Raw genomic sequence first — 288,358 nt, 5'->3', positions numbered from 1 at the left:
GCCACTGGATGCAGAAACATTGTTGAGTCCGATCAAGGCTCATGCTTTGTGCTGCCCTCAAAGGCGACCAATCCTGATGACGGCATTCGTGGAAGCTTCACCACTACGATTAAGGGGTAGTGAAGTACAAGATGAAAGCAGCATCGATCAGGTACGACCTTCTGTCAGCAATCCAAATCAGAATGTCAATGGAGACAATCATGCGCATGAATGCATGGTTACACCTATTTCCGAGTTAGTGGAACTCTCCCAGGAAGCTGTTGACAACTTTTTCGAAAGCCTAAATGATATGATGTTCTCACCAGAACAGAAATAGGGACTTTTGAACAAACTCGTACACGGCGTTCCCTGAATTTGGCCTTCAACTTTAATAATATAGTCACATGAACAATTTTCCCTCCAGTTCACGGACAGCAATTTTTTCAGCAGCCCCAAATTATTTTTTACAATTTTTCGGGACACTTATCTTCTGCTTAAAGTAAGAAACTATTCCTAGAGAACTAAGATTTCTATTTTTAGACAGCTTATAGACATTAGCTGCCCGCTGGTATGTTCATTGTATTATATTCTGTGATGAAGTGGTCTCGAACTTTTTTTCTGTATTGAGAGCCATTACATGTGTAAATCTCATATACCAAATAGCAATAATGTATACAAATGCGTTATTACTTTAGCATTTTTCTACAGCTTGAGTGCATACTATACATATGACTGCATTTCTTCTGTATATTTAAAAATTTCAAAATGCGTTTATGTATTTTGGGGTGGTAAGGTATACACAATACTCTATAAATATATTGTACTATGTTTTACTATGCATAGATTAGTAAATATGACCATAGTTAGCGTGGAGTGGGTGTGATGTATTCCTATAGGTTCTGAATCGATCCCCTTATTCCTGACCCTATTCTGGTTAACAAACCAACAAGTTAACTAGCAGTCAGCCCATGAGGCAGCAAACCCCCATGATGCAGATACCGTTATCTGACGAAGCCACACTACGGCACAGGAACGTGTTATCTGATTAGGTCATAACGCTTGCGATCTAATTAGACAAGCGATATTCCTCCAGCCCCTGATAAGGCATACGGAGTTCTCATAACAAATCAAACCTATGACAACCTGGGAAAAACCCTGCGGCCATTGTTTTGATTTCACCAAGAACTTCAGCAAAAGAATGTGCTAACGACCTGGTCGTATGACATCCTTATTGACGTATCTATGTCCATCCTTACGTCAATCTCGGCACCTTAAAGGTATAAATATTACCGATATTGCCCTATGCAAACACACGCGGTGGTGACGAGACGGAGCAGCCATACTTGCCGAAGCCCAGAGCAGAGCAGACCCCACTGGCGCAGCCCCGCCTTCCTGACGCGCTGAGAACGAGACGCGCTGCTTTCTCCTGCCGAGAAATCCAGCACCGGCGTTTCCGGGTAGCCCTCGCAGGCAGCCTGGAATATCGAGAGCAGAGAAGAGAGATACCATCCCTCATTCATCCTAACTTCCAGGTACAGAACTGAATAACCCCTCACAGAGAATTCTTTAGTCAGTCACTTGGCAAAAACAAACTTAACTTAAACTGTAACTTTCTATTCCCGCCCACGTATTAGGCTTAGGTCAGGTACACGGGGTAGGTGTATCTAGAAACACCAGTTGAGTACGTTTAGTCAAATGTATATGTGTATGTAATATATTTTATTCATTTTAAACCTTCATATGGCTTAGAAACCATATCAATGTTTTTACAGTATTATTTTATACTTCTGCTTTTAATGTATGCACTTTACTTAACGATAAGTATTGCAATAATATCGATCCATTTCTCTTGTACGAGAAAAGAGACTGATCAATAAATAACATCTTTTATTGAACACGCCCGTCTCTTCCTTTTCTCTACAATCTGATGAGACTAAGAATGCACGTACTGACTGAGTAAAATAAATTGCCTTTTGTTCACACGACTCTCGAGATACACTCTTGATTAGGGGAGAGCAAAGTTGTCATGTTCTATGGTTGTCAGAAACTAAATCCCTTCTTGTCTAATCAGGGAAGTTAATTCCTTCCTGAACATTCGAGAAAGTTTCTAGTGAACTCTGAGCTAGCTGGCAAACCCAAAACTTTAAGTCTAATATCGACAGTAGTAGACCTAGTTAACGTCTGGTCTAGGCCTATACTATTGAAGGTATTATTCCAATGCGCAGAGCCTATTGGGATAATAGGAACTACACTACAACTTAATGATAAAACCTATTATTGTCCTAGAAACAAGAAACGTTGGAAATAAGCTCGTAATAAGAAACCTGAAAACAGTAAGAGAAACCAAGCGTGACATTGCAACAGTCACAAGGCAACGAGGCTTCATCGCCCCTCACTGCCCCAAACATGTCTGTCCCACTGCCTGCCACGCCCAAATAACGGCAACTTGGGAAAGATACAAGTCAGCAGACATGGAGAAGTGTGGCTCACTGGTTAGAGGAGGCAGACCCGGACGCTGAGATCAGACCCGGGACCAGGGTTCAATTCCCGACGCGGCAGGGTATTGAGCCCAAAATGTCCACGGACTCGATAATTCTCGCTTCGGTGCCTACTGGAATCACAGGTTCACACTCTGCAACTCTGGGCAATAGCTTGCTTAATCTCCACTACGGCCCCCCGCGGCGGGATGCCTGGCTTTCACCTTGGGGATACCCAGTAGGGGCTATCTCACAGGGAGAAACCAGGACGGGTTCCCAATGCAAAGCGCTTTGAGACCTGGCGGTGATATTGCGCTATATAAAAACCTATCCATCCATCCATCCATCCACATCCGCCCCCATTCTGGAAACTTCCAAAGTGCAACAGGGTTGCGGCTACGCCCAGCCGGAAGCAACACATATAGGGCGGGTCCTGCTGCCAACCGTCGACCGGAGATCATCACGTAGGGTGTAGCCGGAGGAGAGGCCGAGGCCAACGGGACCCGGCCAGGGGGATTGCTACGACCACCCTGGAGAGTTGCAGGGGGGGGGGGAATGCCCGTGTCCTCAACCCTCCCCTCCCTCTCCCAGTCCGGCCACCATCAACCAGAGGCTGAGGCCGACGGGATCCGGCCGCGGTGGCGGTAACACTGGAGAGTTGCAGGTTGACCCTCTCTCTCTTTCCCAGTCTGGGCCAGCATCCATGGAGGGCCTGGGAGTGGAGAGGCCACTGCACGAAAGGCCCAGGAGAAGCACCACACGCCAAGGCCTGCCCCACCGGATGAGCCAAGGAACCCGTTCATGGGGCCAGAGCAAAGGGCGTCCGGCCGCCATCCACCGAAGGCCCGGCCCAAAGACGGACGAGACATTTCTTTTTTCTTCCATAATGGCTGCAACACCACTGGGGGGGGATGTCTTGCACATGCCTCCGACCCCCCCCCTCGTCCTCATCGCCTGGTCCGGCCATAACAAATGTCAAGCAAGACGCTGTGGGGTGCACTGGGAGGGAGAGACGGTGCGAACAAGCCTCTCCCGCCTCCCCAGGTGGAGGCTTCCCAGCCGCACCCTCAGCGCTCCAGGCGCCCGGAAAAGGGTTCTTCCACTGTGGCGATGCTGCAACGCCTCGCCTGGCAGGGTAGAGCCCGTCCGCTCATTTGACCCCGCGATCGCCGGTAGCTGCCGAACTTTCAAAATGGCGATCGACCTGGCAAGAGCGGGCCCAGCATGAAGGAATGGCCCGGTCACTTGTTGACTCCACCATCATAGTTCTCCACAACCTTGAAGATTCTAGAGGAGCCGCGGGAGTCCCTGACCCCCGCAGATACCCCCGATGGGGAATGACTGCCATGATTGCCCACGGAACGATGGAAATATAGCCGCAGGACGTCGGCACTTCCATGCTGTCGCCAGCCTCAGTTTGAATGACTAGAATCCTGCAGACTACAGTTCAGATCAGTTCCGGTGGAAGCACAGTATGACCCGGTAGGAACATTGTTGCCTCCCTCCCCTTTTGATTGATGGTTCAGACCACCGATCCCTTCTTTTACCCTTTAACGGAACTTTTGGACTGCCGAAAGAAGCTCTGGGCCAACCACGAGTTAGTAGACATTTAGACTATGCCTGGTTCTGCCTGACTGCACCCAAAATGGCGCCGATGCAAATGAAACTCTCAACTCCTTATTGTACCCCGATTGCTCAGCCTTGATGTCATAGGATATGTATGAAGTTTTTTAAACATATAGATTGATATAGGATGTGTACTGATTATGAGTTCGGACAATGGATTGATATAGGATGTATACTGTCAGCTCGGACAATGAATTGATATGAGATGGGTACGGGTTATATGTTCGGACAAAGAATTGATATTGGATGGGTACTGGTTATGTGTTCAGACGGTAAATGGACATCAGATGGGTATTAATTGAACATTCGGACAATGAATTGTTGTTAAGTTTGACGCATCATGATTATTGAAAGTTGGAAGCCCAACACTTATGACACTCGCTCACACTGAAGTCTCGACATGATTTTATTGCACTTTTCGCACTTTTATTATGAAATAAACGACCACTGACTCCACTAAAGTTTTTATTATTAAAGTATCCCCGCATCTACAGTTCCAGCCTGCTCCGTGGCTGGCCCACGGGGTCGTAGGCCCATATTTATGCACCGACATTCTTATTAAAGATTTTGGAAAAAGCAAACGTAGTTGTCACGTGTGAATTAGTAAGTTTCGAGTAAATGACCACTGTTTAAGGATTAAAAAGTATAGTATGCAGAGATACTGCCAAAAATGAATGGTACAGGTTTTGTTGTATGTACTTTGCACATTTTTGTACAGCCCAAAGCAACCGCTAAATAAAAGACCCTGGAATTCAGTCTATACTTTATATGCTACCGGTATCAGAAAAATTGTGCTAAAAATGCCCCTAAGTCGCTCCAAAGGAGTGCCATCCGGCCTCCCTACATACGATCCGTAATACCACACTTGGGTGACCTATGCTATCCACCGGCTTCCGATAATCATCTCTCACACACTAAAAGATTCATCTAGGCTTAAATGCCGAGTTGGCAAGAACTGCGTTCCGGGGAGATAGACCGAGTATGTAGTAAGTAAAAGCCTTTTCGGGTTTATGCGCGCTGATGTGTTCTTAAAATGCTGCCCCCGCCCCCCTTCTTTTTCCTTCTTTCTGCAGGTCACCTTGGAACATCGATTAAGAATACAAAGAAGGAAAATGGTGATCTAACGGATGAAGAAGACGGGAAAAAGGCGTTTGATTATGGTGCCCACGCATTCCGAATAATACCACGAAAAAATAACGTACACACATGATTAAGCACTCCACACGTAACTGAATAGGGAAAAGTTTAGGGTATATTTCGAGGTAAGGTTTACACAAGTATCCTCCGCCGAGAGGACTAGGAATATTGCCAATGCATTCAAAATCTATCCTTTTTCGCATCCTCATAGACATGTAACTAAAAGCTGCCTCATTGTTCTCCAATTGACACCAACTGTTGTCTCAGCCTAGAAACGCACTTGCTAAAAAATGACTCGAATAAACCACCGTGAGCATTAGCCCGACCAGGTCAGTTCATGACCAATTGCCAACGGCGTAAGTGTGTACAATCAAAGCCACCAGTAAAAGGCAGCCAACGAATAAAAGAGAAGAAAGGGGTAAAAAGAGCTTAGGATGATGAGGGTGCGCGGCATACAGAAAAGGATAATTTTGGCCAATAGCTGTTTATGTTTTGTCTTGGATCTTTGTATGTAATACCTGTACTGTCTCCCCCGTCTGAGTTTGTGTGTACGTGATGTATGGATCTACGTCATCCCTCCGTTTGTGTTTCCATATTACTTAACCCCTGTTGTTCTATGTTGTGCGCGCACTGAATGGTCCATTATTGTACACGTCTCTCTCTCTCTCTCTCTCCCCCCCTCTCTTTCTCTCTCCATGTCACACGTGTACTGAATGGACCACTTAGAGTGCGGTCTCTCTCTCTCTCTCTCTCTCTCTCTCTCTCTCTCTCTCTCTCTCTCTCTCTCTCTCTCTCCCTCTCCCTCTCCCTCACTCTCACTCTCACTCTCTCTCTCTCTCTCTCTCTCTCTCTCTCTCTCTCTCTCTCTCTCTCACTCTCTAAGCCCCCCTGTTCCCTCCTCCCTTGTATGGTAACGTTGTGCTCCGCCCGGCACAACACCTAATTGGGTCTCCTCGAACACAAAAGTGTTTGGAAAAATTGACCGGAACTAAACGATTGTGACTCGCCATATTACTACCTCCCCTTTCCTGTAAAGCGATAGAACCCGAGTTGGTAATGAAGGAAAGGATAGGTAAGACGACGGATGTCCCCTAATCTGGCCTTCTATGGGGGGACTATAACGTCAATGGCCTTCTGTTTCTCAGTTCGCTAAAAATGCAATTCCCAATGCACAAATTACTTCGCTCCTCTGCCCTTGAGTACGAATATCCAGAGTACCCCGCTTCTCCCGATCGACCCCAGCTCCCTGTCCAAAGCATCCACGCGCCCCTGATCAATCCTAGCCTCATGTCAGCTACCCACGAAACGTAATTGATGACCTTGATTAACGGTCATTTCCCAGGAAAGCCATGTTTTACGTCCAACCCCACCCCCTTCTTCATGACGATAACGTCCCACTTGCAAGAGTTAGCCGACCCCGAAGGGAAATGTAAGAGTGTCGATACTTGGGTTAAAGGGAAGGGCGAGTCTCTACATAAGGACTCGATTTTGAGTTTGATATAATACACTGCGTATAAAGGTCCTATTTTCTCCACGTACGTCACGAATGAGCACCAAACAGGGTTATGAATTCCATAGCAATGCACTCCTACAGACTCCATAAATGACGACTTCTGACTGTGACCGATGAACTTATCCCCCACCTACATAGGATTGGGGACGGAATTGAGATGTATAAATGTCTTCTCCTGCCAGTTTTTCTAAAAACTTGTTTTCTACTCATTTAAAGATATAATAACCGGAGGAGAGGAGCTGGACGTGACGCACAGCCTGACCACAGATCATGAAGCACATGTGACCACAACCTAAGGTGGAGCCGCAGAGCAACGAGACGCGGGACGCGGCACAACTCTCAAACTCGGCAGATGAAAGAATGAAGGGCTACCTTGAAGCCCTCGACTTGCTGACCCACTCGTGCCTGAAGTCCCCGTCCCCTTTTGAGTCCGACTGATGGGCCTGCCTGCTCATTGTCCTTTGCTCCCTTGGTCTCTTGGTGTGTTCGAAAATCTGGCCCCACTCCGCCCTCTCTTCCCTCGATTATTCAACAAACTCTTTCATATAAACTTTTGACTATGGAATGGGATTTTGCCACGAGTTAGGAAACAGGACTGTGATCTAACAGCAGAGGACTGATCGCACCCTGCAACTCGTAAGGATGATTCCGAGCTGGACTTATAGCTCCACCGCCGGTGCTCAAAAGCGCCAACGAAAAGAAAACGGACTACCAGAGTCTACCAATGGTGGCTCGTCGTTGAAAAAGACATTTTCACTAAGACCCCCTCTTCCTGAACTTTCTACCCACCCCTTGACTAGCTGCTTACATTGAATTGCATTCCTCCCTCAATTTTATTGCTTACAAAAATGTTTCGTCGGCCACCCATGTATCTAGCTCTCCAAAGTACTGATAGGACCCGAAGGTATCAGATTACTCTTAATTAATGTCATCAGAGAAAAAGTCTGAACTTGATGCTGTAATGTTTCGGAACCTCTTTTCTTGACTCCAACTAAAAAATTATGCCGATCCCTAGGATTGTATGAAGAACCCAACAAATGTAAATTAACATGTAGTGCATTCTGCCTATCGCATTAACTATGTAGAAACTGAACTTGCTTATGTAAAAAAGCGGCGACTGTTGAAAATGGCAATGTGTATGTACATAAGCGGCGTTCATTTTGTGTTCACTGTACCCCTTGTTGTAAGCAGAACGGATATCGCTAAAACACTGACTGTGTCATCCCGCTAGCATAGACCCATGCACACACGTACACGACAGCCATTTTAGGTATCATGGTCTCCTAGTTCACGATCGATCATCGGCACATTTCCCTGACCCTGCAAGTTTCCCCATGCACCCTGACCGCCCCCGCTCTCACATGCACGAGTCATGAGCCCTCCCCTCCCGCATGACTCTGTCTCTGAGAATCGCACCCCGCGCCTGACCAACACCTCCTGTCCCTCCATGAATACTCCTCCTGTGATGACCTCTTCCTCTGAACCTAATTGTTTGCACGGACCGCTGGTCATCCCTTAGCCTGAGGATACAGTTTATTGCCCACTACTGTATGCACTCGTCTCTCTTGAAAGAAGCCACTATTGATCATGACCACCCCGCCCCCTGAGATTCGATCAGGCACACACATTCCAATGGAATCAGCAGAACTCTCAGCTGCGTGACAGCCCCCTCCTATTGCATGAAGGATAAGGGCCCCTACTGTAGCCACGTGTTGGAATACCTTCATACTACACAATGTATTGATTGTAATAAAAGGATGCCTGTGTGCCACAAACCTGTGTATAAAAGGCGAAGCCTCAGAGAAACTTGTTAGAGCACCTCCCGAAGACACTATGCGAGTGTCCCAAATGACATGCTCTCCTCTGGAGTAATAAACTCTGTTCTTGTTTTCCTGCCTTCAGCGCCCGTCTCTTTATTTGGTAATTATTCACGATGGAAACGAAGAGTCGCCCTGCACCAGCAGCCTGGGCATTGGGTGCGATATGGGCTGACTTTTCTACACAGGGATATAAACGACTTCCACCTTTTTTTAACCCAACCTGATCCCAACCTCAGTGAGTCCTGAACCCCCAAGTGGTGTCCCACCAGGCCTTTACCCTGGTTGTAATGGTAACGGTGCCCAGATAACCAAAATCCAAAACTTGATGGGTAAACATTTTATGAGCTAAACACTACTGTTAGAACGAGGGAAGACTGGAACAACCTAATTCATGATCCACCCTAACTTTGCGGCTACTCCTTCTATGTTCTTCTCCACAGCAACATATCCTGTTCAGCTGTACTTCACTAAAGGAATATCCGCCCTCCTGGAATTGTCTTCGACTACAATCTCCTGCCTTTTCCTGCTGGAAATTGTCGATTGAAACAAAAGTGTCTAAGGGTCTGATTTAGATCTTGGCTGATGGATTACTCTGTCACAACAGTGATGGCTATCCTGTATTCTGAAATATAAATCCCATCGGATATAATGGGATTTATATTTCGATGGACAGGATATCCCTCAACGTTGTGACAGAGTAACCCATCCACCAAGATCTAAATCAGGGCCTACAACCGAACATAGAAATCTTCACCGTGACTTCATCCAGCGGCTCGTTGACAATGAATCTCACTCCTCGGACACAGCTTGCAGCCTTGCGCCCCTGAACTTTACCTTCTCAGAACCTCTTTCTTGAAAATTCTTCTAAGGCCGATGGTAAGCGCTGACCGGGCTCAAGCCACATCTTCTATCCAACCCCTGCTCCATAGAAGTCAGCCTTATTTTTTTACTTAACCTTGTCTCACGTCACTAGATACCTGCAGTCGGCGCTTTGATCTATTAGGTGCTAGTTTTTACTAAACACTTTAACAATTTATGACTCTGATTCTACTGTTTGGATTTTTGTTGATTTGGTGTAAAAAATGTTATTAAAATGTTTCCTATTTTTCTAAATTGATGTGGATTTTTTCTTATGTTGTGCTTTCACTTTATCACTGTTTGTGTGCTGCATAAATACTTTACGCATTGTCTCTAAGCTTGACTGCTTTTGGTGCCAAGCTACCTAGGGTTAAGCACAGGTTAATGTAGTGACTTTTTTTAGTTCACCCTGCCAGGGATAGTGGCTTTTGCTTGACCAGGGCTCACACACTAGTCAACTAAAAACTCAATTTCTCACAGTATGTCTGAACAAGGGCCCTCCAACTATGGCCCTTACTAAGACCATAATGTAAGTTTTAATCTCACAGGCACAGTACACACTCTTTATTAAATATGATTTTGTCCTGCTCAAGATTAACAGCTCTGGAGTGGTCCAAGTCATCTTTTTTAGTCGCAGAAGCACATTGAGATCATGTTTTACGGACAAAGAAATGGAGAGAGATACCCATCAGTGCCCTTAGTTAAGGGGCAATCCATTTTGATAAATGGGGCAGAGAACCCTGAAAGCATGCAGAGTGTTCATGGAATACTGCTGATCCATGGCATACTTTTTAAATAAATCTCACAAAAATGTACTTAAAGTTTTTCACACTTATCACGTCCGACTCTTGGCAATTGTCTACCAATATTGCAATGTGCGATCCAGTATCTCTGTTTCAATGTGCCAACTTTTAAGTAATGAAATTACTCAAATGAGTGAGAACAGAGTTGCAGGTCATGGATCTTCTCTCAGCCTAACCTGCACCTGCTTATTCACCTGATTTTAGCCCATCAACCTCCTCCTAACAATTCCTACATATGCACATCCTCCTGCTTCCACCCATCCTGTATTTTCACATCTACTTTTAATCCACCTGACTATCCTGGACCCAAGCTGTCCATCCTTATGCTGCTGCTCTCATCCCATCTACTCTCACTCCCTACTTATATTCTACCTTCTTACATCTATTTGACTACCAACCCATCCCCTTGCGTTCACCTGATCCCAACCATGTAGCAATTCATATGCTCTCAGATCTACCTACCTGCCCATTCTCTGTGTATTCTCCTTCTCATAAACACTCTTTACCTATCCTCCAATCCCCTGTACCTCATTCTTCACATACTCTTAGACCGATCTGCACCTGCTCCCTCACTACAGCCATCACTTCTTTACAATACCTATCTATCTGCTGTCAACAATTCCTTTTCATATCAATTTCCCTTATTTCTCTTATTTCCTATTTGGGAAGAATTTAGTACTTGACCATGCACTATATCCAGTCATATTTGTACCTCTATCTACCCCACCCCACTTATTCTACCTTTCATCTATCAAGGGAAAGCCGGAGCTGGAGCTGAGAATTCAACACAAATCATTGGCCAGGGAGAAGCCACTAAGGGCCCAGAAGTCTCTCTGTACTTGTCATATCTGCCGGGGAGTCTTAGGAGAGATGGCATGCCATGTTTCATGAGACTGGACTTGCCCTTGTGAAATTCAAACAGATGGTTATGACATACCAATAGTGCTTCCAGGATCATACGGGTAACCAGTGGCAAAATACTACTTTCTGCATAATTACTTTGGCCCTGCTTATTTGGAGTTTGCTCTATGGGTGTATTGGGCAGAAAGAGACAAAGCAGGTTTTTGATGATGTCCTTGGTCAATCAGAACTTCTGTATATAGTCTCAGTCTGTATACACATGAAGTGTTGGCCTGTTGTGACTATTCTTCTCGTAAAATCACTCTTTTTTACTCATCATTTTGTACACGAGAATGTGTGACAACTGGATCTCCAGGACAGAGTTTCTTTCCACACTAAGTAACCTGTTGAAACCTTTGGCAGCTGAACCCACCCCCACGATTTTAGGTGATTTTAACTTTCACCTTGAAAATCATGCTGATAATGACACAAACACACTTTTCCCGGAATTGGAAGCAGTAGGCCTTTCACAATGAGTCTTGGCCTCCACACATGTACCCGGCCACACGTTAGATGACCTATTCTCTAACTCTCAAGCGACCTCCTTAAAGAGTACTCTCCCTTTGGTCTGGACTGACCATCATGCGGTTATATTCAACATACAAATTGATAGGAAACCTACACCCAGCATCCAATCAAACACGCCTGTAATAATTAAAGCCTGGAAAAGTATAGACCCCCAGCTCCTTAAAGCACATCTATCTTTAACTCAATCAGATTCCTCTCCAGACCCTAACCTCGCCTCAGCTATTTATTCTAACTGGCTGCATAACGCATTCATCCTGCTGGTGCCAAACAAAATCTTTTCAAAAAATCGTTGCTCTCCATCGTCTCCTTGGGTCTCTGAACCGCTCAGAGCTCAGAAGAAACTGTGCAGAAACTTAGAAAGACAATGGCGAAAAACCTACCATAGTCATGAAAAACTCCTTTATAAAGAAGCACTTACAAAATATAAATTGCTGACTGTGCAGGAAAAAAGAAAATATTACATTGTACAGATTGAATCTGCATGAGACTCTAACAAACAGCTCTATCAAGTAGTCGCTAAACTATCAGGACAAACATCCACCTGTACTCTAGCCCCTTCACAGGCATTATGTGACTCCTTAGCTAACTACGTCTTCGAAAAATTGAATGACATCTATACTAAATTTTTGTCCCAGACTCAAATTGATGGTCAGCCCTCAATTCTTGGCAACACTGAATACTCTCTATTACAAGTCGATAACACCACACCTGACCAGATTGCCAAGCTAATCTCCACTATTAAATCGGGCTCCGCCACAGACCCTTGTCCTCCGGCTGTGCTTAAACCAGTTGCTGATCTGATTGCCCCTACTCTATCTAACATCTGTAATGCAATGTTTACATTAGGCATATACCCTACGACCTCCAACAAGGATACCATCATTAAGCCACTGCTGCAAAAGGAAATCTGGATTCGACCGACACAAAGAGCTACAGACCAATAGCTAGTTTGCCTTTCCCAGCCAAAATCTTTGAAAAGTGATGAACATTCAATTATCTAAGTATATTGAAGACCATCAATTACTAGATGATACTCAATTTGGCTTCCGTAAGGGCCATGGAACAGAAACGGCGCTCATCAAAGCATCTGAAGATATTAGAATCATCTTAGATCAGGGAGGGACGGCCGTTCTTATATTGCTGGATCTCTCAGCAAACTTTAACACAGTCGATCATGCCATCTTGATCGACCTTGTCACAAAAATGGGCATCCAACACAAAGCTAGAGCCCTGCTGTCTTCTTTTCTCACCAACCGTACACAGTTGGTAAACTTTGGCACTTTCAACTCTGCCCAATTGGCACTCCTGTGTGGTGTTCTCCAAGGTTCATCTCTAAACCCGACGCTCTTTTAACATCTATGTGTCGGACTTAGCCAGAGTCATCAAAAAACACGGGATGGGCCGTACATCATATGCTGACGATACACTACTAGTGCTTACGGTACATAATGATGGTGAAAAAGTAGCAGCTCATTTTCAAACAGGTATGTTGGCCATCAGCAGCTGGATGACCAGCAATTGCCTTAAGTTGAACTCTGAGAAAACAGAGGTGATGACATTTTGCTAATTGTCACCCATCTCGTCCTCCGCCTGGTGGCCTCCCTCATTGGGTCCCCCATCCGCACCCAGTGATCAAGGTTAGGAATCTGGGCGTCATATATGATGACAGGCTGACTTTCGTTCAGTGTTTTTAATGGATATGTGTGTTGGGGGGTGATTCAATCTATGGTTGTGTTGGCAATGACGGTGATGTTGCAGTTGCTTCCTCCAGCAGCGTACACTGCTTCATTGACCACTACACTGACTTGTTTGTAGTGTTCAATCATTCCTTGTATTATTGTTTATGTTGTATGGTTTATTGACACTAATTTATGTGCATTTAATTACATGGCTTCTGTGTCGCTGCTCCTATTTTTGTTCTAAATACTCAAAGGATAGGTTATTTTGTGGCATGCACTTTCCTTTTCTATGAGCTAAGCTTGGTGACATGATTCCGATGTTTATTATTTTTCTGAACTTTTAGTGGCAATTATGAAGCATTTGCTTTTCTTTGTTGATGTGGTCAAGTGTGCTTAATTAACTATACTTAGTCTCTCATAGAGTTTGGTGAAGACTGTGAAATCCACATTGCCTGCAGTTTCTGAGGATTTCCCCAGTGTGGATGACTAGCCAAGTGAATTAAACAATCATTCAAGTGAGTACAACCTTGTTCAATCAGACTCTTGCTATGTGAGATATATTCCATCCGATATTGATAAGCTGAAAATACCTTTTCAGTATTTCGTACTGTGCTCTCCGGGGATAGTCACATTTAGTGCTAAAATAATTTTGGACACTTAAACACAGAGGAGCATGAAATTAAGGTTAGTAGGATATTGCAAACATTATCAACAGACTTATAAAAAAAATACATCCAAAGTAGGCACTCATGACATATCTAAAATGTGCATTCCCATCCAAGCAGGTAAACAGTTCCTCACTCGAGTATACAAACTACAAAGGATGATATAAAGTAGTTAAGGTTTATAAATCGTGAAGAAGGGCTTCCCTACCAATCTTGAGTGACCAACAACTATAATTTATTTTATTGAACTACGTAGGCAACAACTCTTTCATATTGTTTTCCTGTATTTATACCATGAAAAACTTAGGGCCAGATTACGAGTCAGACTAGTGGTGGTGCGGCGGTGGCAGTCCAGCCACCTCCGCACTGGCGGTATGACCGCCCCATTAAGACTTGGGCAGTCAGATCGCCATAGGACTGCCATTGCTGCAAGGTGGTGAGCAGAAGTCCTGAGGCCACAATACTCTTGGCAGCACCGCCGTGGTCTTGACAAGCATATTGTGAGTTTCCTCCCCTCCAGAGTTTTCATTGAGGTTCCACAGGACCCCCTGGTGCTTCACCCATGTGGATGCACACAGGGGGGCACAGCATGTGCCCCGTGTGTGCATGCACCCCAGTTCATGCATGACATGGACTTAGCAGTCCTTGTCATGCAGGAGCTGTTTTTGGCGATCCCATTGCAGTGCCCGCCAGACATAAGGATACTCTTAATCTGGCGGGTGGCCCGACCACAGCTTTGGCGCAGCGGGAGCGTGGCGGTGCCATACAGCCCCCTCCCTCAGCGGCACCAAAAGTCATAATCGGGCACTTACTGTTTCGCAATATTTAGACTCACCTAATAACTCAAGATGTGTTGTATTAATAAATGGGTATGTGTGCTGTCACCATATGTGTCATCGATCTTTTGGATGCTTTTCAAACATCTGTTTACTGAGTTACAAATAGGAATGGGTTATAAATGCCACGCCTCGGGTGGAATTGGTCGAATTTTTGCCACGCCTTGATACGCATGTAATGCGGAGATCTTGCCAAATTCCACCAACTGCCACATGGCAGAGTTTTTTCTTGCACGGAGCTCACCAACGGTAAGTTGGCCAGTTTGAGTGAAAATTGGGGATCACCCTGCTCAAGTAGCAGCAAAACCAACCCAAGAAGCAGCGCCTTCTGGCACGCTGCGTGGTGCCATTTGCGCTGAGTTTTCAGTGAGCAACATGCTCATGGCACTAATAATCAGCATGAGCAGTGCAATATCCCAATTTCCACTTGTTCATGGAACTCCAGGGAATCTCACAGAGTTTTCATGTAACTCAGCGGAGTTCCGGGGAGTAAAACTCTGCAAGTTCCATTCACCTCTACAAAACAGAGAAAATGAGGAGAAAGGATGTGGTGTATCAGCCAGAGCTTCTGCATTTTGAGCTGGGGAACCAGGTTGGAGTCTCTGTGGCGTCTCAACATCCTGTGATTTTGAACAAATCACAAAATCTCCCCATGCACATACATAATTAATGTGCTCATGTGAAGCGCTCCAATACCTTTGGTTCGAGTTTGTTATATACAAAACAGCAAAAAAAATATTTTCGATTTAATTACATTTGTAGATCTTGCTCTGGTAAAAAGGGATTTTTTTTTGCTGTCCATAAATGTCGATGTAAGTGTCTTTTTTTAAACCAGAAATTGGTCTAAAGTCGGTGATTTATGTCTAACATGATTGCTTCTAAAGTGCAACAAACATTAGTTGTAGAGTTGTCAAAGTCTGAAATTGCAGCATTCCCGTCCCCGTCGTGTGTGTGTGTATAAATAATATAGACATCATACAGTAAAAACATGTGCTAAACCAAGTTTTACACCATCCTCCTTGAATTGATGTGCTTCAGGTGAGTAACAGTGAATAATGCTGGGACCCCAGCCAACACTCATCCATCTGAACGTGGGAGCAGAAAGACATAGTACCCCAGAAGGTGCTTTTCAAAATCAGGAAAAAGGCACGTTTAAAAAGGCGACTCAAAATATGTGCCTGACCAGGCATGCACACAGCTAGACACAATACCCGAAACCATATTTGCGGTGGGAATTCTCATTAAGGTATTTCACAGCAAGCCAAAAATGTTCTGTGGCTCATAATGTTTAACAATAAAATGTCCTTTTTGGCTGAGATGCTATACACGGGGTTCCTGCCCCAAAAAAAAAAACAGGCCTTTCTGCCAAGTCCTAGAGAAAAAAAAGTCTTCATTATCTTTTGAGTTACTGTGCATGAACAGGACCAAAACATAAAACGTGTTCGTAATTTTTCATGCATGGCAAGCAGTGAGAGAGTATTTGAAGTCTGAGATTGGTTTGTAATGGTTGTGACCACAACTTAATGTTTCTAGCTTTTTTTTTGCAGTTTTATAAAGCGCGAACTCTGCCTATTGGCCTTGCAGCGCTTTACATGAGCACAATATCATCTCACACAAGGCCAGATTCGTTCTTTCTTATTTTTTTCAGACATCCAGAGATTAAGGGCCATATGCATCATCAACCTGATTTGCGATTCTGAAATAGCGATTTTTTAGAAATCGCTATTTCAGAATCGCAAATAGGGATGTATGTACAAATTCACAATGTTTTTGCGAATTCTTAGTATTCCTTAATTGCGTTTAACAAATTGCGAATCGCAATTAAGGAATACTTTCCCATTCATTTCTATGGGACAGGAGGCCCAACGGAATGAATGGAAAGTTATTCTCAATTTGCGATTCGTAGGACACCCTGTTGCACCCCTGAAATAACACCCTGTTGCACCCCTGAAATATGAATGGGTGCACATGTGGCGCACATACATGCCCTAAGGGCATGTACGTGCGGCACATGGCACTTAGAAAAATGCAAAAATGTGCATTTTTCAAGGAATTAGCAAATTACCACCAACTTGAAGTTGGTGGTAAATTGCGATTCCTTAAGGACAATTTGCATTTTTTTTTGCTTCATACATTGCATTTAAGGAATCGCTAAATTTGTGATTCCTTAAATGCAATTGCAAAATAAGGAATCACACATTTTGCGATTCCTTGTTTTGCACCAGATTTTCCTTAATACATACCATTTGCCAAATGCGCATTCGCAAACGCCAAAATTCTGCGTTTGCGAATGCGAATTTGCTTGATACATATGGCCCAAAGGGTCATATTCACAAGAAAGTGTGCTAAACATCATCAAAAAATGCCAAAGCCTTTACACATCGTAGCCGATCGCGGGAAAATAACCCCATGTCAACGTGGAATTCACAACAAGGCAGTTGAATCAAAAAGAGGGGGACACTGTTCCAGGAGTCAGGTGTGAATTATCACCCACTCGTCAAGAGAAGAGAGTTAGAAATGAGGAAATTGAGAAGAAAGTAGATAGTCTGCCTAAACCACAACCAAAGTCCGCGATACAACCAGCCCGACGGAGATAAAAACACAAACCACAACACAAAAAAACATGCGAAGAGCCCATCCGCGATGTGGATAGCAGGGATAAGCACTGCCAGGCCCGCGACACACGGCAGGCGAGTATAAGCACAACAAAAGCCTAAAGAGAAGATGCAATTCAAACAGAAAACAACAGCCAAGCTCAATGGAGGCAACCTGAGCCAGCATACAACCCCACAAGCCCCATTGGCAACAGACCATTGTACCCAGGGAGCCAGAGAGTCCGTGACACACACATTGACATACAAATCAAGACACAACACAGTTGGAGACAAGTGAAAGATCGGAAGCTTTATCAACAAGTGCGTGTCAGTACGGCCAAGAGAAGTGCCACAGTATGCAGACCAATGCAGCAGCATGTCTGAATGAGGAACGTAGGAAAACGCCCATTGCCACCTCGGGGGAGGCCATCACCAACACAAGTCAGTGCCAACCCGCGTCGGTTGTCCACACATGGATCATGAGTCCATGCCAATGCAGCCATGTCCGCTGTCGACTTGGAAAACGTGACCAGCTCCCCAACATGCAACCAGGCATCGGGACACGTGCAATGGGTCACATCCAGTTGTGGCTGCAGGTACCTTGTCAGTCGTCGATGAACACAAGTGTAGCTGCATAGGCCACCACATCTGACATGTAGTCGACGTAATCCATAAGCTGACCTTGACAGAGTGCTGACTCCAAGCACTGGCCCCAGTGTGCACCAAACCCCAATCGGGTAGTGGCTCAATGTGCTCACTGCACATGAGGACTCGTGCAATCTCCCAGGTCCAGTGTCCAGCCTGCATGCCAAACATCCATGCATGCCATAAACCGGCATCACAGTGACTCTCCTGGTCATGGGCCAACAGGGGGTGCACACACACGTCGTAATCCAGGTCAGCAACCATTATGTTGGAGAGGCAGACATCCATGGACCACTCAAATATGCACGAGCAACAATGCAACACTAGCTGACACAGGTGACGTCCGCAAGGCGGAAGCTCAGCCGGTAACTGTTCCGCAAGACTGCCAATGTCAGTGCCCCCAGTACATGCAGCAGACTTGCACGGTACAGGTCCACGTGACTAGATCTGAGCATGTGTCTGAGATGGTCTGCCATTACCTCAGTGGCTCTACAAGAAGCGGCACTGGCTTGCCCTGCGCCAGTCCTGTGGATGAAATGGCACAGCTCGGTGCAATGAGCAGTTTCTGTGTGCAACGGGTGCAGGCCCGTAGTGGGGTGGGAGTAAGTTTGAAGGCCATTTCACCCATGCCAACTATGACCAAGGACTAGTGCGAGTGGGATGTGTACACGTTGGTCTCCCTTTGGGCAGTGCCAGGGAGTGCTGGCAACATGCCAGTTCCTGCTCGGAGCTGCGTATGTGTCACCGCCTGATAGTCCACAAATAGGACCTTTCATCCCTACAGTAATATTACAATCTGCATGCTTACAGGAGATGCACAGGGCCTGGTAGGGGTGTGGTGGGATGTCTGCGACTCTGGAAACACCATGACCCTGGTGTGCGGCCACAGGAGTGTAGGCCAATAGATCGGACATGGCGGACACAGGTGTTCAGCCCTTGACTGGCTGTGATAGCGCTGCAAATGAGGACAGGCAACCGACTCATGCATCCACAGGTGTGATACACATAACACTTGGCATGCCTGTTCCAGGACCCCGAGCGGTCTTGCGCACCTACATGTCCTTGTACATGCGGGCGTGCCCTCCTGGTGCATGCTACATTGCAACATCGACGACTCTCGCCCTAGTGGCGACTCTACCCCAACCCAGAGACACACTTACTGCACTTCCGGCCCAGGGCCAGGTCTGAGTCATGCCCTGCTCCTCCTGATGAATTAGCACATCCCTGTGCTGATCTAATGTACGCTAGACCAGCACATGCCGCTTGTGCATGCAGGATGGTGAGTGCGAAGCTACATGTCCAGGGTCACTGCCAACGCTGAGGTGAGGTGACATGGTAACGTCCATTGAAGATAGCACACTGTGATGTTGCAGGGCCCGTGCCCATCATGCTGACACAATGACCACACAGACACACTTGGTCAGATGGTGTAAATGGCTACGGGCACATGCACACGGCCACATTTATTAGCAGGCACACATACTGAGTGACATCTGTGTGGGGTGTGTGCACACCAGCCGGCAAGGGCTGCCTGGTGCATTCAGAAATCAACAACAGTGTACATAGCAAAGGACACAACCATTCAAAATTAAAGGCTCTATGACTTGTGCTGCACAGAGTTAGTGGCCCCAGATGCACAGTGGCCTGCACGGGCCTACCGCCATGGAACGCTGACTTGCGGGGCACTGGGGCAGGGTAACAATTGCAGAGCAGATTTCCGTAGATGTAAAAGGAGCGTGTTGTGGAGTGTCTCGATGGACAGTGGGAGGTGTACCCCCTGGGCATGATGCAGGGTGCAGGACCAGTCACTATGGTGGAGAGGAATGGAACAGACACATGTCAGACACCAAGTCCGGTCCAGCCTGATGGAGATGCCGGAAACCACCAAGCAATTGACTCAGATGCCACCAAGGTCCAACCAGATAGTGCCCATGACTCATTGCGCACAGAGTTAGTGGCACCAGTGCTGTTAGGGGATGCCACCTTCGATGAGGCGTGTCCAATGGTGTGGACTCCTCCACATCTTACCGACATGTCTGACCTACTACCCGCAGGGTAGGCCTGAGCCCTCATCCATGTGTGGCAGGCTGGCGTTGACCTGGGTTAGTGGCACCTTGTGTGGCCAGCTGGTGTTGAACAGGATTAGTGGCACCTCGTGTGGCCGGCTGGCATTGAACAGGGTTAGTGGCAGCTCGTGTGGCTGGCTGGTGTTGAACAGGGTTAGTGGCACCTCGTGTAGTCGGCTGGCATTGAACAGGGTTAGTGACACCTCATGTGGCCGGCTGGTGTTGAACAGGGTTAGTGGCACCTTGTGTGGCCGGCTTGCCATATAGAATGATGCCTCACTGATCAAAGGGAATCAGGTGCTGTGGCCACTTGCACGGACTTGGGGTCAATGCCATTCAGGACTCAGGACAAAGTTCCACACGTGGGACCTACTGGGCCAGAGCAGAGATCACAGGACTAGTGCTTGGAGCTTGCTCTAGCACGTGGTGGGCCTTCTTTGACACAAGCAGGTGTAGGCAGGTGAACTGAGCCACATTGGGGTGCTGGGGCAGGCATGACCGATCTGGGGACTGGCGGTTCGGGGTGCTGCAGATGCTCAGGGACGCAGGCCCGCCGCGCTCGGTGCAGAACTCGTGGTGGGCTGAGAGTCGCTGCCCTGGCTGACGTGTGGCCCATTCTGAATGAGAACCAAGTCCAGTGCAACAGGCTTTTTTGTTCACACCCCTACGCAGGCCTGGCACATGCAGGTTCGACCCACTACGCACGAACAGGCAGGGGGGGACGTAACGTGCGACATTTCCACATTCTGCTCCTCAGCCTGTGGGGACATGGTAGCGTCCACTGGCCACTACACTCTATGCACCCGTAGTTGTTTGCCACATGGCCATTTCCGTGGTTTGCAATCTGTGGTCTGTCCGGCACCTCTACGCCACAACTGGCATTGGGTAGGTTCACATTCCTTAGTCATTTTTCGCTTTCACACATGGCTGCTCCATGCCTCTCCTCACATCCTGCTATTGTGTGTCTGTGGTGCCATGCTGTGGCTGGGTTGTGGGCATGGCAAGGCCGGATTCCCAATGGAGTCGTGTTTTCGTGTCTGGTCGGTTGGCATGTTGTTTGTCATGTTGGATGTAGTTGTGCTACATGCCCATTGGCAGTGTTGTGAGTTGCATGACTGTGGGCGGCAGGTGCATTTCAGCTGGGTCCGCTGTCTTTGTGTAAGCTGTTTCTGTGGTGTGGTCTGCGGGACGGGTCCTGGGGTTGGTGGCAGGCCTAGGGTGGTTGCGGTGGGTGTTGTGGCCCTCATGGGTATCCGCGGTGCATGGCCATTGTCTCCATGGCATCTGTGGGTCTTCAGGTGTGGCTCTTTGCTGGGCTCCCTTTTATCCTGCAGGTTGTCATCCTCCTTTACGCGAGCAAAGAGCAGGTGTTTAATCCCTGCTGCTACAGTTGCTTATCGCCTGTTTTTGTTTTGCATCACAGATCTGCCAGTTCGTTGTAAAAGTGGTGTTGTGGTTTTTTCTTCCTGTGTTTTTGCATGGGAACGCCTACTCTGAATCTCATTAGGGTTAGTTGGTGGTGTCCACCATGGAGATACATTTTGGGGCAGTTATCATAGGAATCCAGGCAATGTCTGCAGTTTGCACCAGCTTGTGAATGGCGTGTTATTTCTATCTCCACTTTTGATGCGTTACGGTGGGGAAAATTCGGAGTTGTGTCCTTGTGAATATCCCCCTAAGTGATTTGCCCAGAATCACAGGATGTTAAGCTGATGGCGGACTTGGCAGCACTGGCTGATAGGCCATATCTCCTTCCATTAGTTTACTATTTTATATTTCTTGTAACTATTACCTATAATTTTATAGAAAACTGGCTAATGTACTATTCTAGTGTTCTGGGTTAAAGTTCTGCAGAATAGGCAATTGTTTTTATCACCACAGTATATAGCATTACCCCGGTTAATGGTATTTGCAGATGTGGTAAATAGCACCCTATTCCACATTTTCAACTCGGAAATGAGGAATAATATCCATAGTCAATATTTAACACACTAAATGGTGCAATTTTTGCCTTTTCTTCTGGACCTTTTTTCCCTTGAGAAATACTGGCATGTTTACCCTGCAGGCATTTATTAGGGCAACGCTGTGAGGCTATGCTCATCACTGTGCAAGTATTGGACTGTACAAAAATAAAGTACCACAAGTAGCACTACAAGTGCGTAACGGAATGATATTTACATAGACTTCTGCAAGTCCAACGGGCTCTTACAAATCTTTTGGAACCCATGCCAGTGAATTATAGCACCTGCTGTTCCCAGGTACACAACATATACATATAACAATTCCAAGTTTCCATGGGGCAACGAACCCTTTGATCCATCCAAGGATGAGAAAATAAATACCAATTTCCTGGAGCCAAGGGGCATACAATGGTTCCGTTTTTAAAAGTTCAGCAAGGAGCCTACTGAAAAACGCAATGTTATAGTGTGTTTAGTAGTATTACACAAATATTATTGACATACTCCAAAAGGCTAGTCACAAACCTAAATGTGGACGTCCTGTTGTATTCTGTGAGGACTGTGATCTCCTCACATGTACGACTTCATTTTAGAAGTAAATGTGGAAGGGACAGGGGAATGGCTGGAAAATGGGGAATACTCACCACCAAAGAGGTGGCTTTGAAAGGACTGAGGAGGGGTTGAGGGAGGGCTAGTGAAGTGCTTATGGAGGGAAATGGATGCACCCACAAATGAGTAAGGCTATTCATTTTAACGAACTGTACTTTCAAAAAGGACGTGTGACTGCTCCCCTTTTTAGGTCATGCATTCGCAGCGCGCATGCGCTGCAAGGCAAAAATACCTTTTCCCATCGCTTTGGCTTTTCAGCCAAGCATGTGCACGCGTTCCATTGCCATCAATGGCAACGCGTGCACATCAGGAGATTCACTCGCGGGAGCACGCGCCACCATCTGGCAGCAATTAGCGTTCTCGCAAGTGAATCGCAGGCCCCCCCCCTCCTGTTGCCGCGCGCCTCCCCCTTCTGCCCTATCAGCTATGGTGACTTAGCCGGGTGTTAGAGCACTTACCCTGCTGCTTCTCTTCCTGCAGTCTCAATTCGCAGGCAGCGTAATCACTCGGCCTCACCATGTGGCCATCTTTGTTTCCCTGCAGTTTTGATCTGCCACAGAAGTTTCGCCCGGCTGCTCTCGGTGCACACTCCTCTCCCTTGCAGTCCCGAGTTCACTGGCTCAGCTCGGACGCAGCCTCGGGGTGACCGTCTCTTGATTTAAATTGGAGTTGATTTTATTCTTTGTTTTTAAAACTTGCTTGTGCTGCCGTTCGGACGATACAAAGCAGGGCACATCCATCCACTTTGAAAACGAAAAAGAGTGAGTGAAGCATTGATACTCGTGAGAGTGTGATAGCAATGTTAATCATGTCTTGCATCATTTATACAACAGTACGTTGTGTGGAAGTGCTGCCGCCTTCTGTTCACTCCATGAAGATGCACTACCATCTCTGCAACCTGGTCCGAGTAATATATATTTTTTCTTTTCTAACCGGAAACCTCGTAAGAAGGTTCATTAATTTATTACACAGACTTGGGGAAAATGCGCTGTAGGCAATTCAAATCAGTTTCTGCACTAACCATGCACACCATTTGAGTACAGTAGAGCCTTAATTAAACCGAGCAGGTCCGCCTTTGTTATTGGCTGTCAAAAACCGTCCGAAGGAGCCGTCTTGTCTGGGACTTTACACATTACAAGGAAAGGGCGCATTCTAAATGGACAATATAGACAGCGTGTGTTGTGTATTTAAACAATATAGTTCACGGCTGGGCTCCTTGCCTCACCAACCGGGAAAACCTGCCGTGCTTTCAAAATGACAAGGAATTTGCACGTAATAGCCACTGGAATTCTGTAATGACACTTTAATTTCTCTTGTGTACCTTTCTGGGGTCCTTAATTTTACACTTGGGGTGGTTGAGCGCGTACACACCCCTCGAATCATTCAGCGTTGCCATCTGTTACAACATAAATATCTCTAACCCATAAACAACAAACCCATAATCTTTAGAAAACCTTAGCTGCATTTTGTGTTGCAGGGGCTATGGTGGAGTACCATAACTGAACTGCGAAGGTGTATGTGTGGGCTGATTGTGAGAGGGGTAATGATGACAAACACAAAACAAAGCCTGTTGATAATGTGTTGATATGTGGATGAGGAAATGGGTGTTTTGTTAATGGCTTCTTCAATTACTCATAGATTTATGCAATACATGAGCTAAAATAGTTGTAGAAAGAGTGTTTCACATTGTCCCTCTTCCTGGTTCCTATTCTTATCCATAAGAGTGATCCAACCCGGAGAAGGCCACCTTCTAGAGCTAATGCTATAAAAAGTGAGTTTTTGGCACCCCCCAAAAGAGATGAATATATGCTGGTCGCCCCTACGACCCTAGCAGCATCCTAGCAAGCAAGAAGAGGCATGCATTGCACCCACTCCCTGGTGGGTGGGGAGTGGGAAGCGGATTGTAATGACGATGATTTGAACTCCTTGTAATTATGATTGCTGGCTTGTAAACGGGCCTTCACTTCGCTTGGTCTCGTTTTAGTCTTATGAAGAGCTAGAGAGCAGTATTCAGCATGTGCAATCCTTAAAAGACATGACTGCTTTGATGTTACACATCTGAATCAATTTAATATGACCAATAGAACATGTATGGGGGATTTATAGAGTGTGTACCACTTTATCAAAGCAGATTTTCGACTTTTATGGGATTTAAATGAAATCCCAGGAGAATGCACCTGCAGCTATCTACAACAGTTTCCCGTGCATTAATTTAACTCTAATGTGCGATTTCATCACATTTACTTATATTTTGTTCCTTTTTTTTATTTATTGAGAAAGAAAACATAATACAGATAGAAAGAAATATCATATAAGAGAAATCACAATGAAGAAATACATTGTTCAATATACAACAGATTATAATCCATATCAAGCAAAAGAAGAAAATGAAGGGGGGAAGAGAGAAGGAAAGAGAAAGAGGGGGAATATCATGTATAATAGAATCAGTGAAAGCATCACCTGAATATTATCTCTAAATTAGAACAAGAACAAAAATGCTATGAAACATGAACATTGAAGTAAATAATGAAAGGGGAAAAAGGGAGTATTAACAGAAAACATTCTTCTGGAATCTAAGGTAAGGAGACACAGGAAATTCATGGAGGTTTCTTAACTTCATCCGGTGCGTTAATTTCAGTAGGAGAGGCTGAGCTAGATCTGTAAGGTAGAAGGATAGCGGAAGCCATAAAGGATCTCTCTTAATGCGTAGAGAGAGAGGTGTAACATTACATGTATCTAATCTACGGTGAAAACAAACAGCGTTCCACCAGGCACTGAAGGTAACTTTATCTGCTTGCTTCCAATTAGAAGTTATTAAATGCAGGGCTATCGCTAATAACAAGTCAATTAATGAGGGGATGGGAGTTGGGCGTGGCCAAGAAGGTGATAATGAGCCCAAAAAGATATTGGAAGTGGAAAAGGGGACCTGGATATTGAAAATTCTATTAATTTGGGACCAAACTAAAAGCCGAAAACGAGAGAGAGAGGGACAATAAAAAAGGATATGTTTCAAATCCGCTGTTGTATTCTTACATGACCAACAGGCTGGGGAGAGGTCTGCTGAAAAAGAGGCTAATTTACTGGAGTGAAAAGAAGGCGCTTATAAATAAAATACAGGGTTTGGGACGTATTAGCTGCCCTTGATGTTTTATGAATTTTTAACCATAAAGTGTCCCAAAAAGGTATAGACCAACATTCCCCAAGATCCTTTTCCCAGGCCAATTCAGATTTTCCCTTAGGTCTATCAGAAGAGAAAAACAGGTGTTTGTATAGAGAAGAGGCTGATGTATGAGTAGATAGTAGAGGAAAAAGATTAGAAGATTTAGTAGGAATGATGGGACTAGGAGGCAAAGAATGAAGGCAACGTAGAAAAAAAGAAAGAAGTGCATCATATTGAGATTTACAAGAAGAGGGTAAAGACAAATTTAATTGTAGGTCTGAAAAAGAGAGGGGAAGGGAGTTAAAATACCAATTGTGAAATCCAAAGTAAACCTTTAAGTCTCCACTTTTTCCAATAAATGGTACGACCCTTGATACGCAGTAGATGATTATGCCAAATAGGCTGAAAGTCTAATGATGTAAAGGCAGGATAGGAGGACGGAAGAAGAGGTGTTAATATTTTACGTGTCTGAGAAATCACTTGAGGGCGTAAAGAAGAAATATTATTAGTAAAAGCTAGAGATTCACGAAAATGGAAGGGGGATATAAAGTGGTGCTCTATTTTCAACCAAAGAGGAGGATGGACACATTGATCTTGATCAAGCCAACGAGAAGATTGCCTCAGGGAAAAAGCATGATGATATGATTTGAAGTCAGGGAATTTGAGTCCGCCAGAGGCTTTATCAGCCTCGAGAGCAGTAAGAGCTATTCGAGGAGACTTATTTTTTCAAAGGAATTTATTTAATATAGAATCAATTTTATTAAAATAGAAATCAGGAATGTGAACTGGAACCATAGATAGAAGATAAAGAATTAGCGGAGAGAGCATCATTTTAATTGAATCTAAGAGGCCCCACCAGGAGAGAAAAAGCGGGTGCCATCGATCTATGGATGCAGACAGAGATTTGAAAAGATTATCAAAATTTTCTTTCAAAGTTTCTTGGATAGTGGGAGAAAACCATAAACCTAAGTTTTGATTTTAGAGGTCTTCCAGGAGAAGCAAGAGGAAATAAAATCTTGTTTTAGACAAAGAAAATTGAAAGGAAGAATTTCACACTTTTACAGATTTAAGGCGATAACCGGACAACTGGGAAAAAATATTAACTTGAGAGAGAATATCTGGAAGAGAAATAGAAGGATTGGAACAGTATAAAAGAATGTCATCAGCATAGACAGACATTTTAACATGGGTAGTGTCAAGTTAAAAAACCAGAAATGTTGTTGTCAAGCCGAATTTTCTTTAAAAAGGTTCTAAGACAATGATAAATAAAAGGGGAGATAAAGGACAACCTTGACGGACTCCTCTAGAAAGAGAGAAATAAATGTAAATGTAAATGTACAGGAATTTATATAGCCAGACGATTTACCATTAACAAAAATAGAGGCTTTGGGGTCGGAATATAATAAAGAAATTAAAGAGATTAATTTGGAAGGAAAGCCAATCTATTTAAGTGCTTGGATCATGAACTCCCATCCAATCCTATCAAATGCTTTTTCAGCATCTAATGCTATAGCAGCAATGGGATAATTAAGGGAGGAGGCCTTACTTAGAATATTAAAGAAAACTCTGGAATTGTCGGAAGATAGACGACCCTTGACAAAGCCGGATTGCTCTGGACCAATAATGTTCAGGAGAATGGGATCAAGACAAAGAGCAAGAATTTTTGCAAAAATCTCATAATCTAAATTAACTAAGGAGATCGGACGGTAATTCTTACAAAATGAGGGGTCTTTATTTTCTTTAGGGATTAAACAAATCACAGCTTCCTGAAAAGAACCTGAAGAGGAACCTTCCTTTACAAAATGTTGATAAAGCGATAAAAGATGAGGGAGTAACAAAGAGGTGAAGTGAGTATAAAATTCAATAGTGAATCCGTCAGGACCAGGAGCTTTACCTTTTTTTAGTTTAGAAACAGCATGTGTAATTTCAGATAATGTGATATCCGAGTCTAGCGAGGCAAAGTCTGTGTCGTCTGTGGAAGGAGGGTGTAACGAGTGAGAGAAAGAGGTAAGGGCAGCAGAGGACGGACATTGTTCCGGTGTGTACAAAGTTTTATACAAAGAAACAAATTCATATAAAATATCACTGTCTTTGAATAACGAAACACCGGCATTGTTACGAATGGATTCAATTTTAATTTGTTCCCGATGAATCTTTAAATCATTTGCAAGTAATTTGCCCATCTTTTTCTGGCCTCTATAATCACGGGCACTGCTCTTAAAAAGATAGGAAGACGCAGCTTCCGTAGATGCTTTATTAAAAGACATTTTTGCATCAATGAGATTTTTTAAAGAAATTTCAGAGTTAGAACGATAATAAGAATATTCAAAGTGTTTAATTTTGGCTAACAACTGAGCGTTTTGGGCTTCAAAAAACGTCTTTTTCGGTGAAACAAAGCTTATGATAAATCCTCTAGTCGCCGCCATAAAGGAGTCCCAAATCATTACTGGAGAAGAATCTGGAGTAGAATTAATAGAGAAGAATTTAGACGCAAAAGGAGTGAATTGGCCTGTGAAGTTGGGATCTGATAATAATGAATTATTGAAACGCCATCTACCTGTATGAGGAGTAAAAGGTAGAAGGTCAAAGTCTACAAAAACTGGGGCATGATCTGATATTAAAATGGACCCAATTTCGGCGTGTGAAACAAGTTGGGATAAGCGTTTACTAAAGAAAAGATAATCTATTCTAGATTGCGAATAGTGAGGAGTAGAATAAAAAGTATACTCCTGTAAATCTGGGTTACAGAGTCTCCAAATGTCAGTTAAGGCTTTGCAACGTATAGCGGAGGTGAACTGAGAATGCATCCTAGTGTTTGAGAATCTTACAGAGGAATGTCTAGGATAGGGTTGAGGACCTGATTACAGTCACCTCCAAAGATAATATGGTCATCAGCAAACATAAGGAGGTTGCCAGAAATCTGATTTCAGAACTTATTATCAATACCAACAAGTACATAAACGTTAAACAATACTAAGGGTATTTGATCAATAAGTAATTTAACAATTACCCAACGTCCTTCAAGATCATTTTCCTGATGGACTACTGTAAAGTGATGTTTTTTGTGGCACAATATGGATACGCCTTTTTTCTTTCCAAAGGCTGAGGAGGAGAAAACGGGACCAACCCAACTTCTTTTCAATTTAACTGCTTCAGCATCTGATAGATGGGTTTCTTGAATAAAGGCAATATCAGTGTTCAATCTAGCTAAATAGGATATCACTCGTTGTCTCTTTATAGGGTTATGAACTCCCTTAACATTCCAAGTTAAAAGTCTAAACGAGTATCATGAACATAAACATGCACAGATATTATCAAAATAATCATCAAAATAACATCTAGAAAAAAGAGCATATAAATCAGTCATAAAAATGTAAACTGTATAAGAGTCCAGGCTTACGTTATGGACAGGAACATGACACCCCCGCGCCGCACGGCCACCAGCTGCTGCGTGTGCCCCTTTGCTGTGCCCTCTGCCTCGCTGCCTGCCTCGCTGCCGGCTGACCCTGCTGTCGATCGCTCTCTTCTGTTTTGTCATCCATTTGTGCTTGTTTTTATTTTTCTTAGTTTTTGCCCGTGTTAAGCGTTTTTGACTGTAATTGTGCTTGTTTTTATCTCTCTTAGTTTTTGCCCGTGTTAAGCGTTTGACTGTAATTGTGCTTGTTTTTCTTAGTTTCTGGCCGTCCTCCGTCCTGTTTCCCGCCTCCCTCGCCGCCCCCCGCTTCCCGCCACCACCGCCGACCACGCCCCTTTTTTCCTTCTGTTCCCTCCCCGCTCCCGCCTCCCAGCTGCTCCGCCCACCCGCGCACTTCGCCTTAAATGACGACCGTGCGAACGCGCAGCGTTGACGCGCAGCGGGCGCGCCGATTGTGCGCCGAAGGCGCGCAAAGGTAAGCCCGTCTGCGCCCGTCCGTGACCGGATCGCGACCAGCGCCAGGACCCCTGGCCCCCACCGACGGAAGCCGACCCGACGAACCTACACCGCCGCCGATCTCATCGCACTCAACACCGGCCGCATCCCAGGATGTCACCGAGCCGCCCCGAAGCACACCCACGGACCCTTCAGCTGCCACGCCTGTAAGTTCACCTGCATCCGGACCTTCCCTGCACCCGCCAAGCCGAACACCAGCAGCAACCACCTCAAGTGCATCCTGCTCAACACCCGCTCCGTCCACAGACACGCCATCGAACTCTGGAACCTCCTCGACACCATCGCCCCTGACGTTGCCTTCCTCACCGAGACCTGGATGAACGCCTCCTCAGCCCCCGACATCGCCATCGCCATCCCAGAGGGCTACAAGATCATCCGGAGGGACCGCACCGCCAACCAGACGGAAGGAGGCATCGCCATCATCCACAGAGACACCATCCGCATCACGACCAACACCGACGACACCCTAACCACCGCTGAACACCTGCACTTCCAGATCCACACCAACCCGAAGACCACCCTCAGAGGCACCCTGATCTACCGACCCCCGGGGCCACGCACACGATTCAGCGAGGACATCGCCGACTTCGTCAGCCCGCATGCCCTTCCCTCCGCCGACTACATCCTCCTGGGGGACCTCAACTTCCACCTGGAGAACAACAGCGACCGCAACACCACCGCCCTGCTTGACAACCTCGCCAACCTCGGACTCAAGCAGCTGGTGTCCACCCCCACCCACCTCGCCGGACACACACTCGACGCCGTCTTCTCATCCAGCAAAGACGTCACCATCAGCCACGCAACAGGACTCCACTGGACGGACCACAGCTGCGTCCACTTCACCTTCAGAAGAACGACGACCCACCACCACCAGCAACAGGTTGCCCGAAGAAGCTGGAACAAGATCACAGCCGACCAGCTCACCGCTTCCCTGAGCCAGCACCCTCCCGCCAGCTCAGCGAACCCCAGCCAGGCCGCCGACAACCTCACGAAGTGGATCAACAACTGCGCGGACGAACTCGCCCCTCTGAGAACCCCACCCAGCAGACCCTGCAGCAGAAAAACACCATGGTTCACCGACGAACTCAAGAGCTCCAAGAAGAACTGTCGAGCCCTCGAGAAAGTCTGGAGAAGGGAACCAACTACGGACAACATGACCACCCTCAAGCTCGCCACCCGGAAACACCACCAACTTATCCGCGCCACCAAGAAAAATACATACAAGGACCGACTAGACAACAACGCACACAACTGCAAGGAACTCTTCAACATCGTGAAAGAGCTCTCCAACCCCAACGCCGGAAACAATGACATCACCCCGTCGCAAGACCTCTGCAACTCCCTCGCGTCCTACTTCCACAACAAGATCACGGACATACACAACAGCTTCAGCAACCAACCAACGCAAGCCACAACCGCAACAGCGCCACCCACCACCACCCTCCGCACCTGGACTCCGATCAGCACCGAAGACATCATCCGCACAATGAACTCCATCCATTCCGGATCTCCGACTGACCCCTGCCCTCACCACGTCTTCAACAAGGCCGACGCTGTCATCGCACCCCACCTGCGGGACATCATCAACACCTCCTTCGACACCGCCACCTTCCCTGAGAGCTGGAAGCACGCCGAACTCAGCGCTCTTCTCAAGAAACCCACAGCAGACCCCACCGACCTCAAGAACTACCGTCCCATCTCGCTCCTCCCGTTCCCGGCCAAAGTCATCGAGAAGACCGTCAACAAACAGCTGGCCGCCTTCCTCGAGACGAATGGATCCCTCGACCCCTCACAGTCGGGCTTCCGAGCGAACCACAGCACCGAGACCGCCCTCATCGCTGCCACCGATGACCTTCGAACTCTGATGGACAACGGAGAAACAGCGGCCCTCATCCTCCTGGACCTCTCCGCGGCTTTCGACACTGTCTGCCACCGCACCCTAGTACAGCGCCTCGGCAACATCGGAATCCAGGACAAGGCACTGGAATGGATCACCTCCTTCCTCGACGGAAGAACACAGAGAGTCCGCCTACCACCGTACAAGTCAGAGGCCACCAAAGTCATCTGCGGCGTCCCTCAAGGATCCTCACTGAGCCCCACCCTCTTCAACGTCTACATGAGCCCCCTCGCGGCCATCGTACGCCAACACAACCTCAACATAATCTCCTACGCCGACGACACCCAGCTGATCCTCTCCCTGACCAACGAGAGAGATGTAGCCGAATGGATGACGACCAGCCGCCTGAAACTGAATTCGGACAAGACGGAGGTCCTCATCCTGGGCTCCTCGCCCTCCGCCTGGGACGACTCCTGGTGGCCCCCCGCCCTGGGCACCGCACCCAAACCAACGGACCACGCACGCAACCTGGGCTTCATCCTGGACTCCTCCCTCTCCATGACCAGACAAGTAAACGCCGTCTCCTCGTCTTGCTTCAACATCCTGCGCATGCTACGTAAGATCTTCCGGTGGATCCCCACCGAGACGAGGCAGACGGTCACCCAGGCCCTCGTCACCAGCCGACTGGACTACGGCAACGCCCTCTACGCCGGAACCACCGCCAAGCTCCAGAAGAGACTCCAGCGGATCCAGAACGCCTCGGCCAGACTCATCCTCGACATCCCCCGACGCAGCCACATCTCCGGACACCTGAGAGATCTGCACTGGCTCCCGATCAACAAGAGAATCACCTTCCGTCTCCTCACCCACGCGCACAAAGCCCTACACGACCAAGGCCCGAGCTACCTCAACAACCGGATCAACTTCTACACTCCCAAGCGTCTCCTCAGATCAACCAACCACGCCCTCGCCGCCGTCCCCCGCATCCGAAGAGCGACAACAGGAGGAAGGTCCTTCTCCTACCTGGCCGCCAAGACCTGGAACTCACTCCCGACCGACCTGCGCCTGACCCAAGACCACCTCTCCTTCAGGAAGAAGCTCAAGACCTGGCTGTTCGAGCAGTAACGGCACCCCCCCACCCAGCGCCTTGAGACCCTACGGGTGAGTAGTGCGCTCTATAAATGACCTGATTGATTGATTGATTGATTGATGCACGCTTCTTATAAAAACAAATGAATAGTAACTATTAACAAAGTTGTTGACAACTGGCATGCAAACAATATAACATTGCAGAAACATATTACATAAATAAGAGAAGATAGAGATGGAAATAAAGAGATATAGAGTCTGGAATAAGTAGAGAAACAAGAAATGGTGAAGCAATAGAAAAGTAAAAAGAATATTGTAAAAGGAAGAAATAAAGAAGGAGTGAAAGAGGAGAGGAAGGAACAAGGAAAAAGACCACTGAAAAAGAAGGAAACAGAGAACAAAAATGGAAAACAAGAATAACATTTGATAATGAAGAGAAACATCAAAAAGACATACCACAAGAAAACATTGAGACTGGGGGTGGTGGAACCACATGAGGAAAATAGCACACCGGACCAAAGGAGAAACCACAGGGATGCATGCAGGGAGAGAGACCTCCGAGTGAATGTGAAGAGCGTACAATTCAAAGGGTCACAAAACCGCATCTGAAAGAAATCAAAAGAAATGATGTTAACAAAACGAATAACACAACATGAGAAAAATACAATGTTCAAAAGAAAACACAAAATACAAGTCACAAAATACAGAATACAAAATACAGGATACAAAATACAAAAGGGAGAGAAATACAGAAAGGACAACAAGACTTATCATCCCTCTAATATGTGAAGAATGTATGAGTAGTTATGGTCGAGGAATTTCTATCGATACATTGGTATATGAGTCCAGAAATTGCTGAAGTATAACCGGATCTTCATAATTCGTCGTCTTTTTGTTGTAGGTCACTTTAAAAAGGTGGAATAAGCCATATTGAGTGTCCAAAGAGCGAAGAGCAGGCCTCATATCCAGAAATTTCTTGCGATGATCTGAAGTACTTATGGCGTCATCGTGTGCAAAGAAGAGGTTGGAACCATTCCAAGTAAGTTTCCCTTTTTGCTTGGTAGCTTGAAGGACCTTGAGTAGATCAGTATACTCCAAAAAGTACAAAATAACACCTCTGGGTTTAACTGCAGAAGATGAAGAAGTAGAGATGCGAGAAGGTGGACCTAGGCGGTGCGCACGTTGGATGTTTAAAGTTAGAGAATTCAGAAGACCAAGATGCGTAGGGAAAAAGGATTGAAAAAAGGATATGGGATTTGACCCCTCAAGCCCCTCTGCAAGACCGTAAATGCGTAGGTTATTGCGTCAATTTCGATTTTCCAAATTTTCCACTTGTTGTTTGAGGTTTTGAATCTCTCTGTGCATACTAGGAACTCGATCAGTAAGAGCTTGAACTGAGGAAATATTTTTTTCAAGATGATAAACTGTTTGTTCCGTGTGTGACCAATTGACTTCAAGGTATTGAAGGCGAGTGTTTGTGTCAGCCATGTATGGCTTGAGTGAACAAATCTCCTCCATGTAGGGTTTAAGAGAACACATTTCTTCTAGTAGAAGCTGCATAGAAATAGAGGAGGCTGAATTAGTTGGAGAAGGGGGATTCGTTTTAACTTGTTTCTCCGTATTAGAGGCAGACGCAGGAGGTAATTTAGAAGTATTTTTTGTACTTGAACGAGAGGCATGAGGAGAGGAACTCTTCATAGAGGGAGAGTCATTAGCTGCTTCTTCCAAATTCTCTTGTAAAACACTAAAGGGGTTAACGTCCTCTAAAGACATGCTGGCGGTGTTAACTTGTTGAGAGGAACTTCGATTGAGGCGTGACATTGCCATCGTGAAGGTAAGAAATAATTACGCGAGTCAGCAAAGTTCAACAGTCAAAGCAAGTTTTCTGAGTGCGTAAAATGATGGCACAGTAATAAACTTTATGAAAAATAATTTCTGTTTATCCTAAAGAAATCAACTAGAGCAGTGCAGAAGAAGGAGTGAATCAAAACTGTAGCAACAGCATCACAGGACTTCAACATAGACAGTCTGGTTAAGGACTAAATTTGACCAAAAAAGCAAAAATTCCTTAAAAGCCATCTTTATCCTTGAAAGTATATGTAGAACATACACTGTATGTGCACTTTTATCAGTGGCAGCATAAACAGAAAAATTAATATGCTGGTGAGGTAAAATCCACAAGAAAATGGCAGAAGAATTCTGGACTGTAAAAATAACAAAATAGTCAATTAGCAGTAAAGGTTATTATGCGCATGCTTCACAAAGGGCAAAACATCCACAAAATAACCTTATAAGGAAGTGCAGGTCATTTTCAGCAAGTAGCATGAGGAAACAGCAGGCAGCGCTTTTGAAAACGATCGAGGCGACAAAATGGCGGTCGCTGCTCAGGTGTAATGAGTTCATGCCGAGGGGACAGAGAAAAGCATAGCGCCGCTCACCTCCCTCGACGAAGAAGACAACAAAGTGGGCTGCAAGCGCTCCGGTTTTGAAATATTCGGGTTTGGAAACCGCGTAATCGTTGGGAGCACTCAAAAGCCTCCCGTCGCGACTACGTTCCAGCGGAGCCTCCCGGACCAGTGGCCATCTCTCTGGACGCCGAGACCACGCTACTTTATATTTTGTTGCCTGAGAGGGGAAAAACATTGAAAGTAGAAAATCGGGATGCCTGTTCAGACTGGAAAGAAGGTAATCAGATAGACAGGCATGTGAATTTCCTGAACAGAACAGCAGAGGAAGGCCTAACTCTGCTGCATTAAACAACGGGCCAGATGAGTATTAACTCTGCAGTCTATAACAGGCGAGGAACACCTATGTCGTCTGTACTGATCAGAAGATTAGACAGCTGAGCAATGGAATGAAATTGAGCTTTAATTGGAATTCAGTAGGCCCTTTAACTCCTTAAATTTGGTGCTACTGCACCTGCTGCACTATTGATATGTACGCCCCAGACTTTTCTTTCAATAGCAAATTGAGCCAAATTAATAAACAGTTCCATCATGTAGCTGGGTGGATCAATGCACATACTACATACCTGCAGGGCTGACTCCCACAGTAATACTTGGGAGCTCGTTGACAAAGGTGTGATTAAAAAGGATGGACAGAAAAATGTGTAGGTTGTTATATATATCACTACAAAGTGGCATGAATGTGGCAGCAATCCCTGTATAATAGACATGCATTTTCTTAGGTTTGTTTAAGTGGAAGTCAAGTCTTGGGATGACGTGATGGTGTCTGGTACCACTCTACGCACTTTCAAAAGACACTGCTTCTTCACCACCTTTCCTCATTTGCTAATTGCTCTTACCGGACACACCTTTTTCTGTATTCTAGATGTCTTAATCTGCTTCTCACAATTCATTTTTGTCAATTCTGTGCTGAAATGTTACATAACATTTTTTTTGTACTTGCATGCCAGGCATGAAAGCCGAAAAGTCTCACTTTAACCAAACTCCATTATGTTGGTTGTTTCCAAATATATTCGGAACATGGATGCCTCGTCTGTTATTTGTCCGCTCAATGACATGGATTGTCTCTCCTGTTGCATCATTGATATTCGTATCGGCAGATGGCAAAATCTGCCATTAGGACGACATCACACCAGTGCTTGAAATGGAAAAAAGTATTATGTCTCTCTTAAGAAGTGCAGGTTCTCTCGCTCTCTCTCAATAAACAAGCATTGGCATAGCCAATAGGTCTTGCCTTAGTGCAACAACATCAACTGTTGCATGGTTAAACACATAGGGTCCCAAAGGCGAGACCTATTGGCTATGCCAATACTTGTTTTAATTAGAATAGGGTTACTGTGGATTGCCCACCACCCCTGGTTCATTGTATTTGGCCCAAGAGGATGGGGTCCTTGGAGCCCAAAGGCCAGTCCTATGCCATGTGAAAAAGACTCAACTCTCTGGTGTGGGTGGACTGCCTGTGGGGGTTGGCCAACACCCCACCATGCACAGCCAAAGGCCCTGCTGAGCGTTAGGTTGGCTGCCTTTGGGGGGGTTGGCCACATAAAATAATTAGATGTGTGATGATTTTATTCTTCACACAAAATAGTTTTCCAAGCACTGCAATTCATCCACGTTACAGGAGATGGATTGATATATTAAAGAGCGAATATCATGAGGTGAGAGATTTATAGTCCTCCAGGCAACTCCCTTTAACAGTGACATGTACAAGTTCAGTGATTTGGTGTAAGGTAACGTTTTGTCTATTGGGAGGTCGAACAACATTTTTGTGAATATGTCATATCTTCTGGTTTGAGAATATGGATAGTGCAATGGGAAAACCTTGGCTTGTACATGGCTTCGATGCCATATTATTTGTATTAGTGTTTAATGAGCTCTGTGTAATGTGTTCTGTTGGAAAATAGAAGAGATTTCCAGCCAGCAGTGAGGATGGTCACTGCCTAGTTTGTATCAACAAAAATATGCAAAGGGGGTAGAGAGCACACTGCCTGAAATCCCAGCACCCAGTTCCCTCAGATGCATTTACCGAAGGGCATCTGATGGGAAGTTGATGTGTTTGATTGGGTTTCTCCGAGCTGATGAGCTCACAATCTCTGATTGATGAACCTGGGGTCAGTGAATGTGGTACAGAGATCTGAGAAGACTGGTATTAGCATGGATAGCACCCCTAAAATAAAGTGTTACTTTCTACTGAAGAAGGACAATCTTCCCTATATATATATATACAGCAGTGGCTTCACCAACCATGGTGAAAGAAAATATTTTTTATTGAAGTACGAGTTATCATGCACTGCATTTACCATTAAGAATTGAAGTTAACTGGGTGGGGGATGTCAGGCAGCATGTTCCCTACGCCTTCACTCAATGGAAATATGATAGTGGAGGACAACAAGATACCCAGGATTTTGGTACAAGAAACACCGGAACAAGTAAAATACTCATGACATGGCCACAGGGACACCCACCAGGAACCTGACTATGCAACATAACCGCAATCAAAACAAGTCTCCGTTTGATAAGGCTGAAGATCTTACACAGGTTATATTTAGAAAGACAGTGACTATTCAGAATGGGTAGGGCACAGACCCCTAACTCTCTGAGCTATTGAGAGGGATGGCAGCTTCTTCCACACAATTTGGATCTTCCCCAGTAAACAAGGAAGTAACCTTGAAATTAGCAGATTCAACTAACTTCACAGTTCCTGATAATGGGCATTTCGAATGATGTGGACCTTCCTAGGAAACAGCTGCTCTTCTGTATGCTCAGCTTTGCCTTAGCCAGATGTCGCCAAGGGATGGGGAAATCCTGTCTCCCCCATGCTGAATCAAAGGTCGCAGCATGGGGGATGCACTGTGTGGAAGAAGAATGGCAGTTTGTAAAGCTAGGGGTTGCTGTACGAAATTTCACAAAGTGTGTGCTTCATGGAGCATCTCAATCTTGCCTGAGGCTCTGGGTGCAAGGTGAAATCAGAGAGACATCTGTAGGACTGCGATGAGCAGGAAGTAGGGGAGGTTGGTGGATGGTGGAAATCAGGTCTGAAGGAAGATTCTAGTTAGAGTCATTTGGGCTTTTCACCCATTTTATTGTGTGGAACCCAGGTAATTATGCTGATTCTAAGTATAAGGTGGTGTAATTTGTGTGTTGTCACAAAAACAATAAAAAAACATTTGGAAAAATATGGCGCTATATTTTAAAAAAATAACAAAAATATTAAATGCATAAGTATATCTTAGACATATTGATCAAATATATAAACAATATTTTGGTACTTTTCAAATATAATATTTAAAACAAAATATGTACAGAATTGCATGTTGGTTAAATGATTACTGTAATACATGTTTAAAAAATTGTATATCTACAAATAAAAATGTATGTACAATATTTCTATATTTTACAGGTAATTACAATTATTCTGAAATAAAAACTACTGAAAATAAAATAAATTCAAAACACATATTAATCATTGAAAAATGAATGGACACTGAAATGGTGTGTTTTAAAAGAGTTGTTCAGAATATACAGAACACTCCAAACATAACCACAATTGAGAAAGTGTTGGACATTGAGGGTTTCAGATTTACCATTGCCACTCCCAACTTAACCACATTGGGCAAGTGCTGGACTTTGAGAGGTTCAGATTTACTATTGCCACTCCAGGCTTAACTATATTAGGGGATGTGTTGGGCTTTCAGGGTTCATATTTGCTATTCCCACTCCATAATTAACCACACTGGACAAAGTGTTGGACTTTGGAGAATTTGATTTAATATTCCCATTACAAAGGTAACCACATTTGGGAAAGTGTTGGACTTTGAAGGGTTCAAATTGACCATAACCATTGCAATCCTAACCACACTCAGAAAAATGGTGGACTTTAAGGGGTTCAGATTTACTATTCCCACTCTACAATTTATCACACTAAGGAATGTGTTGGGCTTTGAGGGGTTCAGATTTACTCTTCCCCTTACAAACTAAGCAGCATTGAGGAAAGTGTTAGATTTTGAGTGGTTCAGATTTACTATTCTCACCCAAATGTAAGCACATTAGTGAAAATGTTGGACTTTGGTGGGATTTAGATTTGCTATTTCCACTGCAAACCTAACCACAATGGGGAAAGTGTTGGTCTTCGAAGGGGGTTGGGAGATACAATCTTATTTTCCCATTCTAAATTTAACACATTCGGAAAAATGTTGGAATTTGGCAGGTTCAGATTTACTCCTGCAATTCCAAACGTAAGCAAATATAAGCACACTGGGAAAAGTGTTATGCTTTGAAATGTTCAGGATTTATTATTCCCCCTTCCAACCTAACCAAGTAGAGGATAATTTTGGACTTTGAGAGGCTTCCAGTTTACTAATCCCACTTCAAACTTAATCACACTGCTGAAAGAGTTTGACTTTGACTGGTAGAGGTTTACTATTTTGCCTCCAAACATAGACATTATAGAAAATTCTATATTTTTTTACTTTAAAAACTAACTAATACTGCAAATTTTAAATATACAGTACACAAACAAATGTCATTACAGAATACATGTTATTATCCTAAAAACACACAATATAGAAACTGAATTGAGATAACTAAGAACAAATACATAAACAACAATGATTTTCTATAAATATAAAATGAATAGCTTTAATAATGTATAATAAAAACTAAATACCAATTTTTAAAACTCCCAATGTAAACCATAAAACACAAAATGCACTTTAAAAAATGTAAAAATGATGATGATATAACACCCAACAATATTTTTAACAGCTATATTGAAAACTATTTTTTTTAATTAATAATCTGACCTCCAATTGTTCTCCCAGATTATTTTTGACATTGTTATATTTAAGACACAATTTTTGTGTTTCATGATATTTTTTAAGAGATAGTTAGTCGGAACACCCCAATGGGAGTTACCACCAGTTAACGGTCACTATAAATGTGAAGATTGTAATGCATGTTGCTACTGCCTTAAAACAAAGCTTTTCGAACACAATGTTGTTAAATATACTTTGCAATGCTTCAGTTGGCAAAACAGAAGGGAAAGACAATAATTCTAGAGCACTGAAGTTGAATAAGGTGTGGAATGGTTGGTGCTCCATTGGTAGAACATTATAAGGAGACAAGTCATACATCCAAAGATCTGCACTGGCAGACACTTCCCAACTGCCTTAGCTTTACAGAAACACTGGAACTATATGAGTGCAAATATATTGAATGCGTTAACTCTATTGAAACTGGGCTCAACGAGACTGAGGAATGCATCCAATTGCTCAGACTGTGTCCTAGTTGATATGATAATTCTGACATGTTTTCTATTGATATATACCGAAAAAAGACCTATTCCTTAATGTGTGATGATCATTATCTAATGATTTCATAGAACTATTTCAACTATGCTCTTTGTGTGGGGCATTTTAAATGATGTTTACTTCAGTTATGTTGTAGGCACTATGGCACTTGATATAAGTTACAGACAATGTGTACTTTATCCCTTATGGATTTATTCTTTGTATTTAGTACATGATATGAATTTACTTTTAGTGATCATCAGCTTTATTCAATATGTTTATATAATGTTTATATTCAAAACATTAGTTCAATTTTGTAAATGCTTGTCCCCTCTTTTTGAATAATCTCCAGTAGTACTTTTTGAGTTCAATGGTAGTTCTTCTTTCAGTCATATGCAAAACGTTATTTTCACTAACAGCACTTTAATGTTTTTATGTTGCAAAGAGCCCATTACCATGTTTTTCTGTTATTTTTGGAACAATTCTCCATTATGGTCCATCCATTTGTATAGATGGGTATTGGAGCATGAGGTCTCCTAAGTGTAGTCCATTGTTTGGCTCAGGCTACAGCTTTTTCTAAACATGGTATACATTTTTATTCTAGTGATTTGTATTCCTTTGAATGCCTCTGATGCTGTCCAAGTTCTGTCAGTTTTTGGAACACTCTGATGTATCGAGGTAAATTGCGATCGCAAATGCTCAAATTCACAGAATTTCAGTATTTGCAATCGCAATTTAGCTGTGTGCAATGCAGGTAAGTAAAAACACACTCGCAGAATAAGGAATTGTAAAATTTACGATTCCCTATTTTACACAAGCATTTAGAGAATCGCAATGTGCGATTCCGTAAATGCTATTCAAGTATCCATCACAAATTGTGTTTTGCTGTAAGGAATTGCAAATTATCGCCAACTTCAGGTTGGTGGTAAATTGTGATTTCTTTGAAAAATGCAATTTCATGCACATTTCAGGGGTACTACTGGGTGTCCTTTAGGAACCCTTGCAGCCTTGAAATTGCATGCGTAGTTTGCGAATACCTATTGGGTACTCGCGAATTGCGTACGTAATTCCTATTCATTCCTATGGAACTTGCAATTTGCTAAATTATTGACACATAACATGAAGTGACAACAAAGAAATAAATCTATTTACATATCACAACACAGTATATACATAATAAATGAACATATATTTAAGACAAACATTTAAACACAGTGTGAGAAAAATTTAAATCTGATTTAACTCGACTTATAATCGATCTGGTTATTCTTGAATATTATGGGTGATCAATAACACTTAAAAGTATGTGTCTAAGTCAGATTTTCATTTTGTTTATACTGTTTTTAAATGTTTGTCTTGAATATATGTTCATTTGTTATGTATATATTGTGTTGTGATATGTAAATAGATTTATTTGTTGTCACTTCACGTTATGTGTCAATAAGTGTAATAACAAATCATATATCTATATGTGCATATATAAATGTCCTGTTCTAAATTTTATGAGTATATAGTTTTCACCAAATTTGTTATAAAATCATACACTAATTCAGAAGTACATGAGTTTTTGTTTCTAGGACTTTATTTTGATTTCTCTCATTAAATGTTAATCTCATCCGAGGAGAGGGACAAATTAAATAAATACATTGGATGCTTTCAATAAGCTGATAGGTGGCGGAACCACTGTTCACTTAACGTATGAATCCCCAGGTTCTGCACATAACTGTGTCACCCCATTGTGTTATACTGACTTAAACAATTTCTGTGCAGCCCTGTCATTAAACTGTACCATTAGTGCTGTTTTTAAAACAAATTGATTCTGCCTCTATCTCTTTTTCTGAAACTTTCTCAATCATCAAATTCAATAGTAACCATGCTACTACTATGTCTACCGTCACTGCATTTCTGAGCTTATCTAAAGGCTTAGCAAATTTATTTTCCCATAACATCGAAGCAATACACTCTACCATCAATTTGAAGCCCATAAAGTTTCTTTACCTGGTTTAAAAATAAAGTCCTTTGCTACTATGGACTCCTCACTCCTGGAACTATCTCTTATCCATTGTCAGGCTCCTTCTTTGACACTGCCCCCACCTCATGTTGTTGATCTAAGGCATTTGTACATATCATGTGAACAAGGAGCTAATCAACTTATTACTTCAGTGTTCCAAACTTACCATCAACTGGAAGAATGCAATCGTAAACCTATCTCCTACTTGCCACTGCCTGTTAAGATCTTTGAAAACTGTAGTAATACTATACTTTTTCAATACTTGGAATCTGGTTATCTCCTATATTCATCTTCATTCAATGCACAGCACCAAATCTGCCCTCTTAGCTGTTACAGAGCTATGTGCCTCTCTCGATTAAAGAGGCACAGCTGCTCTGGCACTCTGAAATCTCACTGCAATATTTAATACAGTGTCTCATGCCATCAACTGGCTTTCTGAGTTAGGCATTTGTGATTCTACCCTGTGTTGGTTTCTTTCTTATCTCTCTGATAGATCCTGCACTGTCACTTTGAAATCCTTTCCATCTTCTGAATATTCTATACCTTGTGGAGTGCCTCAGAGATCTTGCCAGAACCCCACACCTAAGATAATACCACCTTCTGTCACAGGTCACCATTATAGACTCTTTCAACTTCACCATATTCTCCTAAGTTGATGACACCATGCTTATTTTATTGCTATCTGGTTGTTCTGTGTCTACCTCACTTAAATTTGAAAATTGTTTGTCAGATGTTGCGAGGTGGATGTGCCTAAAGCTTAGTAGAGACAAGACCAAGGTGGTACAAATTGGTAATCTAATCAGCCATCACAATTTATGTTGACCTAGCAACCTCGGTGGTTCTCTGCCTACTCCTAAAACTGTGGCAAAAAATGTATACATTTGGGTAGATAATAAATCAACCTACAGCTGGCAAATCAAACAAATTGTTGCTTTGGGGTACTACGTGCTGTTAGAAAAATTCTTCCTTTGCTTCCTGTATCAACATGCAAATCTGTAGTTCAGGATCTCATAATCCCAAGTATAGAATACGGGAATTTCCTCTACTGAGGTAAATCTCAAAGTCTTCTTACCTGACGTTAATCAGAACACAGTGGCTAGTCTTTTTCTGGACATTCTTCTTTGTCATTCCATCTCTTCTCAGTTTGAAGATTTGCACTGCCCAGGGCTTAACCCGTTGCCTATTGTGCCTTATCTAAATTACAACATATTTATATTGAACACTTGTTAGATTCTATACTCCAACCCCTGAACAATACCCCAAGTGTCTTTTCCTGACTGTGATTCCTCACATAAATCTCTAGATTAAAGGAAAATACTATTTCAGCTATCTGGCCCACAAAGTATTATATATTTGGCTGAGTGCTTCTGAATCCATCTTCAGGAAGTTCCTTCATGGATCTACAGTGAGTTGTATTACCAGAACGCCCTTTTTGAGGCAGCTGCATGCTTTAAAAAAACCTGAAAGTAAAGTACTCACAGCACAGTCAGCTCCACTTGTGCTGTTCTAGAAAGTAATTGTCGATTTTGTGGGAGAAGAGTGAAATCATATTGTTTAGGCTAATGATGTGAATTCTGAAAGCTTATTTGAACAATCCAGGCCCGGACTGGCCATAGCGGGCACCGGGCAATCCCCCGGTGCGCCGCAAGGGTGGGGGCCGGTTTTGAGCCCCTGGGGGCCGATTTTGTTAGAGGGACGTGTTTGCAGCATAGCTGCAAAATCGGCCCTGCAACAAAATCGGCCGAAAACCGGCCTTAGCAAAGCGCTTGGCGGCACCTCCAACCCCCCCCCCCACCCCCGAGTGAGGGGGGGGAGGGGCGGCTGAGCACTTTGCCAGGGCCGGTTTTGGTTCCCAGTCCGGCCCTGGAACAATCTCATTTCCAATGCACTAAATGGCCACATTTGAAACATGTGTTACCACCTGGTGGTCTGAATTCTCCGCTTTGCCACTCCTGGATGTGCCCAGACCCTATCTTACCTGTTCAGTCTGTCCTCTCCAATCATTTTCCTGCCCCATTACTCCCTGGCCACTCGCTCTAACCATTTGCTAAAATTATGGCTTTTGAAAATACTTTAGTTAGATTCTGTGGATTCTTTCTTTGACTCTTGCACTGCAACATATCGTTTTAAGTGTATTAGTTCCTCCACCTTGGGCAATAGCCATTGAACCAATGCTGCTTGAACAGCTTCTTGAGGGATTTCTGTACCATTATCGATACCAGAATAACCAGGGTACATGAATGGTGTCTTGGCCTGTTAACCTGGAAGCTGGGCACTCTCATAGGTTTAAGAGGACATCTGGATAGAAATGCAAGAAGTCATTTTGAGGATTAATCTCCTCACTAGCTGATTGAGTATATTGGTTGAGTTAGGGCCCTCTCTCAAGCTCTCACACCCTTTGTCCTACAGTTATCCTGAGAATATTTCGAGTAATACCTGGATTGCGTGCCTGACCGCTATGATATGATGCTTCAGAATGATGGGGTACTGAATGAGATAGCACGATGGACATCAAATGAGGTGTTGTAGTACCATCAATCTGTCTCATCCTTGCACCAGTCACACTGTTGCTGGTTATAGCAGCCATGCTTGCATATGCAGTGTTTACCTGTGCACCTCATACTGGCCGATAACTGGTGCTACTCTGTTCTCAAGCACTCGGTGCAGTGTGGGTCTAGCATCTCCTGCTGCAATGGGGGAACTCAGAACATCCAGTATATCCTACTCCTTTTTAACAAGGCTTCTGGGGTCTCACTAGTAATTTAAGGAAACAAATATGGAGGAAGCAGTGCAGTAGGGGCACAAGCTCTACCTCTGTGCCTCAAGTGACTGATTTGATAAATACAGGCAGTTTAGCTTCATTGCATCCACACAAATAGTCATAACATAACATATGGTATGCATATGCCACATGCAAATACACAAGTAGATATTTACTGAACACTAATCGCAAATGCATCTTCACAGATATAAAACAAACATTGGTAAAGCCAAACGCTTTGACTGATGAGTTTGGTCACCCACCCACAGAACTGCACACACAAACTTGAAAATGAAAATAGAAGTATTCCAGTTTTAGCAAAAGCTAAACATAATTACTTTTCCAACGGCTGTTTACTTTGTTATCCCAACAGTTTATTGATATTATGATTTATTTGTGTATCATTTTGCATGAACGATCCAGGTCATGATTAATATACACGTGCGTATTTACACTTTATGTTCCACTGACATATTGCTGTTCGACCGGCTGCGGGGGTGGAGGTGCTAGTAAGAAGCACAACTGCCGCTTTTGGTACAGGGGGCCGATATTACAGCACTGCTGCAAAACGGGCACCCAGTTACAAAACCGGCCCTCAAGCCCACAAAACTAGCCCCACCCCTCCGGCCCACCGGAGAAATGCCCGGTGCCTGCTACAGACAGTACTGCCTACTGGCATGTCTGCCACCAGGCCAGAGACCTCCACCTCAGAGATGCAAATCACCCTTTGGGAAAGAATAGGGAAATATGATGAGGTTCATAATTGTCTTTAAAAATATATATTAAAATATTTAATGTCAAATTGAAATGCAAATAATTTTTCCATATATATTATTTACCTGGAAATAATACAATACATTTTTCTACATAATTTCTCCAATTAAATGAGAATTTAATATTAATATAAATTCGAATATATTAATGAAATTTATCAATAATATTTTAAACAATATTTAAAAAATACTCTAAATAACATTTTTATTTGTAGTTAATATTAAGTAAATTTGGTTAAAAGTTAAACATTTAATTTATATAAAAACGTACTTTTTTTAAAACTGTTTAAAAGTTTAATTTGGTTTGTTTTAAATTAATTTACTATTAAAATAATTTAGAAATAATTATAACAATAATAAATATACTTTTAATCACATTTTTAAAAGTTGAATTAATGTAGTTTGTGTAAGAAATTGGGATTCTGGTTGTCAGAGGTTAGCGCCCTGTCCAAGTAAGAACCACAATCGAAGTCAGCACATACCATAAATTACCCTGTGCTCACCCTCTGGCATCTTACCACAGAGCAGTCATGCTTAACTTAAGAGGCAATGTGTAAAGTATCTGTGCAACACTTCAAAAGGTAACACAGTGGAAACCCCACATTAAGACTCCACCCCAGGTTAGAAAATCAAACTCAATTTTATAAATAAAACAAGACCAAACAACAAGAATCAAATAAGTAGAAGTCAAGATATGAATTTATAAAGATTAAATGTGAACATAGCGCTTAGAAGCAATAGGCACCTATATGTGGTGTCTGGTCGCGCTGGACTGGGACAAAGTCAAAATTTCAAGCTCACTTCAATAGAGCGCTGGCCGAATATAATGACCCTGCAAGGCCCGCTTAACAAATATACCTTGATCCTTGTCGCAACAGCAAAGATGAGGAATGCAGAAGAGTGATGCATCGGTGTCGCTCCCATTTCGAGGTAATGCGTCAATTTTCTCCACGCAACAATGGTTATGTTCCGGTTCCAAAGATGATGCACTGGTTCCGAGATGTACTGGTTCCGAAGCCGATGCACAGGGATTTCCCACACAGGGGATGTGTCAATCATCTCTCTGCAGTGACAGCGATGCAGTGGTTCTGATGGTGATGTGCTGGATCTGGGTACAATGCACCTGTTCTGTTCAAACAACAGTGGCAATGCATTGATTCTGTTCTTGCAGCAGGGGATGCGTCACCAGCACAGCAAGGCAGCAGTCTTACAGAGCGGCAGTCTAGCAGAGTGGCAGTCCATTAGCACAGCAGTTCTTCTTCCTGGCAGAGTGGTATCAGTTCCAGAAGTGTACTGAGTTGATTTTGCCAGAGGTTCAGTGCTTATACCAAATTGTGCCTTTGAAGTGGGAGGGACTACAAAGAATGGACTTTGAAGTGCACAGATGTCCTCCCTTCCTGCCCTGCCTCAAGACTCACTACAGGGGTGATGCAGCCCTCTGTGTGTGAACAGGACATGGCCTATTCAGGTGTAAATCTGAGGCTTTGGCCAGCTCCTCCCTCCTATCTTCTCCGGAAGATCAATCAAGTCACGCCTAAGTTTCCTTTGTGTGGGGCTGTCTAGAGGAAATACACATTGTCCAGCTGTTACCCAACCCAGACTGATAAGAGACAGACATAAAATGGGTAAGAGCACGGAAATGGCAATTTTCTCAAGGAGGCATTTACAAAGTTGCAATGATAAATTCGGCTTTACCATTAAAGAGGATTCATCATTACAAATCCATAGGTATAAACATGACAGATCTTCTCCCTCTCAGTAGGCAATTACAGTATATTAAGTCTAATAAGGAATCCCCAATGTTATAATATGAGAGGGGTAGGCCTCACTGTAGTGAAAAACGACTTTGGAAGATTTTCACTGCCAGGACATGTAAAACGTAGAAGGACATGTTCTACCTTTTAGTTACTTAACACCCAGCACTATGGGCTACCAAGGACCTAACTAAGGGGTGACTTATATGTATTAAAAGGGTAGTTTAAGGCATGGCAAGGGTTTCTCAAATGCTAAGTCGACATGGCAGTGTAAACTGCGGAGCAAATACAAAGAGATGATGGACGGAGCACTAAAACATTTCAGACACTCACCTCTATCACTATTAGATTTAGGTTGAACCCATCATCATCTTTAGCTCACTTCACCACCCCAGTTCAGACCCAGCCATATGCAAATCAGTCTTTTTTCCAAAAATGTATTTTAAGTCATAATCTTCGACAAAGGCCAAGAGTGAGATCTATCAAAAGGTCTGATGGATCTGAGCGCCACGCACCTTCCAAGATATGTGCCAGCGGGAGCCAGACTTTTCCAAATCGCAGTTGATGAGAGGTCTAATGGTAACCACCACTAATCTCATCAACTCATTGAGCTTGTCTTAATCCTTGGACTAGGCAGAAATAAACAACCCAGAGATAGTGTAGCTTCAGATCCCCCTAAAAAATGTACTCTGAGTGCAGATATCAGGGACCGAGTGAGATTGAGAGGGCCCACATTTTTTCTTTCTCAGACAAGCCCGTCTGGCAGTCTAACCTAGCTCCATGCCTAGATAAGCTTAGCCAGCCCGCACAAGTGGGAGAAAGTTCAGACACCCATTTTAAACAAATTTCCCTGCGTGCCTTAGTCATTAGAGAAAACCGCAGGGATATGATATTCCTCCCCAAGACTGTTTTATCTACCTCCCGTACTGCAAATATAACCAAAGGAAGGCTTACCTCAAAGTCGCAACCCAGGATTCTTTTTAATACTTTAACCACATCTCGCCTGAAGAGCTGGATAGCTGGTCACTTCCAAAAGAGATGTATATCATCTGCATTTTCCAGTTGGGATTTCGGACAGCATCTTCTTTTACTACCTCCCATTTTAGCGAGTTTCTTAGGAGACCAGTTGGCCCTGTATATGGTTAACAAGTGATTCCTCCTAAGTGGTGCCGAAACACTGGAGCCCAAAGGGTAGCAGCAGATACTTGCCATAAATAATGTATATCGCAGCCTGGCATGTCTAGCTTCCAGATTTCTTCGGCCATCATCTCCTTAGACCAGTGCCCAGTACCACTTTAAAACTTCCTTCCTGTAGGTTTGCGTCTTTAATAAAGCCTTCTCAATTTACTACTACGCCCCAAGATTTTATTGGGATCGCGAACAACTAACCAACCAGTAATATTTAAATCTGGGTACGTTGAAGTCCGTGCTCTGGCTTAGGTCAGCCCATGTTAGTAACGTGCCTTCCTCAGCAAGTTCACCCCCTTTTAGTAAACCAGTGTTTACTAATGGAGAAGCTAGGCTGTCCTTGATACATAGCGGGGTTCCTGGGGAGATACAGATTGGACCCATTTCTTTTTTACCGGAATCCATATCCTGCATGCTGCAGTTAGAGTCTTAAATTTGTTTTTGTTTTTTTAAATGTAGCATGGCCAAATTTAAATAAAAAACCTTTGCTTTCTTCTCCTAAGTTACTTATTAGAGCCCTGTATCTCATTGGCATGTCAGGGGGTGCCATCAGCAATAGCCTGGTATTTTTCAAAAAGAAGGCCCAACAATATAATTGGAAATCAGGGAGTGATATTACCCCTCCAGCTTTTTGTACCTGAGTTTTTTCCAGGAGATTCTCAAGCTCTTTCTCCTCCATATAAAACTACTGAGTTGCCCACAAAGCTTTTTAAACTTAGCTGACTTAAAGAACAAAGGAAGAGAGTTAAAATTTTTAATTAAAGTTAATTTAGGGAGGATTGTCATTTTTACAAAGTTACCCCTCCCTTAAATGGAAAGGGAAAGGGAAGCCCAGCTTTGCAAAAGGTTTTTAGTCTCTTGTATAAAGCGAGTGAAGATGGCATATGCAATTTTGTCCAGATCCTTTGTCACTCATACTCCTAGGTATCTAAACTCTGTCTTATCCAGGTGTTTAAGGTGGCTGGGAATGGGATTGTTCAATGACAGAGTCTCAGTCTTATCTTCATTGACTAGGTAGTCCTAAATTCACCCAAAAATTGCCCGCTAATTCCATGACTACTGGGAAAGATGTCTCCCAGTTAGCTGTATAGACTACCAGGTTTTCTCCCTTTAAAGCTTCTTTTCTATACCATTCCCTGTGCTGAAATGAGGGGATTTTTTGCTCTACTCTTATTCTCCTTGCAAGAGATTCCAAATACAAAATAAACAATAGCGGCAAAAGTGAGCAACCTTTCCGGGTTCCCCTAATCATCTGGAGGCTAGTGATTAGAGAGCGGTTGATCAATATCTTCGCTGTGGGGCAGCATGTATACCTTAAATAGCATGAAGAAAATTACCACCAAGACCATTTTGTTCTATCACTTCATACAGTTAGGACCAACTCACTCTGTCAAAGGCCTTGGCTGTGTCAACCATAATGAAACATAGGGGGATCCCCATGACAGAAGCTACGTCTATTGCACACACCAGGTCTTGTGTCAGGTCTGAGAGCTGCCTTCCCTTCATGATGCTATTCTGATTTGTGCCTTTTATGTCTCCTAGGACTTTGTCCAATCGTTTAGCCTGAACCTGTGAATAGATTTAGGAATCAAGTTATCTTTTGAAAAGGGAACATGGCAGCCTGCTAACATGCCGGCCGCTAGCTGCAGTACCTCCGCTACACAGAGGCTTGCTTACCGCTTCATCAACGTAATCTCCAGCGGCCTCTCATGCATCCCTCAATGCAGCACTGACGCCTCATCTTGCAGACATGGTTTCCTCGCTTGAACCCCCCCACAGCAGCGCTGTCGGGGAGGAATGTGCTTTAGACATGGGCTCACAGTGCCATCTTGCTGCCTCTGAGCTCCGACGCGATCAACTTGCGGTAGCTCGGATTAGCTTCCAGGGCATTGGGGGAAAAGTCAGCACCTGTCCTTCAGCAGTAAATGCCCCTCTAGGCACCCAGAAGAGAGTAGTGGCGGAAGGGAGGTCATTTGCTTCATCTATGACCCCCAAAAGAGGACTGGATCCTCGCACCAGCAGGAAAACAAAGTCTCCTGCTTCCAAAAAGATACCTGAGCAGGAATTTTATTTATCTAAAAAAGGGGAGACAACATCTGTGTCAGAGGGGCGTTTACCTGATTCCTCCACACTTGCTCCCTCCAGTAGCGTAGGGAAAAATAGATATACCCCATGAATTGCAAAATTTGGAGGGTGTGGGAGCTATAGGATAATAGAGTGACCCAGAATCTATGTAGCACAATAACCGCTCCGGGGGTTAGTCTGGGAGGTGCACAAACCCAAAAATCCACACAAGTTGTCACTCGTAACACCTCTAAAATGGGTACCAAACCTATGGTACCATCTACCAGCAATTCTGGAGAGAGAGTTAAAATGACCCCTTAACTGAGATCTTATTTTAAGATCAAGAACACCGAAGAGTCTCAGTCTAATCAGCCCGGGACCTGCATAATGGAGCCTCCCAATCCCGCTTCGGAGGTGGATCCTTTGTTACTCTTGGAAAACTGCTTTGAAGGCAGGAGAAAAGGAGCTGAGAGACACACTTGAAGGGTTGGAAAAAATTTCAAGAAGAAATAATCTAAAGCTCCTGGGCATTCCGAAAGGCATTGAGGGAGGAATCTTAAAGAGTTTTATAGTAGATCTGCTGACAGAATTTTTCCCAGAAACAGCAAAATTTGAATTATACATGACATCCAGAGTGTACACCATGATCCTTTTAGAAAACCCCCGGAAAAAGGAACGCCTAGAAAAATTCTGATAAATTTACTCACTTACACAAGTATGGAGCTAATCCTTTCAGCTGCTCTTAGTTGCCAACAGTTTAAAAACTCAAGATTGGTCCTTCACGATCAGGTCAAATATCTCCAAGACTACCCAATCTCGTCAATGGGAATTAGGAAAACACATCCAGGACCTGAAGGCTTTAGGGGCGATTGCACAGCTGAAATTCCCGGCGACCCTTAGAATAATGTGGAACAACAGAATGTATAACGTCAGAGAGGTATCTGAGGTAGAAACCTTAATTGTTAAGATCAAGTTTCATAAAGATTCCTAAAAGCTCTAAGTTACTTTATAGGGCAGAGGTACGGAGCGCTAATAGGGTATGCTGGAATACCCAGACAGGATGCAGGCAGGGTTCTCTTTTTGGGACTCAGACATTTTCACGTTGCCTACTTTATCTGAGCATAGAATGGGGAACGGATAGAGAAGAAATCCCCAAAATATGGTCCTCATTAGCTTGAACGGAGAGAACATTAGCAAAGAGAGAGACGTCTAAAGATTATCATTTTAAAGGAAAGGGAAGGAATGGCTAGTAGTTTAAAAATAACCTCTTGGAATGTCAAGGGTTATGGGTTAGCTCTAGATGAAGAAGGATTCTGGAATTCTTCAGATTTTCTGATAGTGACGTTATCCTATTACAGAAGACACATTTATGCCGTGAAGAATGGCTGGAAATTCTAGAGAGGACTACGTGGATTTCTCACCTGGTGTGTACAAATCAGGCCTGTAATATAAAGGGAGTGGCAGTCCTATACAAAAAATCAGCTCAGGCCAGGGTAGAAGGTTCTAAGATTGATCCTAGGTGTAGATGGGCAATAAGCTATGTAAAGATCCACAACATAGGATACACTTTTGTGGCCTATTATGGCCCAAATATTGACTACCCTGCACCACTCAAGAAACTATATCAACAGCTTCTTGAGACAAAATATTATATAATTCTGGGAGGGGATTTTAATACAGACCCAGTCTTGGATAAATATGCCACCAGGCCAGCAGTAAACTCTCCCAAAGTAAGGGATTTTGTTCGCTATTTGATCAAATGTTTTGCCTTGGTGGATATCTGGAGAATGAAAGCAGGGCAGGAGAGAGGGTATACCTTTCAGAACAAAAATCTGGCCCACGCGTCCTGAATTTACTTTTTTCTGACTGACCGGAAACTAGCAATCTCAAGGTAACTCATCAACCGTCACACTTTTCCGACCATGCGCCGCTCAAGTTGATATATTGGGTAAGGCCTCACTTGTACAGACAAGGTGGACTTTAGAACCCTATTAGTAGACTCTGAAGTAGTAAGATCCCTGATAGAGGAAACTGTCTTCTCTTTAAACAAAACGCATACTCTGCCTCCCCACACATTGTCTGGGATGCTTATAAAGTGTATCTCCGTGGAAAGTTAACTAATAAGAACAAGGTGGAAAACAACAAAGTAAGGGAACATGAACAGGACATTGCAGAAATCCAGGGAAAATTTGCAGAAAGTGAGTTTGCCCAAGCTTTGACGAAAGAGGAACTACAAAATAGATTGACAGAAGCAAAGGGGATCTTATCTTATCTGATTATCTAGAGGGACTAGTGAAACAGAGATGTGAAGTTAGTAGGCTGGCGAATCACGAATATTGGGAAGGATGTGGGAAGATGTTAAGATTGAAAGCAATCATCAACAAACTAGGAGCTATAGGGGGATCAAAAGGACAAGCCGTCTCCCACTCAACGCACTGTAAATCAACAACAGGCCAGTCCCACTGTAAATAGACCAAAATCTACAATTCCAACACTAGAGGGGTCTCATAATTTTTTTTTTTAAATTCCCTTGAAGACATTTTAGTCAAGGTGTTGCCATTTAAGTTCTTTGAGTGCAGGGGAGATGTGTTCGAATTTTTTAGTTCTGGTGAACAGTATGGCTGCTGCATTGAAGGTTGTATTCAAAGTGGTGAGGTGAAATGTTGCAGTGCCAGTCAGGGCTGCGATCCCGTAGTCGATTCTGGAGAGCTCCAGAGCTTGGGTGGCTTGTTGAAGGTCCTTGGGCGGGAGGAAGGGTTTTATTTTGTCAAGTAGTCTCAAGTTTAGAAAGGCGCTTTTAGCGGATCATGTAATGTGATTTTTCATGTCCTGTTTTGGGTCCAGGGTGATACCTAGAGATTTTACCGAGTCCGCCAGTGAGATGTTGCCAATAAGGGTATCGATGGGCTTTGAGCCATTCTGCAATTTGGGGGTTTTCATCTTTGTTGGAGAGGAGGAGTATTTCAGTTTTCTCTTGATTGAGTTTCAGGTGGTTACTTGAGAGCCACTGTTGTACCTCTCTGAGCATGGTGTTGAGTCTCTGGAGGTCCTCCATGAAGGTGGTTTCTAGATATAACTGCATGTCGTCAGCATATAGGTGGAAAGGGATGGTGGATTTCCTGAGTAGCACTGACCCTTGAGGAACACCCCTGGTAACGGGGTGGAGGTCGGATTCGAAATTTTTTATTTTTATTCTTTGTGATCGGTTGTGAAGGAAGGAGGAGACCCAGAGGAGGACCATCTCTTCAATACCATCCCTTTCTTGAAGAGCCTTGAGGAGAAGCTAGTGATCGACTGTATCGAATGCAGCCGATAGGTAGAGAGGATGAGAAGGCAGCATTGGTCCGAGTCAAGTAACTTGTGTAGGTCATCTATGACATTGAGGATTGCTGTTTCGGTGCTGCAGCCTTTTTTGAAGCCTGATTGATGGGGATCTAGAAGGTTGATGATGTCCAGGTGTTGGGTCAGTTGGTGGAGTACGCATCTTTCCATGATTTTGGACAGAAGAGGTAAGTTTGAGAGTTGTTCAAATCCTCCGTATCTAATCCTGGCTTTTTCAGCAGAGGTGTGATCTGACCAACTTTGAGGCAATCTGGTACGACTCCTGATCTCAGTGAGCTGGTAATGATCTTGCACCAAGCTGGAGCTAGGACAAGCTTCAAGTCTTTGGTTAGTTGAGGGGGTAGGTGATCAAGGGCGTGGGATGAGGGTTTTGCGTTGGAGATTAGTTTAACTATCTCTTCTTCTTGAAAGGGAGTGCAGGAAGATCAGTGTTTGGGGGGGTTCAAGGAAGCGCTACAGATGGTTCTGGCTGCCTGGATCTCGGTGGAGAGAGTGAGATTGGAACCAAGGGAGAGATTGATCTTTGCGATTTTGTCGTTGAAAAAAGTGGCGAAGTTGTCCCATTGTTCTTTGGATGCCTGAGTTGTGGAGGTCATTGGTTTAGAGGTTTGTTTCCTGATGATATTGAAGAGCTCTTTGGTTCTGTTTTTACCGTTGTCCAGCGCCGAGCAGAAGAAAGAAGTAATTTTGTTCTTAATGTGTTTTTTGTAGTTCCTGCGGGCTGTTTGGAGTTGCTCGTGGTGCAGGGTGGTGGGATTGTTCCTCCAGATTCTTTCTGAGGCTATAAGATGTCTTCTTTCTTCATTGATGTCAGTGGTGAACCATGATCTGGATGGAATGCTTCTGGGTTTTTTTAGTTTAAGAGGGGCAAGTTGATCCAGGGTGCGCGTCATATTTGAGTTGTAGAGAGAGGTGAGTTCGATGGTTGGCAGGTGATCAGTGGTGCTCGGGAGAAGTGAGCTTATTCTTTCTTCTAGATCAGCCTGCGGGATCTGAGCTGTGTTCCTAATCCATGTGGATGGGGCCTTCAAGGTGGGTTGAGCTTGGACCGCTTGGTTGATTTGAAAAAGGATGATGTGGTGATCGGACCAGTCTACAGGAAGGATGTGGTTGATGATGATTGCATTGCTTTCGGCAATGATAGCGTCCAGGGTTGCTCCTCTGTGATTAGTTTCTTCTGAGCAGCGTTGGCTCAGGTTGTTTTCTAGTAGGAGGTTGTTTAGGGTTTGAATAAGCGTTTTTTTTTTTCATTCCATCTTAGGTTAAGGTCGCCAAGAGTGATATTATTTGAGTTTCCAAGAGAGCAGGGGGCAATCAAGTCCGAAAGGTGTTCTCGGAATTCGGTGGAGTTACCTGGGGGGTGGTACAGGAGGTGACATAGAGATGGCCTGTTCTCGTCTGTCATGATCTTGACAGAGAGACATTCAAAGGAGTTATAGAGGCAGGAGGCAGTTTCCGTGATGGAGATGTTATTCTTTGTTTTTCTACGCAACCTGGGCTTCATCCTGGACTCCTCCCTCACGATGACCAAACAAGTCAACGCCGTCTCGTCATCTTGTTTCAACACTCTGCGCATGCTCCGAAAGATCTTCCGGTGGATCCCCATGAAACCAGAAAGACGGTCACCGGGCCCTCGTCACCAGCCGACTGGACTACGGGAACACCCTCTACGCTGGAACCACAGCCAAACTACAGCAAAGACTCCAGCGCATACAGAACGCTTCTGCACGACTCATCCTGGACATCCCCCGTCATGGCCACATCTCCGCCCATCTGAGAGACCTGCACTGGCTCCCCGTCAGCAAGAGGATCACGTTCAGACTCCTCACTCAGCACACAAGGCTCTCCACGACATCGCCCCAAATACCTCAACAACCGCCTCACATTCTACACACCCACCCGCCAGCTCCGTTCCACCAGCCTCTCCCTCGCCACCGTCCCACTAATTTGCAGAGCGACCGCCGGAGGAAGATCATTCTCCTACCTGGTGGCCAAGACATGGAACTCCCTCCCCACCCACCTACGGCTGACCCAGGACCATCTCTCCTTCAGGAAATAACTCAGGACCTGGCTGTTCGAGCAGTACCGGCTCCCCCCCCTCCCAGCACCTTGAGAGCCTAGCGGGTGAGTAGCGCGCTCTACAAATATGTTTGATTGATTGATTGATTGATTATGAATGATTGCTAGGCCCCCTCCTCTTTGAGCTATCCAGTCTTTGTTGAACAATGTGAATCCAGGCGGTACCAACGTGTCCATGATGGGGTAAGAGAGACTATTGAGCCATGTCTCCATGATGAATGTTATATCTATATCATGGGAGAGAATGGCTTCTGCTAGCTCGGTTGCATGTTTGGAGGCCGATCTGCGGTTAGGAGCCAGCAGTTGATGGAGGATCCTACATTGCTCAGAGTCTTAGTAGTTGGGTCCCTGGGTAGAGCAGTTAGATGAGCTGGGGGTCCAGGGGCTCTCGGTGGAAGGAGTTCTCTTCCGACTCCCGTAATTACTTGGATCGTAGATTTGGGGGAGGGATTGGAGGGAGTGTCTTAAGTTGAGGCTAAATATTCCACTTCCCGGGGGGAAAGGGCGGCTTTTGATCTTCTGGGTCTCCCAGAGTGGTTCTCCTTCCCCCTTCTGATCGTCAATGGCTGTGACCTGATAGGGGCCAGGGGCTCGTTGGGTGGCGGTACCTTGGCACGCCAGGGTTGGACGGTATTAGGTGGTGCGGTAGGGGGCTGGGTGGGATTTTTGTTCGTGACCAGATTAGATAACATTTTGTACAGGCCTTGGATCAGGATTGCTAGCTGAGTTTCCAGGAGGTTGAGGTGGTGGGTCGTGAAATCCACGGTGGGAGAAGGGGTGTCTAGGGCAGCAGTGCCCGGGGGGGGAAGGAGGGTGGGTCCCAGTCAGGATGGCCTTTAGCTCATACACACAGGCCCTGCAGTGGAAGGCATGAGACATATATAAAAAGCTACTTGAGTAGGTGGCCCAATCAGTGCTAAAGGCCCACTAGTAGCATTTAATTTACAGGCTACATTTTATGGGGAGAGCACATGCACTTTAGCACTGGTTAGCAGTGGTAAAATACCCAGAATCCTAAAGCCAACAAAAACAAGGTCAGAAAAAAAGGAGGAGGAAGGCAAAAAGTTTGGGGTGTCCCGTCAAAAAAGATAATTTTCCAACAAGTTTTTTTTTATTAGTTTCTATGGAGTGTTATTATAATATTCCACCTCTTTTAATTTAAATGTGCATTTGTTGCAATACCGTTGGTTGACCTTATGTGGACTTGACGTACTCAAAGGCTAGTCTGGAGCATGTTTACACCTGTTTTGACCCTTTTAGGGTTGTAGTAACTTTAAAAGTGTTTTTATGAATTGCAATTGGTTTGCTCTTCTGAAAGTGTGTGTTTTAAATTAGCACGCCCATCAAAAACCACTCCTGAAATTCCCCTAACCACCTCCAGACAATAGTAAGCATTACTGAATATCCAGCCTCTCCCCTTGTCCCTTCCACATTTAATACCAAAACATGTATCTATGTGTGCGGAGATCTCTGCACATGTGGCAGAGACCTCTGTAAAGAAAGAATAGCAGGGGAGGATTCTTTCACCATATGTTTGTGAATTCCATGTTGATGAATGTAGGTAGTACTACTATAGTACTGCTTATACTTACCACAAAATGCAGTTTGTGAAAAGGGTCCTTAGTGTGGATTTGCATGAATGCAAAAACAGGTACAAAATTGCACATTCGTATAACACCTCACATGCACATAACGACACATTTCTCAGTACTTTGGTTGCGTATTATGAAACTAGTAAGAAAACATCGTCTGTTGCTTTGTAATAGGTTGTCCTGTGCAGGGGCACACCCACATCACCCAGGAACTGAAGGAGACACAAGTCATTCCTTGTATGCTGAAATGACTGTCAATTAACTGTTATAGAGTCCTGAAATGAACTGCTTAACTTTGCTTTTCTATTGCAACATTGAAGTCGCATCAGAGCATGTGTTCAACACATGGAAAAACGCCATAAATTTGAGAGGCGCGGATTTGCGTTAAATGAATTAACCCAGACCTCTCCCAAGAGCACAGATATTTGTTGGTACTCATCTTATTTATGTCAGTGTGGTCCTTTGTATAACAAATAATAATTACTTTCAGGCGATATTTAATCAACATGTTACTAAATATACAATAAATCTATACGTGGAATTCTAATGGCCGACATACAAAAATATCGGCATTTTGCATGTCAAAATTTTAACTGCTAAATTTCCCACATGTACAAAGTACTCCTCGGTTTGGTAATATTCTTCTGAAAAACTGTACCAAAGAAGGTTGCATATGTAAGAAGTGTTCTAAATTTGTAATCGAAATTTTGATAGACGTGTTCACCACTTTTGTTTGTTTTTCCAGATAGTACGATTTCATTTTAGATACTGTCAAAATACATACTCTCTGCAACCTTCTGGAGGTAAGCTTGAGCAATTGGAGTCCCTCTTCCTAGAAACCCAAACTTCTTTTTATTAATTTAATTGGATCACTGTCTACTAAGTCATAAACCCTCCATGCAGAGCAATGACCTCCCCTCGCTCTCCATTAAGTTAAGCAAGGGTTTCTCTGCTAATATCTGCTCAGAGCACATTAGCTGTATTTACGAGGGTCAATCAAAAGAATGCAGGGGGATAAAACAGTGACCACAGATGTCCTGTAAAACCGAGGGGGGTTGATGTGGTCTCTAGCAGACCTTTAACACCTCCCAGCTCTCCAGCCCTGGGGCTGTGCCGGTGGTCTGTCAGGACCCAGGGAAGAGAATTAAACACTTTAATAAAACGTTTCCCTGACACCTGGCCTCCAGGTCTCACGTTGGCGAGAAGGGCAGGCGGCCACCCACAGATCGATACTTCACGTCTTCATTGCATTGCCCTACAGAAATTTAACGATTCTTTTTTCCAATGTTTTTTTTGTTTTAAAGATACGTTTCAGTTGCAAAATGCAATCACAAGTAGCTCGCAGCAGAGTTTTAAAGTAATACCTGTATTCTTTAAGCCCACATATTACACCATCATGGGGCTGCATCCATGCCAAGATTTCAATGGAAGGGATGATTCAAATTAAACTACAGGGGTTATTTTCTACGGTTGACGGGCTCTTCCATGCTATTGGACAACTGTATGCTTTTCCCACTGGTTAGGTCTCGCCTGTCGATGCGCATGCGCATCGAGCAAGCGAGACTATAGGGGCTCATCCACACTTTATCTAACTTGCAAGGAATCGTGGCGATTCCTTGCAGTGCCCGTGACTTTTAAGCTCAATGCGCATGTGCATTGAGCTTAAAAGCGCGTGCACATGCACCCAGCCGCCTACTCTCTCTCTCAGCCTTCCCACAACTCCGCCCCCTCACTACTTGATTGCACGGCCGCTAGGCCGTGCCTCCCCTACTCTCCTCCCCCCTCCTCCTCTCCTCCCCTGCCTGCCTGCCGCTAGGCCGTGCCTCCCCTACTCTCCTCCCCCCTCCTCCTCCTACTGCCGTGTCGCACCTCTCCCCTCTCCGCCCCCTCCCCTGCCAGCCGTGTTACGGTGAAAGGCTTGTTTATTTTACCCGCCGTGTCTCTGCTGCTTCCCCCTGTCCTGTCTCTCCTCCTCCCCCTCTCTATACCCTCCCCCTCCCCCCCACCACTCCCATCAAGTCCCTCTGGCCCTTCCCTCCTCCCCGGACCCCTCCTCCCCTGCCCCCTCCTCCCCTGCCCCCTCCACCCTTTCTTGTTACCACTTGTAAAGAGAAAGCGGGCCCATTCACAGTATGGCGTGCAGGCACAGGCTGCACTTTGGGGTCGACCAGATCCACCCAATCTGTTTAATCCTGGCGGCAAGCGGTTGGTGTGTCGCAGGGGTCTCCACAGGTCTCACCAGGTAGGGTTTACCACTGACCGCAGTTCCAGGACGCGTTCAACTTGTTTAATTTTCTTTATCGGGAATGCTTCTTGTCAGAGGATTTAGCTCTTCAAGTTAAATCTCGATGTTATTCAAATATATTGTTACTTGGAGATTTAATCTCTTTATATGGTCATGCCCGTAAACTGTAGTTAAATTGCATCTTTTATTAAGTAGATGTTTTCGACATGAAAATCCAGATTACATTCTGTTACGCTGACGTGCATTTTTGCGAACTTGTTTTATGTTTTCTTTTTGAATATCAGTAAGTAATCATTTCATCGGTTTCTTACATTAAAAGGTTTCGGTTTGGAGAGTCGATTTTAGACGCCTGTCTGTATGCGGGTAGAAAACGGTGCTTTTAAAATTTGAGACAAGATCATTGTTGGTTTATTAAGGGTGTAAATACATTTACCCTTTCTATGAAAAGATGGAATAGTGTAACAAGCTTATTCCTAGTTTCGAAGCGCAAAGCAAGCGTGCTGGGCGTAGAAACCTGACCCCACATGGATATCCCTCTTTGGGTCTAGTTAGTGAAAATAGCTCAGATATGGACTGGTGGAGCCCAGACAGGAGTGACATGGGCCGGTCTTATTAACACATGCGATGTGTATATTACTCACTGGGTTTGTCTGGTTCGGTTGTTGGCTTTTTGGTAATTAATTATTTTGTAGGGAACAACTCTTTAATTGTTGAATAGGTTGCTTGGCTTTGCAGGGGTCTTTGGTTGTGCCACAAGAATAGCAAAAAAAAAGGCTACATCTGGGCTTGCTGCCAACGTGCTTTAATTAAATATTGCATATTCTAATTGAACAGTGCCACTGCTTCCAAAAATCAGGTGGACTTTGAAGACTTTTAGGAACCAATTTTATTTTGAATGCACACCGCATAGAAATTATTGGCACATAAGAAATGTGATACTGCATTTAATCACTGTATACCGACACAAAATGCCACATTTAAGTATTCCTGTCGATGACATGTGGTCAGGCACCCTCAACCCCTCACCCTCACTCACCCTCAACCCCTCACCCACACTCACCCACACTCACCCCCACTCACCCTCACTCACACTCACACTCACCCACCCTCACTCACCCTCACTCACCCTCACTCACCCTCACTCACACTCCCTCACCCTCACTCACCCTCAACCCCTCACTCACCCTCAACCCCTCACTCACCCTCAACCCCTCACCCACCCTCAACCCCTCACCCTCACTCACCCTCAACCCCTCACCCTCAACCCCTCACTCACCCTCACTCACCCTCACCCTCAACCCCTCAGCCTCACCCTCACTCACCCTCAACCCCTCACCCTCACTCACCCTCACTCACCCTCAACCTCATGCTAAAGATTTACAAAAAAAACCATTAACAATTCTAAAAGCACTAACTCTAATGCTGCGAGACCTATTGCATTTCTAATGCTTGTTTTTATAATGGTAATTAAAGTGACGCAATGCTTTGTGGCTCTTTGCCCACACAAAATCTTAGTAAATAAACCTCTACGTCTCAAGGTGTAAGGATTTAATTAGGATTTGATAGAACAGGAAGAACGCCGTAAAGCATGATTGAACAGGAAGGACGGTGTAACAGGAAAGGCACTTCCACCAGGGGCGCAATTAGTCTAGACCTTTGGATGGGTTAATGCTTTCAACAAGAGGGGTGGAGCCATCTTCAGAAGCCGACTCAAAAATATTTGTTGGTTATCCCTTCACTGTCATCGTACAATCTGTAATAGGACCTATCCTTGTCTAGACAATATGTAGGGTGTATTGAATTTTAAATTGCTCTGGACTAGTAAAACTGCTTTCAGCATAACAAGAATTAAAAACTTTTACAGTGGGTTTATGGTTCTTCCTCAGTACATTTGCACAGAATGTATTAAAATGTAAATGTAAATGTCATGGTACTTATAGAGCGCACTGTCACCAGACGGTCACCTATTCAGCTTCCTGGCACTGATACTCATACCGCTGTGGAACCCCTCCTGGCTTTCCCAGTGAAGTGTCCACTCCTGGGCACCCCCAGGGTGAAGCCAGGCATCCTTAGCGCTGTTGGGGCCAGTGTGGAGGCTAAGCAAGCTATTGCCGAGAGTTGCAGCGTGGGGCCCGTGATTGGAATAGGCACCGAGGCGAGAATTAATAGGTCCACGGAAATTGAGCCCGAGACGGGAATCAAACCCTGGTCAGAACTCTGCATCAGGGTCTGCCGCTCTAACCTTTGAGCCACACTCCTCCACGTTACCATTTCACAAATGTGGCCTCCTAAAATAATTTTGGTGTGTACATCTGGTAGGAGGGGATTACGGGTTCTAGTTTTTGCAGCAGGCAGTGGCAAATGATGAATTCTAAAACATAATGTTGCACATTTAGAAAACATTCACCCAAAGCAGGGTAGAAAGCAAAGTTGCTGTACTGTGTTGTATGAAGAGAGCAGAAATGCTCCAGATTTATAAAGATATGGAGCATTTTTTGCTCTCTCCTTGTGCTGGAGCACTGTGTGCAGCCTAGTGCTAATGCAGACATTCTTGTACCATAGTCAATAACGAGAAGAAATAAAGATATTTCTCCTTGTTATGCCTCACTTGGGAAGGTGTTAGTGAAAATGTGCCAGTATCCATAGATGGACACATCCTCCATCCATGGCACTACTCCCTAGATGAAATGTAATGTAATGGAGTGCAAGCACCTGACGTGTTACATTGCTTTAAAAGTCACTCAAGGGCATGCAAATCAGGCATTCCATCAATCAATCAATTAGGAAGTTGTGAAGCACACTACTCACCCGTAAGGGTCTCAAGGGGTTGGGGGGGGGGGGGTGCAGCTCCGGTCAGTTGAAGACCCAGATCTTGAGGGCGTACCTGAAGATGTGCAGAGTGGGGGTGCATCTGATGTCGATTGGGAGCTCGTTACTGGTCTTTGCCGCGATGTAGGAGAAGGCTCTTTCACCCGTTCTGGATCTGTGGATGCGTGGTGTTTCGGCGAGGGTGAGGTCGGCGGATCAGAGGTTTCTCTTGGGTATGTGGCTTTGTAAATATTGCAGAAACTTTTTCATTGGCCTTGCAACACTTAGCGTGGCTTAAGAACAAGGGAAAGGCTTCATAAATATGGGCCATTGAGTCTTGCTTTGATCACACCCAATGTGACTTCACAAAAAATCTCTTGGCAAATATTTGGGTGCACTGCCTCCAAATCAGAATGTGAAAAAATGGCAAAAAATGGAGGAGACTACTCAGTTTATTAGTTATTATTCTACTCATATTACATTTCCCAAAATACAACACCATTGTTTTATTTACAGGATAGAATGTTAGTGCAGTAGACAACTCTATTACAATCAGGAGGATGGTGCTCCAATACAAGGTGAATGTTGAATTGTTACTGGTTTTACATATAAACACTATGTTTCAGCTGTTGTCATCTTCTTGGGCACTCTCAGAAAGTGGAAGTCCACATTTGGAAAGATGTTTGTAGAAACACACATGCAACCTGCAAATTTAGCTTATTGTGTGCAGTTATTCTACAAGACAGACTAGATACCCAAGCTAGCAGCATACCCACGAAAAAAGCTGCAGAATATTAAATAGCAATACAATTTTATAAAATTTTGGGGCAATAGAGCTTGAAGAAAACCTAAGCTACAACTTAAGTCTGTGGAATCTTCACAGATGACATAATAATAGAACGTTTGTGCACTTCTTGTGAGAAGCGAAGCAGTAGCATAACAAGGTACTTGCTCAAAGAACTTGCACCTTCCATATGTGCTTCGGATAACCTTTTATATTATATCACTTATACAATCTAAAATAATAGTGTTACTATAATAGTTTTGACATCACAAATCACATCTTTTGTAAGAACACAGTTAGTTGCAGAGTGGTGAGTTATAGTTAATGTAGTAGGACTACCGAGTTGAATACACTGAATATGGAGCTGCATGATTTAACCCCTTGGCTGCGGGGCATATTCCCTTGCTGTGCTGGGGATACGGGGGGCGCACACAGCGCCCCGGTGCTCATGACGATGAGCCATGGTTCTCGTGTGCTCATGATGAGCTCAGCTCGTCACAACCACGCCCGTTTAATGGAACGATCAGCACAGCAGGAGAATTAGCTCCGCGTGTGAGCGTTCCAACGGTCATGACGACCTCAGCTCGTCATGAGCACACGGGAACCGTGGATCATGATGAGCTGAGCTCGTCATGAGCATGGGAGGGGTTAAATAACTTAAATGTTTTGTGTAAATAATAAATTAAAGGTATACGTTCCAAATTTTACATTTTGTGTGTACTTTAGGGCATGTTTGTAGATAAAGAAAAAATTAATCTGTATTAATTTAAAGGTGGTGCATACTTTATAACTGTAACGATTACCTGTAACTTTAAGCTTAAGCATTGTGTATGTTAAGCTTGGTTCATAAGGAAAGAATAAATAGAGTTTTCCTAACTATATCAAATATTTAATCTTTGCTTTTAGGTTGAGCCTAGAGGCAGCGCGTACGCGCTGCTCTGCGAGACATGCTCTAATCCCTCTGTGGAGTTTGAACACACCAATCACACGTCCGCAGCTTTTCTTTGGTTGCTTGGTCCGCCTTTATAAATTCCATAGTTTTTGTTCGTGACTAAGGTACATTTGTCCCGCCTTGTGGCTGTTGTGTTCCTGCCCTGCGGACTGCCCCTGTTACATGGATCCTTTCGATATGAGCCATAGGTTTTGGTAAGCACACTACTTTTTCTTTTGCCTTGGCTTGTTTTGTAACTTTCCTGTCCGTGTTCACTTTGTTCCCGCCCCCTCCCGGCGTAGTTTGTGTTGTCTTTCTTCCCGGCCAGGCACCATAATCAAGCTGGGGAGAGGAAGCAAGGCCACAAGTTTAGTCTGCTGTATGGGCATATTTAATGAGCTGTAACAACTTGCTGCTTGAGATGTGCACTTAGAAGCCTTTGGGGTAAAATGTAAAAAAAAATGGAAATTGATACTTGTATAGCGCACTACTCACCCGCAAGGGTCTCAAGGCGCTTGTACGAATACCGCTGTGGAACCCATCCTGGCTTTCCCTGTGAGGTGTCCACTCCTAGGCACCCCCAAGGTGGAGGCCAGGCATCCTTAGCGTTGTGGGGGCCGTTGTGGAGATTAAGCAAGCTATTGCCCAGAGTGGGACTCCATGATTGGAATAGGCACCGAGGCGAGAATTATCAGGTCCGTGGAATTTTTGAGCCCAAGACCCGTCGAGGCGGGGAATTGAACCCTGGTCCCGGGCTAGACCTCTGCATCAGGGTCTGCCGCTCTAACCATTGAGCCACACTTCTGCAGGACTGCAGGCACCATAATCTAGCTGGACAGACAGGGGCGCATGTTGAGACTGCCATTCGGGCATAATTAGTCAGCTGTAACAGCCCACTGCACAGGGCATGTGCCCAGGTAAAGAACGGGCCAAGGTAGGACCCATCTTTGCCCACTAGAGACAGGATATGGGCCATCCCTCGTTGCAGCTCAATCCTCTGCCCACCTGCTTTAATAAGGAAAATCCCTTTTGTATTTTAACTGTTATATGGACCATCTGTGTCCTGATTACTGTGCCTTGCCAATTAAGTACTTGTGGTAGATGGGGTAATGCCTCAGCTTGTTTTGTAACTTTCCTATTCGTGTTTCACTTTGCTCCTGCCCCCTTCCATTGTCTTTGTTAACTTTGTTCCTGCCCCCTCCCGCCGTAGTTTGTGTTGTTTTTCTACCTGCCCCCTCCAGTTTTCAGTGTTGTTGTTCTCCAATCATTCAATCAGGATTTGTAAAGCGTGGCTACTCACCTGTGAGGGTCTTAAGGCACTGGGGGTAGTGAGGGGGCTGCTGATCTGTCTGAACACTGGGGGTTCAATCTTAGAGGCAAGTCTTGAAATCCTTCCCGAATTGGGTCAGTGACAGGGATTGTCTGAGGTGGAGAGGCAGGGTGTTCCAGGTCTTGGTGGCATGTTAGAAGGATCTTCCTCCAGTTCTAGTCTTGTGGATCCAAGGGACTGTGGCCAGGGCCAGCAGGGAGGAGTGGAGGTGTCCCATGGGTACGTGGAATTAGAACCGTTGGTTCAGGTATGCTGGTCCTGCTTCATGGAGGGCTTTCTAGGCGTGCATGAGGAGCTTGAATGTGATTATTTTGTTGACTGGGAGCCAGTGGAGTTTTCGGAGGTGTTCAGTGATTTGGCGGATGGATGTCGAGGACCAGTCTGGCTGCAGCATTTTCAATGTTTTGTAGTTTCCTGAGGAGTTTCTGGGTAACGCAGGCATAGAGCGCGTTGCCATATTTGAGTCTGCTGCTGATGAGTGCATGGGTGACTGTTTTTCTGGATTCGATGGGGATCCATCTGAATGTCTTTCAGAGCAGGCAAAGCTCGTGGAAGGATGATGAGGATCTGACGGTTCATTGTGAGCGAGGAGTCCAGTGTGATACTGAGGTTTTGTGCATGGTTACTGGGGTTGGGCGGGGTTCCCAATGCGGGGCGTCACCAGGAGTCACCCCAAGCTGAGGGGTTGGGTCCTAGGATGCGGACTTCAGTCTTGTCCGATTTGAGTTTGATGCAACGTGTTGTCATTCAGGTGGCAACGGCCTTTATCCCGCTGTGGAAGTTGTTGCTGGTGGTTGTGGGTTTGTTGGTGAGGGAGAGGATCAGTTGTTCCTGACCCCCTCCTATTGTCTGTGTTGTCTTTCTTCCAGGCCGCTCCCATTGTCCGTGTTGTTTTTCTTCCTGCCCCGTCCTGCTGTCCATGTTGTCTTTCTTCCCGCCGTACTTTGTGTTGACAAGCGATATCACTGCATTTTATGGCACATGCATTGTTTGTTTTTATGTTCATTATCAGTATTAAAAATTTACCAAATTCCAGACAGAATTATGTGTCTCTAGGTACAGAAGGCACACACAGTATATATCTTTCAGTGACTCGCAAACAGTGGACAAGCATTCAGATTTCTATGAGACAACGACAACCCTCTGTCTCTTTCAGGCTCTTATGAAAACATTTCTGTTGTGCCCAGGGGTGTTTATGTTGGCCTGAGGCATTATGAGATATGCATCCTTATATGAACGTGCAGCATGTTGTTGCAATCCAGCTGCTCCGTGCAGTGTACACAATGGAGGGGCTTGAGGGGGAGACACACACTGCATACATGTTTAAATTGCAGGATAGACACTGACTTTACAGAAGGGGCTCCTTCACTGATCATTCACACAAGGGGCAGAATGCTAGTTAACAGTTCTAAAGTGCCTCACAGTTTGCAGGTGGTGGGCGGTCGGGAGGTGCTTGAGCACAAAGAGGCATGTGAAGAGTGACAAGCTTTATATGACCACTTTGTTTTTCACAGGGCTCATCACATGCCTTTTCTTTCTGCTGTTACTCAAGCTGCCCTTTTTTCCCAGAGGGAAACTTTGTTCTCGAATCTCAAAAGAAACATTTGCAATGCAATATGTCTCACATTTGCAAGAGTGTGAGCTATTAGCATTGAAAATAACAATACCTTTTACTTATCTGATTTGAAAACCTGTAAGCACTGCATAAACATGCACTTTGTACTTATAGTCCTTGCTTATGAGAAGCATGGCTGGCAGTAAGAGAGGCACAGTTATTGCCAGCCTTGCTACTTGTAAACAATGACTATCGGGCACATGCATCAAAATCAGAAATAGCGACTTCTTAATTGCAAAAAATAAGGAATCACAATTAAAAAATCGCCATCCGGAATGCATGAAGCCCCACGCGAATAAATAGCGGTTCGCTAATAATCGCAAAAACCACTGCAAGTACACAAATGCGGTTCACAAAACCTGATAATCCCAAATAGCGACCTCACTATTTGTGATCTCACAATTAGCGAAAATCACAAAAAGCGGGTCGCATAGGAAGCAGGCGGATGACATCACAACCAGGAAGTCACACAGACCATGCTTCATTCAGTGCTCTGAGGAGCTCAGAGGAGGAGGCTGAGGCTGACCAGAATCACTGACATTTCTGCATCCAGCTAACTTGTCACACCCAGGATAGCCAAAAATGCTTCAAGGGAGGGTGCCACGCCCAGAAAGAGGAAAATGAAGTTCTCAGAGAGGGAGTTGGAATACCTAATTGAGGAGGTCAGCAGGAGCCACGATAAATTATTTGGTAAATTGTCCCTGAAGGTTCCTGAGGCTGAGAAACTGAAAATATGGCTGCACATCAAGGCTAAAGTTAATGCTGTGATTATTTAAATAAAAGGTGATACGACCTCAGGATACGTGCCAAGGAGTGCATTGCCGAAGGGCTGAGGGATGAAGGTGCCACAGGAGGAGGACCATCGACTGCACCCACAAACACAGACCTTGAGGACCTTGTTGAGGCGACAATCCAGCCTGAGGCGGTGGTGGCAGTCACACAGTTGGACATATACGGTGCAGCAAGTACAACACAAGGTAAGATGCATGCAAGCATTAATCTCTTGCGTAATGTATGATCAGGCACATACCCTCAGGCAAACACAATATGCAGATCATTCCAGGCCACACTTCCCCCAATACACAAAATGCATCATGGGAGTTGTAGTCATGCCAGGAAATTGGGCATTCAAAAGCAGCAAGCAGCAAGGGCAATCAGAAAACACCAACACAGCATGGCAGCCAGTGTATTTAGTCAGTGATTTATATCTGAGCAAAGTATGCCATATGTTCAACAAATGTAGTATTAACAAAAATTAACACTGCACTGTTTCACATCACAGATGCAGCAGAGGCAAACTCTGATGACAGTGACCACCTCCATATCTCTGACACACCTGGGGAGAGCGATGTAGAGACTTCAGTGGTCCAAGCAAGCCCACCACCACCACCACCAAAACGCAGGGCACATGTCCCCTCACTGCTGCCAATGGAGACCGGACTAACTCCAGCACCTACTACAGTCTCCATCCAGCCACATGTTAGCACACCAACTCCAACAGCAGCACAGGTCCAACCAGGGCAACGGCGCAGGTCCAGGGCACATATTGCAGGATGTGATGAGCATGCGACAAATGTCTATGGTGGCGTTGAGTTATGATGTTACGCAACCAGTGCCTGCACGGGAATCACATGGGCACAATCACTCTTCAGATCTCCAAGCTGGCGAAGAATATAAACACAATGGCAGACAGTGTGTGTGAACTAACAACAGTGGTAGCAGAGGGCAATCGTCAAACAAACGCAAGCCTACAGGAGCTCACACGGGCAGTGCTTGCAGGACAGGCCACTAAGCAGAGAAGGCATTGCTAGAAGCTTATCCGCACCTCAGCAAATACAAGGGCCATCAACAAGCTCAGCAACAGCACATCGCTATTGGCACGGCGCTCCATTGCAATGCGAGTTGACCTCGGTCATGACTGTGGGAAAGTTGCAAGGGCCTTGGGACAAGTGATCACAGCGGTGGAACACTGACAGTCTGGGAGACTGAGTGCCATCAACTTGGAAGGGGAGGAGGGGAGTGAGGAGGCATTGAGTGTCAGCAGCATGTTGGTGCCAGTGACCCCTGTCAGGAGGCGCAGTTCACGCAGCACCACATCCACACACATACATCCTGTTGATGTTGCAAAGGCACTCAATAGGAGGCTGGGTTTATGTAGCAGGAGGCACTAGCCATGCATGTCCACATTTCTGGCCCGTGGTGGTGTAGCCATGGTCCTTTATGATGTGGTGATTGACATACAGTGACTTTGACTTTATTCAGTTGACTTTATGCCTCAATTCAATCACCCTCACAATTTGCACTTTTCTAATTTTACTTAACATGGGCTCATGTCAATAAATACCTTAGCATTCACCATTAAGTTGTTATGGGTCATCATTATGTACCTCAGAAATAATGTTGGGTGATGTGTGCACGCCTCCTCTGTCCTTCTGCTGAGTTAGCCACATGCGCCTGTCGGTGTTGTGTGGGTGGTTGGTCGTCCTGATCAGACTCAGTGTTGGACATCTCGAGGTGTATGCTTCTTCTGATAGCAATGTTATGCAACATGGCACATGCAGCCATGATCCTGCAACAGGTCTCTGGTCTCTACTGAAGCGCTATAACAGTCGTGTGAAGAATGCAAAAACGACTTTTCAGTATTCCGAAGGTGCATTCTATCACATTCCGTGTGCTTATGTGTGCTGCATTGCACCTCTGCACCTGTGTTGGGGCTGGGTTGAGGTACGGTGTCAAGATGTAGTCCCCCACGGCGTATGCGCTGTCACCTATAGGGTGGAAAGCAAAGGGTTAGCCACAGTCATGCAAATACATTTGTTTGATTGATGTAGCAAATAGGTATATGTGTGTGCCAAGTAGATGTCCTTCTCCAAATTCACCCCTGAGCAGACGCCTGTGGATGCCACTGTGCCGGAATATATAGGAATCATGGGTGCTTCCTGGAAATTATGCCACGACGTCAGTGTCTGATATGCTTAGCGTTGCACAAAATCTGCACATTAATGGAGTGCTAGGATTTCCTATTCCTGAAGATGTATTCGTTGGTTGCTGGGGGACAGATAGGGAGATGCGTACAGTCTATGCATCCGATCACATGAGGGAATTGTGCTAACTGGTAGAAGTCAAGTTTTGTCTTATTCAACTCCTGTGGGGTTGTGGGGAAGGTGATGTGGGAGTGGATCCTTGTCGTCATGGTATCAAGGAAGTTTTTGAAGAAGCGTGAGAGTGAGCTTTGTGATACCCCTCTGGCTACGGCTACTACCCCCTGGAAACTGCCTGACACCAGTAGGTGCGGGCAACATAGGACCTGTACATGTGCGGTATGGCATGGGTCCTACGGGTCTGGTGCTGCAATAGGGGTTCCAACTCTGCAGTTAATTACATGATCATTGCACAGTTCAGACTGTACTTATGGTATATTTCATCCTCATTTTGGCCCAGCAATGTGATGCACACGCGAAAAGTCCTCTCCTGTTTCCTCCTCCTGCGCTGTTCTGCTGCACTGATCCTCATCCTCCTTGCCAGCCCGTAGAGGGCTGCCATTGTGAAGGTCTTCAGGGGTCGCCTGAGTCACTTTTAAGGGGTTTCAGATGATAAGCACTAGTGTGTTTTTTTCTCGTTTTTTTAACTTTACCACTTGATTGTGATTCCCCTCATTCTGCACTTGCTAAATAGCAAATTTCAGGTAAATCGCTGTTTGCAAGTTTACATGCATTGGATAGCGATTCTTTGATTTGCTATTCGTAATTAGTGGTTGCTGTTGTATGTTCCACTTTTTGCGAATTCACAATCTTGTTTCTCGCAGATGTAGCGACCGGATTTTAGTGATTTTTTGACATTTTCGTTACTTTGGATGCTGCATTGGAAACTGTTGTTTTGCAGGTTCTAAGGGTCTGTTTTACCGATTCGCTATTTTTGCGAATCGTTTTTGGCTTGATGAATGTGCCAGTCTAAGTACAAAGTGTGTGTTTACACACTGCTTGCAGGTTTTCCAAGCATACAAATAAAAGGCATTGCCATTTACAATGCCAATAGCTCAAACTCTTGCAAATGCGAGACGTAAAGCATTGAAAATGTTTGTTTTCATTGTATTTTTATGTTTATTATTGTAATAAAAATGTGTTTCAAATCCTAGAGTTTACAGTTGTGGAGTATGTTTGTAGATAAAGAAAAAATTAATCTGTATTAATTTAAAGGTGGTGCATACTTTATAACTGTAACGATTACCTGTAACTTTAAGCTTAAGCATTGTGTATGTTAAGCTTGGTTCATAAGGAAAGAATAAATAGAGTTTTCCTAACTATATCAAATATTTAATCTTTGCTTTTAGGTTGAGCCTAGAGGCAGCGCGTACGCGCTGCTCTGCGAGACATGCTGTAATCCCTCTGTGGAGTTTGAACACACCAATCACACGTCCGCAGCTTTTCTTTGGTTGCTTGGTCCGCCTTTATAAATTCCATAGTTTTTGTTTGTGACTAAGGTACATTTGTCCCGCCTTGTGGCTGTTGTGTTCCTGCCAAGCGGACTGCCCCTGTTACATGGATCCTTTCGATATGAGCCATAGGTTTTGGTAAGCACACTACTTTTTCTTTTGCCTTGGCTTGTTTTGTAACTTTCCTGTCCGTGTTCACTTTGTTCCCGCCCCCTCCCGACGTAGTTTGTGTTGTCTTTCTTCCCGCCAGGCACCATAATCAAGCTGGGGAGAGGAAGCAAGGCCACAAGTTTAGTCTGCTGTATGGGCATATTTAATGAGCTGTAACAACTTGCTGCTTGTGATGTGCACTTAGAAGCCTTTGGGGTAAAATGTAAAAAAAAATTAAAATTGATACTTGTATAGCGCACTACTCACCCGCAAGGGTCTCAAGGCGCTTGTACGAATACCGCTGTGGAACCCATCCTGGCTTTTCCTGTGAGGTGTCCACTCCTTGGCACCCCCAAGGTGGAGGCCAGGCATCCTTAGCGTTGTGGGAGCCGTTGTGGAGATTAAGCAAGCTATTGCCCAGAGTTGCAGAGTGGGACTCCATGATTGGAATAGGCACCGAGGCGAGAATTATCAGGTCCATGGAATTTTTGAGCCCAAGACCTGTCGAGGCGGGGAATTGAACCATGGTCCCGGGCTAGACCTCTGCATCAGGGTCTGCCGCTCTAACCATTGAGCCACACTTCTGCAGGACTGCAGGCACCATAATCTAGCTGGACAGACAGGGGCGCATGTTGAGACTGCCATTCGGGCATAATTAGTCAGCTGTAACAGCCCACTGCACAGGGCATGTGCCCAGGTAAAGAACGGGCCAAGGTAGGACCCATCTTTGCCCACTAGAGACAGGATATGGGCCATCCCTCGTTGCAGCTCAATCCTCTGCCCACCTGCTTTAATAAGGAAAATCCCTTTTGTATTTTAACTGTTATATGGACCATCTGTGTCCTGATTACTGTGCCTTGCCAATTAAGTACTTGTGGTAGATGGGGTAATGCCTCAGCTTGTTATGTAACTTTCCTATTCGTGTTTCACTTTGCTCCTGCCCCCTTCCATTGTCTTTGTTAACTTTGTTCCTGCCCCCTCCCGCCGTAGTTTGTGTTGTTTTTCTACCTTCCCCCTCCAGTTTTCAGTGTTGTTGTTCTCCAATCATTCAATCAGGATTTGTAAAGCGTGGCTACTCACCTGTGAGGGTCTTAAGGCACTGGGGGTAGTGAGGGGGCTGCTGATCTGTCTGAACACTGGGGGTTCAATCTTAGAGGCAGGTCTTGAAATCCTTCCCGAATTGGGTCAGTGACAGGGATTGTCTGAGGTGGAGAGGCAGGGTGTTCCAGGTCTTGGTGGCATGTTAGAAGGATCTTCCTCCAGTTCTAGTCTTGTGGATCCAAGGGACTGTGGCCAGGGCCAGCAGGGAGGAGTGGAGGTGTCCCATGGGTACGTGGAATTAGAACCGTTGGTTCAGGTATGCTGGTCCTGCTTCATGGAGGGCTTTCTAGGCGTGCATGAGGAGCTTGAATGTGATTATTTTGTTGACTGGGAGCCAGTGGAGTTTTCGGAGGTGTTCAGTGATTTGGCAGATGGATGTCGAGGACCAGTCTGGCTGCAGCATTTTGAATGTTTTGTAGTTTCCTGAGGAGTTTCTGGGTAACGCAGGCATAGAGCGCGTTGCCATATTTGAGTCTGCTGCTGATGAGTGCAGGGGTGACTGTTTTTCTGGATTCGATGGGGATCCATCTGAATGTCTTTCAGAGCAGGCAAAGCTCGTGGAAGGATGATGAGGATCTGACGGTTCATTGTGAGCGAGGAGTCCAGTGTGATACTGAGGTTTTGTGCATGGTTACTGGGGTTGGTCGGGGTTCCCAATGCGGGGCGTCACCAGGAGTCACCCCAAGCTGAGGGGTTGGGTCCTAGGATGCGGACTTCAGTCTTGTCCGATTTGAGTTTGATGCAACGTGTTGTCATCCAGGTGGCAACGGCCTTTATCCCGCTGTGGAAGTTGTTGCTGGTGGTTGTGGGTTTGTTGGTGAGGGAGAGGATCAGTTGTTCCTGACCCCCTCCTATTGTCTGTGTTGTCTTTCTTCCAGGCCGCTCCCATTGTCCGTGTTGTTTTTCTTCCTGCCCCGTCCTGCTGTCCATGTTGTCTTTCTTCCCGCCGTACTTTGTGTTGACAAGCGATATCACTGCATTTTATGGCACATGCATTGTTTGTTTTTATGTTCATTATCAGTATTAAAAATTTACCAAATTCCAGACAGAATTATGTGTCTCTAGGTACAGAAGGCACACACAGTATATATCTTTCAGTGACTCGCAAACAGTGGACAAGCTCTCAGATTTCTATGAGACAACGACAACCCTCTGTCTCTTTCAGGCTCTTATGAAAACATTTCTGTTGTGCCCAGGGGTGTTTTTGTTGGCCTGAGGCATTATGAGATATGCATCCTTATATGAACGTGCAGCATGTTGTTGCAATCCAGCTGCTCCGTGCAGTGTACACAATGGAGGGGCTTGAGGGGGAGACACACACTGCATACCTGTTTAAATTGCAGGATAGACACTGACTTTACAGAAGGGGCTCCTTCACTGATCATTCACACAAGGGGCAGAATGCTAGTTAACAGTTCTAAAGTGCCTCACAGTTTGCAGGTGGTGGGCGGTCGGGAGGTGCTTGAGCACAAAGAGGCATGTGAAGAGTGACAAGCTTTATATGACCACATTGTTTTTCACAGGGCTCATCACATGCCTTTTCTTTCTGCTGTTACTCAAGCTGCCCTTTTTTCCCAGAGGGAAACTTTGTTCTCGAATCTCAAAAGAAACATTTGCAATGCAATATGTCTCACATTTGCAAGAGTGTGAGCTATTAGCATTGAAAATAACAATACCTTTTACTTATCTGATTTGAAAACCTGTAAGCACTGCATAAACAAGCACTTTGTACTTATAGTCCTTGCTTATGAGAAGCATGGCTGGCAGTAAGAGAGGCACAGTTATTGCCAGCCTTGCTACTTGTAAACAATGACTATCGGGCACATGCATCAAAATCAGAAATAGCGACTTCTTAATTGCAAAAAATAAGGAATCACAATTAAAAAATCGCCATCCGGAATGCATGAAGCCCCACGCGAATAAATAGCGGTTCGCTAATAATCGCAAAAACCACTGCAAGTACACAAATGCGGTTCACAAAACCTGATAATCCCAAATAGCGATCTCACTATTTGTGATCTCACAATTAGCGAAAATCACAAAAAGCGGGTCGCATAGGAAGCAGGCGGATGACATCACAACCAGGAAGTCACACAGACCATGCTTCATTCAGTGCTCTGAGGAGCTCAGAGGAGGAGGCTGAGGCTGACCAGAATCACTGACATTTCTGCATCCAGCTAACTTGTCACACCCAGGATAGCCAAAAATGCTTCAAGGGAGGGTGCCACGCCCAGAAAGAGGAAAATGAAGTTCTCAGAGAGGGAGTTGGAATACCTAATTGAGGAGGTCAGCAGGAGCCACGATAAATTATTTGGTAAATTGTCCCTGAAGGTTCCTGAGGCTGAGAAACTGAAAATATGGCTGCACATCAAGGCTAAAGTTAATGCTGTGATGATTTAAAGAAAAGGTGATACGACCTCAGGATACGTGCCAAGGAGTGCATTGCCAAAGGGCTGAGGGATGAAGGTGCCACAGGAGGAGGACCATCGACTGCACCCACAAACACAGACCTTGAGGACCTTGTTGAGGCGACAATCCAGCCTGAGGCGGTGGTGGCAGTCACACAGTTGGACATATACGGTGCAGCAAGTACAACACAAGGTAAGATGCATGCAAGCATTAATCTCTTGCGTAATGTATGATCAGGCACATACCCTCAGGCAAACACAATATGCAGATCATTCCAGGCCACACTTCCCCCAATACACAAAATGCATCATGGGAGTTGTAGTCATGCCAGGAAATTGGGCATTCAAAAGCAGCAAGCAGCAAGGGCAATCAGAAAACACCAACACAGCATGGCAGCCAGTGTATTTAGTCAGTGATTTATATCTGAGCAAAGTATGCCATATGTTTAGGCTGTGGGGTTTTAGGTTTAAACCTATGATAACTGATAAAACCCCACTGAAAGAAAAACAACCCTCACCGGTGAAAACATATAAACACTGAAAAAACACCTGGACAACTACAAACTAAATGCCATTCAAAGAAAGGAAAAAGAGAGTGAAAGAGTCATTTTTTTCTTCCTGAAGGGGTCAATACAATGTAACTTTGTTATACAAGTAGCAGTAAGAAAGACTGGCTAACATTATTCTGCTTGAGTTGTGTTCTTTAGGGATGCCACTAAAATATTGTTTCTTCTTCCTTTTACTTTTTCAGTTTTGTGGCCTTTGGTCTAAAGATGCAGGGTTTAGTTTCATGTTTTAGGTCTAGTTTAATTATTGTGTAAACTATAGAGAATCAGGAAATATCAAACTCATATTTGATATTTTGGCTGCATTTGATTCTTTTACCGAAAGATAAAGTGGCTGGTTTCATAAAAATCTTTCCTAATATGTGTCATCACATTTACCCACAGAGAATGGGTAAAAACCCTTAATACATCAGACCATCGTTTCTAGTGGGTCAGTATTGATAGTAGGTGAATTGCCAACACCTCAGGCTTTAAACATTCAATGCAAGGTATAGTGACAAGTATATATATATCCAAGCACCTGGGATAGTGGTGAAAACATGACACCAGACTTTTGGAAAACATGGAACGCAGTGTCACTTGTAATGCTCTGCAAAAAAGGTTCTTTCCAAGTTCAACAAAGATTGGAGTGATATTTGTTTGTATTTGCAGTGATTCAGCTATGTATATAAAAAAGATGTGTGATGACCTGTCAAAATTGATACCCGAGCTGTAGTGATTTCCTGTAGTAGATCCTTGCCACTTGTTAGATGGTATGCTAAAAGCATCTTTACAATCTTAAGAGTTAATGAGGGATGCTATTGACTTTTTAGTCCATTCTGGTGCACTGGTTTCTAATGCACAAGAACTAAAACGCAAATATTTATCATTTCGTGCTTTATGTGGCATCAAAGAAAGAGTCATCCCAACTGTGTCCCTTAGCTGATGGTTCTCAGCCCAGTGTGCTAAGAATGCTGAAAGGGCCTTTTCACAGAAGTTTACACGGGAAGGAAAGAGCGAGCGCACATGACCCAAAGATTCACTGAAGAAGTATTGTATGGTGTACTACAATAAGATTAATTTGCAAAAATCTATTTGGACTTCATATAAACTATAAGTACACTGTCTATATACCATGTTCTTTCAGTGCAGAAAGCAAGCAATAATAAAAGCAAAAGTTCCATAAACACCGGAAAAACACTTTTTCTGTTGTTTTTAGTGGCGCGAAAATGTGTAACCACTGATAACGACTGTTTTTTAAGATATTGAAAACACTGAAAAAAAACCACCAGAATTTACCAAAAATAGAAACTGAAAACAGGAAAGCCTACATATGTTCAACAAATGTAGTATTAACAAAAATTAACACTGCACTGTTTCACATCACAGATGCAGCAGAGGCAAACTCTGATGACAGTGACCACCTCCATATCTCTGACACACCTGGGGAGAGCGATGTAGAGACTTCAGTGGTCCAAGCAAGCCCACCACCACCACCACCAAAACGCAGGGCACATGTCCCCTCACTGCTGCCAATGGAGACCGGACTAACTCCAGCACCTACTACAGTCTCCATCCAGCCACATGTTAGCACACCAACTCCAACAGCAGCACAGGTCCAACCAGGGCAACGGCGCAGGTCCAGGGCACATATTGCAGGATGTGATGAGCATGCGACAAATGTCTATGGTGGCGTTGAGTTATGATGTTACGCAACCAGTGCCTGCACGGGAATCACATGGGCACAATCACTCTTCAGATCTCCAAGCTGGCGAAGAATATAAACACAATGGCAGACAGTGTGTGTGAACTAACAACAGTGGTAGCAGAGGGCAATCGTCAAACAAACGCAAGCCTACAGGAGCTCACACGGGCAGTGCTTGCAGGACAGGCCACTAAGCAGAGAAGGCATTGCTAGAAGCTTATCCGCACCTCAGCAAATACAAGGGCCATCAACAAGCTCAGCAACAGCACATCGCTATTAGCACGGCGCTCCATTGCAATGCGAGTTGACCTCGGTCATGACTGTGGGGAAGTTGCAAGGGCCTTGGGACAAGTGATCACAGCGGTGGAACACTGACAGTCTGGGAGACTGAGTGCCATCAACTTGGAAGGGGAGGAGGGGAGTGAGGAGGCATTGAGTGTCAGCAGCATGTTGGTGCCAGTGACCCCTGTCAGGAGGCGCAGTTCACGCAGCACCACATCCACCCACATACATCCTGTTGATGTTGCAAAGGCACTCAATAGGAGGCTGGGTTTATGTAGCAGGAGGCACTAGCCATGCATGTCCACATTTCTGGCCCGTGGTGGTGTAGCCATGGTCCTTTATGATGTGGTGATTGACATACAGTGACTTTGACTTTATTCAGTTGACTTTATGCCTCAATTCAATCACCCTCACAATTTGCGCTTTTCTAATTTTACTTAACATGGGCTCATGTCAATAAATACCTTAGCATTCACCATTTAGTTGTTATGGGTCATCATTATGTACCTCAGAAATAATGTTGGGTGATGTGTGCACGCCTCCTCTGTCCTTCTGCTGAGTTAGCCACATGCGCCTGTCGGTGTTGTGTGGGTGGTTGGTCGTCCTGATCAGACTCAGTGTCGGACATCTCGAGGTGTATGCTTCTTCTGATAGCAATGTTATGCAACATGGCACATGCAGCCATGATCCTGCAACAGGTCTCTGGTCTCTACTGAAGCGCTATAACAGTCATGTGAAGAATGCAAAAACGACTTTTCAGTATTCCGAAGGTGCATTCTATCACATTCCGTGTGCTTATGTGTGCTGCATTGCACCTCTGCACCTGTGTTGGGGCTGGGTTGAGGTACGGTGTCAAGATGTAGTCCCCACGGCGTATGCGCTGTCACCTATAGGGTGGAAAGCAAAGGGTTAGCCACAGTCATGCAAATACATTTGTTTGATTGATGTAGCAAATAGGTATATGTGTGTGCCAAGTAGATGTCCTTCTCCAAATTCACCCCTGAGCAGACGCCTGTGGATGCCACTGTGCCGGAATATATAGGAATCATGGGTGCTTCCTGGAAATTATGCCACGATGTCAGTGATGATATGCTTAGCGTTGCACAAAATCTGCACATTAATGGAGTGCTAGGATTTCCTATTCCTGAAGATGTATTCGTTGGTTGCTGGGGGACAGATAGGGAGATGCGTACAGTCTATGCATCCGATCACATGAGGGAATTGTGCTAACTGGTAGAAGTCAAGTTTTGTCTTATTCAACTCCTGTGGGGTTGTGGGGAAGGTGATGTGGGAGTGGATCCTTGTCGTCATGGCATCAAGGAAGTTTTTGAAGAAGCGTGAGAGTGAGCTTTGTGATACCCCTCTGGCTACGGCTACTACCCCCTGGAAACTGCCTGACACCAGTAGGTGCGGGCAACATAGGACCTGTACATGTGCGGTATGGCATGGGTCCTACGGGTCTGGTGCTGCAATAGGGGTTCCAACTCTGCAGTTAGGTACATGATCATTGCACAGTTCAGACTGTACTCATGGTATATTTCATCCTCATTTTGGCCCAGCAATGTGATGCACACGCGAAAAGTCCTCTCCTGTTTCCTCCTCCTGCGCTGTTCTGCGGCACTGATCCTCATCCTCCTTGCCAGCCCGTAGAGGGCTGCCATTGTGAAGGTCTTCAGTGGTCGCCTGAGTCACTTTTAAGGGGTTTCAGATGATAAGCACTAGTGTGTTTTTTTCTCGTTTTTTTAACTTTACCACTTGATTGTGATTCCCCTCATTCTGCACTTGCTAAATAGCAAATTTCAGGTAAATCGCTGTTTGCAAGTTTACATGCATTGGATAGCGATTCTTTGATTTGCTATTCGTAATTAGTGGTTGCTGTTGTATGTTCCACTTTTTGCGAATTCACAATCTTGTTTCTCGCAGATGTAGCGACCGGATTTTAGTGATTTTTTTACATTTTCGTTACTTTGGATGCTGCATTGGAAACTGTTGTTTTGCAGGTTCTAAGGGTCTGTTTTACCGATTCGCTATTTTTGCGAATCGTTTTTGGCTTGATGAATGTGCCAGTCTAAGTACAAAGTGTGTGTTTACACACTGCTTGCAGGTTTTCAAAGCATACAAATAAAAGGCATTGCCATTTACAATGCCAATAGCTCAAACTCTTGCAAATGCGAGACGTAAAGCATTGAAAATGTTTGTTTTCATTGTATTTTTATGTTTATTATTGTAATAAAAATGTGTTTCAAATCCTAGAGTTTACAGTTGTGGAGTGGAGTGTCTTTAAGTGGAGTGTGGTACAATAGACTGAAAGAGATTGTCATCCACTGGACTGTGACAGAGCAAAATGTCGTAGAGTGGACTACAGTGGAGTGGTGCAGAGTTCAGTGGTGTAGAGTGGGATGTTGTAGATTTGAGTGGGCTGCAGTGGAGTGGGGCACAGTGGTGTAGTGTAGAGTGTAGTGGAGCAGAGTGGAGTGTCATTCAGTAGAGCAGGGTGGAGTGGAGTATATTGGAGAGGTGCAGCATACAGCGAAGTAAATTGTTATATAGTGCAGTGTCCTGTTGTATAGTTCTGTGGTGTAGAATGTGTTAGAGTGGACAGGCATAGTGTAGAGTTGAGTAAAGTATTATAAACTGGAGTGGCATCTAGTACAGTACAGTGAAGTGGTTGTGTTGTAGAGTGTTGGAAGGGGTTGTAGAGTAGAGTGTTTTACAGTTGAGTGGAGTGGCATAGGCTGGAGCACAGGGTAGTGTAAGGATATAAAGTGCAGTAGTGTTGCATAGCGGCATAGAGTCTAGTAGAGTCTTTTAGGGTGCAGTAGGGTGTGGTAGAGTGGAACGGTCTAGAGTGGAGTTTGGTACAGTGCCATAGAGTGGGGTAAAGTGCTGTGCAGTGGAGTAGAGTGAAGTGCAGTCCAGTGGAGTCACATAGAATAGAGTGGAGTAGTGTGTTGTAGAGTAGAGTGGCATGGAGTGGAGTAGAGTGGAGTCACATAGCATACAGTGGAGTAATGTGTTATAGAGGGGAGTGGTGTGTTGTGCAGTGGAGTGTACTGGTGTGTTGTAGACTGTCAGACAGTGACAGAGTTTAGCAGAGTAGAGTGTCACAGAGTGGATTAAAGTGTTGTACAGTGGAGTAGCATGTTGTACAGTGGATGTAGAGTAGGGTGGGATAGACTGTTTTAGAGTAGAGTGGCATAGAGTACAATCAGTGGAGTGGTGTAAAGTGCAGTAGTGGACTACAAAGGAATAGTGTCTCATAGAGTATAGAATTATAAACTAGTGTGGAGCGGTGTAGTGGGGGTTGCTTAGAGTGGAATAGAGTGTCATAAATTGGTATAAACTGATGTACAGTTCTGTTCACTGGCATTGACAGGAGTACATTGTTGTACAATGTAGTGGAAAAGAGTGGACTATAGTGTGGTACAGTGGAGGGGCATACACGTTTGTTAATTGGAGTATAGTGTTGTTGAGCAGAGTTCAGTGGCCTGGCAAGGAGCGCAGTGGAGCTGGGTATAGTGGAGTGGCTTTGAATGGAGTAGCGTGCAGTTTAGTGGCATAGAGTAGAGTAGTGTACAATACAATAGTGTACAGTAGAGTGGCGTACAGTGAAGTAGCATAGAGTGGCGTGGCATAGAGTAGAATATCATAGAGTGTAGTGGAGTACAGTGAGGCTATGCACAGTGGAATAGCATAGAGTACAGTGTCGTGGAGTGCAGTGGCGTTGATTGTAGTGACGTAGAGTGGAGTGGCACACTGTGAAATAACAAACAGGGGAGTGGCCTACATAGGAGTGGCATACAGGGGAGTGGTTTAGAATGGAGTAGCATTAGGTGAAGTGGCATAGCGTGGAATGGGGTAGAGTGGAGTGATGTACAGCTGATTAGTGTACAGGGGAGTGGCATTGAGAGCAGTTGCATACAGTAGAATAGCATACAATAGAGTAACATACACTGAAATAGCGCACAGTGGAGTAGAGTGGAGTGGAGTGGTTTACACTAGAGTGGCATATAGTGCAGTGGCATAGATTAGAAGAACATACAGTGGAGTGGAATACAGTGCAGTGACGTATGAAGGAGTGGCATAGAGTGGAATAACATATAGTGTAAGTATGGGCGCAAAATCAGCTCCGCTCGTGAAATTTTTGAATTTTCGTCAATTTCGCGATCCGCAAATCTCGCGAAATTACAGAAAAATTTGCGAATTCGCGAGCGGTGAATTTTTTTATTTGTCCCCAGGAAGCACAGTTAGGGCAGGTACTTGATTTTAAGCTAACTTTGTAACCATTTTAGAATGGCGCCGGCAAGCTGCCAGAGTGCTTCCTGGCGCCATTCTAAAATGGTTACAAAGTTAGCTTCAACTCGGGCACCTGCCTTAACTCTGTAAGTGCTTCCTGTGGGCCAAAAATTAAACCTCAACAGGAAGCACTTACAGATATAAATAAAGCAGGTGACCGAGTTGAATCTCAAATTCAGTAAAGTTTTAATCAGCCCAAAACATTAGTGAGCATGGTCGAGGCTGGGCAAGTGTGCTTCAACCCCATATCTGCCGTCGAAAATTATCTGTAATACCCGAGGGAGGTCTTTGCATCCCTGAGTTTCTGGAGCACAATCCCCGTTCCTGTGACCAGGAGGCTGCTTTCTCCTCACCTGCTGCCCTGCTCGCTCTCTGACCCTTTATACACGAGGCATGTTGACACGCATAGAAGCCCCGCACCACACACTAGCGGTATCAAACGTCTTTCCGCCCTTTCCCAACTATGATGGACAGCTCACTCAAGGGACCTCGGCGCCTTTTGGCACTGTGGCAGAGTTACAGACACACATGGTCAGTGGAGACAAATCTTCTGGCCCTACGCAGCTGCAGTGTAGGAAAAGCACTATCATTTACCCAACGAGGTAGCACTTACTGGATTAGCCAGTAGTACTCCAGTTGAGTAGAGGTATTGCACAAAACGGTGGCATCTTCGTGAATAACTATGCAGGGCAGGATTCATTCTGGCACGAGGCTCCTGTCACAAAAATTAAACCTCAACAGGAAGCACTTACAGATATAAATAAAGCAGGTGCCCGAGTTGAAGCTCAAATTCAGTAACGTTTTAATCAGCCCAAAAGCATAAGTGAGCACAGTCGAGGCTGGGCAAGTGTGCTCTAACCCCATATCTACCTTAGAAAATTAGCTGTAATACCCGAGGGAGGTCTTTGCATTCCTGAGTTTCTGGAGCGCAATTACCGCTCCTGTGACCAGGAGGCTGCTTTCTCCTCACCTGCTGCCCTGCTCGCTCTCTGACCCTTTATACACAAAAGGCATGTAAACACGCATAGAAGCCCTGCACCACACACTAGCGGTATGAAACGTCTTCCCGCCCTTTCCCAACTATGATGGACAGCTCACTCAAGGGACCTCGGCGCCTTTTGGCGGTGTGGCAAAGTTACAAGCACACATGGTCAGTGGAGCCAAATCTTCTGTTCCTACACAGCTGCAGTGTAGGAAAAGCACTATCATTTACCCAACGAGGTAGCACTTACTGGATTAGCCAGTAGTACTCCAGTTGAGTAGAGGTATTGCCCAAAATGGTGGCATCTTCATGGATAACTATGCAGGGCAGGATTCATTCTGGCACGAGGCTCCTGTCACAAAAATGAAACCTCAACAGGAAGCACTTACAGATATAAATAAAGCAGGTGCCCGAGTTGAAGCACAAATTCAGTAACAGTTTAATCAGCCCAAAAGCATTAGTGAGCACGATCGAGGCTGGGCAAGTGTGCTATAACCCCCATATCTGCTTTCGAAAATTAGCTGTAATACCCGAGGGAGGTCTTTGCATCCCTGAGTTTCTCGAGCGCAATCCCCGTTCCTGTGACCAGGAAGCTGCTTTCTCCTCACTGCTGCCCTGCTCACTCTCTGAACCTTTATACACAAGAGGCATGTTGACACGCATAGAAGCCCCGCACCACACACTAGCGGTATCAAACGTCTTCCCGCCCTTTCCCAACTATGATGGACAGCTCACTCAAGGGACCTCGGCGCCTTTTGGCGTGGTGAAAAGCACTATACATCTACCAAACGAGGTAGCACTTACTGATTAGCCAGTAAAAAGCACTCAAGTTGAGTAGATGGAAATCACAAAAAAATCTGCGATTTGGCGGGAAACTTTGCGAATTCGCAGACTTCTTTGCGAATTCACGGACCGCAGATCCGCAAAATTCGCCCATCCTTAATATAGTGGAGTTGCGTAGAGAGGATTAGGCTTCAGTGGAGAGGAGTGGAGTGATGTACAGTGGAGAGGCATAGAGTGAAATAGCATACACTGGAATGTTGTAGAGTGGAGTGGTGTAGAGTGAAGTGGCATACAGTAGAATAGAATAGAGTGGAGTGGCATAGAGTGGATTGTGGTAGAGTATAATAGTGTACAGTGGAGCAGCGCATTGTGGAGAGGTGTTGAGTGGAGTGTAGTAAAGTGGAGTAAGGTACAGTGTAGTGGTATACAGTAGAATGGTGTAGAGTCGAGTGGTGCAGAGTGGAAGAGCATATAGTGTTATGGCATACAGTGGAGTGGTGTTGAGTAGAGAAGCATGAACAGGAATAGTGTATAGTTGAGTGGTGTACAGTGGAGTGGCATAGAGCAGAATAGTATAAAGTGGAATGGAGTACAGTGGAGTGGCATGAAGTGTAATAGTGTAGAGTGGAGTGGTGTGAGTGGAGTTGTGTATAGTGGAATAGTGTAGAGTGGAGTAGCATACAGTGGAGAGGCATAGAGTAGAATAGCGTGGACAGGAGTGACGTAGAGCGGAGTGGGATAGAATAGAGTAGGATAGAGTGGAGAGGTGTACGGAGAAGTCACATACAGTGGAATAGTGTACAAGGAATTGGCGTACAGTGTAGTGGCATACAATGAAGTGGCATCGACTGGAGGGATGCACAGTGGAGCGGCGTATAGTGGAATAGGGTACAGTAGAGTGGTGTACAGTTAAGTGCCTTATAGTTGAGTGTGGTAGAGTGGACTGGCATACAGTGGAATAGCGTAAGTAAAGTGGCATAGAATGGAGTGGCGCAGAGTGGAGTGGGTAGAGTGGACTGGTGTAGAGAGGAGTGAGGTACAGTGTAAAAGCTTATGGTGGAATGGCATGGAGTGGAGTAGCATAGAGTGGAGTGGCATACAGTGGAATAGGATTTTTGAGAGTAGGCTAGAGTGGAGTGGAGTACAGAGGAGTGATGTAGAGTGGAATATTAATGATTGGAGTGGCGCACATTGGAGTGGCACGCAGTGCAGTGGTTTAGCATGGCGCAGAGTGGAGTGTTGCAGAGTGGAGCGGTGTCAAGTGTAGTTGGATAGGTGGTAGTGGGATACAGTGTAATAGCATAGTGTGCAGCGGCTTGGAGTGTTGTAGAGTGAAGTGGTGGACAGTGGAATAGCGTAACATAGTGGTGTAGGGTGGAATACATCAGACGTAGATCTAATGTGGCAGAAATATAGAGGTGGTGTTAATGGTATTTTTTGTAGTATGTGAAAATACTGTTAGTGTTAAAGTTATTTGTTAAAATACTTAGCTATATCTTGTGCCATTGTATACCACTGTTAAGTAGCGGTATACCGTGGTGCATGCTGATGAGAAGGCAGTATCTGATCGGCTAATGGGGCCATCCTACAAAGCACATCAACCTCTCCTGTTCATGAGGAATTGGGCCTTCAATACATCTCAGATGCCATTGCTTTAAGGCCATTTTTACGTTGGATATCCTTATGGTACTAGAGTGAGCAAACCCTGAACAGAGTGATTATTTGGGCCTGTCTTAGCCAATATAACGTGAAAGCAATTTCTTGGTTAATATATATTGAGTCTGAGTTTATTACATTGTGTCATCCAAATTTATTTTTATGTTCCTGATAGGGTTAATAAGGCTGGTTATAAGTGGGTTAAAAGTATTTTTTTAAGTTGCACTATTCCTGCAAGGGACGCCAATGATCTACAGAAACCTGCTGCCTTTGTCCATACTTTGATAAAAACTGTATTCTCAACTGAGCCATATTTGACCAATGTGTATCAAGCCAGTTATAAACAAGGTTTGGATTTTACCTTTTTGTACAACTAATTAGTTCCCCTAGGAGCTGGGCCTTCTATTGCTCTCTCTGGACCTTGTGAGTGTGATAAAACGTCGGCCCAGACCGCTGCACATTTTGTTCTGTTTGTCCGTTTTTCATTTTTCCAAAGACAATATCTTTAATGCCTCTTTTAGAGGATTTAAAATGTAAACAAGTGAGGCCTGCTATGCTATACCTCATAATGCTTAGGGATGTTCATACATGGGTGAATGCTGGACATTATTTAAGTAGCGTAGTCAAGCTTCAGGTGTGGTGACTGTCAGGGGAAAAAACATTTGCAACCTGCCAGGAGCATTGAAAGAAACACACAATACTCGACAGTTGCTCGGGAGCAATATGAAATGTATTTGTAGGTTCCAGTGCTTGCTGGCCATCAAGGAAGAAGTCAGTGGAGACACTGGTGCTCTCAGTCTGCTTCTTTCCAGAGTGCCTGTCCTTTGGGCTTTATCTACAATACAGGAATTCAACTTCAGCAGAACAGGAAAGGGACTCAGTGCCAAACATGGGCAACAGAGAAATGCAAGAGGGGCACCATGCCAAATATAATGCAGACATACATTGTAAGCAGAAATGAACAACCTGATGAGCAAACTAATGTGGAAGTTAGGAAAAGCAAAGTGCTGCTTTAAGGGGCCTCTGAACAGCTGTTAAAACTTGTCCAAGCAAGGTCAGATTGCAAGACTGCAACTCGGAGCAGCTTGTTATGGGGAGAAGTGAGATAGTTCAGCAAGTTTGAAAGAGTGTGGGTGAGAAATATAATAAAGTATGATATGCATGTAGTGCAAATATATGTCTATATATTTTTCCCAACACTGCCCTTCATCTTGTTTGGGGGTTTTAGTTTCTTGTGAGGTATGTTTTTGCACCTCATGAAATATCGGTGGCCAATTTTTTTTAATGATGATCAGTGCTTTGCAATTTTGGCTGAATAGACTTATTTGCTGACCGTTCATAACGTTTTCTGCTAACAGAAGCTGTATTTTAGATATTTGTTTTACTATATGCTTGCATATTTTATTAGCAATTTATGTATAATATATCTAATATCATTATATTGTATTGAATGTTTTGGATTTTGATTGATCTCACGTGTTTTTATGGTTATTTATTTTTTAACAGAATAAAGAAAGAATTAATTGATTATTACATGATGGATGTCTTTACAAAAGCTAAAAGGCAGCCAAGGCATTTTCAGCACACTTTTGCTGCATTCTGCTGGAATCTGGGTGAGGGCCTTAGGTATAGGTAAGTAGTATGTTTTATTGTTATTCCCTACCTATTACCATTTAATTAAAGTGGTATTAGATACAGAAATATATTTATATTTTTCTATGTATTTTTACAGCACGTTACAGAAAGCTGCATTTTTTTGTCATAATTTGTGTAAGTAGCATGGTAATTTTTAGGTATTGCTATGGTACTCTGTAGACTTTTTATTAATTAAGTGCATAGTAACGTATTTGGCAATCCATGAGACTGCCAAACTTGCGGTGGAGTTGCGCTGGCTGTCGGGGACCGCTGCACCAGAGGTTCGACTGCCATCTTACGAGTATCGCATTCGGATCTACAGAGAATCTCCGCAATCGCCAGGGATCCACGAATCCTGGCAGTGGTGCGGTGGTCTTGAAGGTGCAAGATGCTTGGTGGTGCCACAGCAGCACCACTAAGCATATTACAAGTTTGCTCACCGCCAGCGGTCTCATGGCTGTTCTCATGCCTTGAAGCTGCTGGTGATGGGGAACCAAAGGGAGACCTACAAAGCCCCTTCAGGAATGGAGTTGCATGCAGGGGCTACATGTTGTGCCCCCTGTGTGCATACACCCCTGTTCCTGCATTGCATGGACTGCACAGTTCATGCCGTGCAGAAACGTGCATTAGCGGTCCCTCTGTGGTGCAGTTCTAAGGCTCACATATGAGCCTTTGTACTGCATCGCCACAGGACCGCCATGCCACCAGCCCGCCAGACCACAAAATTACTCATAACCCGGCGAGCGGGCGGCAGTCCTGTTTGGCAGTGTAGGAGCAGTGCGGGCGTGGCGGCCCGCTCCACACTGCCAAATTCATAATCGGGCCCTAAATATGTAAAAGATTTAAAATACACTGTAGCTCACTATAATTGTAAAATATTGTGTAATACTGCGTAGGTTTAATTTTTAAACATATTTTTTTTATTTAATTTAATACCACTTTATCAATGTGGAAATAGGTAGGGTAAACATCTCAAATCTAATATTACCTATATCTAAGGGCGTAACGCAGAACTCAGCCAAAGTGTACTGAAAACACATTTTATTGCCATTTAGTACTCAGCAGTGCACATGCATATTATTGCCTAGTCTTGTGACTCCCTCCTGGCTCTTCAAAATGTCCTGCCCTTCCGGGCATCCGGATCCTCCTTCATGTCTCTACTTACTCCATGGCTGCCTACCGCATTATGCCCGCTAACTGCAATCGATTCCATCAATAGTAACATTCAAACAGTCCCCCTTCAACAATCCCACCCACCACCCCCCTCCCCTGCTGCTGTCGAAACAAGATGGCTGCCTTTAGAGTGTGTACAGGCAGTCATTAGCCAATCACACAATGCCCCGTCATCGCTAAGTATCATGGTAGTTTCACAAAACACAGTAAAATACTGCAAAATGTGAAGAAACTACTGCAACAATAGATCTCACTAAGCTTTAATGCCTTATAACTTAAAAAAAAATGTATCCTTGATACCAGTATTACCCAAAAGAATCATCTCCACACCATGAGGTACAATCCTGCCAAAATTAATGAAAAATTGTTGAGCCGTTCTTCTGCAATGTGTAATGCAATAGTCATTTTACTTTTTAATATATGGAGATCGTCTCATACAATGTTGTTTTCTCCCCTTTATCTTTGTTCATTAAAAAAAAAAAAAAAGAGTTCATGGACTACTCACCCTACAGTCACCTATAGATTAACCCCTTGGCTGCGGCGGAAATTCCGCCGCAGTGCTAGGGGGAGGGGGGCCGCGCGGCACTCCCGTACTCGTGACAGAACCGCTCCGTCACGAGCCTCGGGTGGGCTGTGCTTGTGACGGAGCGGTTCCGTCATGGCCCCGCCCGCTCAATAGAACGCGCCGCGCAGGCGCGAAATCAGCACCGCGCAGGCGCGGCGAGCGGGTCGTTACGGAACCGCTCTGTCACCAGCACAGCCCACCCGAGGCTCGTGACGGAGCGGTTCCGTCACGAGCATGGGTGGGGTTAATTGATCTCCTGCATGACAATCAAGGTTTGTTTACAAACTGTATTATACAGGAGTTGTTTTTTTAGAGCGTAACACCTTTGACCATGTTTTTTTAATTTTCCATCTGTGGCAATATCTCAATCTGAAGGAGTCCTTTCATTTCATTGACTTCGAATCTTTGGGGTCGTAAAATATCTTTTGTTTACAATAGGCCTCATGTGTCAGCGTGTTACAGCATTTGGCAAAGTGAATGACCTTCTCAGCATGGCGTTAGGAAGTTCTACATTTAAAAACATAGGTCAAGTGCTAAAATAACTTATCATAAACACATAGAATGTATAACACCCTTATGGGGGATGTGTCACCTAGCCAATAGGATAGGTTGGATTAACACCTCCAGGATACTGCTTCACTTCCATCTCCTGATCTGGCTTGTAGCTCTCGTAAAGAGTATCCAAGTGGGCCAGAAACCTTAATCTGTCCAGTAACAATTATTCCTTCACCTTTCCATCAAACTTCCATCTATTTTCTTTTCATATATTTAATTCGAGCAAGAGTAAAAGAAAACTTGGCAAATGGACTGAAACATGAATGATTACATACATGAATGTAGAATGTGAAATCATATGTAGACTGCTAGTATGATTGCTTCCGGTTTCCTGCCTCTCTCTGATCCTGACACACGTCCTGCATGGTCTTTATGGTTAATTTTGCTTTCTCCTGCTGGTGTTTCCATGTGTCCTCATCCAGATCTTTTTCAAAATAATATAATTTACTCACATTTTCTTTGAGTCCTGTTGGGAGGCTATATTGTCATTCACCACGGTGTGGTGTGCGACATTTTCTCAATTAGAGTAAAATTGCAGTCTTTCACATAGTGCTATTTGCTCAGCAGTGAATATCAGTACACGTCTATTTGTGTGCTTCTTCACCCAGAAGTCATTGGTCTCTACCCAGTACTGTCGCTCCTCACCCATGAAAGATTAAGCTAATTTACATTAGTTTGGGAAAGTTCTAAAATGCCAGCTTTTTCCTCAAACGTTTTAGGATTAGGGCTACCTACGCCTTTGTCTTTCCAGATCTGATTCTATATTAGAAAGATACCTTAGATGGCAATGAGTTGAAAGTTACTCTAAATGAGTACCCATTTGGAAAAAAGGGAGACAAAAGAGAGTGATTTATAATTTGGCAGGCTGGTTACTCTGTCTCCAGTGAAATGGAGTACTCTGTCTATTAAAACATGAAGGACAGCCAGCTTTCCGTCAACAGAGCCCCCACTGGTTCCGTTGACAGACAGCTTCTTCCAACAGCCTGAGAGAGTAGGTGCTATTGGAGCAAAAGCTTTACACTACCCATTCTAATTTGGGTGAAAAGACTAATATCCTTCTTCTCTGTCCATCAATTCCAGGCTTAACCTTGTGCTGAAGGACAGAAAAAAACAATGACCTCACACCCAGGGAAACAAGCATTGGCATAGCCAATAGGTCTCGCCTTTGAGCCAGTATAAGTGTTTAGCCATGCCACACTTGATATTGTTGCACCAAGGATATTGTGCTGGATAACTAAACACTTATAAGGTCCCAAAGGTGATACCTATTGGTTATGCTGCTCGCTGCCTCCTCAGAGCAGACCCCCCTCTGCAGCTAACTCCGAACCCCATTTGTCCTTCTCCCCCCACACCCTACTTACCCCCTCACTCTTATCTCAAACTCCCTTCGCAACATCAAACTTAACGTCTCCACTCTTACCAGAGATCTCTCTCGTCTTAGGAACGATTTCTACAACCTCAAATCCATCGTCCTCCCTCCCTGAAGAAACACCGCTAGCCCTGGTCTAATAAACTCCACCACCTCCAAACCGTGGAAAACAACGCCCTTGCTCTGCCAGGCTCAAAGACCACTCCGCACCACTTGCACCCTCTCTCACCGGGAGATTTCCGACCTTCAAAATTCTTACCCTCCATACTCATCAACCATGAACACGCCTCCCCCCTTCTCAAGCATCCCCGTCATATTGGGGACTAGTCGTATTCCCATCTCACCTGTCTCACCTAGACCCCCTCCTCCTCTCACCTCCATCCATGCCCTCCCATCTCCCAAACCCACTCCCAAATCCCTCACCTGCATGCTTGTTAATTGCCGCTCCGCTGCCCGACATGCCATAGAAATCTCTGGAACCATCCTTAGCGAATCCATCGACATCGTGTTCCTTACAGAATCCTGGCTTAATGACCACTCTACAAGCATTCTAGACCTACTCTCACCCCCGGGCTACTCCATCATTAGGAAAGCTAGACCCATCCGAAAAGGCGGTGGTGTAGCTATCATCTTCAAAGACGAACTACAGCTCTCCTTTATCAATAACGCCGAATATGCCTCCTTTGAATACCTTGTAGCCGAACTCAAAATACAGGGTCCCCCCCCCATCCGCCTTCACAATATATATAATCCGCCTGGAAATCACTACCCATTCATTGACGAGCTATCTGACCTTCTTACCCAATCCTCAATTTCCAAATCTAAAAACATCTTCCTGGGAGACTTTAACCTCCATTGGAATGATACCAAAGATCCCTCAATCTCCCTCCTCTCTGACCTTCTCGAAATTAATGACCTCAAACAAATCTGTCAGTCACCAACCCATTCCAAAGGAGCCACCCTTGACGCTATCATTACCAGCAAGGATCTAGCCCTCCTATCTAACATCATTCCCATTGACTGGTCCGACCATCACCATATCCTATTCTCCATAACTACCTCTGCCTCCCCCCTCCTACAAAACTATTAAACCCATGAAACTGATCAGAAATCTCAGTCATATCCCTCCCGACTTACTTGAATCCAAACTTCAAGCCCGACTTCTCGCTATCCCTCCCTCCCTTAACACGAATGAACTTACCGAACAATATAACAAAGCTGTCACTGCTACCCTTGACCTTCTAGCCCCTCTCAAACCCAAAAAACAAAGAAATATCCCCTCCAAATCATGGTTTAACACAGACATTAATAATGAAAGACGCAGACTCAGAATTACTGAAAGATTATGGAGACAGCACCCCTCTCCTTCTAACCTGACCCGCCTCAGACTTGCTAGATCGTCCTACAAAAAACACATCTTTAGACAAAAAACTTCCTTCTTCAGGTCACAACTAGATCAAGCTCAGAATAGGCCAAGAGAACTATTCAACATTGTGCGCAATCAAACTGCTTCCGCTCCCCCTGTCCCACTGGCCTCGACGACTAGATGTGAAGAAATAGCTCTCTTTTTTCAGACAAAATTAAACTAATTGAGCAATCCTTCCTCTCTACTGCGATCCCTAACACCAATCCGAACATCTCTCTTAATATCCCACCCTCCATCATTACTCCCCCCACACCCACTACTGCCCATCATAACTCTGATCTCCCTCACCCCCCCTTGCCCTCCAATTTCCTGGACTCCAATCATCCTAATTCTCATCCTAAAAACAATGCCGCATTGCTTAACTTCCATCCAGTCACTGAAAGAGACGTCTTTAACATCATTACCAAACTCAAGCCTTCCTCCCACACCAAAGACCCTCTCCCCTCCAAACTTGTCCAAAACCTCAAACACATCATCACCCCTTCCAGGACCTCTATTATCAACAGCTCCCTTGCCACCGGCTGCGTCCCCACTTCATTGCAACTAGGCCAAATCACCCCCATTATCAAAAATCCTCTGGCAGACCCAAACGACCTCAATAACCTTCGTCCCATCTCCAACCTTCCCCTTCTTTCTAAAGCCCTGGAAAAATGTGTCCTTCTCCAACTAGATAGACACATTGAACACTTTAACTTACTAGACCCCTTCCAATCTGGTTTTAGGAAAGTATGCAGCACTGAAACCGCCATGCTAAACATTGTTGACGACATCCAGCACTCACTTGACAATGATGAATCTAGCCGTCTTATCCTCCTTGATCTCTCTGCAGCGTTTGATACTGTTAACCACTCTGCTCTACTCAATGTTCTTAGAGATTGATTCTGCCTAAATGGTACGACACACAAATGGTTTGTCTCATACCTACAACATATGTAAGGAGAGGATGTGGCCTTAGGCCTAGAGCTGCAGACTGGGGAGCTGGGGAACCAGGTTCAATTCTCGGCGTCGGCTCAGCATCCTGTGATTCTTGGCAAATCACATAATCTCTGCATGCCCACCATAAATGATTGTGCCCTTGTGCCACAAAATCTCACAGTGCAAACCAACATTTATTTGTCCATGTGTAGTAACTGGTGCTCACTTAAAGCACCCCAATACCTTCGGGTTGAGTTTGCGCTATATAAATGGCAAGCAAAAAAAGTATAGATGTGTACGTGGACGTGCGTACGCATATCTACGTATTACAAAAGGTAAACACCCATTATCCCGAATCTATCTTCCCGCGTACTATCACTCCGCATACTTTTACAACGAATCTACCATTACTCCGCAATGCCATTATAACGCATGGAATTACATTTTATATGCTTTTACCACGCATACCTTTACAACGAAATTCGTTGTAAATGCATGAATGGTAAAAGCATGTTTTTTCTTAAATGTTAGGATAAGGTAAGTATGGTTATAGGGGTATATGTTTTGGGGTTCTGAGGTATATGTTTAGCAGTGATTGGGTATTTTAAGGGTTCAGGGATAGGTTTGGGTTTTGTGGTACTGGGGTATTTTTAGGGTTAAGGGCTAGGTTTTGGTTTTGGGGTACAGGGGTATTTTTAGGGTTCAGGGATAGGTTTGGGTTTTTGGGTACTGGGGTATTTTTAGGGTTAAGGGCTAGGTTTGGGTTTTGGGGGGCAGGGGTATTTTTAGGGTTAAGGGCTAGGTTTTGGTTTTGGGGTACAGGGGTATTTTTATGGTTCAAGGATAGGTTTGGGTTTTGGGGTACAGGGGTATTTTAAGAGTTCAGGAATAGGTTTGGGTTTTGCGGTACTGGGGTATTTTTAGGGATAAGGGCTAGGTTTGGGTTTTGGGGTACAGGGGTATTTTTAGGGTTCAAAGATAGGATTGGGCTTTGGGGTACAGGGGTATTTTTAGGGTTCAGGGATAGGTTTGGGTTTTGGGGTACAGGGATATTTTTAGGGTTTAGGGATAGGTTTGGGTTTTGGGGTACAAGGGTATTTTTAGGGTTCAGGGATAGGTTTGGGTTTTGGGATACTGGGGTATTTTTAGGGTTCAGGAATAAGTATAGGTTTTGGGGTGCAGGGGTGTTTTTAGGGTTCAGGGATACGTATTGGGTTTTGGGGTATAGGGGTGTTTTAGGGTTCAGGGATAGGTTTGGGTTTTGGGGTACAGGGGTATTTTCAGGGTTCAGGGATAAGGTTTGGATTTTGGGGTACAGGGGTATTTTTAGGGTTCAGGGATAGGTTTGGGGTTTTGGGTGCAGGGGTATTTTTAGGGTTCAGGGATAGGTTTTGGGGTACAGGGGTATTTCTAGGGTTCAGGGATAGGTTTGGGGTTTTGGGGTGCAGGGGTATTTTTAGGGTTCAGGGATAGGGTTTGGGTTTTGGGGTACAAGGGTATTTTTAGGGATCAGGGATAGGTTTGGGTTTTGGGGTGCAAGGTATATTTATAGGGTTAGGATGGGTTAGTGTTTAAGGGTGATGGGGTATTTCAAGGAGTAAGGGTGGGTTATGTTTAAGGGGTGCAGGAGTATTTAAAGGGACCAGGGTGGGATTAGTTTTTAGGGTGTAAAGGGTAATTAAAACAATAAAAAAAATTACAAATATATATAAATATATAAATGTAATATTAATATATATACAAATATATATTTAAATAATGCAATTTAAAAGAATAAGAGCCAAATGTAGGTAATCCCAGTTTACCGATTCTTAAATACCAAATCATACCGATTCGGTATTTCAGAATCGGAAAAAGGGATGTAGGTAAAGAATCGGTAAAAATTACCGATTCGGTAACAATCGGAATTCCCAATCGGAATTTACCGAATCGGAAAATACCGAATGGGTAATTACCGAATCGGTAAATCCCATTCATCCCTATGGGCCTCCAGGGTGTCAACTCTGCGCATGTTGACACCCAGCCCCGTACATCCTGCACAATGCCCTCAACCCACAGGACAGGTCACGGTGAGGTCAACTGTGGCCACCCAGTGTGCAATACTGATATTGTAGTGCCATGGTGTGGTATCAGTGAAGTGCTGTAGTGACAATTAAACTACGTACTTCAAATACTAAACATGTCTGTGTCTCCTTACTTACTTAGAAATATCTGTGTGTGATTTCTTCCCGTCTCAGTCTACCATCTGTTGCTGGTGCTGCTCCTGCTGCATAGGCTCTGCCTGTTCTGTTCCATCATCAATGTCCTCATGATGTGTGATCTCCACCTCTGTGCCTTCCTTGGTGGCAAGATTGTGCAGCATGGCACAGGTTGCTATTATTTTGCAGCAGATGATTGGAGTGCACTGCCGTGCACCTCCACTCTTATGGAGGCAGTGGAACCTGCTTTTTAGTAGTTTAGTAGTGCGGCCTACAACGCTGCATGTTGCTCTGTGTGCCACATTGTAACGCCTCTCACACCTGGTAGATGGATTCATGTAGGGGGTGAGAACAAAGGACCGCAGAGCAAATGGACTATCACCTAGGTGTAAAAGAGAATGCCATTAGATACATACTCATGATTGATCCATCTGCATTCACTATCAGGGTGTGTCACAGTTATTTACCTAGCAGGTATCCATCCCCGAATTCACCGGCAACAAGGCGTGTTTATATTCCACTATTCCGGAAGATGTACGAGTCGTGGGTACTCCCTGGGAATTTGGCCACAATGTCTGTTATGATGTTGCCAGCGTTGCATATCACCTGCACATTGATTGAGTGCGTTGAATTCCGGTTCCTGTAAATGTGTTCTGTTGCGGCAGGTGAGCATAGTGGAATGTGGGTGCCATCTATACAGCCTATCACGTGAGGGAAGTGTGCCAGTTGATAGAAATCTGTTTTGGTCTTCGCAAGTTCCGCAGGTGTGTCAGGGAACCGAATGTAATTATGCATTCTCTGCATCATGGCCTCAAGGAACTTCCTGAAGAAAAGTGACAGGCAGCTCTGAGACACACCACCTACTGCAGCAATCACACTCTGGTAACTCCCAGAGGCAAGCAGGTGTAGGCTACACAGCACCTGCACATGGGTTGGAATGGCATGCGCCCTTGGTGTTGGGTGATCCAGGAGTGGGTGCAGGTCCCTGATCAAGTCCTGGATGGTGTGGGGGTGTAGCCTGTACCTTTGCAGTATCTCTGGCTCAGTCAGTTGGAAGAGTGTTATCTTCTGCCTGTAGACTTGCTCCTCCCTTCTCCATACCCTCCCTCCTGCTGCCTGTAGCCGTAGCCGCCTTGCTATGACGTAGAATGCTGCCATTCTGTTTGCACTGTTGCATTTTGGGACCTTCTTTTATAGCCTGCACCTGGTTACCACCTGCTTTCAATCCATGGTATTTACCGACTCATAAATACCGAATTTCATGAAATTCTGTATTTTTTTGGTTTCCTACATCTCGAAAGTCATCTTTTACCATTTCTTAATTACCGATTCGGTAATTAAGAATTCGGTAAATAAGGATTTGGAATTTCCGAGTCTGTAGATTACCGACTCGTATTTACCGATTGGGTAGTATTTTGACTCCTACATCTCATTTTACAAATACCGGTCGGTAACGGCCGAAATTACCGATTTTCGGCCGTTACCGACCGGTATTTGGCTACCTACATCTGGCTCTAAATGTTCTATTTAAATAAAAAAAGTGTGTGGAGGCAGCACCAGTTATATAGTCAAAAGTTGAACACGTAGTTGTATTGAAATTTCTTTTATTTCTCTCTTCGTAATAAACAGTGCACAAGACAGACAACGCGTTTCGTTCCTACCCAGAAAACTTCGTCAGGGCAGAAATTACAATTTACAGAATATCCCAAAGACTGAAGGAAGACCACGTCCGGTGTGAACCAATTTGACGAAATAGCAACGATAGAGTATATTACAAGTGAGAAAGAGGCCACTTGATAATTCACCACTTCAAAATCGTATTGCAGTCACCAGGTATCCACGAATACCATATACGTGAAGGGACACCATCAACCCTATAATTGATAATGTTCGCTAACCAATGGTCCGGTGACGATGCCCCGATATGCAAGCAGGCCTTGATAAGCTGCCAGTTTTGCCAGATCTAGGCAAATAAGCAATAACAGAAAAAAGGAAACTTTATTTTTAAAAGTAAGCCACCGTCTGGTGTTCCCTATACAGTATCCCCCATATCTATAAGAAGTAATATTGCCCACATGTAACAGGTAGGGTAGGTCCCCGTGAGGAATATGAAGAGAACAAAATGACTAGTTAAATAGACCGAAACCCAAGGACGTTCCGATTATCAATAAAGTTACAATAGAAACAAACCGAGAATGGCGTCCCTACCGATCCCGTTGAAATCAATAATAAAAACCGATTCTACAGGAGAAAACCCCGAAAAGTGAAAAAAACGGACTCACCTACGAGTAGTAAGCGATCGGTAGTCTCCCCTGTACCTTGTGAGACCTCAGACGCCATGCTGGAACCGCTGTGTGTTATTTAAGACACTAGCAGCCGGTCACGTGGTACGTCACGTGTCGCCTTTGAAAATGGTATTATAGTCAAAGTCAGGGAGGAGGAAAGATTACAACGGCGCGATATTAGAGTAGTATATCGAGAGATAAAAATTACTCGTAAGTTGAAACTTGTGGCACAATCCAAGAGATAAAACTAATTTGAGCCACATTTTATGAGATTCGATTTAAGGAAAGCAAAAAATTTTAGCTAGTGCATATTATTAGAATTAAAGTATTCCAAAGACTTCAAAAATGTAAGCTTCGAATTATACATCAGAAAATATAACGGAGAAAGTAAAAAAAAACATTCCATGTAGTGATATATATTAGCCACATGTTAAAAGATAAGATAACCAAAATAGAATGTATATTACGTAGGCTGCTATATCGGCGCCATGTTGAAATTAGTATGTTTAAATACCTACGTTTTGACTGCATATTCTAAAAATTTTAACAATAGAGGTCTAGTTAATATTATGAAAATGGTCTAGTAACGTACGTAGGAAAAGAGGTATGTTTAGGATGTTTTAGACAATTGAAATTGTACATAACCATAAGGCAGAGTCCGAGCAGTTTGCTTGCTCCAAATAGGTTTAGTGCCATTTCCTCGCATCCATCATTGTATTTAGGCATTGTTGTATATTAGTTTCGTAGCGCGAAGATGAGTGCTCAAAAGTCCATCTACTTAAAACAAAAAAATAACAACCACAGCGGACTGTAGGATGAGCACCTCAAACTTAAAAGTCCTAAACAATATCTTAAGTCCTGTGCTGACAGACCTCTGGAACCTGCTGTGTTTAGATCCCACTGGATTTCCAGATAACAACTTAAAGCAGCGTGGAGGCAGCACCAGTTATATAGTCAAAAGTTGAAGCACGTAGTTGTATTGAAATTTCTTTTATTTTTCTCTTCGTAATAAACAGTGCACAAGACAGCCAACGCGTTTCGTTCCTACCCAGGGAAATTCGTCAGGGCAGAAATTAAATCTTGACAGAAAATCCCAAAGACTGAAGGAAGACCACGTCCGGTGTGAACTAATTTGACGAAATAGCCACAAAGTAATGGATATAATAGCCAATTGCTTGGTTACTAGGGGTAAATACTGATGGCCTCTTTTGGTACAGATGGAGATGAAACTCGAATCACCAACTGCTAGGGAAGAAAGGAATTACATAGCAGCAAAGTATAGGCACCCTAATTCATTACGAAAGTAATACGGGTATAGCCTCAAAACACATACCAATAGAGTATATTACAAGTGAGAAAGAGGCCACTTCAAAATCGTATTGCAGTCACCAGGTATCCACGAATACCATATACGTGAGGGGACACCATCAACCCTATAATTGATAATGTTCGCTAACCAATGGTCCGGTGACGATGCCCCGATATGCAAGCAGGCCTTGATAAGCTGCCAGTTTTCCCGATCTACGAGTAGTAAGCGATCGGTAGTCTCCCCTGTACCTTGTGAGACGCCAGACCTTCTCTTGATGTAAATCTACATTTTTTATGTTTTATTGTCTTTACACTATTTTCCGTATTTTTATGAGTAATTAACATTACCACTCAATTTCTGGCATCATTTTAACTAAACAATCTGTTCTGTTACTTTGCTGATATTTTCACTTACTAGATTATTTCGTTCTATTTTGATATCTCTTATTTATCATCCTAGCGGACCTTTTCCAACATGGCGCCTATAATTTTACTTTTACCCTCATGTATTCCACCGATCGCTGTCGATCGGACTGTGGCTTATGGTTATGTACAATTTCAATTGTCTAAAACATCCTAAACATACCTCTTTTCCTACATACGTTACTAGACCATTTTCATAATATTAACTAGACCGCTATTGTTAAAATTTTTAGAATAATCAGTCAAAACTTATGTATTTAAACATACTAATTTCAACTAGGCGCCAATATAGCAACCTACGTAATATACATTCTATTTTGGTTATCTTATCTTTTAACATGTGGCCAATATATATCACTACATGGAATGTTTTTTTTAACTTTCTCCATTATATTTTCTGATGTATAATTCGAAGCTTACATTTTTGAAGTCTTTGGAATACTTTAATTCTAATAATATGCACTAGCTACGATTTTTTGCTTTCCTTAAATCGAATCTCATAAAATGTGTCTCGAATTAGTTTTATCTCTTGGATTGTGCCACAAGTTTCAACTTACAAATAATTTTTATCTCTCGATATACTACTCTAATATGGCGCCGTTGTAATCTTTCCCCCTCCCTGACTTTGACTATAATACCATTTTCAAAGGCGACACGTGACATACCACGTGACCGGCTGCTAGTGTCTTAAATAACACACAGCGGTTCCAGCATGGCGTCTGACAAGGTACAAGGGAGACTACCGATCGCTTACTACTCGTAGGTGAGTCCGTTTTTTTCACTTCTCTGGGTTTTCTCCTGTTGAATCGGTTTTTATTATTGATTTCAGCGGGATCGGTAGGGACGCCATTCTCTGTTTGTTTCTATTGTAACTTTATTGATAATCGGAACGTCCCTGGGTTTCGGTCTATTTAACTAGTCATTTTGTTCTCTTCATATTCCTCACGGGGACCTACGCTGGGGGTTAGTACCTGTTACATGTGGGCAATAATGCTTCTTATCGATATCGGTGGCTTACTTTTAAAAATACATTTTCCTTTTTTCTGTTATTGCTTATTTGTCTAGATCGGGATAACTGGCAGCTTATCAAGGCCTGCTTGCATATCGGGGCATCGTCACATGACCATTGGTTAGCGAACATTATCAATTATAGGGTTGATGGTGTCCCCTCACGTATATGGTATTCGTGGATACCTGGTGACTGCAATACGATTTTGAAGTGGCGAATTATCAAGTGGCCTCTTTCTCACTTGTAATATACTCTATCGTTGCTATTTCTTCAAATTGGTTCACACCGGACGTGGTCTTCCTTCAGTCTTTGGGATATTCTGTAAAGATTTAATTTCTGCCCTGACGAAGTTCCCTGGGTAGGAACGAAACGCGTTGGCTGTCTTGTGCACTGTTTATTACGAAGAGAAAAATAAAAGAAATTTCAATACAACTACGTGCTTCAACTTTTGACTTTATAACTGGTGCTGCCTCCACGCTGCTTTAAGTTGTTATCTGGAAATCCAGTGGGATCTAAACACAGCAGGTCCCGGAGGTCTGTCAGCACAGGACTTAAGATATTGTTTGGGACTTTTAAGTTTGAGGTGCTCATCTTACAGTCCGCTGTGGTTGTTATTTTTTTGTTTTAAAAAATAGTGTGTATATATATATTGCTTTGGTTTAGTTTTGTTAAAATGCACTGATGTTTTTAACAAGCAATACAACATGCATTGTGTATGGCAAAGACATTTGCAAAACAATTCAGGAAAGAAGTTTGTTTTCTATGCTTATGGTCATGTGACCGGAACAAGTGTGAAGGGGTGTACACGAAACACGCAGATAAAAAGTTAAATGGTGCAGTACCAAGCTGTATGTGATCAAGGTCTTCAGTAGCCCGAAACGCTTTGTTGCAGGCTGTGTTTTAAATAAGGAAACTTCGCCTGAAGAGCTGTGGTGGTCTGAGTCTCCTTCTTCGGTGCCAGCAATTGTGGGTTGGAAGTGGACGGAGCTACGTGCTGCATGTTGTTACGGAGGTCGGTTGCCTCCGTTACCAGACCCCCTCCCAGAAGTTGGAAGCTGCCCTCAACCGAACTCGAGTGGTTCCGTGGTGGAAGGTTGGCGGCTTCCCCCTGCTATCGCCGGAGACAAACAGGATCCGACAGAAGTACGTGCTTGGCCAGATCAGAGGACCCGGAAGAACGCGACGGACGCCGGTGAGTGAATGGTGCGAAATTTGCAGGAGAGGAGATTCAGCTCGAGGCAATAAACTGTAGTGACTGCGGACACTTTGTTAAATCACAGTACATAATTCACAGCCTGCCATGTCAGCGGATATAGAAAGAGAAAGGGAGATATCGGCAGATTAAATGTTTGGTAATCTGTCGAATACATCTCGCAACACAACGCAAGTGCCTGTTGAGGACAGTGATAAAGACAAGGATGCCAAAACGTTACTTAAGAATCTGGAGAAAAAATCTAACTTGGAAATTACAAAATGGTGGGAGAATAAATCGCTTTCCAAATATGCGGAAGTTGGGCGTGTGCCGCGCGGCTTGAGAATCCTATTAGCCCCCTGTGAGAAGTTGGCCTGGTATATAATGTTCACTATTCTAGTGAGCACCTTGCACCAGTCCAAACAACCCTCATGGTGATGGTTGTAAGTCAACCTTATAGACCAGCTATCCTAGTGGTAGCGTGGACAGAACAGTCTTAGGCTAAAAGACTCTTGAGGGCGTGTAAAGCCAGCTGTTTTACCATATGTAACCCCTTGAATACCAAATGAAAGGACACCACACAGGATATATATAAAATATATATGTATTTATTCACTAACACACTCCTCTGAACTCTTTATGAGGTCAGAGGCAAAAGCACATAACAAGTTACACTTAGAAATACTTTAAATAGCACAATTTACAGTTAGGCCCTAGGGGCGCGTAAAACCATATACTAAGTAAGTGGTATAAGAACCACGACTTAGGAAAGGAGAAAGCCTAGGGCCTAGGGAATCGCTGGGGCTACACTATCTGACCCTTAGGTTAGAAGTAGGAGGCCCACAGGCGGCGCGTGCAGTGTCAGTACACTCACGCGAGAGTCAATAGAAAGTCAATGGGAACTTAAAAGGTAAGTAATCGAAGATTTAGGACACTTCCGGTCTGACAAGGAATGTACAACTAGCAAAACTAGACACTAGGATAGTCAATCCCTACAGGAGCACCGAAGTACTCGCGTTACCTCACCCACGGGCTGCGGGTGCATAGATGTCAAAGTGTGTCGGGTTTTCTCGTTGATTCCTATGGAGCCTTGGAAGAAGATGCTGCAGGCGACCAGGAGGAAGATGTCCGGGTGGATCCAAGGGTGGAACTAGGATGAAGAGGACCTGAAAGCAGAGGAGACAAAGTCTAGGTCACTAGCCAGTGACCGGGTGGAACCAGGGAGGAACCAGACGTCGTCGAGGAGCAATCAGGTGCAGATGTGAAGCTTGTCGTTGCAGCCACGCGGACCAGGAGGCGTCGAGGATGACCAGGTGCTGGAGAGGAGCTGTCCCATGAAGGTTCTCGCAGATGGAGGGGTCGACTTCAAGATTGGAGCCAACAAGCCTAAGCAAAGGCAACCCACGCAGGATACATGAGGAGATTCTGGTGCAGACCAGGAGGGTCTTAGGTACTTCACCTTTTCAGGGAAGCAAGTGCCAGTCTGGAGCAACCAGACCAGTGACAAATTTTCTCAAGGATCATCGTCAGAGGGCTACTAGCCAACGGACCAGCAACCGGACAACGCGTCGAGCAGAACACAAGCAGAAGGGCCCCACGCAGATCTCGTGGAGTGTGGAGGGCTGGTCTTCGGTGCAGGTGGAGCTTGGTGTCCCAGTCCACAGTGCACAGCTTCGAGGATGCCTCAGGAGCTGCGCTGGTAGCAAGTTGAAGACTTTCCAAGTTGCCTGGTTCCACGGATTCCGACGCCTTCCACGGAGCTCAGCTGTGCTGGAGTCGTGCAGTGGGGTCAGAGGAGTCCTGGAGTTGAGGTCTTGTCAAGCTCTGCACTCGAGTTCTGGCGGGAACGGGTACAAAGCAAGCCATCGAGTAAGGGGGCTGGTTTACTCACTAGGTCCCTCCTATGGGTGGGACCAGGAAGGGGGGTGTTTACACCCCCTTTCCTTTGTCCAGTTTCACGCCAGAGCTGGGACTGGAGTGCCCCAGCACCGGTTTGAACTGGACTATGCATGGAGCACCTAGTGTGCCCCGGGCAGTGTCTGTTTCCTTTCAGCCCTCCCTGTCCCAATACACAAAATCCTGTCTGGGGTGGTGCTCGCACCTCTCCAGGCAGGAAACCTATTGTCGAGGCCTCCCTCGCTGGAAGGACCCCTAGCAGCAGGAGGTCAGACTTGTGTCTGTGGCAGCAGCATCCATTTTGTGATGCTGGGGCTCTGGTTAACTTTAACCGGGTACAGTAGTTTCAACATGTCTTCTCCCTCTAGAAGGGTGGAATGCTACCCCCGTCGCCAGAATTGGTGAGGGGGTAGTATTCCAAAGCGTATGACACCTTACATGACATGTTTGGATAAAGCCAAAGCAAAGTTAGCATTAACCGCGAGGATTATAATGCACTTAAGAGTATATGGTATGGCAAGCTAGAAGGACATGGTTCCGAAAGCTGCAGACAGGCACAGCTCATGCTAGAGCACATCTCACACATAACCCAGCACTCTGCCTCCAGGATTGGTAAGGCCTGCCATAGGAGTGACTTATAGGTTACTATGTGTCTATATATAAGGTAGGTATAGGGATACTATACCTAAGAAAGGGGTGATTACACGACCTTGCCCCAGCTGAGTGATCAGCCAGTTGTGTCAATTTAGGTGGCCAGCCAGGGGTAGCATAATACATGCTGCAGCCCCTGGAAGGCCTTGGATGCACCTATGCCCTGGGTACCTATAGTACACTGTACAGGGGCTCATGAGGTGACCCAATTCCCAATTGGAGATGTACCTAAGGTACATTTAGTCCATTTTACAGTGAGAGCAGATAGCCTGGGGCCCTGAATAGCAGGATCCCAGGCCAACTAAGTCAAAAACCAGCTAAACACAAGGCAAAAAATTTGGGGTAACCATAGTCAGGTATCCACCTTCCTACACAACCCCCCCCCCCCAAACGAAAGGAGATGAGGCTCTCCTTGACCAGGTAAGCCTATATTGCCTAAGTGGCCATATAAGGAAGTACCTGCACTAGCATGGTTACCCCCTGTCTCATGGTCCACTAAGCAATCCCTCACCCTAAGGGTATCAGAGGGTCTCCACCATAAGGAATCTCTACCTGTGGTGTGTTTTGGCAAAGTAAAAGGCTGGTGTTGAGATGGAGTACTGAAGTGAGGCTCCACTAATGTAGGGCTCAGCTTCCTCCAATCACTATCCACCATGTGTGCTTTTCTTTCCATGACTGGGTTGCACTGTGCTCTCAGGGTCAACCTCTGGCTACCTACAGCTGGAGGCTGGGTCCCTTCTGTTGGCTTACTGGAGGGACAGGTCAGGTTTGGGGCTTTTAGGTCCCAGGTTTGGCTGTGCCCAACAGTGTCCATCTGGGGGAGGTTCCTAACTAAATGTAAGGGAGATCCCTCAGGAGTTTTTAAAACGTTCACCTTGCTAGGGCTGCTAGCTTTGGTGCCCCAAATCTGCTGATGGGGGAGTTCTTGTGGACAGGGGGCCCTTTGGGGTCCACTGGCCTCCCTGACCTCTACAGCCCTGGGCTGACTGAGGCAGGGTAGAGAGGGGCAGGTTACCTGCTCCAGACTGGGATCCACCTTGGAAGGGCCCACTGACATCAGGTGCTCTGCCAGGCTAGGCCTGACTACCTCTGGGGCAGTTCCTTCACAAGGGGTATGGTCAGTTCCCTGTGGAGGCTGACTCTCACCTAATATCTGGTGGGAGGGAGACTTTTCTTCCTCCCCAATGCTCTCTGCCTGAGTGGAGTGATCCAAAGTTTCAGGCTTCACAGCCCTAAAATCTGTTTGAGTTTGGGCTGTGGCCATCACAGCCCCACCAACCTTTTCAGGAAGGGACTCAGTTTCGATTTGGGCTGTTACCATCACAGCCCTGTCAATCTGTCTAGGGAAGGAGTCTGCTTGAGATTGCGCTGAGACTAGCACAGCCCTACCAACCTTTTCAGGGAGGATATCCTGTACTGGGGCTGTCGCCATCACAGCCCCACTAACCTTTCCATGGAGATTTACCATTTTAGAATGGGTTTCTTGTTCTACCTCAGCCCAGGCAGAGATTTCCAGATCATTTCCCAGTAGACAATCTACAGGCAAGTTTGTAGACACTGCCACTCTCTTGGGGCCAGTGACACCTCCCCAGCTGAGATTAACTACTGCCATGGGATGATCTTTCTGAACTCCATCAATGTTGGTCACCTGGTATGTGGCTCCAGGTAAAAGTTGCCTTGAGGGGACTAGACTCTCAGTCACCATAGTGATACTAGCCCCTGTGTCTCTATAGGCCTCAACTTTCTGACCATTGATGAGGGGCTCCGGTCTGTACTTGCTCAAAGTGTTGGGACAATCAGTGAAGTTGGCAAACCACATGCCATTTTCACAGACAAGAGTAGCTATGTTAGGGGACCTGGTTAGGCCAGAGTCCACCTGAGTTCCCAAAGTAAACCCAGCCAAATTCTTGGGGGCACTCCCACCACCTGGGGGATTACTACTAATTGTAACAGGAGGTTTGGGAGCATTACTTGAGGGAATGTTTTCCTTATTGTCGGCCCTGGGGCAACTGCTGTCAGTCTTCCAGTGGCCAGGCTGTTTACAGACATGGCAATAAAGTTTCTTTTGGTTAGAGGAAGTGTTTTGGGACCCACCCCCACCATTGGAGTTTTGGGGCCCTGTGGAGGACTTGTCTTTTGATTTATCCCCACCTTTCTCTTGAGGCTTGGTAAAATCTTTCTTCTGGTCACCACCCTGATTTTTAGGCCTAATCCTGGTTCTGACCCATTTGTCTGTCCTCTTACCCAATTCTCGTGGAGAGGTCAGATCTGAGTCCACCAGGTGCTGGTGTAGAAGCTGGTTTTGACAATTACTAAGGATCTGCTCCCTCATAATCAAATTATACAATCCTGTAAAGTCTTGTACTTTGCTGCCCAATAACCAGCCCTCCAGAGCCTTAGTAGCACAATCTTCAAAATCAGTCTAGTTCTGAGTCTGCATCTTCTGGGTATCCCTGAACATCAACCTGTACTGTTCAGTGGTTAAGCCAAACACATCAATCAGAGCACTCTTCAGGACAGTGTAATTGTTAGCATCCTCATAACTAACTGTGAGGAGCTTATCTCTACCTTTTTCAGAAAAGGAGAGCCATAAGATTGCTGCCCACTGACTTTGGGGTACCTGCTGCACTTTGCAGGCCCTCTCCAAAGCAGTAATCCGTTTGCGGATGTCATCCCCTTCTTTATAGGGGGGCACAATCTTACTCAGGTGTCTATTGTCATAGGACCTGTCTTTATCCTTAGGGATATTGCTGCCACCAGTGGGTTCTACTAACCCACTCTCTCTATGCTCTCTAGCACGAGCAAGCTTCTCTTTGGCTAGGGCAACCTCAAGTTCCTGTCTTTAAATCCTAAGAGCAGCCTCTCTCATCTTTGCCTCATGTTCCCTTCTCTGAGGGGAAGTCATCCCTCTCTGAGGAAGGCCATGAGAGCTATTATTATTATTATTATTATGTTTCTTATATAGCGCCTGAATCGACCCCCGAAGGGGTATCTCCGCGCTTGCCTTGGGAACCCTTCCTGGCTTTTCCCTGTGAGATAGCCCCTACAGGGCATCCCCAAGGTGAAAGCCAGGCATCCCGCCGCAGGGGGGCCGTTGTGGAGATTAAGCAAGCTTAATGCCCAGAGTTGCAGAGTGTGAACCCATGATTAGGTCAGGCACCGAAGCGAGAATTATCGAGTCCATGGACATTTGAGCTCAAGACCCTGCCGCGTCGGGAATTGAACCCTGGTCCCGGGTCTGACCTCTGCTTCAGGGTCTGCCTGCTCTAACCAGTGAGCCACACTTCTCCACTGCCTGCTCTAACCAGTGAGCCACACTTCTCTTTGAAGCATGAGATCTGAGAGAGTCTTTGAAGCATGAGATCTGAGAGAGTCCCTGGAGTGGGATCTCCCTCTTCTCTGCCCCTGGTTAAGTCCACTTGGGGTCTGTATGGGGGCTGCCCATACTGACTACCATGCATGCTTAAGTTCGCCTGACTAAGTCTTCTGACTATGGTCTGACTGTTTGTCTCAGGATCAGAATCATCTCCCTCTCCCCCTTCTCCTTCTTCCTCATCTGGAACTGGAGTATCTGTGGTATCCTCTGTGGAGGGTAGGACTTCATCTGAGCTACCTGAAGCACCTGAGTCAGGTGTCTTTTGAGCATCATACTCTTCTAAGAGCTCAACTAAGAACTTTAGGGTAGGGTTTGAACCCTTTTTAGCCTTCTAGAAGTACACAATTGTCTCAATTCTTGGAAGGCTAAGGCTTCATAGCTTGAGGCAGTCCCCAAGGGATCTACCTCTGCAGGCAGAGAACCACTGGGGTTCACTGTCTGAGACATGGTTTCTAGTGAGGTGTGGTGTTGCACCTACCTACACTATGTGTTTTCCTACAGACCTATCTAGGAGTTGTAGTCAGGGTGTGCTAGGCCCAGGCTCTACAACAGCTAAGTTCATTAGAACTTAAGAATACTAAGACTTGTTTTTATATGTACCTACAGGTTCCTGTGTGATCTTTCAAATGATATCTCAAGATTACAAGTGGTAAAACAACAGCAAGCTCTAATCCCAACCGCTGCACACCAATGTGAGAAGTTGGCCTGGTATATGATGTTCACTATTCTAGTGAGCACCTTGCACCAGTCCAAACAACCCTTATGGTGATGGTTGTAAGTCAACATTATAGACCGGCTATGCTAGTGGTAGCGTCGACAGAACAGTCTTAGGCTAAAAGACTCTTGAGGGCGTGTAAAGCCAGCTGTTTTACCATATGTAACCCCTTGAATAACAAATGAAAGGACACCACACAGGATATATATAAAATATATATGTATTTATTCACTAACACACTCCTCTGAACTCTTTATGAGTTCAGAGGCAAAAGCACATAACAAGTTACACTTAGAAATACTTTAAATAGCACAATTTACAGTTAGGCCCTAGGGGCGCGTAAAACCATATACTAAGTAAGTGGTATAAGAACCACGACTTAGGAAAGGAGAAAGCCTAGGGCCTAGGGAATCGCTGGGGCTACACTATCTGACCCTTAGGTTAGGAGTAGGAGGCCCACAGGCGGCGCGTGCAGTGTCAGTACACTCACGCGAGAGTCAATAGAAAGTCAATGGGAACTTAAAAGGTAAGTAATCGAAGATTTAGGACACTTCCGGTCTGACTAGGAATGTACAACTAGCAAAACTAGACACTAGGATAGTCAATCCCTACAGGAGCACCGAAGTACTCGCGTTACCTCACCCACGGGCTGCGGGTGCATAGGTGTCAAAGTGTGTCGGGTTTTCTCGTTGATTCCTATGGAGCCTTGGAAGAAGATGCTGCAGGCGACCAGGAGGAAGATGTCTGGGTGGATCCAAGGGTGGATCTAGGATGAAGAGGACCTGAAAGCAGAGGGGACCGAGTCTAGGTCACTAGCCAGTGACAGAGTGGAACCAGGGAGGAACCAGACGTCGTTGAGGAGCAATCAGGTGCAGATGTGAAGCTTGTCGTTGCAGCCACGCGGACCAGGAGGCGTCGAGGATGACCAGGTGCTGGAGAGGAGCTGTCCCACGAAGGTTCTCGCAGATGGAGGGGTCGACTTCAAGATTGGAGCCAACAAGCCTAAGCAAAGGCAACCCACGCAGGATACATGAGGAGCTTCTGGTGCAGACCAGGAGGGTCTGAGGTACTTCACCTTTTCAGGGAAGCAAGTGCCAGTCTGGAGCAACCAGACCAGCAATGGATTTTCTCACAGAGGGCTACTAGCCAACGGGCCAGCAACCGGACAACGCGTCGAGCAGAACACAAGCAGAAGGGCCCCACACAGATCTCGTGGAGTGTGGAGGGCTGGTCTTCGGTGCAGGTGGAGCTTGGTGTTGGGGTGTCTCAGTCCTCAGTGCACAGCTTCGAGGATGCCTCAGGAGCTGCGCTGGTAGCAAGTTGAAGACTTTCCAAGTTGCCTGGTTCCACGGATTCCGACGTCTTCCACGGAGCTCAGCTGTGCTGGAGTCATGTAGTGGGATCAGAGGAGTCCTGGAGTTGAGGTCTTGTCAAGCTCTGCACTCGAGTTCTGGCGGGAACGGGGACAAAGCAAGCCGTCGAGTTGCTGGATGGTGCCTGGTTTCCCAGGGTGGTCACTCCTTGGCCACAAGGGAGATTCTTCAGTCTTCAAGTCGGTTTGAATGTCGAAGGGTCCAGAGTTTCGTTTCAAAGTTTCATCAGGAAAAATCTAAAATCTCCTGGGTCAGCTCCTACCTTTATACAATTAAAGGGGGCTGGTTTACTCACTAGGTCCCTCCTATGGGTGGGACCAGGAAGGGGGGTGGTTACACCCCCTTTCCTTTGTCCAGTTTCGCGCCAGAGCTGGGGCTGGAGTGCCCCAGCACCTGTTTGAACTGGACTATGCATGGAGCACCTAGTGTGCCCCAGGCAGTGTCTGTTTCTTTTCAGCCCTCCCTGTCCCAATACACAAAATCCTTTCTGGGGTGGTGCTCGCACCTCTCCAGGCAGGAAACCTATTGTCGAGGCCTTCCTCGCTGGAAGGACTCCCAGCAGCAGGAGGTCAGACTTGTGTCTGTGGCAGCAGCATCCATTTTGTCATGCTGGGGCTCTGGTTAACTTTAACCGGGTACAGTAGTTTCAACATGTCTTCTCCCTCTAAAAGGGTGGAATGCTACCCCCGTCACCAGAATTGGCGAGGGGGTAGTATTCCAAAGCGTATGACACCTTACACGACATGTTTGGATAAAGCCAAACCAAAGTTAGCATTAACCGCGAGGATTATAATGCACTTAAGAGTATATGGTATGGCAATATCATAGAACAGCTAGAAGGACATGGTTCCGAAAACTGCAGACAGGCTCAGCTCATGCTAGAGCACCATCTCACACATAACCAAGCACTCTGCCTCCAGGATTGTTAAGGCCTGCCATAGGAGTGACTTATAGGTTACTATGTGTCTATATATAAGGTAGGTATAGGGATACTATACCTAAGCAAGGGGTGATTACACGACCTTGCCCCAGCTGAGTGATCAGCCAGTTGTGTCAATTTAGGTGGCCAGCCAGGGGTGGCATAATACATGCTGCAGACCCTGGTAGGCCTTGGATACACCTATGCCCTGGGTACCTATAGCACACTGTACAGGGGCTCATAAGGTGACCCAATTCCCAATTGGAGATGTACCTAGGGTACATGGAGTCCATTTTACAGTGAGAGCAGATAGCCTGGGGCCCTGAATAGCAGGATCCCAGGCCAACTAAGTCGAAAACCAGCTAAACAAAAGGCAAAAAAATCTGGGGTAACCATAGTCAGGTGTCCACCTTCCTACACCCCCGGCTTTGACAGACCCAATCCCAATATGCTTCTAGAGTGGGGAGAAAGAAATTTAGATGCCTCCATGAACTTAGTCAAGATTCTTACTAAATACGCCAAAATAGATCGTATGGAAGTATTTAAAAGAAATAGAGGAGATAAACAACTAATTGGACAAGTTACAAGTAACAGAGTATATAACCAAGACAAGAGTGGCCATAAAAGAAAGGCTAAAAAAACATGAAGAAAAAATCAAAGCAAGAAAGACTCATAAATTCGCCAGGGACCTGGCGGATACTGAAAATGGCCAAATATTCACGTTTGCCCGTAAGTTTGATACTGCCAAAAGAAAACAATATAGTGAATAAACCAAAAGCAATGCAAATAATGCCGGTACATCTGTCAGTCTCAATGATAATTCCTCTAACGCAGATACGGTGTCCCTAACAAGTGAATCGAGTGGAAACACAGACTATACATCCAGTTGAAAAACAAAATTAAGCGTAAGCCAGGAACTGGATTTTCTAGTAGAGGAGAGACTGAAAACGCTGCGACCGAGGCAGCAAAAGAGGCCAGAAGAAAGCGCAGAAACAAGAGAAGGCGGGACATACGCAAAAGGTGGAAAGCAAGCCACAAAAAAGAAGACATTCTGGCAAAAGAAACAGCGGTAATGGACAATAGTATCATTAATCTAACCAATGTGGAGCTAACTAACGCGAAGCAACAGCTTTTTGCCCTGGGTTTGGATTTTTGTCCAGGCGAGGATTTTACCTATGCATGAATTCGCATAGACGTATAAAGTTTTATCCGAAAATTGAATCTCAAAGAATTCTTTGCACTAAAATCAGACAAAGACCAAACAAATATACCAATGAGTTGTGAAGGAGGGGAAGAGGGTATTCCATCACTCTTGGCTTCTGATGTTTCAAACTTACTTACCATACATGACCTAAATAATCAAGCTGGATCGCAAACAGATAATGATAAAATAGATATGTCCACTCAAGAGAGGTTACGCAAGATTGATTATGTACAGAAAGGGGCTGGAATCAGCCCTTTTAAGCCCAAATCTTGTTTTGTACCTCTCATGCCGAAAGACGCTGTTGACACTTATCATGATATGATTATCACAGATTTGAAAAAGTTAAATCATAGTGTCAAGAAGAACAAGCAATAGCGCGGTATATTCCTTAAAAAGTTAGCCTACGACAAGCTGATCAAAAAATTGGGGGAAAATTGTGAGATTGTTATAAAAAAATCAAACAAGGGGTGTAACTTAGTGTTATGGCCCAAAAAGGAATATATAGCAGAAGCCAATAGACAGCTAAATGATGAACGTTATCAAAAAGAAGACACTGTTCCTATAACGGGGTACAACAAAGTTACCCTCGCATGGGGGTGCAAATAGTCACCCGTGCACAACCAATAGAAAAGTGAAAAAAGAAAAGTAAGGGGAAAAGACATCCTAGGTTGATGTGACCCATAAGTGAAGTGGAACAAACACTGTTGTCCTCTGTTGCCCTCACACACCCCGAGGGGTGTCATGCTTCATCATCGGGCAGTTGCTCCTCGTAGGGCCGGCGCTGCAATCCCCTACGGGTCCCCCGAAGGGTCTCTTTATCGGAGATCTTTTAAGAACTGCCGGAAGGTGCATGTGGGTATGTGGGGTATGGGTCTAATGAGGGTTAAGGCATCAAGTTGTTACTGATGCGCTTATCTGTCATTTACCCTTTTTTCTGTTTTCTAGGACTCCATCAGGAGCGATCTATCATCATGCAGCTGTAGCCTTACAACAGGTATACAGGGTGCTGCCTCGCCCTGTATGTTTTTAGAGGGTTTATTTACTTTTTATCACGTGCACTTTATACATTATTTTCCTGGTCCTGAAGAAGCGCCAACGACCCTTACGGCGACGCAGGCGCGAAACATGTTGACCTATGATCTCATGACACCCATGCATAGTGTGCCTCAGGGACAAGATTTTATCTAGCAGATTATCTGCCAAGGGTTTACAATTCATACATTCGCTGCATGTTTACCCTTTATACAACATTGATTCTCTCACCACTTTGCACGTATTATGTTCTTCTTTTCTTCCTTTTCCTACAGGCACACGAGACATTATCGCATACAGTAGGGCCACGATTATGGATCCTGCATTCTGTGAAAATCGGGGTGGGGACCATATTGTTATTACCCCCCACTAAATTCCCTTGCAAATGAGCTTGAGGAGGCAGAAATCTGAGGGCATGCAAGGGTTACTTTTCCCTAGACTTCAACTCAACAATTCTCAAGGCTCTAATTTATAGGGTTTGGGAAGTCTATCTAGCAGGAACAGCCACTAGCAACATGGACTATCATCTTACTTATTTCAGCACGGGGATATTGTCCCGATATAACTTTATGGGATCTGCGCCCATGCGACAGGGTATTCAATATGAGGTACTTGGCAATGAAGTTTAACTTTGTGGTCTATATATAAAAATATGGATATTTCATTAAACATTGTGGCACGATCACACATTGCCCACTTCAGTTTCCAACTATTATGCCTATGCGCATACACCGGGGGGTATGTTCCCTGCCAATGCGCATGCGCCGGTGATCCCTGTTTTTGGCGCATGCGCATTACATTGGATTTTGTGAGGACAACCCGGAAGTGGTACCGCCCACACCTGACCACGCTCTTTAATTTGACTCGCGTCTTGCCACTAACGTTCCAACAACCGGCAGACGCATGGAGGGGGTAGGTGGATAGGAGCCAATACCCGGATGAAATTGTAAGTAGATCATTATGGCATGGATTAGGGACATGGTGAGTGTATTGCCCATCTGAGCATGTTCCGTTTTCCTCTTCCTACACGTTTCTGTTTATACTATTTTCCTTCTTTCAACAGCCCGGTAATGTACGGGCGTCCCTTGCTCTCGCCGGTGGAAGTGTTTTAGTAACATGGCGAGGTAAGCATTGTTTAGAGCTTACCACCTTATGGCACTGGTATAGGGTGGTATTAGATTCACATGTATTACCAGTTGTTGAAACTTTATGGATATTTGCCGTATTTGAGACGTAGGGAGGTCACGAGTAATACAATTTTTTTTTTACAATGAGCAATTGACTTGGCGTGCTTTGAGCATTGCACAGAGTCAGGCCCCCTTGTTTTGATAATGCTGAAGTGTCTCATGTGCCCGTTTCTTTAAATAATGTTGTTTGATTTAACTGATGTGCACACATGTGTGGCACATTGTAAGGCATCAAGTTGTTACTGATGCGCTTATAAGGCATCAAGTTGTTACTGATGCGCTTATCTGTCATTTACCCTTTTTTCTGTTTCCTAGGACTCCATCAGGAGCGATCTATCATCATGCAGCTGTAGCCTTACAAGAGGTATACAGGGTGCTGCCTCGCCCTGTATGTTTTTAGAGGGTTTATTTACTTTTTATCACGTGCACTTTATACATTATTTTCCTGGTCCTGAAGAAGCGCCAACGACCCTTACGGCGACGCAGGCGCGAAACATGTTGACCTATGATCTCATGACACCCGGGCATAGTGTGCCTCAGGGACAAGATTTTATGTAGCAGATTATCTGCCAAGGGTTTACAATTCATACATTCGCTGCCTGTTTACCCTTTATACAACATTGATTCTCTCAACACTTTGCACGTACACCCCCTTTTTTAACCCTCATTAGACCCATACCCCACATACCCACATGCACCTTCCGGCAGTTCTTAAAAGATCTCCGATAAAGAGACCCTTCGGGGGACCCGTAGGGGATTGCGGCGCCGGCCCTACGAGGAGCAACTGCCCGATGATGAAGCATGACACCCCTCGGGGTGTGTGAGGGCAACAGAGGACAACAGTGTTTGTTCAACTTCACTTATGGGTCACATCAACCTAGGATGTCTTTTCCCCTTACTTTTCTTTTTTCACTTTTCTATTGGTTGTGCACGGGTGACTATTTGCACCCCCATGCGAGGGTAACTTTGTTGTACCCCGTTATAGGAACAGTGTCTTCTTTTTGATAACGTATGTTGACATGAGGAGCATGGACACTGGACCTTAATTGCTCCTTGGCCCCCCTCTTTTTTTTGTGAAAAATTATGTACGGTGGATCAGCCGTGGGCCATTATTATGTTCTTCTTTTCTTCCTTTTCCTACAGGCACACGAGACATTATCGCATACAGTAGGGCCTCGATTATGGATCCTGCATTCTGTGAAAATCGGGGTGGGGACCATATTGTTATTACCCCCCACTAAATTCCCTTGCAAATGAGCTTGAGGAGGCAGAAATCTGAGGGCATGCAAGGGTTACTTTTCCCTAGACTTCAACTCAACAATTCTCAAGGCTCTAATTTATAGGGTTTGGGAAGTCTATCTAGCAGGAACAGCCACTAGCAACATGGACTATCATCTTACTTATTTCAGCATGGGGATATTGTCCCGATATAACTTTATGGGATCTGCGCCCATGCGACAGGGTATTCAATATGAGGTACTTGGCAATGAAGTTTAACTTTGTGGGCTATATATAAAAATATGGATATTTCATTAAACATTGTGGCACGATCACACATTGCCCACTTCAGCATGTTTCCAACTATTATGCCTATGCGCATACACCGGGGAGTATGTTCCCTGCCAATGCGCATGCGCCGGTGATCCCTGTTTTTGGCGCATGCGCATTACATTGGATTTTGTGAGGACAACCCGGAAAGGGGTACCGCCCACACCTGACCACGCTCTTTAATTTAACTCGCGTCTTGCCACTAACGTTCCAACAACCGGCAGACGCATGGAGGGGGTAGGTGGATAGGAGCCAATACCCGGATGAAATTGTAAGTAGATCATTATGAAATGGATTAGGGACATGGTGAGCGTATTGCCCATCTGAGCATGTTCCGTTTTCCTCTTCCTACACGTTTCTGTTTATACTATTTTCCTTCTTTCAACAGCCCGGTAATGTACGGGCGTCCCTTGCTCTCGCCGGTGGAAGTGTTTTAGTATCATGGCGAGGTAAGCATTGTTTAGAGCTAACCACCTTATGGCACTGGTATAGGGTGGTATTAGATTCACATGTATTACCAGTTGTTGAAACTTTATGGATATTTGCCGTATTTGAGACGAAGGGAGGTCACGAGTAATACAATTTTTTTTTTTTTACAATGAGCAATTGACTTGGCGTGCTTTGAGCATTGCACAGAGTCAGGCCCCCTTGTTTTGATAATGCTGAAGTGTCTCCTGTGCCCGTTTCTTTAAATAATGTTGTTTGATTTAACTGATGTGCACACATGTGTGGCACATTGTAAGGCATCAAGTTGTTACTGATGCGCTTATAAGGCATCAAGTTGTTACTGATGCGCTTATCTGTCATTTACCCTTTTTTCTGTTTCCTAGGACTCCATCAGGAGCGATCTATCATCATGCAGCTGTAGCCTTACAACAGGTATACAGGGTGCTGCCTCGCCCTGTATGTTTTTAGAGGGTTTATTTATTTTTTATCACGTGCACTTTATACATTATTTTCCTGGTCCTGAAGAAGCGCCAACGACCCTTACGGCGACGCAGGCGCGAAACATGTTGACCTATGATCTCATGACACCCGGGCATAGTGTGCCTCAGGGACAAGATTTTATCTAGCAGATTATCTGCCAAGGGTTTACAATTCATACATTTGCTGCATGTTTACCCTTTATACAACATTGATTCTCTCACCACCTTGCACGTACACCCCCTTTTTTAACCCTCATTAGACCCATACCCCACATACCCACATGCACCTTCCGGCAGTTCTTAAAAGATCTCCGATAAAGAGACCCTTCGGGGGACCCGTAGGGGATTGCAGCGCCGGCCCTACGAGGAGCAACTGCCCGATGATGAAGCATGACACCCCTCGGGGTGTGTGAGGGCAACAGAGGACAACAGTGTTTGTTCCACTTCACTTATGGGTCACATCAACCTAGGATGTCTTTTCCCCTTACTTTTCTTTTTTCACTTTTCTATTGGTTGTGCACGGGTGACTGTTTGCACCCCCATGCGAGGGTAACTTTGTTGTACCCCGTTATAGGAACAGTGTCTTCTTTTTGATAACGTATGTTGACATGAGGAGCATGGACACTGGACCTTAATTGCTCTTTGGCCCCCCTCCTTTTTTTTGTGAAAAAAACAAAAAAAGCTAAATGATGAAGCCTGCTTTAAAAAATCGACCATCAAAGAATATGACAAAGCTAGAGAAGTACTGCAAAAACTGTTGGCGCAATGGAGAAGAGAGGGTCTCATTTCAAATGAAGAGAACACATTTTTGTATAAAGAGTTCCCTATGTTACCCATCCTATATCTCATTCCCAAAATACATAAGGGAGTAATACCAGTCCCAGGGAGGCCAATTATCTCTGCCATTGATAGTGCAGGAGAGAATATAGGTCAATACATTGACAATTTTTTACAAAATATAGTTAGATCCCTCCCTAGTTTTATTAAAGACACGGGCGATTTCCTTATGAAAATGAGTGATGTGGTATGGACAGATGATCTTTATTTAATAACGCTTGATATAGAAGCATTGATCATACACAGGGACTTGAGGCCGTTAAACATTTTTTGGCCGGCAGACCCATTGAATATTATGGACACAGTAAAGTGATTGTTGAGCTCATCGATTGGTGTCTCAACAATAACTTCTTTCTTTTCAACAATGTGCTCTATAAACAACTAAGAGGAGTAGCTATGGGGGCCTGTTTCTCCCCCAGCTATGCATGTTTACATGTAGGCTGGTGGGAGGATCAGGTCCTCTGGCGCAGGCACAAGGCACCTTTTGATAAACACGTTGCGACTTATTTTAGATACTGTGTTTATACTGTGGCGAGGAAATATATCTGAAGCGGAAGAATTCATAACAGACATCAACAATAATTCTATGAATTTGACCTTCTCCTCACACATTCATAAAACACAAATAGAATTTTTGGACGTGAGGCTTCAGGTCAGAGATGGTAAGCTTGAAAGTATGCTTTTTAGAAAGCCCACGGCTGTGAACATTACGTTACATGCCAATAGTTCCCACCCCAAGCATCTAATAGCAAGCATACCATACGGCGAAATTCTAAGACTTAGGCGTATCTGTAGCAACGATGATGATTTTATTAGGTGCCAGGAAGATATGCGAAGAAGATTTAGTGTGAGAGGGTATAGCGAAAAAAACATTGGGGAGGCTATTAAAAAAGCCAACAAACGTCCAAGAGATAGCCTCTTTAAGAATGATGACATAAAAAGGGTTGACGCTAGTAATCAAAATGATAACCCCAGACTTATCACCACCTTTTCCAGGCAAGAAAGAAAGATTAGAGCTATTGTCCAAAAACACTGGCCAATAGTTTTAACAGACAATACTTTAGAAGATCGGCTGGCTTCATCACCCATCATAACCTTTAGGAAAGGTAGATCGATGGGTATAGATCTTGATAAGAATTCTCCAGAAACCAGAAAAGCAGTAACATGGATTCAACCTACTAGAGGTTTCAGGGGATACACAACGTGTCGTGCCTGCAAATTTGGCTGTAACAAAACATCTTACTGCACCCCTTTTGAAGCATCCCCTGTCCCCATCAAAGGCAGTTACAACTGCAAAACTGAGTATGCTGGTTATGTTCTGACGTGCACCAGTGGCTTTAACTACGTTGGGAGTACTAAGCTGCAGGTGCACGTCAGAATATTGCAGCATATAAGAGCCATTCTGCATAATGACCCGGCGTACCCTGTGGCACGGCATTTCTATAAATGCCATGACAAAGATATCAACTGCCTTTCCTATTATGTTATCAGTGCCATACCCAAACTTAAAAGGGGTAGTAATAAGGTAAGGCAGTTAAAACAACTAGAAACTAAGTTTATCCTTGAACTTGATAGCAAGTGGCCACAGGGGCTAAATAATACAGAGGATATGTACAACTTTCTGTAAATACGCCAATCACAGGATGGTTACGTATGCATTTGCTAATAATCAGTGCTGCTTGAAGAGTTGTTGTTATCAACAACAACAGAAATAACCTATGAAATTTGCCTATGCTTAATTAATTTTTCTATGACAGTTTGTTGCTATTAGTGATGTTTTTAGCAAACTTTTAACCATTTTTATATATTTTTAATGGGTTTTTTTCCGGCTGGAAATTTTTACTGTTGAGAAGATGGAATGCATGTTTGCTATTTAATATAATTGTATTAACTCTGGTCTTATTGTATATATTACTACAATTTATTTAAAATTTGCTTGTTTTTGCACAAATTGAATTGCACTTTATACTAGTATTTGCACTTATAAGACCTCTAGCACTTGGACACTTTATTTCGCAGCATACTCTAGATATATCCTAAAAGACATCGTGCTATTCGAAAGCATATATCTGTGATAAAAAACAGCAGGCACAACTTTACCAAAAGATCTTTTCTATGGATTTATCCAGTCACAAAAAAGAATCGAAATATGGTTTATTTGTTTATTTTTGTATTTATACATTAATACCTGCTTTGGTTTAGTTTTGTTAAAATGCACTGATGTTTTTAACAAGCAATACAACATGCATTGTGAATGGCAAAGACATTTGCTAAACAATTCAGGAAATAAGTTTGTTGTCTATGCCTATGGTCATGTGACCGGATCTAGTGTGAAGGGGTGTACACGAAACACGCATATAAAAAGTAAAAGGGCTTCGGTAGCCCGGAACGCGTCGTTGCAGGCTGTGTTTTAAATAAAGAAACTTTGCCTGAAGAGCTGTGGTGGTCTGAGTCTCCTTCTTCGCCGCCAGCAATTGTGGGTTGGAAGTGGTCGGAGCTACGTGCTGCATATATATATATATATTAAGTCCAATGCCCGCTCCCCAAGAAGGATAAGGCACGACACAACTCCGAGGCTGTAGGCAAGCGGCTTTATTGATTTTCTGTGGCGCGTGGTGCTGATAGTTCCTGAAACGCTCAGGCATACGCGTTTCAAGCCTCCATTGGCTCTCATCAGTGCCGGTTCCACGAACTCCACGCTCGCTCTGGGGGTCAGATGGCTTGTAGGTGGTAATTAGACCGCTCCCATGATGGTGTCATATATATATATATATATATATATATTTCAAACACAACAGCTAGTTTTCTGCCGAAAAAGGAGAGCACATCATTATCCTTTCGTTGATGTTTATTGCGAACCCCTCATCCCCCCGACAGACGCGTTTCGTCTTGCGGCTTCACCAGTGTCGGTTTGTAAAGTATAAACAGCAGCCATTTCTACCTCCAAGTTTTCATAAACATAGAAAAGAGATCGATACATGTGCTACGAATGAAAAAAAAATACAATAATATATATATATATATATACATATATATATATATATATATATATATATATATATATATATATATATATATATATATATATATCCACTAGGGTTTCCCACACCTCTTAGATGCACTCCAACCGGCAGCGCTCCAAAGGACGAGAAACGGACACCAAAGTAATGTGGTTAAGCAGGTCTTTATTTGCTCACAGCTGATGTCAGGTGAGACGCGTTTGGAATAACAAGTATTCTTTATCAATTGACTGGACACAGTCCGCTTTCTATTTTTATACCCCGATTTTTTCTTCTATTGGTGATGCTTTCACCCCCCACATGTGAATATTAGACATGAAAGAAATACTAGACATGCATAAACGCTAAGTTTCTTTGCCGTTTCTGAATAACTTTGTATTGTCTGACACATAAATGTTATTGACATTTCTTTGTAGTGTGCACATTGGTTGTTGTTACATGCATCTGTAAACATGACAGTGTGATAAGTGGCTTAAATGCTTTTTAGGAGCACCCTACATTGGCCTCTATTTGTGAGGGAGCACAGTTTGTAATTTGCAGATTGTGTGTATGTATACATGTATATTCCATATCATAAATATAAATAAATAAATATGAAAATTGGATACATACGCACCTTGGTATATACATACAAATATATATATATATATATATATATATATATATATATATATATACGTATCAATACATATATTTTTAAAACCATTAAATATCTTGAAAATAAATAAAATGCTTAAAATGCATATATTCTAGTGCAAATGGAATCACAATCTAGCAAAAAATGAATTCTAAACTGATTAAAGACCTAATATAATTAAAATCAGTATGGGCAACTATCCGAATTGTATGTGCAAATTGTCACAATGTGCAAAAATTGTCATATGTGCAAATATAGCATTTGAGCAGCTTTTTCTTGTATTTCTAAACATTGTCATAAAGTGCATACAAAAAGGGTTATCTGTGCAGGTTAAAGTGCAAAAATAGAGATAGGGTGGGTATGTTAAAAGATACATACAAAAAATATGTTTTGTATGTATTGGGAAAGACTAAAACCATGTTGTTTTCTGTTGTAAGGGAAACACAAACATGATGACAGTTTGTTTAGAGTAACAGAGTGGATGACAAACCGTGGAGAAGTGTGGCTCACTGGTTAGAGGAGGCAGACCTGGAAACAGAGGTCAGCCCGGGACCAGGGTTCAATTCCCAGCTCGGCGGGGTCATGAGTCCTAAAATGTCCATGGACTCGACAATTCTTGCTCCGGTGCCTACTCGATTCACGGGTTCACACTCTGCGACTCTGGGCAATAGCTTGCTTAATCTCCACAACGGCCCCTCGCGGCGGGATGCCTGGCTTTCACCTTGCGGATACCTTGCCGGGGTTATCTCACAGGGGAATACCAGGACGGGTTCCCTAAGCAAGCGCTTAGAAACCGCTTGGTGATTTGCGCTATATAAATTCCTGTACATTTACATTAACACATTTTGGTATACAGCAGATTAAATCAAATTAACTTTAAAACCAGAGCCACTGTATTACAGGAAGTTGTGTAGGTCCTCTGTATTATTGAGTCCATTTGGATGTTTGCTGTCTAACTCGAGGATATATTTACATTCCAACTACCTTAAGCTCTTCTCTCGGTTGCCACCCCGGAGAGGTTCAGACACAGCAGCTATGACAAAATATTTAAGATCCTTGAGTTCATTTTTTTGGACAGCCTATATATGCATTTTTTTTTTAATAATGTACTTTTACAATGTATATGACTTTACCACACATGCATTTGCGTTTTAATGGCATGTGTGATAAAGTCAAAAGCAGGGTAAAAGTTTTAGAAATGATGGCATTGCGGAGTAATAGTCCCACGTTGTAAAAATTGCTGAGTGATGGTATGCAGGATGTTGGATTGCGGAATATCGTCACATATGCATTACAAAAGGCATTTTGTTTTTTCTGTTTGAGTGCATACCGCAATATTTTCTGCACACTTATATTTATCTGTAGGTGTCCTTCATATTGCGCCAGAGTACTGCTCTCATGCGCCCCCTGTGCACGTTGGTGGCTTTCCTCGAGTCTGAGGCAGGCGTAGCTCTAGTGTCTCCGGGAGATACCATTCCTGAAGCCCTTGGGTGCCCTGTTGTGACTCTTTTCTCTTCCCGTCGCTTCAGTAGATGCCCCCCGCACACGCAGAGCCCACCCGGCCAGAGTGTGCGCTGCGCCTGATGCACACTAATGGAATGATTTACCTGGCTCCGCTCACAGCATGGCGGGCCTGAGTGTGTGAGCAGTAAATATTTAGTGTGCTGACATCCTCGGTCCCTCAGCCGATCAATAGCGCCCTTCACGTCAGAGCCCACCGACAGTGCAGCGGACGTAAATTGGAGCCGGATAAGGTTGGAAGAGCCGGGCCGGGATCCATTGTGCTGTACATAACATAGAAAAGTTAATGCCAAATAGCACAACCCCGGATAGATGCCACATTAACAAGATGAAGTGAGACCCTAGCTGCCGCAAGTGTCTTTAAGTGTCTTTGAAAGAACAATAAGGAACAAGCCTCCAAGTGGTGCGCGCGCGCGCCACAGCGAGCGATCTGTTTTTAATTATCGTGCCCGTGTCTGGGCACGATAATTGAAAACAGATGTGGCCTGTGCGAGTAACCTCAAGCATTAGGCCGTGGGTGGAGCAAAGATGGGATATCCACCTGCCTTTGCCCAATTGCGTGCTGCCTTTATTTGAAAGATGCACGCAAAGCCCATTAGCCTGTGAGGAAACAAAAAACACACGCACAAGCGTGTGGTGAGCTTGGGGAGCTTTCTGAAGCCCCTTACTAAAAGTCGAGCAAGCAGCGCATGCGCGTTGCTCTAGGCTCAACCTAAAAAACTGTGTGCATGTGGGGATCATATATTTTTTATTTTCAATAAAAAACTTCTACTTTGATAGTTGTTTTTTGAAATACAAAACCAGTGGTGGTAGTCCATCAAACATTTACTCACCATTCTTCTTTTATTGCGTTTTAAAGAGCAAAAGGACTCAACACTTAGTTTAAATCAAGAGTACATTCATCTATCCATCTCTTCCTATGTCTGGGAAGGCTCGTGATGTGTTTGTGATCTTTGTCAAGATATGCATGGACGGTCTGTGCCTCTGAGCATGCGCTATACAAAACCGAAGTTATTGGATTAGTTACAGCATGTTTACATCTGACAGATATAGTGTTTGTATTTTCCACACTTTTATTCACTGGGAACCGAAGAGATTCTGCTTTGGTCCCACTCTTTCGACGTTCACCTTCCTCTCTTACTCGAAGTGTTGCTCTTGTATTAAAGAGAACAGACTGACAAGTAAAACAAACAAAAGAAGACACTTGATGTTTGCAGAAATGAGATGAAAACACTCGAAGTCGAACTCTGTCTCTCCATCGAGAGACTAGGTTAAGGCAGAAGATTGTTCTGACCTGTTGTGTTAAGGGCAAGAGAGCCTTAGCAGCTCTTTACAAAGGGAAAACAAGAACTGGGCAAACCACTCTTTCCATTCCACCTTGTGTCAAGTAAGAATATATGGTAGCAGAGATCAGGTTTTGTTCCTCACCTCCTTTTCCGTGAACCGTTTAATAACAGCTGTTTCGGACACTAAGGACACATTAGTGGAAAGTACATAATTAGTGCCAAACTAGAAGACGTAATCATCAACATGGGTATTTTATTTATTTATTTTATTTTGTATTTAATGCGATTTTATATAGCACGAACTTTACCCGAAGGTGTCAGAGCGCTTTACATAAGAACCAGTTGCAAAACATAAGGACTAAGGATTACATGCGTTACATAAAAGATACAAACAGAAAAAATTGCAAATGTACAAGATGTAAAGTCACACAAGGAAGAGATACACACAGAAAGAAAAATTGCAAATGTGCAATTAGTAAAGTCACTCAAGGAAGAGATACGAATGGATATACTCTAAGAGTCACATAGGAATGGTCGAGAGTACAAAGGACTACTGCATATACTAGTGATTAGAATTATCTCTATATACAGAAAAGCAGAGTTCCATTAAGTGGGGTTGGAGGGGGGATGCAGTCACAGCACCAAGGGAGGGTGGGAGGGATACACGGGTATGGAAAAAAGGCAAGGGGGAAACGAGGGAAAAGGGTTAAAGGACGAGGGAATGGGCAAGATGGCGGGTCAGGGTCCAGAGAAAAGCGGCGGAGAGCAGCAGCAAAATGGCGGCCAGAACAAAAGAAAAAGTAAAGAAGTCCAGGAGAGTCCATGGTGTAGTTTCTTTCCTTCGAATGAGGCTGCAGGGCTGCTGCCTGCATCTGGTATTTTCACGGCCTCCCTGCTTTGTTCTGCGGAGGGGTGTGTGAGCCCCGAGGGCCGCTCCGCACGGGCCCTCTCTACTGGCCCAGAATTGCGGGGGCTGCTGCAGGCGTGTGGCGGCCTTGGAGCTCACCTTTCTCGGCGGGGGCTGCATGGTGATCCTGCAGGTCCGGGAGAACCAAAAATCCCTGGTGTGGAGAGGAGCCTCCGGCACTGCTCTGGCTCACGGGGGCCGGAAGAATTGAAAGGTTTAAAATTCACACACTGAGCAAAACGAAATAGGCTCGACGTTTATTCGAAGGACTGGGAAAATGGTGTGTTTGAATCAAACTACCAGCAATTTCAGCCTAAATGAACAACCCAGATGCGGAGTCTTTAATATCCTGTAAGCTACTTCTCATACTAACAAAGAACCCCCCTCTTTCCACACTCTACACTTGTGGAACAAGCACTGCAGCCCTCAACGCCACCTCAAGATACTGATATACTGGTGCCCCACATTCAGTGTGATAGCCGGCCATCTTAAGTTGGGCTCTGTAACATCTAAGCCTAATGAAAGAGTCAAGGCAGTAGCTATCTTGGTGTGGGTCCAAGTAGCCCAGTGGCATAAAAGAGTACAATCCACTTTGGTGACCGGAGACTTAACCTTTACCTCTTCTGCACAATCATGCTAATCTGCATGATCCTCTCACCCTCCTTTCCTGATTGCATCTATCATCCGACTTACCGGCCACAACTATTCTGCCACTCAACCATACTTCTCATCTCCTGGATGTGTGTGACCATGAAGCAGGTTGCTTGCAATTAATTTGACTGTAGCACAGGGAAGAATGATGACCAAACTCGGTACCTGAAGCTGGAGGCACACACACAATGGATGTGGCAAAGATGGGGAGACCAGGGAATTGCCACTGAAGTGAGTTAGATCCATGAGCAGGAAGGAGCGTGGGGTGGAACGAGAAACTAGGTGATATTGGGTGCAAATGGACAGTGATGCAGGAAGTCAGCCAGTACATGTGACTGCAGTGGGAGGTCAATGCCTAGACACTCTGTCAGGGTGTATGTGCAGAGAATGCTAGTGCAATTAGGTGAAGAAAACGAGACTTGTTCAAACTGCACAAGACAAGAGTGGGCAACATTACACTACTGCCAAAGATCAACAGAAAGACAGAGTAGACAATGAACAACAATGCAATTGCCATAGTTTATACCCTTTCGTTAGCCAACAGGCCTACTCATGGAGATGTACATTTGCCCCTGAAATGCATATTCATTTACAGGTCGTGAGTTTTAATCCCCTCAAGTTCCACTAAGCCTTCCATCCTTCCTATATGAATTCACTGAGTATTATTAAATTGTACAACAGTAACAGTGCCTATTGGCAGCACATATAAATGCATCAGTGTGTGTGTTATAAGAACAGGGTTTGATTGGGGAAAGTGTGAGATGCTTTATACTTCTGTTTATGTCAGCCCATAATTTGCACAAGGCCATTTTACAGTATCTCAGAACTGACACACATGCTCCCTTCCCCTTAACAGCGACAATCGCAGCATGCTACTAAAACTTGCCTCTGGCAGAGAAAGAGTCCTATGGGTAGATTTAGAAACATTTAGAACTGGGTCAGTGTCTCAAAAGTGACACTACCCAACACAAAATGTTTTTTTCCTAATCTACTTTCAGTACCTTGAAAGTAACACAAAGCAGCGCACTGCTTTGCATTACTTAGCGCTGAGGGGACATTACATGAGTAGTACATAGGCTACCACCCATGCCTTTTGACACAAAACCCTATCTACAAACAATAGTAGACAGGGTTTAACACCAAAGGTTAATGACATTTTAAAGCAGGTGTTAAGAGGAGAAATGTTTTTGTTTCTCCTTTCTTTTCCAACTTTGCATGCTGTGCAGCACACATACAAAGTAGGGAAAGTTTTAAAGTGTGTCCAGTCATAGTATTTTGCAGTGGAAGGGTACCCTTCCTGTACATAACCTATGGCAGACTCAGGCACGCTCCCTAGCACTATGAGGCTAAGGTGTTTGCCTGGCGCACGGCAGCTGAAATCCGCACTGGCACTAGGGTGAGAGGAGGAACATGCCATATACCTCAGTAGATATAGTGATCTCCTGCTCCGTACCTGTCACGCGATGCAGTGCAGTATTTCTGGCTGCCGTGCTGCATTTCATGCCCTTTCTGACAATCTGGGCCCTAGGGACATATTTATTAGAAAATGACGCAGCGCAGCGCTGCAAGCCATCTTGCTGCTCAGAGCTGCATCATTATGACAGTGAAGGGATGGGTCACATTTACAGCAATATATCGCATCCCTGTGCTTTCCTCTGCACTGGCACACATTTAGCGTCAATGCAGGTACCCTTGCACCATGGTGCAAGGGTGCCTGCGTTGCAGGGATGGTTGTTTCTGTGCAGGACGGGAAACCTTCCTGCACAAAAACAATCATTGATGGTGTGTTTTCCTCTTCTTTGTGTGCTGCAGAATGCATCACACATAAAATAGCAAAAAACAAGGAGAAATACCTTTGCGTCACTGTAATGCCTCCCCTGGGGAGGCGTTAGAAGATGACACATTACCAAGTTTACGAAACTTTGTAAATTTGGGAATGTGTCAGAATCCATGGGTATTGCGTGGGAACACCCATGGAACGCCCCTTCCACGCTGAGTAATGCATGAAGGGGCCATATTTACAAGGCCAAGAAAAGCCACGCAGGGTGGCTTTGAATGGTCTTCTAAATATGGCTTCGCATTGGTGCCACTGGATCGTCAAAAAAAGTAATGCTCCGGTGGCGCAGGGGCCTTGTAAATATGCCTCCTAGAATCACGAAAACATGGTTATCCAAGATATTACCACCAATCATTTACCCGACTGAAGTTTTACCTCCTTATTAGATAGTGGATTCCAACGTTATGCCACCTGAATTAATAGTAACACAGCGCATTTTTAAATTCTCTTTGGACATCCGTACTCAGAGAGTTACTGAATATTGTGCAAAGTTTTGCGATGACTTCGGGCACCAGCTGCTCTCAGCAAACGGGAGGTGGTGTTTACTGGATCAGCTCTGGAATGTCAGGGTTATAACTCGACTGGACAGCATTCCTCGACCAACTCGTCATACAACTTGACCGCTGCTTCTCCCACCTCCCACCGTGCGTTAAATCATTCTTAACTTTCCCTCTCTCCAGGCATGGATGTCCCTGCAGACCTGCGTAGGACCGTTTGTTATTTTACACCATTTAATTCTGCTGAAAAATAAACAGCATTATGATAAATCAGAGCAGGCCCTGCGACCCCGGCCCCGGGGCCTACAAGAAAGCGACTGATCCTCTGATGTAAAACATGAATACCGCCCCTCTGGCAAGGCATGGCTATCCCTTTAGTAGGGTTCAGCTGTTAGTCTGAAACATGCAACCAGCACTCAACACGGCTAGCCCCCTTCTCTGCCTGTAATGTGATTTTAGGAGTCTCCACACTGTCTACAGGTCAGGATGCAATCTACAATTTGCAGAACTACCGTGTTTACATTTTAATTCCACCAATAGAAAGTCGAAGCGTGCCTCTTATTTCAGTCGCCATCCTACACCAACACCCAAAATCCCTTTCCCTGATAATATGGTTGGAGATGGGAAGTGAGTGAGCTTAAAGGTAAAACATGGAAAACATAATTAGTGAATTTATTTGAAAGCTTTTATACCGGTTTATAAAGAAACAAAAATTATGTTTTCCTTCCTGAATATTTAGCTCATATTCATAAAAGGTACACTCCTTGGATAACAAGTTGTTTCCCTTTATTTCTGTAGTACTTTGCATTGCAAACGTTTTTTTCCTGCTGGGCATGGGGACTTTTCTAGGTCTTGCCTACGACAGTGGATGAGCTGTCTTTGTGAGGGGTATTGTCTAGTATAAGGGGCTTCGAGCTTGCCCATTGTTTATTATCAATTGCTTCATTGTTACTCTTGTTTGCTGCCTTCGAATTGACCAGAGCATGGCGGCTTCACTTTCTCTTTTTTCATGTCGAGCATGGACCAACTACTGATTGATTTAGCTTGATTAGTTTCCTATGCTGTCCATCCACTGCTCAGGCTGTGAATCAGGTACTGTTTTCTTTATTTGCTTCTTCCCTCATGCTCATGTGCTCCTCCCACCTCCATGGTCCTGTTGCTTGGTCCACTTTTTCATTTCCTAGCTCCTTTTGTTTAAAATACCTGATCCACCATAACCCCTGTTATCTGTGTAGCCCCCATCCACTTGCCTTAGGAAAAAAATGCACTATGATACAGCGAGTGCTGGCCACACAATAACGCTTTTTTTACCGTTCCCTCCCTAATCACCATTCCTCCAACTGTCCGTCTTGCCCATTCCTTATTGTCTGTCTTGCCCATTCCCACCCACCAGGAGAAAAACAAGCATTGGCATAGCCAATAGGTCTCTCTTTTGGGACCTTATAATTATTTAGTTATGCAGCACAATATACTCGGTGCAACCACATCAGCTGTTGCATGGCTAAACCTTGTACCTTATAAGTGTTTAGCCATGCACCAGTTGATGTTGTTGTACCAAGGATATTGTGCTGCATAACTAAATACTTATAAGGTCCCAAAACCGAGATCTATTGGCTATGCCAATGCTTGTTATATTATGGACCAAGCCTTCAGGGCGCCTGAGTCTTTAAGAGAATAAGCAATTGCAGAGTAATCTTGACAGACGTGCACACGTTAAAAGCAGAAGTGGTACAACGGGAGCAAGGAAATGAAGAACCGGAATAACCCACTTACTGGGTCTCGGTGGCGGGGGAACTGCCCAAGTCTTCCATACCCTTCATACGTAGTAAAAGGAGACACAGGAGCCTTCGTCTGCAGGAGGAACCCAGATTTATTCAAATAGCCCGGGCTATGGAACAGAGTCCCAAGCTCGTTAGAAACAAGACAGAGGAGGGTGCTGCTTTACTCCGCAGCTTACAAACCTATTAAACTTTTCCATTCGAGTCTTTTGGCTTTTAGTTCATTGTTCAATCAGGGCAGTGTTTGCAGTTGATAACCAGATCCAGACAACGTTTGTAGATGGTGACCTGGTCAAGGCTTGGTACACAAATCATTGTTTACTCGGCTTGATCAAGACTCAGTCTTTCAGGTCATTGTTCACTCAGCTTGATCAAAGCCCGGTCTTTCTGGTCATTGCTTTAATCACCCTGATCAAGGCCCAGCAGTCAGACCATTGTCCAGATAACCTGATCACGGTGTCAAGGATGTTTGCCAGGCTGGGAGCAGGAAAATGAAAACAAATCATTTACACAGGGTGTGAGTGTCTCATGGCTTTCTGTTGAACTGCAAAGAACACGGGGGTTGGGTGTGCGACAGTTACTCGGTAGAAATGGAGGCTGCAAGATGGCTGTTGTCGTTTTAGTTAGATTTTCCTCAGGCATCAGTAGAAACGACCAGGTGGGTCGTGTGGAAGTGTTTGACATGAGATGGCAATGAAAAAACAATGGAGTCCCGGTACAAATGATGCCGATCAGAAGAACACTTTTCCTCAGACCCTCCTTTTGCCATTGAGTGGCAAATACTTTAAGAAATGTCAATGTTCATAACGCCATCGGTTTCTTGTTGGAGCATCATCATCATATTGGTGATGTGAATGTTAGAAGGTGGAGGCTTGATGGTCTGGACACACATTGTACAGAGTACTGGCAGGCAATTAAAGCACAAACAGCAGGAGACCAGGACAGTTACTTTCAAGGCAAGGAAGATGAGGACCCTCCACCCCCACTGGGGAAGGAGGCCCCAGATTCAGACTGTGAGGGATCAGTTGCCTTCATCCAGATGAATTTTGGAAGAAAGGCGAAGCAGACATTGGATGGCATCGTACACTGTAGGTGCGTTGTCTGAGATGTACACGCAGCAGCTGGAGCCGATCAATTTACACACACCACCACGATCAGCAAGGATGACATCTAGGACCATTCGGTTCTGAAGCATTATGAGGCGGTCCGCCTGTAGCTCTGCAGTGATGTTGGAGAGGGCACCAGCTGTTACTGTGATGGTGGCTTCAAGGACCCTGGTCAGTCCTCGTACAGCCCGACTGTTGGCCATGGGGCCCCAGAAAGGAAGGAAACCTTTAAAGAAGTCCCCGGTTTCCTGGCCTGCTGTATCCTCGTCTGATATGATGCCCCAACGTGAGCGGCGCAGAGCGCCCTTCATTGACAGGTGGTAACCTCCATGGGTAGAATACGTTGGTGGAAGGAGGAAGGCCAGATAGCAGGTACCAGACAAGTTATGGGGGAGCCAAGTGTAGGCGGCAGTGCCACAGATGAAATAGGTGTTGGGGGATGCCACCAGCTTCGGAGGAGATTCAGAGTTTAGAGCTTTTGTGATATCACATGTACTGGTACCAACTTTCTTAGTCCCTAGGCCATGGATGCAGACATGGCCTTGCACATTTATGACATTCACAGTGTCTCGTTCATCAGACAGTGTCCTTCTTGTGCGGAATCTAGAAAATGTTTGTTGAGTGGTTGAGTTGAATACTACCATTTCACTGAGTTCATCTGGTGTTAGTAGCGATGTGGATGAGCTGCTTGGGCAAAAAGGAGCATTGGCATGGCCCGATCTGTTCCGCCAGAAGTCATCCCGAAATGTTCCAAGGGCAGAATTGGCAGGACCATTGACAGTGTAGGCCTCCTGTATCAACATCCACCATGCAAGACAAGACCCAGAGATGGAAAAGGGATAGGGAAAGAATGGGACAGGGTGTATCATGGCATGCGGCATCAGTCCACAAACCAAGCAGTTGAAGTGTTCATGATCAGCTGTTGATGATGCAACATTTGGATGAAGGTGTTATTGAAGAATTCTGCACAGCTGGGTAATTCGTGGGCTGGTAACGTGTAATACTGGTGCTCTGGAGGAGTCGGGATAGGAGTTGGTGAGGTAACAGGATGGTAGATTAGTAACAGCCAACCAAGGATAGACAGGATGAGGGAGTCAAACAGCGTCACCACGGTGGCCATGAAGCATTTACTATGTCAGAGACTGACATATTGTTTCTGGATTTGGGTGTTTTGGATGGCAGCCATTGTGCTAAGCCAGGGACCTCTAGTGGCTGTCTGTGATTGGTGGTTGCTTCACTGGGTGCAGGTACCAAGGGCCCTATGGCGTACCTTAGTCTGACACACCAGCACTACTCTCAGCCAGGGAAAATCACAGCCCTACAGCCTATAGGCGAAGTCAAGGCCAAGCCTTCCTTCGGGGGCACAAGTTATATCGGTCGGAAGTAGGGACAGTATGGTCGGGAAACAATTGTTCTTGGTGTTGAGCAGAGTTAAGGGAGGGTTCCACCCTTCCTTTCAGTATGCTGTCACTCTCTGCTTCGGTAGATGTAGAATGCAGTCTGGAATCGCTGAATGGGACAAACGTCGGGACTGTTTCCGTTTCTGAGTCTCCTTGTCCTTCCCTCACCCACTGATCATAGGGGATGGGCAGAGGCACACGCCGGCAGTGAGATGAATGCACCTACTTCTTCCAACCTTCTACTTTCACGGCGGTGCGGGTGGCCAGTTGTCACTAAGACCCAATCACCAGGTTGGATGATGTGTCCTGGGCGCTCGCTTTTGTCAGGTATGGCCTCATGCACCTGGTGATAAAGAGTACAAAAGGTATTAGTTAGACTGTACAGATAATCAGTTAATACAGGGTATTCACCGTCAGACAGTTTCTTAGGCCGTGGGACACCCGATACATTGGCAGGCCTCCCGAACACTCATGAATAGGGCTATCATTGGGGGATAGCCCTATTCTGGTGTGGGCCATTGTTCTTGTGGACAGTAGGGCCAAGGGAAGAGCATCAACCCAAGTGACACCTGTCTCGGCTACTATTTTAGCCATTTTAGTTTTTAGGATGCCATTGTACACCTTCACTAGACTTGCTGACTGTGGGTGGTTAGCTGCATGAAATGTTTGTTTTTTACCCAATGCTGTGCAGACATATTCCATAATTTGAGCTGTAAAGTGTGTCCCCTTGTCACTTCAGACCAAGCGGGGAAAACCGGATTGTGGGAGGTACACCTTTAATAGCACTTTGGCGGTGGTGATAGCGGTGCAGTCTTTGATGGGGTAGGCCTCCACCCATCGGCTGGAGATACAGACCACTACCAGGACATATTTCAAATTGTTATATATGTCCATCTGGATGTAATCCATTGGGAGGACTTCAAAAGGGAAGGTAGGAGGAGAGAATCCTCCCTTAGGAGTAACTGTGCCTTTTCCTGGGTTATACATTAGGCAAATCATGAATGTTTTGACCAGCTTGTCAGCATATCCTGGTATCTTAGAGTTGTACCATGTAGGTTCCAACAGTTTACATATCCCTTTTGCACTCATGTGATCAGGACCATGGGCCATCATAACTACTGGTAGCACGTGACTGTCAGGTAACATCCATTGTCTTTCCATAGTTGTACGGACCCAACAACCATCAATTCCTTCCTTTGCTAATTGCTCCTTCCACACCCTTAGTTCCTTAGTAGTAGTATGGGACTGAATATCGATCACACTCTGTACTGTGTTTTCAACCATGCCCTTGTCTGCCACCCACCTAGCAGGACCTCCTACATACATTCCTTCCCTTTCCTAAGAGCTGTTTGTCTGGCCGTCTGGTCAGCCAGGGCATTACCTTTCCCAACATCATCTGTCACTTTCTTATGGGCTTTATATTTTATAATGGCCACCTTTCTGGGGAGTGTCAAGGAGTCTAACAATCGGTGAATTAGGGGGCCATGTTGAATCTTGGTCCCATGGGAAGTAAGGAAATTCCTTTCTTTCCATAACCTCCCGAAGTTGTGGGCCACCCGAAGGAATATTGTCTATCAGTATAAATATTTACCATCATCCTTTGCGTAACTCACAGGCTCTAGTGAGGGCCACTAATTCTGCTGCTTGAGCAGAGTACTGCGAAATCTGAGCTGTTTCTACTACTTGCCCTAATGTCATGAGGGCGTAGGCGGCTGAGGTGTTACCATCTGACCCTCTGAGACATGATCCGTCCACATACAGTGCACCTTCTGGTTCTGCTATTGGGGTGTCCTGTAAGTCAACCCGTCCCTTCGTCTCCTCCTCTGTCCTTAATATGCAGTCATGTAGGTCTAAGCGGGCATCCTGAGTGTCCAGTGAGAGTAATGTGGCGGGGTTTAGTAGAGTGCATCTTTTGATGTTAATGTGGCTGGCAAAGTGTGTCAGTTTATATCTTGTGAGTCGTGCGGTAGTGAGGTACTGTGTCTTGATGTTATTAAGGAGGGAATGTACAGAATGGGAGACCATCAGAGTCAGGGGGGAGCTCATGACGATCCCCGCACTTTGACTGACCATGAGGGCGTCCACAGCGGTCTTCCGTAGGCATCCTGGGAGAGCCCTTGCAACAGGATCTAAGGTGGCTAAAAAATAGGCACATGGTCGATGGTGACCTCCGAATATCTGGGTCAAGACAGCGCATGCACAACCGTCTGTCTCATGTACAAAAAGAAAAAATTGTTTGTTATAATCAGGAGTACCGAGGACTGGAGCAGTACACAGAGCCCTCTTTAAATCTTGGAAGGCCTGCCCATGCTCTCTAGTACAAGGAAAGGAAATGTCTGATATGCCTTTAGTGTTGAGGGCAAGAAGAGGTTTGACCATGGCCGAAAAATTGGAAATCCACTGTCTACAGTATAAGGTTAGGCTATGAAGTCTTGCACCTGCTTTTGTGTTCATGGGGCCGTCATAGCATTGATAATGGCTATACGATCAGCGGTGAGCTGCCTTCCCTCCTTCGAGAGGAGATTACCTAAATAGGTCACCTTCTCTTGACAAAACTGAAGCTTTTTCAAAGAGACTTTGTGATTATGGAGGGCAAGGTGGCGTAACAAACAGAGAGTAGCTTCTTTACATGCTGGGGAAGAATTTGCAGCAACGAGGAGGTTATCTACATATTGTAATAGTGTGGAATTCTCAGGGAGTTCCAAGGAATCTACTTGACTTTTTAGGGATTGATTATAGATACTGGGGCTCCCGGTGAAACCTTGAGGGGCGCGGCAAAATCTAAAGCTCCGCCCACCAAGGGAGAAACCCCAAAAATGTCTGCTGTCAGGATGTATAGGAATGCTGAAAAAAGCATTCTTCAGGTCTATGACAGAGAAGTGTGTTGCGTCAGAAGGGACCATCATTAAGAGGGCTGTAATGTCGGGGACAACAGGATAATGGGAGATTGTTATTTTGTTACGGGCTCTCAGGTCAATCACCAATCTGTATATTTTAGGGGAGAGAGCATCTCCATTGGTCTTTTTGAGAATGGGAATAATGGGACTGTTACAGATATTGCCACATGTTTCCTCCACTACGCCCTTGTCCATTAATTCAGATAATATTGTTAAAAGGGCCATTTATCCTTCCACGGGCAGTCAATACTGCCAGAGGCGGGGGAGAAGTGCACCTGGCTAGATGCGTACCACATGAGGGGATATGTTGAGACACCCTACATCAGTGTCTGATGATGCCCAGAGGAAGGTAAACACTGCAACTCTGGTGGGAGGGGGCCTGATAGATACATATAGGAAGCTGCGGTGGGAGAAATTGTTAGGGATACACCTTGGGGACTACATGATATGGTCGCATACAGAGCTTTCAGTACATCCATGCCTAACAGGTTTTCACTGCAACCTGTAGTAATGACCAAGGGAGCGTCAACATGAGCAGGGCCTATATCGAGAGGAAGGGGTTCAGAGACAGGGCTGGTAACAGGTGTTCCTGCAAAACCCACGGAGACATTCATATTGCCAGAAAGGGGTGCCTCCGGGACTGACAGACGTGCAATAGAAGACCTGGTGGCCCCAGTATCCAAAAGAAAATTCTGATCGTTCGCCACAACTGACATTTGAACATACGGGCCCCTTTGATCCACTGGAATTTGCACTCTGGTAATACCCCTTTCCTGGCTGTCCTATGCTTGGTAGCACCCTGCCTCATCAACTTCATCATAATCTTCATTGTACTAAGTGCGTGTTGCTTCGTACCCATCAAACCTATTGGCCGGGCGCTTCAGGACGGGAGCGTCATCCCTGGGCCTACGTTCTTTATCCTGTGGATGGGGCGGGCCATGGTCCCTAGTTGGCCTCCCCTCCCTGGGAGCGCGAGGCTGAGTCTTCCCTGTTCTGATGTTTTCAGCTAACACAGGACACTCATCTATCCAATGGCCGTATCCCTTACAATAAGCACACTGATCTGTTTGGAGGGCTCCTGTACATTGAGGGCTGGCGGGGGTAGACTGGCGAGCCCTCGGAGGGGGTTGGGGTTGAGGTCTGAAATTCCCGCGGGCATCGGGACCTCGGGGAGGGAAAGCATGCTGCAGAAGTGCCTTATTCTTAAGTTCCCTAGCCTTCTTGCCTTCCTTGACTCTATCTTCATTCTCCCTATTCTCGTGATATTGTGCCATAGCCAAGATACCAGTCATAGTTTGGCAGACCACGTACTTTCAACATTCTTAAGCCTGGCGGAAATCTCAGGAATCAAGTTGCTGACAAACTTATCGACAAATAATGGGCCGGAACCCGGGGTCCGGGGATCCAAACCACTATGTCCCTTGTATTCTGCCTCAAAACGGGTAAAGAAGTCAGCCACATTCTCATCTTTTCGCTGCCTACAGGCGTTTATTTTATCCCAGTTAATGACAGTTTCCGGCAAAAGTGTTTTCATAAACGTCATTATTTTACCTGGCAAAGTCAGGATGGCAGCTTCTGGTTTAGTCCCTCCTACCCTTGCTTCTTCCATAGCCTTGAGGAAAAGTGTTCTTCTGATCGGCATCATTTGTACTGAGACTCCATTGCTTTTTCATTGCCATCTCGTGTCAAAAACTTCCACACGACATACCTGGTCGTTTCTGCTGATGCCTGAGGAAAATCTAACTAACACCACAACAGCCATCTTGCAGCCTGCATTTCTGCCTAGGAACTGTCGCACACCCAACCCCCCCAGTTCTTGCAGTTCAACAGAAAGCCATGAGACACTCACACGCTGTGTAAATGATTTGTTTTCCATCTCCTGCTCCCAGCCTGGTAAACTTCCTTGACACCGTGATCAGGTTATCTGGACAATGGTCTGACTGCTGGGCCTTGATCAGGGTGATTAAACAATGACCTGAAAGACCGGGCTTTGATCAAGCTGAGTGAACAATGACCTGAAAGACTGAGCCTTGATCAAGCCGAGTAAGCAATGATTGGTGTACCAAGCCTTGACCAGGTCACCATCTACAAACGTCGTCTGGATCTGGTTATCAACTGCAAACACTGCCCTGATTGAACAATGAATTAACAGCCGAAAAGACTGAGATGAAAAAGTTTAAAAGGCTTGTAAGCTGCGGAGTAAAGCAGCAGCCTCCTCTGTCTTATTTCTGACGAGCTTGGGACTCTGTTCCATAGCCCGGGCTATTTGAATAAATCTGGGTTCCTCCTGCAGACGAAGGCTCCTGTGTCTCCTTTTACTACGTATGAAGGGTATGGAAGGCTTGGGCGGTTCCCCCGCCGCCGAGACCCAGTAAGTGGGTTAATCAGGTTCTTCAGCCTCTAGGTCAGCCCATTTACCTCCCAACGCCACTTCATGGTCAGTATGTCGAATCTTGTCCAAAATTTCAGTGGGGACAACCGTACCAAAAAGTAAATCTATAGCCTCAAGAACGAGAGTACCTGCAGATATAATCTGACCTATTACTCTGTAAAAGGCAGCCGGATTCTTCCGGGGATCTGGTAATTGTCCTTTTAACTGCATTACTTCTGACCTTTTCCAAGGAACATGAACCCAAAGTCTGTGCCAGTGTGCCTCAACAGCCCCTCAGCCACTATTTTGGGCATCGGTAAGTGCGTTAACAAAGACAGGGGCTGCCACTCTTATTGGCATAGCTGTTTCTAGAGGGGTGTTGGGAAAAGCGGTCATATCACGGTAAGCCATTAAAGCAACATAGCGCAAAACATCCCCTCTCCCTGAACATCGCCTCTTTTTATTTGCGACCTAAGGTCCATTAATCTGGTGGGTATCTACATTAGCGCATTCTCAAATCTTTGCATGACCAGGGTACACATGTATTCAGCCCAGGTGGTCTGTTCCATAATCGTCCACTGGGAAAAGGTGGACCATATTTCTTTAAAGGCATAAATATTCCCGTTATTTATTCAACATTCACACTGTTACCTCTGTAGGTCATTTTCTCGAAGGGACAAAAAGCTGACTGCAGTGCGCAAGGAGGCCAGTCGGGGGGAATTCAACAATTTATATAATTCCTGCTTAACTGTAGACCACGGGGAAGTAGGAAAAGGGCATGTAGGGGTTGGGCGGATGGGAACTTGTTGTCATTCCCGCAGCGAGGACAGGGTTAGCGGGCGTGGTAGGTGTCATAGGGAAAATCGGGAGGGATGGTGTGACAGGGAGAACAGTAAGAGGGGCAGTGGGGGCTGGAGTGGGCGGTGGCGGGGGGACATGCGGGGTGTGAGGCGTCAGGGAAGGGTACATTGGGGCATATGCAGGAGGGCTTTCTAGTGTGGTATAAAGCAAGGAATCACCTTCTACTCCCCTTCCATATGGCACTTTCCTTTCTCCTCACGAGCTGGGTAACATTTTTGTACCCGGGCCCCATGCTCCCTATCAGGTATTTCTACTGATTTTGTCATGGGATTTTGTAAATTTTCTCTGCCGTGGTCGGCCATTGACATAGGTTCCTGTTTTCTTTCTTGAGCCTTCTGCTTTCTAGCTCTCTGCTCTATCTCTTTCCTCCAAAATCGGACAGATTCAAACATAGACGGGCGCGTTTTTCTTTTCATTAATTGTTCCTCTAAGTTGGCAAGAACTTTGGAATTAAATGAGCCATAAAGTGGCCACTGTAATCCCGCGTTACTTCGTTCCGTATATTTTACCCAGAATGAGGAAAACATTATGGCAGAAGGGCAATGTTTAACATACATCATATGGCCATGGGTCCCTTCTGGAGGAAGCGGACAAGCCGCCTCCAGCTGGGAATCCTGCGTATACATACCACAACATAATTTCTTAAACTTACTACTGACTGGCATACTTGAAAACAGCTAACAGACATAAGCGGGTCTTTAAAACTCACCTTGCTTGCTTGGCTTTTGCAAAAGTCAATAACAGCAGAATCATATAGAAACAGATAACAGACACCAGCGAGTTTTAAAAAACTCACCTCGCTTACTTGGCTTTTGCAAAAGTCAATAACAGCTTGGCTTTTGCAAAAGTCAATACCAGAATCATACAGACTTGGTGGGTGATCAGTCCATACTTACCTTACAGGGGTAGTTCTCTTTTGCAGACATAGGGTTGTGTCCTGTTCCAGAAATTATTTGCTAGGGGACTCCAGTGAGTACGTGGTCATGTGACCCAGACCGGGTGGCGAGGAACAGTGGGCGAGCCGTTCAGCTTACCGGATTGCAAGAATCCCTCGGGTAGGGCACCTCTGTTGGAGTCTCTCCGTGCACCTCCTCACATCCACTGGGCCTGACCTTCGTGCTGTGGACTTCCTATTCGGGCGCCATTTGAAGAACCGGAATAATCCACTTACTGGGTCTCGGTGGCGGTGGAACCGCCCAAGTCTTCCACACCCTTCATACGTAGTAAAAGGAGACACAGGAGCCTTCATCTGCAGGAGGAACCCAGATTTATTCAAATAGTCCGGGCTATGGAACAGAGTCCCAAGCTCGTTATAGAAACAAGACAGAGGAGGCTGCTGCTTTACTCCGCAGCTTACAAGCCTTTTATACTTTTCTATTCTAGTCTTTTGGCTGTTAGTTCATTGTTCTATCAGGGCAGTGTTTGCAGTTGATAACCAGATCCAGACGATGTTTGTAGATGGTGACCTGGTCAAGGCTTGGTACACAAATCATTGTTTACTCGGCTTGATCAAGGCTCAGTCTTTCAGGTCATTGTTCACTCAGCTTGATCAAAGCCCGGTCTTGCAGGTCATTGTTTAATCACCCTGATCAAGGCCCAGCAGTCAGACCATTGTCCAGATAACCTGATCACGGTGTTAAGGATGTTTACCAGGCTGGGAGCAGGGGATGGAAAACAAATCATTTACACAGGGTGTGAGTGTCTCATGACTTTCTGTTGAACTGCAAAGAACAGGGGGGGGTTGGGTGTGCGACAGTTCCTGGGCAGAAATGCAGGCTGCAAGATGGCTGCTGTCGTGTTAGTTAGATTTTCCTCAGGCATCAGCAGAAACGACCAGGTGGGTCGTGTGGAAGTGTTTGACACGAGATGGCAATGAAAAAACAATGGAGTCCCGGTACAAATGATACAGATCAGAAGAACACTTTTCCTCAGAAATAAAGAATCAGTGACATTGCAAAAATACATAGACATGTCTCTGAAGGAGCAGATGACCACAACCAATACCGGTGCAAGATATATAACAATTAGGGAGTAACGGCACAAGGAATGGAGGCAAGACTGCTTGACATTTGGTCCTTATATGTACAGAGGAGGCCAAAACATTACAGTAGAATAAACAAGTTTCAATGATGTAATATTTAACATTATTACATTTTAGGGGTTTACTGTCCAAATAGGTCACTTTACAAAGTCATGTTAAAAGTAATTGAATCCAGTTTACTTAATAAAAATGTAATATACCAGGTGCTACACACCACGGTCCTGGTATGTCAATTCAATAGTGAAACACGGATATGGCTCACAAAAAAATACATAATACATACTGACATTTACTAACATACAAGCCACTTAACAAGAATGGAATATGGCAGATCCTTAACTAGACAGGATATAGACCTGTAACTTGAGTTTTCTGTGTGGAGACTAATGTGTTCAGTGTTAACAAATACTTGATATTAAAAACAAAGTACATTATCGGCTTTGTGAACAACTAGAATATCTGAGCTCTATCAAGAGAATACATTCAGCTAGATTCATGAAAGGGCAGTATTGCGAGTCTTTAATAGCGATTCATAAGGAATCGCTATTAAGGACTTGCAAAACGGGATTCATGTAGGAATTGCTAAATAAATTGCGATTCCTACACATTCCCTATTTGCGATTAGCAAATTGCTAATCGCAAATAAGGAATAACTCCCCATTCATTCCTATGGGCCTAAAGGCCTAAAGGCCCATAGGAATGAATGGGGAGTTATTCCTTATTTGCGATTAGCAATTTGCTAATCGCAAATAAGGATGCGATTTCAAGGGTGCCAGGGGTGTCCAAAGGACACCCTGTAGCACCCCTGAAATGCAACATTACACAGGTGTTGCGCACACACATGTCCAAAGGACATGTGTGTGTGTAACATGCAAAAGAAAAAAATGCACTAAAGTGCTTTAATCTATTTTTTCGCTATTTACCATGAAGTCAGACTTCGTGGTAAATAGCGGCCAAATATAGAGAATTTGCAATTTAAAATTGGTTGATCAATTGCATTTAAGGAATCTCTAATAGAGATTCCTTAAATGCAATTCCTCGCACAATAGCGAATTCTATAATAGCGATTATTGCATTTGGGATGATGAATCCCAAATGCAATAATTGCGCTCGCAAAGGGCCAGATTCTGAGAATCTGGCCCTTTGCGAGCCGATTTTCGTTTCATGAATCTGGAGGTATTTAGCCTAAGTGTAGATCGAACAATGCCCTCAGCGTTCTAGTAAAATAAATATGTTATCTAGTAAAAAACCTCACATACCTGCATTTGACACCTACTTGAAAGTTTTTGCCTTTGTCAGCGAGGCATGATGGGAGTTATTTTAAAAACCAATTTCAGTGGCCACAATAAACAAATAGCAGTAGACAAAGAAAGAGGGAAAACAAAGCATGACTGTTCAGGCTGCCTGGCACGGCTGATAGTTTAGGAAGCGACCATCATGGAAAAGGTTAATGTCCGATTCCACGAGGGTGATCTTCAATAAAACAATGTATACGTTCCCTGGAATGAGTGGGAAAATGGCAGATATCCGCAACAATTTTTTCGCAACAACGAAGTACTATGAAATAGTGCATTTGTCCATCAAAAGTACGTAATTATATATATGTAAAAAATGTACTTGCATTTTTATATGGCGCAAACTCGACCTGAAGGTTTCAGACCGCTTAACATGTCAAGCAATAGCCGCGCGGCCCTGAAAGTGTCATGGCTGCGTGAAAGTGAAAGGAAAAAGAAACTGATAGCCGCGCGGCTGTGAAAGTGACACAGAGGGAGAAAGAGGGAAAACAATGTATGACTGTTCAGGCTGCCTGGCACGGCTGGTAGCTTAGGATACGACCATCACGGAAAAGGTTAATGTCCGATTCCTCGAGCATGATCTTTAATAAAAAAATATAAAAATTCTTCAGCTTTGTTGCCATCCACGCTCAGCGTTAACAACAAATGAAGAACGCGCTGTCAGAGAAGCACTACAAAGCACGCAGCGATAGAAGTGATGAGGGAGGAGGCTCAGGGGTGTTCAGAAGTGACTTGAGGGTGAGTCCCAAGAGTTTTACTGTGCTCAAACTTAAAAACAAGTGCACGTGCGCTAAAAGTAAAGAAAAAGTGTTGGCAAAAGGGAAAGCGTTTCACTTGGGAGAGCGGGCAGCGCCAGGAGCGATAAATGCTACCATTTGGCGCCGCTCGCTCCCGCAAGTGAATCACCAAACGTGCACGTGTTGCCATTGAAGGCAATGGAACGCGTGCACGTTTTGGGCTGAAGAGCCGAAGCGATTGCTAGAGGTCTTTTGCCTAAGCAGCGCATACACGTTGAATGGGCGAGACCTAAAGAGCACTATGACGTGGTCACAGCTGGCCGCATCATAGCGCTTTTTTAAACTTTACTGTTGGCCATGCTGCACAATACACTGCTGGGTAGAACTGCGAACAGACCAAGGACTCTGATTGAAGATGCACACATATAGGCTTGTACTGATGTTCACACTGAGGTACAATATGGATAAAAGACATTGACAAAGCCAATAGCTCTTTCGACCATGCTTGACATGTTGATTTTTCCCTTGAAGTCAAAGGCAAAATAAAAATACATATAACAGAATTTCATAGATTGTGCCAGTGTAATTTTGCACCAGCCTTAGCATAGTACATACATTTTTATGTGCTTGTTACATTTTGTAGCAGTATTTGAATGATCATTTTGATCAAATGATTGGGGAATGACAATGTTGAATGCCCATTTAGTGAAAATGCAATTTTTAACCTCTCAAAAAGTGCAAATGCCACTGCAAAATGACGCAATAAACAGTGCAATATACTTTCTCCGAAATGTTGGAGAAAAACGCTCCTACATTGCTGCAATCTAGGTAATCCAAACTAGAAAGTCACTAATATTTCACAATCAAATATTTGAATAGAATATGGCTATTATTTGTGTTTTCTTTATGAAAAGCATAGACAAGTCTTTCTAGATGGTATGTGCGCCAAGTGGGAAATAGTTATTCAAATAATACACTATAACACACTTGCAGGGTGACTGACACGGGAGCTAAATATCAATCACACGAATGCTACTGATTATCCAACTCAAACAACCACAAATCAGAATCTAGTCTTTGACTGAGTCATCAAGAGTAAGGTGTGAAGGTACCCACATTCCGACGATGCTGGTGGCTAATGGCAGAACACATATCATACAAATCTCTATCACATAACATACATCATAACATTCCATCTAATATAACTAAAGTGTGCCATAATCCCCAGCCACTTTCATAATATTTCCTTCCTGTGTCAATACTTCACTATCATGTCTTTGCCAGCTAGAAATGCTAAAATATTTAAACATCCAGTTGTTAAAAATTGTTGAATTCTCTTCAGTGAGAAACCAGCACCACTGACTGTAAACTAATGCCAAAAAGGATTATCATTGGTAGGGACTTGTTTTACTCTGAGTTTTAATTAAGATTAGGACTATAAATCTTCAAACCAAATGAATACCACCATATTCTGATGTAATTTGATTTTTAAATACCTTCATACATTCAGATTAAGTAACTTGATTCATTTTTCAGATTTGTGACCAACCACACACAGGGGTCCATTAGGATAGCGGGCGGTGGCACTACCGCAACGATGGCGGGGCGGAAAAACAGCTTTTTCCGGCCGCTAGCAGTGGAATTCACGTCCGCCACATTAGGATATGTAAACACAGGTCATTTCCTGTCCGCCGCGGAGCGCCGCGCTCCGCCATCAAGGTGCGCCCGCCACCGCGCCGGCTGCAGCCAATCGAGACCCTTCACCGCGGGCGATGACGTCCGCCCCGCTCGACAAATTAGGATGGGCCAAACAAGCTGACGCACCGCAGCGGACACACTGCACAGCTCTAGCAGGCGGAAAGTCTACAGCGGAGCACGCACGACAAGACCCGACATGAACCCCATGGACCCAGCCCTCCACATGCATCCGGTCATGTACCTGCTGCAACACTATCGCCAGATGGGCCGCCGCGGACGCCGCCGCAGGTACGTCACTACACATATACACCACACAACACACATGCCAACACAGGTCCCAAGCACCACACTGGCATCCTGCTGGGGGGCACAACACATCCACATGGGCACCCACACATCACCCACCTCAGAACAAGGCACCCCACGGCATCCGGAACACACAACGTCGGCCAACCTGCAGCAACGTCACGGTCACGGACACGTCACCGCCGCGGTCAACACATGCGCACTATGCAGAAGGCAGGGCAACACCAAGGCATGGACACTTTCCAAACATCACAGCGACACACCACCCCGACCAACACTGCACACCACCCGAAGTAGTCACAGGCCAGGTGCCTATCCCGTGCACCCCCTTGCACATCAACAAGCACTATAACAACAAGCACAATACACACACACTGCGACACACAACCAGGGACAAAGGCACAGCAGGATTGCCTGACAATGGACACACAACAAGCAAAAGGGGGGCTGCTGAACTGTTCCTGTGGAGAGATTGGAAAGTATTAGCTGGCGTGACCAAAGGTGTTCGTGTGACACCCTGGGGCATCCATTATGTCGGATGTATTTGCCTCACACACCCAGAAGGGTGTCATGCTTCATCATCGGCGTATGCTCCTCGTCGGGGAGGCGGTGCAATCCCCGACGGGCTCACCTCAAAGAGGGGCGCTTTGGCGGAGATCTTTTTATCCGACAGCCTTTTGATGAGGTGGGGGTGTGTGGGCAGGATGGTATAGTGATGTGATGGGGAGATTAAAATGTAGCAAGGGGTACCGGAATTCACTTTATTCTGGGGGTCCCCTGGCTGCAATTAAAAGGTGGGGCTAGCTCGCTAGGTGTCAACAGGTCAATGCAAGTGATCCTAGAGGAGACTAGAAGTGAAGGTGGTCGACATGTTTCTCGCACAGTGTCTAATTACACGCGATTCATCAGGACCTTTACAAAAGTGAGAAAGGGAAAGGAACATCAATAACATGCTAGTGTCATGTATGTGGTATATGTTACCTCTGTGGATTCTCCTATGCCTAATGGTTAAGGACTAATTGCCACATGAGGGATCGGCGGGGTCGAACAACAGGGATGAGCCCATTGAGTGTAGCTCAAATCTCCAGTGTCCGTGTGGGGAGACCTACCCATGTCCGCCGAGCTCGAGTACACACAACACCAGTGCACTCCCCACAGCCCACACAATTGTATACAAACATCCACACAGGGCAAGACAAAACATACAACAGGCATACAACTCCTGCCTGACACATGTGTGTCTCACACCATACAGGGGCACACATACATACACTACAAACTAACACCCTTCACACTGCACACCTCTGCCACACACATGCCATGTAAGCCATGCCACCAGGACCAAGGGCCAACACAAGACGACCATACACATACACGCCAGGGCACACAGAAAGGGAAACACACACCTCATCACATCATAAACATCGACTACACCACAGCACAGCTGCACACCCTGTGCTGCCAGTGTCCCCCAAGGTGACCTGTGAACAGTGTATGCAGCAATAGCTATTCACCCACACGAAAAGTGCATGGACTGCCAAATAACCATCACAGAGTACAACATCAGCAGGGCCACAATGGACTGAAGAACCTGTCCCCCTGTCTAAAAATCATATGGCCACATAGAACCTTGCAATGGTGATGTACAAAATAGACCATGGAACTCAGTCAAACAAGAAAATGACTTTAATCAGTAAGGAGACAGAGAAAACACACCATAATGTACTGTATTTATTCACATATTGCACAGATGTAGCTACACAACATAAGTAGACACCAGCAAGTCTCAAAATCATGTGCAAATGCCATAGACTATGCACTGGTGAATCACAATCGGGAAGTGCTAAGTCCTTGGCAGGGCAGGGGAGAGCACATCAGAGCAACAGGCCCAGAGTCCTTGGCAGGGGAGAGCACATCAGAGCAACAGGCCCAGAGTCCTTGGCAGGGGAGAGCACATCAGAGCAACAGGCCCAGTGTCCTTGGCAGGGTACAGCACATCAGAGCAACAGGCCCAGAGTCCTTGGCAGGGGAGAGCACATCAGAGCAACAGGCCCAGAGTCCTTGGCAGGGGAGAGCACATCAGAGCAACAGGCCCAGTGTCCTTGGCAGGGTACAGCACATCAGAGCAACAGGCCCAGAGTCCTTGGCAGGGGAGAGCACATCAGAGCAACAGGCCCAGTGTCCTTGGCAGGGGAGAGCACATCAGAGCAACAGGCCCAGAGTCCTTGGCAGGGGAGAGCACATCAGAGCAACAGGCCCAGGAACACACCCACATCGCTAACAATGGTGTACTGTAGCACACCTATGTGTGGCACAGGCGTCTGAGGGTGTTGACAACTCACTCCTGGCTGTCATGTGGAGTGGAAGCTGGCTGTGTGTCAGGGACTGCAGGTCCACTTGACTGGTGTGACAGAGGGACATGTGATGTGGCTATAACAGAGGGCCTGCAAGGTGGAGGGCTGTGCGGACCAGGTGGCACCGTGGCACGTGGAGGTGGAGTCATGCACGCCCTTGACACAGTGTGGGTGGGAGAGGTAGGAGGGGTGCCCTTCCACTTCTTTGGAATATGAATTTGCTTCCCTGTCATGGGGTTGATGGGAAGTGGCGTTGACACCACCTGCACACCCCCCAACTGTTCCACTTCAGGGGCAGACACTGCCACTCCCTCTGGAGAAGTGCTTGATCCTGCAGTACGCTTGGGCTGGCTACGCCTCCGGACCACTTTACCCTCTCTCGAAGGTGTACCCCCCACAGTGACCACCTTCCCACTTACCCCAGGGGTGGTGTCTACACTGCCCTCCTGTCCCTTCTTGCCAGGGATGGCCACTACACTGCCCTTCTTTGCCACAATGACTGGGTTGGTCACGACAGGGGTCTCCACTGCCACAATGACTGGGCTGGTCACGACAGGGGTCTCCACTGCCACAATGACTGGGCTGGTCACAACAGGGCTTCCCTCCACCTGCCTCGATGTACTTTGTTCTGGGGTTGATGTGGTAGGTGGGTGTGTCCCTGTGTTCTCCCCAGGTGTAGTCATGACATCCCACACATCCTCTGTGGGCATAGCAGAGTCAATATCTGGTGATGGCTCAGCAGCATGTGAGCCTGATGTCTGACACAATGCCCTTCTGGCCTTGCTCTTCTGCGACTTCACCTTGTCTGTGCATATTGGGGGGTCCCTGCCCTTCTTTGGGGATGGAGTCTGTGGACGGGATTGTTTGCTTTGGGTCTGAGCTGTGCTCCTAGTGTTGTAACGTTGACTTGATGTATGTCCCAAGTGCCCACTGTCATCTGATGTGGCCACTGACTGGGTGGACGTCACAGGCACCTGAGCTGCAAAGGGGGCATGTTGGAGGGCTGACGTCACTGTACCTGACAATGACAGGAGTGTACGATGTAGACCACCCACGTCAGAGTGTATGCCCTCCATGAATGCCAGAACCTGCCCTAATTTGTTATCGTGGGCACTGAAGGCATTCAGCAGGGCGGTCTGGCCCACGCAAAGTTGCCATGTGTGAATGTGACACGTCCCCTCTTAGTGACACGGATACGGCCAGCCCCAGAGGAAGTGGATGGGAGGGTGGGCAGTGGCCGTTGGTAGTCAGATGCAGCAGCAGAGTCCCCATCCCCTGTGGCTGCTAACAGGGACTCATCCCCCCTGCCATCAGATGAAGTGGTACTCTGTGTCTCAGCCACAGATTCCTCATGCATACTCCTGTCACCCTCATCAGCGCTGGTGTGGTCAGTGTCACTTTGCTCCGTCTCACCCTGCTCTGCTGCCGCTGTCGTGCTGGTCTCGCCACCACTTTCAGGATCATGTTCCGCCGTGGTGTCTTCCGAATCTGCATTAGCGACAGAAACATGGTTGTATACGTGTCATTGTCTGGTCACACGATATCAGAGCAATGCAGCACATGAGAGGCCTACAGCTACATGGTAACCACCACACCCTCAAATCATTGTGCAGCTACACACCAGTTACACCACAACTGTGCCTGTCATGCGGACAAACAGGCAGGAGTGGACCAATGTCGATGACACACAGCACTACACCCTGCCCATGGATGGTGTTCCCCCAGCCCACATGGACCTGCCCCATGGACATGATGTAGCCACAACTAACATCACCACTTACAGAGCCTAAAGGGATCCAAAGGGGAATACACACACCTGTTTTGTCTACACATGCCACATTGTCAAATAGTCCATTACAATCACCATGTGCCAATGTGGGTTCACATTGTTGTCAGATGTGTGGGCCACTACCATGCAGGTGCATGCAAAGTAGACTGACATGGTGTAACACTCATTAAGTGGACACAGCTGTACAGCATAATAGGGACTACACCCACCATCACAAAGGAGAGTGACCATGTGGACAACAAAATATATGTCAAGGACTGAAAACTGCAGCCAGGAGCTGCAGAGTAAGGCCATGGTGGGCCAATGCCTCATACAGACACACATCACAGTTGCCACTCACATCACATATCACAGCATGGCAGCACAGGCACATCACATGTGTCACCGCAGACACAGGCACTCTACACATGCATCCACTCCCAGACAAACTATTCCTCCCCGGATACTCACCATCTCTGTCTTGCTGCTGAAGCCCCTTCAGACGTGCATCCAGGTCTGGATAGGTCACTGCCAGTATGCGTGCCATCAGCGGAGTCATGGTGCGGCGCGCCACACGCCCTGTGCGTGGTACCATCCCCAAGTTCATCTCTGCCACTTGCTTAGCCAGCCGGCTGATGTCGTCCCACCTCTTGTGACAGTGTGTGTGTCGTCTGTTTGATACCCCCAGGGCTCGCACCTTTGCTGCTATGGCCCTCCAGACAGCCTTACGTTGGTGTACTTTGAGCTGCAGGTATGAGAGTAAAGAAGGACTAATGAACATTTACACATTGTCATATGTCAGCATCTATCAGTACAGCAGCCAGACACTGAATCTGGACGCACAGTGACCTCCCTCCCTCCAGAACTGGGGGTACCCTCACAAGGCCACTCTGCATGGCATAAACATTAGTGAATGCATGCACACATTGAGCTTCGTAGTCTCCATGATTATCACACTGAAGAATGATGATTGAACACAAATGCATCGACAGCACTGTGTAAATCAGAAATTGTACAGGGCATTGATGTGGCATATCCACTAATCAGTGTGCAGCAACTGTAGCATGTAAGTTGGCTGATGGACAAACTTTGGTAGGGCAGCCACTGAACCTACTCTGTGGGGCACACTGACTATGACTACAGGGGCACCCTGAAATTACATCACAAGCGGACACTGTCCAACCAGCTACAAGGCAAACAACCGTTGGTCATGTCTGCCCCAAAAAGTAGCACATCCCACTCACACATACAAGTATAGGCCTAGGGCAGAGTCATAATGCAAAACACACACTCCCACCACCTGGAAACATCTTGTCTGTCAGTGTTTGTCTGCACCCCACATCCAAAATAACATACTGCAGCATCATGAATACACGTCTGACACCACCCTGCCCTACTGCTCCCTACATGGTGACTTACCACGACATTGGGGCCACCAAACAGCCGTGGGTACTGTGCCAGCACCTCGTTCACAAGGACATCCAGCTCCTCACTCGTGAATGGACTGGCACGGATCTTATCTGTTCTTGACATCCCTGTGGATATGGCAGACCTGTGGCGGAAGTGAGTTGTGAGGTGTCCCAGGCAGCAGGCTCTGTGAGCAGCAGGAGAGGGTCCCAGGCAGCAGGCTCTGTGAGCAGCAGGAGAGGGTCTCAGGCAGCAGCAGGAGAGGGTCCCAGGCAGCAGGCTCTGTGAGCAGCAGGAGAGGGTCTCAGGCAACAGCAGGAGAGGGTCCCAGGCAGCAGCAGGAGAGGGTCCCAGGCAGCAGCAGGAGAGGGTCCCAGGCAGCAGCAGGAGAGGGTCCCAGGCAGCAGCAGGAGAGGGTCCCAGGCAGCAGGCTCTGTGAGCAGCAGGAGAGGGTCTCAGGCAGCAGCAGGAGAGGGTCCCAGGCAGCAGCAGGAGAGGGTCCCAGGCAGCAGGCTCTGTGAGCAGCAGGAGAGGGTCCCAGGCAGCAGGCTCTGTGAGCAGTGGGAATGTGTGGCTCACTCCCACAGATTTATAGGCCCATGGGGTCGTTAGGAAGCTGATAAGGTGCTACAATTGGTTGTCTGGGTCAGCCTTATTCAAAAGCATCCAATGACCGCCTCCGCGGCGGCGGCGCGCCGCTTCCGCATTTTTCAAATCTCCATCATGCCACATTGAACACCCATGCCATTGGCTGTATGCAATGCACCACGGCGGTGACGCACCGCGGGTGTCCGGGGTGCGCTACCGCGATGGTGCATCATTCAAAAGCATCCAAAGCCCGCCTCCGCGGCGGCGGCGCGCCGCTTCCGCATTTTTCAAATCTCCATCATGCCACATTGAACACCCATGCCATTGGCTGTATGCAATGCACCACGGCGGATACGCACCGCGGGTGTCCGGGGTGCGCTACCGCGATGGTGCGTCATTCAAAAGCATCCAAAGCCCGCCTCCGCGGCGGCGGCGCGCCGCTTCCGCATTTTTCAAATCTCTATCATGCCACATTGAACACCCATGCCATTGGCTGTATGCAATGCTCCACGGCGGTGACGCTCCGCTGGGGACCGGCGGTAGGTACCGCGACTGATGCGGCGGAGCCTAGCCAGCGGCATGGACACCAGTCCATGTGCCAATGGCTACCTTGGCTGGGTAGATGGTGGTGCTGGGGTCACACCGCCGGGGACCGGCGGTAGGTACCGCGACTGATGCGGCGGAGCCTAGCCAGCGGCATGGACACCAGTCCATGTGCCAATGGCTACCTTGGCTGGGTAGATGGTGGTGCTGGGGTCACACCGCCGGGGACTGACGCTAGGTTATGGCATTTTCGTACACATTGCTGTGTATGTCAATCATGGACAATGTATAAGTGCCATGCAGCTACATGGTGTAGGGCACATCATTGTACACACGATGCCACAGAGCCATTGCATCCACAGGAGGACGCACGTTCAGTCTGAGCCACTTTAGCATGTGTTTGTGCCATTTTAGTAAGGCTTTTGATGGGTGATGATTGCCAGACGTCATGCTCTACATAGATGTAGTGAGGTTTAATGTGTTGTTGGTCAGTGCAGACCTTGACCAGGCTGGGGGCACTGCATTGTATCGTACCTGACTTGTGCATTCAGAACTGATCATGCACACAACCAGAAGTGTCCCTGCTATTGTGATCATTGTGTTGATGAATGCTTCCACAATGTACATGATGCATTGAGGTCTGGCAGGTACGGCAGATGGGTATGACAGACATGTTAAGTCACATTAGATTTGTGGCTCTTGTAGCTCCATGTCTGCGCATGTCACTAGTTCAATCATTGTATCCACATTATTGTCACTTGGGTATTGTCACTGGAGAGGCCTGCCCTCTGTGTGTAGCTATTGGGCAGCCATGTAACCAGATGTGCCATGCATCTTTCTGGCCATTGTTTTTTACCCATTACATCATTGATGCTTTGTGCTATGGCCATCTCATGATGCTTGTCATTGACCTATTGTTTTTAATCCTAAACTAGGAGGAGGCCAAATCTCCTACGTCAGGTGATTGTGCTTGAGGACATGGAGAATGAGGCAATCATCAGGAAATTCCGGTTGGACAGACCGACATTGAAGATCTTGTGTGATCTATTGGAGCCCCACCTGCAGCCTCGCCGTCACTATCCTACGGCATTCACACCCGCCCACAAGGTAATGGCAGCACTACACTTCTTTGCGACTGGTTCCTTCCAGGAGACCGTGGCTAACGCTGGGGGAATGTCGCAGCCCATGTTCAGCATGGTGCTGAGGGATGTACTCGAGGCCATGATGATCTATCGGAATCGCTACATCCATTTCCCCCGGGGACGTGAATTGGCTGCCGTTAAGGGGGACTTCTATCCACTTGGGCACATCCCACATGTAGTCGGTGCGATCGATTGCACCCATGTGGCTCTGGTGGCACCGCAGGCGACGGAGCACATTTATCGAAACCGGAAACACTACCACTCCATGAATGTGCAGGTGGTGTGCCTTGCAGACATGACAATTTCACATGTGTGTGCTAAGTATCCCGGTTCGGCACATGACTCTTTCATCATGAGGAACAGCATGGTGCCATGGATGATGGAGAATCTGCATCCCGAACGTGCCTGGATTGTGGGTGAGTTACACAACTGCTATCACGTGCTGTGTGTCACTGCCTTTACTGTGGCCGTACAACATTGCAATGTGTGTTTTTTATTCACAAGGGACTCTGCTTATCCCAGTAGGCCATGGCTGTTGAGCCCACTCCGTAATCCCCAGACACCTGCAGAGATCCGCTACAATGAGGCCCATGGCAGGACACGACGGGTAATTGAACGTACTTTTGGGCTGCTGAAGGCAAGGTTCCGGTGCCTTGACAGGACTGGAGGCGCACTTGCATACTCGCCTGGGAAGGTGTGCAAGATCGTTGTGGCATGCTGTATGCTACACAACCTGGCCATCCACAAGGGGGTCCCCCTGCTCCTGGACGACGGTGAGGAACCAAGGCCACAACCTGCTCAGGGACCTGAATCCAGTGATGAGGAGAGTGGAGAGGAGGAAGGAGTTGACCAACGGCAGCAGCTAATCCAACGCTACTTCACTTGAAGGTGTGTGACGAGTTACAACGTCTACATAGTCTAGTGTGTTAGCTTATGTTGTGAATGGTTACGCGCAGATGTTCCCAATAGCCACATGTTCTGTCACCTATGTATGGTATTGTTGGAATGGACGTTACGTCCGGAGATGTATTATGGACGGCATTACAGCATTTCAGATAGACACTGTGTAGGGTACCTGTGATAATTAGGATATTTGTGGATCAGTGATCTGTGTGTGTTGCCACGATGAGACCAGTGACTGTAGTTCTGTTGTGTCTCCCTAGGTGCTCCAGCGTGTTCCTGCCCTGCATACTGTACATCATGTTTACATATCATGGACATTATCATCATTGTAAATAATGCACTAAAGAATTCACTACACAAAAGCTGGATTGTAAGGTATTTTATTTACGGGGTAGACATGTGAATTGTGCGTGAATATTTACAGGAAGGTGGGGAATGAGCAGTGAGTTGACAGTCATGGTCGCTGAGATGCAAGAGTAGACACCACATGAATGTGGTGACCCAGTCCAACAGACAGGTGCCATTGCCAAGGCAATGTGGGGAAAGATAGTCCAAAAGAGTCAATGCAGTTGGGGAGAGGGTTGTCTTCAAGGCTGGCTCCGTGACTGGCGTGTGGCAGGTGCTTGGCTTCCAGAGACTCCCAGGCTCTTCTTCGGACGCCCCCTAGATCTTTTTGGCGGTGGGGGGCCTGCTGAATGGCCAGCGGCGTCAGAGGACTCGCCCCTCTCTGTTGGCGCAGGGGAGGATGGTGGACTGTCATCCTGCTGCACAACAGGAGGGGACGGCGGTGATGGTTGGGACACAGGCCTGTCCCTCTGAAACGCCACTTGCTGGCCCATGAGGTCCACCATCTGTCCCAGGCGGTTATCGACGGACCTCATCAGCAGGATGAGCTCCCTGAAAAATTCATCCGACCGGCCACTTTGTCCCTGGACCTCTTGGTAGGCATCCACAACTCTGGTGAAGTGGTCCAGGGATGGTGTCCACTCCTCCCGAGGTCTGGTGTTGGCCCTGGCCCTCCCACCTGCTCTGCTGCCACGGACCTCTTCCCTCGCCACTGGTGCGCCACGCACTGGCTCCCTGCCCTCCACAGATGTTGGTGTGGGCTGGTCATCCCTAGGGACAGGGAGGGTGCTGCAGGTGGTACTGGTGGTAGTGGTGGTGTTGGTGGCAGTGGCTGCGGTGGTGGTTGCGGTGGAGGCAGAGGCCGTGACAGCAGGGGTCTGCTGCGTTGTCGTTGCAGCAGAGGTGGTGGTGGGGAGGATGGGGGCCTGGGACCTCTGGGTGTGTGGAACACCGGATGGGCCGGCCTGGAGCTCATCGTCCAAACTGTCCTGGGAGTCTGCATCTGTGAGTCCATGTGCCGGAGGTGGAGACTGGCTCTGCAGGTCGTTGGTGTTGTCCCCAGCAGTGAGTTCTTCATCACCTGTGGAGTAGATGGGGAGTGGTCAGTGTTTGTGTCATCTGTGTATCATCAGCTGTCTGTACACTAGTGCATTGTGCTGTCATCAGTTGTACAAATCATGGCAACATCGTGTTACATTACATAGTGGATAGTTAGATCATGGTGTCCTAAAGGTTGATTGTCTATGCATTTTGTACAATAGTAAATAGATTAATACACACACACTTCATGAAGATAAACGGTAGTTACATACCTGTAAGGTGAGCGTGCAGGGTATAATGGCTGACACTTGCTCCTGGGTGGGGGAGGCCTCCATGCTGCCGGGCTGTGGGACAGGGGGGCATGCTGGGAGTAGTGGTACAGGCCTCCCTCCCACACCCCCACAAACAGGCTCCAAGTGAAGATGGCTACCTACCTGTAAGTTTGTTTGTTAAACAGTGCAATGGCTGACACTTGCTCCTGGGTGGGGGAGGCCTCCATGCTGCTGGGCTGTGGGACAGGGGGGCATGCTGGGAGTAGTGGTACAGGCCTCCCTCCCACAGCCCCACAAACAGGCTCCAAGTGAAGATGGCTACCTACCTGTAAGTTTGTTTGTTAAACAGTTCAATGGCTGACACTTGCTCCTGGGTGGGGGAGGCCTCCATGCTGCTGGGCTGTGGGACAGGGGCTATGGTGGGAGTTGTTGTACTGACATTCCGGCCCAATACAGGCATCCTCAGCAGAATGGCTGGCTACATGTTGGTTAGGGATGGACAGTGTATTGGTGGTTGGGTATTGCAAGGAGGTAAAAGTCAATGTGGTCTTAAACATTTGTCTGTACTTACCAGCCTCCGCTCCCCCGGCTACTCCTGTGTAACTCTCAGGTAGCAGGATAGCAAGCACCTTCTCCTCCCATGGTGTAAATGTCTTCAGTGGGATGGGAGGGCCACTGCCAGTCACGTTTGCCAGATTCCAGTTCTTGCTCCTCTTCTCCTTGACAACCCTCTTGAGATCATGCCACCGCTTCATGATCTCCTTCTTGGATCTTGGGGTGGCCCCAACTGCATTCACCCTTTGGACAATCCTTTCCCACATTTGTGTCCTGGTGGCTAATGGTGTCTGTTGGACTAGGTTCCCAAATAGTTGTGGTTCTACTCTCACTATCTCGTTGACCATGACTGTCAACTCACTCTCTGTGAATTTTGGCATTTTTTGTGATGTCATGGTGTGGGGGTGTTGAGGTGTCTGTGGGTGCAGGGGTGTGTGGGTGCAGGGGTGTGGTGATGAGGTGTGTTCTGTGCTGGGGGTTTGATTGTGATGGTGTGATGGTGGTGTTGATGGTGCTGGTGGGTGGGTGGGTGTTGTGTGCGATTTTGCCTCTCCTCTCAGATGTGGTGTGTGGCCTTCTGTTCTGGAAAGATGCAAAGGAATGTGGTGAGTGGAGGGTGTGGCTTTGTACTCAGCTGTGTGGGTGTGTCCAATTGGATAGTGGTTGTCAGGTGTGTTGTGGGTGTGGTTATGGAGTATTGTGTATTTATTTGCCATTTCTGTATCTGTGTGTGTGTGTTGTATGTATTTGTGGCTGGGCTACTTTGTTTATGCAGTATTTGGCATTGCTGCGGTGCTTTGACATCGACCGCCATGGATTTCATGTTCGTCCGCTGCGGTGACTTTGCTGGTGCTTGTCCGCCATTTATCCCATGCAATCCTGCCTTCGACCGCGGCGGTCGGTGCCTGCGATTCCGCCCGCGCCACCCTCGGGGATATCGTAATTTCCTGTGCGGTGTCTCCGCTTTCCCTGTGGGCGGTTTTGTATTTTCAGCTGCTTTTCCGACCGCCGCGGTCGGAGTTTTGTCATCACCGCACACGTCGGGCGGTTTCATATTCACCGCTACCGCCGCGGTCGGTCTCCAGTGGCGGTCGATCCTAATTTGTCTGCCGGTTGCACCGCCTCCATGGCGGGCGGTTGTTTCCCGCATCCATGGCGGGCGGGGTGGTTTTCCGCCCGCTATCCTAATGGGGCCCACAGAGTCTGGCCTGGCTGAGGGACTTTCTAGAAGACAGATCCTAAGTGGTTTCTATTCCACCTTTTTAAGTACAGGATTGCTAGTAACACTTGTGGGGTTCCTCAAGGGTCCTTCTTTGCGTTCCACTCGCTTTAATATCTATGTGAGATTTTGTCTTCTGCTGACGACTAGGCGCGGGTGGAGAGGTACGCTCCACCCGCAGAGTGTGCAGAGATTTGCCTACTCTGCGTTCCATGGAGTACGCAGAATAGGCAAATCTCCTCACACTCCGCAGCTGAGCGGAGTTAACCAGTCCCCGCCTCCACCCCCCATATTAAAAATTCAAGAAAAATACATTAAAGGTCAAAGAATTGGACGCGCCCTAGCGCAGATCACCCTGAAATGGCAAGGAAGAGGAGGACGGCAGCCAGAGGATGCCGCAGTCAAGGTAAGTCTTTATTTTTTTACCTTAATGTATTTTTTATTAATTCTTAATATGGGGGAGTGGAGGTGGGTGGCGGCGCGGAGCGGAGTTCCACAGAGTTTGTTCCCAACTCCGTGGACCTCTGCATAGTCCTGCTCCGCCAGCTCCGCCCAGGGTTACTGATGACACCCAACTGGTGTTATCATTTGTCATTTGCATACCAACCTTTTGCCTTCACCTCTCTTGTTTTCTGAACTTATTTTTGTTAGATTCTATGACTCTGCACATTTTAACACTGCTAACCATTGTTAAAGTGCTTCTGCTTTCTCTTTTAAAACATGGCACAATTGACATACACCCAATTGGCACATGTAATTTACTTATATGCCCCTATTGAAGTTGTACAACATTACCCAGAGCCTGTAAATGAAATGCTACTAGTGGGACTGCAGGGCATGTTGTGCCACCCGCTTAAGTAGCCCTTCAAAACATCTCTCCATTGCAGCCTGTGTGCAGTTTGTAACTGCCAATTCAACCTAGTAAAAGAAACTTCTCACCAGGCCTGAAACCTCCTTTTTAATACATATAAGTAACTCTTAGAATTAGGTGCCAAAAAAATAGGGTAGAGGGCATTGTATTTAAAAAGTTGGACAAGTACTTTCAGGTTTTACAAGTCCTGATAGTGAAAAAATAGGTTAATTTTTCAATACTACAAGGCTATCTCTCCCATAGGATAGCATTGGGATACACTATTATATTTAATAAGTGATAACTTTTGTTTGGTAACAGGTAGGAATGTCATGTTTGGACCCTACCAAATTGCAAATTAAACCCATGCTTTATTTAAAATCGTCTTTGATGGTAAGTGTGATTAATTAAAATCTTTACAGTTCCATCATATAACATTCGGGAGACAAACAATAAAAAATCCTTTAAAGTCCACAAATTAAGATCACATTGTGAAATCATTACAGTAAAAGCAAGGGCATTTCACTAAAATATAGAATGTGCCATATAATCAACACTCTAGCCTAGCATTCACTTCAATTAATACAATGCCTCATTTTCTAAGTTTGCCATCACAAAGATGGCCAACTCTGAAAAATCATGGCCATTTCAGATAGCCTATCTTGGGGTGGTACTAGTTGGGGTATAGCATGCCTACCTGACTGACTAATGTTCCCGCCTTTCCAGGTGCCAAAAGGTTTTGGGCAAAGGGGTTTGGCTCCCCCTCCTATAAGAGGAGCCAAATTCGCATTTCAAAGGCAGGGGCTTCTTTGAAGCTCCCTTGCCGCAGAATGCTAATTAGGAGATCATCTTGAGGGAGGGAGAGTGAACACCCTCTTGCTGTGCAGGTTTTGTTTCTGACCTCCTGAGAGCAGAGGCCCTCACTCTGGAAGGTCAGAAATCTGTCTCTGGTTGCAGAATGGCATAGACCAGTCAGCCGACACACCAGAGACTGGTAGGTTTTAAGGGAGTACCTCTAAGGTGTGCTCTTTGTGCATGTAATCACAAGTCCACCACTGGAATCAGAGTGGATTTGTGAATACAAGATGTTTGATACCAACCATCCCTATTTTCAGTGAAGCCATCAAGTAGCTAGGGAACTCGTTTTCACCAGTGTCTAGCACATGAGTTAAAATGGCTTCCCTGATCACTTGTACTGGCAGAAATGGAACTGACCAGCACAGGGGCATAACTGCTCATGGAGATATGTCCTCACATGTAATATAAAGCACTGCGGCAGGGGTGATTTACAAATATTACAGGCATTGTTAGGGAACATGGCACACAGGGATGTGTGTTATGTTGTGTTTTCACTTTTGTCCGCACCAAAACATGCAGCCTGTGATGGCAGCCCTGCATGGGTTTGATGAGGGGTCTGTTAGGGTGGCAACATTCGTCCTCTGGCCTTTGATGACCTTCCTTAGTACTGCAGGACCTAGGTACCAGGGGTACCATTTACTGGGGACTTACTGAGAGTGCTAAAGGTGTTCCCAATTGCGGACACAATTGTACAGTTTTGGGGAAAGAGATATGGCACTGTGTGAGTCATTTGTTTCATGGCTGATGCACTAAGATTATAGCCCTCGAGGATGCAGCATTGAGGGCAAATAAGTGCAAGTGTGTTTAAAAATGCATCATGCCATACAAATAAGCAGATGCAAATATTTCAAAGGAGCAAGTTAATATATGCCAACATATAAAAGAAACAATGAAAACAGTATAAAACTGTACAATGCAGGCTCTGGCGAAGAGAAATCTGCTGGTCCACAGATATGCAAGTCGAGGATGTAGCCTGCAGTACAAATATGTGCAAATGCATTCCAATGTGAAATGTGGTGTGCATATGAGCCAATGCAGATATTTCAAATGGTCAAGTTAAGATGCAGTCAGCATAAAAAGGGTCAATAATAACAATAAAAATAGAAGAATATAGGCCCTGACAAAGAGAAATCTGCTGGTCCCCAGATCCACAGGTTCATTACTTAAGTTTGTGCAAGTCCATGGTTGATACAGTGATGGAGTGTACCCACATGTGAGTAGCTCCCTGTTAGAAATGGGGTATCTAGTTGGCAGCTGTGTGTACCCATGACAGGTCCGGACCGCTAAGCTATTCAGGGTTGGTCATCTGCACAACCTAAATTAATCTGTGCTCACCCTTTGGTAGCTTGGCGTAGAACATTCAGGCTTAACTTAAGTGGTAATGGTAAAGTGTTTGTGCAACACATGAATTATAGTAAGACAGTGAAGACACCACCAAAAGACTCCACCCCCATGTAGATAAATAAAGTATCTTTTTCTGGTTAAAATAAGACCAACGTGGCAAAAATTCAAATAATACTTCTGAGTTGCCCATTGAAAATTATCATAATTCAGTAACTCCTTCATAAGTTATGCATGTTGTCAGTTCAAGTAGTAAGTCCAGGGCTAGCAGTGTTAGTGCGTATCAAATAAGCAAAACAGATATAATTTCAGGCACTTCTTTCCGAATTATGCACGTTGTCAGGTAAAACAGTGAGCCCAGTGCTCGCAGTCCTAGCGCGTGTCACAGATAGTTAAATGCTCCTATGTCCTGTGGCACGGCAACACAGTGTTTGCAATTAAGACTAAGATTGAGTGCAGAGAACTCTGGACCAGGAGTTCAAGCGACCTGCACTCGTCACTAGTTCAGGTATCGCTGTTCCCTGTACCTGGACTCCGGCTCTGACAGTCAGGGCGTCATTGTCTTGCAAATATGGCGGGCTTCCCAAGCTGGGAGGAGGGCCTGCAGCCTCTCTACTGGGTTAATGGCCAGAAGTAGGAATGGCTGCAGCAGTACCCAGGGGCTTCCAGGTGCGGCGATCCCTCCTTTCAGTTGGTTCTGCCTTTGGAAATGATCGGCAATGCCAATGTCGGTACACAGTACAGAACCACATAACGTGGTCTGGTTGCTACGTCACAGGGAAAGCCCAGGATTACCAAGGCAATGTAGCAGCAGCACTTTCAGGCTTCCCTCTGTGACTCAGCATCTGAGTGGTTACAGGGATGGTGATTTCTATCACCCTTTCAGTGCGGTCGTTCTTGGTTTCATACTTGTAGGTCACGCAACAGATTGCTCGACCCTTGTAAAATTCTTTTGCAAGTCAGTGGGATTGAAGCCTTTTCTGGTCCTGAGACTTCATAACAGGGGGCAAGCCAACAAGCCCTTGAAGTTACTTGAGGTGCAGAGGCTGTAGAGTAGGGTTAGTTCTTCTCACCAATAGAGGCAGCAGGCCAGCACAGCAAAGCACATTGCAAAGTAAATGTAAATGTAGTATACTTGTAAAGCGCACAGCTGCCCCAGCAACGGGGCGTCCCGGTGCTGTATAACTCTGGGGAACCCGTCCTGGCTTTCCCTGTGGGATAGTCCCTTGCTGGGAGTCCCCAAGGTGGAGCCAGGTATCCCCGGAATTGGTGGGGCCGTTGTGGAGATTAGGCAAGCTAATGCCCAGAGTTGCCGAGTAGAACCCCTGATTAGAGTAAGCACCGAAGCGAGAATTATCGAGTCCGCTGACCAAGGTCCACGACCCTGCCGCGTCGGGAATTGAACCCTGGTCCCGGGCCGACTTCTGCTCTCAGGCCTGCTGCCTCTAACCAGTGAGCCACACTACTCCACTGGCAGTTCCTCCTGGCAGCACGGCTCCTCTTCTTGGCACACTGTCCGCAGGCTCCAAAATTGAATTGAATTGAGGTTGTCAGAGGTCCAGTACTTATACCCAAATGTGCCTTTGAAGTAGAGGAGACATCAAAGAGGCGTTTGAAGATCACAAGATCCCTGCCTTGCCTACCCTAGCTCCAGACACACTACAGGGGGTATGCAGCTCTGTGTGGAGATAGGCACAGCCCTATTCAGGTGCAAGTGAAAGCTCCTCGCTCCCAATCTACCTTATTAGGATGCAAATGTCACACCCCAGCTCCCATTCCGTGACTGTTTAGAGGGAATGCACAAAGCCCAGCTGTCACCCTAACCCAGATATGGATTCAGAGACAGGCAGAGGCACAGAAAGGTTACAGTAAGAAAATGCCAACTTTCTAAAAGTTGCATTTTCAGACCTGCAATTTAAAAACCAGCCTTACTAAAAGATGTGTTTTTAAATTGTCAGTCAAAAACCACCAAACTCCAAATTTCTATCTTCTCCCAATGGGAAATTACACTTAAAAGATGTTGCGAGGGAATCTCAATGTTACCCTATCGGAGAGATAGGCATTGCAGTAGTAAAAAACAAATGTAGCTGTTTTTACTTCTAGAGCATGTTACACTCCAAATTACATGTCCTACCTTTTAAATACACTGTACCCTGCCCTTGGGGCTACCTAGGGCCGACCTTATGGGTACCTAATATGTAATAAAAAGGAAGGTTTGTCCTGGCCAGTAGTTTAACTTGCCAGATCGAAATGGCATTTTAAACCGCAGACACATACTCTGCAATGGCAGGTCTGAGACATATTTAAAGGGCTACTGAGTGGGTGGCGCAATCTGTGCTGAATACTCACTAGTAGCATTTAATTTATAGGGCCTGGGCAAACATAGTGCACTTTACTAGGGATTCACAGGAAAATTAAATATGCCAATTGTGGATAAGCCAATGCAACCATGTTTAGGGTAAAGAGCATATGTACTTTAGCACTGGTTAGCATTGGTAAATTGCCTAGAATACTAAAGCCAGCAAAAATTAAGTCAGCAAAACAGGAGGTCAGGAGACTAAAAGTCAGGGGAAACCACGCCAAGGAGGCCAGTTCCAACAGTCCCTCAGAAACCTTCCAGCTGTTGCAAAGCACTTGCCAATTCATTCTAGCTCCATGGGGATGGTATAAAAAAAAGAAACTGCCTGCTTGCATGTTCTTTTGCCATGCTACAAGAATAATAGCCTTAAGAGGATTCGCCTTTGGGGAAGCAGTGCTGGCCAGCAACATACTAAGTGTTCAATAGATTCCAAGGTGTATGGGCACAGCCTGTACTGACGTTGTACTGGGGGTTTTGTTTTCCAGTGAGCCCTGTATTTCCATATGGCAGTGTCAGAAGTCTTGTCAGCAATATATTCCTTAGGGCATGTGTTTCCATGGCTGCTCTCAGGTATGGTTAGCAAGGAACCTATTAGTGGGATTTGTGGAGCCCATGGCTCCCGGGGTATGTCTGGTTTGATATATATTTTGCGGTTGCGTTATTAAGGCATTCGCTGGCCAAGTTTAATGTGGTTAAAACACTATTGAAATACCTTGCCCATTCCCTCTTCGCATCTTGAAAGATCATCCGCAGGTCTCCTTTCATGGAGTCTGTATCTGCTCTGCCCACTTTATGGTAGAATTTGATTACATCCTTTTTGTATTCAACACCAATGTTCACCAGCCCAAACTCCAATTGAATCAGTGTGTGTCTTGTTGTTTTGGGAGACCAAACATTTTTATGTATGCAGCTAAATGACAGTGCTGTAGTGTATCTGCGAGCATTTTGGGGAAGGCAAAGCACCCATAGCTTATAGTGGGCAGCAAGTTGGCATGTGTTACTATTCAAATTCCCTCAGCTGTTAAGCTCTGTAATTTGTGGTAAAATTTGGTTAGGGCAAGCAATGATTTGGCTGCTTTTTCCTCAAGGGCCTTTGCCTGAAGAAGGGTTTGCCTGTGTGCCACAGCCAGCTGCCAAGGTGATTTGGCAGTCGTGGTCATGGTTAAAGGACCCAGGTTCCATGTCAGCTGGTCCTTTTTAGCCCTTTGTACAAAAATCAAGAGCAGGGAGATAGTGGTTTTATAAGTATGTAATATGCCTATTGCCCTCTTCATGCCAATTCATGTGTGGTCCAATATTACCAGGTTTACATAGTGCATGATGGGTAGTTTGTTGGGCCTAGCTTCGGTGGAAAAAGGTTACCTTTCAGTAATTCCGAGCCCAAGTCTGGAGCATAACGTTTAAACAGAACTGGGGCAATGACACATCCCTGTTTCAGGCCTTTGTTTCTGTGTATTTTTGAGGTGAAGTTGAGTTATTTTCATCTGCATCCAGGTATCAGTATATAAGGCTATGATGGCTACCAGAAGTTGTTTTTGGATTCCCCAAGTGGTGAGTTTGGCCCATAGTATATTTCAGTCGATTCCGTAGAGCACTGCACTATAATCTATGAAGCTGGCAAAAAGTGAGCTCGTAGATTTTTTGAAGCCTTGGCCGCTAGGCAGAAGAAAGCTATCACGTTGTTCATTGTTGATGCTTTTAGCTGGAATACCATTTGGAAGTATGGGATAATATTGTTGACCTTGACCCAATTATCCAATTCATACAGGAGCACCTTTGTAAAGGATTTTCTTTCTACGTCTAAAAGCGTGATTAGCCTGTCATTTTCAGGTGTTGTGCCTTTAATGGTAAAGTCACATTTTAAGTCACTATTCTGAAAATGACTCTTTTAGAAAGTTTGTGAAACAGTGAAGGTATCGGATCCTACATCTGACCAACCCGGATCTCAACAATAGGAAAAACGGAACAAAGTGGCTGGACAGGATTATTCGCAAGACAATTCCCCAGACACACAGTCAATCTGTACCATGTGACCACTGGATTTAATTTTCCAAACGAATTTATTTTTCTTTTTTATACATTTATCAGCAAAATTTTTTTGAAAAACAGGCACAAACAGAACCACTGTCAGATCAAAAGGTTCATATATACAGTATCTACAAATGTACACATTTACAAATTTGCAACAAAGAATCAAGCAAAAGTGGTTTGACACACCAAAGAAAACCAATAACATAAATAATAATCCATATAAATGGTAATTATATACAGTGCAAAGATTAGTCCATAAACAAAAAACAGGCACCAGTCCTAGGGATTGAAAAACCAAGTGACAGGCGGGATTGAGATCGAAAACAAGCCTGCCTGCCAGCAAGAGCCTGTGGTATAATGTTTAATAGGGTTGCGGGGCTAGGGTACAGAGTGGTGATATGATTTACATCCTAGCGGCACCCTTTGTTGTAGCCACAGGGTGGTATTGTCGACGCGTTTCGAACCTCAATATTCAAGGTTCTCTTCAGGACGGGGACTGGGAAAAGGATTCTGCACGGGGGCACAAGGATTGCCGCAGTGTAGGTATATCTTGGTTCGTATTCGCACCTGCAATTAGCGCAGAGCTGGACTTTAAGCGTGGTGTCAGGCTTCAGGAGCATTCAGGGATACGAGCGGCTCACATTGTTTGTGCGCGTGTTGGTCTGGCGTTGTAGACCATGGAGGGGAAAGCGACCGGTCACTGACCTCAATTCAGTCCGGCAGGCAGAGATGGCCCGTTCTATGTAGGAATTAATCCAGCCTCAGAAGGATCGGTGTAGCTCACTCCCTCACAGTGACAAGCAGTCTGTAGCTCTGACCTACAGACTGCTTGTCACTGTGAGGGAGTGAGCTACACCGATCCTTCTGAGGCTGGATTAATTCCTACATAGAACGGGCCATCTCTGCCTGCCGGACTGAATTGAGGTCAGTGACCGGTCGCTTTCCCCTCCATGGTCTACAACGCCAGACCAACACGCGCACAAACAATGTGAGCCGCTCGTATCCCTGAATGCTCCTGAAGCCTGACACCACGCTTAAAGTCCAGCTCTGCGCTAATTGCAGGTGCGAATACGAACCAAGATATACCTACACTGCGGCAATCCTTGTGCCCCCGTGCAGAATCCTTTTCCCAGTCCCCGTCCTGAAGAGAACCTTGAATATTGAGGTTCGAAACGCGTCGACAATACCACCCTGTGGCTACAACAAAGGGTGCCGCTAGGATGTAAATCATATCACCACTCTGTACCCTAGCCCCGCAACCCTATTAAACATTATACCACAGGCTCTTGCTGGCAGGCAGGCTTGTTTTCGATCTCAATCCCGCCTGTCACTTGGTTTTTCAATCCCTAGGACTGGTGCCTGTTTTTTGTTTATGGACTAATCTTTGCACTGTATATAATTACCATTTATATGGATTATTATTTATGTTATTGGTTTTCTTTGGTGTGTCAAACCACTTTTGCTTGATTCTTTGTTGCAAATTTGTAAATGTGTACATTTGTAGATACTGTATATATGAACCTTTTGATCTGACAGTGGTTCTGTTTGTGCCTGTTTTTCAAATTTTTTTTGCTGATAAATGTATAAAAAAGAAAAATAAATTCGTTTGGAAAATTAAATCCAGTGGTCACATGGTACAGATTGACTGTGTGTCTGGGGAATTGTCTTGCGAATAATCCTGTCCAGCCACTTTGTTCCGTTTTTCCTTTTCTTTTAGAAAGTTGGTATTTCTTGTCCTAACTATTACTAGGTGTAGTTGATAGTTGGCCTTTGTATATTTCGCCAAGACACTGTCACAAAAGTGGAGTGGGTTTTTGCAGGAAGGGGCATCCTGACAGGATGAGCGGAGGCAGACCTGTCACCCACCACACTTACATTTCGAAGAAACAGCCTCTGCACACTCACAAAGGACTTCATATTGGCCTTTTTCACCCCTGGCATCCTAGGACCAGGGCAGGATGGAAGGAAATTTCAGAACCATTGGTGAGGGGAAGACTCTAGAAGTTTTCAACTACTTCAAAGCTGGCACAAGGTACAAATATTGGACTCTGAGACCCAATTGTGAGTACAATCCTGGGCCTGTGGATACCAAAGTAGAATGACACCCTTCTGCCAGAAGACTGCCTTGCTGCTTGACGCCTGACCGGCTGTCTAAAAAGGAAGACTGGACTTGTTCTCTTCTTCCCAGGCAGGGTGAGTCCAAATGTCAGCTGGCTGACCTCCTGTTCTAAAGTGGCACAACAAGCTCCAGGGGCCTCCCTGCAACTTCTCAGATGACCTGCTGCAACCAGTTATGCCTGCTCCTTCAACTGGCCCTGCCTAAGCCTTGCTGGTACTGCCAGAGTGAGTGCTTTATCGGCAAAAAGCACCTCTTCAGGTCCTGGGCCTTTGGTTGGCATCAAACTGCACTCCTCTGAAGAAGAAGTAGAAATCCTAACGTTTTGAGCTCTCCACGACCATGAAGGGACCTGTTTGCACTGAGATCTTGCCACCAATGAACACCACAAATGTGAAGCTCCAGTGGACCCAGATCTTCATGCTACAGATACTGCCAGCGACAACCGGCAATGCGAGATCTGAACTTCGCTCTACAGCATCGACAGTCCGAGGTGCCTGCCAACACGAAGCTCCAGCAATAACCGCCTGCAACGCTGGACAGGATCTTTGCGCTTCAGCAGTGACTGTCAGCAAAGCCTGGTGTGCTTATCATGCTACAGCAACAACTATCCACAACACTCTTGCTGCTCTTCACAGCCTACTCAATTGCGAACTGGACTTTTCGTGCCAGACTTTGAGAAGGTAAATTTTTTATCTGGACTAACCTGGTCTCCATATCTCGCCCACATTCCATTGCCATCAGCCCAAACTTTTTGCCAGTCTCGAATGACCACGATTGGTGTCTTGTACTTCTAGCTGCTATACTTACCTAAAATCATTGAAAATGCAGATCTTGTGTTCTACTGATTGTATTTGTATTGTTTGGGTCTCATTTTATTTATTAAATTGTACCTTATTTCTGTAAATTGGTGTGTTTTTTCTAAATTGGTGTGTTGTTTCTAAATTGTGTTTTGTTTCATTTTATTAGTGCTTGTGTGCTGCATAAATATTTTACACACTGCGTCTAAGTTAAGCCTGACTGCTTTTGTGCCAATCTTTCATAGAGATAAGCAGAGCTTCATTTAGTGACTTTTTGTGACTCACCCTGGCAAGGATTATGGCTGTTACTTAAGAAGGGTTTCACCCCCCCCTCTCAACCGACAACCAAACGTCCTACATTTTGTCTTTTAGTACTGCCTGCTTTCAGACCTCTGTTTGTGCTTCATCAAACGTCATGAACAATCATTACATCTTTCAAAAATGTTATTGGTTATTAATTATAGCTCTTGATTAAATGAAAGAAAGACCATCTTGGAAATCAAGGCCCACTCCTGTTCGGTTTATTCTCAGGACAGCGATGCTGGGACACCGAGTTTATATATGGAGAATGAATTAGAGATTCTTAATTTGGGTAGAATTTGGGTGGTTATAATTTAATTGTATTGGGAGTCCAGTCATGAGAGGTAGATCTTGGCTCTCTACAGAATGGCCACTCCCTGCGTGCTCCTGAGGAGAGTCCCAAAATCAGCCTTGAATCTCATGCTTCAGGGGGCTGCTTTTATTGCCATCATCGGCTAAGTAAAGTTGATGAAGTTAAAGGTGGGTGATGGAAAATATCTGTTAATTGTGCAGCGCAGCCCAATTCTGAGCAATCCCCTATGACACTGGTGCAAACGCACACTTTACTAGTTGTAATGGCGGTGCCCATGAAACATTGTAGGCAAGAGAAAACTGCTGCACCAATCGTGAGAGAACATGTGAACATTGGGGGCTATTGTCAAATGAGGCATACCTTTGAAAGGTGCAACAGGACAACTGGACAGTAGCGGCTCCTTGAGGGAGTGGTGCGGATAGTGGGGCATAGGGGGTAGTAAACTATGGTATACGCCCGCACGGAGAAAAGTAACAAAATAAATAAATAAAACAAATTATATGGCGCGTGCTGCACCGCCATTGGCGATGCAGCACGCGTAATATAATTTGTTTTATTTATTTTAGTTACTTATCTCCGTGCGGCCTTATGCCGTTACTACCCCATACCCTGCCCCTCCCCCGCCCCGCCTCACCGCCCTGCACCACTCCCTCGAGGAGCCGCTACTGACACTGGACCTCTGTGCGGCCATCCTCCTGGCTCCGGGAGACCGTGAGTGAAAGGAGGGAAATCCTCCTCATCGCAGAAGATGGCAGTGACCCAGAAACAGGCAAAGCAGCATATACCCAGAGGTGAGAGTGCAGACTCTAGAAGGGTATTGGAATTGGCAGCTCCATTTGTGCCCTTACATCTGCGCTTTTCCTGTCAATCCAGAATGAGTTGTTTCTCCTTGCAGCGCCCACTTGGGGTTCTGTGACTGCTTCTCAGACCAATCAGGGTGAATTGTTACTGAAACTGTGGAAGACAATTATATGGAATGTATACTATGCTGTATGAATATTTCCACTTCTGTTATCCTTACTAAACATTGATTAATACTACCTCGGTAGGGGGAAACTTACATTCATTTGTATGCCCATTTCTATATGTATTGAAGGGGCTAAGCACTACGAGAAACAAAACCCTCTTCCACATTTCCTTCTCCTGCACCAAAGGAACCTGAAGGCATGAGCAGTGGAAGAACTTGAATGCTTGTGTTGAACATACATGAATGGCGTGCCCATTTGGCGAGGGACAAATCACCTCTGGAGATATTGTGGGAAAACCACAGTTAAGCTTGTGCTGGAAATGGTGATGTGTGCTTTATTTCTAAAATATCTAATTCGAGTGCGGATAACCTAGTGCCTAACACCCTTTGCAGGTGACACAGGGGAATCAGCACTGGCTGCACTGCAGTCATGAAGGATATGTCAACTTCATGCCAGGCAGGACAACTTGTCTACAGTGAGGTCTTGACAGACTCTAAGTTTATGTCACTTAACAAAGTACCCACCATGTCGGATGTGACACTAGAATGAAGGAGCAATCTTTTCAAGTTTTACAATATCCAGACTTCATTCTGTGATGACTAGTATGTCATTAAAAGGCTGGATGATATTAAACACAGGTTGAAAACAGTTGAGAGAAATCTGGACCCAAAATCTAATTTTGGCCAAGACATCTTGCACATGAAAAGAAAGGTCATGAACTGTAAATACCTCTTCTGAGGGATAACATTTGGCAATATGGAACATTGGAGAAAGCTGGATTAACTTCTTTAAGCCATTAGAATTTCAGTGAGTACACCAATTGTGATTGTGTCACCCTCTAATTAGTTCTTCAAAAGGGGGGAACGGTTGCACATCATTGTTTCTCATAATAAACCTTCTTTGTCCAAAACAGTCCAGTGTGCGTGCTAACTCGGCTAGTGCTTTCCCCTCATTCAAATCAACAGAACTGTGCGGAGCAACATTCCACTCAAAGCCCAGTCACATTGCAAATCGCGAATTCCCATAACTATGCAAATCTTATCCTTCATTTTACACCATTTTCCTAGACACGTTAATCCAATTTTATCAGAGGAGTGGGATGCAGTTTGCACAGGTATGTGAGGAATTGCAGATAAGTTAGCAAGATGGGGGTTTTGAGGGAGTGGGGAAAAAAGGGGGGATTGTACACTGTGTGAATGTGATTGGCATGGTGAGTGTTAGAAGTTACTATTGGGGAGTTAGAATGATGTGGGCGTGTGGGAGGTTTGAGCGCCTGAATAAGGGGAGAGTGTATAATGAATGCGAATGTTGTAGTAAGTGAACAAAAGTTTGAAATTCTAATTAGAGAGTAAAAAAGAAAGATTGCGTGTTGATTAATTAGTATTGATGAGAATGGAGGGCCAGAGCATAGTTAAATAATTTGAGTTTTAAGTGTTTCATGTATGGGACAGGTTGGAAGACATAGGTTAACTAGACACGGGAAGGAAGGGTTTGAATCTGACAAGGTTGTTACTTTGTGGTTGCAGTGATTTCTTTACATTTGTTTCTTTCTCTTTTTTTTAAACTTAGCACACAGATAACACAAAGATTGTATTAATGTAATTTGATGAGGAAGAATTATGACACGTGAAACTAAAGATATGTATAGTAATGGTGGTTATTTATTTGACATTTACAGTTACCCCTGACGAAGGGCCTAGTAGGCCCCAAATGCATTGGGTTGCAATAAAGGAAAGTGCTTCGGACGACAGATTCGTTTTCGACATTTCTTATCGTGTTCTTAAAGAGAGGCCTGGATGGGCACATTTTGTGCATTGGAAGCTGGTTTAAAAGAAAACAGCATGATATCTTACATGTGGAGCAAACATAAAGGTTTAAGTAACGATCTGATAAAATTGGATTAACGTGTCGAGGGAAAGTGCTTCGGACGACACATGAGTTTTCGTAATTTCTTATCGTGTTCTTAAAGAGAGGCCTGGATGGGCACATTTTGAGCATTGGAAGCAGGTTTAAAGAAAACAGCATGATATCCTACATATGGAGCAAACATAAAAGTTTAAGGAAGTATCTGATAAAATTGGATTAACGTGTCGAGGAAAATGGAGTAAAATGAAGGATAAGGCTTGCATTGTTATGCGCATTTCAGATTTGCGGTGCAACTGGGCTTGGAATGGAATGTCGCTCCACACAGTTCTGTCGGCCCTCTGATTAGTGACAACCTCTTTTGATAATCACATGCCAGCTTCACCATCAGCATAGTACGAACATATTCCAACTAGCTAAACAAAGAAAGGGCCGTTTGACATGCAGTGGCACATGATCATGGAAGCTCAAATAATGGAAGCTAATCTTGTTTGAAAGAAATACTTGCCAGTATGCCCTCTGTTATGCCAAAAGAGATTACATTTGGATGACTAGATCAAGCCGTTATGTTCACTGTTGTAAATTTTTCCTTCCTGTAGCGTCACCCAGAAATTGTTGCCTTTTTACTGATCCCTATTTTTGTTGGTTATTGAACAAAAAATTGTGGTAAAGTGTGTGTGCTCATCTTTTTAAACACTGGAAAATTGGCATACACCTAATTGGCACATTCTATTTAATTGTTTGTCCCTAGTATATTGTACTACCTGTAGCCAGGGTGGGTAAGTTAAATTCTATTAGTGAGCTGAAAAACGGTGGCACTCACTAATGTAGAATTGCAAAACATGCCTCCAGGATGGCCACGGTGGCCTGGGTGTAAAGTTGTAAACTACCATTTCGGCCCTTTTCCTTTCATTTTTTTATTTTTATACGTCAGTCCCAAGGTAGGCCTTAAAAGTCCATAAAGTGGGGTATATGATATTTAAAAGTAGGACATGTATATTTAGTATTTTAAATTTCCTAACAGTAAAAATCCTCCCAAGCCAATTTTCACTGTGGCAAAGCTGGCTCTCCAATAGATTAACACTATAACATTGAATACGTGCTAAAATCGGTTTATGGAAAAGCTAGAAAAATATTTCAGGGACACGTAAAAGTAATTTAGAACACAATATTTTGGAAATTACACTTTTTAGAAAGTTGTCATTTTTCTGCCTATAACCAAATCTCTTTTCTGGAAGTGTCCAGCTGCCACATAACCCCTAATGACTCCTATGTGATGAGATGGGTATTGCTACCAGACAGTGTTAATGTTAATGTTAAATGAACTTGTACCGCGCACAGCTGTCCCAGCCAAGGGGCGTCCCGGCGCTTGCTGTAAGAAGTGTGTCAGTAAAGAGTGATAGTTCTGTCACAGTGAGGTCGTTGAACATTAGCAGAAAAGGTGGGTTTTTATCGCTCTCCTGAAAGGTAGAAGTTCTTCAATTTTTCTAATATGGATAGGGAGTCCATTCCAAAGTCTTGCGGCGAGGTGTCTAAATGACCTACCACCCATTCTTGCCAGTTTGAAGCGGGGTACTACTGCCAGGTTCTGTCCTTCTGAACGCAGCGTACGTCGGGGAACATACGATGTGAGGAGGGAACTTAGCATGGGGGGAGAGGCAGTTTTAAGGATTTTGAACGCCAAACAAAGGGTTTTGTAATGGATCCTTTTTTCAACAGGAAGCCAATGAAGTTTCAAAAGGACAGTAGACACTGATTTGTAGCGTGGGATACCGGTTAGCGCTCTCGCTGCAGCGTTCTGAACTCGCTGGAGCCTCGCTTTCTCTGCTACGTTTGCCCCTAACAAGAGAGAGCTGGCGTAGTCTAGTCTTGACAGGATTGCTGACTGCACCACAATTTGGCGGGTTTGGTGGTCAAAGAACTTAAGGATGGGTCTAAGGTTGCGTAGGATACCAAAACAGGTAGCTGCTACCCTTTTGGTATGGATAGTGAAAGACAGCTCGGTATCCATCCAGACTCCCAAGTTTCTTACGTGGTCTCTACATTCGGGAGGTTGGTCGAGAGTTTCTGGCCACCAATTGTTTCCCCAGGTCGTTGTTTCTTTTCCCACCAGTAACACTTCCGTTTTTCCAGCGTTCAGCTGGAGACAGTTTGTTGTCATCCAGCTGGTGATGTCAATAAGTGTCTGCTTAAAATGTTGTGCACTAAGGCCGTTTTCATTGTCCAGTGACACCACCAGCTGGGTATCATCGGCATATGTCACTAGTGAAAGACCATGTTTTCCTGCTATTTCTGCCAAGGGTTGGACATATACATTGAACAGGGTAGGGCTCAGAGCTGACCCTTGGGGCACACCCTGTTCAATGGGGTGTTCTTTAGACAAAAAAGGAGGGGTAGAGACTCTAAAGGATCTGCCCGAAAGGAAAGCTTTCAACCATTTGAGGGCAAGCCCTGTTATTCCTATACCCTCCAGCCTTGATAGCAAGATCTCATGTGACACCGTATCGAAGGCAGCACTTAGATTTAAAAGAATCAGTGCTGCCGTCCCCCCAGAGTCTAATATGGTACGGAGGTGTTCTGTCACACTAAGAAGACCTGTTTCAGTGCTGTGGCCAGCGCGGAAGCCGTGTTGAGATCTATCCAGAATGGCATTGGATATCAAATAGTTGGTCAGAATAGAGTTGACGTGGGATTCTGCGATTTTTGCCGGCCAGGGGAGGAGAGAAATGGGTCTGAAGCTTTCGGGTAGGGCAGGATCTAGTGTGGGTTTTTTGATGATGGGAGTCACCCAGGCTTGCTTCCATTTAATGGGTATGTTGGCTGTCGTGAAGGAAAGATTTATTATGTCTCTAAGAGGGCCTAAGACCGTCCAGTCAGAGTTTCTGAATAGTTCCGGTTTCAGGGGATCTGCAGGTGAGCCTGATTTGATTTTATTGCATAGTTTGAGGAAGTCGACTTGATTAAGTGCTGGAATTTTGGATAGGTTGGGCCCATTCAAGTCAGCTTGAGGAGCGAGGACAGTGTTTGTTGGGAAGGTGCTATAGATTTTCTTAATTTTGTCGATAAAAAAAGACGCCATAGTGTCACAAAATGCGGAAGATATATTAGGGTTGTATGTCGCTTTCTTAGCACTGAGCTCTTTCAATATCCTGAAGATAGTTTGGGAGGCATTATCACTGTTCTTGATTTCCGTGGTGTAATAATCCGTTCTAGTCCTGCAAATGTTCCGATGATAGCTTTTTTGCATTTGAATGTAGAGGGTTTTAAGTGAGGGATCATAGTCTCTCCTCCATCTTCGTTCCGCTTTTTTGCATTCCTTCTTTTGCAGGGAAAGTACTTCATTGAACCAGGGACTAGATTCATGTGTACGCGCTTTGATCCATTTAGCTGGTATCAGAGAATCTAAGGTCTTTTTGATCCAATCACAAAACTGCTCATAGTTTTGATCGAGGTCTTCGCTTAATTGGGGGGAATTCATAGTAAGGAGTGCATGGAAGTCTTCAAGGCGAAGCTTCCTCCAGGGTCTTTTCAGGACTTGTTGAGTGGGTTTTGAGTTAGTGTCACTAGCAAAAGGGATGATCATGATCACCAAACAGTGGTCGGTCCAAACCATCGGGATGGGGGGTTCAGCAGTCGCATTATTTGGATTGGAAAAAATGGGGTCTAAGATATGCCCACCGCTATGTGTTGAGCAACTCACTAACTGTCGGAGTTGAAAAGCATCCAAATCAGCTAGGTAGGTATTGATCTTGGTATCAGAGGTAAGATCAAAATGAATGTTTAAGTCACCTATAATGGTGAAGTTGGCAGTGTCGGTGATCAAAGAGCATAAATGCTCCAGGAGCGAGGTAGTGAAATTCGTGCTTGCTCCCGGGGGTCTATATATCAGAAGACCTATCAGACTAAGTTGAGAGTTTATCTTAATTGTGAATCGTGCACATTCACTCTCCTTAATTTCCATTTTCGATATGTGGCAAGTAAAGTCTGATTTAGCCATGATTGCTATACCCCCTCCCCTGGTGTGTCTATTCAGCGTATGTGTAGTATATCCTAAGGGGGTGGCTAGATTGATAACAGTGGACAAAGGGCTCTAGGTGTGTGGAGAAGGTCTCCTACCTTGACTGAATGGCATGGGGGGTAGTTCCCAGCCCGCTCCTGAGCTTTAAAGGATGTCTCCCTGTCACTGGCAGATGAAGCTCACCCTTAGGTCTGTCTCCCTTTTTTCCCCTCTAAGCAGGCTGGCTCCAAACTAACAGTGAGCTTAGTGTTGCCTAATTCGCCATTTGCGAAGTAGGCGTAGCAGGCAACACTACGCCGACTCCGTGGGCGTAGCGAAGTTGCCCGCCACCCGCCTCCCTCCTGCCCTCCCTAAATACTTAAATAATTATTTTAAAAACAATAAACACCACTTACCTTGTCGGCTGCGTCTCCGGGGCTCCCTCTGGTAACCGCGCCGCCATCATGGATAGTAATGCGCATGCGCGGCCGCCCACGCATGCGCATTACTATCCATGATGGCGGTGCGGTTACCAGAGGGAGCCCCGGAGACGCAGCCGACAAGGTAAGTGGTGTTTATTTGTTTATTGTTTTTAAAATAATTATTTAAGTATTTAAGGAGGGCGGGAGGGAGGCGGGTGGCGCGTAGTGGGGCTACGCGAAGTGCGTAGGGGGACGTAGTTTCTGGTCCACTTCGCGTAGCCCCACTACGCCTACTACGCCCACAGAAACTGACCAAAACTCTTTTAGGGGTAGACAAAGGATTGACCTCCACTCAGGCTGGATCTAGGCATAAATGTGGACCGCACAGACCTCGCCTCAGCAGACTCATGGACGTGTGAAGAATCGGAAGAAGTAGTACACTGTTGTCTGAATAAACTGAAGGAAGACTGAACCTGCCTGCCTTGAACTGAGGACCACAGGAGGGACTTCAAGGGTCAATTGACTGATCTCCTCTTTGATCTACGTTGATAAAACCTGCATTCAGAGACCTCTCAACATGCAATTGTTCACCTAACCATTTCCAACTGAACTTGTCCTAGACACTGCTGCTGCAGCCAGGCCCTGCGGTCAAACCCACGACAATCATAGGTGAAGGCTGTGAATGGAGTGGTGTTGGCTGCCTGCAGCGCCTGCTACTAATCCCACCCAGATCACGGTCAAAGGTCATGCGTGTTGTAAGTTTGGCTGCCCATAGAGGGTTGGATGAAGAGTCTGGCTGCAGGCCAGGCCCTGTGGTCAACCCTACTCTGAGGACAGTAGAAAACCATGCATGGCATGGGTTTGGCTGCCAATAACGGGTTAGACACAAGGCCTGGCCGCAGGGGTTGATGTTAGGTATGGTTATTAAATATTACTTTGCATTAAAAAACTCTACAAATTCACAGAAAAAAGCAAAGGGTAACGTAAATGTAACTCATTCCCTAAGGTAAGTATCCCTACCATATTACAACACTCATGACATGTACAATTACATCATTGATAACGTCACTGCAACATCTGAAAATGATACTTTAGGGCTGTTTTTTATATTATATGAATGATTTAATACACATTTCATTTAATGAGATAATATGCTGAATAATTCTATTGTAATCGTTCTGTTTATAATAAATATTTGAAATATTTTTCAGTTATATTTTTCATTAAAATATGTTGAACTTTTTTTTCCACAAATAATACACTTTAATATTGTTCTCTGTTCTTTACCAAACAGAGATCTCTGCCACCTCCTTTGTGGTGAAAAGTTACTAGAAGTAACTTTGTTCTCCTAAATCCTGTTGATGGAGCTCTAGAACATTTACGTGTAAATCTATACTCAGAAGTGCTAAATAGCAAAAACAAAGTGGAGAGTTACACCTCAGTGTAGTAGTATATTTACACATAAGTGAATCTACATGTGCAAATCTACCATTATAAATTGGGCTCAATAAGTCCTGTGTCACAGGACAAGAATTTTGGCAGATGGAGAGTAGTCAGTGCAGTATTTACCTGTTCCACTCAGGTAAGGATAACCATGAGTGTTAGCTGGAAAAACTGGCAGCAGTTTCCTACAACCAGATGTATTTGCCCGTTCCTAATGGTAAAAGAGAAAAAAGATGAACTTCATCTCATTTACGTCCGGAGAAGTCATTACTTTTCACTTGCCTTTGTGAAAGGAACATTTTAATGAGGAATTTTAAAAGTTAACACTCAGGTTGAAGGGTAACCCTGAGTGGTAGCTGGGAAAAGTGGCTGCAGTTTTCTGCACCCTGATGTCCTGTCCCTTTTCAAGTGCTAAACTGACTGAAAGGAAACATCATTAAACGTCATGTCCCTGAAGTCATGAACCTTCACTTGCCTCTATGAAGGAGAACATTTACCAACATTGAGAGTGAACATGAATGCTTGTGTTGAACATACATGAATGGCGTGCCCATTTGGCGAGGGACAAATCACCTCTGGAGATACTGTGGGAAAACCACAGTTAAGCTTGTGTTGGAAATGGTGATGTGTGCTTTATTTCTAAAATATCTCATTCAAGGGTCAATTGACTGATCTCCTCTTTGAGCTACATTGACAAACCATGCATTTGGAGGCCTCTCAACCTGCAATTGTTCAGCTAACCAGTTCCAACTGAACTTGTCCTAGACATTGCTGCTGCAGCCAAGCCCTGCGGTCACACCCACGACAATCATAGGTGAAGGCTGTGAATGGAGTGGTGTTGGCTGCCTGCAGGGCCAGCTACTAATCCCACCCAGATCATGGTCAAAGGTCATGCGTGTTGTAAGTTTGGCTGCCCATAGAGGGTTGGATGAAGAGTCTGGCTGCAGGCCAGGCCCTGTGGTCAACCCCACACTGAGGATAGCAGAAAACCGTGCATGGCATGGGTTTGGCTGCCAATAATGGGTTAGACACAAGGCCTGGCCGCAGGGGTTGATGTTATGTATGGGTATTAAATATTACTTTGCATTAAAAAACTCTACAGATTCACAGAAAAAAGCAAAGGGTAACATAAATGTAACACATTCCCTAAGGTAACTATCCCTACCATATTACAACACTCATGACATGTACAATTACATCATTGATAACGTCACTGCAACATCTGAAATGAGACCGTTGATCACAGCGCTGTAGATGGTGGAAGCACAAGTTAAAGATACTTTAGGGCTGTTTTTTATATTATATGAATGATTTAATACACATTTCATTTAATGAGATAATATGCTGAAAAATTCTATTGTAATCGTTCTGTTTATAATAAATATTTGAAATTATTTTTCATTTATATTTTGCATTAAAATATGTTTAACTTTTTATCCCACAAATAATAAACTTTAATATTGTTCTCTGTACTTTACCACACAGAGATCTCTGCCACCTCTTTTATGATGAAAAGTTACAAGAAGTAACTTTGCTCTCCTAAATCCTGTTGTTGGAGCTCTAGAACATATAAGTGTACACTTACGTGTAAATCTATACTCAGAAGTGCTAAATAGCAAAAACAAAGTTGAGAATTACACCTCAGTGCAGTAGTATATTTACACATAAGTAATTCTACATGTGCAAATCTACCATTATAAATTGGGCTCAATAAGTCCTGTGTTACAGGACAAGAATTTTGGCAGATGGAGTGTAGTCAGTGCAGTATTTACCTGTTCCACTCAGGTAAGGATAACCATGAGTGTTAGCTGGAAAAACTGGCAGCAGTTTCCCACAACCAGATGCATTTGCCCGTTCCTAATGGTAAAAGAGAAAAAAGCTGAACTTCATCTCATTTACGTCCGGAGAAGTCATTACTTTTCACTTGCCTTTGTGAAAAGAAACATTTTAATGCAGAGTTTTAAAAGTTCACACTCAGGTTGAAGTGTAACCCTGAGTGGTAGCTGGGAAAGGTGGCTGCAGTTTTCTGCACCCTGATGTCGTGTCCCTTTTCAAGTGCTAAAATGACTGAAAGGAAACATCATTAAACGTCATGTCCCTGAAGTCATGAACCTTTACTTGCCTCTATGAAGGAGCACATTTACCAACATTGAGAGTGAACATGAATGCTTGTGTTGGACATACATGAATTTAAACAAACAACAGTGGTCCCAAGCACAAGAAGGATAGTAACATGCAATGAATATAGACACAATGGACACTATATTGAAAAATGACTTGTCCAGCCGGACAGAGGTCCAATTTTTACTATAAACAATGAATATTCTGAAGGAATACCTTCAACATTTCAAAGAGAGGGGCACAAGCCTGTGCCCAAACATGTACAATTTGACATAGAGAGTAAGATAGTGAGAGAGTAAAACAGAATTCTTAGGCAAAAGCTGTTATTTTCTGTAAGTATCTCAATGACAGAAATTCCATAAAACACCATTACTTGCCAGACATGGCATTCCATACATTTTTACAGTATATGGTGTTTTTAAAGTCGACTGCGTTTCGGACGGTAATGAAGTAAACAGCGCGCCAGCCAGATGCTCAGTCGCGTGGGGGGAGGGGAGCCTTCTCAATGGACTCAAATTGCTTCCCGGGCCGTCTCCAAAGGCGCGCTGTTTACTTCATTACCGGCCACCCCGCGGGAGTCATTTCCCCGCGCAATTCTTTTTTCGGAACTCTACTTCTAGTCAGTTCCAGCTTGGGACCCCCATCGGCGTCCACACGTGCATGGCCCCCACTCCCTGTGGCCACCCACCGGCTATCATGGCTTGTACATATTAGGCAATATCTTGTCCTGATGATAATCTCTGTGATTTTGTAAATGAGATCGAAACATCGTCGACTTTAAGAACACCATATACTGTAAAAATGTATGGAATGCCATGTCTGGCAAGTAATGGTGTTTTATGGAATTTCTGTCATTGAGATACTTACAGAAAATAACAGCTTTTGCCTAAGAATTCTGTTTTACTCTCTGACTATCTTACTCTCTATGTCAAATTGTACATGTTTGGGCACAGGCTTGTGCCCCTCTCTTTGAAATTTTGAAAGTATTCCTTCAGAATATTCATTGTTTATAGTAAAAATTGGACCTCTGTCCGGCTTGACAAGTCATTTTTCAATATAGTGTCCATTGTGTCTATATTCATTGCATGTTACTATCCTTCTTGTGCTTGGTACCACTGTTGTTTGTTTAAATATAATCCCCGAGGTCCCGTACTGACTCGAATGGGTGCCCTTGTTGTTATTTATAAGGACATACATGAATGGCGTGCCCATTTGTCGAGGGACAAATCACCTCTGGAGATACTGTGAGATACTGTGGGGAAAACCACAGTTAAGCTTGTGTTGGAAATGGTGATGTGTACTTTATTTCTAAAATATCTCATTCAAGGGTCAATTGACTGATCTCCTGTTTGAGCTACATTGACAAAACATGCATTCGGAGGCCTCTCAACCTGCAATTGTTCAGCTAACCATTTCCAACTGAACTTGTCCTAGACATTGCTGCTGCAGTCAGGCCCTGCGGTCAAACCCACGACAATCATAGGGGAAGGCTGTGAATGGAGTGGTGTTGGGTGCCTGCAGGGCCAGCTACTAATCCCACCCAGATCATGGTCAAAGGTCATGCGTGTTGTAAGTTTGGCTGCCCATAGAGGGTTGGATGAAGAGTCTGGCTGTAGGCCAGGCCCTGTGGTCAACCCTACGCTGAGGATAGCAGAAAACCATGCATGGCATGAGTTTGGCTGCCAATAATGGGTTAGACACAAGGCCTGGCCGCAGGGGTTGATGTTATGTATGGGTATTAAATATTACTTTGCATTAAAAAACTCTACAACTTCACAGAAAAAAGCAAAGGGTAACATAAATGTAACTCATTCCCTAAGGTAACTATCCCTACCATATTATAACACTCATGACATGTACAATTACATCATTGATAACGTCACTGCAACATCTGAAATGAGACAGTTGATGACAGCGCTGTAGATGGTGGAAGCACAAGTTAAAGATACTTTAGGGCTGTTTTTTATATTATATGAATGATTTAATACACATTTCATTTAATGAGATAATATGCTGAATAATTCTATTGTAATCGTTCTGTTTATAATAAATATTTGAAATTATTTTTCATTTATATTTTGCATTAAAATATGTTTAACTTTTTTTCCCACATATAACAAACTTTAATATGGTTCTCTGTACTTTACCATACAGAGATCTCTGCCACCTCCTTTGTGGTGAAAAGTTACAAGAAGTAACTTTGCTCTCCTAAATACTGTTGATGGGGTTCTAGAACATATAAGTGTATACTTATGTGTAAATCTATACTCAGAAGTGCTAAATAGCAATAACAAAGTGGAGAGTTACACCTCAGTGCAGTAGTATATTTACACATAAGTAATTTTACATGTGCAAATCTACCATTATTTATTGGGCTCAATAAGTCGTGTGTCACAGGACAAGAATTTTGGCAGATGGAGAGTAGTCAGTGCAGTATTTACCTGTTCCACTCAGGTAGGGATAACCATGAGTGTTAGCTGGAAAAACTGGCAGCAGTTTCCTACAACCAGATGTATTTGCCCGTTCCTAATGGTAAAAGAGAAAAAAGCTGAACTTCATCTCATTTACGTCCGGAGAAGTCATTACTTTTCCCTTGACTTTGTGAAAGGAAACATTTTAATGCAGAGTTTTAAAAGTTAACACTCAGGTTGAAGTGTAACCCTGAGTGGTAGCTGGGAAAAGTGGCTGCAGTTTTCTCCACCCTGATGTCTTGTCCCTTTTCAAGTGCTAAACTGACAAAATGGAAACATCATTAAACGTCAAGTCCCTGAAGTCATGAACCTTCACTTGCCTCTATGAAGGAGAACATTTACCAACATTGAGAGTGAACAGAAATGTCTCAAACCTGTGGGGTACGCACTCTAAGTAGTAAAAAACGGGTTAATTCAAAACACCCATGAATTACAGTACTTAAAAACGACAGAGGTGTGATGTGAAGCTCTATATAAATAAAAACGTTTTTATTTAAAAAAGATTACAAATGCAGTTATATGTTTCTGAAAACCCTCGTGCCATCTTGTGTCAGTTTACTTTCACCATCACATATCTCTAGACTATCTCTACACCTAACCCACGCTCTAATGTTAAAACTATCATTAATTACAACACTCACCCAGTCTCTAACGCTAACTATAACCCATTCCATGCCATAACCCTCACCCTAAATCTTTCTCTAGTAACTTTTAAACTTATCCTAAAGCGAATCCTAATACTATTCTTTAACTCATACCCTGGCCCTAAATTATCCCTTATTCTTTGCCTATTTGAAACTAATCTCACAAAAACGTTTACATTTGAATACATTTTATCTTTTTCAAACATTTTGTTTTTTAATTTTTGGTTTGTCAAGTGTTGCATTCAAACCTTTGGCCTAATACCCTAGTCGGACAGCAGTTGTTTGCCATACTGAGCTCAATTTGACCCCTCCTTAAAGTCAGATTTTTCATAAGTGTACATTACCTCCTCGTCCTGTCTTCCTCGCCACAGTAATTACATATGAGCCTCCGGCTCCACACAGAACTCCAAATTTAAAACATCGCTCTAGTCTCCCCTCCCTCCTCCAAGATGGCCCCCAGTGGCTTCAGCCAATCCCATAAAGGGACATAGATCAACCAACCCGACCTGTTCTTTTTTTCTGCACTTCTCCGAGTGCTGTGTCCCCTGCTGGTCAGGTGAGTGTGGCTGGGGTCTTGCTTTAGCAGCCCCTTTTTAGCCTTGGTATTTGGTTGGGGGGAAGTTAGTTGTTTGGTTAAATTGTTTGTTTCCCCCTTTCTTTTGCCCAGCACCGTGTCCTGCTCAGCGGACTTGTGCTTGTTCATGCGGGTTCGTTTTGTGTTCCCGCTACATGGGCCGCGCCTAAGTTTTCCTGCTGTGCGGGGGGGGGCGAGTTGTGGTGTGTGTTTCCCATTCCCGACCGCGCGTCCTGCTTGTGGGACTCCGCGCGGTCGGGTGTTGTGCCTTGTGACGGGCGCTTGATCTGGCGCCTTGTTTGCCGGTGCGGCGTTTTTGTTTTGCACGCATGTTGCGTGCGCGATGGCCGGCTTAGCGGTGCCTCTGCCCTTCCCGTCCACGAGTCCGCCGGCTGCGGCTCTTCACGGTCGGGTGTTCGTTTGGCTCTCACCTGGGGTCTTGGCTCGGTTCCTGGTGGGTTATTCCTCTGGACTCCGTGGTTGGCGGGGCCTCTTTAGGGTTGGCTCGCGTTTCTCATGGATTTTTATGCTTCCTGTGGGGGCGTGTCAAGGGGTGTGTACTGTGGTTCCTTAGCGACCTGTTGCCTATTTAATGGTTTCAGGTGTGTTTTTGGCGCATGCTGTTTCTTTTGCTCTTGACTGGTGTGATGGACGGTTCTCCCGATGTGTCTGTTCCTGATTCTTTGGAAGCCTCTGGTTCAGGGATGTCTATTCCTTCGATGGCTTTATTACAAAAAATGATCGATTCTGCTGTTGCTGCTGCGTTGAATGACATGGCTCCTGTTCCTCCTGATAAAAGGGCGCGTGTTGATGATGCTCCTGCTGTTGATTCTGACGCTGAGGAGGAGGTTAATGTCAAGGGTCGTTTTGTGCAGGGGACCGACCTTAAGGAGGTCCTTTGTCACATACGCCGGAACTTGGTTTTCCCTGAATCGGTCGTTCCTGTGGAGGATGACTTGTTTTCGCAGTATCAGCGTCCTGAGCCTGATTCTTTGCCGATTCATTCTTCGGTGTTGAAGGTGTTGGAAACTGAATGGAAGGATGTGGACAAGGGTTTGTTTCCTCGTTTCCTGAATAAGCGGTATCCTCTGCAGGACTTTATGGTCAAGTTTCCTTCTTCTGTAAAGGTGAATTCGTTGATGGCCAGTATGTCGTCCCATGGGTCTGTGGTTTCTGAGGATTCCTCTCCTGCTGACCCTGTTGATCGGAAGGTTGATGGGGCTGTGAAGCGCACTTTTGCGGCTGCCAACTTTTCCATTTGGGCGGCTGCCTACTCTTCTTACACGATCCAATCCTTGCTTAAAGATTTTCAATCTCTGTCGGAATTGTTGGACCAGGGTGAGGATGTCTCCTCTACCCTGGCGATGATGGAGCAGCAGGTGCGCCTCCTTTCGGATGTGTCTTTTGATTCCTTGGGGGCGGCTGCTTCTGCGGCTGGGTCATCTGTGGCTGCCAGGCGTCAATTATGGCTTCGCTCCTGGAAGGCGGATGCTGCACAGAAGAGTCTCCTGATGAAGATCCCTTTTCGGGGGTTAAGCTTTTTGGTGCGCCTTTGGATGAGATGGTGAAGAAGACGGCGGAAGACCGTAAGCTGCTTGCTCCTGAGCGGCCTGGTCGCTTCCGTTCCTTTGGTTCTCAGAGGGATTTTGGTCCTTCTCGGAGGGGTCGTGCTGGTCAGCCCTTTCGTGGAAGGGGGCGTGGCTGGGGTGCTCCTTCCTTTGATAAATCCCGGTTCTCCGGTGCCTCTTCCTCCTCCACTCCCGCTTCCAAGTCCTGACTGGATCGCTCCTGGTGTCGGGCCGGTTTGGGGGTCGCCTCACTTACTTCATGGATTCTTGGCGCGAGACTGTGTCAGATCAATGGGTGCTGCAAGTGGTGTCGGAAGGTGTTCGTCTTGGGTTTTCCCGGACTCCCCCAGACTCTTTCAGGTCCACTCCTTGTCCCAGAGACGCTTTAAAACGCATGGCTCTTTTGGAGGGTGTGGAGTCCCTTCTTCAAAAGGGGGCCGTTATTCCTGTGCCCACGGATCAGGTGGGGTTGGGGGTCTATTCCATCCTTTTTTTGGTGATGAAACGCACGGGGGATCTGCGGCCTGTGATGGATCTGCAATGGGTGAATACGTTTGTGCCTCACCAGTCCTTCAAGATGGTCTCCCTTCCGGTGATCCTTCCTCTGATATCTCGGGGGGATTTTCTGGCCTCCATAGACTTAAAGGATGCTTATCTGCATGTGCCCGTTCACCCGGATTCTCAGAGGTTTCTCCGTTTCTGCATCCTGGGTCATCATTATCAGTTCCAGGTCTTACCTTTTGGCCTCTGCTCCTCGCCTAGAATCTTTACTAAGGTATGGCTCCTATTATTGGCCATTTACATGGGGAGGGCAATTGTGTTTTTCCTTATCTGGACGACATTTTGATTTCTGCTTCTTCTCTTTCTAAGGCGGAGTTGCATGTCCGGAAAGTTTGCCATGTCCTGGAGCATCACGGTTTCCTTGTGAATGTGCCGAAGTCCTCCCTGGTTCCTGCGCAAGAATTGACTTTCATTGGGGCTCTGTTCAAGACTCAATTGGGGATGGTGTTCCTGCCCCCTCCCCGCATTTTGTCCCTGATGTCTGCAGTCCGTGCCCTGTTGGTGGGGCATTCTCATCCTGTGAGCCTGTAGTTAAGGGTTCAGGGTCTGATGTCGGCTTCATTGTTGACTGTGCCGTGGGCTCGCCTACACATGTACCCGGTGGTGTCCCACATTTTGTCGCATTGGGACCCCTGTTCCCTCGATATGGGTGTTCTGGTTCCTATGTCGGAGGATGTTCGGGTGGTCCTGAGTTGGTGGTTGGACGAGGGTCATCTGTCCAAGGGCCGCCCCTTTCTGATTGTTCCCACCCGCGTGGTCACTACCGATGCCAGCCTGCTGGGGTGGGGTGCTACTCTGGGGGATTCGACGACTCAGGGGGTTTGGCCTCAGTCTGTATTGTCCTGTTCCTCCAACTACAAGGAGTTGAAGGCCGTCCTTCTGGGTCTGTTGGATTTCTCGGATCTTGTTCGGGGTCACCATGTACAGATCCGGACGGACAATCAGGTGGTGATGTCGTATGTGAACCATCAAGGGGGGTGCAGGGTTCGCTCTCTCGGTTGCCTGGCCCGGCGGATTTGTTCTTGGGCGGAGGTGCATCGGGCGTCCCTGTCTGCCATTTACCTGCCTGGTGCGGAGAACTCTGTGGCGGATTGTCTGAGCCGGGTGTTTCCTTCCATGGGGTCCTTGTCCCTCAAGCGTTGGATGTTCAGGAAGTTGCAGATGATGTTTGGCTGTCCGATTGTGGACCTGTTTGCCTCCCAGGACAATGCCCAGATCCGTTGTTTTGCACGATTATGCCTTGCCGGGATGCCTGGGGGGTGGACGCCCTTTCGTTCCTTTGGCCGGAGGGTCTGTTGTATGCGTTCCCCCCTGTTCCCCTGATTCCGGCTGTGTTGCAGAAGATCAAGCGGGAGGGGTCGTTGGTGCTTCTGATTGCTCCTTGTTGGAAGCGTCGCCCTTGGTATCCGCTGCTGTTGGAATTGGCTGTGTCTCCGGGGTGGGCCTTGCCGTTCGTGCCATATCCTCTGATGGGTCCTCTTCTTCCTCTGCCTGTGTTCCGTTCCTTGGGTCTGCGGGCCTGGCTCTTGAGAGGGGTTCTCTGATACGTGAGGGTTGTTCTGTGACTGTGGCTGGGGTCATTCAGCAGTCCCGGCGTCCTTCTACGCTTAAATCCTACGCCAAGCACTGGGATAATTTTGCTTCTTGGTGTGTTGGTCGTGGGCTTTCGTTGGATTCTTTGTATCCTGCTCGCATTCTGGATTTTCTGAATGATGGTTTTGTGTTGGGATTGGCCATTTCGACTCTTCGGGCTCAATGGGCCGCCATTCGGGCATTTCATGTCCTGCCTTTGGTTTCTATTTCACCGTTGGTTGCTCGACTTTTTAAGTCTCTTTCTTTCCAACGCCCCCGTCCTATCATGTGTCCTCCTCCTTGGGACCTTCCTTTGGTTTTACGTTCCTTGCAGTTGGCTCCTTTCGAACCCTTGGAGTCGGTGGACTTGAGGTTTTTGACACTCAAGGTGGTGTTTCTGGTGGCGATTGCTTCTGCCAGGTGTGTGGGTGAATTGGGTGCTTTCCTTCGTTCTGCCCCGTTTTTGTTGGTTTTGTCGGACCGTGTGGTCTTGCGCCCTCATCCTACGTTTATTCCTAAAGTAGATTCTTATTTTCACCGTTCTGCTGAGGTGGTCCTTCCTGTTCTTTGCCCTGATCCTTCCTCGGCTGGGGAGTCCCTTTTGCACCTCTTGGATGTTCGTCGTGCCTTACTGATTTATTTGTCTCGCAGTTCTTCTTTTTGTAAAGTGGACAACTTGTTTGTGAATTATGGTTTGTCCCGTCAGGGCCTGAAACCCTCCCTTTCCACGATCAGTCGTTGGATTAAGGAGGCCATTTTGTTGGCTTATGCTTCGGTTTCTGAGGTTCCCTCCCTTCCTGTTCAGGGTCGTTCCACCCGTTCTGTGGCGGTGTCTTGGGCTTCCTTCAAAGGGGTGTCCATGGAGGATGTTTGCAGGGCTGCTACTTGGTCGTCCCCTCATACCTTCATGTCCCATTACCGCCTTCAGGTTGGGGGTGGGGGTTCTGTTTCCTTTGCCTCTTCTGTTCTTTCTGCGGGGGTTCCTTAACCCCTTTAAAGCGTTGTAAATAGACCTCCCCAGTGCTGCGCTGTCCATTGGAACTAGTGCTGAATGGACGTCCAACGGTCGTGCGCAGCACTGGGGAGGTAGTGGCCGTGACGACCGTTGGCCGACGGCAGCAATTAAGGGGTTAAGAGGTTGTACTTTGTTGCTCTGCCTCTGGATATTAAACTGTGTTTTTCACTGCACTGTTGGCGTGGTCTGTTTTCCTTACATGAAGCTGATTGTTTTGGTATCGGCTCATATGTAATTACTGTGGCGAGGAAGACAGGACGAGGAGGTAATGCCCCGGTTACTTACCGGTAATCTTCATTACTCCGAGTCCATGTCTTCCTCGCCACAGTATAGTTTCCCTTCCCTCCCGGCCCTGGTGGTGGCTTCATATCTACGGCTTGGTTTTGCAGGTCGGGTTGGTTGATCTATGTCCCTTTATGGGATTGGCTGAAGCCACTGGGGGCCATCTTGGAGGAGGGAGGGGAGACTAGAGCGATGTTTTAAACTTGGAGTTCTGTGTGGAGCCGGAGGCTCATATGTAATTACTGTGGCGAGGAAGACATGGACTCGGAGTAATGAAGATTACCGGTAAGTAACCGGGGCAATATGATTTGCTAAACTTGTTTGCAGAGACACGTTTGACTCACAACGCTGGCGCAGCAAAGTGGCCATGGTGTTGTGTTTAAGAAAACACCAAATAAATGCCTTCCGACCTTTGTCATTCAGCCTCATAGCAGTGCAGTTTCCAATGCAACCCTCTCAACCAATATTGAGCAGGCCACCAAGACGCCTTAGTAAGTCAATGCTCGCAGCTGAGTCTCTGAAATGTACTGTGATATGCAATTCATAATTATGAATCCAGGTAATAGAAACTTAGCCCTTCATAGTTCCGAGATTGGTAAACTGAGTACCATAAAATACGTTTATAGCAACACCTGTTCTTTGTAGTGCTTTGAAACGGTAAAAGTATGGTATCGAGTGTCATAGAAAAAAATAAGTCGCCATGTTTATCGCTCAAAGATGTTCAGCAATCACGAATCAGGGCTGATAAGAGAAATGAATCCGAAGGAAGGAAACCAATATATTTAAAGCTTTGAGCGATGAAGCATATTTTCTTCTATTTATATGATCTAACATGATCTAAAATGTGCACACACACAGTGTCTCTCTCCACCCCTCTCCCACTCTTTCATTTATCTCTCCTGAGATTAAGGATATAAACAAGAAGACGAAGATGACCCGGTTGAAGCTAAGAAGAGGAAGATAAAGCGGTTGCTATGGTCATTAAGTCAGTTGGTGATTTGATAAGCCTTCTTGGAGTTTAACCAGGCTGAAGATATTTATTCTTGACGAGCTTTTCGCCATGTCAGTGCTTCTCACTTTGAAGCTGGGTCCTGCTCAGAGTCAATGCCAGAGGGTCTCTGCTGCTCCCATAAAGCTGTCTGCTTCCTGTAAGCACACGTCTTCATTTGTCTTCACTCGTGTGTGTTGTGGGGCGGCCATTACTACAGATCACAGTGTAAAGAGCAGGGGATCCCATGGTTAGGCCATAAACCAAATGATGAAAGGAAAGGCGGATTTAAAAGAAACACCTTCACCTAGAAGCCCAGAATAACTGTTTCAAGTGCTGCTTCTTGTGCGGGTTACATTCTGGAGAAATGTCCCCCTGTTTTAACAGGTTTTTGAGTATTTCTCTGCCTGTACCTTTGTTGCTCTGGATTAAAAACATGGCTATAGGGCATGCCCTTTTTTAGCATCTGCTCCAAGCCTCTATTTAAGTAGAGACATCACCTGGCAAAAATACATTGATTTTTGAGTACACAGGTATTGTTCCATCAGTAAAATTAGACTGGGCTTGATATCTAGTGAACAAAATGGAGTAGGTTGAGCCACATAACGAATTCCAGCTCTAGTCTATTTTTGTAATTTGATAAAGTGGGAAAATCAGCTAAGCTCTTAACCCCTTTGCCGCGGCCGCGATTTTGCGGCAGTGCGGCACTTCCGCAAAATGGTCAGGGTCGCGTCGACCGTTGGCCGATGCCAGCACGCAAGGGGTTAACAGATATATTCTCAAACACAAGCAGCTCTATTTATAAAGACTAAATTACAAACATGAGGAAGAGATGTGGCATGTAACAATGAGGGCTGGAGCCACAAAACAGTTTTTTTCCAGCTGTGTGAAAAACATTGTTTTAAAATAATAGAATCGCACACCATCCATAAAAATTATGTTTCAAACTTGGTGCCTGTGCAAAATTGGTTAAAAACTAAGCATTAACTACATGCATTTCACAAATCTGAGATTTTTTGTGGAGAGTAGGCAAAAAGGTTTCTTGCCTGAAGACCAGAGATAGGCCTCCAAAGCAGTAATCTACAAAACAGGTAAACCGTCAGAGAGTTTTAGCTTTTACTGACCCATTTCATTACTTATTGCTGTGGCCAAAATCTATCCAAACAGCTGGCGTCACGACTACTCCATGTCATGACCAAATTGGTCCACCCGGACCAACCCGGCTTCATACTGGGGCGCAACAGTGCGCTTAACCTGCATAGTGGCAATGCACACTTTTCATCCTCAAAAAACAGCAAAATGTCAGGAGGCAGCGGTAGCACAAGCTTCCCTTCCTCACAAAGCTTATTTCCTTCTCTCACAGAGGAAGGTGAAGGGCAAGGTTCCCTTTGCAGCAAAATAAAAACAGCAGAGCTGTAAGCATCAGTGTCATGTAGGTTGCCCATAGATAACTGGGGCAGGTGCCTAATTCACTGAGAATAGTATATGGGAATATGAATGAGTGAGTGAGTGAGTGCTGCTGCAACTTTCCCTCATGTGTTATTTCCTGTCATTATAACTAGTGTCACCTTCTTTTACTTCTGGTTTACTTGCACTGCTGTCAGAGGTGCTTCAGTCATACCCTGCATGTCAAATGAATGCCATTTTGAGTCTTACTGGAATTAGTGTAACTCCTGCCACTACTGCATGCAACTCCTGTCATCACCTAAGGCCACAAGTACAGCTACTGTTACTTCATGTAACTGCAGTCCGTCCTGCTGCTGATTCTGTCTGTTACTTATAATACAGTTCTTCTCAACTGTTCTGTCTGTCCTACTTCTGTCACCCCTTCTGGCTTAGTTAAAGGGGCGAACACCAAAGTGTCAGAAAGGTCATACGCTACGTTGATCCCAAGAGGACAGCCCATCTTGAACAGGCGGGCTTGGCATCGAGCCTGCCGCCAGTATGGTGGTCCCACCGACCCCCCCGGGAGTCAGAGGAAGGAGGGTTGGCGAACATGCACAACAGTGACGCAGCCGCCAACCTCCCTCAAGGGTCATCCAATCCCCATGCATGGCGGCTTGACCCGGAAGCACTTGAAAGTGCTTCTGGGTCAGTGGCGGCTTCAGAACGCAAGGGGCAGACCGGTCTAAACTTTTCTACCCCATCTCATCCGTTAAAAGGGGGAGCGGAGCAGAGAGGCTTTCTCTTCGCTCCCCTGCCCCTTTGCTGCAGGACACCCGCCTGTCCTTGTCTGGTCTGGGCCGGGAGGGAGGCCCGTTTTAACTTTTTATTTCCCCACCCACTATCCCCCTAAAGCAGATATTTTTAATGTAAAATATGTTTTCTCAATTATGGATGCTGTTTCCTTTTCAGGAGCAATTATATGTCAAACTGTTTTTTGCGATTTAATGGTTATGAAAAAAATATTACACACCCCTTTTAATTTTGCAGGGAGATAACTGTTGTATTTTAGTTTTTCCCTGGTCAGGGGTTAAGGTCATGATTGTTGAGTATAGTCTTCGGTCCCTCTCATAGAACTCGCTCCACAGGGCAGTTCCATCCGGTAGGTTGGATGGATGCGGGTGCCGGGGAGCCACGCTTCCAGTCTGCTTGGTGGCCACCCTGCACGCACATTTGCTCAAGGGCACATCAACGCTTGATTACAGGGTCCCATCATGGAGTTGAGGGTCTGGGCGTAGAGGGGTCCCAGGGGAAGTATCTTTCCGGTAAGCTGGACCCCTTTCGCAACATCACAAGGAGCTTTTAGATTGGGATCTGGGGCTGCCAGTCATTGACCTTGCCGTAGGCTCTAACAGGGTTACGGAGAAAGTAAATCATGTTCAGCATGTAGTATAAAATAGGAATGGATATGTATTAGAGACATTTTATAGTTAGTCAATGAACACCGTTTACCTATCCATGTGTTGGACTTTCTGCGTATTCTATATAATGTAAATAAAGATAATTTTGAATGTTCTTAATTTTGTAATAAATACAGATGGGGTCTACGACCCCCTAATCCAAAGAAGTGGTGGTGTCTGCAATGTGTAACATATGAGGGGAAGGGAAGGGGTGGGTCCCCACCACACATTGGGTCTCGGGCAGGTTGCTGGGGGGGGGGTTAGGCGGTACCTGCCCATATTCAGTGATGTATTAATAGGGATGTTCTGTTGCAGTTTTAGACAATGTTTGTGTCTATACATCAGAAGATGTCTCTGGTAGAGCTGTTCGTGATTCCTTCCATATTTCTGCATGACAGCAACACACCGTCTGATCAGTTGGTGGAGAAAGTGATGAGCACAAACAGGGAGTACAGACACTGTGCACTGCCTGAGCTGCTGGAGCTTTGAGGTGGAGATACTGCAAGTCTGTAGGTAATCGTGCAGTGGCCATGTGTATGTGTATCCCTGGATTTCCCTGTAGCTATTCCCATTAGCCGTACTCTCATTCTGCTACATTGTCTAAAGCAAGAGACACTCACCATAACAGGAAAACACATAGTTATCTATTAAAATTCTTCTGTTCCTTGACCATCATGGTCACCAATTCTGCTTCTTGTGGCAGCTGCTTGAATACAGTAGGATCTTCTGACTTGCTTTTGATAGGAGCCAACGGCAATGGCAAACTTCCTTTAGACAAAATAAGGATATATCATGGATCTAGCTACTTCCAGACATACCGCGTCAGTAATTCCCCTGAGTGGAGCCAGGGAACCATTATTTAAAATGTGTCATGTCTGTACTAAGTAATTACTTGCACCATTGGGTAGAGTGTTTAGATATGCGTCTTTGAAACACAGTCATAAAGAGTCCATATGACACTGCTGCCATGTCATTTTTAGGTGAGCTTCTGCCAATAATGGGCAAGTGACAGTGGCGAGAAGGCAGTTGTGTATAGGGAGGGTCACAGAGGAAAAAAAAAGAGAGCAATAGTGACGGGAAGTCAAGCCAGATATAATTAAGAGTGACAAAGGGAAAAACAGAGTAACAAGAAGAGAAACAGAGAAGAATCAAGACAGCTGTCTTTGGATAGAGGTCCTTGCTGCAGGTCAACATAGAGGTGTAAGATTATACCCGTGTATATATGTCGATATCACTCATGATGCAGTGCAAGCCTGTGAATGGGTCTTTACTGGGGCAGAAGTTCCTGTTGCAGGCTCGAATAGAGGTACTTTGACTAACCTATGACCACCACCACCGGGTATGGGATTCAAATAACAAAATTACCAGTTTTTTAAGGTACCTCGACCAACCATAAAACTGAAGTTTCAAATTTTATGACTGCGCAAAATTGGTTAAAAATGAAGGGGCTTATTTACAAGCCCCTTGCCTCACCTGTACGTTACTTTTTCCCATATTAAAAGTGATGCACCTGTGTTGAAAGGGGTACAAAAGGGGGTGGTGATGGACGGAGCATCTGAACCAATCAAACATTCACACCCAGTCAAAAGATCTGGGTTTGATCCATCACCGTTCTTTAGCCCACTCTGCCACCCCAGTTCAGACATGGCTATATGTATATCAGTCTGACCCTGTGCCTCATGGGAACAGTCCAGCCCGAACTGCCAAGCCATGCCTTCCCTGGACTGGAAACAAGCTTCCGAGGACCAGTTTCTGGCATTACAGCCGTCTTCAGCCCGGCTTGCTTGAATCCAGTGGCAAAGTGAGCAAGGGACTCACGTCTGAGCATACCCTGCCACACTTATGGCGGCCAAAGCGGTACAAAAGGGGGTGGTGATGGACGGAGCATCTGAACCAATCAAACACTCACACCCAGTCAAAAGATCTGGGTTTGATCCATCACCGTCCTTTAGCCCACTCTGCCACCCCAGTTCAGACATGGCTATATGCAAATCAGTCTGACCCTGTGCCTCATGGGAACAGTCCAGCCCGAACTGCCAAGCCATGCCTTCCCTGGACCGGATACAAGCTTCCGAGGACCGGTTTCTGGCATTACAGCCGTCTCCAGCCCGGCTTGCTTGAATCCAGTGGCAAAGTGAGCAAGGGAATCATGTCTGAGCATACCCTGCCACACTTATGGCGGCCAAAGCGGTACAAAAGGGGGTGGTGATGGACGGAGCATCTGAACCAATCAAACACTCACACCCAGTCAAAAGATCTGGGTTTGATCCATCACCGTTCTTTAGCCCACTCAGCCACCCCAGTTCAGACATGGCTATATGCAAATCAGTCTGACCCTGTGCCTCATGGGAACAGTCCAGCCCGAACTGCCAAGCCACGCCTTCCCTGGACCGGAAACAAGCTTCCGAGGACCGGTTTCTGGCATTACAGCCGTCTTCAGCCCGGCTTGCTTGAATCCAGTGGCAAAGTAAGCAAGGGACTCATGTCTGAGCATACCCTGCCACACTTATGGCGGCCAAAGCGGTACAAAAGGGGGTGGTGATGGACGGAGCATCTGAACCAATCAAACACTCACACCCAGTCAAAAGATCTGGGTTTGATCCATCACCATTCTTTAGCCCACTCTGCCACCCCAGTTCAGACATGGCTATATGCAAATCAGTCTGACCCTGTGCCTCATGGGAACAGTCCAGCCCGAGCTGCCAAGCCATGCCTTCCCTGGACCGGAAACAAGCTTCCGAGGACCGGTTTCTGGCATTACAGCCATCTTCTGCCCGGCTTGCTTGAATCCAGTGGCAAAGTGAGCAAGGGACTCACGTCTGAGCATACCCTGCCACACTTATGGCGGCCAAAGCGGTACAAAAGGGGGTGGTGATGGACGGAGCATCTGAACCAATCAAACACTCACACCCAGTCAAAAGATCTGGGTTGGATCCATCACCGTTCTTTAGCCCACTCTGCCACCCCAGTACAGACATGGCTATATGCAAATCAGTCTGACCCTGTGCCTCATGGGAACAGTCCAGCCCGAACTGCCAAGCCATGCCTTCCCTGGACCGGAAACAAGCTTCCGAGGACCGGTTTCTGGCATTACAGCCATCTTCAGCCCGGCTTGCTTGAATCCAGTGGCAAAGTGACCAAGGGACTCACGTCTGAGCATACCCAGCCATACTTATGGTGGCCAAAGCGGTACAAAAGGGGGTGGTGATGGACGGAGCATCTGAACCAATCAAACACTCACACCCAGTCAAAAGATCTGGGTTTGATCCATCACCGTTCTTTAGCCCACTCTGCCACCCCAGTTCAGACATGGCTATATGCAAATCGGTCTGACCCTGTGCCTCATGGGAACAGTCCAGCCCGAACTGCCAAGCCATGCCTTCCCTGGACCGGAAACAAGCTTCCGAGGACCGGTTTCTGGCATTACAGCCGTCTTCAGCCCGGCTTGCTTGAATCCAGTGGCAAAGTGAGCAAGGGACTCACGTCTGAGCATACCCTGCCACACTTATGGCGGCCAAAGCGGTACAAAAGGGGGTGGTGATGGACAGAGCATCTGAACCAATCAAACACTCACACCCAGTCAAAAGATCTGGGTTTGATCCATCACCGTTCTTTAGCCCACTCTGCCACCCCAGTCCAGACATGGCTATATGCAAATTAGTCTGACCCTGTGCCTCATGGGAACAGTCCAGCCCGAACTGCCAAGCCATGCCTTCCCTGGACCGGAAACAAGTTTCCGAGGACCGGTTTCTGGCATTACAGCCGTCTTCAGCCCGGCTTGCTTGAATCCAGTGGCAAAGTGAGCAAGGGACTCACGTCTGAGCATACCCTGCCACACTTATGGCAGCCAAAGCGGTACAAAAGGGGGTGGTGATGGACGGAGCATCTGAACCAATCAAACACTCACACCCAGTCAAAAGATCTGGGTTTGATCCATCACCGTTCTTTAGCCCACTCTGCCACCCCAGTTCAGACATGGCTATATGCAAAACAGTCTGACCCTGTGCCTCATGGGAACAGTCCAGCCCGAACTGCCAAGCCATGCCTTCCCTGGACCGGAAACAAGCTTCCGAGGACCGGTTTCTGTCATTACAGCCGTCTTCAACCCGGCTTGCTTGAATCCAGTGGCAAAGTGAGCAAGGGACTCACGTCTGAGCATACCCTGCCACACTTATGGCGGCCAAAGCGGTACAAAAGGGGGTGGTGATGGACGGAGCATCTGAACCAATCAAACACTGAGTCCCTTTCTCACACTGCCACTTCTCACCCCCTTTTGTACCCCTGTGTTGAAAGGGGCATTAAATAAGCCCCTAAGCATTCACTATATGCAATTAACAAATTATAGAGATGCAGTATAGCGGTAGTTGCGCACAGGGTACATGGCATCCCAGTAGTCCAGAGGCTCAGACATGAACACAGAGAATCCCCAGGATCATCATTGCTGAACCATCACATGCTAGCACGACATCCTACATCAACAGTACTGAGACCTGCATACACATCAGCCAAGTCAATATGTAGCATCTCAATTGTAACAAGAAGCAGCTCCAGCTGAGGAACAAACATGCACAGTTTCCAATAAACCATAGAACTGACAAGATGAAGCTATTGTTATGCATTTACAGAGAACTTCCCTACTCAGAGCTACAATGGGTTAGAAGGATAGGTGAACGTGGGGCTATTATGCCTTTAATTTATTTCCCTTTCACTTCCACTCTGTACTCAGTTTTACTCTCTAGTTCGACCCCTTTTCCCATCTTTCACTCTATCAGTCACTTTATTCATCTCTCATTTATCCATTTTTATTATCTAAATCACTCTTCTATTCCTCTATTTCACCTTGATCTCATTTAATCTTTTATTAATAACACATTTTATTGATTTGAATGTGAACCGCAATACACAAGGTGCTCATGCCACACATCCTCTTACCAAAAATAAAATAGAGCAAACACAAATATGCCCACAAATTAGAAGAACCAAAACAGCCTCTAACATGCTGCTTACAGGTAACCGGACAGAAATTATCCTAATAAACTATAATAATCCCACCATTTCTGCCACACTTTGGTGAATTTCCTATGACATACCCTTGCCACAGATATTGTTTCTTCGAGTTTGCCACACCAGTCCATGCCCTTCCTCCATGCCTCAACAGGCTTTGCCAACGCAGCAGTCCAGTGGCAATGTATCTCTTGGGTATCATGGTGCTGAGGCACATCAGCATTCTGTCCCCTCTGGGTCCACCCATATCCTCCAGAATACCTAAAATAGCTACCCGGGGTTGCGGCTTCATATGATCCCCAATGACAGCACAAAGGATAGAAAAGAGAGTCTCAGTAAGACTGAATGACTGGGCATGCCCAGGTTACATGGAAGAAATCCATAGACGATCATTGGCATCGGAGACATGCATGGGAAATCGCGAAGGCCAGTACTCCACATCCACAAAGGTGTCATGTATGCTTCGTGAAAATATTGAAATTGTATTAGCCGAAGCCTAGCTGAGATCGCCAGATTCCAAGGAGCCATGCACATATTGCGCCAGCTGGCCTCTTCCCGATCCCCAACCCATGTTTCCCATTTGACTCCCAGGGTATCTAGTGTAATGGGTGAAAGTATTACTTGTAATTGATAAATCTATGACATCTCTCTCTTTCCTAAATGACCCATAAGAAGCTTACACTTGAGGAGACTCCATTTCGGGGAGATCAGTTAAGGCATCCTTGTAATGAGAAAGAGCATGGCGGAGCTGAAGATAACAAAATAATTCTGAGGAGATAGGGGGTGTTGTATAGGATACCCATCATGCTGTCGAGCCCCAGCAGGGTCAGTTCGCCTCTGTAAGCAGGGTCATCTAACACTCCATACAACCAGCTGTTCAGTAGAAGTTAAGTAACCAATATTAGAGCTTAAGATCAGCCATGGTTAATCCCCCATCATAAGACGCCCTGGTGCATTTCCCCCAAGCAACTCAGGTAGGGCCACCCACCCAAATGAATCAGCTTTCCATGACTCTGATAGCATCAAACCATGTCGAATGCAGGAGCAAGGGATAATTTTGTAGGACATACAGTAGTTTTGGGAGAACCATCATTTTAAGAGGGTGACGCGACCCATGACATTGAGAGGAAGATTATGCCACAGCTTCAGATGCTTGCGGACCCTACATGTCATGGGGTCAAAGTTGAGGCTTTGTGTGAGGTACCGTTCCATAGAAATAAACATTCCCAGGTATGGAAAGCTGAGCCGATCGGAATATGAGATTGCCATGACACAGTACCGTGATTGCCCTGCAAAGGGCCCAGCAGGGACTTAGGCCAATTGATGGGCAGCCCTGATGCTTCACCAAAAAAGTTGCAAGTTGTGAGGAACCCTGGGTCCAGTTTCTGCTGGCCGGGCCATAAATAGTAGAACGTCATCTGCACAGAAAGTGGTGCGGTCATTCGTAGCGATGCTACAGTCAAAACCCCATACCTGCGCATCACAACTTACCCATGTGGCCAGGGGCTCCATAATTAGTGCAAAAAGAACCTGGGACAGAGGGCAATCCTGTGGGGTATGGCACACAATAGAGAATTCATGGGACAAGATGCCGTCAACGTGTACTCGGGCACAGGGGCTGATGTATAAGACATTCACATATGCCCAGAATCGTGGCCAGAAACCCATGGCCTGTAAGGTTTCGGCCTTAAAAAGCCAGTTGACCGTGTCAAAGTCCTTTCCAAAGTTGATCATGGGGAGGGCCGCAGAGCCTCCAAGAGACTTAACAAAAGACAGAGCCACCTGGAAATCACGAATACAATGTTTGGTATCCCGGCGAGAAATTAACCCACACTGGTTGAGGTGAACAAGGGAGGGGGGAACTGTGAGCAGTCTGTTGGCCAAGAGGTTAGTGTACATTTTGACGTCGCTGTTAATAAGGGAGATGGGGCTAAAGGATGCATAGGCCACAATAGTTGCACAGTCAACCCCAGAAGACAAGCAGCCGTGGCCTATAAATTCAGTAACAAAACAAAGTAAGGCAGGGACAGCGCCGGACTGAGCTTGCGACAGAACTCCATTGGGTATTGGGTATTTTCCCTGGATGAGATTCTGAAATAGCTGCTCCTATCTTATCCACTGAGATGTCTTAATCTAGAGACGATCTCTATGAGGGGGAAAGGCGAACCAAAGGCAACTCTGAAACCAGATGGGACTCCAACTCCACAGTCACGCGAGGCAGGGGGGTGTATAAAGTTTTGTAGAAATGGACAAAGGCCACCGCAATCTGAGTGGAGTCCTCAATCCATTCTCCTGACTCAGTCTTTATGAGGGGAACTATATGGGAGGCATCCCAATGAGTAGCCAGCCAATGTAGCAATCTGCTGGATTTGTCCCCCAATTCGTTCACCTGGCATGCAGAGGCCATGCAACACTTCTGGGCTTCCTCCATGCCTACTTGACAGAAGGACGCTCTATCTAGTTCCAATTTGCCCACTGAGACTATGAGAGCGAGCTGGGATCCTCAAGTTCACGGGTTGGTATGGATGAATCCAGTTCAGTTACGGATCTGAGTTTGCCCCTTTCAGAGCCTCTTAGAAAGGAGCGAGAAACACCCCTCAAAGTGACCGCTCACTCCAGTGATCCTAAATTTAAATTTTAAATTGAGGAAGGGAGACAGTTCTGCACCTAAATGGTCAACAAAAATGTCATCCTGGAGAAACCCGACATTGAGACGCCAGATCAGTCGAGCCTCAGAAGGAGGAGCTTCAACAAGAAACAGGACCGAAGCGTAATTGGATATCCCCCACAATATGTACACAGAGCTTTCATTTAGCTTGCCAGTAGGAAGAAACCAGTAGTCGATACGGGACAGGGACTCATGAGCTGCAGATGCATGTGTATGTTCCAAAGCGCCAGGCTCACCAGATGCTCTGAAGTCCCAGGCTGGGAGCCCGCTTTGATAGGCCATGGCTGAGCCGCCGAGCACCCCCCAGTGACCCAAACCAATCCCCATCTCCCATGATGTCAGTAAAATCTCCATGATGATGTTTTTCTCCTGGTAAGGGCGATAAGTATCTCGTGAACTGCACTGAGTGTGGAACGATGTAGGGCTGGGTGATGTATACATTCACCAGAATATTAAGGCTTCCATCCATCGATCCCCCAAGGACGATTAATCACCCCTGCGGGCCTCTATTCACCTTTGTAACAGCAAGAGACAGTGACCTGTGAATAAGAACGGCCATCCCACTAGATCAGTCAGTGTGTTCCGCATGAAAAACCCTGTCATACCCTTTATGAGCTAGGAAATGGAAGTGGTGTCCCCGCAAGGGTATTGTAGAACCGGCTTTTTGGAGACCCCCCCCACTAGGGGAGTCAAAGCCAGTGGCGCAGGGAAACGCCTTGAATCTACGGGTCCTTCTTGCATCAATCATACATTACCAAAAGAGACCAGGACAACCAGCCGTGGAGGGAAGCAAGTCATTTATTAGCTCGAGCTAAGGACAGAGGTCCCAGAATGGTACAAAGACAATTCTACGGAGACTGCTGCTTCAATCCGCAGCGCACACATATTTATAGCACTGGCAACCCCCCTCACACAATGCAAGTTTCTCATCTGTCCAGTTCTAGTTAGGCCTCGTGCTTCATCAGCCTCGGGTGGCGCACTTGTGGTCAAGGAGCATGTGCCTCAGGTGGCGCAATGTTCATTGGATCTGACTTCCGTGCTCACATGGCATAGTCACAGAGCATCTATTTCTGCTTGCACAACACACACTTTTTTTTTTATTTACAACAAGGGGTGGTGAGGGACAGAGTCTCTGAATTAAGCAGAATACTCTCACCCAGTCAAGAGATCAGGGCTAGATCCAACACCGTTTTTTAGCTCATTGCACCATCCCAGTTTCAGAACCTGGCTGTATGCAAATTAGTCTGTTCCTGTCCCAGTGCATGATGGGAACAGGGCAAACCAAACTACAAAAGCCAATTCTTACACTGGGAAGGAAACAAGCTTCCGGGGACCGGTTTCTGGCATTACAGCCGTCTTCGGCCCGGCTTGCTTGAATCCTGATGGTGCAATGAGCAAGGGACTCATGTCTGAGTATACCCTTCCACGCTTAGGGTGGACAAAATTATTTACAACAAGGGGTGGTGAGGGACAGAGTCTCTGAATTAAGCAGAATACTCTCACCCAGTCAAGAGATCAGGGCTAGATCCAACACCATTTTTTAGCTCATTGCACCGTCCCAGTTTCAGAACCTGGCTGTATGCAAATTAGTCTGTTCCTGTCCCAGTGCATGATGGGAACAGGGCAAACCAAACTACAAAAGCCAATTCTTACACTGGGAAGGAAACAAGCTTCCGGGGACCGGTTTCTGGCATTACAGCCGTCTTCGGCCTGGCTTGCTTGAATCCTGATGGTGCAATGAGCAAGGGACTCATGTCTGAGTATACCCTTCCACGCTTAGGGTGGACAAAATTATTTACAACAAGGGGTGGTGAGGGACAGAGTCTCTGAATTAAGCAGAATACTCTCACCCAGTCCTAAATGGTCAACAAAAATGTCATCCTGGAGAAACCCGACATTGAGACGCCAGATCAGTCGAGCCTCAGAAGGAGGAGCTTCAACAAGAAACAGGACCGAAGCGTAATTGGATATCCCCCACAATATGTACACAGAGCTTTCATTTAGCTTGCCAGTAGGAAGAAACCAGTAGTCGATACGGGACAGGGACTCATGAGCTGCAGATGCATGTGTATGTTCCAAAGCGCCAAGCTCACCAGATGCCCTGAAGTCCCAGGCTGGTAGCCCGCTTTGATAGGCCATGGCTGAGCCGCCGAGCACCCCCCAGTGACCCAAACCAATCCCCATCTCCCATGATGTCAGTAAAATCTCCATGATGATGTTTTTCTCCCGGTAAGGGCGATAAGTATCTCGTGAACTGCACTGAGTGTGGAACGATGTAGGGCTGGGTGATGTATACATTCACCAGAATATTAAGGCTTCCATCCATTGATCCCCCAAGGACGATTAATCACCCCTGCGGGCCTCTATTCACCTTTGTAACAGCAAGAGACAGTGACCTGTGAATAAGAACGGCCATCCCACTAGATCAGTCAGTGTGTTCCGCATGAAAAACCGTGTCATACCCTTTATGAGCTAGGAAATGGAAGTGGTGTCCCCGCAAGGGTATTGTAGAACCGGCTTTTTGGAGACCCCCCCCACTAGGGGAGTCAAAGCCAGTGGCGCAGGGAAACGCCTTGAATCTACGGGTCCTTCTTGCATCAATCATACATTACCAAAAGAGACCAGGACAACCAGCCGTGGAGGGAAGCAAGTCATTTATTAGCTCGAGCTAAGGACAGAGGTCCCAGAATGGTACAAAGACAATTCTACGGAGACTGCTGCTTCAATCCGCAGCGCACACATATTTATAGCACTGGCAACCCCCCTCACACAATGCAAGTTTCTCATCTGTCCAGTTCTAGTTAGGCCTCGTGCTTCATCAGCCTCGGGTGGCGCACTTGTGGTCAAGGAGCATGTGCCTCAGGTGGCGCAATGTTCATTGGATCTGACTTCCGTGCTCACATGGCATAGTCACAGAGCATCTATTTCTGCTTGCACAACACACACAGCCTTTGTTTTCAGGACACAGATGGTGGTCACAAGTCACAGTCGCTGGTCATGAGAGGCTGAATTACCAACAGCTGACAGGAAGTGGCTGAACCTCTGGTGCAACCGGAGGACAAGGTGCACGAGCAGCTTTTCAGGAGGCTCAACCACGAGGAGCAGGGGGTTAAGCAAGGTTCAACAGAGTCACAGAAAGCAATTCTTTACCAGGTTGCCAACAGCATGGCAACACAGAATGGAGTCTTGATGGTCATTTTTAGGCACAGTTCAACAGACCCTCCTTTTGCCATGAAGAGGCAACAATCAGTCGTCATCTAGGTCAATGTCCATCATCTCCTGGACCTCTTTCTCGACCATCATCATGGCATTCTGGTGGTGTGTCAGGTGCAGGTGCAGGCCATCATGTGTACTTCACTCAACAGCATCAGTAGATGTCGATGTCGTGTCCCTCTGACACTTTATGATGAGCCCTCATGGATCGTGGAAATGGTCTGGTCTGTCCTCTTTTTGACTGCTGTGTTGCTCAGGTCCTCTGGTGACAGATGGTCATCCCTTTTTGGTACCGTCCTCTCAGGCGTTGGGGCGCTGCCTTGCATCTTCTCCCCTCAATCCATTCATGGCGTTGGTTCACCGTCAGTGGTACAGTCCACCTAAAACTAAAAGAAACAGCTTTTATTTTTCTCACAATGACCATGTATCCATAATCACTTTAGAAGTCTTTGCCCCATTGCAGGCAGTCCTAAATTCGGAGCACAGGGCCCTTTCAGGAATGTTCCATCAGTTGCTTTTACTAATAATGTATTTATTTATTTTTATTTTTATTTTGGAGTTCATTTACTCCTCCTGGCCTCAGGTTGGAGGGTGGTATGGGGTATGCATGTTATACTTTATTCCCAAAATCAACCTCTTCAGCATAAATGTAGTCACTAAGTTATCTCCTTTTATCGCTATTTATGCCCTGGTGGCCCTTAGCCTTGGAGAGATGGCTTTACTGAAGTACTGTGCCCCAGTAGTTACATTATTCTTCCCTGTTGGATACACCTCCATTCATTTTGAAAACATATCCACCCACACCAGTAAATATTTAAATCCATTCACTGGGAAGCAACATGCATCTGCGCATTCATCCTCTCTTGTGCAATATCAGAGGGTCCCTTTCCAGTCTTGTAAGGGAAAGGAACATACTGCGTGGGGACACAGGCCTCTATCTCATCCTGGTAGGCCCATACTCTCTTCATTATTCAGCTCACATCCATCGCCAATCCTCCCTCTATGTTCTTCTGTTGTTGGAGACCATTGTGCTTCCTTTACATTAGCTTACAACAATTGTCTCTGAATAGGCTGTATTTTTTTTGGAATGCTTTGTTCATTAGTCCCATCTGCACTGGCTGTAACATGCTTACATTTAATGTTGTCAGCAATGGCATCATCTTTGGCTAACTTAGTATTAGCTCCTGTGTAGGCTTCACATTTTATTACCGCTATCCTGTTGTGTAATAATATTGCTTTTAACCAGATCCTTACTAAAGGACCATTTTTAATAAGGCGCCCTGCTTCTGTTATGCATCCGTGGTACTTCCACAGCTGGCCACAAATAAGAACTGCAAAGCATAATGTGAGTCAGTTCAAATGTTAACAGTTTTACCCTTTGACTAGTATTCATGCTTTTGTTACAGCATACAGCTCATCTTATTGGGTAGATGTTCCAAGTGGCAGAGATGCACTTCAGCTATTGCTATAGCATACCCTGCTCTGTAATCAGCGTCTATCAGTCTGCTGGAGGAACCATCAGTGTACCACCCCTATAGACTAACCTTTTTAATGGTGTCTAATCTTGGCGTGGTGCCGTTTTCTACAATCTCAACATCAACTTACTTGGGGGTCTTATCTTTTTCTAAGAGAATGGATCTCATCAGAATAACCTATTACAGGTAATACTTTTGACAAATTAACAGGTGGGCATCTTACATGGTGCCATTATAACCTGTGTGCCTGCTAGCAGAAAAATGTTGTGTCGATCCAGACAGCAACACCTGCACCAAATATGGCACCTAGACAATACAGGTATAGTCCAACACAATGAGAGCCATCCTCTCCACCATCACAGCTGCTGACCCCTAGTCACTGCAGAAAGCAAAGTCACATAGTTGTGTCCCACAGGCCTTTCTTTTCCAGCTGTGTCAGCACATCATTGGCAGCATCACTTCATTTGCAATGGTTTTTTTTTGCTCTGAAACAGAGATGGAAAGGCAGTTTGAAGTCAGGTAGTCCCCTTGAAGGTGCAGTACACAATGTATCTTTCAATTTCTTGACGCAGTTTGCAAGTTCATTTTGTAACATTCATAGCATCTGCATTCATTATCCATTAGTGGCAGCAGTTCATTATCCCCAGGAAGGACATCATTCCTTTCTTGGTGGGCAGGAGCTGAATGCCCTGAAACAATGTAATTCTGTCAGGTGATATGCTGCGGGTACCTTGGAATATCACAAAATCCAGGTAAGTCATCTCTTTTTGGCAGCACTTGCATTTTGACAATGATGCTTCTCTTCTCTCCTGGAGGTAGTTCAGCAGAGCTACAGTGTCTTTTATCACAGACTTTCACAGGCCTCAAGTGATGGGGATGTCACAAGGAGGCAACATGGGGCAACAGGGTCAGCGCTGATTTGCATATCGCCATTGTCTAACCCAGGGTGGTGTGGAGTGGAAAAACGATGGATTTGGGCCCAGATCTTTTGACTGGGGTGAATGTGTGACATTGATCCACATTCTGTCCATCATTGTTGTGTTTGCAGTTACCGCTCTAAGTGTACTGGGGATGCTCAGACGTGAGTCCCAGACACTCCACACCACTGGAATCAAGCTAGCCGGGCTGATGAGAGGTGTTACCTCGAAACCGGGCCGGTCCTCGGATGCTTGTTTCCGTTCTGGGAAGGACATGGCTTTTGTAGTTCAGACTGGACTGTTCCCATGGGGCAACAGGGTCAGCGCTGATTTGCATATCGCCATTGTCTAACCCAGGGTGGTGTGGAGTGGAAAAACGATGGATTTGGGCCCAGATCTTTTGACTGGGGTGAATGTGTGACATTGATCCACATTCTGTCCATCATTGTTGTGTTTGCAGTTACCGCTCTAACTGTACTGGGGATGCTCAGACGTGAGTCCCGGACACTCCACACCACTGGAATCAAGCTAGCCGGGCTGATGAGAGGTGTTACCTCGAAACCGGGCCGGTCCTCGGATGCTTGTTTCCGTTCTGGGAAGGACATGGCTTTTGTAGTTCAGACTGGACTGTTCCCATGGGGCAACAGGGTCAGCGCTGATTTGCATATCGCCATTGTCTAACCCAGGGTGGTGTGGAGTGGAAAAACGATGGATTTGGGCCAAGATCTTTTGACTGGGGTGAATGTGTGACATTGATCCACATTCTGTCCATCATTGTTGTGTTTGCAGTTACCGCTCTAAGTGTACTGGGGATGCTCAGACGTGAGTCCCAGACACTCCACACCACTGGAATCAAGCTAGCCGGGCTGATGAGAGGTGTTACCTCGAAACCGGGCCGGTCCTCGGATGCTTGTTTCCGTTCTGGGAAGGACATGGCTTTTGTAGTTCAGACTGGACTGTTCCCATGGGGCAACAGGGTCAGCGCTGGTTTGCATATCGCCATTGTCTAACCCAGGGTGGTGTGGAGTGGAAAAACGATGGATTTGGGCCCAGATCTTTTGACTGGGGTGAATGTGTGACATTGATCCACATTCTGTCCATCATTGTAGTGTTTGCAGTTACCGCTCTAAGTGTACTGGGGATGCTCAGACGTGAGTCCCAGACACTCCACACCACTGGAATCAAGCTAGCCGGGCTGATGAGAGGTGTTACCTCGAAACCGGGCCGGTCCTCGGATGCTTGTTTCCGTTCTGGGAAGGACATGGCTTTTGTAGTTCAGACTGGACTGTTCCCATGGGGCAACAGGGTCAGCGCTGATTTGCATATCGCCATTGTCTAACCCAGGGTGGTGTGGAGTGGAAAAACGATGGATTTGGGCCCAGATCTTTTGACTGGGGTGAATGTGTGACATTGATCCACATTCTGTCCATCATTGTTGTGTTTGCAGTTACCGCTCTAAGTGTACTGGGGATGCTCAGACGTGAGTCCCGGACACTCCACACCACTGGAATCAAGCTAGCCGGGCTGATGAGAGGTGTTACCTCGAAACCGGGCCGGTCCTCGGATGCTTGTTTCCGTTCTGGGAAGGACATGGCTTTTGTAGTTCAGACTGGACTGTTCCCATGGGGCAACAGGGTCAGCGCTGATTTGCATATCGCCATTGTCTAACCCAGGGTGGTGTGGAGTGGAAAAACGATGGATTTGGGCCCAGATCTTTTGACTGGGGTGAATGTGTGACATTGATCCACATTCTGTCCATCATTGTTGTGTTTGCAGTTACCGCTCTAAGTGTACTGGGGATGCTCAGACGTGAGTCCCAGACACTCCACACCACTGGAATCAAGCTAGCCGGGCTGATGAGAGGTGTTACCTCGAAACCGGGCCGGTCCTCGGATGCTTGTTTCCGTTCTGGGAAGGACATGGCTTTTGTAGTTCAGACTGGACTGTTCCCATGGGGCAACAGGGTCAGCGCTGATTTGCATATCGCCATTGTCTAACCCAGGGTGGTGTGGAGTGGAAAAACGATGGATTTGGGCCCAGATCTTTTGACTGGGGTGAATGTGTGACATTGATCCACATTCTGTCCATCATTGTTGTGTTTGCAGTTACCGCTCTAAGTGTACTGGGGATGCTCAGACGTGAGTCCCAGACACTCCACACCACTGGAATCAAGCTAGCCGGGCTGATGAGAGGTGTTACCTCGAAACCGGGCCAGTCCTCGGATGCTTGTTTCCGTTCTGGGAAGGACATGGCTTTTGTAGTTCAGACTGGACTGTTCCCATGGGGCAACAGGGTCAGCGCTGATTTGCATATCGCCATTGTCTAACCCAGGGTGGTGTGGAGTGGAAAAACGATGGATTTGGGCCCAGATCTTTTGACTGGGGTGAATGTGTGACATTGATCCACATTCTGTCCATCATTGTTGTGTTTGCAGTTACCGCTCTAAGTGTACTGGGGATGCTCAGACGTGAGTCCCAGACACTCCACACCACTGGAATCAAGCTAGCCGGGCTGATGAGAGGTGTTACCTCGAAACCGGGCCGGTCCTCGGATGCTTGTTTCCGTTCTGGGAAGGACATGGCTTTTGTAGTTCAGACTGGACTGTTCCCATGGGGCAACAGGGTCAGCGCTGATTTGCATATCGCCATTGTCTAACACAGGGTGGTGTGGAGTGGAAAAACGATGGATTTGGGCCCAGATCTTTTGACTGGGGTGAATGTGTGACATTGATCCACATTCTGTCCATCATTGTTGTGTTTGCAGTTACCGCTCTAAGTGTACTGGGGATGCTCAGACGTGAGTCCCAGACACTCCACACCACTGGAATCAAGCTAGCCGGGCTGATGAGAGGTGTTACCTCGAAACCGGGCCGGTCCTCGGATGCTTATTTCCGTTCTGGGAAGGACATGGCTTTTGTAGTTCAGACTGGACTGTTCCCATGGGGCAACAGGGTCAGCGCTGATTTGCATATCGCCATTGTCTAACCCAGGGTGGTGTGGAGTGGAAAAACGATGGATTTGGGCCCAGATCTTTTGACTGGGGTGAATGTGTGACATTGATCCACATTCTGTCCATCATTGTTGTGTTTGCAGTTACCGCTCTAAGTGTACTGGGGATGCTCAGACGTGAGTCCCAGACACTCCACACCTCTGGAATCAAGCTAGCCGGGCTGATGAGAGGTGTTACCTCGAAACCGGGCCGGTCCTCGGATGCTTGTTTCCGTTCTGGGAAGGACATGGCTTTTGTAGTTCAGACTGGACTGTTCCCATGGGGCAACAGGGTCAGCGCTGATTTGCATATCGCCATTGTCTAACCCAGGGTGGTGTGGAGTGGAAAAACGATGGATTTGGGCCCAGATCTTTTGACTGGGGTGAATGTGTGACATTGATCCACATTCTGTCCATCATTGTTGTGTTTCCAGTTACCGCTCTAAGTGTACTGGGGATGCTCAGACGTGAGTCCCAGACACTCCACACCACTGGAATCAAGCTAGCCGGGCTGATGAGAGGTGTTACCTCGAAACCGGGCCGGTCCTCGGATGCTTGTTTCCGTTCTGGGAAGGACATGGCTTTTGTAGTTCAGACTGGACTGTTCCCATGGGGCAACAGGGTCAGCGCTGATTTGCATATCGCCATTGTCTAACCCAGGGTGGTGTGGAGTGGAAAAACGATGGATTTGGGCCCAGATCTTTTGACTGGGGTGAATGTGTGACATTGATCCACATTCTGTCCATCATTGTTGTGTTTGCAGTTACAAGGAGGTTATCAGCTTACTGCAAGACAATGTACAACCTTCCAGGCATAGGTGGCCCAAGTATCTCTGTACTGCCTGCGTATTGACATTGGCACTCACAGTGAAAGAAGTGGACTTGGTATCCCAGTATGACGGCAAAGAGGTTTCCACCCAGTGGATGGACTTTTAATGCTAAAACCCGCTGAGGAGAGAAAAATACTCTGCATCTATAGGTATAAATTATAATATCGTACTGGTGTCAGGCACAACAGGCTCTAAGGGACCCACAAATTCAAGGTAATCACTTTATGGGGACAGCATGTTTTCACCAGCCTCTCCTTTTTAATTTTTTTTAATTTATTTTAAATATCACTTTGTGGTGAGGACATCATATCCTTTGGTATCAAGTTTGCGCTATATAAAACTTTATAATAAATAAATGTATCCAAAACCTCCCCGTTCCCTAGATCTATAAACTTCCTGTTAGTTATGGGTACAGCCATCCATTTCCTTTTCATATGTAACAAACTGCAGTCTAACAGCATCATTCATCATCTCTCAACACATCCATACGTGCTCTACAGAGGTTGTATACAACAGAGCATCCTTACTGAAGCTGCAAGCAGCAAGTGCCCTGTTCTATCCTATCGTTAGGTATTTTGTGAGTAAATTGCATTTATTAAAAATATTATATATATATATTCATTTTATCAATGTTAACACTTTTTAAAACAGTATTACTGAATAGCCAATTAAATGTCTCATGACTATTTCATAGACGGTTTAGACAGGCTCAATAGAGTTTGAGGAAAAGAGAGAGCAACCATATTTCTTCTTACCCTTAATTTGTACAGGGAGCTAGCCTCCTCCCCCCATTTTGACAGTAGGAAACCTGAAACAATTTTCACTTCTGTCAACACTATCAACCCCTATTTGTAGCAACTGGGCATAAACAAACTCTGAGGAAGTAAATAGCATATTCAAGCCATTTAAACATGTATACCTCTCCCCCCCCGAGCATTTCCTTTAGCATCAGGGCTACCTCCTACTCTATGACACGTCCTGGGCCAACAGCTGCGGCCAAAAACCGCTCATTACACTGACGGAAGTTCCAGTGAGGCTATGTATAATGCTCCTAGTAACATGTGGATATATGCTAGTATTTCCCAAAATATTCATATTGGAAAATCAGTTTAACCAGTTTAAATACATTTATAGAAAACAAAAATAAACAAGCATTGCCAAAGCCAGTAGGTCCGAAATTGGAGGTCAGTCTTTTCATTTTTCTTTTTCAATGCATGCCTTCTTTTATGCATGTTTCTTTTTGTAAAACCATATGAGTGTTGGAGCTGCTGGGCCCTCACCATTCTAACAAGCATTGGCAAAAGCAAAAATCGTTTTTGGTCTAAATAATTACACATTGCCACAGGAATTCTGTGCACTGTGCAAAACTACTTTGTGTGTCAATATGCTCCTTGTGAAACAGCAGAATACTGTCACTCACAGTGATGCCAGCTGATAGAAAGAGAGAGAGTGACAGGCATAATTTTAATATATGCAAAAGATGCATGTGTACATTTGCGCATGTGAAAATCTGAATCTTTCTAAGTTCACTTTTCCTCCAACCACTTTTTTTCTAACCCTGGAAGAAGTTTTATGTCTGCCATTGTCAAGAGTATATTACCAACCCCTCTCATTATGAGAATATTTTAGAAGAATTGGTGCAAACTCTTAAACACGCAAGTCACTAGGTTTGCATAGACTCAAAAGGGCATTCCAACCCTACCTTGTACTTGCTTCACTGTTCATAGTACTTAACATATTTTCTATACTTCATATTCTTACCTTCATTTGAATTTTTCTCTCCTGATGTTTTTTCTTTTTTTTTTAAAACAGCTTTCTAGTGCGCTTACCATTATTTTCATCTGAGATCCTGTCTTGTGATGTCTGCTTTGTACTTACAATGTGCGCGTACACCCTGAAAGATAAATTCAAAACGTCTCCTGCAAGGAAAAAGTCACCTGCTTCACTACTTCTTATATGTGTAGGTACACATAAATTATTCGCTAACCCAGGCTCTCCTGCAGTGTATCCACATATCAATTAGTTTATTGATACAGAGAATATTTTCAAAAACATTCTCTACAGTCCCCTGTCTATTTGAAATGCCAGTCAATGCCCCTTTTATTAATACTATGTGTTAAATACATATTTGAAAGACTGAAAGGTCACTTGCAGCAAGGCAATTTAGTTATCTAGTTTACATCTCACTTACCAACCGGTGACATTACAGTCCTCCAATATGTCCCACATTCTGACACCATTCTGATGGGGAAATACTGGCACCCTCCCAGGAGCACATGAATGAAACTCACCAGACATAGCCGGTTGGCTCAGAAACAGAGTGAAATGTAATTAATGGTACCAAAAGCATGCATCATTGCTAATTAGCAAGGAAGAAGTCAGATCTGCCACTTTAGGGGCTCTCAGACCGCTTCTTCCCAGAGTGACAAGTTTCTAGGTACCATACACTATATATAAAATGCCGTATCAGCGGAACTAGAATAAGGCACCAAGTCAAATATGGCTGACATGGATGTGCAATGTTTGCACCAAGCAAAACAGCCAGATATGGGCAGACCAGAAAGGCAGGCTCTGCACTGTGTAACACTTGCATAACCGGAATAAGAAATATCATGTAGTCAAGACAAGCAAGGTGACCTGTAAGGGGGTACAGAATAGCTTGTTGAAGCTTGTCCAGTCAAGGTTAGATAGGAAGCCCTTTTGAGCTCCAGGCCTCATGTTAATGTGACGTTATCTAAGAATGATATCTTTTGAAGTACATACACATGAATTTATATGGATATTCATATATATATTTTCTAACAGTCATTCTCCTTTTTTTTCTGAGTCTTTTCGGGGACCTTTTTAGAAACGTAACATCCGTTCACCTGCATTTGATGCAATCTATCATGCATCACTATACCGTCTTCTATTTTCTGATCATCATAATTCTGTACCTTCTGAATCACACTCATACGCATTGCTTTAGCTTCACTTTTCTTTTTTTCCTTAGTTTTGATTTCTTTCTGTTTGGACTCCTTGCGCCAAACCTGAAAGGGATCAAACATTGCAGGTCTAGCTTTTCTTTGAAACAACTTTTCCTCTAAATTATCTAATACAGGAGGTTCAAAAGTACCGTACATTGGCCATTGTAATTCAGCACTACCTTTTGTATATTTGTCCCAAAGTGAGGAAAACATAATCGGTCCAACACCTATGTTTAGCATAGACTTCCTGATTAGGGGTCCCCAGAGGAGGAATCTGACAAGATTCCTCCAATGTGGAGTGCCGTGTACAACAACAACAATACCATTTCTGGAATTTACTAAGTCCAGGCATCTCTAGATGTGTATCCTGGATCCAAACGTCAAAGGGTGCAATAGAATACTTACAGCCTATAACTGTGCTTACCCCTTGGCTTTGGCTTTTGCAAAAGTCGAATCAAATACCAAAACAAAAATACAAATCACCAAAGAAGTGGGTCACTCCCACTCTTACCTGACCGTTAATCTTCCATCACACGGCAAGTGTCACAAAGGTCTTGATCTCCAAAGACTAGGAACCAGAACTGGTGCGTCAGTCGGGGCCGCAGTCGGGTAGCCCACTGGAGGGAGGAATCACGCAATCGGAGACCTTGGGCCCACAATGACAATTTTCAGCCAATGCAGTGGCGCGCCTCCCTTAGCGTTCGATCACGGACTCCTCAGGACCACCAGGCTCGATGGCGACCACCGAAGACGCCCCGAGTTGGGTGCCAAATTGTAGAACCGGCTTTTTGGAGACCCCCCCACTAGGGGAGTCAAAGCCAGTGGCGCAGGGAAACGCCTTGAATCTACGGGTCCTTCTTGCATCAATCATACATTACCAAAAGAGACCAGGACAACCAGCCGTGGAGGGAAGCAAGTCATTTATTAGCTCGAGCTAAGGACAGAGGTCCCAGAATGGTACAAAGACAATTCTACGGAGACTGCTGCTTCAAACCGCAGCGCACACATATTTATAGTACTGGCAACCCCCCTCACACAATGCAAGTTTCTCATCTGTACAGTTCTAGTTAGGCCTCGTGCTTCATCAGCCTCGGGTGGCGCACTTGTGGTCAAGGAGCATGTGCCTCAGGTGGCGCAATGTTCATTGGATCTGACTTCCGTGCTCACATGGCATAGTCACAGAGCATCTATTTCTGCTTGCACAACACACACAGCCTTTGTTTTCAGGACACAGATGGTGGTCACAAGTCACAGTCGCTGGTCATGAGAGGCTGAATTACCAACAGCTGACAGGAAGTGGCTGAACCTCTGGTGCAACCGGAGGACAAGGTGCACGAGCAGCTTTTCAGGAGGCTCAACCACGAGGAGCAGGGGGTTAAGCAAGGTTCAACAGAGTCACAGAAAGCAATTCTTTACCAGGTTGCCAACAGCATGGCAACACAGAATGGAGTCTTGATGGTCATTTTTAGGCACAGTTCAACAGTATCTCCTGGAGTAGAAGGGTCCCTGGATATAACATTGTATGAATTGGAATACTGCCCCTTGCTTAATGCGGTCCAGTATTCCACTGAAATTCCACGTCAAGAGTGTCAAGGTAGGGGACATACGACGGTGTGGTCATGATGTCATGAAGGTGAAGCAGAGCCATAAGCAAGGAGGTCTATCAGCCTTTGAAATGGGCCAACAAGGCGTTCGAACAAGTGTGCTGGATGAATGCACGGCACATCCAGTTAATGCAAGGCACAATATAAGTAAGAAACACAAACTCATTCCCCTTTCCCAAGTCCCCCCTCCCTATACCTCCCCCAAAAAGAAGTATCTGTCACCCTTCCCAAATCGAAACGTAGAGTCAACTATAAAATTACAAAAGTGGAGGTAAACAGCACAATAAAGTGTCTCCCCAACCGCTGCCTCGATCCCCAAACATGACAAAAAGGATATTGTGGTGCTGGTGTGTCTATCATTGTATTACTGTAGGAAAGTAATTCACACTTGGAGCTTGGGTGCATTCAAATCTGGTTCCTCCTGAACCTCCAAGGGGCAGTTATTTCCTCCATTTGCCTTTCCATAATGTCTGACAGTGCAGTGTCCGCAGTCGCCATTCCATTGGGCCATCGGTGAGATCTCCAGTGGTGCCGCCGACTCCTTGATCTGCCTGAGGCACCGGCTCCAGTGCTTTGATGGTCCAATGACACCCATGGTGGAGGAGGATTGAGCTAAAGAAGGCGCTGCTCCATCAACCTCTGCCAGGCCTATGCTGGTGATTCAAAAAAGAGTTTCGCAGAGATAAATCCCTCTCAGCTTGATGAGATAAAGTATCATATCAGAGATATGCATGGAGCAGAGCTTCACCTTGACTTGGTCGAAGATTTGCTTTGGGACTGCACCACTCGCGTATATAAAAAACAGAATATGTCTGGACTGAAACATCAACTCTTTGGCTTGGCGAGCTCCTTCAAGAATGGCATCATGGTCTTTGTGGTCCAAAAATCGGGAAATCATGGGCATAGAAAGAGCCCCAAGAGGAGACCGCTGGGCCAAAGAGCTGTGGGCCCACTCAATCACAAACCAGGAGGAGAAATGCACAGGATCTACCCAGGAGGGAAGCCAGTGTTCGAGAAACTCACCGAAGTGCTGACACTCTGAGACCTCTGGAATGTCAATAAAGCAAAGGTTGTTGCGCTGAGTCCCATTTTCTTTTTTTTTGTTTTACTTTTTTTTTTTTCAGCTCATAGCATTGACACAAAAATTTCAAAGCAACATAAATGACACAATATTCTGTGTGCTGTAGAGAGGGCAAAGCAAAAACAAGACGATACTGAAAATGAATTGGCTAAACAAAGATATTCAAGATACAGTTATTAATCCAAACAAGGAAAAAAAAATATTTGTCAAATCACACACTTTCCATATGCTGTATCATGGGCTCCAAATCTGAGTCCCTAGTTGTTTTTTCTTCAGTGCCTTAAAATGGTAAAGATTAAATTCTGTATAAAAAACATTATAAAACTTCGCTCGCCACATTTCATACGAAGGCGCCTCCGTTTTCAGCCACATTGAAGCGATGCATAAGCGAGTTACTGACATGGCCATGAACAAAAAAAATCTATATGAGTGTTGACATGTATTACCATTTCTACATAGCTCAAACAACAACATCTCTTTAGATACCGTGACATTTACATTAGTAAGATGTGACAGAGACTGTTCAATTGATGAAAAAAAAGGTGCTAACACACTGCAATCATAAAATATATGCACTATGTCAGCGTGCGGTATATGACACCTAAAACAGTTCCCTGCATGAGCATCGCCCCATTTAATCATTTGAGCAGGTGTATATTACAAATTAAATAAAGTTTTATAATGCTGGGACCGTAAATTGGCAGTCAAAATAACTGTGGAAGCAAAATCAATAGATACTTGAATAAACGGGCCAGCAATACTGAGCCTAATGCTCCATTTCGCGTTATTGTGCTGCAATGTCATCACGTTGTGTTGCAAACACAATATTATACAGTGTCCCAATCCTGGCATGTTTAGACATAGCTTCAAATAGATCATTAACTACTATAGGGGTTGTTTCAGGGAGATTTTCTCTATAGTTCGCAATCTTGTTGCATCCGACAGAGCCAATTTGAACATTATTCCTTCCCAAGACCTTTGCCTTTCTCTTAACGACTTCTTCCTGGAGAAGATTGCCAAGATCAAATCTAATATTCCCTCTGTCTCTCCGTCCCCTCCTTTCTCTGCCCCCTCTCTGCCCTCTATTCCTCTTAACCAGTTTCCCCCTATCTCCTTGGATGTGTTCTTGGCTCTACTCCAGAAAGTGAAGTCCGGTTCCCCAGCCGACTGTGCGCCAGCTCGCTTCTTGAAAGTACTTTTCACCCATTGCCCTGACCCTCCTCTCTCTCTTCTTAATTTTTCTATTTCCTCTGGTTCTGTCCCCAAGTATTTCAAATCCGCTATAGTTCGTCCTATTTTAAAAATACCTGGGCTAGACCCTTCCCTCCCCTCTAACTTTAGGCCTATCTCCCTTCTCCCCTACCTCGGAAAGATCCTGGAGAGCTACATCACTTCTTGCCTCTCTTCCCACATCGAGGACAACCATCTCCTGGCCTCCCACCAAGCGGGCTTTCGACCGGCTCACTCCACCGAGTCAGTTGTCCTGTCCGTCTTGGACGAGCTAAAGAGCAGGGCAGATTCTAACCTGCCCCAAGCCCTGGTGCTCCTCGATCTGTCCGCTGCGTTTGACACGGTCGACCATGCCATCCTTCTCAACCGTGTCAGCGCAGCGGGCGTTCGGGGCACTCCCCTCTCTTGGCTCGCCTCCTTTCTTAAAGATCGGACTCAGGCGGTTCACCTTTCCTGTTACTCCGCCCCCTCCCGCTTGGTCACCTGTGGAGTTCCCCAAGGCTCCTTTGTCCCCTCTTCTTTTCAATCTTTATATCCGTGCTCTTATTCTTTCCCTTCTTGATATGGGGGTCTCCTGTATAACTACGCGGATGACCTCCAGCTTGTTTTTGATCTTTCCTCTCCTTTGCACTCCCTACCCAAACTCCACTCCACCCTGGTCTTTATTTCAGATTGGATGAATCGGAACCAACTGAAGCTTAATCTGGACAAGACGGAGTTGGTCCTGACTGGCTCTTCCTCCTCCCCTTGGTCGACTGCCTTTTGGCCCTCCATCTCTGGCCCTCCACCTTTACCAGTGGCCTCGGCAAAGACCTTGGGCATTAGAGTCAGTCGGGACCTCTCTATGCATGCCCAGATCAGCTCGGTTGTCTCCTCCTGTTTTCTTTCTCTCCGAATCATCCGAAAGGTGTCCCGTTTCTTTTCTTCTGACGCCCTTAAGCTCATCATCTTGGCAATGATTCTTTCCCGTCTCGATTACGGGAACAGCCTGTACGTGGGCATTCAAGCGTATGAACTTCGCCGCCTACAGGCTGTTCAGAATCAGGCCGCCCGCCTTATCCTTCACCTCCCAAAGTCCTCTCACATTACCCCCGTTCTGAAAGCACTTCATTGGCTCCCCATCTCTCAGAGATCCCTCTTTAAGATGGGCTGTCTGGTTTTCATGGCTCAAGCCCGCATCGGCCCAGCCTTTATTAACTCTCTCATCACTCCCTATACCCCCAATCGTTCCCTCCGTTCCTCTAATCAGTTCCTCTCCAATGTACCTCGGTTCCGTAGATCCAAAACTGGAGGCACTAGATTCTCTGTTTTGGGTCCCTCTTTTTGGAACAGTCTCCCTCTATCAATCAGATCCATCACTGTTTATTCCCAATTCCGCAAGGCCCTAAAAACCCATTTGTTTTCTATTGCTTACTCCTGCTAAACAGTTCTGGCTTCCCCTACCTCCCTCAGTTCTTTACCTCTAGCACCAGGAAGCCGCTTGGTCACAGTGCGCTTTATTAAGAACCTTTTCATTTCATTTCATTTCTTAAAGAAGAAATCCCTTAACAGCAAATATTTAAAGAAATCGTTCTGCAAGATTGCATATTTGTCCCTTAACTCCATAAATAACAGCATGGTACCACAATTGAAAACATCCCCAACTCGACGAATCCCTTTATCCCGCCATGTCCTCATCTAAGCATCCCAGAATATTAATGGAAGTAATTCTGTAGAATCGAGTGGGGTATAGTAATTGATTCTATTAAGGGAAACAGCCTTGCGCACCCATCTCATCCCTTTAAATGCAGCGAGTACGGTCTTAAATCGAGTTTTTTTATAATAACTCTGCTCGATAAATTTAAGCAATAAATGTCGCAAGTGGTCCCCTAATATCATCAAATAAATATTGGGGGTTTCGAACGGCCTGATCTCTCCACTGGTTACCAAAATATCAATATTTTGTAAAAAGCAGGCTAAATAATAGAAAACAAAACTAGGCACCCCCCATCCCCCTCTATAAAGTGGTAACATCATATATTTTGAAGCCCGCCAGGCCTTCTTCCATCCCCAGATTAACCTATCGGTAATAGATTGTAACATCATTAATTGCTTGCATGATAGCTCTAGTGGTACTGTCCAAAAAAAATAAAGCACCCGAGGTAATATGCACATCTTTAATACATTCCGTCGCCCAACCAAAGATAGATGTAAACATTCTACCTTTTCGAGTGGCCTTTTAACCGAACCTAATATATCCACCCAGTTAACGGCTACAATTTCTTGAAGGGACATCCTTATCTTAATCCCCAAATATCGGGCCTCTTGTGTCACTCGCGACTCGCCGGGGCATAGTCCTGGGGTACAAACGACCTGAGTTTTTGAAAGATTTTATTTATACCCAGATGATTTCCCAAACTCAGAAGTCGCATGTTCAATTTCCAATAACGCTTGCTCCGAATCAGATGTAACTATTGCTATGTCGTCAGCATAGGCTAGGACACGTACACAATAATTCCCCACCACCATTGATTGTATAGCCAGGAAAGTTTCAAGAATGCGCAACAGAGGTTCAATATACATCGCAAACAGTAGCGGTGAACATGGGCATCCTTGCCTTGTGCCACGCGTGATGTTTACATAAGCAGATTCATGACCCATCGCGCAGATCTATGCTCTAGGTCGCTTATACATAGTCTGGAGAGCGAGCAAGAACTGAGGCCCAAACCCCATTTTGCGCATAACTGCCCAGAGAAAAGCCCAGGCAACGTGATCAAATGCTTTTTCAGCGTCTAGGAAGATTAAACCAATATTTTTATGAAACACTGCAGCATAGTCTAGCATGGCAACAACTCTATGCAAATGATTAACAGTACTTCTCCCAGGTAAAAAACTATGTTGATGGCGGGACCCCAAAAGAGGGACGATTTTGACTAGCCAGGTTGCTAAAATTTTTGAGTATACCTTGGCATCGGCATTTATTTACGATATAGGCCTATAGGAGCCGGCCAGTTCAGCACGCTTATCTTTCTTCTTAAACACAACAATATTTGCATCATCCCAAAATACAGAGGAGTTACCTATCTGGGCCGCTATAAAAGTAGCCAGCATATCATCTTTTATTACCGGAAACAAAATGCGATATACCTCTAAAGGCAGTTTATCAGGTCCGGCCACTTTCCCAGGTGCTAAGTCCTCAAGTGTAGACTGTAATTCTATCATAGAGATAGGCACCTCTAGCTCCTCGCTTATCGTATCTCCCACCTCAGGTAGATCTATACTTAACAGGTATTGTTCAATCAAATCTTGGGGTACCAATTCTTGAGTATAAATTTCCTTGTAATATTGCTGGAATATCTCCATTATACCCTCTCTAGAGGCCACTAAACGGCCCTGGTTGTCTAACAGTCCCTCGATTCTCTGAGACACTTGTCGGCCCCGGAGTCTTTGAGCTAGGCATCTGCCCACGGCTTCTCCATACTCGTATCGCTCAGTTTTATTGATTTTGTACTGGATTGCTATGTCCTCACTCCAAACACCATTAATCTTTGCCTTACAGCAAGCAACCTTGGTCTAAGCAGTCTGACTATCACTATTAGTGCTGATTACTGAAATTAAGTCTCGCTCAGCAGTTTTTAAATCTAAAATCAAATTCTCAATTAATTCTTTCCTTTTATGCTGTTGAGTCCAACCATAGCTACAAGTTTCCCCCCTTATACCAGACTTGAAGCAGTCCCAGACCATTGCTTGAGAAGCAGTACTCCTAATATATTCAAGAAATTGTTTGGCCCATAATTGAATATGGCATATGTAATCCTCCTCTATCAACAATTATTTAGAAAAAGTAAATGAACGTTCTGTCCGTACGAAGTTGAAGCAAGGAAGGTCCATAACTACAGGGCCGTGATCTGATGTTATACGTGGTGTGACCTGCATCTTGGCCCGGACCATAAAAAATCTAGGTACAAAAATATAGTCTAACCGAACAAACTTATTGTGGGGAAAAGAAAAAAAAGTATATCCCGTGGCTGAGTCCCATTTTCGGCGTCTTCTGTGCGATCCTGGAGGGTTTTTCCATCGCGGCTCTGCCGGGCCACTTCGGAAGATAAATGCTTCATGGTATCTTCCGGAGAGGAGATCCTCTCCTCCCCCTCAGAGACCCTCTAAACCATTTGTTGCAAATCCGTTCAAATCCTGTCTGAGAAGGGAGACATCAGACCTCACCTCGCGGATCTTCACCTCCAGCTGTGACTTAGAGTCCTGAATAGCATGGAGGATAAGGGCTGTGTTATTCTATATCTGCTATGCTTCTTGGTTCCCCCATGCCCTTCCTTCGCCCCTCCTTGAGGGGCAGTATATTTGTCCATTTTCACCGCCACAGCCAGCTAGGAGGCATCGTCGAGCAGGCATCATGTCAGCTGGATCATCAAGGGAGGGCCTCTCAGACCAGATGGAGCGCCCGGTGCTGACCCTCTTATACTAGGAGCCGGCCGGGTAGCACAAGCAGTCAGCCCACCTCCTGGGTCCTAGGGCTGCTGCAACCACTCTTCTGGATGAGGTGCGGGGAATGCGAGTAGACCCTGACCTGGGATCACAAAGCCCAGCTCTCCCCTCCAGGTAAATACAGTCTGCTGGACTCAGGGGAGAGACACAGGACACAGAAGGATAGGGAGGGGGCCAACAATGCTCTACATTTCAGTGGCAACTTTTTAATCCTTGGAGGATGGAGGGTTCCTCAGGCAAGGGGGGGCACCACCCACGCTTTTAAACAACCAGCTTCTTAACTGAGGAAACCAGAGCCCCCTGCACCAGTTGTCTCTGGGCCAAGGACCAGGTCACGTCCCCCTCCCCTGCACTCACTGGTCCAAGGGACCCCTTCACCAATGAGGCCCAGGCGTCCAGAGGCCAGAGCAGTCTTCACCGTAAGCCTAATATGGGTAATGCCATGCCTATCCACCCGCTTCTTGGGCCACCATGCATTCTTCTCTTCTACCTGCAGCCCCAGGCAAAGCAGCCCACCACGGCACCCAGCAGCTCCAGACAGGCCTGAAGAGGTGGGCACTCAATGCTGGTCCACCATCCTGACATGGGGTGGAGAGTGGACACCACCACAGGTACTCTCCTCCATGTTGAATCCCTGCTTCAGTGCCAACCCTCAGGGCTGTGGAGGGTCCAAAAACCAGCGTTGAGGCGCCGCCGACAGGTTAGGGCATGACAGCACCCAAACAGCACAGTTTTACTGCATTGGAGGATGGAGCCTATTAAGATGCGTACGCCATGTTCGCCGCACAAATAAATACCCTGCCACCCACATACATCTTTCTTTTTAACTGTTAGACCTGTCAGCCCTAGGGGGATCTTTCCCTAAACCTTTTGCCTTCACTCACCCTGGTTTGCTGAATTTGCTTTTGTTGGCCTTCAGACTCTGCAAGCTTTATCCCTGCTAACCAGTGCCAAAGTGCTTGTAATCTCTCCTGTAAACATGGTGAAATTGGCTTACACCTAATTGGCACCTTTAACCCCTTCAGTGCTAATGACAAGGGTAACTCGTCATGGAGTTTCCATTGATTTCAATGGAAAGTCAATGGACCTACATGCACACCCCTTAGCAGCCAAGTGGTTAATTATACTTGTAAGTCCCTAGTAAAGTGGTACTAAAGAAACCCAATGGCTGTAAATGTAATGCTCCTAGTGGAGGCCGGCAGAAGTGATTGTGACACCCACTTATGTAGCTTTTTAAAACATTTCCTAGGCCTGTCAGTGTAACCTATTTGTGCAGTTTTAAACTGCCATTTCAACCTGTCAAAATAAACCTTACTTTTAAATACATATGTCACCCCCAGTGTAGGTCCTAAATAGACCGTAGGGCAGGACATATTATATTTAAAATGTTGGACATGTAACTTTCAATTTTACATCTCCTGGTAGTGAAAGGTTATTTTATTTGTTTTTCACTACTGCAAAGCCTACCTCTCCCATAGGATAATTAGGGGATACTTTATTACATTTAATAAGTGAAAATGTTTTTGTGGGAGCAGGTAGGAATGTCATGTTTGGCATCTGAGGAATTTTAATTTAAAACCCTCTGTAATGGTACACTTAGATTTTAATTCAAGGCATTTTCTTGTCGTAACCATTTAGTGCCTGGAGTCTGTTATGTTTGTTATGTTATGTTAGTGAAATTTGTAATGCGCACAGCTGCTCCAGCAAAGGAGCGTCCCGGCGCCCGACAAGATAGCCACACAACATAACGGAGGAACAGATTTATTTAAAATTCAAATTTTAACAAGACTGAGGAAAAAGGAGAGTCTTGACGGCCTTACGAAAGGAAAGTAAATCGTCAAGAGATCGTGTTTCGCGAGGCAGTGCGTTCCACAAAGCTACTGCCCGCACCTTAAAAGAGCGACCCCCAGCTCGACTAAGTTTGAATCGCGGGGCAGTTGCCAGTTCCAGGTCGGAGGAGCGAAGGGAGCGGCCTGGGGTATATGGGCGCATAAGATTATGCAATATGGGGGCGGATAGGCCCTTTAAGATCTTAAAAGCCAGGCAGAGCACCTTAAAATGAATCCGCTGCTTAATCGGCAGCCAGTGGAGAGCACTTAGGGTGCGGGAGACTGAGCAGAACCTAGGTAGGCCTACAACTGCTCTGGCTGCTGCGTTTTGCACTCGCTGGAGACGAGCTAGCTCGGCTTGATTTAACCCAATAAAGAGGGAGCTGGCATAATCAAGCCGAGCTAGCACCGTCGCCTGAACCACAAGTTGGCGGGTTGCGGCATCAAAGAATTTGAGTGCAGGTCTCAGGTTACGCAGGATGCCAAAGCAGGAGGCTGCCGTCCTTTTCGTATGGCCGACAAAACTGAGCGCGGGGTCCAACCATACACCCAGATTTTTACTCTCCGAAACCGGAGTGGGGGTAGGGCCAAGCTCAGAGAGCCACCAGATATCTCCTCAGAGATCCGTCCGCTTACCGAAGACCATCACCTCTGTTTTATTGGCGTTCAGTTGGAGACAGTTGGACGTCATCCAACTGGCCACCGCCCGAAGTCCGTCCCTGAATCGGGGGGCTTCCACCTCGGGGTCCCCGCTGATCGTGACCGCTAGCTGAGTGTCGTCTGCGTATGACACCATAGTCAGGCCGCAGCACTTCATGACCTCAGCCAGCGGCCTCACGTAAAGATTGAACAACGTGGGACTCAGCGAGGAACCCTGCGGAACCCCGAACGACAGAGGATGGAAATTAGACTGATAGGGCGGGGCAGCCACGCAGAAGGATCGGTCCGCTAGAAACGAACGGAACCACTGAAGTGCAGTGCCGGTCACACCTGCCTCCTCGAGGCGCTGCAGGAGAATGTCAAAGGCGGCGCTCAGATCTAACAAAACAAGCGCCGCCGTTTGACCTGCATCAAGCACTGCCCTCAGATGCTCGACCATAAACAGGAGAGCTGTCTCCGTACTGTGACCAGCCCGAAAACCATTCTGTGTAGTGTCCAAAACATTGGTACGCAACAGATGGTTGGAAAGGGCGGTGTTAACATGCCCTTCCGCAAGTTTGGCTGGCCATGGGAGAAGCGAGATGGGACGGTAGTTCTCCGATTTATTAGGGTCGAGAGATGGCTTCTTTAGGATGGGCATTACTACAGCCTGCTTCCACCTCGGGGGCACCCGACCGGATGAAAGTGAGATGTTAATCAAGTCGCGAACCGGGTGGGAGAGTGTCGAGTCTCTAAACATTACTGGCTTGAGTGGATCGGCCGGAGACCTGGATTTGACTCTAAGAGCCAAAGTCTTGAAAGTCTCCGGGGTAAGACAGGGGAAAGAGTCTAACACCACCTGTCCAGGCACAGTAAGCGGCTCGGCCTCCACATGCACCCCAGTTGGGAAGGCTCTATAGATAGTATGCACCTCCTCCAAAAAGAAGGCCGCCAACACTTCACAGTGTGCGTTAGAACCGATGGTATCCGCCGCTGGTTTTTTGCCACAAGGTCCTTTAATGCCTTAAAGATGGTTTTACCCGGATTCGAGCTGTTGCGGAATTCCAGTGCGTAAAACGCAGCCCGGGCCCTACAAACAGCACGATGGTAGACCTCCTCGGTTATATGACTAGGTGAAGTTGGCAGTTGGCCTTGGTGTATTCCTCCAAGACAGTGTCACAATGGAGGGTCTGGGTATTGGCAAGATGGGCCATCCAGGCTTGATGGGAGGCTGAGCTGTCACTTACCACACGTGCACTCCAAAGGTACTGTAGCAGCTCACACAGAACTGACTTCAGCCTATTCTGTCCCCAGACAGACTGGGACCACGGCAGGGAGGCAGAAAATTTCAGACACATCTGCAAGGGGAAAACTGTAGTAGTTTCTCTCATTGAAATGGGGGCAGCAGGTGTAAACATAGAGCCCTCAGACACACTCTTCAGTGCACTCCTAGACCTGTGGTTACTACAGAAGAAGTAATGTCAAAAACGAATTCCCTTTGGATATGTCACATACCAAACATACATATCACGACATTCATCTCAAACCCAGTTGCTCCCAAACCTCAACCCTGATAATAAGCACAGTACCATATAAGTAGCCTATATTAAAAAAAAAACATTTTAATTATTCAAAAACAGCCATAAAATCAGTAAAATATTTTAAAAACAGATTCTATATATTAGAGACAAGTAATAATTTGTTAGATTCTATGTTCTATTGTGCCATAACATAAGAACCACTATTGTTCAAGATAGTCCTTAAAATATAATTTCAAATTTCTAAATAACATAGTAAAAACCCAAAGCTAGATAAAAGAACAGAAAAGAGAGAATAAAACCCAGTTACGACAAACACTATATATTACTTGTTCGTTGACCAATTGGTTCTCCAGATCACAGTTCACATGTATATCCTAATTTCTTTCAATCATGCCAGTATATCCACCCAATTTAGTCTGTTCCAAACGTCGATGCATTTCGGTGGTATCAGCTCAATCTAGACCACCTTTTTCAAAACTCAATTAATTCATCCCAATCTGATAAAATACTCAACCACCACTGTGATCGATACCTATATGGAACATACAAGTATTAATGTTACAGCCCATAGCATTAGTTGTGCTTGTCTGTAGCCATATTTATCTACAGTAAAACATGCCATCTGTTTATATCATATTGGGTTGTGCACCCCATGTCCCATTGTTCATTCACACATGGAACTATAACATACTCCAGGGTTTAAGGCCACTGAATACTATAAAAAGTGTTTTTATACATATAAATATAACACCACACATCTCCCCCATTCATTCATGCTTTTAATATAGAGCTCACATTCTACATGCACTCATGTAATTTCAAATTTGAATTTGAAATGATATTTTAATGACTTTGTCTTGAACAATAGTGGTTCTTATGTTATGACACAATGAAATATAGAATCAAACAAATTGTTACTTGTCTCTAATGTATAGAATCTGTTTTTAAATTAGTGTGCTGATTTTATGGCTGTTTTTGAATAATAAAACTGACTTTTTCAATATAGACTACTTATATGGTACTCTGAATATTATCAGGGTCGAGGTTGGGGAGCAACTGGGTTTGAGATTGAATGTGGTGATATATATGTTTGGTATGTGACATGCCCAAAGGGAATTATTTTTTGACATTGCAGTCCTATCAGAGCCCTGTCCCTTTGAAGCGTGGTTTCTTGCATGGTTTCTTACTACAGAAGAAGGGCAGCCCTTCAGGTTGAGGAAGACCCTGCTGCTTGATGCCTGCCCTTCTGTTCGAGAAGGACGACTGGACCTGTCCCGTTATCCCAATTTGTAATGACTCCATGGGCTAGCTGAATGACCTCCTGTTTTGAGTTACAGCAATAGAACAAGCTCCAGAGGCTTCCATGCACCTGCCCAGCTGACCTGCTGCACTGGGCCTACCTGAACCTGCACCTGGACATCACTTAACCTGCAAATGTACCTGTCTGAGCCCTGCTGGCCTACGCTGGAGTGAATCTTGATCCACAAGAGGTGCCCCTCAGATCCTGAACCCTTGCTGTTGAATCAGCTGAGCTCCTCCTAAAAGAATAAAGAAAAAGGGAAAGGCTGACCTTTTGAGCTCTTCATGAGCAAGAAAGGGCCCATTCATTCCAAGATCTTGCTGCCCGCACCATCCGCCAACTTCAATCTCTTCACGCAACAGCGACTGCCAGTGATGACCAGCAATGTGAGGGTTGCACTTCGCGCTACAGCATTGACAGCCTTGATGACAACCAACTCAAAGCTATGGCAATGACTATACACTACATCTGACACAATCTATGTTATGCAGCAATGACTGTTCTCAATGACCAGCATGCTTTTCAGGCTACAGCAGTGACCATCCGTGACACTTTCCCTGCTCCGCGCAGCCTCCTCCATCATGGACAAAACTCTTCATGCTGGACTTTTGGAGGGTAGCTTTTTCAGTGGAATTAACCAGGTCCCTGTATCCAAGCTGCTCTCCATCATTGTCAACCTGAACTTGGAACTTTCTCCCGGTCTCGCAAGACTAGATAATTGTGAGTGATGCTGTATGCTTTTAGGTGCTCAACTTACCTTAATCTTTGAAACTGCATAGCTTCTGTTCTACTAATTGGATTTTTGTTGATTTGTTGTGAAATATTTTATCAAAATTTTACTCAGTTTTTTAAATTAGTGTTTGATTATTCTTGAGTAGTGTTTTCACTTTATTGCTGTTTGTATGCTGCATAAATACTTTACACATTGCTTCTAAGTTAAGCCTAAATGCTTTTGTGGCAAGCTACCAGAGGGTTAAGCAAAAATTAAATTAGTGACTTTTGTGATTCAACCTGACAAGGATTGTGGCTGTTGCTTGAGAAGGGCTTAAACTCCACTCAACCAAAAACTAATTTCTCACACTAACTACCCCTTCTCTCACCCTCTTCTATACCATCCTACTCTCTTTCATATACTTTACCTCGCAAGGAAGTCAATTAGGGATCATCAGGGGCCACTACTGCCACCCCTGGCTTTTTGTTTGTGACCCCCGGCACAGGCTTTGCTCTGAGATATCATGTGGCAAAATGAAAAAAACAAAAGCAGCTCTTCAAGAGACAGGCTTACATCCTTCAAATAAACAACTCTTCTTCAGCCATTTGGTATTACGTTAGAAGTGACTGAAGCTGATATATGTGTTGGGTTTGAGTGGGGCTTATTGATAATTTCCTTCCTCCTTTCATCACCAGGATGTGCACATGGAGGGAAGACAGCAAGTTGCGCAATCCTGCTGAATACATAGTGCCAATATCGGCCCACTCACCAGCCCGCTCCCCGTAACATGCATGACGCAGAAATAACCAGACAAGACAACTTTTTGTTGGAGAAAAGTAGCTGCAGGTTTATTAGCATATACACATGCCAACATGGTGGGTTATCTTACAGGCGATCCAAAAGGCAAGCCGCCCCTCGCGACCTACCACCTGATGGGCCAATTTGCAACATGGCCTTAGCCAATCGTTGCTTAGCGGTAATGGGAGGAGATAGCCCCTCCCAATTCCGGTGAACCATTGGTCCACCCTCTTGCTCACGCCCCCCCCTACGAGGGGCGGAGCGTTCAAGCAACCCCCGGTTGTACAGGTTTCCAACCGCCCGTAGGATAGCGGGGCACCGTCGTACCCCCAGGGTCCACCGCACAGACTTCCTGGGGATAATAGGCCTCAGCATCCTTTGTGCTCCTGAAGAGGGTACTCCCGGGTACCTTTCCGCCTCTGGATCGCCCTGTAACTCCGCCTGCAACACAAATAAGAGAAGATTAGAAACATTTCCCCCCCACCACCCTGAAAACGCCGGGTATGCGGAAGGGAGGGAAACGGCGTCAGGGTGAGGGGACAGCGGACAAAGAGGCCGCTCGGTGGGCGGGGGAGGCATATATACTCTCCCCCGCCCTCCCCCAGAAGGAAGTGACGCGTGGGAGGACCCTCCAGGGTCCCAAAGAGCTAAAGAGCTGGGCTGCCCCGTGTGCCATCCTGTGGCACTACGGTGGCCGCCCTCTTACTATGTGTCCCCTGCGGGGACGTGTCGGTCGGCCTGCATAGTGCCAATATCGGCCCACTCACCAGCCCGCTCCCCGTAACATGCATGACACAGAAATAACCAGACAAGACAACTTTTTGTTGGAGAAAAGTAGCTGCAGGTTTATTAGCATATACACATGCCAACATGGTGGGTTATCTTAGAGGCGATCCAAAAGGCAAGCCGCCCCTCGCGACCTACCACCTGATGGGCCAATTTGCAACATGGCCTTAGCCAATCGTTGCTTAGCGGTAATGGGAGGAGATAGCCCCTCCCAATTCCGGTGAACCATTGGTCCACCCTCTTGCTCACGCCCCCCCCTACGAGGGGCGGAGCGTTCAAGCAACCCCCGGTTGTACAGGTTTCCAACCGCCCGTAGGATAGCGGGGCGCCGTCGTACCCCCAGGGTCCACCGCACAGACTTCCTGGGGATAATAGGCCTCAGCATCCTTTGTGCTCCTGAAGAGGGTACTCCCGGGTACCTTTCCGCCTCTGGATCGCCCTGTAACTCCGCCACAGCCCTGGGCCGGCATTCCTCCTAGCTGTTCCTTACTTGCTATAACTAGGGTCTCTTCCTTATTCGGAAAAAACAGGTCCATGCCAACGTGGACCGCTGACCCAAGAGTCCAGCAACTCCAATGGAGTTTGGCATGTAGCGCACATGAAAAAAGGCCAAAACTCTGCTCCAAATATTTACGCATGGCGCAGCACACCGCATGCGAGCCAACTGCCGCACTGTCCCAGACAGGGCATCAAGCCACGCGAGCTCGGAATAAGAAATCGGACCACAGAGCTCACCTGTTACCAACGTGTGGCCAATTTCCCCTTGTGCTCTACCTCTATGGTGCATGCTAGCCCCAGAGCCCAGACAATAAACAATAGTTCTCCATAGCTCCCCGGTGACACAGCATGGTGTCACAACAAGGTGGAGGGGAAGATGTGTGCTGCCTGTGGATGGTACTGAAAAACCTCCATGAAGGGCCAACTGTTGCGGTCTACCCTGCTTGCTGACCCTAAGACCGGACACAGAATCCCGGGCCCTGCGAACCACCTGTGTGAGCCTTGCTTCTTCCACCGGAACGGTGTCGGGCTACCAAGTTTTGTGTCTCTGCCCCTTTAAATATACACAGCACAGGACCTCCTGCGTGTTGGCTCCCGCGCCTCCCCTGACTAGCGCCTTGCCTATAGAGCTGGAGACATGTCTGACCGCTGAAAATTGCCCGTCCCCCACTGGTGGCGAAACCCACCGTACATACGTTGCGGTCGTTCAATCAAGTGCCATAGAACACGCAGTGACCAGCGCAATCCCTAGTGAGGGACCTAGGTGCATGAACAAGGTGTCACGGCCAGCATAAGGGGGATGGAGCGCGCAGAGTCCTGATCATGATACACTGCAAGGCTTTGTAACAGGTCAACCTATGCTGCTTACTGCGCAAGCGCCTGGTCACAGGAACCCGGACCCTGCTAACCACATGAGACCCTTTTATATCCACCTGGCTGGAGTCGAATAAAGATAGAGTGTCACCAGGTTCCCCCAATTGTGTGTAGGAGTGTCCGCGGGAACCAGTCTGAGAAAGTGTAAAATCCGTTACACGCACCTCCGTCCAAAACACCCTTGCCTGATCTACAGAGGCACCTAGAGCCCGCTGCCCCCGCACCGCCTGGCGGTGAAAAACTGGCCCAAAACCCCAGACTGGGAATCGAACACTATCACCCCCACAGGCTCTAGCTAAAGCTGGCTACCCATAACCTGGCAAGGTTTGGGATTTGCGCAAGTCATCCCCCTATGCTTGGCCTTAGTTGGCCCCTACGATGCGCTTAACAGGCAGCCTATACAACTGATGACATGCTGTGCAACTAAGGGGACAAATACTTCCTCCTTGTACTCTCTGGTAAGTGTACGCTGCACGAGGAATCTCAACTTTTGTACCTGAACACAACTAAATAGATCCGGTCTGGGTTGAATGCTTACCCAAGCACTTACCCAAGGGCCCTCCAATGCAAGACAACCCCTGTTGGGAAACTTTAGCCTGTGGAAATTGCCTGCCCCTTGCGGACACGTAACACAGCTAAAGCAATCGCTTACCTGGCCGCAAGTGGACCACCAAGTGTCTCCTGAAAAGAACAAGTGGAGGCTAAAAGGTATCAGCTTGACCACAGTGGAGTCAGAGCTAACAGGTCTTCGTGCGTTTAGTCTGGGGGAGGTAGTGTGGCTACTGCAGGCCTGACAATCTAAGCAAATAGACAATGCGTCAAGTAGCCGGGGAATCGCAAACTGGCAAAGCTGTGGTACAACTAAGTGAGTGTCTCGCGTGGGCCAGAAAGTATGTGTTATCTGTGTGGCTAAAGCAGGCCCCTCTAAAATGTAGGGCTACCCATCCATTCAGGTGATGTGCTGAAAATTGCCCGGTGAAGGCTGCTACGCCATAGCCTACCTAAATTGCTTACCAAAGGAGCACTACGCTTCCAACGGCCCATCTGTTAACATGGTCCATGCTGCATGGTTGCACAAGCTTAAGAGGCCACAATAAAGCTTTCTCGCATAGTCCCTTATGAACTGGCCACCCTTTTCCAGAGCTACACGGGTTCAACCTGAACCACCATATAGATACTGTCTCTGTGTCACAGTGTACTATGTGTGACATAAAAGGACCTGAGAAACACTTTCTTGCCAGCAATAGAACGAAGTATCATAATAACTGCCCTGTTGCCTTTCGTATTAACGCAGCGCTATGAACCTGCTAGGTCCCCTGGACCACACCCGTAGGCACCGCCGTTCTTACCCATGTGATTGGTAATCATTTAACCGACCTCGGAAGGAAGACAGGCTGAGAATCCTAGACTGGAGCAACGAACCGTCACAAGGATAGTAGCAGCACTGTGTCCACTCCTTATGCGCGTGACCCAGCCCAACAGTCATAATGTGAGCGCTACCATACCACAAGCCCATCTCAAGACTTGTTCAATGCTACAATTCCATAAGCTAACTAAGCCACAACGAATCTTTCGTGCAGGCACCCAAGAATAGCCGCCCCCATCCGTGGCTGCCAAGGTGTCAACTGCTATGTGACATGTACCTCGATACAGAGCACTATGTGTGACATCAAAGGACCTGATAATCCAGGCTAAAGTGTGCCTGGGAAACACTAACATAGATACGATACTTAGGGAGTCAGACCACATACAGCCGGACTGCAATGCCTGGCACCGTGGTGCAGGAGAAGGGCGAAAGCAACTATGCCTTGACATGAAGATTCACCTAGAGCAGCAGGGGAAGAAGGCGTGCCCAGTCTTCGCCTCAACCTGAGCATGCCCACCCAGTCTATTCACCGAATGACGACGACCATGTCTAAGTCTCTAAATATTCTACTCAACCAGTGAGCTCGAAACCCAACACCAAGGTCGCACTACCGCCCCACAGCGTGAAGGTGACCGAGCTAGAATGTCTCCCTGCAGAGCTGTACGCTGCGCCACCAGGGCAAGGAGTATTCCTCTCCCAACAATAATAAAGGTTTCTAAAAGAAACTAAACCTCCAAAGTAAGTTGGAAGAGTTACCCAATACTTCCATTACCAGTAGAAAGATGCTGCGAAAAGGAAATGCAAACAAGTAACCATCCTCGGATGATGTATGGAACCACAGTCTGACATGACAAGAGAATATCCGGGCCCTGTCTATAACTCAACACCCAGAGGGCATGAGAGATGTGGACTGTAAAATGGGCATAATACGTATCGGGCCGTAATGACTCCTGGTGAGAACCTGGGTGTCTCTTACCTTAACTCACTGGCCGCAGTGAGCTAAGACCCTACTACCTGTAACAGATTGGGCGGCCCCCAGGGGAGAGGGCGGTTCTCCAGCGCGGTTCCTGCAGATGAGACATAAAACAATGATTAGATGCCCCGCCCCCTTCCTGTAACCATAGGAAATCGTACAATGCGACTGGGGCAACGGCCCCCTTCCTAACAGGCAACGCCTGTCAGTCAGTTGAGAGAACTGAAAATTTCGATTATATTGAAGAGGAGTTGGGCGGGGCAAACCAAAGAGAAACTGCAGCGTCACCGGCAGAAGTGCAGGGAAGCGTCATGTTACTAGGACCATATTTCACATGCTAAGCTTAGGCACAGGGGATGCAAGCACTGGCCAAAACTGCCAACGCTTACCGAGAGACCCGAGCAATCAGACGGAAAATCAACCAATTGCCCAGGCACAACAGTAGTAACCGGCGAACCGCCAATTATTGCATAAAGAAAAGGGAAGGACATGCAAGATAACTACTGAATGTGCAGTCGAAAGATGACAGGTGCACATAGGAGTGAGTGAAGAAATTCACCCCTAACTTGTCCCCTTACCATTCTTCCCAGAACATCTCATCCCAGGCCTACCGATGACCTCAACCCAATACAAATATGTCCCCTGATAAAAGAAGGGGAACACTACAAAAAACTAGCGATAAACCCCCTGCCTAAGTTAGGGTCTTGCCCGTATGTTCATTTGCCTGGGAGTCTGCCATAAAGTGGTCAAAGAAGGGGAACAATACATAAAGCTAGAGAAAATCCCCATGGCTAAGTAAGAGTCTTACTCGTGTGTTCATTTACCTGGGAGTCTGCCATATAATGCAGCAATAACGTTTACCTGGGGAATGGTACTATATGAAACCTGCACATGACAAATCTTTGTAACATACATGGAGCCCCCTCTTAACGTGCCTAGCTTCCAGTGTCAGCACACGTGTCACCCTGTTCTACCGAACCCTATGAACAAGAAATTGACTGCCTATAAGCAATCCAGAAATAATCTCTACCAGAAAAAAGAACGCTTCTGAACTTGAATTCATGCCATATTACGCATGTAATGTACCTATTGCTACATCTGGTGTAGCATAAATAACTTCAAGCCAGTCAACTGTGCAGTCACTAAAACCCTGAACACACTTGCCGCAGCGCACGTGTGCACGCACCTAGGTGTAATGCGCATATAACCCCCCCTACCTTACCGAGAGGAGAGAAACGCCCAGGAACGCAAAAATCTGCACCCTGGAAGCCGCTATACCTTAAATTTGAGAACCTTGAAACGTAATGCCAAGTAAATAAATTGTGAGCGTTAGGCGGTGTCTCACGTTCGAATGCGAAGCGGGAACCATGGGCAAACCCCCAGAATCGGGGCGAAGAAGCGCGCTGACAATACTGCTCCGTACCAGCCCCCAACGGAAGACATGTCCAGGAAAAACGCATCAACGGGAGAGCCTGCATAGGCCGAGGTCATAAAGAAAGACACCACTCCCCGAGGACAACATCCCTCAGCGCTCACCCACACCAGGTACTACAACATTGCAGAGCACTGATTCTCCATAAAGATGGACCAAGTAGCAACGGAGCCTGATAAAACAGCCGACAATCCAACTTGCCGTCTCCGCGCTATGAATAAAATATGTCTGCATCCCCTTTCAAACGCGCCCAAGTGACCTCCTAGACCCTTTCCACGCGGCTGGCAGGCAGGGTTGGATAGAAATGAAATTGAGGCCGGGCACGCTTGCCACGAGATAGCATCATGCATACACTCGAATCACGAACACTGCGGGCTCGCCACTTCGCCACACCCCTTGCTCCGAGCGCCGACAGGGACCAAGAACGTCCTCTTGACAGGAAAGTAGAAACACAAACTGGCTGAATGCCTCACCAAACGCTTTCCTCTGCCGCACGAAGAGCTCACCACTGCGCTTCGACCTGGCTCACCCGAGGGAAATACGTGCGCGCGCCCCTCTGCCACACACACCCCCAATTGAGCAGCCGCAACCAAGGAGAGACGGACAGCTGCCACTGCGCCACGAGAGCCTGCCCTGCTCGAGAGTACCCAACGATAAGCCACCCCGGGCCCCAACAAGGAAAAGGAACGGGGCGAGCCAGAGCGTAAGGGCATAACGACGAAGAAAGGACAGGAGGGGGTCAAAGGAGAAACACTGACCTCATTGGACATCGCTCAAAAGGCGTCACGAAACGGCAGGAATTGTCCCGAAACCGCGAGAGGTGGACGCGGGCGATAGGGAAAACCTCCCAAAAGAGAAAACACCCCTAAGTGTCTGGGATACGCCCGGGAACTATCGCTCGCAGAGGAGGCCAAAGGGGCCGGACCCTTGTGCCCATGCCCCAGTAGTCGGGAGGTTGCTAGGGTCGCCAAGATGGCCGCTACCTGTCACCCTTGCCCACGAGAGCAGTAACCCCACGCTGCCCTGGTCACTAAAATGGCCGCTGCCATGCGCACACGCCTCGTAAGCAGTGACCCGACGCTACGCTAGTCGCCAAAGTGGCCTCTAACTGGCGCTGTTAACTGCGTGGTTCTATGAACTAAGGCCCGCAAAATATCTTTAATGGTACCAGACCAGCCACCATGCAAAACATACATTGATGTGTTTTATGGGCTGTGCCCGAACTAAGCATTTTCCTACTACAAAACATACAATAAGTACCAAAATCAAGTCTCCTAGCAACTGCAGGGATTACAGCTATCAAATACATGTTCCAAAGAAAAGCAGTAAAATCACCACAGTTTATAGTCTTGATATTACAAACTCCACTTTTTTCTTTGTGTTTCACCTCCAGGTCTTCTAGGGCAGTAGTTCTTAACCTTCTCACTTATGTGGACCCCCACAATCACAACTGAATGCAAGGGACCCTGGCTTAAAAATGTCTACCATTTGAACCTCTCAAAAATTCCCAAAATATGAAATAAATACATGTATCAAATATTTTACGCCCCCTGGTGCGTGATCCCTGGCACGTTGGAGCCAAAAATGCGGAGAGTGAAAAAATCTGCCGCTACTCGGAATCGAACCCGGGACCGTGGCTCCAAAGGATAGAGCTCTGCCAGTTGAGCTAGAACTGCTTCTGCCAAAAGACCGGCCCTTTTGGATAACATTACACAGCACCATTGTCGAGTATAAACTGTGCAGCTGTCTAAAGGGCTAGATAACGTTTGCTACTGCATGAACAAGAAAGTAACGAGTTTGAGTCAGGACAATACACCTACCATCCTACTTAGGTCGGTAATTTAAGTAACATGTATTGCTGTTTATTTGTAACGTTGGCGTTATAGTGCCTAGAAACGTGCGGAAAGTCGCACGCAGCGCTATATTATAAGTTCCTATTATATGTTGTATTTCACTGCCCAGCCATGCCGAGATTGTGTTTAATAAAACACATTTTTTGGACGGTGTTGAAGAATTCGGACCAGCCCTTCTCTGCAAAACGTCTTTAATACACAGCCTTCTAGCACAGCCTTCCCGAAAAAGGACCAGAATACAAGTGTTTAAAAAATCTGTTTCTCAGAGTTGAGTATAACAGATGGGTATGAGGGCAGGAGAAATGCGGCACCCCTACCTACCCACGGTGCCCCTTACAGACGCACCCCAGCTGGAGAGCTAGCAAGTCCCAGCCAACGAACATATGAGCACTCGTATGCTCGCACCGTCCTCCGTTGTACAGAGAACAAGAAGGATGATATGCGCTGTACTTTATCGCCCTCTTGTTATAATGCCTTAGACGGTAAACTGACAAACCCAACTGAAACTCGTTGCGTAGCAGAGTCAAGGGGAACAGTCCCGCGACCGCCCCCTCCCCGAGCACGCCTGAAGCCAACCAAAGTGGGACCCTAAACGGACCCACCTGCACCCAATCACCCTCGGACCGCCAAAATGAGACCTCGGGGGGGGGGGGGCACGGGGCTTACCACACGCGAGATAAAAGTTTACTATGCCGCAAGGTCCATGCTACGGCCCCCTGAGGTAACAAGAAACAAATACCGAACACCCCGAACCCGATTGCACTTAACCGGGATCAACAGCACTCCAGACCCGATCAAAGATCACATGCGCATACACCCGGTGCACAAACGCACCGCTTATCAAAGCCCCCTTGGAGCAGACTGCTCCCCACCCCCACCAGAGCGTACCGCCTCACACCTGGGCAGATACCGCATCTCCGCCTCATGAGATGACGGGAGGGGGGGGGCGGCTAGTAGTGAGCAATAACGCACTCACCACACAAGCAGCAGCTCCTGAACACGACCGAGGTCACAACGAAGACAACAAAGGGGACAACAACGAGCTGCGCTGCAAACGGCGTCAGGGTGAGGGGACAGCGGACAAAGAGGCCGCTCGGTGGGCGGGGGAGGCATATATACTCTCCCCCGCCCACCCCCAGAAGGAAGTGACGTGTGGGAGGACCCTCCAGGGTCCCAAAGAGCTAAAGAGCTGGGCTGCCCCGTGTGCCATCCTGTGGCACTACGGTGGCCGCCCTCTTACTATGTGTCCCCTGCGGGGACGTGTCGGTCGGCCTGCATTACTTTGAGTGCGATAGTTTTAGAAGTGCAACAGGGCTGGCATGCAGTCAGCAGGTTAATAGTGACAGTGCTATGGTTTGCTATGATGTGCATTTGTAAAGCGCATGACTATCTAACAGGCCTCCCAGCACTGAATATCATGTCCATCACATAATAGCTGATGTAAAGCATATCACTCAAAAAGGTGGGTGTGGAGAAGTTTCCTGGATTTGATTTCTTCTTTAATCATTCTGAGGAGTTATGGCAGCGTGTTCCAAAGTTGTGATGCCAAGTAAGTGAAAAAGTGCCCACCCCTTCTAGTTTTCTTAATTTTGCACACTGTAAAAAGCCTCAGGTCAGCGGAGCGTAATGACCTCTTAGGATTGTAGGGGGTTTGCTTCCGCAGTGTACTGCTTACTGCATTTAGGTAAGTGCGCCTTTGGGGCTGCTTCAGAGACCTTCCTCTATTAAAAGTGTGTAGACCAGGGTTTATACCTTTCTCTGAGAAAAATACCGGTCACCTTTTCATGTTTTAACATTCTGCAAAAACCCTAATATGATATTTTTGTATAACTTTATATGAAATCATCCGTATTCCCTTTAAACATGGACTTTCTGTCTATTTAATTATCAGTAAGGGGTCAATATGGCAACTGAGGAAAACATTTTAAAGTGATTGGGCCTCATTAACAAAAGTAATCTTAGACCAAACCCTAACTTTATGACTTTCGGTATTCACAAAGGGCACTTAGGAGTAGTAAAGTTAGGAATCCTAACTTTACTACTCCTAAATGCCCTTTGTGAATACCGAAAGTCGTAAAGTTAGGATTTTGTCTCAGATTACTTTTGTGAATCGGGCCCGTTGTATATTATATTTAATGTTAAAATTAATATTTACTGTTTAAAATATGTACTGTACTGATAATGAAAATTAGCGGCTTCATGACAATTTTCGAATTTTTGTACTATCCGGGCATTAAAATGCTGGTCATGCCAGTGTACCAGTCAGGTGGCAACCCTAATGAGCCTTGATACTCTCAATTGCATGCTGTCTATGGACGCTGGTCCAAGCAAAGAAAATGGCATCTTTGTCGGCTTTTGAGGTAGGTATATACAGCAATTTCAGCAGTTTTCCGTGGGCCCCTGTGGACTGCACCTGCTGCATCAATGTTCGCTACGCCAGAGAGGCTGTCCTTTTATTAAAAGCGCACATTTAGTACAAACAATGACTAAATGTGGGTGGAAAGGTTACTGAGGCTCTGTATTTATTATGCAGCAGCTTTCTACCTTAGCTATAAGCACTCTGGGCAAGGGAAACATGAAGCAAATCCATGGACAAGGACATTTGGTAGCCTCCTCTGGCTTTTCAGCTACTACTTGTGTACCATGTGATATACTATAAAATGCTGGCTTTGCATTATTAGTTATAGCACTGGGCTACACACAGTGCAGTGATACTACAAAATATTTCTGGATGATTGTTAAAGAGCCTGGTTCCTTTCAAATGTTTTTCAAATTAACATTGCTCATACAATTATGTTTATAACATAATTTCCATGAGCCCTGTTGGCAAAGATAAATTGGTTGTTAACTTAGATATACAACCACATTTCCATTTTTACTGCTTCCAGGAATTCACAAAGGGATTCCTGGAAGGTGTAAGCCTGTTTATTGTGAAGGACCTCTCTACCACTCTTGACCATGGGTGTGGAGATATCCACAGTGTAAATCCACTAAAAGGGTGGGAAAATTGTCATTTTAATTCATGGTTTGCCTTGAAAGTCTGGAAACACTCAAAAACATGGAATTTTATTGGCATTCTAATACTATGCAAACACAAGGGGATGATGGACGGAGTACCAAAACTTTTCAGACACTCACCCCCAGTCACAGATCTGGGTTGAAGCCATCTTTGTAATTTATCTCACTTGGCCACCCCAGTTCAGACCCAGCTATACGCAAATCACTGTTGTCCCTGTGCCTCATGGGAACAGTCCAACCTGAACTGCCAAGCCAGGTCCCCCCTGGACCGGAAACAAGCATCCTGGGACTGGTTTCGGGGTAATACCAGTCATCAGCCAGGCTAGCTTGAATTCAGTGGCAAAGTGAGCAAGGGACCCACCTTTGGGCATACCCTGCTAATTTAGGGTGAACAAAGCAAACACAGGGACAAGATGGACGGTGTGCTGAAACCTTTCACACACTCACCCCCAGTCACAGATTTGTGTTGAATCCATCATTGTTCACTTTGCCACCCCAGTTCAGACCCAGCTATATGCAAAACAGTCTTGACCCTTTGCCTCATGGGAACAGTCCAGCCTGAACAGCCAAGCCTGGTCCTCCCTGGCCCGTAAACACAATCCTGGGACAGGTTTTGGGGGAAAACCCCTCATCAGCCAGGCTAGCTTGAATCTAGTGGCAAAGTGAGTAAGGGACCCACGTCTGGGCATATCCTGCCAACTTAGGGTGAACAAAGCAAACATAAGGAGATGATGGACGGAGTGCTGAAACTTTTCAGACTCTCTCCCCCAGTCACAGATCTGGGTTGAATCCATCATCGTTCTTTAGCTCAATTCGCCACCCCATTCAGACCCAGCTATATCGAAATCAGTCTTGACCCTGTGCCTCATGGGAACAGTCCAGCCCGAACTGCTAAGCCAGGTCCTCTCTTGTCCGGAAACACAATCCTGGGACCGATTTTGGAGTAACAACCCTCATCAGCCAGGCTAGCTTGAATTCAGTGGCAAAGTGAGCGAGGGACCCACGTCTGGGCATACCCTGCCAACTTAGGGCAAACAATGCAAACACAAGGAGATGATGGACGGAGTGCCAATCAAGAACTCTTTTGAACTGGCGCAGTACTGAAAGGAGAAGGGAAAGGCAATGTCAATTTAGCGGCATTTGTGAAAACTGGAATGGTAATGGAGGTTAACATTCTGGACGTAATGGTGGATACTGACCCTATAATTGTTTTTTACTTGCCTGTATACGTATGCATCTGTAAGGGAATTGTACTTTAATATTGAGGCAGTTGTAGAGAATGACGTCACTTCCATTATTTCAATATTAATAGAAATTGTGAATACTGTTACAGTAACTGTATTTTACATAGTGAAGGCCAATTCAATTACTTTCATGGCAATGCTTATTTACATGTTGAGGGCAGTTCTGGATACTACCATAGCATTGGTGCTTTACATACTTTGGCGGAAATATTTGTACTATTGTGTAAAAGACCCTTTACATACTAGTGGCAGGTAGAAATTGGATGGTGATTGTGTGCTATATATTTTACAAATCACAAGCTCCACACCTTCAACAGGGTATGAAGCATCACATATTTGCTGCAACACAACACAATACAATAATAGACCTGTGCAATGTTAGCAGAAGTACTTGTAGCATGATGAATAAGTCCACTTCTGATTGCTGAGACTGTTCAGTAATAGAGTAGCAGTCTGCTACCCTTATCCCCCTGTCTATCACAATGAGCAACCTAGCAACATAATGAGAAGCCCATTCCATTTAACCATCAATCATCACCACCCTAAAAGCCTAGCAAGTTGATCAAAAACAAGATACAATTAAAGCAGCACCCCTAGTAGGCTGGACATTAGCTACATCCTAAAATATATCAGCTACATTTAAATGTAATTGGCCTAACCAAGATACATTTGAACACTATATTTATTGGAAGTGCACTCAGATTGATTAGGAGAACCCATAAAATGATATAATCAACTCTGATTGCATTTACTGGCACAGAAATGTTTGTGGGCTATTTAATATCACAGAAACATTGACGTGAATTGTGTAATTCAATAGTGTCATACCTGATATTATTCTTCCTGAAGCCGGAGTCTAAGTTACCATTGTTCCAAGTGACACACTGATTCTCTTGTGCCACACTGGTTTTCCTGCTATGGATTCACTATTTTATATCACAGAATGTTCTTGTAGTGTCGTCTGCCGCATACAAATGATGCCTGTAAAATCTATGACTTTCTAGTAAACACATCTGACATTTTGAAAATTGTGCGAAAAAATGTATCAGATTACCTCATTCTTTCTCAAATGTTCTTTTGCAGGCCTCAGTCCATTCCCCAAATGGTCCAGACGCGACGGTGACACTTTGTTTCCTATTATGCAGTTTGGCAGTGATACAAAAATAGCCAAGTGCTGTTTTTGGTTCCCCTTTCAGCTTTGTGGAAGAATACCTCAACCAGTCTACATTCCACATCACTTCAGGCATAATAGTGGTCTTTGCACAGATGGGTTAGTACAATTTTTGTTGGAAGTAGACACATTTGTTGAGATCACAGTTGACTCAGTGGAATTTGAGGCATACACTTTTGGGCGTACCGGAATGGAACTCATGCATATAAATGCACTTATCATAGTAATTACATACTCACAGTCATAATTTGTACTTACAGTGAAAGACAATACGCCAGGATTTTTGATTTCCCACGCCTAATGTGGGGAATAACATTTAGGGGTATTTATGTATTACTTTGCGCATTTTAATATCATGCTGCTTTCCTCAAATAGCGGGGCTGTAAAGAGCTCCATACAGTGGCCAGTCTCAGAGAGCATGACTTCCTATTGACAATGTAAATATCGATAGATTAGGATGCTTTAAATGGAGAAAGCCAAATTGATATCCGTTTCAGGGGAGAGAATTGGAAGATACAGTTGGACAATGTGATGCGAAGTTTTCTTGCTTGAAGAGCAGGGGCATATGTTCTGAGAGAGAATGGAGGTGAGATTATAGGGACATTGACTTGGAATTTGATACAAACAGTTCAACATATGTGTTTTCAGTTTATTCATATACTTAAAAGATAAAGTATTCAGTAAGAGAGTTCAAAAGCAACAGCCCCAACCCATAAAACGATTGTGATACAGCCAGGTGAGAGCTGAATTTCCTTCTTTACAGTCCGTAGTTGTTTTAACAGTTTTAATTCGCCCCTGAGATCTCCATGTTAGGGACAAGGTGGATGGTTGTTGCAGTAGGGGAGCCTTCATAAAGATACGGACCAATCTGAAATAAATCCTAGCTTCAATCAGAAGTCCATGGAGATGTTTCAGCCGAGAGTTGATCTAATCAAACATTTTCTTTCCAAAAATGAGTCTATCAGCGAAATGTTAATTTGAGACTTTTATTCTCTCTCCCTTCTTTATAATTTGAGCCTACAGTATAGAAATGGTCAACAAAATTGTGTAGCTTTAAATGTACGATTCTTACACTGCGCATTTCACAGTCATACTAACTATTGCATCTGTGCATTACACCATGTGCAGTCTCTCATATACAAGAGAACATGGCCCAATGGAAATGTATGACCCCTTAGCTATGTGCCTTTTACAGATCAAGGTGCAGAAAGACGCCATTGATGATCATGTTAACCGTGTGTCACTCAGGATGTGGTTCAGAGTAGGTGCACTCCACAAGGTGCCCGTTGGGTACATTCCTTCGTGGGGGCACTGTGCCCCAGAGGAAAACGTGGCATACCCCTTAAGAGGCAGCTTCATGTAGAAGAGTGAAACTCAATTAAATGTTCTCCAAACCTAAAAGTTGCCCATCGCCCCAAAATGGGGTATTGATAAAGAGAAAGGCTCAATCTGCTGGCACACTCAAAACGCTCTATGTATCCTACCTTTGCATGCTTAAAGTCAGAGTGGGTGAAGTCGGGATGAGGAGGGATGGTTGTTCGTTGCAGAAACTGTGGGACATCATGCAAAATACATCGTTCTATGAATTTCTATTCAATGAAGTAAGTACACACTGCCAGCTATTCCAAAGCAGCAAACATTTGTTAAAAAAAATATTACAGTGTGTCGTTATTAAAAATAAGGTAGTACAACTGTTAATTTTAGATTTAGCTGGTTTAAGGCTAACGTGAGCTCTAGGGGTTTATCTTTAAGAAAATAGCAAAACATGTTAATTACTCTAATAGATTATTATTATTTTTTGTGTGTAATTACTAGTCCACCACATTGCTCTCCTCCCTATTGCTGTTAATTTGTATGAAATGCATTCATGTTAAATATTGCCTCTTGTAAGGTCCAGGGGGTGTTTATTTACACAGATGCTGTAATTTTTCTTATTTTGGGGGTCGTTGGAGCTGGCCACACTGCTACGATAATTTGTGGTTTTTCGAACGTTTAGTGGCCACAAAGAAGCTTTAGAAATGGCTGGCTGGAACCAGAACTCCCATGATTCTCACTTGAAAAAACACATTGCAGCCATGCTTGCCTGTAGATTATATTGAAGCTGCCTTCTGGGTGCAAATGTAGCAGTTGTCACTAACTTCATCAAAACCACCTCTATAATATTCTGCCACATGTGGTGTTTCTTGGGTGTCTGTCAGTAGGTTTTTGATTAATTAGATCTGAATACGGTCCGGGGGACTTGGATCTTAATTTTCAATTGGTTGAAAAGGTAATATAGTTGGTTGCAGATACTTTTTTCACAGAACCTAGTTCCAATTCTTTCCATGTTTTCATATCACAAGCCCTTACGTAAATAGTGATGGGACTAATAGGCATTGAAAAAATGCAATAATTACACTTAGAGTGATGTCAAAGGAAGTGATGTTACAGACGTTTAAATCTTTCTCTTTACAGGAAATGGGCTATTTTGCCTTCCTCGCTCAGCATGGCCACCTCCGTGATATATGTCATTCAGCACTTACTCCAATATTAGGCTGCGCAAAAAAATACAGCAGACCTTGAAATGTATGCCTGTGTGATTGATAGGATGAATCAGAGACTGAAACTGCATATGAGAAACAACATGAGAAAAGGAAGGGGCGTGGCAGCGGACAGTGGGACTGCTCATGCCTCGCCACAACAAACACATGTTGGAGCACCTGAAAGGGGAAATTGTGGGTCCTGACTGTGGAATGGTAGGTCCTGGGTCACTTGGATGTGTCACCTGCCCAGATAAGTAGCTGTCCTCAGATGCTGACCACTATCCAGCACCACCTACTGCTTGAAACAACTGCTCATGCCTCTCCAGTCCAGTGTCCCCTGTGCTTCGGCATGTGGGGGTACGACGGGTCTCCTGCTGTGGACTTACACCTGCAGAAGCCCTCACATGCAGTGCCCCACATTACCCCGACTGCGGATCCGCACTCCACACGGATGGGATGCAGGGGAACAAACACAGTCCCCAGTTCGTTGCCACCATCAGCCACGCCACTGTAATATGATGAAAAGGTCAGGAAGCAGTTTTACTGATGGTAATCTTCTTTATTTGTAGATAATAAGAACACCCACGGAGGACGCCGCCGCTCTACTCCAGGACTCTCAGCAACTGACTTTAGTAGCCGAGAGTACTAGAATCGAACGGAGCTATTAGAACATAGAACCCTGTTCGTGGAAATACTAGTGATGTGCTCTCGTGCTGAGCACAGCACGAGAGCATATCAACAATATACAACAACTTCTCCCCCTTCACAATGTTCATAACAAATGAAACAAACCACATAAATTGGAAAGTGAAATACAAGAAAAATAAATGACATTTCAACCCAAAATATAATCATTAAATCTAACAGGTAATTTTCTGCATCTGACAGAAGATCCAGTGGTTTGATGAAGAACTTCCTCACCACCTTCAGAAGACATGGAAGGTGAATAAGAAGTTGTCTGAGGAACTGTTTGATTGGAAAAAGAACAAGACGTGGGGGAAATATCAGAAAAAGGAACATCTAACCAAAAAGACCATTCACATTGATCAAATTGTTCCTTTGACAAATTCAGCAAAGAGCGAGCTTGAGAATTAGTCAAAAGAACTAAAGCTCTCTTGTTCCACCACCCTCTACTGCCAAGTAAAGCTTGAACAGGAGAGGAAAACTTAGAGAGCCCCTTTGAAACTCTTTTTGGGTTTCTAATAAGAACCCAGTCACCAATTTTTAAATCAATTGAACTGAAGCACCTACGAAAATCGTGTTTGTCCTTCATGACACTCTGTTTACGTGCTACTCTATCTGATAAATTAACATCGTGTGACTTATTACTTTCTGATATGTTGACACTGACATTACCCTTGACATTCTTTTGAGATAACCATTTGGGACACAACTTGGTATGAACATCCCTATTCCTTAACAATGAAAAAGGAGACACACCAGTGGTACTATGAGGGGAGATGTTATATGACCAAAACTTATCCTCAACAAAGCCTTTAACGTCAGAATGAGAAGAAAGGGCTGTTTGAACAGCGTCTTTGACAAGTCTATTGGCACGCTCTACCAAGCCATTGGAAGAGGGCGAATAAAGAGCAACCTTAAAATGGACAACATCATGTTCAGACAAAAATGAAGTACATTTCTCAGAGACAAAATGAGAGCCATTATCTGAAACTACAACAGATGGGCAACCTTCAATTATAAACAAATTCTTCAAAAATTTTATGGCATTTGCAGAAGTTGGCGAGTCACAAAACATGTGATACACCCACTTGGAGTGATAATCGATCAATAAAATGACATACCTCATATCATGAGAAAGCACTTCAAATGGTCCAGAAAAATCTATACTCACTTTTTCCCATGGCTTATCTGGAAAGGGAACAGGATGGAGATGAGTACTCATGAGCTTCCATTTTTTATCTGAAAGCAAACATTCATTGCAAGAATCTATAAAGAACTTCACCTGAGACTCAATTGAAGGCCAACAATAATGAAATTTGATTAGTTGAGACGTTTTAGTGATGCCTAGATGACCTTGATGTGCAAATTTAATAATATCAGATCTAATGTCTGAGGGAGGAACAAAAAGATCATGTCTCATAATCAAGTTATTTACCAATGATAGTTCAGAAGAGACCATGGCAAATGCCTTTAAAGCATTTGACAATTTCCTGCTTTCTGGCCAACCTTTAGAAATATACTGTGCAACTAGTTTTAATTCACAATCCTTGTCATAAGCTTTAGACCAAGATTCTTCTGTGATACAGGGACAAAATTTAGTAGCATCAAGTGTGGCAACCACGCATTCAATGTCATCAAGTTCCTCAAAGTCTGAAGAATCATCAAGTGCCATTCGGGATAAACAGTCAGCTCGAAAATTCTTGCCTCCCGAAATATGTTTAATATTAAAGTGAAACTCATGTAACTTAGATAATAACCTGACAAGTCTTGACGAGGCTTTACCTAAACCATCTCCGTTAAGAAGTTGAGTGAGAGGTTTGTGGTCAGTGAATAAATCAAATTCACGCCCCCAAATATAGTTTTTAAATTTTTCAATGGCCCACACACAAGCCAATGACTCTCGCTCAATTGTGCTATAGTGTGTTTCAGAATTTTTAAGTCTCCTAGAAGAAAAAGCAATTGTGTGTTCCTGCCCTGATACCCATTGTCCTAAGACAGCACCCAAACCAGTCAGGCTGGCATCAACCATTAAAAAACATTTTGCAGAATCATCAAAGGATTGTAAGGCAGGGGCATTAACGATCATGTTTTTGATTTGAACAAACGATGTATCAACCTCATTAGTCCATTCAAATTTTGAACCTTTACGTAAAAGTGAACAGAGTGGTTCTACAATCAGGGCATAGCCTTTTACAAAGCGGGCATAATACTCCGCCAAGCCAAGAAAAGAGCGAAGGGCATCTTTGTCAGTAGGAGGAGAGGCACCAGAAATAGCTTCAATAAGAGATGATTTGGGTTTTATACCTTCAGACGTCAAAGTATGACCTAAATAATCTAAAGATTGAGACCCAAATTTACATTTATCAGCCCTGACTGTCATGCCTGAGTCGTTGAGTTTGTTCAAAACAGAAGTCAAGTGTGATAAATGAGAATGCCAATCAGGGGAAAAAACCAAAATGTCATCCTGATAGGCCTGCACGCCAGGCATGGATTGAAAAAGATGATCCATGATCTTTTGAAAAACACTGGCTGCAGAAGCCAGGCCAAAAGGAAGTTTCAAATATTTGAAAACTCCAAATGGGGTAACGAAAGTGGTAAGATCTTGGGAAGCCTTGGTGAGGGGAACTTGATGGTATGCTGAACGTAAATCAATGAAAGAAAAATATTTTGCCCCACCCAAATTGGCAAGGAGGTCTTGAATTTTAGGGAGGGGGTGGCAGTCAACCAAAATATTTTTGTTTAATGTGCGTAAATCGGCACATAGCCTGACCTCGCCATTCTTTTTTCGTACGATAACGATGGGCGAAACCCATTCAGATGAATCTGAAGAAGCAATAATGCCATAATTTTTAAGAGTAGAGAGAACAGATTTAAGTTCATCTCTCGCGCTGATGGGAACAGGTCTAACTTTATGAACTATGGGTTGAGCACATGCTTTCAATTTGATTTCATGTTGAAAACCCTTCACAGTACCTGGTTGATTTGAAAATACATTTGGAAATGTATCCAGAACTTGTCTAATATCAGATTCATGATCATTGACAACGAGGCATTCAGGCACAAAAGATGGAGCAGGAGAATAATCCTCGGGAGGATCACCAACTCTTATTGGATTATCCGAGCCGGGTACCAAATACAGACCCATCTTGACGAGATCTTGCCACCCCACTATATTGCGACCTTTGATGGCCACATAAATCTTGGTAACAATTGATCGCTCCAGGCATTCTAATCTGTAATTGAAATACCCAAGCATGATAATGTCAGATTCACCGAATGCCTTGGGACTGACATCTGATTTAATTAAAGAAACAGAGTTGTTCCATTTCTCATGAAACACAACGTCAGATAAAATAGTTATTGGAGATCCAGAATCTGCCATCACTAGTATTTCTACGTCACCAAAAAGTGCCGTAAAGAAAGGACCTTTGACTAATTTGGGTGCATGAATATAATTGCATTGAATAGAAACAACCATGTCTTGAAACTCATCAATGCAGTCATCAACTTCTGTACATTCAATGTTGTTAACAGAAGGTCTGAGAGGTTTTTTGACAGAACGACACAGACCCTGAAAATGACCCATTTTTTTGCACAAAACACATCTCTTGCCAAGTGCCGGACAAGTGGGATTGTGACCAAGATGAGATTTCGAACCACACCTGTAACAAAATGGGTTAGATTTCCTAGGAATTTGTCTAAAAGATCTGTTTACATTAACAACATTAACTGAATTGGAACTATGATGAGTTGCCGACTGAAATGGAACACTAGGTTGATCTTTTTGAAGGGCGTTGGATGTTGTAATAGATCTCTCAATGCTCTTTGCAATGTCAATGGTCTCTTGAAGTGTTGGTTTCTTACAACTTAACAAGCGTTGCTGAATTTTCTTTGAATAACAAGAAAAAACAAATTGATCCCGTATATATATATCAGGATTTGATTCAAACTCGCATGTTGAGGCCAAAATCCTTAGTTGAGCAATATATTCCTCAATAGATTCGTCCTCTTGTTTTTTCCTCTTAAAGAAATTATGTCTTTCAAGCATTTCATTAGGTTCTTCACCATAGTGCCTTGCTAGCCGAGACAAAGCTTCTTTATATTCATCCCAATGATCACCTGCATCACCAGTGGGAATGGGAGATCTCGGTAAATTTTCAAAAACATTCTGTGCAGCAACTCCTAAACATCCATATAGTATGGCAACTTTTCTTTCAGGGCTAAATTTTACAGCGTCAATCGCTACAATATGATTGGCAAAGGCTCTAACCCATTGACGCCATGGAATGGTTGGTTTGCCAGGAAGCTGAAGAAATGGAGGAGGTTGTGCAAACTGCTGTGAAGAAGCCATCAATATATAAGTTGATTCTTCAAATTGAGAATCTCAGTGAAGTAAATTTCAAATAAACAACTAAAATGGTATTAATAAAGTAAAAATATTGTGTACGAAAGTTTCAATGAAGTAACATTTATGTACAGAATAAACTTCAAAAGAGAAAAGTACGTGCAGGCAAAGGTGTGCCTGTCACCGAGAAAATCATACCTTTTTAAACGAATGGTGGCATAAATGGTTAAAAAGTAAGAATGTTGGTATTTCAGGCGTATTTGTAAAATTTATTTTGAAGCGAGGGTTAAAACAGCTGAAAAACGGTCTTTCCGTGTAAATAAATCTTCTCCGTGTTGTTTTGTTTCCAGGCAACCTACAAAATGGCCGCCCAACGTCAAAGTGATGACGTCATGAACACGGAGGACGCTTTGGCATGTAAGCATAGGACGTCCTAGGTAGCGTAGATAGATCGAATGAACAGATCAGAGAATTCTGAGCTGCGCAGGCTGTGTACTCACGGCCTTGATGACGATGTCTACCTGGATTCTTGGGATGTCAATGGACCGCCGAGAAATTAGAGAAAACAACCTCTTGAAAAGCCGGGTCTCAAGACGTGTGTTCAGGTTCCTAAGATGAAGGTAGAGGCAGGTTTTCGTTCGTGGAGTAAGCAGGGAGCGAGGTTCTGCCGAGGAGCTTTCCGGTGGGTGTTTCAGGTAGGTTCTTGACCCGCTGTCGCCAAATGTAATATGATGAAAAGGTCAGGAAGCAGTTTTACTGATGGTAATCTTCTTTATTTGTAGATAATAAGAACACCCACGGAGGACGCCGCTGCTCTACTTCAGGACTCTCAGCAACTGACTTTAGTAGCCGAGAGTACTAGAATCGAACGGAGCTATTAGAACATAGAACCCTGTTCGTGGAAATACTAGTGATGTGCTCTCGTGCTGAGCACAGCACGAGAGCATATCAACAATATACAACAGCCACCCAGAGAAGGAAAAGAGACACATGAGGGCCCCATGGCACCTACAATGCTAACAGAAAGCACGTTGGCACTTATGGAGTCAAAGCTGGACAAGAATCTTACAGCCAGTGTGGAGAGCAGAGTGGATGCCCGGCAGTGGAACTGAGCCTGCTGCATGAAGACCAATGCAAGATGTCAGACAGGGTTAAGCAGGCGAAATCAATAATACAGGACCCCCAAACACAGACAAAATACCTTGATGAATGGGTGACATAACTCGCAAATAAAGTTCCCTCCTTGGGGAAAAGTCCACAACACAATAATTTCCTGCTTTCTGGCAGGAGCATAGGATGCAGACCCCACTATTTATTTCAAGAATTGGTTGTCCACTTGTGTAGTACGCACTGACCCCTATCCACATTTCATGGTCAAGTGTGCCTACCATGTACTCACCTGACATAAATGACCTGGCATCTCCTCAAGACCAGTGGTGGTTACAATACTGAATTACAGGGACAAAGACACAACCCTGCAAGCTGCCAGGCGCCTGGGCCACATTGCTTATGAGAATGCACATATATTTCCATTTCCATATAAAACTTTCACAGTCCAGTGCAAAATGGCACGGTCGTAACTCAGTGGTAATTCCTCATCCTCAGTCCTTTAGCCAGTGATGCTAGCTTTTCTCTGGTGTCAGTGGTAATTCCTCATTCTAAGTCCTCTAGAAAGTGCTGCAGCTGCCTCTCTGGTCCCAGTGTTAATCCCTCATTCTAAATCCTGTAGGCAGAGCTGCAAGCTGCTTTTCTGGTCCCGTCAGTAATTCATCATTCTAAGTCTTTATGACAGTGCTGCTAGCTGATTCTGTGGTCCCGTCTGTAATTGCTCATTCTGAGTCCATAGGCAGTGCTGCAGCTGTGTCTTTGTTCCCAGTGGCAGTTCCTCATTGTCAGTCCTCTAGACAGTGCTGCTAGCGGCTTTTCTGGACTCATCAGCAAATCCTCATTCTAAGTCCTCTACACAGTGCTGCAGCTGCTTCTTTGGTCCTGTCCTTCATTCTTCCATTCTAAGTCCTCTAGCTGGTGCTGCAACTGTGTCTCTGTTCTCAGTGGCAATTTCCCATTCTCAGTCCTCTAGGCAGTGCTGCAGCTGCGCCTCTGTTGCCAATGGTAATTCCATATTCTTAGTCCTCTAGCCAGAGCTGCTAGCTACTGCTCTGATCCCATTGGTAATTCCTCATTCTTCGTCCTCCAGAAAGTGTTGCAGCTGCTTTTCTGGTCCCAGTGGTAATTGCTCATTTTAAGTCCTCTAGGCAGTGCTTCAGCTGTGTCTCTAGTCCCAGTGGTAATCTTTCATTCTTAGTCCTCTAGCAAGTGATGCTTGCTTTTCTCTGGTCTTGGTGGTAATTCCTCATTCTAAGTCTACTAGACAGTGCTGCAGCTGCCTCTCTGGTCCCAGTGTTAATACCTCATTCTAAGTCCTCAAGTCAGTGCTGCAGCTGCTTCTACTGTCCCAATGGTAATTCCTCATTATAAGTCTTGTAGGCAGTGCTACAAGCTGCTACTCTGGTCCGGTCAGTAATTCCTTATTCTAAGTCTTTAAGACAGTGCTGCTAGCTGCTACTCTGGTCCCATAGGTAATTCCTCATTCTGAATCCTTAGGCAGTGCTGCAGCTGTTTCTCTTTTCCTAGTTGTAATTCCTCATTCTCAGTTCTCTAGACAGTGCTGCTAGCTGCTTTTCAGGACTCAACAATAACTCCTCATTCTAAGTCCTCCACACAATGCTGAAGCTTCTTCTTTGCTCCTGTCATTCATTCCTCCATTCTAAGTCCTCTAGACAGTGCTGCAGCTGTGTCTCTGTTCCCAGTGGTAATTTCCTATTCTTAGACCTCTAGGCAGTCCTGCAGCTGCATCTCTGTTGCCAATGTTAATTCCTTATTTGTCGAAGGAAGTATTCGCATGCTGGGAAGAAAGACATCGGCTCGGGCTGCAGGGCTAAGGAGATTAACAGGTCTACACACACTGACAGGAAAGTCGCTCCGGCATTGCTTTAACAGGGAGAGCAGAGCTGGCACCGTCAGATTCTTACCGAGGCTTCAGATAAGCCATTTAGCCCTCGGCTGTCTATCGAGACAAGGATGGTGAGGGGATGAGCACTTTACAAATGTATTGGTGCCCAGGCAGCCCCATTTTTACCTACCAGCTGTGTGTTGCTGAAGGGACCTGTTTTTGCCGCCAACCATTGGGACGCCTGCTTTTGCCATGATCTACAGGGGCACTGCTGCTGACCGGCGCGAGGCGCTTGGGGACCGCCATTGCCCGCCCGTCCGCCCTGAACTACACCACCCAGTATCCTGTGAGGAGCGTAAGTCGCGCACCGCATCATTGAGCGCCAGGAGGCGTTCATAAGGGGGACAGGGCTACCGAGACCGGTAGGAGCCGGTCTGGGCCACTTTATGTACATTTTCTTACTGATATTTCATTTGTGTTAGGGGACAGTTGGTGGGTGTGGTGCCCTACAAGGGGGAGGTATATAACAGGTACCAAGAGGGGTTTTCCCCGATGAACGAAATTTCCCTGATCCAGCTCCAGATTCTAGTCATCCGACTCCCTCTCTACAGGGGGGACCTTCTGTAACAGGGTTGCAACCTGCTTTAATGGCATCCTGAATATATCCCCTTAACCAACCAGGTTTACTTGGCGCTCAAAATGGGCAAACCTTTCTGCATCTTCCCCTGGAAGCCACCCCCTACACTATAGTTTTGGGCAATGTCCCTTAGCTGGCGCCGCTGGTAACTGAGGATTGGCCAGCATTAAGAAACAAGGCCTTACACCTATTGAATTTAAGGACGGGGGCTCAACAATCAACTGTTTAAAGAATTTAAAATGGTTCGTAGAGTACCCTGGATTGGGAAGGCGCACAAGTCACTTCGGGGTGATTGTGTGGTTTTAGGCTTTGGCTCCCCTGGTTTGGTCCAGCAAATTCTGGAGAGAGCTGGGGATGCTATCGCTCGAGATTGTATTTCTGTCCTTTCCCTGGGGTACTTTTACCGGGTAGACACTCAAAATATCGAGTTTTTAATATCGAGTTACATTAATATCGAGTTAAAAATATAGAATGGACACAATATCGAATGGACAGAATATAGACTACAAAAATATCGAATAGAATAGCATTAATATCGAATCAAAAATATAGAATGGACAAAATATCGAATGGACAGAATATATTTATTTATTTATTTATTTGTTGACATTTCTAAAGCGCAACATTTACCCTTGGGCGTCTTGGCGCTAAACTGCAGATTTTGTCATTGGGATAGCTGGGCAACGTTGTAGGAAGGCTACTGCTCAAAGAGCAGACAACAAAATGATAGAATGACAGAATATAGACAACAAAAATATAGAATGGACAGAATATAGACAACAAAAATATCGAATTTGAGGTAAGTAAGTTAATATGAATTTTTTAAAGTATTTTTTATGTTAGTATATGTGTGAAAAGTGTATATTTATTATATAATTTATCTTAATTAATTAATTTTATGGTATTTAATTTTTGCGTAATATAATTCTGTAGTGGGTTGTGGGTTTATAGGGGAATAGGGTGGGAAGTAATTTAATTATAATTAATTAAATATGTTAATTTATTTATTGGTATTTATTTAGAATTAATTGTTAATTAATAATTATTTGGTAATTAATTAAAATATAATTGGCAATTATTTTAATTAATTGATTAATTGATACTTATGTTAATTTTATTAATGTATTTTCTGTAGCGGGTTGTGGGTTTATAGGGGAATAGGATGGGAAGTAATTTAATTATAATTAATTAAATATGTTAATTTATTTTTTGGTATTTATTTTGAATTAATTGTTAATTAATAATTAATTGGTAATTAATAAAAATTTTATTGGTAATTATTTTAATTAATTGATTGATTGATAATTATGTTAATTATGTTAACTTTATTAATGTATTTTCTGTAGCGGGTTGTGGGTTTATAGGGGAATAGGGTGGGATGTAATTTAAATATAATATTTACATTTTTAAATGTATTGGTATTTATTTTGAATTCATTGATATTTACATTTTTAATTGTTAATTAATTAAAATATAATTGTAATTAATTTTAATTTATTGATTAATTGATAATTATGTAAATTGTATTAATGTATTTTCTGTAGTGGGTTGTGGGTTTATAGGGGAATAGGGTGGGAAGAAATTTAATTGTAAGTAATTAAATATTGTTATTTATTTATTGGTTTTGTTTTGTTGTAATTTTTTAATAATGTTTTAATTGTTAATTAATTAATTGGTAATTGGTAAATAATTAGTATTAATAGATAATAATTTGTAATATTTTTTTTGTATTTTTAATTTATTAATTATTATATTATATAACATTGTTAATTACTTTTAATTAATTTATATTTGGTATTAATATTTAATTTATTTTTATTCATATATAAAGTATTTACTTTCCCTACTGTTGCACTCTCTGGAGTGGGAATAGTAATTTTTACCCCTACGCTATCCAACGCTTTCTCTACTGTTGCACTCTTTGGAGTGGGAATAGTAATTTAACTCTCCCGCTATACAATGCTTTCCCGACTGTTGCACTCTTTGGAGTGGGAATAGTACATTTTACCCTACCACTATCCAACGCTTTCCCTACTGTTGCACTCTTTGTAGTGGGAATAGTACATTTTACCCTGCCGCTATCCAACGCTTTCCCTACTGTTGCACTCTCTGGAGTGGGAATAGTAATTTTTACCCCTACGCTATCCAACGCTTTCCCTACTGTTGCACTCTGTGGAGTGGGAATAGTAATTTTTACCCCTACGCTATCCAACGCTTTCTCTACTGTTGAACTCTCTAGAGTGGGAATAGTAATTTTTACCTCTACGCCATCCAACACTTTCTCTACTGTTGCACTCTCTGGAGTGGGAATAGTAAATTTTACCCCTACGCTATCCAACGCTTTCTCTACTGTTGCACTCTCTGGAGTGGGAATAGTAATTTCTACCCCTACGCTATCCAGCGCTTTCCCTACTGTTGCACTCACTGGAGTGGTTATAGTAAATTTTCCCCTTTCCGCTATCCTATGGTAAAAATATTGTACATTTTTTATTAATATTGCATTTAAATATATATATATATATGTGTATTAACAAATCAATTTGTATTATTTATTTTTTTACTTACATTCATTATTTATTTATTTTAAACTTATTTAAGTATTTTAAGTATGTTTAAGTTAATTATATTTATTATTTAATTAATTTAAAGCATTTTAAAAAATTCGATATTTTGACTAACTATATTTTTTACATCGATATTTTTGATTCGATATTTTTGTACTTACCTGTTTGGAGATAGGAGGTCGATATTTTGGTATTCTATATTTTTACCTCAATATTTTTGTAACTCGATATTATTGACCTCGATATTGTTTCAGAGATCCCTTTTACCGCCCTATGCCCACGCCTAGATATGATGGAGGTGATGGCCTTTACAACCACTCAGCCAATTTAATCACCCCATTCCCCTTTACAATCGATTCAATGCCCTAGCCTCACTCGAAGATATTGACTGACTGCCGGGTTCTGATCTTAGTATCCCCGTTGGGCCTTGTCTTCTGGGGGTCCCGAAGGGACCAGGATACAGTTCACCCTCTTTTAATTCATCTGAGCTCCCCACCAGACCTAGAGTGATCTCTCCAGTGCGGGATGTATCGTGTAACAATCTAGGACACCTAGGGGGTGACGGTATCACCCAAGAGAGACAGAGTAGGGAAGTACAGGTAAATAAGGTTATCTCACATCCATGGGGTCATATACCCAATCAGTGCCCTCCGGGTTGTGGTATGCAGGCGGAGGAGGAACTTATGCCCTCCTCTCCTCTAGGCAGTTCCAGGCTAGACGAACACCCACCTGTCATGACAGTAGGTTCCTGGAACATCGCAGGTCTTTTATCTAAAACTGTATCTGGTGAATGGGCCGGGTTTGTTGAACAGTTCGATTTCCTGGCATTCCAGGAGACTTGGTCTACGGACCAGGTCCACTACCCTGGGTTTTTAAATTTCTCTAAGCCAGAGTTAGGGGGTGGAGAGATAGACCCTCTGGTGGTCTTATCTGTGGGGTGAGACAGCAAAGTGGGCTAATGGTTGAGGAGGTTACCATTGACAGCCCAGACATCTTGGCATTACAGCTTCGGGTGAACCATGCACCCCGAACCCTGGCTATTAATGTATATGCCAGAGACTTACCGGGTGGAAGGCGATCTGAGACTGTTGACCACCTTGACAGTTTTTTAGAGAATCGGAGGACAGGGTGTAATTTGATAATTATTGCACCTTTGAACCTTTGGATTCAGAGGATGGTAAGTTAAGTGCAGATGAGGACATGCAGTGGGGTATTCCGTGCCTAGATTTGTGCCTAGTTAAAAAGTGGACAGAAGCAGCCCTCCAACTCAAAGGGCTGTGTCTGGAAAGGGGTTTGCAAGCCGTAAATCGGAGGACTGACTCGGACACGAAGGGTGCTTACACCTTTAACAATGGCGGGAGGAGTGGCCACATCAGGGGCGTAGCTAGAGCTTGTGGCGCACGGGGCTACCCCCGGGGGGGGGGAGGGTGCTGGTGAAAAAGGTCGGTGAGCACTTGAAATGTCCGATATGTTGCACGCAAAGAAAGAATAAAAGTGTTTTTTTTTCACTCACAATGTGAATGTTATTGAATTGGACGTATTATAAGTTGATATATACGCAATTTTTTCTGTACATTTACATTGACTGTCGTAATTGGGATGCATATTTTATAAAATAGGCAAATGAAAGTGATACGCTCTACCCCAAACACATAAAGGATAGGGGAGAAAGTTGCCAGCCCTGACTCCACCTATCGTCCTCACCATGTGGGGCAACTGTAGGTCGTCATGGTGTGGAGAGGAAGGAGCTGCGCCATCCGTGAAGCGCAAGCGAGGGGTATATCTTGGCCCCGCAAGGTGAAGAGATGCGCCACCGCAGCTGCAGGAGCCCCCTGGTGTGCAAAGAGCCACGAGAGCTCCCATGACCAACCACAAAGGGCGACAACGACACTGCTCCACTCATGATGCAGCCAATGTGAAGACTCTGAATGGCTGGCTGAAACCCTGCAGCGATGACTGTGTGAAGAGCCCTATGGGAATGGGATCACCTTGTTACATTCTGTTATCCTTTTTCCTTTATAGTTTCTATGTTTATTATTTTATATGGATCTGACACCTGGAATGTATGATGCGTGCCTGCATCTTACATCCCGGGTTCCAGATTCCACAAAAAACCTTGGATTTATTTCAATATATCGACTTCATTACATTTTATATTGGCGACGAGGACATCTGACGATTTCTGCCACAATTTACAAGAAGCACAGAAGCAGAAATTCGAGGATTTGTGAACCCTACAGAAAAGAAGCTTCTAAACTACTCGTTTTACCTTCAATAAAAAGACGGAGACATAAAATGTAATGAAGTCGATATATTGAAATAAATCCAAGGTTTTATTTTCAAGGTACAAGGTTGAAGCACATCACATCCGTTATCCAGCAGGTCTAAAGTATAACTGTCAAATGTGGAATCTGGAACCCGGGATGTAAGATGAAGGCACGCATCATACATTCCAGGTGTCAGATCCATATAAAATAATAAACATAGAAACTATAAAGGAAAAAGGATAACAGAATGTAACACACCTCCAGGATCGTGAGGCGAGGCAGGGCAGTAACACCACCGTGGGCAGAAGAGAGCCATGCTTCCATATGCCCTCTAGCGAGAGCCTGCATGCACATTTTAAATACTGGTGTGGTGCATGTCAGCAGGTGCTAGCACATGTGCATGCATGGCATATAAGGGAGTCAGTTGCAGGAGGCCAAAATAGAGCAGCAGGACAGGCTCTGGACACTCATGGGAATTGAACTACAGTGACCGTCCACCCTCCTACTGAAAGAGCGCCTTAGCTGCCTGTCCCATCGCCATCCAGCCTAAAGCACGGCCCATCAGCTACACCATGTTACTCCCCCCCACTCCCCAAGAGAGAAAAGGTACTGCACTGTCTAGTCTTTCATTTTGTTAACAAACAGCTATACAAAAGGAGGGGGCACACGGACACGAGCAGCTCCTAGGCCATGATCATCACCTACTCTCAACTTCTTCAGGGTTGAAAAAGAGCACATGGCTTTGTTAGTTACAAAAGGTGCACAAAAGAAAGCATAGACTGCATGTAAATCCCCAACAAGTTATTTCTAGAAGGGCCCACCTTACTGCCTTGTTTTCGTTTCTAACCAAGTTACTTGTAACCTTGACACTGTTTTATTTGCTCAGTAGTTTCACACCTGGCATTGTTACGGTTTATTTTCCTACTCAAATGCAAACCATTCCCTCCTTGAATAATCAGTCTACATATATCTATCTTGTACCTGTTGCATTGCCTGAAAATTCAAACTCTTTTGTCTGCTTCCCACAAATTGTATTTTGCTCATGATTGTACTAATAATGCTGCGTGTGCTACGTTGAAATGACGCACAATGTACAGAGCTCTCAAGTTTCCCAGATCCATATGTGAGTAGCTCCTCCAGTCGTGGTTTATGCTTTGCATTCTTAGACTTGTGGTCCTGACTTACAATGAGCTAAACAGGACTAAAATCCTGTAAACCGAAAGTCTATCAGACTTGAGTGTTTTCCATAACATCATCAGCTGAAACCTATATTGAATAACCTTATTGGTCTTCATAATGCAAAATCCATAAGAGTTTGTTTCTTAATCAAATTTGAAGACAAATCCAATAAATAAACTATGAACTGCCAATATTCAGATTTCATTTATAGACAGTCAAAAATGTCTAATTCTCAAAAAGTTTCCTATGAGTAAGTATTGCCTTTTCCAGGAAATTCAGAAGTTAGACCTAAATCAATAGTAAAACACAACTGCTCACTGAAAAAGCTACGCAAATTATGCCCAGTATAATTAAATGTTGATCTTCACAAAGGTATCACCGGATACAGAGTTCCACTAATTGTCAGCTCATTTTCCAATTTGATACAGATCCGTTCATCACAGTGCAGGTTAGATCTTGGCTGTTTTTTTCTTTTGAAAAAGCTCAAAATATATAACATGGTTAATCTGTAATATCTTCAGGTTCGATGTTTTATTCTAAAGGAAACTAGGCAAAATTGTTAAGGAGCAGATTTCAAGTAGCGGAAGTCACTGCGGTCTCACTGAGGGCAAGTGCCAACACCCTGACTGTGAATGCTTACATTGTTAGATTAGATTCGTTTTGATTAGTTTAGATTAGATTATTTGTTCTTTCAGTGCTTGATCTCCATCCACACAAGTTAGAGTGGAATAACATTTAAAAAAATCATTAAAAACAATGTGGGATTCTATTTCGGTGCAATTGATATACAGCACCGAGATAGTCTGTTAACTTCAGCGTTGGCTGCAGGCCCTCTGGTCAGTCTGAGACTATGAACTCCGGCAGAGCATTGAATGTGCAGACAGATTCCTCATGAAGGAATCTGGTGCTGCGGTGCAATCATTGTCCGTCCACCTGAATGATTGCAATCATTGTAATCATTCAGGTGTACGGACCGGACGGTGGGACCGACGGTTCTTTATTTCATGTCATTCTTCTCTCTCTCACCTGCTGAATTTATTTTAAAGTTGCGTGCCACTGCCGCCCGGCGCCTGCAGCCACAGTCAGTAAAAAAGCATCAGGCTGGCTTCAGCAGGGCCAGGCATGACACACAGCACTTGAATGATGGTGGTCAGTGGTCTCAGTCTCTCCACGCACTCCGTCTCCGACAGCAGGATGACGGGAGGGGCGATGAGCGTGCACTTGCGCAGCGCGTAACTCGCCGTCACACTGGCTGGCTACGGTGCGGCGAGGGCTGGCCCAACGGTCCTTACAGGGCCGTCATTGGTTGCGCTCGTGCACACCGCGCACGCTGATTGACGGCCCTGAGAGGACTAGTGTAGTGTGTGTGCACTCGAGGCTGGGAGGTGGCGGGCCCCCAACAACGGTCGGTGACGTCGGTCGAACCGATTATTTAATTTCAGGCTGCATCATGTATTCAAGCTACGCGGGTGGGCCGCATTGACTATATCCTCCTAAATGTTGAATCATGGAATTCTTTAATTGACATGAGGGTCCAGGAACGCCTGGAAAGTGACCATGACCCATTGATTTTGTTAATAAAGACTTTGATATCACATGACCCCCGCATAAAGCAGGTAGGCGAACCCCCTCCCGCAGTTTATCTATCCAACAATATGAGGCGAGTAAGATGGTCCAGGCTTATTGATAATGAAGGGGATCTTGCTGCAATGAAGGATTTCGTTCTCCAATCAATCTCCTGCTTTCAAAGTTGCTCCACACAGGCGGACATAAACTTAGTTCCCCCGCAGGTTCATTTTGACCTGTTCTCTAATCTTAAAAACTTTTTTACTAAGATCAGTAAAAAGAAAGTAGAGGTAGGGGCAATAAAGGCCTCCTGGTATAATAAAAACTGCAGGGAGGCGTATCGCTTATTGTCCAGGGCCATTAGATCTAAAGATATGGGAGAAGTGAAGGCTGCAAGAGCTAATTATAAGGCAACCCAATCTGAGGCTAAAGAAGAGTGGGATGAGGATCGCTGGAATGATCTACTCCAAGCTAGCAAAGAGAAGAACATGACTAATTTCTGGCAGCTGGTGAAATGGGGGAGTGACGGGACACCTTTTAAATCAATTAACTATGTCCCGCCAGGTCAGTGGGCCAAGTATTTTATGGCCCAGTTCCCTAATACTAATATTAACTTGGACGGTTTTAAATTACCCAGTCCAATTCCAACCTTGATATTTAGTAACTCTGAGGTTGAGACTGTCCTTTCCCTTGTTCTAAGAGGCAGGGCCCGGGTCCCGACTGTGTGCCTGCCAACTTATTCGTTCATGATAAGGACAATTGGGTGATTTATATTACCTATTTGGCCAACTCCATTGCCAATGGTGTGTGCATCCCTGACACATGGACTGGTGCGGTAATCATATCGGTTTATAACAAGCATTGGCATAGCCAATAGGTCTCGCCTTTCGGGCCTTATAAGTGTTTTACCATGCAGCAATTAATGTTGTTGCACCAAGGATATTGTGCTGCATAACTAAATACTCATAAGGTCCCAAAAGCGAGACCTATTGGCTATGCCAATGCTTGTTATTTTTTACTGGGGGACGGTTTTGGAGCTGTGCTGCTATTTCAGCCCCAGGTAACAAAAGCAGCAGCCGGGTGGTCCGTCAAAATTGCAAGTGCACCTTTGGGTTCCCAGTCTAGCCCAGTCTCATTTCATAATGTCTCGCTCACTTATCTTGACAGCCACATTGGAGAGAGATCAATATGCGTTTTATGGAGCAAAGGCAAGCACGCACACAGCTATCCTAAGTGCAGCAGTTGAAGTGACACCAGGGCCCAGATGGATTTGGGGCGCATTACAACCCTATGGCTACTGCTACTTAACTGGGAGGGGCAATTACCGTGACTGCATTAGAGGCACCCTGACTACGACAATGATGGCCTGATTACATCCTTGAGAGAGATAAATTCAGGTATATCCATAATTACTGAAATTCTATAATGAAATAATAAAACGCACACAAGGAACAGCTGGTATTTAGTTATTAGTGATAAACCCCAGAACTGCTTGCAAACAGGACTGCTCAGATGGATATCTGTGTCCTGACATATCTGTCTCAAAGCTGGTCTTACTATTCTGCACGGATACACGTCATTGATATGCAGGCGGCATCACCCCGTACGCTCATAATCCATAATATCCGTTTTGCTTTATTCGCTCGGTGGGGAGTTTTGCTCACAGTTAAATCTTTGATTTGTGAGCTCAGCTCCTGTTCTGTATTAACCCTAAGATGCTGCCCGCAGTTCAAATGCGCTGTCAAAACCTCTGACAAGCTATGGCCACCCGAAGCTTGCTGCAAATGACTATGGTATGTTAATGACCATAAACAAGTTCTTCACACTATCTCTCAACCCTGTAACTTTCAGGTTGCACACAGACCTCTGAAGATCATGCAATGACATTCAGCGCTACTTTTACTGGCTAGTGTGTGTCTGCGAAGTGCAATGATCTCAATTTATTTACCTTAGCAGGATGAAAGAGTAAATACTCCCTGCTCACATTCGAGCCAGTGCTAATGAGACTTCACGAGCATCTCTGTTGCAGGCGTAATATTAAGTTGAGATTTATAGGTGAAACAGCTGAAGACATACTTCAAGCGTTTTATAATTGTTTAAAGAACAAGCCCAACTCTTTAGATTGAAAAGCTATTTGCAACATTTATCAACCAATCCCAATTGTTTTACACATCATAATACCTTTTGATGCTTTTGAAAATGAAAGGTGTGTTCGTATAGGAGCAGACCCACAAGTGCACACGCATACACATTCTCGGTTTACGTCCCCCGCTGGAATACAACCAATGTTTCGGTTCACGTACACGGGTGGCACAGTCACGCAGAGCCTGGGTTCAAGTCCATGGATGGCACACACTCCGTGATTCACTTAATATTCACGGACGCACACACATGAGGAGCCTCGGCACATGTCTATATGAAGCACACTCACGCAGAGCCTGTGTTCACACCTCTGAGAGGCATATACAAGCGGGGCCTTGGTTGTGCATGCTCATAGAACCTTGGACCCTGTGTACTGTACGTTGGTCACAAAATAAGCACGCTCGCCTGTACATTTGGTTCCTATGTTCATAATGTGTGTGTTTTTTGTGTTATTTTTTTTACAAAATGCTAATTTGCATCTTTGAAAAACGATTGTCACTTCCCACGTTAACTGCATGGACTCTCTCTGGGCCTATGTGGCAGCGCTGTGGTGCCCCAGACACCGTGAAACACACCGGGCAGAGGGATTGGTGTAAGTGTTGCAGCCCTGAGTGGTTCTTCCTTCGGAGGTGCAGGTTGCGTGATAAAGGAGTCTGTCTGACAGAGTCGCACTGTCTTCAAACTTTAGTAAGTGAATCACGGACAGATCACTACAGAGCACAGTCCCACGCGCATGTTTTTGGGGAAGGAATCTATAAGGAGCCTCGCATAGTATATTTGAGAAACATAACCTCCCAAATATCGTCGGGCAGAGGGGCCTAGACAATCCAGTACCAGTAAACGCCTTTGTTAAAGGCCACTTGGGCTGATGTTACTCCAATTAAATACCCTTACAATGGGGAGCCCCAGCCCTCCCGTCTGAGGTGATAAGAACAATCCTGTTTGGCAATTCTAGGTGTTTTCCTACCCAGATAAAATTTTAGACCATCTTTTACGTATGGAATGGGATTGGGTGTAGGCAATGTTTAAAAGAACAGGCATTGACCTCGCGGTCGGGCCGCAAAGAAAACATTTTGAAAAAACGAGTTGTGCGCACGCACGAGCGCGACGAAAAAGGTGCTGTGCATGTTGCGCATGTGCTTGTGCGCGCGATAGTAAGCTGGTCGCCGGGAAAGTAGCACTTTCCCAAGCAGCTGTGGTGTTTTGATGTCATGTCTGGAATCAAGAACACTGCGGGTTCATGATTCCAGAGATGACAGTTAAGACCCAGGCTTTTGTTATAGACGTATTTAATAGTCCTGTGTAATAAACTTGGATAAAACTACTCACTGCCCGTGTGCCGCGTCTTGAATATTATACTGGAGACGAGGATGGGATAAAAGAATTTCCTAATATTAATTTATCTCCACCTGACATAAGTTTAGTTGGGTATGGTAGAAAGCCTATTGAAATTCTAGGATTTTTCAAAACTACCATAAGCTTTAAAGGTAAAACAATGTATTCAAAGGTTTACATAGCAAAAGATGGTTCTTGTCTTTTGGGTTGGCCACAACAAAGAGATTTGATGATAACTTTAGATCCCAATCATCCAGAGCAGGTACTTGGGTATTCAGATTTAATTTCAAGTGTACAATCAGACCCAGGTTTGGAATGGAAAAGGAGATTTCCTAATGTCTTCTCCTCAGAGAAATTGGGTCTTTTAAAGAAATTTGTACATAAAATTATCCTAAAACAAAATGCCATACCAAAAGTTCATAAAGTGAGAAATGTCCCTTTACATTTAAGACAAGCAGTTAAGAATGAACTGGGAAGGCTGTGCAAATTGGATGTAATTGAAGAAATAGAATCTTCAGAGTGGCTATCCCCAGTAGTAGTCGCACACAAACCTAATGGTAAGGTGAGATTATGCGTTGATTTGAGGGACCTAAACGATAATGTATGGGCTGATAGACATCCATTGCCCAATATAAATGAAATGTTCATGAAATTGAAAGGGGCATCTATTTTTCTACTCTGGATTTATCCAACGCTTACCACCAGATAGCTTTACAAGATGATAGTAAACATCTCACTTCTTTTATTACTTCCGAAGGTGCATTTAGATATAAAAGAATGCCATTTGGCTTGATCTCAGAGTCTTCTGTGTTTCAGAGGGTAATGCACAATTTGTTTAAGGACATTGATAATGTCTTATATTTTCAAGACGACATCTTAATTTTTGCGTCCAATTCCTCTGAACACACAGATGTTTTACACAAAATGTTATGCATCTTGCAAGATAATGGTCTTACACTCACGAAGGACAAATGTAGATTTGGTGTATCATCAGTTGAATATTTAGGTCACTCAATTAGTGAAGAAGGCATTTCTCCGAAACAAAATTTAATTAGAGCCATTGAATTAGTTCCTGATCCTGAGAACAAAGATCAACTCAGATCATTCTTGGGGCTTGCCGAATATTAGGCGAAATTTGTCCCTTTGTTTTCAGATAAGACGTTCAACGTGAGATGCTTGATGAAGAAAAATGTATCATTTTTGTGGGATGAAAAAGTCCAAGGAAGAGTTTAAGTTGCTAAAAAATTGTATTGCTTCTGCGCCTGCTTTAGCAACCTTTGACACTGCTTGTAGTTCGATTATCACTACTGATGCTAGTAATGCAGGAATTGGAGCCGTGTTGATGCAAAATCATAATGTTCAGTTGGTTATAATTGGTTTTGCATCAAGACCCTTAAGAGGTGCTGAGAGTAAATATTCTACTTTAGAGAAAGAAACTCTAGCTTGTTGGTGGGGAATTGAGTATTTTCGTAAAAATGTTTACGGTACTACTTTCAAAGTCAGGACTGATCATAGACCCTTAGTAGATTTATTCACCACAAAGGGTTGTGGAAAAGCGACTTCGAGAATTGCGAGATGGCAATACAAATTGCAAGATTTTCATTTCAAGGTGGAGTATATTCCAGGTGTAAGAAATATATTAGCTGATTGTCTATCGAGGTTACCTGCACCTGATGACCATGTGGTAAGAGAAGATACTGACTTAGAAAATGTTGTGTCTATTTGTGAAGTATCTAAAGGTTGTCTTCAAGAGAATGATTGGAGATCAGCGTGTGATACAACATTGAGAGATGTCAAAATATATGTTAAATCATCATGGCCACAGAAAAAAGTTTTATCAGAAAAATTGATTCCTTTCTTTCTGATTGCTCATGAGTTAGCTCTGAATGATGATATATTATTTAGAGGTTTACAATTAGTTGTTCCTAGTGAATTACAACAAATAATTTTAGATATGGCACATGAGGGTCACCCTGGCATGACAAGCATGAAAAATAGAATTAGGAAAATATTTTGGTGGCCAGCAATGGACAAAGGGATAGAACATAAAGTAAGAGATTGCATGAAATGCTGTCTGAGTGACAAATCTCAAAAACATATTTCATATGAGCATTTACCATTATCTAGGCCGAGTCGTGTTTGGGAGTGTGTTTCAGTAGACATTGCAGGCCCTTTGACTTATAATAAAAGTGTTGTTTATGCCATTATCGTAATAGATCAATTCTCTCAATGGCCAGAAGTTAAAATAGTTTCAAATATTACGACAAGTGTTGTGTTAAAATTCTTAAACAAAATATTTGAGAGAGAAAGTTTTCCTGTTTCCATTACCACAGACAATGGTATGCAATTTGTTTCTATTGAAATGAAAGATTTTATGAAATGTCATGGCATCATTCATAAAAGAGCTTCCGTGTATTATCCACAAAGTAATGGAATAGTTGAAAGGTGGATAAGAGTATTTAAAGAGGGTCTACAATTAGCTTTACAAAATGGAACAGATTGTAAGCAAGCTTTAAGTGAAATTTTGTGGTGTTATAGAAATACCCCTAGGAATATGGGAGATTTGTCTCCTTTTGAAAAAATGAGAGGAAGGAAGAGTAGTTCCAATATGTGTCAATCTTGGATGTCAAATTTGATCAGTAATAAGAACAAAACTAAAAACTGTTTGAAAAATGTTTCTTCACAAATTGATGTTAATGACTGGGTTCGGGTTAAAAAAGGTAAACTAATCAGATCAGGAGAGTCACGTTATTCTGATCCATTGAGAGTCATACGAGTTAGCAGACAGGTAGTTGAGTTATCAGATGGAAATGTATGGAGTTTATCTAAAATTGTAAAAATTCCTTGCTGGTTGTGGCCAAATGAAAATGTCAATGATTCAAGTGTACCTTCTTGTTCTAACTCTGCAAATGGTGCAAAGAATTGGAGAAAATTTAATGTTTCATCGCGTGATGTTTCGTTTGATCGACGTTCACAGCGAAAACATCAAAATCCTGTGTGGTATAAAGATTATTCTTTCTACAAGTAGTAAATTCAATACTTGATGTTATGTTATCATTTTGGATTTGTGTAATAGTATTTTGTTCCATATGAATATGTTGCTTCATGTATGTTTTTTTTTTTTTTTTTATGAAATTAGTTTTCTTCTCAAATTCTGTCTGTGATTCACTATTGGTTTTCTTTCACATTTATTGATTGTATGATTATTGTGTTTTTGTTCATTTGTTTATTCTTTTACGAAGGGAAATGTGTGGTGTTTTGATGTCATGTCTGGAATCAAGAACACTGCGTGTTCATGATTCCAGAGATGACAGTTCAGACCCAGGCTTTTGTTATGGACGTATTTAATAGTCCTGTGAAATAAACTTGGATAAAACTACTCACTGCCCGTGTGCCGTGTCTTGAATATTATAGCAGCCTACTAAATGTCTCGGCCAGAGCAGCGCATGCGCTGGATCAGGCCGAGACCTAAAAAGGGGGACCGAGCATTGCCGGGTAAATACAGGCCTATCAGCCTGATAGATTCCATACAGAAAATTGTTGCCAGATTAGTTTTGATTCGGATCCAACCATGGATAGAAGATGCTAAGATTTTATATCCCATTCAGGCATGGTTCCAGCCCTGTACAAGTACAATTGACCAGGTACTGAGGTTTGCGATGCTTTACTGGAGGGTTGTCTTTTAGGTGGAGGCACACTATACGTGGCATTCATTCACTTAAAGTCAGCATTTGACCTTGTCCCACGTAATAACATGTGGAGAGCCTTCTTAGAAGTGGGGATGCCCCTGGACCTGTTAGCGATGTTAGTCAAGCTCCATGATTCCAACCACGTCCAGGTTAGATGGGGTTCACAGGGAGAGGTCACAGATAAATTACCGGTGACAAAGGGCGTGCATTAAGGATGCGTTCTCGCTCCTACCTTGTCCTCCCTATTTATAGACAGGGTAGTGCAATATTATTCCACATGCCCAACAGACGCTCCAACTCTTGGGGGAATGAAATTCCCCCTACTCATGTTTGCAGATTACGCACTGATATTATCTAAGACCCAATCCGGGCTACAGGTGGCTCTGTCCCGTTTTGAGGAGTTCTGCCGCGATCATGAGCTGGTGGTCAATGTGGACAAGATGAAATTTATGGTTCTACACAAATCAAAAGTTGTAAGGGGCAAAGTCTACATGAATGACGTTCCTCTGGAGCAGACAGATGTGTTTACTTACCTGGGGATAAGTTTAAACAGGAAGTTGCAGTGGAAGCCGCAAATCGACATGCTTGCCGTGAAGCATGCACAGCTTGCTGGGGTCCTCCTTAAAGAACACAGGCTGTCACACACTAAACCTATAGCCCCCGCCCTCACTATATAGAACACTAAAGTGGTAAGCCCGGTTTTATACAGTGCAGAATTGTGAGGCCATGAGGACATAACTTGCCTGGCTATAGCCCAAAATAAATTTATGAGGGCCCTAACAGGACTATCGCAATCTTCCCCATTGGTGCCCTTATTTATGGATTTGGATTGTCATTATATTGAGGATCTAGCTAGATTTAGGCCCATAGTCTTCTGGAGAAGGCTGTGGGCCACCCCTGAGCTTGTACTCTATGCTACAGCCCTTCTTGATTTCAGGGGGGTTGGGTCATCAACGAAGATCAGATGGCTTCAGTATATTAAAGATACCCTAACAGCAATGGGGTTGGGTAAATTGTGGGATAATCCAGATTTAACACATTTTCCTTCTAAAAAGTAGCTTAAGGCTGCTTATATGGATTTCATGAAGGTGAAACGTTTTTCTTCTATAACTGGCCCTTCCCTAATTAGAGACTTCCTATCAATAAAGCATGAACCTGTGTTTGATCCCTATTGGGACCTTATTCTAAAACCAATGGATAAGAAGCTCTATCACCAGTTTAGGGTAGGCTCTCTGCCTATAAGAGCCTTCTCCAGTAGATGGCATAGGCCTACTACAGACCTATGCCCGATGTGTCTGGCATACCCAGAATCTATTCCCCATATGCTATTGGTTTGCGCGGCATACAGCCTACCGAGGAGGAAATGACTTAAACCTATTTGTCTTATCCTTGGCACAAGGGTTAGCAATGAAGCATTGAGGATTCTACAGACAAGTCCCCAGGATGCCATTGATATTGCCATCGCCAAATTCCTAGGGTGGGCATGGAGGATTAGGGCTAACAAACTCAGGGTTCACTGATCTGGTTTGTCCAAAGTGACTTTAGCTGTGGGGTAGCATGATTTGCCTACACCTTTTTTCCATCTGTATAAAGTGATAGATGCTGTGTGTTGTTCTATTTTCAATTTTAATTATCTCCTGTGTAATAATTGCCGGCCTAATTAAGAGTCTTGGATTGTGGTTTAATACTCATTTTAAGATAAATACTGTGTATGTTTTAATCTATTTATATCAATGTATTTTTAATGAATTGACTTTCTAATGTTTGTAAACGTCTTTTATGGTTTTATAATCGAAAGAAAGACTCTATGATGATGATGATTTATTCCTTATTCTCAGTCCTCAAGCCAGTGCTGCTAGCTGCTTCTCTGATCCCATTGGTAATTCCTCATTCTTAGTCCTCTAGACAGTGCTGCAGCTGCTTCTCTGGTCACAGTGGAAATTCTTCATTCTAAGTACTCTGGACAGTGCTGCTAACAGGTAATCTGGTCCTGTTGGTGATTCCTCATTCTATTCCTTCCAGACAGTGCTACTAGCTGCTACTCTGATCCTGTCGGTAATTCCTCCTTCTAAGTCTTCCAGACAGTGCTGCTAGCTGCTACACTGTTTCCGTTCGGAATTCTCACATTTTAAGTCCTCTAGGCGTGCTGCAGCTGTGTTTCTGGTTCCAGTGGCAATTCCTCATTCTTAGTCTTCCAGACAGTGCTGCTACTGCTTTTATAGTCCCTTTAGTAACTCCCCCATTCTAAATCCTCTAGGCAGTGCTGCAACTGTCTCTCTGGTCGCAACGGTAATTCCTCATTCAAAGTCTTCTAGGCAGTACTGCTATCTGCTTCTTTGGTCTCATCTGTAATTCCTCATTCTAAATCCTATCGGCGGTGCTACAGCTGTATCTCTGTTCATATATCCACTACGTTCCATACCAAAACACATAGATAAAAGACATTGTCATTTTCAACACCAGTAGCTCTAACTCTGACAAATGTGAGACCTATTGAATTGCAAATGCTTGTTTATATTAGATACTATCTGTGCATCACCTGCATAAATAAAACACAATAAACTATGTCTTTGTAGCAGGTCAGCCAAAGGCCTAAGATACAGCTTAAAAAGCAAAGGAGAGAGGGATGAACTCTGATGTACCACCTCACAGACAAGTAAAGCACTAGCAAAGGACTTTCCAAGCTGGACAGTTTTTTATCCAAATGTTGTGAAAGTATCTAGGCTGGGGCTTTCTCTTTAATAGCAGAGTTTGATAGGCGATGAATAACTATCTGATGGTTGATGCATTGAAATTTCTAGATGGATATATGAAATGTATAATCATATCAATCCTGGTTGTCCGCAAACTAAGGTATGTAGATATATTGCAAGGAGACCCCTGCAGTCCAGAGGTCATTCATACGCTCTGCTCTACCCTCTAAGAGGATCCCAAAGGAAAATATGTACTTCTCATTCCAGGAAGCATTGGAGTCTAAGTTTGAAACGATCGATATTTGAAAAGCCCATGTCTTGATTCTTTACATAAGCAGCTGAAGTCCATGTCTCTTTCTGAGTAGAGAAAACATAACTGGGAGCTCTTTGGAAACTTATTTTGGCTTGCCAGAGAACCTTTGTGGCAAATACAGTGGAGCGGAGAAAACTGTTTTGTGCAAACACTTACTCCCACGTGCGTACAAACATATTAAATAACTTTTCACTTTATTTTTCTGCAGAACAAAACCTATGAACATGCAATCCTTTATTTTTGTGATCTTTAAAAATAAATTGTCTTCGGACGAAGGGAAGCCGATTATTGTATGGGGATACAATTGTATTGAATGGTTCTCTTACAAAAAAGGTACGAACTAATTCTCAAAAGGTAACACATTCCTAAAAGCAACAGAGTGAGACACTAAGTTGCTCGAATATGATAGAACATCAATGCTTTTCATGCGGTGACATAAATGGGCATTGCAAGAATTTCAGTCGTTTGGGAGCTGCACAGAAAGGCACAGAAACAGAAACATTTTAACTGGCACCAAACTCTAGTTGTGCAGTAGAATGAAGAATGGTTTTCAAATTGTTCAAAGTATAGAGGAGAAGATCATTGAGAATGGACAACATAAAGTATTGCAGTGAAATAAACATTTGTAGTGAAAAGAAAATATATTATTGAGAAGAGAAAGCAGAAGGGAGCAATCGTCAACCATAATGACATGTATTTCTACTGATTGTCTGTAGAATGCGCCACCAGTGCAAGATATGGAGAGATGCCAAGAGTGGAAACAAAGCCATGATTTAAATTACATTGTTTTAGGTAAAGCGGTATCAAAACAAATGAACTTTTTGAAATGTAAATAATTAGCGTGATAGTCGATCTTCAATGGCTCGGAGGCACCCTTCAGGATGGGATCATCTACAACATATGGCACATGCAAATTAAATTTAGGGTTATATTTATTCGGAGTAATGCAGAGTTGCGTTGCTTTTCTTCCTCATGGTTGAGCCATATTTACTATTCGATGCTTCATGATGTAATTACAACACAGGGACGATGCAGTACGACGCATATTTTTCATTGTGGTGCACTGTAGTCACACAACTGTCTCTTGCTTTTCGTGAACTACAGTTACATCATATAATTAGAAGGGCCTGACGTAAATCTGATGTGGAGCACACACAAGATCCCACATTGTTGCTCTTCTTGAGACATTAACATTGATCAGAGTGTTACAATGTCAGACATACTATGTAATTATATCTAAATAAAATTATTGTACTTTTGATTTGTGTCTATATATAATGTGTTACACTTTAATTCCAAACTTTTAGTTGATACTTATGATTAAATATTTTTTTCTTATATTGAGGAGTTTTCTCTCTGAGGTTCCGTGATTTTCGACTTCGCTTCGTAGTCAGCCGCCATTTTGTGACAGCCGCCATTTTGTGTTTCCCTCACTCAGGCGACACGGCGAACATAATGTTTTTGCCTTTTCTGCTGCTCGCCTCTCCTGTTAAAGAGTAACCCTTTGTCCTTGTCTAAGAAACCGATGTCAGGAACTGGCAGAGTTAGTTAATCCATGTCGAGACTGATTGATCCTTGTCTTAGTTGGCTGTGTGGGTCTCACCATTCTTCCTTTATCTTATCCTCTTCAACTGGCCTTCACTATTCTTTCTGTGTATTCTCTTGTTACACAACTGTCCTTTGAGGCTCGCAAATACGTCCTGCCACCTGCAAATTAAATTACATGCACTAGCATTGATTAACTTGAGGGGAGGGGAGAACACGGGGTCTGAAAGAAGGGCGTATACAAGATACTCGATAGCTTGTTTTCGAACTTTTCTCATTTGTCAGTTTTGTATGTTTTGGGAGTGGGTATTGTAAATATGTATGGTATAAAAGTCTGTGCGCCACGGAATGAAGTGGACGTCTCCTGAGAACTTACCACTGGTGTACTTCTAGGACCACTGTGCTTAGCTGCAGCTAATAAACCTGATTTTCTACGCCAAACACAGTGTCTCGTGTCTCTGTCTGATAAAGCAGGTGAACCCGGAGATATCAGGCGTGCCCTGCGCCGCTAGGCCCATAAGGCCCGGTTCTCCAATTGGCGTCCCAACGTGAGGCGACTTCAGTGGTAGCGGTTCAGCCCGAAGATCGTGAGGAGCCTTGCAAGAAAATTCTGGAGGATTCGCGAACCACGACAGTGACCCTTGTATGTCGAAGTGGACCGAAGGTCTTTTTCAGCACGGCTATTCCTTTCCGACGGCTGCTGACGACTGCTGCCCTGACTGTCACCCTGCTTTGGTGCCTGGTGATGATTGGTATCGCGAGACGTTAGACGAACACCTGTTGGCGTGAGAAAATACTTAGTTAAGTATACGTGGGTAGCTCCCACTCTTTTTGTTATGTTTTTTATTCGACAAATGCATTAGTCGAAGCTGAGGGGTAAGTACGTTTGTGCTGTAATAATTGTCTTAAACCCCTTGAAGTTTGAGAGTAGTCCAGTTCGTTACGAAATGCTTGGACTTAGTAAGTTAAGGAAATGTTGTTGTTTTAGTTGTAATAGGGATTCCCAGCTCGAGGACTCTTGTCCAATTCCTCCGTTTGGAACTCCCACTTATGAACTCTATTCCAAACATGGGCTTGGTCCTATTATTTTTAATGATACATGGATTCGATATACAAAGAACGATGGTGTTCTGCAGTGGCCACAAAATGGTAGCTTTGAGCCTGACATATTAGACAATTTAGAAGCGATTTTGTTCAACAGAAAAGCCCGGCCGGCAATGTTTGACTCTTTTCGCCTCTGGCGTAAGGAAGCCAAACAGAAAGAAATTAAACAAGCGAAAAAGGATAGGAAAGCACAGGATATGACGATCCTACAGGCTGCTCAACAGTTTAAAAATAATGAAGTTGATCAAATGATTGATGTTTCGGAACGGCAGCATCGCATGGCAATAGATAGATGTTATCCAGTGTTGCCTCCTCCCACAAAAAGTAAAGATCTTGATGAAGATCCTTTCATGTCTCAGCTGTTGCGATTACCTTCACCTTATGTATTAGGTGCTAATGCAACCCCATTACAACTTCTTGTTCAGCAACCTATTGTCCAGCCTGTTATTCCAGTTCCTCCGCAATTGCCTCTTCCAGTAATTCAGGCTCTGCTTCCTTTGCCACCGACTTCTGTACCTCCGTCTCCTTCATCGCCAGTTTCTTTTACTATCGATAGTTCTTCTCCTGTTGTGCTTAATACGATGTCTCCAGTTTTACTGTCTGATTCTTCTACAGCTCGTCAACGATTAGTTGATACTGTTTCCAGTCTCTTGTCGCCTCTCTTCAGGGCTCTTAATTTGACTCCTGCTTCGTCCCGAAGACAATCCCGTAGTCAAATTCCAGATACTGATGAACGAACTAGGTTAGATTCTCTTGCCCGCAATTAGATCATGAGTGGTCCACTGTATAATGTTCATGATATCTTGGATACTTTACTTCAATGGAATGCGCCTATGCAGAGATATGTTTTTAATGTTATGTGTAATACCCTGATTAAAGGATGGGGTGATATGGGTTTGGATTTACCTCCTCAGGGTTTATCTGATATACAGGCTACCTTCGATAAGCGTCTTATTGTGGGTCCCGATGTTGAGGATGCTATTCGAACACTTATCACTTTTAGGTCTTCCTTTTTCTCTCAAGCTTCTCTTGAACGGGATCCTGCGGTACGGCATAAAATGAAACCCTATCCTATGCAAGAAGTACCTCCGATATGGAGGGAAGGGGATCAGAATGCTAATCCGCCTGTCCCTGCTCATTTTCAACGAATATGGGTACATGACCCTTGGAAAAGTTCTGAAGTTCTAGCACTTAAACAGTCTCTACCGGACCCTCGTAAGAATCCTGCTGGGTATTATAAGGAGTTGTCCCAGACCGTCGATGTGTGTGTTATGAATTTGGCAGATATTGATTTACTGATGGGTAATGTAGTTCCTCCAGCAATATGGGCTCGAATTCGTAAGGAGGATCATGATCAAGCTTTGGGTGGTACTTGGGTTGCTTTAGCTGCCGCAGATGCGCTACAAGTAGGTGGTGCTAAACCCGATGCTTTGATCACTGAATTGCCTGGTAGAATAATAGCTGAAAACGATGATGCCTGCCCTCCGAGTTAATTGGGACAAGTTAGCTGCGTGTAAACAGAAGAAAGAGGAGAGTGTCTCTGATTTCTCTACTCGTTTCGAGGAAACATTCATCGACCATAGTGGTCAAGATTTGAGTACGGAGGGTGGACAGCGATTATTTGTGGATACATTTGTGTTTAATTTACTTCCCGCACTATCGCACAAATTGAAAGATTCTGAGAGTTCGTGGGCCGTTTCTTCATCTGCCCAGATATTAGCTACTGCTCAATATTACGAGAATAGGGATAAGGAAGAAAAGGAAAAAGCAGAGAAAAAGACTAAAGAATTGAAAACAAAGGTTCTTTTGCAACAAGCTTATGCCCCTCGTTTTGCTCAGAATCAATTGCAACAGCCTCCACAGTTTCAGAGATTGTTACAGAAACCTACATCGTTTGTTCCCTGAGCTTTGTTGGGTCCTAATCAATGTGCCTATTGTAAAGAGGAAGGTCATTTCAAGAATAGTTGTCCGGTTTTATTGCAACGTAATGGTGGACTATCAGGGCCATGAGGCCGTGGTGGTTTTCAATCAGCACCCAGGGGTAGAGGCGAGGTGTGCCGTCTCAAGGACAGCCTTCCTTATCCCGGCAGAATACTATGAATTATTTTGATCAGCAGAATTCTCAGTCCACACAGTATTACAATGACGATTATTGTATTGAGAATGATAATTCTGACTTTTCCACTAGCAAGGACAGCCGTGGACAAAGCAAGGGAGTGGTATCAGTTCCAGTGGATCAGGATGGGCCTTATGTTAACGTTGTTGCATTGGGTGTTTCAGAGCCATTTCTTTTGGATACTGGTGCAATGAGAAGTTCTATTATTCACTCCAAACTCCCTGGGGCACCTTTGTATGGCTTAACGAATGTCTCTGTAGGATTCTCTGGCACCCCAGTTAGCAACCCAGTTTCATGTCCCTTACCCATTTCTATTGGTCCTTACGATTTGGAAGCACCGCTCATTTTGACGACTGGTTGCGGTGAGAATTTGTTGGGCTTGGATTTATTGAAACGTCTACATGCAACGTTGTATTGTTCCCCCTCTGGTGTACATCTTACGTTGGGAGATAAATTGATTTCTCCTATGTATCTGTCTAAAGATCAACTATCACTAGAATTGCGTTGACTTCCTGCTACGCTTTGGGCCACGGGTCCGAATGATGTTGGTTTGCTCAGTATTCCACCTTACGTGATTACTGTCAAGCCAAGTGTTTAGTTGCCACGTATTCCTCAATACAAGATTTCAAGCGATGGTGAAAGAGCTCTGTTGGCTATTGTGCATGATTTAGTTCAGAAAGGTGTCATTGAAGAAACAAGAGGTAACGTTTGCAACAGTCCTGTTTTGCCTGTTCTTAAACGTACTGATCCTTCTAAGTCACCTGTGTATCGTTTTGTGATTGTTCTTCGAGAGGTCAACAAAATTATTGTCCCTCAGTCGTACCAGACATTACTGCTTTGCTCACAATGGTACCTGCTTCGGCTGCTTGGTTCTCAGTTATCGATCTTAAGAATGCTTTCTTTAGTATTCCAATTGCTGAGGAGAGTAGGGATCTCTTTGGTTTCTCTCTCGGAGGCCGAAGCTTCAGATTTAAACGTGCACCTCAAGGCTACTGAGAGAGTCCCTCCATTTATAGCCAAGCTTTGAAATCACAATTGGATTTCTTCTCTTTGCCCTCCGGTGCTACTTTAATCCAGTACGTGGATGATTTATTGGTGGCTGCTGATTCGGAAGATGTCTGTAAAGATGGGACTATTTTGCTTTTGCGCCACTTGTCTGATTTACATCATAAGGTGTCACCCTCTAAGTTACAGTATGGCCGACAAGAGGTTACCTATTTAGGTCATCTCTTGTCAAAGGAGGGAAGGCGATTGACTCCAGAACGTATTCATGCAATTTCACGAATGTCTGTGCCATCCACGCAAAAGGAAGTGCGTGCCTTTTTGGGTATCACCTCCTATTGCAGACAGTGGATCCCAAATTTTTCCCTACTAGCTAAACCTTTGTTGGCACTTACTTTGAAAGACACACCCCAACCTCTTCCTTGGAATGACGAATGTCAGAAGAGTTTTTCTGATCTACGTACTACTTTGTGTTCAGCTCCTGTGTTGGGTACTCCAGACCATAGTAAGCCTTTTACGTTCTACGTGCATGAACGGGAAGGTTGTGCATTGTCTGTTCTAACACAACAATTTGGAGACAAACAAAGGCCATGTGCCTATTTTTTGGCTACATTGGATCCAGTAGCCAAGGCATTGCCTAGTTGTCTCAGAGCAGCAGCAGCAGCGGCGATCTCTATTCGTCAATCTGCTGAATTGGTATTTGATCACACTCTTGCTGTTATGGTACCACATGCAGTAGATACTCTTTTGAATAGAGCGAAAATGCAACATCTGAAAAGTGCTTGTTTGTCTGGGTATGAGTTGATGCTTTTAGCAAGCGACATACACATCAAATGATGTAATGTTTTGAATCCAGCAACGTTGTTACCTACTCCAGAAGAGGAGGGTACACAAAATCAGCATGATTGTCTTCTCCGAACAGAGGAGGAAACTAAAGGCAGAATAGATCTAAAAGATACACCACTTGTGGATCCGGATGGGATCCTGTGGGTAGACGGGTCTTGCTTCAAGCTTCCTAATGGCGAGACGACGGCGGGCTATGCTATTACCACTTTGCATAAAATAGTAGAAACTGCACGTATCACACACAATTCAGCACAAGCAGCTGAGTTGATTGCGCTGACAAGAGCGTGTGTGGTAGCGGATGAGGGTGGGCGTAAAATCCGTTTCGCGGGCGAATTTGCGTATTTTCCGCAATTTCGCGATCCGCGAATCTCGCGAAATCGTGGTAAAATCCGCAAATCAGCAGGGACGAATTTTCAGCCAAGCAAGGGTTACAGCAGCAGGTGCAAAAGTTGAACCTAATTTCTTTGTAACCTTTTACAAAAGGGTTACAAAGAAATTAACTTCAACTTGGGCACCTGCTGCTAAGTGCTTCATGGCGCCTCCTTGCCTACTTGCAACTATTCTCTGACCCTACTCTGACCCTTGAAGCAGGGTCAGAGAATAGTTACAAGTAGGCAACGAGGCACCTGTCCCAGGAATTAAACCTCATCAGGTAGCACTTACAGATATAAAAAACAGGAAGAAGGGAGAGGATGGCAAATACACCCATTTTGAGTTGTCAGGAGTGGATAAACTAAAAGAGACCTTTACAGCACAATTTTCATATGCATTTTGCTAAAAACAAAAAGCTGTATGTTCTCTAGGGGGAACTCAGGAATCTGGCCCTTCAGAGATCAGGCCTCTCTTTCTTTCTCTCGTTCTCTCTCTCCATCTCTTTCTCTCTCTTTCTCTCTATCTATCTCTCTCTTCCTCTCCTTTCTTGCTCTATTTATCTCTTTCTCTCTCTCTTTCAAGTTCTTCCTCTTACTCTGCTTATCTCTTTCTTTCTCCGTTGTTGTCTCTTTCTTTCTCTCTATCTCCCTCTCTTTCTTTCTCTCTCTCACATCCTCTCTTTCTCGCTCTCTCTTTCTCTCTCTTTCTTTCTCTCTCACTCTCCCTCTTTCTCTCTCTCTTTCTCTTTCTCTCTCTCATCCTCTCTCTCTTTCTCTCCCTCTCTGTGTGTCTTTCTCTCTTTCTCTCTCTCTTTCCATGTCTCTCTCTCTCTTTCTCTCTCTCTTTTACTTTCTTGCTCTTTCTCTGTCTCTTTCTTTCTTTCTCTCTCGTTCTCTAGTAGGCAACGAGGCACCTGTCCCAGGAATTAAACCTCATCAGGAAGCACTTACAGATATAAAAAACAGGAAGAAGGGAGAGGATGGCAAATACACCCATTTTGAGTTGTCAGGAGGGGATAAACTAAAAGAGACCTTTACAGCACAATTTTCATATGCATTTTGCTAAAAATAAAAAGCTGTATGTTCTGTAGGGGGAACTCAGGAATCTGGCCCTTCAGAGATCCGGCCTCTCTTTCTTTCTCTCGTTCTCTCTCTCCATCTCTTTCTCTCTCTTTCTCTCTATCTATCTCTCTCTTCCTCTCCTTTCTTGCTCTATTTATCTCTTTCTCTCTCTCTTTCAAGTTCTTCCTCTTACTCTGCTTATCTCTTTCTTTCTCCGTTGTTATCTCTTTCTTTCTCTCTATCTCCCTCTCTTTCTTTCTCTCTCTCACATCCTCTCTTTCTCGCTCTCTCTTTCTCTCTCTTTCTTTCTCTCTCACTCTCCCTCTTTCCCTCTCTCTTTCTCTTTCTCTCTCTCATCCTCTCTCTCTCTCTCTCCCTCTCTGTGTGTCTTTCTCTCTTTGTCTCTCTCTTTCCATGTCTCTGTCTCTCTTTCTCTCTCTCTTTTACTTTCTTGCTCTTTCTCTGTCTCTTTCTTTCTTTCTCTCTCATTCTCTCTTTCTCTCTCCCTCTCTTTCTCTCTCTCGATCCCTCTCTCCTCTTCTCTCTCCCTCTCTCTCTCTCCCTTTCTTCCTCTCTTTCTCTCTTTCACTTTCTTGCTCTTTCGCTGTCTCTCTCTTTCTTTCTCTCTCATTCTCTCTCTCCCTGTTTGTTTGTTCCTTTCTTTCTTTCTTTCTTTCTTTCTTTCTTTCTTTCTATCTTTCTTTCTTTCTTTCTTCTTTCTTTCTTTCTTTCTTTCTTTCTCTCCCCTCTCTCTCTTACTCTCTCTTTCTCTTTCTCTCCCTCTCTTTCCCTTTCTCTCCCTTTCACTTTCACTTTCTTGCTCTTTCTCTGTCTGTCTCTCTCTTTCTTTCTCTCTCTCTTTCTTTCTTTCTTTCTTTTTTCTTTCTTTCTTTCTTTCGTTCTTTCTTTCTATCTTTCACTCTCTCTCTCCCTCCCTCTCTCTCTCTCTATCTCTCTCTCTTTCTCTCTTTTGAAACATTGCAAAGATCTCGTAGATGACAAAGTACAAACAAGCATTTGCAATGCAATCGGTCTCACATGTTTTGTATTTACGTGACTTAGCTGTATTGATATTACAAATTACAATGGCTTTTAATGTTTTTTAAATAATTAATACTTAGATAAAAGTGATTTTAATTTATAATGGCAATAGCTTAAACTTTTGTAAATAACTTTTGTGAAGATTATGTTCAGTGTATTTTATTGTGACAAAAATCCAAGAACAGAAGTGAAATATTAACATCTTTTTGTGACTTTTGTAATAACGTTTGAAACATTGAGAGAACATATTTTAACCAGTTGTTGCTGAATGGTTGCGCAGATTGGTGCTGGGATGGCGCTGAGTGGTGCTGTGGTGGTGCTGAGTGGTGCTGTGGTGATGCTGAGTGGTGCTGTGGTGGTGCTGTGGTGGTGCTGAGTGATGCTGTGGTAGTGCTGAGTGATGCTGTGGTGGTGTTGAGTGATGCTGTGGTGGTGCTGAGTGATGCTGTGGTGGTGCTGAGTGGTGCTGTGGTGGTGCTGTGGTGGAGCTGAGTGATGCTGTGGTAGTGCTGAGTGATGCTGTGGTGGTGCTGAGTGGTGCTGTGGTGGTGCTGAGTGATAATGTGGTGGCGCTGAGTGATAATGTGGTGGCGCTGAGTGATGCTGCGGTGGCGCTGAGTGGTGCTGTGGTAGTGCTAAGTGGTGCTGTGGTGGTGCTGAGTGATGCTGTGGTGGTGCTGAGTGATGCTGTGGTGGTGCTGAGTGATAATGTGGTGGTGCTGAGTGATGCTGTGGTGGTGCTGAGTGGTGCTGTGGTGGTGCTGAGTGATGCTGTGGTGGTGCTGAGTGATGCTGTGGTGGGGCTGAGTGGTGCTGTGGTGGTGCTGAGTGTTAATGTGGTGGTGCTGAGTGATAATGTGGTGGTGCTGAGTGATAATGTAGTGGTGCTGAGTGATGCTGGGGTGGTGCTGAGTGGTGCTGTGGTGGTGTTGAGTGATGCTTTGGTGGTGCTGAGTGATGCTGTGGTGGTGCTGAGTGGTGCTGTGGTGGTGCTGTGGTGGTGCTGAGTGATGCTGTGGTAGTGCTGAGTGATGCTGTGGTGGTGCTGAGTGGTGCTGTGGTGGTGCTGAATGATAATGTGGTGGCGCTGAGTGATAATGTGGTGGCGCTGAGTGATGCTGCGGTGGCGCTGAGTGGTGCTGTGGTAGTGCTAAGTGGTGCTGTGGTGGTGCTGAGTGATATTGTGGTGGTGCTGAGTGGTGCTATGGTGGTGCTGAGTGATGCTGTGGTGGTGCTGAGTGATGCTGTGGTGGTGCTGAGTGATAATGTGGTGGTGCTGAGTGATGCTGTGGTGGTGCTGAGTGGTGCTGTGGTGGTGCTGAGTGATGCTGTGGTGGTGCTGAGTGATGCTGTGGTGGTGCTGAGTGGTGCTGTGGTGGTGCTGAGTGTTAATGTGGTGGTGCTGAGTGATAATGTGGTGGTGCTGAGTGATAATGTAGTGGTGCTGAGTGATGCTGGGGTGGTGCTGAGTGGTGCTGTGGTGGTGTTGCGTGATGCTGTGGTGGTGCTGAGTGATGCTGTGGTGGTGCTGAGTGGTGCTGTGGTGGTGCTGTGGTGGTGCTGAGTGATGCTGTGGTAGTGCTGAGTGATGCTGTGGTGGTGCTGAGTGGTGCTGTGGTGGTGCTGAGTGATAATGTGGTGGCGCTGAGTGATAATGTGGTGGCGCTGAGTGATGCTGCGGTGGCGCTGAGTGGTGCTGTGGTAGTGCTAAGTGGTGCTGTGGTGGTGCTGAGTGATATTGTGGTGGTGCTGAGTGGTGCTATGGTGGTGCTGAGTGATGCTGTGGTGGTGCTGAGTGATGCTGTGGTGGTGCTGAGTGATAATGTGGTGGTGCTGAGTGATGCTGTGGTGGTGCTGAGTGGTGCTGTGGTGGTGCTGAGTGATGCTGTTGTGGTGCTGAGTGATGCTGTGGTGGTGCTGAGTGGTGCTGTGGTGGTGCTGAGTGTTAATGTGGTGGTGCTGAGTGATAATGTGGTGGTGCTGAGTGATAATGTAGTGGTGCTGAGTGATGCTGTGGTGGTGCTGAGTGGTGCTGTGGTGGTGCTGAGTGATGCTGTGGTGGTGCTGAGTGATGCTGGGGTAGCGCTGATGTGGTGATGCAGAGGGCAGAAAGGCACAAAAAGCAGTCTAACAAAGGGCAGAAGGGCAGAAAAACAAGGGAAAAACGAGTCTAACAGAGGGCAGAAGGGCACAAAAAACCAGTCTAACAGAGGACAGAAGGGCAGAAAAACAAGGGAAAAACGAGTCTAACAGAGGGCAGAAGGGCACAAAAAACGAGTCAAACGGGGCAGAAAGGCACAAAAAACGAGTCTGACAGAGGGCAGAAGGGCACAAAAAAAGAGTCTAACAGAGGGCAGAAGGGCACAAAAACAAGGGAATAACAGAGGGCACAAGGGCACACAAAACGAGTCTAACAGGGGGCAGAAGGGCAGAAAAACAAGGGAAAAACGAGTGTAACAGAGGGCGGAAGGGCAGAAAAACAAGGGAAAAACGAGTCTAACAGAGGGAAGAAGGGCACAAAAAACGAGTCTAACAGGGGGCAGAATGAATCTCGCCCTGCATGTTTGTCCACGAAGATGCCACCCTTTTGTGCAATACCTCTACTTAACTGGAGTACTTTCTACTGTCTAATCAATAAGTGCTCCCTCGTTGGCTAAATGTATAGGGGCAGATTTACAATAACTGGCGCATCCCCAGAGATGCACCAGTTATTGTGCGCCGCAGCTCCGCCACCCATGGTGCGCCACATTTACAATGCGGCGCACCATGTGGCAAAAACGGCACTGATGCGTCACGCATCTGTGCCGTAAAAGCAGCGCATTGCCGGAGCTGCGTCGCGCTTGCGATGCAGCTCCAGCAATGCTCTGGGGGGGCACTATCTCCCCAATGCTGCATCAAGCCTTGCGCCTGCTTTAAGCAGGCGCAGGGTTTTGACGCAGCATTGGCCTAAAAGTGACTGAGTGAAATCTTGTAGATTTCACTCAGCCACTTTTAGGAGGCTGAGTCGGAACGCCTCCTGATGGCGCAGGGCTTTACTACGTGACGCATGTCACAGAGAGATGCGTAACGTTGTTAATACCCAGCACCATGGCGCATCTTTTGTGCTGCCGCTGCGTCACAAAAGGTCTCGGTAGAGGGTGGCAGTGGTGAACCAGAGGGTGGCAGTGATGAACCAGAGGGTGACAGTGCTGAGCCAGAGGGTGGCAGGGGTGAACCAGAGGGTGGCAGGGGTTAACCAGAGGGTGTTAGTGCTGAACCAGAGGGTGTTAGTGCTGAACCAGAGGGTGGCAGGGGTGAACCAGAGGGTGGCAGGGGGGAACCAGAGGGTGGCAGTGATGAACCAGATGGTGGCAGGGGTGAACCAGAGGGTGGCAGTGGGGAACCAGAGGGGGGCATGGGTGAACCTGAGGGTGGCAGTGCTGAACTAGAGGGTGACAGTGGTTAACCAGAGGGTAGCAGTGGTGAACCAGAGGTGCTGCGATGAACCAGAGGGTGGCAGTGGTGGACCAGAGGGTGACAGTGCTGAACCAGAGGGTGGCAGTGGTGAACCAGAGGGTGGCAGGGGTGAACCACAGGGTGGCAGTGGTGAACCAGAGGGTGGCAGTGCTGAACCAGAGGGTGCTGTGTTGAACCAGAGGGTGGCAGTGGTGAACCAGAGGTTGGCAGGGGTGAACTAGAGGGTGGCAGTTGTGAACCAGAGGGTGGCAGTGCTGAACCAGAGGGTGACAGTGGTTAACCAGAGTGTGGCAGTGGTGAACCAGAGGGTGGCAGGGGTGAACCAGAGGGTGGCAGTGGTGAACCAGAGGGTGGCAGTGGTGAACCAGAGGGTGGCAGTGGAAAACCAGAGGGTGGCAGGGGTGAACCAGAGGGTGGCAGGGGTGAACCAGAGGGTGGCAGTGGGGAACCAGAGGGTGGCATGGATTAACCAGAGGGTGGCAGTGGTGAACCAGAGAATGGCAGTGCTGAACCAGAGGGTGGCAGTGCTGAACCAGAGGGTGACAGTGGTTAACCAGAGGGTGGCAGTGGTGAACCAGAGGTGCTGTGATGAACCAGAGGGTGGCAGTCGTGAACCAGAGGGTGGCAGTGGTGAACCAGAGGGTGACAGTGCTGAACCAGAGGGTTGCAGTGGTGAACCAGAGGGTGCTGTGATGAACCAGAGGGTGGCAGTGGTGAACCAGAGGGTGGCAGGGGTGAACCAGAGGGTGGCAGTGGTGAATCAGAGGGTGGCAGTGCTGAACCAGAGGGTGACAGTGGTTAACCAGAGGGTGGCAGTGGTGAACCAGAGGTGCTGTGATGAACCAGAGGGTGGCAGTCGTGAACCAGACGGTGGCAATGGTGAACCAGAGGGTGACAGTGCTGAACCAGAGGGTGGCAGGGGTGAACCAGAGAGTGGCAGTGCTGAACCAGAGGGTGGCAGTGGTGAACCAGAGGGTGGCAGGGGTGAACCAGAGGGTGGCAGTGGTGAACCAGAGGGTGGCAGTTATGAACCAGAGGGTGGCAGTGGTGAACCAGAGGGTGCTGTGCCCATACACGACTGCATGGGTAACTTCGCCATGCAAGCGGCCCGCGAACACATAAAAAGCCCCGCGAACACGCAAAAAACCCTGCGAACACGCAAAAAAAAAGTCGGAATGCCTCCTGATGGCGCAGGGCTTTACTACGTGACGCATGTCACAGAGAGATGCGTAACGTTGTTAATACCCAGCACCATGGCGCATCTTTTGTGCTGCCGCTGCGTCACAAAAGGTCTCGGTAGAGGGTGGCAGTGGTGAACCAGAGGGTGGCAGTGATGAACCAGAGGGTGACAGTGCTGAGCCAGAGGGTGGCAGGGGTGAACCAGAGGGTGGCAGGGGTTAACCAGAGGGTGTTAGTGCTGAACCAGAGGGTGTTAGTGCTGAACCAGAGGGTGGCAGGGGTGAACCAGAGGGTGGCAGGGGGGAACCAGAGGGTGGCAGTGATGAACCAGATGGTGGCAGGGGTGAACCAGAGGGTGGCAGTGGGGAACCAGAGGGGGGCATGGGTGAACCTGAGGGTGGCAGTGCTGAACTAGAGGGTGACAGTGGTTAACCAGAGGGTAGCAGTGGTGAACCAGAGGTGCTGCGATGAACCAGAGGGTGGCAGTGGTGGACCAGAGGGTGACAGTGCTGAACCAGAGGGTGGCAGTGGTGAACCAGAGGGTGGCAGGGGTGAACCACAGGGTGGCAGTGGTGAACCAGAGGGTGGCAGTGCTGAACCAGAGGGTGCTGTGTTGAACCAGAGGGTGGCAGTGGTGAACCAGAGGTTGGCAGGGGTGAACTAGAGGGTGGCAGTTGTGAACCAGAGGGTGGCAGTGCTGAACCAGAGGGTGACAGTGGTTAACCAGAGGGTGGCAGTGGTGAACCAGAGGGTGGCAGGGGTGAACCAGAGGGTGGCAGTGGTGAACCAGAGGGTGGCAGTGGTGAACCAGAGGGTGGCAGTGGAAAACCAGAGGGTGGCAGTGGTGAACCAGAGGGTGGCAGGGGTGAACCAGAGGGTGGCAGTGGGGAACCAGAGGGTGGCATGGATTAACCAGAGGGTGGCAGTGGTGAACCAGAGAATGGCAGTGCTGAACCAGAGGGTGGCAGTGCTGAACCAGAGGGTGACAGTGGTTAACCAGAGGGTGGCAGTGGTGAACCAGAGGTGCTGTGATGAACCAGAGGGTGGCAGTCGTGAACCAGAGGGTGGCAGTGGTGAACCAGAGGGTGACAGTGCTGAACCAGAGGGTTGCAGTGGTGAACCAGAGGGTGCTGTGATGAACCAGAGGGTGGCAGTGGTGAACCAGAGGGTGGCAGGGGTGAACCAGAGGGTGGCAGTGGTGAATCAGAGGGTGGCAGTGCTGAACCAGAGGGTGACAGTGGTTAACCAGAGGGTGGCAGTGGTGAACCAGAGGTGCTGTGATGAACCAGAGGGTGGCAGTCGTGAACCAGACGGTGGCAATGGTGAACCAGAGGGTGACAGTGCTGAACCAGAGGGTGGCAGGGGTGAACCAGAGAGTGGCAGTGCTGAACCAGAGGGTGGCAGTGGTGAACCAGAGGGTGGCAGGGGTGAACCAGAGGGTGGCAGTGGTGAACCAGAGGGTGGCAGTTATGAACCAGAGGGTGGCAGTGGTGAACCAGAGGGTGCTGTGCCCATACACGACTGCATGGGTAACTTCGCCATGCAAGCGGCCCGCGAACACATAAAAAGCCCCGCGAACACGCAAAAAACCCTGCGAACACGCAAAAAAAAACGCGAACACGCAAAAAACTAAAAATACGCAAAATCGCACGAATTAGCGGATTTTGCTGATTGCGAATTCGATTTCGCGCAAATTCGCAGAACGCGAATTTGCAAATTTCACCCATACTTAGTAGCGGAGGGAACGAGAGTGACTGTTTACACTGATAGCCAATACGCCTTTGGCGTGGCTCATATTTTTGGTCGCTTGTGGAAGGAAAGAGGATTCTTTACTTCCCATGGGACTAAAATACAGCATGGTCAGTTGGTTACTGATCTACTTGAATCACTTACTTTGCCTACCCAAATAGCGATTGTAAAGTGCAGTGCGCATCAGAGGATCACCGATGATGTAGGTTGAGGGAATGCATTCGCAGACGAAGTAGCGAAGGAAACAGGCAGAAACGTTAAGAGCCATATGTATGTTGCAGGCCCTGCAAATTGGGTTAGAGAAGGAGGTATGTGTGAGGACACAGTGGAAAGTGTGAAGATGATTCAAGCAGAAGCGACTGAGAAGGAATTAAGCAAGTGGAGAGAAAGTACGGTAATGTTGGATGAGACAGGATGTTGGACGGAATTATCGGAACACCAAAGATGGTTGTTACCAGATGCTTACGTACTACCTGTAGTTACTATGGCGCATGGTCCAGCTCATATCAGTGTGAAAGGAATATGTAAGCTTTTTGCTCCAGTATGGCAGAATGAAGGTATTCCTAAATGTGCGGAAAATGTAGTGAAGCATTGTATTGTTTGTTTGATGCATAATCCAGGAAAGGGAACCCCAACTCCGGCAGGTCATTTTGCTCCCCCTACGTATCCTTTTGAGGTTTTACAAATAGATTACATTCATATGGAACGTTCCAACAACCTCAAGTATGTCCTTGTGGTGGTCTGTGCCTTTTCCAGATGGATAGAGGCTTACCCCCTAAAGGATAATACTGCCTTGTCCACTGCCAAAGTCCTTTTGTAAGAATTCTTCCCAAGGTTTGGTTTTCCGCGCATTGTCTGGAGTGACAATGGAAGTGAATTTGTGGGTCAAATTATGCAGAAGGTGTGTGCGGGTCTTGGCATTAGACAGAAATTCCATGCGGAAAACCATCCTCAGTCAGCGGGTTTGGTGGAGTGCTATAATGGCACTCTCAAGCTCAAATTAGCTAAGATTCAGGCCAGCACAGGCCTCGCTTGGCCTGATGCTCTACCTTTGGCACTTCTCTCTACGAGAACAACTGTGCATACTCGTTTAGGACTTAGTCCGTATGAGGTCGTTTTCGGACGCCCAGCCAATGTTTGGGGAGTCCCGCGACCTAAAAAGTACTCTGACATTCCATACCCATTGTTGGTTGACTACTTGCGTGACCTCACCACTAAATTACGTGTTATTCATCAACAGGTCCAAAACGCTTTACCGGAGGCTTCCTCAGATCCAGGTCAATCCATCCGACCTGGAGATTATGTTTGTGTGAAGAATTTTCAGAGGAAGAAGAATCTGGAACCTCGTTGGGGGCCGCCGCGACAAGTCCTTTTAACAACGCGTACAGCTGTGAAGGTCGCCGGAAAGAAAAACTGGGTCCACGGCGTGCACTGTAAGAGGGTACCCCTGCCGTTACCCTATGATCAGTGGGTTCCAGAAGGCATTGGCGATAACGAATGTGAGAAAGTACCCCGATTTGTACGTTTTAGTAGTGCACACCTGGACAGGACAAACTCTGAAAAAGAAGATGATGATGTGTTACAAGAAGCTGTACCACCACATCTAAGACTGGACACCACTAACCCAGAGATTCTGTTTAAGGATCAAACGGTACCTGACAAGACCCGGTACAACCTAAGATCCAGGGTGACCAAAGACAATTGAACATTAATTGAACACCTTTCTCCTTTGTCCTTTGATTGCCTTTTTTAAAAGACATTTCCTTTCCACTATCCATCAAGTTGCAGGGTCACGGTAGGAGTCTTGAGCTGTGACCTGAATAGTGACTAGGTCAACAGGAGTTGCAGTGTCATAGGACGGCTAATAATCACAGCCAAGTGATCTAGGAAGATTATCGTGAGCAACGCCTTTAGAGTAGTGGATACTAAGATGGAAGAGAATGATGTTATGATTGTGAAAAGAAACAAATATAAGAAATTGCTATTTAGTCGATGTGGCGTAGCATTATGTATTCTAGTGTGTTTATGTATTTTATTAGCTTTTGTGGGTTGGATTGTCCACACTATGCAGCAAGCACTTGTTCCGACTTCTGTTTCTTTTCTCTCTTCCCCTACTGACTCCCCGCATAAGTTCTACACACTCCCAGACCACGAACAAGTTAGGAGACCAGAATATTTTAACAATTCCTTCATTCAGTTGTTACATCAGCATCAACTGGTAGTTAATACTACTGATTGTTGGGTTTGTGGGCTTTTGCCCCATAACGCTAAGAAAGGGATGCCATATTTGGTTCTCCCGTTTTCTTATGAAGGTTCCGCTTGGGCTTATTTGGCTATGTTTTCCAATGCATATCAGAACCAACTCCGATATCCTCCTGGTGATATCTATAGTGGTGGATCAGACTATAGTCATCATAGTCCTTTGATTAAAGAGATAGTGACTATGGCCAAAATTGCTGATATTAGTAAGATTCCCGTGGATGAGAAACGGGCATATGATGGTTGGAATGTGACTCGCTACATTACCAGCCTCACTGACAGGGCCAAAGAAAGAAGATCCCTACCGATTTGGGCTGTACCTCATGAAGGCACCCTGTGTTTGTAAATAACTGGTCAGAATAATAAAAATAAACAGGAAAAGAGTGTCTGTTCCCATACCTATGTCTATTCCCCCTTGATTTCTTCTCCGTTAGTACCATCTCAAGGTACATATTTCGTTTGTCATGATAGGGCCTACACATGGCTTCCTGCCTCTTTTTCAGGAACATGCTATATAGCTTTCCTACTTCCCCCTACATACACTGCTCCTTCGGGACACCACAGGAAAAGATATGGTAGAGGGGTTATTGTTTCTGGAGACACAGCTAGACAAGAGGGAGGACACTTCATTAAAGGGTTTCTTCTAAGTATGGGCGGATTTTGCGAATCTGGCGTACGCGAACTTGCGTATTTATGGATTCGCAATCCGCAAAATCCGCGAACTCTCGCGAATTTGCGGATTGTTGTGTTTTTTGGTGTTCGCAAGGGTTTCTGCCAGTTCGCGAGGTTTATGTACCAGTTCGCAATTGTGAACTTACTTGTCAGCTTGCAACGGCTGCGACTATGTTGTTTCTACGTCTGGTTCATCATCACAGGTTCACAGCACCCTCTGTTTCACCACTGCCACCCTCTGGTACACCCATGCCACCCTCTGGTACATCACTGCCACCCTCTGGTTGGTTTATCACTGTAGATTATGGGGGTGAAAAAAAGCAAGCACACCTGCCCTGCTTCAACTGCCATGAATTAATTTGGGGTTGATTAATGTGTCACTGATTTTTAAACTTCCAGTCTGGCTGGCACCTGCTTCCTTCCTTATCTGTAATTTGCTTTCTGTTGCAGTGCAATTTTTTTTCACAGGACCTTTATGGCCTACTTGTAGCTATTCTATGACCCTGCGGTGAGGGTCAGAGCAGGGTCATAGAATAGTTGCAAATAGGCAACTGAACTCTGGAGGGGCCCCTCAGGAAGCACTAGAGTGAATGGTTACTAATGTTAAGATTGAACTTTTGCACCTGCTGAGTGCTTTCAGTTTTGCAAAAATCGTTTTTCTGCAATTTCGCGTGATTTGCGGGGCGCGAATCCGTGCGAGATCGATTTCGGAAGCCGCGAATTCGTGCGAATACACGATTTGGTTTCTTGCGGCGTGTTTGTTCGCGTGATTTTTTGCGTGTTCGCAAGCCGCTTGTAGCGCAACGTTTGCGAAGTTACCCTAGCGGTCGTACATGGGCGCGGCCATCTTGTTTGCGTGACGTAATTCCGTTTCCGGGCGCCATGTGTAATCTCGCAAAGTGTGCGGCTCGCTAGTACAATTTCGCGTGTGATCGCGAGGAAAATCTCGCGCAAACTTACCCACGCGGTCGTGAACGGGCGCGGCCATCTTGTTTCTCATTCATTGCAATGGTTCTGGGCATGCTCTCTGTATCCTCTCTGAATCTCTGCCATCCTTTGCTTGTTTGAAGTTTTTTTTAATCTATTTTACTTATTATCTATCCCTCTACTTTTCTAGCTCTATATTTTTGTGTTTTCTGCTACTTTTTGTTAATTTTAAACTACTTTTTTAAACGCTTTTCTTTTCTTCTTCCCTGTTCTATTTCTTCTTTATTATTTTGCTTCCTTTCTGCCCAGACCATGGCAAAGGGAGCCGGGAAGAAGCCCGCGAAGTGGAAGGGTCCCGCACCCCGTGCCCGGCTCCCGTGCGGGCGTTTGAGGGGGGAGACAGTTATAGCTCGGGAGATTTTTAGTGCGGAGGAGGTGGCCGCACTAGTCTTTCACGTCCAGCGCCGCCTCCCCAAGACCATCATGGGAGGCGGCAAGATCGCTACCGACTACGGGATCCGGGAGCGCCGGAAGCGGTGGGAGAAGGTGTGCCGGGCCATGTTTGAACACT

This window comes from Lissotriton helveticus, chromosome 7 (genome assembly GCF_964261635.1).
Source record: "Lissotriton helveticus chromosome 7, aLisHel1.1, whole genome shotgun sequence".
In the NCBI taxonomy this organism is placed as follows: Eukaryota; Metazoa; Chordata; class Amphibia; order Caudata; family Salamandridae; genus Lissotriton; species Lissotriton helveticus.
The sequence above is the reverse complement of the archived record's forward strand: the minus strand, read 5'-3'. Positions refer to the sequence as shown.